The sequence below is a fragment of the Siphateles boraxobius genome, unplaced genomic scaffold (assembly GCF_051911475.1).
Source record: "Siphateles boraxobius isolate OS27281-9 unplaced genomic scaffold, OSU_SipBor_1 68, whole genome shotgun sequence".
Classification (NCBI taxonomy): domain Eukaryota; kingdom Metazoa; phylum Chordata; class Actinopteri; order Cypriniformes; family Leuciscidae; genus Siphateles; species Siphateles boraxobius.
Window position 1 is genome coordinate 13976106 of NW_027509195.1, and position 258895 is coordinate 14235000.

General features: G+C 40.3%; 1 protein-coding gene and 1 long non-coding RNA gene across 3 annotated transcripts; one reads left to right on the plus strand and one right to left on the minus strand.

Annotated features, from left to right (window-relative positions):
* Positions 1 to 69123: 69123 nt before the first annotated feature.
* Positions 69124 to 226091, plus strand: rbms3 (RNA binding motif, single stranded interacting protein). Of its 2 annotated transcripts, XM_077215006.1 has the most exons (14): positions 69124 to 70218; positions 104134 to 104291; positions 116296 to 116354; positions 120385 to 120476; positions 174472 to 174629; positions 176172 to 176251; positions 201318 to 201424; positions 202607 to 202650; positions 205358 to 205454; positions 208006 to 208056; positions 213751 to 213861; positions 220702 to 220785; positions 221078 to 221199; positions 222248 to 226091. In XM_077215006.1, exons 1-14 carry the CDS (start codon positions 70144 to 70146, stop codon positions 222249 to 222251), a joined length of 1242 nt encoding a protein of 413 aa, XP_077071121.1. In that variant the 5' UTR covers positions 69124 to 70143; the 3' UTR covers positions 222252 to 226091. The 2 variants fall into 2 exon arrangements, with proteins under 2 accessions (XP_077071121.1, XP_077071122.1); XM_077215007.1 differs by lacking the exon at positions 208006 to 208056 and having other exon boundaries at positions 69259 to 70218.
* Positions 199857 to 201973, minus strand: LOC143723036 (uncharacterized). The gene is made up of 3 exons (XR_013197022.1): positions 201722 to 201973; positions 200941 to 201334; positions 199857 to 200765 (listed from the first exon to the last, which is right to left on the minus strand). It is a non-coding gene; the product is annotated as an uncharacterized LOC143723036 (long non-coding RNA).
* Positions 226092 to 258895: the final 32804 nt, after the last annotated feature.

Here is a 258895-nt window from a genome sequence, read left to right on the forward strand (position 1 = left end):
CCACGCCCATAAATCTATGCATCCTTGCTGTGGAGACTTGTAGGAAACTTTGACAGGTCAAAGATGAATATTTGATGATAATTTTTACTTTTCACACCGTTTTAAAAATATAACAGTACAGTATACTGTACTCTTAACTTCGAATTTTATTATAATTATATTTCATATAATAATGTCATTTTTACTTGTTATATCAAAAGTGATAATTGCTATATAAACTATAGTTCATTTAAAACATCAAAATATGCTTTCCACACACCTACCCTGATTTAAATGAAATAACGATGTCATAATATTGTGAGATTTACACAATTATGGAAACAATAGAGAATGTATCAACATTCTCTGCGATCAATTCGCGCTTGGGTAGCATTTTTTTGCGAAGGCAGCACAAATCGACAGACTCTGCTATCGATTCGCGCTACGGTAGCATTTTTCGAAAAGGCAGCACAAATCGACAGAACACCGGCTCTAACTTTAACTTTTTTTTTTGGTTTATTACTTGTTTATTGTTATTTAACTGGTGTTTTCTGTGTTGCTGCAAAGATGAAGTTGACGATGCGGACTCGCCATGAACGAATACAGATATAAGGCATAAAAAGGATTAATTTCCTCCCGTTGGCGCGCCCCACCTGTCACGTCAAAATTCCCCACCAGTGGTGTGCGCCCCACACTTTGAGAAACGCTATTGTTTAACCGAAACTGCGGCGATGCCGGCGACTACCATCTGTAGTTAAGGGGCCCCCTAGTGGCGGCGGGGCCCCAAGCAGCCGCTCAGTTCGCTTATAGGGAGAGCCGGCTCTGTGAATATCCATCATGTTAATCACTTTAATCATTCCAGGCAGCTCATGTAGTTATGAATACACTAGCGTTCTGGAATGCTCAGGGAAAATTCTGTAAAATTACAACAGCCTTCTTGACTTTCTCACTCGTTTTCATCACTTTTGCTTTTATTCCTGTGCACAGACTTGTTCACTAAACTAATCAGCCAATCAAAAGGCAACCGACGGCCAACCGTCGGCTTGGTGTGTCACAGAACTTATCGATTCCTGTCAGGTTAAGACACGGTTTAACCCATACTGCAACATCGGAACATGTATAAAACTGGTTTTGTCACTGGTTTCTTTCCTGATTTAATCAGTGATTTGAATTAATCTACTGAGCGAATGATTTAATGACAGTAACTTGTTTATATTGTATTTTGCACAAATCGGTTGATTGAATGTTTTTATAAAGACAGTCACTTGTCTCCATCTACTGGTGTATCAATGTAACCTGCAGAAAAGCACTGTAAAATGTCCACTGTCTGTCAGGAACGTGCAAACACTGGAACTGTTGTAGGACCTATGATTTTGGCTATATAGGCTGTAAATCTGTAAACACATTTCTATGAAACTAGTAGTGGCCAGTGTGTGTCGTTAACTGGCACAGAAAAAGAAATCATGCATGATGTATAGGCAAGCATTGACTCTGCAACACCACACTTTAATTTGCATTCAGTGGCTGTTCTGAAATAAAACAAGCTATAGTATATGAGTGACTCTGCTGGGTTATTTATGTAATTATAGCAAAGAGAGGCTTTGCCCTGATTAGACCTCAGGCTCTCTTCCCTACTAACTCGCTGTCTATTTTTTCTCTGTTATCAATTTGTTGGAGCAGAATGGCGTTAAACATGCGCAGCTATCTGGATAATTTGATCAGATCGGTAATTTAGGAATCAATCACAAATTGAATGAAAAAGGTAAACCGTTACACATGTGATGTGTGTGCTGTTGATGTGCTGATTCAGTTACTCTCGGCTGAGTGAACAAAACATTCTTTAAACGACACAGGACTAGCTTCAAACTGTTAAAGAGAATCCAATGGGATTCTTCTGGATCTATGCACTGCATCTACACTACTAATCAAAAGTTTGGCCTCACTTGACTGAATTTATGTTTCTTATAATGTTAAAGGCAGCAAGGCTTATGCTTAAAGGCACATGCAGGAATTCTGTTTTTGTCAAACAGCGCCCCCATGAGTCGCTGTAGAGTACTTGTATTTAACGTTACTGTCGTAAAACCACTCACGCAGAGCGTTTCTGATGGCTTGTAATGTTTTTACATGATTGCAGCTAAATTACAAGTAAATAGCCTATAGCCTAGGCCTACTGTATAATTTCATTTGTGTTTTTTGAGTGTAATGTAAACATTACAAAATGCCAGATGACATCAATAAAGTTACATGTACGTGGCATTATTTCGTAACAATGTCCGTTATGATGGTGTTAGACATGATTATTTCAATTTTGAAAATCGATTTGCATAGCCTGAGGCAAGACACTTTAACCAGAAAAATAAATAAACAAACATGACTATCAGCCTGCAGACATTAGCATAGTTATCCTGAAAGATTATTTATTATAACCATCGTAAACTAGCATGTTAGTGTTTAACGTTACTAGCTACCAGGATTGATAATTCGCTACTCTACTAGCATTACTTGATTCATGAAGAACCAGATAGATTCCGAACATGGCCAGGCCATGTTATTCAGCCTTTTACATTTTGCGCGGTAGTCAGCTCCCTGACTACCTGATTTATTTATAAATTTATAAACACTTTATAGATGACTGACTGCTGCGCTTGTGACAGGGTGCATGTTACTGAAAGAATGAGGATAGAGAGAGAGAGAGAGAGAGAGAGCCGGTCGTGCGCGCCCGCGCACTCTCACCGTCTTCAAACTGTCTTGCTCTCCCTCCAATATTGATCCTCGTCCGGCCTTTTAATTTGTCACTCTCCCTTTTTCTTTTAGTCTCCTCTGACAAAACCTTTGCCTTCTTCCTTTTAGCTGTTGCTTCGGCCATGACAACAACATACAGACGGGTATCAAACGCTAGTTGGGCTCTCACGTCAGAATCTGAGGAAGTGGGGGAAGTGACCTATGCGTAAAGCAGTCAAATTTTGTAGTTCTTTTTGTGCTCGGTTTACTACCCGAAACCCGAAGTTACATACTGCCAGTAAAAGCGATACAGACACTGTCAGCTACGGCAGACGTGTCATTCAACCTATTGTAAGTCGATGTACCATCTTAAGGGTCTTGGAAATATATTATGAAGGTTGAAAAACGACATAGTGGCTTTAAGTGTTTTAAATCCATTTCATATACGAATATAAATTGTGGCTTATGTTTTTCTTTACACACATGAACTATTCAAAATAAAATGATTTGGTTTGTTTCATTATTAATAAATAATTAATGTTAATAATCAAATGTAATTTTAAAAACTTATTCAAATGAATAAAAGGAGTTAAAAACTATAAGCATATTTTTTTCTATCTGTGCTGGTTAATTTCCTGTTAAAGGGGTCAATGCCATTTTTATACAAATTAAAATGATTCTTTAGGGTCTTAATGAAAAGTTTGTAATATACTTTAAATAAAAATTCTCATTAGTATTGTAAGAAAACACTCATTTTACCTGGTCAAAAACAGCTCTGTTTTCAGCACGTTTAATTGCATGTGTCTTTAAATGATAATGAGCTTTGCTTACCCCGCCCCTCTGTTCTGTGGGGCGTTTTGACCAAGAGGGTAATCCATCAGCCGAAAACTGAAGCCTCGTGGGGGCCGCCATTGTAGCAGAACTTCACCTGCTGTTAGCATTCCATTGACTCCCATTCATTTTGGCGTCAATTTGACAGCGAATAACTTTACATCTGAGGCGTCCAAAGACTTCATTTGTACATTATTTATTTCTAAAGAAACACGACAATGTATAAAAGGCTCCATTACTTTGTATCTTAAGTTATGGCCCTGTAGAAGCCGTTTTTGTAAAAATAGGCTAACGATTGCGTCATAACAACGCGACTTTCTGTCGCACAATAGAGACATTACCGTATAGACAGGAGGAGAAGCTCGCAGACAATCTTTTACTGTCTATGAGGGAATCGGGGGGACATAGAGGCATAAAGTCAAGTGAGAAGCCCATAGATAGGGAGTCCATAAAAGCAACGGGACAAAATATGTGACCCGTCACAGAAACCAGGGACACAAGTCGGCAGCACAACTTTCGAGCAAAATGAGAAAGAAGAGTTTTTTTTCAAAATTGGTGATTTTCAATTTTTTGGAGAATCTGTTAATTGAAATCACGAAGAAGCCTCTCCATGTTTGAGATAGCAGTATTGGTATATTTAAAAGCTTACATTTTGAGGTTGAAATCGGCTTGTTTTCGGAGATTCTAGCATGCAGTAGGGGCGTGGCGTGTCATTGTCTGTGTGTATTTCCATACTGAATAACCCGGCGCTTTTGCCCCCGCCCTCCAAGTCAACCACATGGCTACTTATTATGCTGTGCTCTGGCCAGCTCTCTCTGATATCAAAATTCAATGAAGATGGATGCCGCAAAGATTGTCGCAGACGAGATGAACCGTCTGGCAGTTACACCGAAAATGTTTTCGCCGCACTTCGTGGGCTCGGGAAACTGAACCGGAGGTATGGGCGCAGCGCGCGCGCCCTCAGTGCTTCAATACGGCGGCTCGGCTCGCTGACAGCGGTGGCTGGCTGTTTCATATGTGACGGAGAATCGAAATAGAGGATGCAGTTAAGACCTTTGCTGCTGCGATGAAGGCCTGCCGTGCGTGTTTCTGAAATGTAAGTTAAGCTTCATTTGCTCTTTAGTCGTTATTTAAGATGCTGAACCTGCTGATGATATAATGTGCTTGCGGACATTTCATTTGTGTGTGTATACGCACATAAGAAAGTGGTGTAAAGAGATTTGCAACAGTAATTTGAGGAGGTGAAATGTGATTATTTGGAAAATTGCAGAAATGACTGCTTAAAGAAAAATGCCAGCAGGCATTTGCCTCCTACATAAACTTTAATATTGTTGACATTTTGGGCACACGAGCGTTGCGCACTATTTGCGCTATATGTAGGCCTATGGCTTATTGGTCTTTGTTTGTTGTTGTTGGTTTTGCGTTATATGTATATGGCATATTGGTCTTTGTGTGTTGTTGCTGGTTTTGCGTTATACTGTATGTATATGGCATATTGGCCTTTGTGTGTTGTTGCTGGTTTTGCGTTATATGCAGGCTATATGGCATATTGGTCTTTGTGTGTTGTTGCTGGTTTTGCGTTATATGTATATGGCATATTGGTCTTTATGTGTTGTTGCTGGTTTCGCGTTATATGCAGGCTATATGGCATTATTGGTCTTTGTGTGTTGTTGCTGGTACGTTGCAAATAGAGGGGCAGCACAATTGTTTTTCGCCTAGTGCGGCAGAAGTGCACTCGTTCGAAGTGTAAAAAAAGCTGTAAAGCACATGGAGGAGCTTTACAGGGGGTATGGCTTATCTAAATGAGATGTATATGAGCCCTATTGTCACCCCCAGCAGCAGAGACAGGTGAGAACTGCACAATCTTTAGAGCTCGTTTTCTCCTCTTTGAGCTTTTTTAAGTGCCTACTTTAAAATGGCCACAACTTCTCCAAATATTATCAGATTTCCACATGTTACACATCGTTGGAAAGCTTGGATATTACACTCTCAGAATCTATGAATAACTCAAAATGCCCCAGAACCGACTTGTGTCCCTAGTTTCCGTGACTGGTCACATATTTCAACAACGTTTTTGAGGAATTAGGTGATTCAGATTTGTCTTGGCACAGCTACTAGAAGATTTACAACTGTCAGACTGTCGTCACGCTCAGTTTGAGCCTGCGCAGTCGCTCAGCCATCAGACAGGAAGTGCAATAACCGGGCTTCAGACTTCTCCTTGAAATCAATGGGGTCGCTGTGTCCATTTCTTTTACTGTCTATGGTTTTGACCAACACACGTGGAGTGTTGCCTTGACAACAGTTGAGGGTATATTTTCGAGAAAGAGTGGAAGCGGGAGTCTCTGAGGACACATCTGTGCAACCATACCAATTTGAACCGGAGACGGACCCGGAACAAGATGACGCTCGACAAGTAAGGCTCGAACAGGACGTTTCTGAATGGTTGGTTAACGTATGTCACTTTGATCTATCTTTGTATGTACTGGCAAGGTAGAGTAATGAGATACGAACGCTATTTGTTTTCTGATGTATACATTAGTTCGTTGACAGATTGATGTTACAGCTAATGGTCATGTAAAACTTTTGTTCGGTAAATGTAGGCTTGTCAATGATGTGTAACGTTATCTATCCAGTGTTAGGTGCAACTGTCAGAAATGATTCCCGCAAACATGAAAGCATTGATGTTGATCGTGGGGAATATTCCCTTCGAAAACAAAACTCAGCCACTGCGTCTTCAGCGGTTCGAATTTAGGAACACCAAAATGACTGCTGTGTCCGTTATTACACCCAAGAACAGAACACCACAATCGCTTAGATGCCATTACGCTACCAGCGTATCAACAATGGTGGACTACGATGACAGCTCGCTCAGGGCGGGTCTGTGTTGAAACGCTGCTGTCAATTATCAATCGTGGGAGGGACGTCCGATCTAGTGACGTCACAAGATCTAACGGCACAATTTGAGGCAGGGGAAAACATATAAGGAGATTAAAACAAAAATCCTGGATGGATTTTTATCATGATGGTTGTGTACAGGCACTGCCAACACACATTTCAGTACAATCAACTTGTAAAAGTGCATGTACCATTATATGACCCCTTTAAAACAGGAAGTTTAAATGGGACATACTGAAGTCATTTTGGCTGCATCTGAAATCAAACACTTATATAGGTGAAAAACAATATGTGGCAAGAGTAGTATGTCCTAATTCACAAAAGAGTAAGCAAAATGTACCCGGATGACCTACTTCTTCGAGCAAGATTCCTGAAGTATGAATACCATGGACATTTCACTATCCCATGAGGCCACACAAGAGGATTTCTGAATGACAGTGAAGCAACGCAACTGATGCTGCTAGGTCACATTATAATCTCAACAGTGAACGTGATTTCACCAAGTACCACATGTTCCTGGATCAACATCTTTGTCATCAACGGGACCCGTCTTAAGAAGAACAAGGTTTACAACAGATGGTGCCGAGACCCGGATAGAATTAACTTCACCTGAATCCAGATTGGAATTCAAGCTCAAAGATCTGACTGCATTCCAGAGAGAATCTTACCTGAATCCAGAACTGAAATCTCCACTCAACAAAGACTGAGTTCCAGAACTGAAATCTCCACTCAACAAAGACTGAGTTCCAGAACTGAATCCTGAAACTTCAAAGCTCAACAAAGAACAAACTTTTTTTGACTGAGTTCCAGACGGAATCCTTTCCGTATAAACAACGATTTGGTGAGTTTCACTCTATTCAAAGAACCACTGAAGACCAGTACAAATCTCTGCGCCGTCAGAGAACAGTTATCAGACAGCTGCAGTGTCTGGCTAACAAAGTTACCCTTTAAAAGTTTATTTTAAAGATGAAAGTATAGCCTCTACGTTGCTAGAGAAGGTATCCTCTAAAGTTAGGGAAGGTTAACATTACGTTTTAATATTGGTGAACCTCTGTTCAAACAGGGATGTGTTTATCCTCTAAAAGTTAGGAAGGTGAAAGATCCTTTGCATTTCCTTTTAGAGAAGATTAGCGTAACGTGCTAATATTTTGTGTGTTACCCTTTGCTCTGGGCAAGGAAGGTTAACTGTGTTATGGAGTGTAGCCTCTTTTGATCAAAGAAAAGATTTAGTGTTTTTGTATGTTTTATCCTCTAAAAGTTAAGAAGGTGAAAGATCCTTTGCATTTTTCTTTTAGGGAAGATTAGCGTAACATGCTAATAGTTTGTGATGTGTTGGTAACAAGGAAGTTTAACAAGATTTGATCTGTGTTAACAAGTATACCCTCTGTTGATCAGAGAAGTTTATTTTTTTGATTGTGTGGTAACAAAAGAAATCCACAAAATGGTTAGAAGAAATGCTAGGCTAGTTCCATCAACTGAGAAAAATGGACTAGCTAGCCCTTTATGGACAGACAGTGAGTTCAAGTCATTGTTAGGAGAGAACATTTATTCCATAGTGACTGAGTCAGTTAGATTGGATTTGACAAAGAAATTTGGTATTGATCCAGACAAAGTTTGGTCTATTGAAGAATGCAAGAAGGTGTTAGGTGCATGTATCAGAAAGAAAAACATGAAAGGCATAATCTGTTGCCATAGAGAATATAGCTTATCCATTGCACAAGAACAAACTAGGTGTATTGATAAGTTAAATGAACAAAACAAACAATTGCAGACTCAAGTGTCCTGTTTCAAGACAAAGGTGAGCCATAATCAGGCCTCAACCAAATGTGACTCTGAAGACCAACAGTCAGATGAAACCTATCCTGATTTACAGTCTTTCTGTAGACTAGAAAACACTAGAAATTCTGGTTTGATAGATAAAGATGTAAATGCATTTGAAGTGTGTGGAGCAAGACAAAAGGCTCAGACTAAGGCAAAAGGGATTGACTCTGTTCAATCTGTAACCCCCATACTGCAGCTACAAGTAGTCAAATTATCCTAAGGTCCTAAAGAAATCGAGAGAATCGCTGAAAATTTGCCATCAGTGCAAAGAAAGTTTTCTGAGTTTAGGAGAGAATTGTCCAGAAAGATGCGGCTCTACGATATGTATCTAGCTGAAGTCACCCAGCTAATATCACAGATCTTGACTGAGTCAGAATTCAGTGATTTTGAAAATGCTGTAAACTATTTTGAGTTTCAAAATACCAGAAAAGATGACTTGAGAGAGGGAGTTATGAGAGTGTTAAAAAGCATTGTTGGACCAAAAGTGGACTGGTCAAAGATAACTAGTTGTGTACAGAAGAAGAATGAAACTGTTAGTCAGTACACAGAAAGATTTTGTCAGTCAGCTGCTGCATACAGTGGAATAGCAGACACTTCAGAGAAGGTGTTAAATGATAATGGGCCCTTAGCTCGCACATGTTGTGATGGTCTTTTGTCAGAGCATAGAAATGCATTGCATTTCTTAAATGTCACATGGGTCACTAGAACCCTGCAAAACAACTTGGACAGTTTAGTTACTTGGGAAAGAAACTCTGATGTCAAGGCAAGAGTGAAAATTGCAGCAGCATCCTATAAGGTCAACGCAGAGAAGCAACAGAAACGCAAATGTCCTAAGAGAGAGGGCAACAGTTGTTATTATTGTGGTAAACATGGAAATTGGGGAAAAGAGTGTAGAAAAAACAAAAAGAATGTTAGAGAAACTAACAATGGAACTCAGCTTCTGCTCAGCCTGCTGGCTGCTCTGAAGCAGCCCCTCCACTCGTCATTAAGCTCGTGGGGCAGCTGTTTTAGTTGTTAACCAGTTGGGCTGTGAGTGCTTAATTTCCCCACTAACTTACAACAGAGATAAAAGACTTCTGTTTTTGTTTAATAGAACAAAAGGAAAGTGACTATCTCAGTTTTTCCTTTGGGGGACACTGGTTAAAGTAGACTCACAGCCTTAAATGTTATTTTACAGGACAGGCCTTTCATCATTAATAGTGTTAGGTCAGACTGTAAACGTAAAAAAAAAGCCCTCGTGCAGTGTCCACAATAATGCCAAATATTGTCTTACAGCGTGCACCTGTCACGAATCCGACTTCTGCTGGATCCCCCATTAAGCATGCTGAATTAGTGAAAGATCTAATGTTTTCCATGAAACTTCCAAAGAAATTAGCAGTGATCAAAGTGAAAGCACATCTCACAACTAATACTACGGAAGCTAAAGGTAATGCTCTTGCTGATATGGCAGCTATACAGGCTTGCTTCTATGCAACTGTACAAGTTTGTTTAGGTAGTGCAGCACAGAAGAAAATTATGCCTCCTGAATCAATAATTGATCTGTACAAAGACGTTTCCTCCATTAGAACCAAAGTGGCATGGGCCACATCAAGTGATGTTGATTACAGCAGCTGCAGTATTGTGTCAGAGAAGGAAAACCTGGACTCATTGTACACACTGTAAGGTTGTTCCCCCACCTACAGTGATAGGTTAGGACACGGAACCAGTGAGGAGCCCCGGGAAGAACAGAACGCAACAGGCTTCGGGGTTAACCCTGGGGTGAAGACTTCCCTCATAGGCCCTATCCTAGTCCATCCTTACCTCACTGTTCCTTAGGTGTCAAAGGTTTAAGAAATAGGGAAAGAGGAAACAACAATAGCAGACTCAGAAAAGTTTACAACCCTAGTGTTTGAACAAATACTGCTCCACTGTCTAGCAGACTCAGAAAAAGTTCACAATCCTAGTGTTTGAACAAATACTGCTCTACTGTCTTTTGTCTTTTCTTTCTTACTCTCTGCAGACACCACTTAATGACTGTCCCGAGACCCATACGCATCAACCTCCTCACCTGCGTATGAAGCCACAACCTCCAGGAAACAACTAGACCCACTGCCGAACCAACTATCACGAAAGAAAAAAAAAAAAAAAAACACAACGCAGAGACTCACATACGAAACCTTCAATCATCCATCGACATGATCAAGATTGTCCTACTACTACACATCATGAAGATCGCACAAAGTCCGGACTCCAGAAACAACATATTCTTAGAGCTGATGAATATGTCACAAATGCCTTGTTTGCTGGAAAGAAAGTGTGCATGTCAGATCCGAAGATGACTGCATTCCAGGACTAACTTGTGCACAAACATGGTGGTCCAACAAGACGTTCTTGATCTTTCAGCAAAATTACACCAGATGACTGAAGATTATTACCCGTAGGGACGTCACGGACCCTAAAATTGCATGTTTGTTTCTGTGTAAGCATGTGTTACGTCCCTATTTTTGATGTCTAGGGAAATAAGGGCATAACACTTTTAAAAAAATTGTGTGTATACCTCAATGTACAGGACAGAGCAAGAAAAAGAAGCCGACCTCAGAACTCAGCTCACAAAAAGGATTTATTAATCCACAGTGCCGTGAGTGAATGAAGAAAATAATATTACAATATATACAAACAATGAATACGAACAATAACAAAATAACGACTTTAAACACAAACAAAAACGCAAGGTGGGAAGGCGAGCGCACGAGAGATGCCAAATCAAAGAAATCAATAAAACAAAACAAACTAACTAAAAGTTAATTCGACTAACCTAACTACCAAACTAAAATGTAGAAAAGAAATCTTAGGCGTCAAGACGCTCTAACTAAACTACACTAACTAAATAACAAAACTTACAAAGTGGGCACTCTCCTAAACTAGTGTGTCTAACATAATCCAAAACATTCTAAGTGCAAAGTGTATGTCGCGCGACCTACTAACCTGCTCTCTTCCCAGCTTTACACACTCTGTGTAAACTGGTCAGGCTGAACAGTATCCTCAAAACACAATGCAACAATTAAACAGAACTCGAATGTTAGACACACAGAAACATCACTGACAGCAAGTCAAACAAGCGCAACAAACAAAAAGTGAGCAAACAGCTCTTGACATGGAAGTGATCACGGGCATTTGAATGAAGTGGTGAGATGTGATTGGATGAGGTGAACCGAAACGTCATCATCCTTCATTAAGATTGACAGGTGGTAGATTGATTCAACGAAGACCTGAAACACACACACCACAACAACAACAACAACACCAAACTACACATATTTCCATATTGCAACACTTTGAATACGTACGAGTACGTAACACTTCCCCCCTAAAAGATTTCAATTAATTTTAAAGACAAGACATTGAAACGTAGACACAACCAAACAAAAAATATATATATATATACGGTATCTTAGTTACTTATTATGCTCTCGACAAGGCGTCAGCAACAACATTTTCAGAACCCTTCTTATGCTTAATGTTGAGGTTGTAATTTTGCATAAACAACGACCAACGCATGAGTCGCCGGTTATGATTATACATCTTTGACAAAAATACTAACGGGTTATGATCAGTATATACCGTAACAGGTAAAGCAGAAGAACCGACATAAACCTCAAAGAACTCCAATGCTAGAAGAAGTCCAAGGGCTTCCTTCTCTATTGTAGAGTAATTTATCTGATGCTTGTTAAATTTTCGCGAAAAATAACAAACTGGATGATCTAGACAAATGTCATCTTCTTGAAGTAGTACGGCGCCAGTACCCAACGCACTCGCATCCACTTCAAGCTTAAATGGACGTGAGAAATCCGGAGCGGCTAGGACAGGTGCACTACTTAACAGAGTCTTTACGCTATTAAAAGCATGTTGGCATGATTCTGACCATATGAAATTAGTTGCAGGACTTAATAGATTGGTAAGGGAATGCACAACAGTTGAGAAATTTCGGCAAAAATTCCTATAATACCCAGCCATGCCTAGGAAACGACGTAACTCTCGTCGTGTGTTGGGCACAGGAAAATCAACAATAGCGGAAACTTTTGCACCCACCGGCCGGACTTGACCCTGGCCGACTACCTTACCTAAGTATGTAATTGTGGCTTTCCCAAACTCACATTTTGCCAGATTTATAGTTAAGGACGCACTTGCTAAACGCTTGAATACGGTTCTCAGGAGGGACAAATGCTCATGCCAGTCGGAGGAATAAATCACCAGGTCATCAAGGTAAGCATTACAATTTGGCACTCCTGATAATACAATATTGACAAGCCGCTGAAATGTTGCCGGAGCGTTCCGCAATCCGAACGCCATTACCTTGTATTGCAGAAAATTATCAGGAGTTACGAAAGCGGATATTTCTGCAGCGCGTGGTGTAAGAGGGACTTGCCAGTAACCTTTAAGTAGATCTAATTTGGTTACGAATTTTGCGGAGCCCAAGTTGTCTATACAGTCCTCCATCCTAGGTAGAGGATAACTGTCCGGAACAGTAACAGAGTTTACCTTTCTATAGTCTGTACAGAATCGAAATGTACCATCTGGTTTTGAGACAAGAAGACACGGTGAACTCCATGGGCTGAAACTGGGTTCAGCTAGATCATTTTTTAGTAAGTACTCAACTTCTGTTTTCATCATTGATCGCTTCGTACTATTTACTCGATAAGCGTGTTGTTTGACTGGAAAATCACATGTGATCTGAATGTCATGTTGTAACACAGTCGTTTGGGATGGAACATCACCAAACAGCATAGGGAAATCACGAATTACTTTTATAACATCCTACTTCTGGGCTTTGGACAAATCAGATAGAAACGATGGTAATGACTGTAGTATTTCAGAATTAGACAGTCTGGCACACCCATGAGAATTACGAAAGGAAACGCCATCCTCAACGAACGACTCACCAGCAGATGGCGATATCACCTCGCAATCCTCGGCAGTGGGTGCTGAAACAACTGCAACAGACGTAGCAACAGAATTAATATTCAGATTATCTATTTCCTCAATTCTCTCAGATTATTTTCTAGAACGATACAACTTTAACATATTTACATGACATATCCGAAATTTCCGTTTACGATCTGGAGTATGCACAACATAATCTGTCTCACTCAACTTTTTCGATACCACGTATGGCCCAACAAATCGAGCAGACAGAGCAGAACCAGGAATTGGCAAAAGTATCAATACTTTGTCTTCAGGTTTAATCTCACGAGTAACAGACTTTATGTCGAAATGCTTTTTCATACTCCTCTGAGCTACAGCCAGATGTTCTTTTGCAAACGTACAGGCAGTATGCAAGCGCTCTCTGAATCGGCAAACATAATCCAGTATATTTTCCTTAGGTGCGGCATCCTCACCCAACATTCCCTCTTTTAAATCTTTGAGTGGACCACGCACGGTATGTCCGAACACTAGATCCGCAGGACTAAAATAAAGAGACTCTTGAACTGTTTCGCGAACACCAAATAAGACTAACGGGACTCCCTCATCCCACTCTTTACCGGAGCTTAAACAGTATTTGCGCAGCATTGATTTTAGCGTTTGGTGAAAACATTCAATTGCCCCTTGGCTTTCGGGATGGTACGGACTCGAAACTCTGTGCGATATTTCCAAGGTTTTTAACACCTGTCTAAACAGTCTGGAGAGAAAATTCGTTCCCTGGTCCGTCTGTACAATTTTTGGCAATCCAAATGTGGAAAAGTATTTAATCAGTGCCTTTACAATTGTAACAGAAGTAATTTTTCTCAGTGGAATGGCTTCTGGATATCGTGTTGCGGAGCACATAATTGTTAGTAAAAACTGATTTCCTGACTTGGTCTTTGGTAAAGGGCCGACACAATCTAAAATGACATGCTCGAAAGGATCTCCAATTACAGGGATCGGAATCAATGGAGCTGGTGGGATCTTTTGATTTGGTTTTCCCGTTACCTGACACACATGACAAGTGTTACAATACTGACAGACATCTTTCTTCAGACCAGGCCAAAAGAAATGTTTCAATGTACGATTATATGTTTTCGTAATTCCTAGATGACCTGACATCGGATGATCATGAGCCAAACTTAAGACTTGCTGTCTGTAACCAGTGGGTAACACAATTGGACAGGTAACATCCCACTCACTATCCATACCAGCGACAGGTCTCCACTTACGTAACAGTAACTCATCGTCTATCACATATTCAGCTTTTCTGTCTTTTACAGATTTTGGATGTTCAGCAGCAGAAAACAACTTAGTCAAAGAAGGATCATCTTGTTGTGATGTTACCATCCGTTCACGTTTTATTGGTACTGTCAACACTTCTAAATCAGTCACAACTTCATCAACCCTTTGATCTGGTTTCACAACCTTAGAACACTGCAATTCGGATGAAGAGTTCTCTTCAGCAAAGAGTGGCATCATGAATGAATCATTCAACGTAATGTCGTTGCCTATTCTTCGCTTTTGCGCGCGCGTCACAACATTTGCGGGAAACACATCCGGAAATGTATCAGCAATATCATTAGCGTTAACAAAGCCAGGCTTGTCAACCACTTCTACAACAGGTGTCACCTTTCCTCCAGCCAAATCATTGCCAAGAATAAACGTAACCCCTTTCACAGGAAGGGAGGAACGTACTGCAACCTTAACAAATCCTGAAATCAACTCGCACTGTAAATGAACACGATGTAGCGGAACCTTTATAATATCCATTCCAATACCCTGAATTAGTACACTTGAACCACACGATGTCTGTTCTGACAATGGAAGGACCTCGGATACAATAAATGACTGAATTGCCCCAGTGTCTCGTAAAATCTGGATCTCTTTTTGTTCCTCAGGTCTACCATTTATTGACAGTAAACCTTTCATCACAAATGGTTTAAATCTTTCATCAAACTCATTCATTTCTGACACATGATCAGAGCGCACGGGCACTGTTCTCACAAAACCAACTGGTTTTGGTGGTCCAGATTGTTTTCGTTGTAAAGTTAAACAATCGGCAATTACGTGTCCTGTTTTATGACAGTAAAAACATTCTCTTGTTTCTTTATTCTGTGATGTATTAACCTTAACACGGGGACTCACATTTTGTGGTGTAGGCAAAGACATCGATTTGTCAAATCGAGTCGAAACGAATACACTCTTGTGGGTTAAAACGAATTCATCGGCCAAAACTGCAGCCTGAGACAAATTCGTTACCTTTTGTTCGTTTACATAAGTAACCACACGTTCAGGTAAGCAATTCTTGAACTCTTCCAAAAGCATCAAATCACTTGGAGAATTAAAATCTTTCGTCTTATTCGCGGCCAACCACTTATAGAAAAGAATTCCTTTCTCATGGGCAAATTCTACGAACGTTTGTTGTGCTGTTTTCTTCTGGCTTCGAAACCGCTGTCGATAAGCTTCGGGCACAAGCTCATACGCGCGGAGAATAGTGTTCTTCACCGTCTCATAGTGCAAGCTATCCTCTACCGGCAGTGCTGAAATAACCGCCTGAGCTTTTCCGACCAACCTACATTGTAATAAAAGAGACCATACGTCTTTCGGCCATTTAAGTGCGGATGCTAGACGTTCAAACGCTGAAAAATAGGTATCCACCTCGGTTTCTCTGAAGTGAGGCACCAAAGATATGTGCTTACTAACATCAAAGACAGCTGTTGAAACATCACTTGCAACATGAGAGGTAACCACAGGATTAGACATAACCGAATCAGAGACAACTTTCCTTGACTCCAACTCAAGTTTTCTCAAATTCACCTGGGTTTCAGCCTCAATCTCTAAACTGCGTATCTTGAGACGCATCTCCATGTCGGCCTTCCGTGTCTCTGCCCGCTCCTGTGCTTCCATCTGCATTCGGCCGAGTCGGACCTTAAGTCGCACATCGCCACCGGAAAGCGGAGAAAAGGGAGAAAAGGGCGGCATGGCAGCCTTAGTCTCGGCCCCGAACTCCACCTCGGAAGCCTCGCTCAGCGCCTTCTCCAATGTACCAGGGCTTTTTGAACACGTTTCCACTGCCGACCGGCCAGTCTCCACACCATCCGGATCTGTTAACTCAAGCACATGAAGTTCAACCAGCCTTCGATGAATAGCAGCTTTAATTGTTGCCTTTAATGCTTGTCTCACCACAGAGATTCCATAGTGGTCAGCGATTTTAAACAAGTCATCCTTTCTGCACTTGTTAAATGTGTCTAATGTTGGTGTATCAATAAACGACTGTAAATCAAAATCAACTGTACTCATGATTTCAACTTTAACGTCCCTGTCACTATATCCGTTTATAATGTACACAAGCGTTTCCTTGCAAAATCCCGCATAAAGGTATACACACACTATAATTATCAATAACCGGGAAAAATCCAACTGTTTGGATCCCGGACGAGCCCCCATAAATGTTACGTCCCTATTTTTGATGTCTAGGGAAATAAGGGCATAACACTTTTTAAAAAATGGTGTGTGTACCTCAATGTACAGGACAGAGCAAGAAAAAGAAGCCGACCTCAGAACTCAGCTCACAAAAAGGATTTATTAATCCACAGTGCCGTGAGTGAATGAAGAAAATAATATTACAATATATACAAACAATGAATATGAACAATAACAAAATAACGACTTTAAACACAAACAAAAACGCAAGGTGGGAAGGCGAGCGCACGAGAGATGCCAAATCAAAGAAATCAATAAAACAAAACAAACTAACTAAAAGTTAATTCGACTAACCTAACTACCAAACTAAAATGTAGAAAAGAAATCTTAGGCGTCAAGACGCTCTAACTAAACTACACTAACTAAATAACAAAACTTACAAAGTGGACACTCTCCTAAACTAGTGTGTCTAACATAATCCAAAACATTCTAAGTGCAAAGTGTATGTCGCGCGACCTACTAACCTGCTCTCTTCCCAGCTTTACACACTCTGTGTAAACTGGTCAGGCTGAACAGTATCCTCAAAACACAATGCAACAATTAAACAGAACTCGAATGTTAGACACACAGACACATCACTGACAGCAAGTCAAACAAGCGCAACAAACAAAAAGTGAGCAAACAGCTCTTGACATGGAAGTGATCACGGGCATTTGAATGAAGTGGTGAGATGTGATTGGATGAGGTGAACCGAAACGTCATCATCCTTCATTAAGATTGACAGGTGGTAGATTGATTCAACGAAGACCTGAAACACACACACCACAACAACAACAACAACACCAAACTACACACATCTCCATATTGCAACACTTTGAAAACGTACGAGTACGTAACAGCATGCAATGGCAGAAAAGCAAACACAGAACATGCGTTATGTGCCTGTAACAATCACAAGTTACAAGAATGATCTTTTAAGTGTTTAAATTTGTCTACAATGTGAGAGTTATTTAGAACTCTCAAATGGGGAAATGTAGGATTACAAATTTTATTTAAATGTTTAATTGAGCTTCCGATACAATAGGATAGAAACTGAGAAAGTTTAGTAGATTGAATTTAGATATCAGATTATCAGCAAGAGATTCATTGTCTGTCCTGTTCTCTCTATTGTAAGTTAAATTGATCAGAGCACTGAGACTATCACATTTAGTCTTTATGCACTGCCCTGGGAAGGTATCGGTGAAGAGTCTGGCTGATTGGATTAGGATATTTACATTACACTGTTATGCTGATTGGATTAGGATTGGTAACACTCTCAGTCTAGGGCAAATTCCTAAATTTGTATGCCTCATTTACATGCTTTTGTTTCAGAGTGTCTCCACCTTTATGTAACTCCTCCCCCTGAAAGGGTATGTGACTAAAATGTATACTGCCTTAGTTAGACTTGGGTAAGATTTTGGACCAAGCAGACTACAGCAAATAAACAATCCTGCTTAAAAGATACAATCCCAACGTCTCCTGGTTTTTCGGTTCTAAGTCTCCTACACTTAAGAAGAACAAGGTTTACAACAGTTGCAACCTGCACATTTCATTACCAGAAAGTCGTGTAACAAGAGTCATCGATATTGTTGATTCTGAGTCTAATTTCTTAGAAAAGAAAGACAGTAAATTTAAAAATGTACATCTTTTAGGAACATTAGCATATAGATGGCTTCAGAGCCAATAGGCATGGACTAAAATCCACAAAACTTAAAATGCCCAGCTGTAATCTTAAAAAAAAAAAAGCTAAAATCTAAGAAAGCTGTGAATTATTTTACATTTTTGGATCATTACATACTTCCCATTCTTATATTTGTGTTATATTATCATTTCAAAATATGCAAAATAGTAAGATAAATATAGAATAAAGATTGAGTATGTGTGTCCACATATTTGACTGGTGTAAGTTCTGAAGCACCGAGGCAGTAAAATCATGCATTTTAGATTCATAATATAATCTCCCATATGCTCATATTCTGAAGTTTTGCCATGCATCTCCATCCCTCAATGCCTCATGGGATTGTCAGCCATTTGTTATCTCCTAGATTTCATACTGACTACTGGGCTTTCACAGGGAATGATCCAGCAGTGCAACAAAACACTGAAATAGTGCAGCTTGAAACGAAGCTAATTAGGCAGTATAACATTTGCTAATTTGCAGTTAATGTAAAGAAAAGGCAATGTCCTTCTTGAACTGTATATGTAAAAAATGCAGAATCTCTGCCAGGTGAATGAAGGTCACATCGTGTCCCTGCTGTTCACTAACCCACTGTGTGCGATCGCTTCTTTACCTCTGCTAAATGCTAAAAGAAAATTGTGCACTTGATTTCGGCAGGCTGTTTGATCATATGGCTGCATTCATCATGTATCAGCGCTCATTAAAAGAGCCGTCATTTGGCACCGGTGCTCGGCTGGGTGCAGATGCCCACACCTGACAACACCCCTGATTCTCTCACCTGAAATCTGCTGCATAACCAGTCTGCTGTTCAGTCACCCCGCACTGTGCCTACTGCATAACCAACCATACGGACACACACATTCACCCTGAACTGAGATCAGTAGCTTCCCTGAGTGCTCGCGTAACAGCCTAACACACATTCAGCGTGGAACTGCCAATGCAGTGAAACGTGAGATCATAATGGGGTGGTGTGATGTAATTGTCAATGATCCGAGGTGGTAACTGAAAGGTTGGAGGATCAAACCTTATAGGGTTCAATGCAGGAATGATCACCATTATGCCCTTGAGCAGGACACTTAACCACAGGTTGTTCCTATAACATTTTTACTGTACTGTAAGATTATTTAGGACAACAGTAATGCTTTCTAACTAATGCATGCATTCTGAGTCGTTGCTAGGGCATTGCTAAAGTAGTTTAGGTGATAGCTAGAGTGTTGCTCTGTGGTTAAGTATTTCAATTGTTTGTTACGTTGTAGGGCATTGCTAGGTGGTTGTTAGGTATTCTGATTGGTTGATAGGGCATTGTATGCTTAGTAGGTATTCTAGTTGGTTGCTAGGGCAGTTATATGTGGTTGTTAGGTATTTTGACTGGTTGTAAGGAAATTTCTAGGTTGTTGCTAGGTATTTGGGGTGATTGCTAAGATATTATAGGTCATATGGCATTGCTAGAGATTCTGGTCATTGCTAGGGCATTTCAAGGTTGTTTCTAGGTATTCTGGTTGGTTGCTAGGTGGTTACTAGGTATTCTGTGTGGTTGCTAAAGCTTTCTGGGTATTCTGTGTGGTTTGCTATAGGGCATTGCTAGGTGGTTGCTAGTTATTCTGTCATTGCTAGGACATTTCTAGGTGGTTGTTAGGTATTTTGATTGGTTATTAAGACATTTCTAGGTTGTTGCTAGGTATTTTGGGTGGTTTCTACAATATTCTAGGTCGTTGATAGGGATTGTGGTCAATGCTAGGGCATTTTTTAATGTTGTTTCTAGGTTTTCTGGTTGGTTGCTAGGGCATTGCTAGGTGTCTGCTAGGTGGATGTTTACTAGCCCAGGGCAATAGAGCCTAAGAACAAATGTTCCTGTCTAAAATTTTACATGGAGGATTTTCGCTCCAGTGTCTCATCAAAATGCATGGCTAACATACATTATACAGTAGGAAATAGTAAGCCATGGATTGTGATTCACTACAGACAGGGGCTTTAGGCAAGTTGCTTCTTGAAACGTATTTTACCTGATGCGGTCCCAGAGAGAGATACAACATAGAGGCCAAACCTAAAGCTAATCTCAAGAATGTAGCCTATCACATATCAGAGCTCTGCTTGTTTAGTCTCGTCCATCTCCAGCCCACACTGTTTAACTTGTGGGGTTCTCTGCATCTCACACACAGCACAAGAGCCTCAGACGGAGAGCGACTGCCAACATACGGCACGTTAAATGTCTTCAGCACCAGAGCCTTGTCCCAGATGGCTGCTGGAGTATTGTTTGATTTTCCTTGTCATCAGAATGTTAACACGCATCAGTCTCACCCGACTCTTGGCATCGAATGAAGCTTGAAAGTGGATTTTCCCTTCCATATACCAAACCATTATAACAGACTGACAGTGTGTGGTGTTTACAGTTGTACATTCTCACCTGTTCCTTGAATCTTCTGTCTTTTTTCATGTTTTTGAAATGATCTTATGCCCACTAAGCCTGCATTTGTTTGACAACAAATACAGTAAAAACAGAAAGATTGAAGAATATTATTACAATTTAAAATAAAGGTTTTCTAATTGAATACATTTTAAAATGTTATTTATTCCTGTGATGGCATCATTACTCCAATCTTCAGTGTCACATGATCCTTCAGAAATCATTCTAAAATGCTGATTTGGTGCTCAAGAAACATTTATTATCAATGTTGAAAATAATTGTGCTGCTTAATATTTTTGTGGAAACCACAATACTTTTTATTCGGGATTCTATTTTTTTTATTATTGTTAAATCATAAATAACTTACTAACCTCAAGCTTCTGAAAAGACCCCCTGACGTGGTCGTCACTGGATCAAAGAATTACCTGTCTCTATATATATTTGCTTCAAGTTCACCCAAAAATTTTAATTCTGTCATTATTTACTCACCCTCATCTCGTTCCAAACCCTTGATACATTTGTTTATCTCCAGAATACAAATGATAAACTTTTAAAATGAAATCTGAGAGGTTTCTGTCCCTCCATTGACAGCCGATACAACTACCACTCTCAAGCCCCAGAAAGGTATAAATACATTATAAAAGTAATCCATGTGACTTCAGTGGTTTAGCCTAAATTTTATGAAGTGACTGCTTTGTTTGCGCAAAAAACATAATTAACCACTTTATTTACAAAATATGAATCTCCAACACGGGTTCATGCAACAACGTTTGCTCTTGCATCAACACAACATGCACGTGTCATGGTGCTCTTGTGAATAAAGCGGTAAATTATGCTTTTTTAAGCAAACAAAACACTCGCGTCGCTTCATAACATTGAGGTTAAACCACTGGCCGTCACATGGATTACTTTTATAATGTCTTCACGACCTTTCTGGGGCTTGAAAGTGGTAGTTGCGTAGACTGTCAATGAAGCAACATATTAATTTAATTAAAAAGATCTTCATTTGTGTTCTGAAGATGAACGAAAGTCTTAGGGATTTGGAACGACATGAGGGTGAGTAATTAATGACAGAATTTTCCATTTTTGGGTGAACTAACCCTTTAACGTATATCTCTCTACCTTGTCTAGACCCTGAATGTGTGAAGACAATGCTTCATTACTCATCTTGAGTAAAGTCTCCATAGGTGAATAAGCAGTGTTCATAAAGTACTAGCACTGACACTAAAAACATGCCAAAGACTGTCACTCGTATTGTTTTGAATAGGGAACAGTGCAACACTCAATATGGCGGAATAAGTCCCACTTTCTAAATAAGAGCCAATCGCCGATTGGTAAAATCATCTCGTCACTGCAGCTCCAGTTAAAAGCTCAGATGCGTGCTTTCACTGCGCATGCTCATTAGCTCCAGCCTGAAAAATTTCGTGTTCTCTCATGGTTCGAGTGTTTAGAAACAAAATTTATGAGACAATTGTTGTCAGATGTCAATGGTGATATCAAATATGAAATTTAATCGTAAGCTTGACGAACAGTTTTGGAGAATTTGATGTTTCCCCATTTAAAGAGATATGAGTTGCACTTGCATTCCCGAGGTATTTCAAAGATGGCCGCCAATTGAAATTACTTGTCTTAAAGGGACTTTGATTATGCTAATCACAACTACAGCGAGTCGCCATAACAACAAAGTGGTGCAAAATGTAAATGTTTTGATCGAAGAGAGTCAGTTATCCCATATATATTTCCATAAATTACCAGGAAAGCATCAGCACCATTAAGTAAGTTCATTAATCAAGGACTCACTAATCATCTGTGCAAAGTAATGAGGTAAATTAAGCAAAACATGCTTTGGATTTTCTCCAAAGAAGCTAGAGAATTAGAGCTAAAACACTGAAATACTTATTATAACCATCTTCAGAATCTTTCCCATCCTGAGCCTCTTAGACTACAATGACGTGGTGTGTTATTTTACGACATGAGCTAATTGTCTCAGGGACTTGTCTTGGCAGTGACTTCAGGTTTGTGATTGAGTTGCTATTGAGGGAAACGGTAGCTGTTGTCTGCCAGGAGGAGAAGGTACTGTATATTTTGGGCTGCAGCCTGAGGCCAAGGCTGGTCTGTGTCTGCCCGTAGTGTGCTGTTTTCTGGCAGCAACCGTACAACAGAACTCCAGACATGTGTTGTTATCTGTCAAGGAGAATTATTTAATGAAGAGCTGTTCAATAATGTGTTCTGATCAAATCTCAGCTGGAGCCCATCTGAGCATTATCTAATAAGTATCTGCAGAAAATAAAAATAAGAATTGCAGGCTGTTTTTGCAAATGTAAAACCAATGCAGATCTAAAGTCAAGTAGCCTAAAGTTCATGTGCAAAGTTCATCATAAGGAGACAGACTCATGCAGGATAATATATCAACAAGAATAATAATTAATACAGAATGGATAGATATATTACACAATACAGAATATATGTAATAGAAAGAATTTAAAGACCCAGATAGAAGTTGTATAGTTGCTGTTTGGGCAGAAGGGGGAGAATTTTGTTAAAGGACAATTACGGCCAAAAATGAACCTAGGGCTAAATAAGACATGGGTACCGAGTCGACCGTTCTCTGGGATGCGTTTTCATGAAAATCGAATATTCCCAGTTTTAACGTTAGTTTTAGTTTAACCACAGATTAGCTTATAAGGCTAGTGCATGGGGCATTGAATAAGTAAAAATAAAAATCGCTAGTTAATACCACTAACAGGGCTCAAAATAGCCCCACACTAACACGGTAGCATAATCAGGGTCTCTACCTGCAAACCGAAGCATTGAGAACTTTGTAATTGTACAGACACTTTAATAAGAAGATACTTAACAAACAGGAGCCATCTTTGGAAAACAGGCATTCGTGGTTCGACTGGTCGATACTGTTTTCCAAAGATGGCTCCTGCTTGTGTACGCGAAGTTTACTGTCTTTATAAAGTATTTCCTTATTCAACTGTCTGTAAACTTACAAAGATCTCAATGCTTCGGTTTGCAGGTAGAGACCCTAATTATGCTACTGGTCAGTGTGGGGCTATTTTGAGCCTTGTTAGTGGTATTAACTAGTGATTTTTATTTTTACTTATTCGATGCCCCATACACTAGCGTTATAATCTAATCTGTTGTTAAACTAAAACTAAAGTTAAAACTGGGAACATTCGATTATCATGAAAACGCATCCCAGAGAGCGGTACCCATGAGAACCCAGAGAATAGTACCCATGTACTATTTAGCCCTAGGTTCATTTTTGGCCGGAATTGTCCTTTAATATTAATGTTACTGTATTATTCTAGAAAAAATAGTTTAAACATTTTCTCGTTAAATGAAAAAATGATAAATTTACAACAACAACTAAAAAGCTCAATTAACATTCCAATCAAGAACAGACAGAACACTTAAGTTGCCTGAAACTGCATACATGACAACCCGCTGTTACCATTACTGTGATGTTAACAATAGTTGCCTATAAATAGACATTTGGAAATGATGGGTGTCTGCTGAAGGTAATACAGATCTTTCAGTTTGTGTTTGTAACATCCACCACATCTCCTCACAAAGCTGTCATGATTTAACCCAGATGAGTGCAAATGATTGTAGAACCTGAAAGGCTTAAATTCTCAAGCACACGTTTACACACAAACACAGACCTTGACAGGTACAGAGAGGGAGCATTCTCGAAAAGTTCATTGGCATACAATATCTTTGAGAAATGAAACCCAGACAAAACTCTTTCCTTTATAATACATCACTTAATGCTGAATGACACCCCACATTCTTTTAAAATGGAACCCAAGAATGCATGGAGCAGTTTAAATGAAACCTGGCAATAACTCATCCCCTCTGAAATGCATGGCTGATTTATATCATACATTTTTAAAGGATTTTGGGCTCTTTGGGGATTTTAAAATGCTTGGAAAGTCATCGCCAAAACAATTAAGGAGCAGCCAAAAATGTACTATTTTAGAAATATATTGAATTAACGGTCTACCTTAGACCAACCGTCTAATTAACGGGGATGAGGATTATGAGGATATGTGTTAATATTCTACACACGCACATACACACACACACACACCTAAATGGGGACATTCCATAGACGTAATTATTTTGGTAACACTTTATAATACGGGTGCACTAATATGCATTAATTCATATTTAACTAATGCACAGATAATCATGAGTTAATGTATGATTTATGAAGAACTAAACCATTAATTAACTATTAATGCATCAGCAACTAATAAAGAGTCTATATGATTAATAGATTAAGTAATACATGGATTGCTATTAATTCAATGTGTCATTGTGTATTAATTCCTTAATAACATATTTTATTAACTAATAATTAATGTGTTAATTACCACAATTAGTCAAAGCTATGGACTTCAACTACCAGTTGTCTGCTTTAATTAATCATTAGCTAATGATTTGCAAAGGTATCATTATGTTATGACTTTACTTGTTGAGGCACATCATTATTAACTAGTAATTTAGTAATTGTAGTAATTTACACATGAATTTGCACTAACAATGAAGTAATTAATCATGTATTAATGTGTACCTGTATTATCTGGAAGTTGAAATACAAGGCATTCTGGTAATTAACATATTAATTAACACTATTAGTTAAAAAAATTAGTTATTAGGGAATTAATTCACAATTACATATTTAATTAATAACAATTCATGTATGAACTAATACATTAACCATACAGACTCTTAATTAGTTCCTAATGTGGTAATCATTAATGAATAGCTTAGATAATCATTAGTTACACATTAATTCAGTATTATCTAGCTAAGCATGAATTAATGCTTATTAGTGCACCCATATTGTAAAGTGTTACCATTATTTTTATACTGTACAAGCTGTATATCCTATTCCTACACTAACCCTACCCCTAAACCATACCCATTACACAAAAAAAACCTTTAATTACTTATTTTTATACCAGATTTACAAATGAGGACTTCCTTAAAGGGAGGTTTTTGGAGATTTTGTCAGGTTTTGGTCACTTCTGGGTACCAATTAGGCACACACACACACACACACACACACACACACACACACACACACACACACACACACACACACACACACACACACACACACACACACACACACACACACACACACAAACAAACTCTTCGTTTTTTGCTTGTGAGTGCTGTGGTCTGTAATTAAAACTTCAACGACAAATGTGGGCAAGACATAGACCACATGGTGGCAAATCAGACAGGAATTGTAGTGAAGCATTTTTTAGAGGGGAGTGATCCTTCAAGTGGCAGTATGATCGGAGAGAAAGTAGAGAGATAAATGGAAGGGGACTCCCAAGACCAAAGCTGTGATTGGGACAAATTAGTTTGGATTCTGAGGACCAGCTGCAGGGGTCTTTTTCACTCTCTCTCTCTCTCTCTCTCTCTCTCTCTCTCTCTCTCTCTCTCTCTCTCTCTCTCTCTCTCTCTCTCTCTCTCTCTCTCTCTCTCTCTCTCTCTCTCTCTCTCTCTCTCTCTCTCTCTCTCTCTCACACACACACACACACACATTTTTCACACACAGACACATACGGAACAAAATTGCTGAGAGCTGCTGCTGAAAAGGCAAGTGGAGTAGGAAGCCGGTCTATGAGGCGAGAGATTGTGTATTATTCAGGTTTTGATTGTGACATCTGTGGCGATGGTGACTTAATCTTTGTTGCTCTTTGCTTCAAAATCGCTGGCTGCTCAACGCCTTTTCAAAGTTCTGAAGAGAAAAATGTGGCAGCTGCTAACCCCCCCCCCCCCCTCCCCCCCCCCCCCCCCCTCTTTTCCCATGGAGAGTCTGTTGCATGATGGAGCGAAGCAGAGGTAAGAAGGAAAGATGGAGAGTCAATCTAATTAACTTACTCCTGAACGCTCATTGTGTTACACTTAGGGGAGACGCCTGCTTCACATTTGCAAAGTATGTTTTGTCTTCCACCCCCCTGCACTTTTTCATCTTCGTTACTTTTCTCGTGCTTCCCTATGGCCTGACTTTTTTTCACTATCGTGAACCTCTCTCTTTTACGCTTTTCTCCATGGCCTTGCGGTTCTTAGATGTATAAGTGTGAGAAAATGAACCTTAATGAGAATTTCATTTTGTGCTCCTTGACGATTGTGCCTTAATTACGGGGCATTTTCTGAAACATCAACGTCCACCTTTGGGAAATTCAAACTTATTCATTCAGCTGCGGCATTACTTTATTTTCTGTTCTGTGCCTCTTATGAAAAAGGATGTGCAGGGGCCAGCAAGTTTAGAGCTCCGCCATCCTCAATGAAATTAATTACTGCTGCTCATGGGCATGGAATCCAATTTACATTTTCACATAATTTATGTCATTAAGTTTTCTTCCCAGCTTGCAGTCATGTCATTGCACATATATCTATTATAAAAGAGCTGTTGTGCAAATTAATGTAGAAAAAAAGGAAACCTGGAGGACACAATGGTTCTCCCTATAGGACACTGTGTAGGAGGTGCTCAAAGTACTATTTAAATTGTATCTGTAAGAGAAAACGTAAAGGAAGATGGTCATTTTTGATAACAAATAAATAAATATGTGGACATTTAGAATAATTTATGTGGACATTTAGAATTATTTTAGAGTCTTACCTGCACTGTAAAAATTTTTTTTGATGCCTTAAATGAACATACAGTCAACTTGGATGTTTATGTAATTTCAACTTAAATTGCATTAAATTGACTTAAAAAGAGTTGAATTTTGTATGACTTATAAAAAAAGTTTCTTAACTTATTTTGATGAGTTAAAGCAATGTAAAAACATGTTATAGATTATTCGCCATATAGTGTTTCGTGTGTATATTAAACTTTCCCTAGGAAATAAAAAATATTAACCTCATATAGCAACAAGACAAACACTGAAACAATTAACAGTAATATTAATATGGAAGTCTTCAAAATGGCAGCTGTTGCGTTTGTATGTAACAAGATACTGCGAGTCTGCGATATTCTATGAACATATGACAATGGCACCAGGCTGTATTCGAAATTGCCCCTTTTGCCCACATTCACTATCCCTGTTACTCCACTTATGTAGTCCACTGAATGAGTGAGTGAAAACGAGTGAGTGAATGCGACAGACGATTTATTCTACAACACAAAATACATCTATAGCCCCTTGTGATATTTTTTAAAGCTTTGACTTGTCTTGGAAAGGTGGTTGCTAACAAGTGGCTATGGGACTACAGACATTGTAGGGGACATTAAACGTCATCACACCGAACAGGTAAATCATCCAATCACTAGTTTCACAGCCTCGTTGAGTTTATGATCACACTCTTGCAAACTATTCCAAATCAAACTTTCAGCGAAAATGTTTTTGAAATAAAGTCTTTAAGAAAGGGTTGTCGAAGCTTAATGTGGTGACGTTGAATTAATGTGACTTTGGTGTAGTTTGTTTATAGTCTATGTTTAGCTTTTTACAGCTGTTAATTGTATTTAGGCTTTAAAATTCATAAACGTTGTGTTCATTTGTGTAGATTAGTATCATGAACAAAATGTGGAAGAGTAATAAACCTTTGTTCTTTACAGAGCTTATTTTATGCAATAATCCAAAAGAAAAAAAATCCTATTTTAAGTTTACCAGGGTGAAAGTAACATCTGGGTTGGACTACAAAAATATTGTTAGTCAATACTGCAGCGCTCTATTTTCTGGCTCCTAGCCATTGAGTGCACATCGGTTTTACACTCATTATTGAGCGGCATTATGGGATTGAATGAGTGCTCTTGATAATGTCCACTACAAATGGCTGTTCCCTCAAATAGTGCAAAGTAAGGGGGCGATTTCGAACACAGCCCCAGTTTCAGTTTCCAGAGTGCAATATATACAGTGTTGCTAGGCATGTCATCAAAATTGAGGGTAATAGCCTGACTACTAAATGCCACAAGTGACCAATCAAAATTGTGTATTCCAGAGAGCTACTGTATATACAGTATATACACTCACCTAAAGGATTATTAGGAACACCATACTAATACTGTGTTTGACCCCCTTTCACTTTCAGAACTTCCTTAATTCTACACGGCATTGATTCAACAAGGTGCTAAAAGCATTCTTTAGAAATGTTGGCCCATACTGATAGGATAGCATCTTGCAGTTGATGGAGATTTGTGGGATGCACATCCAGAGTACGAAGCTCCCGTTCCAACACATCCCAAAGATGCTCTATTGGGTTGAGATCTGGTAACTGTGGGGGCCATTTTAGTACAGTGAACTCATTGTCATGTTTAAGAAACCAATTTGAAATAATTCGAGCTCTGTGACATGGTGCATGCTGGAAGTAGCCATCAGAGGATGGGTACATTGTGGCCATAAAGGGATGGACATGGTCAGAAACAATGCTCAGGTAGGCTGTGGCATTTAAACGATGCCCAATTGGCACTAAGGGGCCTAAAGTGTACCAAGAAAACATCCCCCACACCATTACACCACCACCAGCAGTCGGTAACAAGGCATGATGGATCCATGTTCTCATTCTGTTTACGCCAAATTCTGACTCTACCATCTGAATGTCTCAACAGAAATCGAGACTAATCAGACCAGGCAACATTATTCCAGTCTTCAACTTTCCAATTTTGGTGAGCTCTTGCAAATTGTAGCCTCTTTTTCCTATTTGTAGTGGAGATGAGTGGTACCCGGTGGGGTCTTCTGCTGTTGTAGCCCATCCGCCTCAAGGTTGTGCGTGTTGTGGCTTCACAAATGCTTTGCTGCATACCTCGGTTGTAACGAGTGGTTATTTCAGTCAAAGTTGCTCTTCTATCAGCTTGAATCAGTCGGCCCATTCTCCTCTGACCTCTAGCATCAACAAGGCATTTTCGCCCACAGGACTGTCGCATACTGGATGTTTTTCCCTTTTCACACCATTCTTTGTAAACCCTAGAAATGGTTTTGCGTGAAAATTCCAGTAACTGAGCAGATTGCGAAATACTCAGACTGGCCCGTCTGGCACCAACAACCATGCCACGCTCAAAATTGCTTAAATCACCTTTCTTTCCCATTCTGACATTCAGTTTGGAGTTCAGGAGATTGTCTTGGCCAGGACCACACCCCTAAATGCATTGAAGCAACTGCCATGTGATTGGTTGATTAGATAATTGCATTAATGAGAAATTGAACATGTGTTCCCAATAATCCCTTAGGTGAGTGTATATGTGTGTGTGTATGTGTGTGATGCATTCATGTTTTAAATATTTGTCAATTTCTCTAGAAATTTCAGAGAAACTCAATGGGACGTTGGTTGTTTTAAATATATAAAAACAAAAATGTCATGGCTAAGTGGTCACTTTCTTTTTTTAAAACATAATTGCGCTAGGCTAAGTTTCTGTGTACTAGTCATTTTTAAACAGTTTTAAAAGGGCAGATCTCAGGAAATCCTTGGCCACCTACTTTGATAATTGCCTGGTACACAATATATCCAATTTATTGGAAATCACTTTGGTCCAAAATTGTCAGAGCAGAGCAGAGTTTGTCTCTTTGTGAGCATTTGGAGAACCAGCAGATACTTTGCCCTTCCTCCGATAAAGGACTTTACTGTTTAAGCACTCCATCTCAAGGACTTCATGAAGAAGATTATATACTGTTGTTTGTGTTTATTGTCACTCCAAAAGTGGGCGAAAGCTCAGTTGAAAACGCCTCAGGCGTTCTTTCAAAACACGCTAAACAATAAATAAACTCTCTTTATGTCTTTGACAGTGCTATTGTGTCATATGCCAAAGCTGTGTTAAACTGAAAGATGTCAGAAGTGGAAAACAAGACAAAAAAAGGAATGAAAATGTTCCCTGTTGATTGTCAGCTCTGGTCTAGAAGAGAGAGGTGTCTTAGCCATCTAATTGAGAAAAATTGCAGAGCGGCAGCCTTTTCAAAATCACTTAGACATTGGATATAATGCTATAGTTCATTCTTTCACAAGTTTCTCCGGTTCTGCGCACATAAATACAATGGTGCGTGCCAGGCTGTACTTTGAAACCCTGATTGTAATTAATGTTGAGAAGTTGCTGGGGGAGGAGAAGAATCAAGTCCCTTTTTTATCTCCTTTTGCTAAGAGGCTGTGGGCGGGTTGATGGGGTTGCCTTAACACGTGGGATGTTTCTGAAGGGTTCTGCATTTAAGACAGCGCATAAGATTTGAAAACATGAATACAATTCCTGTGATGGAAAATCAGAATTTTCAGCAGCTGTCGGTGTCACATGATCCTTCAGAAATCATTCTAATATGCTGATTTGGTGCTCAAGAAAATTTCAATTTCGGCTGCATAATATTTTTGATTTAAAGTAAATTTGCAAAAAGCAAAAAGATGCATTACAACAATGAGGCAGACATTTTGGAAATGATAGAGTCGTTCTACTTTCTGAAGAGTATGGATGATTCACCAGCAGGGGCTTAACAAAATGGTTTTAAATATAAAAGAATAGTCCACACAACTATAATGATAACGGCACAGGGAAACGATTATCATGGGAATCACTTTCACAATGCTTATGAACGATAAAAACTTTGAGAGCCATGCAAAATACATCCTTTAAAGACTTTGAGCATTTAAAGCGGCAGATGACAAATGGTGTGAACGCTAATACAGGTATCATTATCACGTTTTTTGTGTGAACAGGACTTAACTTTCAGCATGAAATCAAAATGCTTCCTGTTTTCTTTTATAGAATGTTGCAGTGTTTTCTATAATGAATTTATCCATGCACATCATTATTTGTTTAAAATTCATGTGTAATCTTTAATCAAAAACGCTAATCTCCCCTCCCCCTTAAAACGTCTGTTCTCTTCATGACACGTGTCTCGGCGGAGGGTGGGACTCCACAACTGAATGCAAACTGGCATTCAGATCTACCTCCATTTAGTTGAACACTCTTTCTGTTGGATGCAAAAACAGACTCTTAAGGATTATAAACCTGGCTGGTAAAATTATTAGAAATAAGTAGGCCTACCTCAGTCTGACCTTTACACTGTGGCAGTAAAAAGGAAAGCCTCCGTTATGTGACAGATTCTTCCCACCCATAAAGTTAATTTCAGGTACTTGTATTTGGTAGATGAGAAAGGGCAAGTATAAGAAGACATTTATTCCAACTGCCATTAGTATTTAAAATAGTATTTTAAGATTAATTTTATAGGTTCTTATAAGAGTTGTGTTAGTAATGTAATATAAAATTTATTCTAAATTGTTGCTTGTGTTTTTTTGTATTAATTGTTGAGTCTTTGTCTAAAGACAATTTTTGTATGTGAATAGAAATCCGGTCTGGGCTTGATGTGTCAAACAATCTGGACTATTAGATGTGGATATATTTCACTCTTCTTAGAAAAATGCACCTGTGGTTTTCAGCATTTGGCAGGAGTAGAGCCAGATGCTGTGCTTGTGAATTTATGATGTAGGACGAGTCACATGGCCCACTTAGAAAAGCTCCATCTGTGTCTTTAAAAGCGTGAGAAAGCCATGCCAGTTTTGTTATTCTGTCACCGCAAAAGTTCAAGCTTTGTGTCGGACTCTGCAGTTCACAAGTTCAGTAGTTATATTTAGGGACTGATTGCGCTGCTCTATCTGCTTATGGCTCTTAAACCCAGAGCTTTGTTCCTTTTAGCATCGCCATATTTCCATGAAGAAGTTTTGATTGGTCACAGGCTTACACACATTGGCGGTAAAACAAGCTCTACACATTTCACTTGTTAATAAGTGACAGCGTATGAAGTGGAAAATGTGAACACTGTCTGACTGTGTCGTGTCCAGCCCTGACGTCTGCGCTCCGATTCTTTGGCTGTCGCACAATTTCTGCAGAGAAAATTATCTTTAATGGATTCAGAAATCAAATGTGCTGATCCCATGAAATCAAAATTGATGTTTTTTGGCTTTTAGTATGAATATGTTAGACTTACTGTTATCTATAAACTAGTGTGCTCCAAAACAATGTCAAAATTAGAAGATATAAGCATTCAAAACTTACAGTCTCTCACGTCCGCCAACATGGATCAATGATTTTGATGACATCACTCTGCATTTCAGTTTCTCATCAGATTTTCTGTCCAATCAAATGTTCTCTAGAACCGAAAGCGTCCCGTCCCCTATAATATAAATATATATTGAAGCTGCAGCTAAAATCAGTCACTTGTTCACACATTTATACTGATTTCTACATGGTGAATGGCACATAGTGTACTATATAGGGGATAGGGAACGATTCAGACAGTCTAATATATATTTTCCATTGGGGCGAATAAAGTCAGGGGCCGGTTGCATAAACCTCTAAGACTAGTCTTACAAGTTAGACATCAAATTTGTTTCTTTTAGACTGTTCATAGCTTTTTTAAAGCAGTTACATAAAAACGTAGATTGGCCTAATTTAGACTGACTGCCCCAGACTAACTGCTAGTGGGTCATACATACTAGAAGTTAAGACACTGTTTTAACGTAATGGCTATGTTTATGCAACCGGCCCCTGGTTTCACCTAATGCCGAGTTCAGACTGCACGATTTTAGCCCCGATTTTGGCTCGCCGACAGGTTTTGAGAAATCGCAGACAAATGTCCTCCTGCATAAACTGTTTATTTTTCTCATTTTCGCTGCAAATCAGCGCACAGACAATTTGGATCGCAATCTTCTTGTAGGCTATCATTTTTAATTACAAATTCAGTGTCGCGCAGGACTCCGGTCTCACGCACGCGTGATTTTCCGTTATTTCCTTATCACTTCTCGCGTTTGTTTGGTTGTGAAACGTAGTTTGCGGACCAGGTAGAAGTTGTCGGCGATTCTTTCTTTTGTAAAGTCATGCAGTGTGAAACCTCCTGTCGCCGATCCATCGTGCAGTGTGAACACACCAGCAACTGAATGTTACCCCAGATAGTCACGCAGTGTGAAAACAACAGTGACACAATTATTTTGAAAATCATGCAGTCTGAACTCGGCATTAGTGTCACACGAACTGCTGCAGTGCACACACAGTCTGATAGCACAGAATGGATCATATGTGCGACTTCTGGCACAAACCAGAAAAAGTATTGAAACAATTTGAATTCTGTACACTGTACTAATAAAACTGCCTTGTTTTTGAGCTGTGCATAGCTGTAGCTGAATAGTTAGGCCTACAGTGGTACTTATGGTGGTACTGTCACTTATCAATATGTTTGAGTTTTGTTTTGTGATCTTGGTTTCCCCTGTGTTTGTGATTTTGGTTAAGTCCTGTTAGTTTTCCCCGCTCTGTTTGATTAGTAATTCCCTTCACCTGTGTTCTGTTTATTATCATATTAGTCCCTGTTCATTTAAGCCTTGTGTTTTCCCTCAGTGTTTGTTGGTTGCCGTTGATGTATGGTTGTGTGTTTTTGAAGTCCTGGAGTTTCCTTTGTTTCTGTCTGTTCCTGTAAGTTTAGTTTGTAAATAAATCAACTATACTACAGTTCCCGTGTCCTCGTCTTCGGCATCCTGCAACAACCCTGACAGGTACTTAGAGAGACAAATATTTTCTGAGGTGGTACATGGTGTAAAAAGTTTGAGAGCCTTCTCAAACTTACAGAATGCTATATTTTAAAGCGATATAGTAGATTAGGAGATGAAACTGTTAGAGATTAGGAGGAAACTGCGACTTTAAAGAGCTCAACGACTCGGGCCGTGCTCTGATATAAACGAAAAGCTATTGGCTATTTAAAAAAGGGGAGAAGCTGTTTGATATGTCTCGCCCTAAATCAGGGTAAGACAAAAACACATTTTGGAAGATTGATTATGTATTGACTCTTTATTTAAATTTTGTTCATTTTTAACAAAAAAATTAACATAGTGTACCTTTAGTAAATTATCTGCATGAAAATGAGGCTTGGATATATTGGCTTCCTCCTCTCACATCCTTAATCAATTGTGATCCCATGCGTGTTCGTCTCTGTTACTTCTGATCCAGCTGGCTGATAGAAAGGCGCGAGTCAAACGTCTTCAGTATTCCTTTGCACTCCCATCTCTCCTCCCTCTCCTTTGGGTTCATGTCATGGTGATGGATTTAACCCAAATAAACTAATTTATCTTTCAATTAGTGCCAGGCCCATAATATGCTGTGGATTCTGAAGTAATCCAGGCACTGAGCTCTTTGAGGAGGAGTGGGGCTGCACCTATTTAAACACTGTCGTGGAAATCGCTCTCTGCCAAACACAGCCAAACACGTACGTCATCGTTGGTGCTTTCATGGACCGTTTCCTCCGGCTGATTTGAATTTTGACTATTATCATTATTCTGATTTATTTGTTTGGCTGTGGATGAGTAATGCGGTCAGGAGGTGGCAGGGTGTGCGTTTCAACTCCGAATGTAGAAGGTACATGGGCCCCTGTGCCTGGTTATCAATAGTCATCTGGGCGGAAAAAAAAAGGAGAAATATCACGTGTGTGGTCTTACAGAGCTATATTTTCTAGCTTTATAAAAGTTCAGAATAAATGTACATGTTTTCAAAACATTATTTCAAGGCACTCTACCAAAGTTTGTTTAAGTAAAGTCAGTTTCACGTAGGTCTAATATCTGGAAAGAGCTATCCATTAGCGTTTCCATTCATCTTCATGGCACTTGTTCAGCTAGTGCAGGAGCCCCTGAAAATACGTGATTAGTGTTGTATTGCTTTTATACAACAGATCAATGAAAAAGAAGTCAATATTAAGAAACTTACATTTTAAAAACAATATTGCTCAACATAGACTTGGACCGAAAAGAAAATAATGAATTAAAGAAATTGAAGATAACTGTAGTTAGAAGAGACGATACCTAAGCAGATGTATTGAATGTGAATGTGTTTTTGTGCAACCAGTTCAGTAAACGATTCAATGACTCACTCATAAAGACAGTCATTTGTTACATTCCTAAATAAATCAGTGTGTTTGACAGTTGCAAAATTGTGCTCTAAAAAAAAGAAACACAGACAGGCGGAGTGAGAAGTCCCAGTCTTAACACTCTTGAGATGTCGCTCTACCAATCAAATTCGAGTATAGTAACTAACGAACTAAAAAAAGCATAGGCTATACTCACCTTCTTTGTCATAACACCGCATGCTTGCGAATCAAAAATGGAACCACCATTTTCATAATGTAATGAAAGAAAAAACACTACTTTCATTACCTATCCTTTAACAAATGAATTACAAAATAAATACACCAATTATTAACCTAATTTGGGCTGTCACTCAAACTTAGTGTCCACAATGCTGAAGGAGCACGTGAACACCATACTTTAACAGGTGAATTCCATTCGACGCCTCGCGAAAGTCTCTAATGAATCTGAATGAGGACTCTATTTGTTTTCCATGTTTTATTTATTTTCTTGCTTTTCCCAGTAAATTAAATCGACCTCAACAATGCCTATATTAATCCTGAGTAATACATCGGCCTGCCATTCTGATTATGTTCTTGTTGCGGAGCTGTTCTTTATTGATTTCCCCCTCCCCTTTTTCCCTCTCCATCTTTTTACGTCTCCCCTCTCTCCCTTGTTTAAGACTTAAAGTAGTTCACCCAAAAATAAATTCCTTCATCATGCACTCTCCCTCATGTTCCAAACCCATATTTTTTCCCAATGACTCCAAACTCTTATGCTATATGATAGCATTGTGTGAAGAACAGAATATATTTTAAGTGAATTTCGCTCCGTTTCTTCAGCTTTAATTTGCAAGATCATGAGAGGTAGCGATATCTGATTAATTAATGAATCGTTCATTTGATGTGAATCATTTAAATAAATCATAAGCTTTCATGAATCTGACTAATTGGTTCTCTAGTACTGACTAGAGCTGTGTGCAGATTTTTACAACTATCAAATGTACATTTAAATGTCAGTATGTTCCTCAAACATACTGTTGTATGCTTTATATTGTGCATTTTTATATTAAGTTGCTTTACATTATATTTACATAATTATCTTTATGGCACTTTTGCATGCTTTTTGACTTTGGCAGTGAGAGAAGAGATTAGCAATATTCATAATTTCTCCTTGAATGTGGGTGTGGAACAACAGCGTAAATAAATTTGGATGGAAAGCGATTTCATTTTTGAGGTGAACTATCGCTTTAAGGCGTCAGTTATTTTGTGCTCTTAGCTCAAATCCTATTAGAGTCTTCTGGTGGGTGGCGCACAGGTCTTTAAGAGAGACTGACAAGAGCTGCAATACAGGGTGACTGTGACCTTTTAGACTGTGCCCTCCTCCTCTGCCGGTCGCACAGCCTCTCATTTAATAGTCTCCACTTTCCTCTGACCTGTGGCTTTACTTTGACGTTTTTCATATTGGTTCATTACACCAAGTCTGCAGAAGTGTTGTTTTCCCTTTGCCCTGCATAGCTCAAATACCTGACTCTCATCCGAGTGGGCTGGAGATCCTTGTGGCAAAGATAGCACTTGTTCAGCAGAGTGAACTCAAAATATACCAGTCTCCCTGCCATTTTTTTCTCCCTAGATAGTGAGATTACAGTATCTCTAAGACATGGCCTTTCAGCTGTGGTTAAAAAAAAAGCCTCCACCCTCTGTCAACATGATGGGAGTGAATGTGATATCTAGACAAATGCTGGCAATGCTTTTAAGTGGATCAGATTAATTTTAAAAGTCTGTGCGAAAGTCACAGCGAAGGAATTTGGAAAGAATCGACTGCAGCGCCGTTCAGATTTGCCAGATCATTTTGTTCCAGAACATTCAAGTCCTTTTTATTTTTAGTTGGATGTAAATTTATTATGTTATAGAACTTGTCCATTCCAAATAAGTGAATGGGACTTTCGGGAAAGTCTGGAATTTTCTGGGCATCTATTCTATAAAATAAAACCGTGTGTGTTGAATCACATTTGACGGAAAAAAAAGTTGCACCACTGTTGTCCTAAAGAACGCTTATGATTCACTGCTGGTGTGTTTTTGGCCGTCACTCTCACCTTGTGACTGATTTTTCCTAATATGATAAGGCAGAAAAGTATGCGAGCTAGGACAGTCTTAAAAAGGGTTTTGAAACATCTGAATTTGAATGACACAATCTAGTGCTTTTTAAGTTGAACATACAGAGAGAAGACAGAATTGTATGGGTTTACTTACTATTGTAGCAGTTTGGTCAGACCTTGAAGAGCTTGCATATAGATGGATCAAAGCAGAGAAAAAAAGACCGGAAGGACAAAAACTGTGAAGGGCAACACAATGTGAAGAGAATAAAGACTTTGCCAGTAAAATGCATCCTCAATGATGGCGTTGGTGCAGAAACCCATAGCACAGATAGATGTGCAGAGAGTCCTTCTTTGTGTTATGAAGCACATTGTTAAATATCCTGCAGATAACAAGAAATATTGAAGTTTAATAATAGTCTAGTCTCATCACTAGCATTAATACTACTAGCATCACATAACTCAGCCAATACAATTTGTGCTATGAGGATAAATTATATTTGTTCTATTACTTTCCTAAGCAATTGAACCATTTTTGCCAGTCAGACAATAACACAGATATAAAATCCTATAGTGAACCAAAACAAATACTGTTAAATGCAAAGAGCAAAATCATCTAATTTACAGTGAAAAGCCATAAACTGACATTCCCAGAATTCCCTGCGTGACTGTTACGTGTGGGTTTTGTTGTGTCTTGTATATCTTGTATATGTTCCCAGTTCCTTGTTCCGTGTCTTGTGTGCCTTATTCTGAGTTTTCCCTGGATTTCTGTTTGTTGGATTATTAAAGTGCTTGCGATTGGATTCACTCTCTGCTTCATCCTTGCTGCATCGTAACAGAACAACCGACCTTAAAATGAATCCAGCAGCACGGACCTCGTCTGATCTCTCCAGCATGAGCCGGGAATTCGCGGGTCAAGTCGCAGCCTTGGCTCTGGATAGCCCTGATTTATTTCAATTCACGTGGGGATTTATTCCTCTTGCTACTTCCTTCTCCCTCGGAGACGAGGCTATTAAATTGTGTTATCGGCTGGGGGCTAAGGAGGTCAACCCGAGGGGGCTTCCCAATATCTCTGGTCTGGACTGGAGAGAGGCACTCTCCCGATGTCTGGAGAGCTTCCTCCCATGGTACGCCAGGTTATCATCTGACCTCCACGCCCAGCTGGATTTTCACGTCCAGCCAGAGCTTCACGTCACCCACGTCCAGCCAGAGCTTCACGTCACCCACGTCCGGCCAGAGCTTCACGTCAGCCACGTCCGGCCAGAGCTTCACGTCAGCCACGTCCGGCCAGAGCTTCACGTCAGCCACGTCCGGCCAGAGCTTCACGTCAGCCACGTCCGGCCAGAGCTTCACGTCAGCCACGTCCGGCCAGAGCTTTCACCGCTGGTCCCGTCCAGCCCAGAGCCTTCACCGCTGGTCCCGTCCAGCCCAGAGCCTTCACCGCTGGTCCCGTCCAGCACAGAGCCTTCACCGCTGGTCCCGTCCAGCACAGAGCCTGGTCCCGTCCAGCACAGAGCCTTCACCGCTGGTCCCGTCCAGCACAGAGCCTTCACCGCTGGTCCCGTCCAGCACAGAGCCTTCACCGCTGGTCCCGTCCAGCACAGAGCCTTCACCGCTGGTCCCGTCCAGCACAGAGCCTTCTGGTTCTGGTGTCTGTTCCAGAACCGGAGCCAGTGTCTGTTCCCGAGCCAGTGTGTGTGTGGTCTGTTCCCGAGCCCGAGTGTGTGTTGTCTGTTCCCGAGCCAGAGCCAGTGTTTGTGTTGTTTGTTCTCGAGCCAGTGTGTGTGTTGTCTGTTCCTGAGCCCGAGCCAGTGTGTGTGTTGTCTGTTCCCGAGCCAGTGTTGTCTGTTCCCGAGCCCGAGCCAGTGTGTGTGTGGTCTGTTCCCGAGCCCGAGTGTGTGTTGTCTGTTCCCGAGCCCGTGTGTGTGTTGTCTGTTCCCGAGTCCGAGCCAGTGTGTGTGTTGTCTGTTCCCGAGCCCGAGCCAGTGTGTGTGTTGTCTGTTCCCGAGCCCGAGCCAGTGTGTGTGTTGTCTGTTCCCGAGCCAGTGTGTGTGTTGTCTGTTCCCGAGCCAGTGTGTGTGTTGTCTGTTCCCGAGCCAGTGTGTGTGTTGTCTGTTCCCGAGCCGGTGTCGTCTGTTCCTGCGCCTGAGTCTCCGCCCTGGCCGCCCGAGGGGTCGTCTCCGCCCTGGCCGCCCGAGGGGTCGTCTCCGCCCTGGCCGCCCGAGGGGTCGTCTCCGCCCTGGCCGCCCGAGGGGTCGTCACCGCCCTGGCCGTCCGAAGGGTCTTCACCGCCCTGGCCGCCCGATGAACTGTCGTCTACTTCGCCCTGGCCGCCCGATGGGTCGTCTGCTTCGCCCTGGCCGCCCGATGGGTCGTCTGCTTCGCCCTGGCCGCCCGAGGGGTCGTCTTCGCCCTGGCCGTCTGAAGGGTCGCTTCCGCCCAGGCCGCCTGAAGGGTTGTCTCCGCCGGGTCCCCTGCACGAACCTGGCCCTCCGTCCCTCCCCCAAGACCGCCTCCACTTCATCACCCTCCTGAACTTTAGTGTTTTTGTTTCAAGGGGCGTCGGGAGCCGCCCGGGGGGGGGCTATGTTACGTGTGGGTTTTGTTGTGTCTTGTATATCATGTGATTCCTTGTTTGTCATGTGACCCTGCCATGTGTCTTGTCTTTTGTTGTTGTTGCTCAGTGTCCACAGGTGTTCCTCGTCCATGTTTATTAGTCTCCCCAGGTGTTTCTAATTAACCACGCCCCCTTTGTTATCTTGTTTAGCTTGTTTGTTTGTGTATTTAAACCCCTGTGTTTCAGTTGTTGGCTGTCGGTTGTTGTTTGATGTGAGATGTTCCGTGTCTTGTGTGCCTTATTCTGAGTTTTCCCTGGATTTCTGTTTGTTGGATTATTAAAGTGCTTGCGATTGGATTCACTCTCTGCTTCATCCTTGCTGCATCGTAACAGTGACGGCTCACATTTGATGGTTTTTAATTTTATTAATTATGTTTTTTCTAAGGTGTCTGTTATCAGTTATGTCCATTAAGAATTTATGTTACATCTTCTGTTGTTAATTTTTTTATTTTAGTGTCTCGTGTGTTACCATGATTGTGTTTTGTATTTGTTTACATGACATATCAGTATTTACCTCAGCATATGGAATAGCTACTTGTGATGAACTTTGATCATGTGGTTTTATCTTTAATATGGTAGATGTCAGTATATGTTAAAATTACAAAACAGATTTAAGTAGCCACATGGTCTTGCTAATTCAGCAGAAAAGGGCTGTTGGATTTACCTTTTAATTTTTTGTATGTGTAAATTATAGTTTTAAACTGTTAAAATTTACAGGGTGTTCTGTAAATGTGTTTAAATTTTTACTGTATTTTTACAAAATTATTCTGTCAACCACATCTGCCAGTTTTTTTCTTGTAAAAATTACATATATTTTTTTAACAGTAACAGAGTAACAAAATCATTTTTATGGTTTTCATTTTAGTTCACTAATAAACCAACTCTCAAGTGCATCAAGGCGTGAGCATGTGCACAACACTTCATGGGAAATAAGCACTGGAGTTCGGTCATTTCATGCTGCATGCTCTTCAGGAAGTGAGTAAGGTATCTAACATTCATGCTTTCATGGGGAGCCAAAAAAGCCATGAGTAGCAGGAACATTTTCAGGAAGACAATACGGAGTAAAAGATGACTCACCCTGAGGAATTCAGAGTAACCACAATACTGACCAAACAGATGGAGAAAGTGAGGGAGAGAGAGAGAAACAAGTGAAGAAGATGAAAGGATAAATTAAAATTTCTCAAAACTACTATTCCGCAATTGTCATTTTAACCCATTGCAATCTCACAGATAATAGCTCTGGAGGCATTTTACTTACTCCAGTGCAGGGCAAGATTGTGACCTTTGTAACACCACAGTTCTTGGTTCACATACAGTCCTGATATCACATCCTTCATTTTTCAGCCAGCATGCCAGATCTGTAACTAACCTACTTTAGTCCCCTGTGGGTGGATGTACATGACAGCAATTTTCTCCAGTGTCAATAAATCAATATGTGCTCTATGCACGATTCATGCGACTCTTGATGCTTTTCATTGTTCAGCTCACATGTATAGGCTGTGTCTGAATTCCTACACATTCATAACATGTATTAAATTGGATAAAGAACTAACTTCTCAGCATTTGATGGATTACATTCTTTAGGTATACAGGAGAAAAAACATTCTCAGATACTGTATGCTACATCCACCCTTGACTTTCAACAGGTCAACAATCAGGTATACAAAAGGAACAGCTCTCTTGATACCTAAAAAAAGAGCTGCATAACTCAGACTACTCTTATCTTTTTTTTTAATGTCAAAACATCGATTTTATTTTTATTTTTGCAACAGTGGGTACAGTTTTTCAGTGAAAGAATGATCAATTTTTATTTTTAGCAATGTATTTTTATATTTGTTAGAAATAATATTTACACTACCGTTCAAACGTTTGGGGTCAGAATATCTTTTTTTGGCACTTCTGTTCATTAAATTGATAAAAAGTTAAACACATTTTTTCTAAATGTTACACTGTAAAAAGTGATCAGTTGACTTCACTTTAAAAAAGCAAGGAAACGCATTGCCTAAAAATTAAGTAATAATCTTCATGCTTAAAGGCAGGGTAGGTAGAAATCCCCCAAAATACTTTTTTCCAAATTTGTTTAAACTGTCTTTATATATCAATGCATAATTAAAATGTAAGTAGCCTACTCTGGAAAAGAAATTATAAAAATCGAGTGTCTGTAGTCCTCTCAGGACTGTAATAAACACAGCTCATTATTCCATTCGGGAGGAAAGAAATGATTGGCTGGGGCGACTGTCCCTCTCCCTCGCTACCATGGATACCACCTCTGCTGATACAGGAGCAGCCCAAATGCGCGCACCTGTTAGAAGAGGCACGGAAGCTAGTAATAACAATTATGGCAGAGAAAGAACAGTCAAAATTCTCAGTACCTGCATATAGAGGCAGCGAAGTCAAACAAGTTAAAAAAAGAAAGGCAGTATTTGAAAAGGCTATGAACAAAAAGTCTTTGGATAAAATAAGAAATCATAGGAGAGTCAATATCGGCGGGCTTTCCAGCGGTGGCGACAACTGGGATCTCAAGGGGCTGAAAAGTGACTCCATGATGGCTTTATTTCTGCTGGACAGGTAGTCTTGCTGTTTTCATTTTGAAAAAACTCTCAGAACAGCCAGAACGTGAAAAAACTGCCTAATCTTTGTTCATATGTTCACCGTGAACTCTACCTGCTCCGTTTTTTCACGTTTGGTTTGTTATGCACAGTGTTGTGCCTGAACGCGTTCATTGAACGATAGTTCATGAACTCGTTCATATTTTGGGCGAACGTGAACTGAACATAGACCTACTGTATTACTGCCTGATGAACGTTATTGTGAACGCGTTCATTCTGGTGTCTGTGAACGCACGCTCTCTCAGTTTAACCTCGTTCAATAGGGTGCCAGATTTCTATAGAGTCTTCCAGGCGAAAACCCGGATAAAACACACGTAAACAGGCCTTAATATGTAGTGAAAAAAACACCCAATCTGGCAACACAAGCCACCAGTGTCGCACCGCGCGGGCGCATGCGTCATCAAGACAAAAAGCAGCATGTAGTCGACAAAGCAGCGAGGAGGCCTCGTGTCGTATGATAAGTTTTAAGACAGTCGGTGAGGATGGGAAAAATCTTACATTTCTGTGCAAACTTTGCTCGCCGATAAAATAACCGCTGTCTGTGTTTTTTTAGTTTGATTCCGTTAGGAGCTAGTAAAATATTTTAAACTTTACCAGTATCGATATGCGAGCTTGATAGTGAGTACTAACAGCCATGTTAATTGTTTATATTCATACTGATAAAGTTAGTTATTTTATTACTTGTGATTCTGACATGATGTCACTACATGCACTGCGCTCCTCTCGGCTCTGCGCTTGTTAACACGTCCGACTCTTCCAGCTGAGCGAACGACTCGGTTACTAACGTAACCTCGGTTCCCTGAGAGGAGGGAACGAGTATTGCGTAATGCTTACGCTATGGGAAAACTCCTTTTCTCGAGAAATATTGAAGTCTTTATGTAAAACGCATTGCAGCTGCACAGCATACAGCAATGAGCGAGGCAGCTCGGTCATTGGCTGTGCTGCGGCAACTTGCACGAACCAATGACGGGGCGACTCTGAACCCGCTTCCAATGAGCGTGCTTCGCGTCCACGCGCGTCAGAGCCCGCCAAGATGGGCGTGGCCAAGGGCTATATATTGGGCGCCCCGTCGTCTGAGTTCTTTAGGTTCAATCGACTGAAGCAAATTGACCAAGCACAAGCACGGCAGATTACGCAATACTCGTTCCCTCCTCTCAGGGAACCGAGGTTACGTTAGTAACCGAGTCGTTCCCTTTCGAGAGGTCTCTCCTATTGCGTAATGCTTACGCTATGGGAACGCCATGTAAAACGCCGTGCGTGCTGACTTCGCTTCTATTAAGCCGGAGGCCGGTGCCTGAGTAATTAAAGTAATTATCTAATTATATACTGCGGAGAAGTTTGGCTTGAAACACCTGGAGGACAGCCATAGAGTGAAGCGCTGATGCAGCTTGGCCGGCGGCGGCGTATGCGCGACCGGCGAGAGCTGAAGTGGACCGGCAAGGCTTCGAGGGATGAGAAGCTTTAGCTTTCCATCCAGCGTTGGAGGGTGGACACAGATGATTGGCCACAGCCTCCTCGAAGGGTGGAGTCCCCTCATAGCCTCTTTCTTTCGCGCCGTCCACGGAGGAGAGCGACAAAGAAAAAGAAGGCTTCAGGCGAGCGGAGTGCGGGGCTTTCCACGACTTCGTGAGTTCGTCGTGAACTTCCGGGAAGAAGGGGGAGGGTCTTTGTCGAGGGGCCTGTCGGCGCCCCTGCAGGAACCACTCGTCTAGGCGGCTGCGGGCGGGTTCTTCCGGGGAAGACCAATCGAGCCCGAGGTCTTCCACGGCCTTGGAGAGAATGCGGACGATCTCTGAGTCCATGCTGGAGCCTGCGCTCGTGCCCGCTAATGTCGAAGGCGCGGGGTCGAAGGACGAGCCCGGCCAGTCGTCGGATGCAGCATCACATGAAAAACTGTCATCCTTATCTTCGTCATTCCCTGACGCGCCAAACGAGACGAGCCCCATCGCTCCGCTGGAGGGGTGCTGGTCCGCCTGTGTGAACTGGACTGGCGGCGGGGAGTCTTTGGGTGGCGGTGAAGCACGCGGGGATTGGCCCGGCGTGACATCACTGCAAACCGCGTGCTCCGGCAGCCTCTGTGAGCGGCGTTTTTTCTTTCGCGGCTCGACCAGAGGAGATGGCAGCACGGAAGAGGTGGGCTCTTTCGCGGTGAAAACGGCGAAGCGAGCGCGCAGCTCGGTGAGGCCCAGGGCGTCACACTCGGGACATCCGCCTCGAGTAAGGGCAGCCTCTGCGTGGTCCGGTCCCAGGCAGCGGGCGCAAATGATGTGACGATCCCCGTCTTGAAGAGGGCCTCGACACGAAGCGCAGGAAGGCATTTGACGCCTTGAAAAATTGCTCTTTTAGAAAAAGTGTCGCGGGGGCGAACACTGAAAGCTTTGAAAGGATATAGCGATGATGCGCGCCGGATGGCTTAGCAGAAGGGCGATCGAAGGCGGCTGAAGGCGCCGGCGTCCTCGAAGCAGTCCTGCTGTAGGCATGTCGACGGCGGCGGCGGCGAAAAGACTCCAACAAATCCGGAGGATCAGCGAAGAGAAGGTTCTTTGCTGAAGGAGATTAAATCTAAAGAACTCATACGACGGGGCGCCCAATATATAGCCCTTGGCCACGCCCATCTTGGCGGGCTCTGACGCGCGTGAACGCGAAGCACGCTCATTGGAAGCGGGTTCAGAGTCGCCCCGTCATTGGTTCGTGCAAGTTGCCGCAGCACAGCCAATGACCGAGCTGCCTCGCTCATTGCTGTATGCTGTGCAGCTGCAATGCGTTTTACATAAAGACTTCAATATTTCTCGAGAAAAGGAGTTTTCCCATAGCGTAAGCATTACGCAATAGGAGAGACCTCTCGAAAGGGAACAACAGGTGTTGTGCCGAATTTTGACCCCCGCCAAATTACTACCCCCCCCCTAGCATTGGTAGGTTTAGGATTAGTTGTGGGGGAGGGGTTAGGATTAGGGGTGGGGTTAGGATTAGGCAATCAGGTACTGACTTCAACGAGGGGGGTAATAATTTGGCAGGGGGTCGAAATTCGGCACAACACCGGGGATCGCGCGTTCATGTGTTTTGGGGGCGTGGCTTTGGAAGGAGCCGAGAAGGGAGGGGGTGGGAGTTAATGGAACAATGAATGAGCTGTGTTTATTGCAGTCCTGAGAGGACTACAGACACTTGATTTTTATAATTTCTTTTCCAGCGTATTCACATTTTAATTATGCAGTGATATATAAAGACAGTTTAAACAAATTTGGAAAAAAAAGTATTTTTGGGGATTTCTACCTACCCTGCCTTTAATCGAAATTGTTTTAATTAAAAATATAAAAAAATTAAATTACTTAATTTGAAGGCAATGTGTTTCTTCACTTTTTTAAGTTAATTTTATGGGTTTACATACTATTGTAGCAGTTTGGTCAGACCTTGAAGAGCTTGCATTTAGATGGATCAAAGCAGAGAAAAAAAGAGCGGAAGGACATAAACTGTGAAGGGCAACACAATTCGAAGAGAATAAAGACTTTGCCAGTTTTAAAGCTTATCTTAAAAGCTCTAAAGTTTTGAACAGTATATATAAAACATGTTTTTATACAAGACCATTCTAATTTTGACAAAACCTAATGTTAGCCAGCTAGATAACATTATCTTTCATTATCAGCAGAATTTACAACAATGTAGAATGATTTTCAGTGGCTACACAACACTAGCCTGAATTCAGTGACAATTCTGTTCTGTAAAAATGTAATGTCAACAACTGGAATATGATCAACATGAATTAGTTCAGACCTTTTTGTTCAGTCCAAGTTCATTTTGGCTCTCTATAATAATGTCTGACATTTACGACCCACTCCCAAAACATTTTGTGGAAACGTGCTGCCCTCTGAGGGGTAAAAGTGCATCTCGCTTTCCTTTACAGATAAAACTTCCTGTCTGGCACAATACCGAAGCCGCTGTGGATGGCTCTGTAAATAACTTCATCCAATGGCTTTACCGACATTTAGTAGTGAGAGAACGGTTTGAAGCTCTGCCAACATTAACAGAGAATAATCTAGGTCCAAATACAGTTACCGGAAATTGGCCAGCCCAACAGGAAGCAGGGGAAGAGGAGTTGCCTTACCCTGCGGAAGTTCTGTTGACTCTTCTGGCAACAGGACCGTGTCTACTAACAACGCTGCAGGTCATGGAAGAGCATTTCTTACTGCATGACGTTATATAGGGAGTTATTCTGAAACTGAAGCTTCCTACAAGCTACTCATAATTTACAGCAGACAGTCTACATTCCAGTCAATCAAGTGCTATACAATAAGTTACTAAAAAATTCAGCTATAACAATTTTCGGTAACACTTTATTTTGATGGTCCCTTTTGAACATTCTACTAACTATTAGTAACTTTGCAACCACATGTCAACTAACACTCATTAGAGGATTAGTAGACTGTGCTGTGATGGTCCTCCAACAAACATTCTACTGACTATAAGGCCGTGTGTCCACCAAAGCGTTTTTTCACGCAGCTGGCGTAAAATTCCAATTGTTTTCAATGGGAGCGCCGCGTTTTTTAAACGCCATGAGCGTAACGAGGCGCTGAGCGAGTATTTAACGCTCAAGCGCTGAGCCCCCGGCGTTTTTTACTGGTCGCCGAGAGTTGAAAAATTTTCAACTTTGGGTAAAACGCTGCGCTCATCACTGTCACTTTTTACACAGCCGTCCAATCACAGTGGAGGAGGGGCGGGACAAATACCACACGACCAACTGTCAGAACATTCTTTCTGTACAACGACGTCAACCAGCAGAGCTAACCGAACAAAATGGATGAAAAATAAATTTTTAGTATGAAACAAAATTATCTGCGAAATCAGTTACAAGTAAACTGTGCTGCGGATATTCTGTATCTGTCACGATACAATTTACAAAAAGTGGAGAAGAGGACTCAAGTGCAGTAAAAGGATATTTATTAATAAATGAAAACAAAAACACAAAGCAAAAACCCACAAGGGGGAAAACATAATCAATGAAACATAAAACAGAACTGAACTAGAACGACAAACACTGACCAAGAACACGAAGACCATCACAAGGAACAGGGGTAACATAAGACAAAGATCCGACCAAGACAGCAAACAAGAAGAGACTTAAATAGGGAACAAATCAAGAGGGAACAGGTGGAAGAACTCAAACACTAATCAGGTAACGAGGGGGAGGGATCAAACAATGACAAGAGCACATGGCCCAACATAACAAAGACACCCATGTGCAATACGAGACAGGACAGACACGTGACATTACCCCCTCCCTACGGAGCGGCTACCAGACGCTCCATCAGGCGGGACGGGAGGGACAGACCAGGGCGGGACGGGAGGGACAGACCAGGGCGGGACGGGAGGGACAGACCAGGGCGGGACGGGAGGGACAGACCAGGGCGGGAGGGACAGACCAGGGCGGGACGGGAAGGACAGACCAGGGCGGGACAGACCAGGGCGGGACGGGAGGGACAGACCAGGACGGGACAGACCAGGGCGGGACGGGAGGGACAGACCAGGGCGGGACAGGAGGAACAGACCGCTTACTCCTGGGAGGCCAGGGCGAAGCAGACAGTCCATCGGGCGGCCAGGGCGAAGCAGACAGTCCATCGGGCGGCCAGGGCGAAGCAGACAGTCCATCGGGCGGCCAGGGCGAAGCAGACAGTCCATCGGGCACCCAGGGCAAAGCAGACAGTCCATCGGGCGGCCAAGGCAAAGCAGACAGTCCATCGGGCGGCCAGGGCGAAGCAGACAGTCCATCGGGCGGCCAGGGCGAAGCAGAAGACCCATCGGGCGGCCAAGGCGAAGCAGACAGTCCATCGGGCACCCAGGGCGAAGCAGACAGTCCATCGGGCGGCCAAGGCGAAGCAGACAGTCCATCGGGCGACCAGGGCAAACCAGAAGACCCCTCGGGCGGCCAGGGCGGTGAAGACCCCTCGGGCGGCCAGGGCGGTGAAGACCCCTCGGGCGGCCAGGGCGGTGAAGACCCCTCGAGCGGCCAGGGCGGTGAAGACCCCTCGGGCGGCCAGGGCGGTGAAGATCTCTCGGGCGGCCAGGGCGGTGAAGATCCCTCGGGCGGCCAGGGCGGTGAAGACCCCTCGGGCGGCCAGGGCGGTGAAGACCCCTCGGGCGGCCAAGGCGGTGAAGACCCCTCGGGCGGCCAGGGCGGTGAATACCCCTCGGGCGGCCAGGGCGGTGAAGACCCCTCGGGCGGCCAGGGCGGTGAAGACCCCTCGGGCGGCCAGGGCGGTGAAGACCCCTCGGGCGGCCAGGGCGGTGAAGACCCCTCGGGCGGCCAGGGCGGTGAAGACCCCTCGGGCGGCCAGGGCGGTGAAGACCCCTCGGGCGGCCAGGGCGGAGCAGACCCCTCGGGCGGCCAGGGCGGTGAGAACCCTTCGGGCGGCCGTGGCGGTGAGAACCCTTCGGGCGGCCGTGGCGGTGAGAACCCTTCGGGCGGCCAGGGCGGTGAAGACCCCTCGGGCGGCCAGGGCGGTGAAGACCCCTCGGACGGCCAGGGCGGTGAATACCCCTCGGGCGGCCAGGGCGGTGAGAACCCTTCGGGCGGCCGTGGCGGTGAGAACCCTTCGGGCGGCCGTGGCGGTGAGAACCCTTCGGGCGGCCGTGGCGGTGAGAACCCTTCGGGCGGCCGTGGTGGTGACTCCGGCTCAGGAACCGCGGACACCGGCTCAGGAACAGCGGACACCGGCTCAGGAACAGCGGACACCGGCTCAGGAACAGCGGACACCGGCTCAGGAACAGCGGACACCGGCTCAGGAACAGCGGACACCGGCTCAGGAACAGCGGACACCGGCTCAGGAACAGCGGACACCGGCTCAGGAACAGCGGACACCGGCTCAGGAACAGCCACAAGAACTGAAACAGTTACAAGAACAGACACAAACACAGACACAAACACTGGGTCCGGAACCGACATGGGCTCCAGCTCTGAAACAGGCACTGGCTCTGCCTCCGGCTCAGGAACAGGCACTGGCTCTGCCTCCGGCTCAGGAACAGGCACTGGCTCTGCCTCCGGCTCAGGAAGAGGCACTGGCTCTGCCTCCGGCTCAGGAAGAGGCACTGGCTCTGCCTCCGGCTCAGGAAGAGGCACTGGCTCTGCCTCCGGCTCAGGAAGAGGCACTGGCTCTGCCTCTGGGACAGGCACTGGCTCTGCCTCTGGGACAGGCACTGGCTCTGCCTCTGGGACAGGCACTGGCTCTGCCTCTGGGACAGGCACTGGCTCTGCCTCTGGGACCGGAACAGCAGGGACTGGCATCTCCAAGATCCGAGCCAGACGCTCCAGATAGTCCGTCACAACCTTGGCGGCCACGCCAAAGGGGATCTCTGGCTCTGTCCCAGACTGAACAGACGGAACGTGATCAGTCTCTCGCTGGGCAGACGGGACGTGACCATTCTCTCGCTGGGCAGACGGGACGTGACCAGTCTCTCGCTGGGCAGACGGGACGTGACCAGTCTCTCGCTGGGCAGACGGGACGTGAACAGTCTCTCGCTGGGCAGACGGGACGTGAACAGTCTCTCGCTGGGCAGACGGGACGTGAACAGTCTCTCGCTGGGCAGACGGAACGTGATCAGTCTCTCGCTGGGCAGACGGAACGTGATCAGTCTCTCGCTGGGCAGACGGAACGTGATCAGTCTCTCGCTGGGCAGACGGGACGTGAACAGACTCTCGCTGGGCAGACGGGACGTGATCAGTCTCTCGCTGGGCAGACGGGACGTGAACAGCCTCTCGCTGGGCAGACGGGACGTGAACAGTCTCTCGCTGGGCAGACGGGACGTGAACAGTCTCTCGCTGGGCAGACGGGACGTGAACAGACTCTCGCTGGGCAGACGGGACGTGAACAGTCTCTCGCTGGGCAGACGGGACGTGAACAGTCTCTCGCTGGGCAGACGGGACGTGAACAGTCTCTCGCTGGGCAGATGGGACGTGAACAGTCTCTCGCTGGGCAGACGGGACGTGAACAGACTCTCGCTGGGCAGACGGGGCGTGAACAGTCTCTCGCTGGGCAGACGGGACGTGAACAGTCTTTCGCTGGGCAGAAGGGCGTTTCCTCCTTCTCCGTCCATGACGGCGAGAAGTAGGTCCTGAGCTGTCCCTACAGATGGACGAAAATTGGGTTGACCCAAATGTGGCGATGGTGTAGTCCGGGCAATCCAAGTAATCGTCGTCCATATTATTATCATCAAAATTCACCCAGTTAAACTCCTCGTCCTCCATGCTGCTGAGTCCACAAGTGGTCGGATCTTTCTGTCACGATACAATTTACAAAAAGTGGAGAAGAGGACTCAAGTGCAGTAAAAGGATATTTATTAATAAATGAAAACAAAAACACAAAGCAAAAACCCACAAGGGGGAAAACATAATCAATGAAACATAAAACAGAACTGAACTAGAACGACAAACACTGACCAAGAACACGAAGACCATCACAAGGAACAGGGGTAACATAAGACAAAGATCCGACCAAGACAGCAAACAAGAAGAGACTTAAATAGGGAACAAATCAAGAGGGAACAGGTGGAAGAACTCAAACACTAATCAGGTAACGAGGGGGAGGGATCAAACAATGACAAGAGCACATGGCCCAACATAACAAAGACACCCATGTGCAATACGAGACAGGACAGACACGTGACAGTATCATAGCAACGAATCGTCTCAACTGAAAAAACGCAGCGCTGCCAAAACGCTCTCAAGCGCCCACAGCTAGGCGTTTTCAGCAGAGAGTCCAGCGTTTTCAGCCGGCTAAAAACGCTTTGGTGGACACACGGCCTAAGTAACTTTCCTACTATATCAACTTATTCTAACCCTAACCCTAGAAGTCTAGTAATATTCTACTAACACTCTAATGAGAGTTAGTAGACATGCAGGTGCAACATTAATTATAGTAAACAGAATGTGTTAAATAGACCATCAAGATAAAGTGAAACCCAATTTTGTTAACATTTTAGCTAACTATACCGCTAATAAACTATTTACTTTTTAATAATTAAGTATGAAATTTTTCACATTTTTCATGACAGTGTTAGTTTTCAGACAAAGCAGTATTTATTATTACAAAAAACAATAAGGATCAATTGCCAACATTAGGAAGTGGCATATGCAGGGGCAATATCCCTGATTTCAATACCAATACCTCTAATAAATGGAACATTTTTTGCGATTTCTGAGAATATAGCCATTTAGTTTTTAGTATTCCGGTTTTCTTTTTTTCTGTTTTCGTACAGAACATGATCTACCATTATGCACCTGTGCTTTTGTCCAAAGTGACTTACATTGCATTTAGGTAATAAATATTATCAGTTAATATATAAACTTATATAATAAACTTATTTATGCAGTTCATAAATAAACGTATAGGCCTTACATAAGTCAAACATTATAATAAATATCACATTTTTATTCATAATTAAGTTTTCAGATGCTTACAGTTCAAAATAATATATATTAGATTATTTGACTAAATCAAAGATATTTTAAAGTAAGAATACTACTCGACACAATCTCAAAAATATCAATAGGCTATCATCTATAGACAGGATTAAACGTGAACAAATACATATGCATAACATATAACTTACACTAATCCAACTAAAACACTCTCATTTTTTCTAGTCAAGTCTAGTGATCTTAACTGAAAATTGCAATGCCAACAATAATGCCTTGCAGCGATTCACTGAATTAGTGAAGCAGTTTTTGAACAAAACGATTCAGTACAATGATCACTAAATAAAGTTGCTATTTCACTAACTCTCCAACACTGTCTATGTGTTCAAAAGGCTTCATTTAAAACCGTTGAGGACAACTCCGCAAGTTCACTGACAATGGATAGAGCATGTGGGTCTGTCCATTTGACTGCTCATACTTCAAAGTAATGATCATGTTTATGTCTCAATGTGCTCGGAGCTCGTTCCATTTATAAAGCCCAAATTAGTCCGAGAGAATGGGGAGTGGCGGGAAAGTGCTGACTAATGCGGCAGGCAGGCCGTCCAAACTCTCTGAGTGACTGAACAACCTTGTGTCGGTCAGGAAGAGACCCCTCCAGCGCACCGGCAGACAGGTGATCTGTCAGCTTGGTGCCGGTATATAGCAGAGCACGAGGAGAGACACAGCAGACACTGGAGGACACGCTCTCACATGTGTGCTCCTCGTTGCAGTTTAATCTATCACACAAGGACAGTGGTCCTCTAATTCATCATGTGTTTTATTTTGCACGGCGCTTAAATCTCTCCCGTTCGTGGCGGGAAAGAAGAGGAGAAGCCGAACTGCTTAACGAGTGAAAAATGGGCTTGATGCGCGTTCATCCTGCGGCAGGCCTCGGGTTTTAATCTGAGCGCGCTGAAAGCAGCTCAAGTTTGACTTCAGGTTGAACTTTCAGATTAATCCACAAAACCGTTTATTATTCAAATGTGTGAAAGGGATTTTAGGGGACCAAAAGTGAAACATTACTCTTAATGATGTCCCGAAATGCGGTTACATTATTTATCCCTGCAGTGGAGCTGTCGGTTCAAATTTATCCTAAAACTTCGACAAAGGCAGTGGGGGCAAATCTGCAGTCTCTTTTAGGAGCTTGATCTGTGTATTTGGAACATGGTGGACAAGAAGACACAGGATGTCTGTTACTCAGGATTGCATCAGATGCTTTGATGCTGATGTCATATGTTTTCATATTTCTATCACAATAAAAAAGAGAACATTACCTCCGTTTACAAGCATTGTTTAGATTAGGAAACTAATACGTTGCTTTCAGGTTTGCATTCACAGTGATTTGGATCATTTCCTCCATTGCCTCCAGTGAGTAGCTAAAATGCTATTGCTGTTTCTGTGGTCTCATCATTCCTGTTTTATCAGTAACTGATACCAGGGCTCCAAAATACATCTTTTACATAAAAATACACCATCCAATCTAAACTTTTACCCACAAATATGACCGCACTTATGCATGCCACTCAGAAAATGTGATGTCATTTATTTCAAGAGAAATGTGACCCTATACACCAACAATGTTATTGCCGCTTTTCAGAATAACAAAATAAAACAAAATTCTTGGATCTAAACTCAGAGGAATAGTTCATCCAAAAATGAAAATTGTGTAATCCTTTACTCGCCTTCATGACATTTGAGGATTATGTGAAAAATCGAAGAAATTTCAAAAAAGAAGACACTTTTAGGAATGTACTGTTAGTTTTATCAAGTACAATAAATGGACACTAAAGCACCATAAAAGAAACATCACACATTACCCAGCATGCTTTGCAACGGGATTTTAACATACTTAAAAATCTTTGGTTATGGCGACTGGTGTCTGATTTTTCAGTATTGGTCCACAGAAGTCTGTGCCTATAGTTTTAAGTCGTGATAAAGTTAGGTTTGTATCTAACACAAAGCTAAGTTGTGATTCACGGATCATTTTACTTCCAGTGAGCTGTTCAAGTTAGTGAGATCATTGACATTTGTGGATTAATCAAGTTTACAGATTTTGGATCAAAAGATTCATTGAAAAGGTGTGACCAAAATTCATCTATTGATTGCAAATTGTTACTTCTCTCATTACTGCATGAAGGAGAACTAGGATGGATGTCCAGAAATACATTGAATCAGGACAGTGAATATTTTTTCACATGGCCCCAGTTCTGATTTATTTTCATTGTAAATTCACATTTTGGGGGAAGCCAGACAGATATGGAACTACACGAGAGTGAATAAATTATACAGAATTAGCATTTTTTGGGTGAACTATTTCATTAATTGACTATAACAGGTCTTTGAACAAAAGTTAAAGTACTTAGGGAGTAAGGCTATGAGTCACTAACAAGTCTCTAATGCCACCATAAACAGATCCAACTGCCCAAGATCAGCATGGCTGAGGTGGCAGGTTTGGGCCATCAAATAACTTTAGGCTGAGAGGATTGCGCAGTGCCAGGATCACACATCCAACACACAGCGGGGGCTTTGAGAGGAGCCCAGCAAGATTCACGGCTTCTACGCTCGACTCTCTTGCATTCAGACTGTTCTGGGTAGTTTAATTAACACCTTCTCCAGCTAAAATGAGCCCAGGCCAAAGTGTTCCCCAACATAGGAGAGAAGGACAGGCCGGCTGAGGCCACCCTCTATGCGTTTGATGAATGAGCTTGACAGCAGGACTTTTTCGGGCCCCTCTTCAGTCTGGCTGCCAGCATCCTCCCCCAGCCCACTTCCTTTGAATTCTGATTTATACAGCTGGTCCACTTCTTCCTGTGTGAGCAACCAGACCAAAGGAACCGCAGACTTACAGTATCAGCCTCAATTGCGATGCAAAACCCAGGACCCTGCTTAACTCTGATTTTCAAGCGTCCCTCATGTAATGGATCCTGACAGGGCTCCATTCTCATGTTCATCATGGCATGATTGAATTGGCAGACCTAAACTAGCATGTAAATGGCGACTACGGTTCCTGCGCCATGATAGAGCATTTGTAGAGTGACTCTGAGGGACGGCAGAGACTCCCATGACATTCATTGTGCTTGACATTCCTGACGTGCACCTAAATCTCTCTCTACTTCCTTTTATCTCTTCATCCTTCTCCTGTCGGTACATCTTTCCATCCGTTCATCACTCTTTTCACATTTCTCAGAAACCAGCTCTTTTGCTTTTAGGATGGTTGTGAGCTAGTCGAGTTTAATAGTGCTTTTACCTAATTTTTCCCTATAGGAAATATTAAGACTTCCACACACATCTTTGTTCTTTCTGGTTTTCACATCTACCCTTTAGTCCTAAGTTTAGATGTTGAGCTTTAAAGTGTGTGTCATGGTTATTTTATAGCCTCTCTGTAAAAGTTTAAAGCCAGGAAACAGCTATTGGATGGCTCACAAAATAAGACACAATGAATCCTACCTTGGTACTGCATTGATGAGGGCTGCAAATTATAAGACTAAAGATAAACATTCAAATTATATGAGACGTACTCTGAGTCACTTCAGAAATATGCTTTGTTGACATTGTTTTTTTTTAGCAACTGGGAAGTACTGTGCGTAAAAGAGTGCCTCATTACCTACTGCATGGCAATTCTTTTGCTTTGTTCTAAAGTGAGCTGCCTACATAGGCAGCATTCTAAAGCATCAGAGGCGTGTGAAGGCTGTTGAAAATGCTGCCTTCTAAAAAAACTAGTTTTGGACAAAATCTAAAGCATCATTAGATGTCTCAATGTATCACTGAATATTACTTAATATTTCTGTGCACTTTGTACATTTGTGCTGGTTACAGTAGGCCTATATTAGCTTATCATCACACTAATGTAAAACTCTACTAAAATCAATTGCGAGATATACAAAGCTCTATTTGTATGATGTATAGAGTTGCTGCATACTGTTCTCCAACTTAGTAAGGATGCTGTATTCGAAAGGGAGCTGCCTATGAAGGCAGCAAACAGAATGGCAGCTCACTAGGTTTTGGAAAAGAGCTATTCGAGTGGTATTGCTATAAGTTTTACTTAAAATGCAGCTTAAACCAGCCTAAACTGGTTTGCTGCTCTTAGCTATAGTTCAAGTTGGTATCCCAGCCTGGCCAAGCTCATGTTTAGCTGGTTTAACTGGCCATCCACCTAGTTTCTCAGCCCAAAACCTGCCAACAGACCAGCCTGACCAGGCTGAAAAAACAACTAAGACCCTGCAAACCAGGAAAAAAACAATTTTCAGCAGGGTTCCATGAAAAAAGAGAAGAACAAAAAATATATATAATGCATATATATCTGTGCTATATATAAAATGTTTTTATTTTTTGCATTATACACACAAAGAAATTATATATATATATATATATATATATATATATATATATATATATATATATATATATATAATTTGTTTTTTATCAACAAATAAAAAAAATGTTGGGCCAACTTCAAAAGTCTGATGTTACTTATTTACTTAAAAGTACATTGTATTTATTTTTGTTATGTGACATGGGTATAGCGTTTTATATCAAAAACTGTTTTAATTAAAGTTTGACATTTTATGAGTGTATTGGTGCTGATGTAAGCCTGCTGGTACTGGCATTTACAAAGCTCACAAAAGTTACATTTTTACAAGAGCACAAAACAAGAGTTATAACATGTTAAGGCAAAATAAATTATATGACAATGGTTCACCTCAAAATTATGCCAATGTAATCAATAATTCTTTCAACATACGGTTGAATATTTTAAACAGGAGAGCTGTAGAGTTAAAAACATTTGGGGCACAAAATAGAGAAGTAAACAGATCAGTGCATATCTGCAAGAAAAAAAAAGCCATCAGCCTAACCTTCTTTACACACTTCTGCCTGCTTCTCATCACAGATCCAGAGGAAAATGAGAATCCTCGGGCTTGGAACATGAAAGACATCAGTGCTGCGTTTTCTCCCCAGAGGTTTGGTCACACCAGTGTTTTGAGATGCAAATGAGGCCGGAAGCAGCTCTGATTGTGTACTTCAATTCTGCTAGTGTCTTCATCAAAAGGAACACTGTTTAGCTAAAACAAAAATGGATAAGTTAGGAATAGTTCACCCAAAAATTAAAATTCTGGCATCATTTACTCATCCTCATTTCATTCATAACACTTCTCTGGAATACAAAAGGAGATATCATTCAGGATCTGTCAAGCACCAAAAAGGACAAAAATTAACATAAAAATAATCCATACAATGAAAGTCTGCTGACATTGGAACTTTATACAAGAAACAGACATTTAAGACACTACAGAAATCTTTCCCTTGGTCATTGGCATTTACTTTTGGTGCAGAGACACAGGAGAACATTTTAATGGAGCGAATGATGATAGAAATTATGACAAAATTTAAATTTTTGTCTAGCTAACTTTTCCGAAACAGTTTGGAAAGTTAGGATATTGGTCTAAATATAGATTGGAGAGGAACAGGAAAGAGAGAGAGAGTGTGTGGGAAGATGATGTTACATATTGTAAAGCAAAATGAAACTTGTGCTGAATAAGTACTTTCCATCCATCTCCATCTCAACCTAAAACTTTGTTCTATCACTTTTGAGAACTGGGGTTTCTCCACAAATCCAAAGAGTATTCTGTGGACTTGCACTGTCAGACAACACAGGAACTCAGCCAGTAACCGCTCACACTGAAACTCCAATTCCTCTCACTAAAACAAAACAAAAAAAACCTCAGTAATCTTTACAGAAAAAGTAAGTATGTTAACCTGTGAAAACCTGTTCAATTGTTAACTTTAAGATAGTTTACCATATATGGTCAGATGTCACATATATAACATATGATAATATATTGTACAAATTATAACAATTGATGATAATAATAATGCTCAACATCATGAAAATTATAAAAAAGTGTTTTTTTGGGGAATTTTTATTACAGCCGCCTTTTTTTAAAACAAATTTAACAGGGTTGTTTTTATAGAGTTTATAGTGTAAAACTTTACCGGCAGATTGTGACTTCAACAAAAGATAATTGCAGGTGCAGGTGAGTTTCGTTCCAAGTTCAATTTTCATCGGTGGACCGGCCCAGCCGCAATGTGCGACACATGTTTAATGAGGAAGATAAGGATTAAGACATTGATGAAATAGATACTGCCATTCTCCGCCCTGGAGTGCAAACATGAAGGGAAGTGGGTGAATTACGACACACAATGTCTGCCTGCAGTGCTTTTGTAATTACAGTGGAAGTCACCATATTTCTTACCATTAATATGGCATGAAAGTCCCTAGGGGAGCTGTCAAATTCCCAGAAAACGAAGCATCATGGGTAGGTGGCGCTGATGATAATCTTAAACCTCTCTAACTGGAAAATATATTGTGAAAGATCAAAAAAAAAAAACAACAACAAAAAAAGCAACACCGTTGTTACATCTTCCTAAAAGCAAGCTACTAACTTACAAATAAGGCGAGGGACATTGGTTATTTGAATCTATAAAATAATGTTGACGTGCCCTTTAAGGGATCAGCATATTATTTACATGTAAATTGACAATAAGATTGTTTTCAGGATGGGTGCTATTTCATACACCTCCGCAACCATGCTGAGTCAGAGAACAGAGAGTGCTTGAGCAGGAGCTGTGGATTATGTAAACCAGACAATTTAATGTTATTGCAGGACAAGGATGTTTAAGTTCATGGCATCCTTTACGGGAGCAGCTCGTTCCCTTGTTCCCTGATCTGCTGCACTCCGGAGTCTCTCCTGTCATTAAACTCGCCAAGTGGAAAAACAGAAACCATCACGGCAAAGAGCTTTTCGCAGCTGCTACCAGGGAGACAATCCTCTAAACGGCCATCTTCCTAATATAACACCTGATAGAACAACTGTGCAAAGAACACATCATTAGGAAATGCAATTGATAAAGGATTCCCAGTTACATTCTAATAATTGTATGTTTTCTAGAGCAGCCAAATTATATTAAAACATTTTTTTAAATTAAACAACATGCTAATTAACAAATTAATATAATATATGAAATTACAAAAAAGTGAACATATTGTTTAAGGCCACAACTTTTATTTGTATTGCACATTTTAATAATCAATTACATTATATTAGCACTTATTAATTGTATTTAATGTATGCAGCAAATAACTGTATAGTTAACACAATTCATCTCAAGTGATTTTTATGTGATATAACCACACACACACACACACACACACACACACACACACACACACACACACACACACAAACACACGCTAGTATGCACAATATATTTATTTTAATATATTTCAAGATTTGTTATATTTTAAGTTTCATTTAATTTTAATATTATAATATTTAAAGAAGACTATAAAATGAACCTCAGTTCCAAACAATATAAATAAATAGTTAAATAAACGGATAAAGAATCTGAATGATAAAAGCATGTGTGCACTTAATTAATTGTTAATGCGGCAAAAAAAAGGAGGGAATCCATTAGCCTTTACTCCAGCTCTCTAAGATAGACTGAACATTATATGCTTGAATGATGGCGCTAAGCCAGTGTCCCGTCAAAGGGCCATTTTCATTCCGATTATTTTTGGAAAGAAAGACATCTTTTTTTATCCTCCTTCCATAGTCTCACAATCTTTTGTTTGGTTAACGCAGATAAATAATGGGCTGGTTTAAGCTCTCAAGCTCTATATGTTCTGAATGAAGCTGCCTTTTCACAGTGGTAAGCTGTTTTACAGTATATACAGTGTTTATCTCAATTTGTCTCACTGACCAGGTCATTTCCAGTGGTGCGCAGGCCGTCTGCACTCCACTGCCCTATAATCAGCAGTGAAAACACATTTCACAGGCCTGATTACCCAGGCGTCTGCACAACTACAGAGGCAGGACCTGGAGTCTGCCTAACACACTCCTGCTTAAAACAAACTGATGTGTGAGCCCTTCATCAAAGCTCTCTCTCCAGCAGGGCTGAGAGGGCTTGGAAAAAGGCTTTGGACCTCTATGGTTCATGGTAACATGGTGGTGGTGATGGCTTTGGAAAATTCTCTCTGTGTCTCTCGCCTGCTGTTCGACAGACCCGGTGGAAGCCTTTCAAGTTAAGCTTAAGCAACCAAAAACCATATTTGTTAAAGAAATTCAATTTGGGATCCGGAAAATGGCAACGGGTCCTCGTTGGAATCTACAGTCTATCTTCTTTTCATTTCCGAGGCCTTGTGTGCCACTGTTCTCAGTATCGCAGTCTGAAAATTGCACCTCCATTTTGTAATTATTTCTGCATGGGCCTGGTGTGAGGAATTACATTAGAGGAGATGATTACGACCTAGTGGATGCGGAGCTCAGAAGAGGAAACATTAATTTCAGGGCACAAGCACACGTTTCAACACACATTCTTTGAAATTCCACACATCTTTACAAAAGTTCTTTGTGCCAAATATGACTGCTTAGACAAAACTGCTTTGGGGGGGGGGGGGGGGGGGGGGGGGGGGTTAGGGGGGGGAACAAACTAAAAGTAGCGTCACTACTAAATTAACTACATTTTTTAGTAGTGTGCCATTAGCTCAGTTTTTTCTAAACTGGTTCTCTGCTAATCTGTCATGGATCCAAACAATCCATTCTCATAGAGAGTAGGAAAAAACAGGCTAAATGCAAATAATAGAGTACACCGATATTATTTTCATGCTATGGCTAGTTAGTTAAGTCTGATATTAAAACGCTATACTATTTAATCTAAATAAAAATTTTTTAAAATCCTAAAAATCAATCATTTTAAATGCTGAATGTTAGTATCAAAACACTATAATGTGAAGAATGGATATTCCTTAATAAATCAGTGTTTTTGAAAAAGCTGGTTGATGAGACAATGATACACTGACACAATCACAATTTTTTTTTTATGCCAGAATGAATCAGTAAACACAGGTACAAAAAAAGAGCAAAAACTGTCATTATGAGAGAGTCATTGAATCATTTGTTCAAAAAGAAGGACTCGTTCATAAAGACAGCCAGTTGTTTCATGCATCAATAATTGTGTCATTGAGCGAATCGGCTGAATGAATCTTTCAGCCGAAAGTCATTCAGTGAAAGACAGTCACTTGTCACCACCTCTGGCGTAACGATGTAATTTGTAGAATTAGTCCTGGTAAAATTCCCACAAACACACATACTGACAATCTGCCAATCAGATTTAAGGGCCAAAAATGTTGTAAAATTACATAAATTGTTTCCTTAATATTCAAAAAACGATTGCCTCCTTAAATAGTTTCAATTAGCCAGTTTTTTTAGCAGCTAGTAGTGTGGCTAACCCTGTTTTCAAAAGTCTAGCTTGATTTTAAATTATGAGTAGCCTGCAGTTTGACAAGCTACAGTTTCAAAGTAGCTTCCCAATGGTGTCACCCACCAAGTAACTGGTGAAACAGAATCACAAAAACGTTGCCTCAGCCTGAAATTCAAGATATGCATTACATATGCACAGAATGATTTCTTGACTGTCCCAGAGTGCTTTGGGGGAAGTTAATCATTTATATGATATGTTTCCTGCACGTCTGTGCAATGTGCAAACATTGGAGGGTAGGGTTATGGCAGACCGGGGTTCGCATTCCACTTGTCTGCTATATAAAGTCACAAAAGAAACTCACAAATGTCATTTTCCACACACGGGTTGTACCACTGCGCGACTATCGTGGGGTAGGCAAGATTCACAGGATGATTTATAACGTTTGTGTGACAGCTCAATAGGTGGCCATATCATGAGATGAGAGCTTATTTCAAACTGCAAGTGCGAGTCTATTCACATCACATGGTCAGCAGTTTGCGCTAATTTCTCTCTCTCTTTCTCTCCCTGTCTCTGTTCCACTCGTCTCTGTCAGCTCACCTCAATGGGGTTGGTTAAATCGTCCATAACACATAAACGCTCGTTTATAAAAGCTGACAGACATGGCAGTCGTTTACAGAAATTAATTACCTTCCACTAGAGCTTCATGCGTCAGTCACGCTAGACCAGTCTCAACTACCTCCATTAGAGACACCTCCACCTGCTGAGAGACAGACAGAGAGAGGGAGACCCATAAAACACATATTTTCTTGCCAATAATTTCACTCATGATGGAATTCCAGACAGAAAGCCAAATTGTTTTGCTCTTTTTTTTGTTGTTCTTTTGGAAAAGGCAGCGACTTTCATTAATTTGTGGTTGGTTAATGGAGCCAATCTGTTGAATGTTCATACGACGCCGCCATGACTCTCTAATTACAGACACAGATCAGTTGAGCTTGGTTAGCTTTTAGCTTAATGAATGCAACATGGCAGAAAGTGGTACATCTCGGCTCTATTAACAGAATAATAATTTATCCATTGCTGCTTTTGGAGAGATTAAAATGAACTGGTATTTTTAGTGTCATTCCTCCAGCTCTACGGCAGTGAGAAGCGGTGTATTAATGTAAACTTGTCAACCATAATTTCAGCTTGGTGTGATTTTCTGAAAAAAGTTGTTTATCAGGGTATATGCCAAATGGAAAAACAGGAACTAGTTTAATATCCCCTGTTTCAACATGAAACGGCATTTGCAACCCATTTTACTTTGGCAATTTGATGTATTTCAGAGCAAAACAGGATGTTCAACAAGATAAAAATGTAGAGCGGGAAATTATGAAGACAAATAGACTATATATTTCTTTGGAATAGCATGCACAATAAGACCAAGAACGTATTTAAAAGGTATAGTTCAGCCAAAATTGAAGACATTTTGAAAAATGATTTTGTTTTTAAAATGAAAGTAATGGGTTAGTTCACCCAAAAATGAAAATTGTCATTATTTACTCACCCTGATGTCGTTCCAAACCCATAAAACTTTTAATCATCTTCGGAACACAAATTAAGATATTCGGAATAAAATCAGAGCAATTTATCTCATTGACAGTCTATGCAACTACCACTTTAATGCTTTAAAAAGATCATAAGAGATCGTAAAACTAATCCATATGATTTGAGCGGTTTAGTCCAAATATTCTGAAGAGCCTTGATCACTTTATATGATGAACAGATATAATTATGTATTTTATTCACATAAAACATTCATTAACACACATCAGTTGGTAAACAGAAGCTCAAGCATGTTCGCTTAATGTGCGAGAACCAATGAGGTTTATTCTCATGTTATGCAGCACATTTTAGCTTCTGTTTGGTTGAGCTTCTGTTTATGTTCGCTGATCAATGTTTATATGTGAATAAAAACCTAAATTTAATCTGTTTATCATATAAAGCGATCGTGTCTCTTCTGAAAATGTGTACTAAACTGCTCAATTGATATGGATTAGTTTTACGATCTCTTTATGAACTTTTTAAAGCATTAAAGTGGTAGTTGCGTAACTGTCAATGGAGGGAAAGAAAGCTCTCAGATTTCATCAAAAAGATCTTCCTTTGTGTTCCGAAGATAAACGAAAGTCTTGCGGGTTTGGAACTAAATGAGGGTGAGTAATTAATGAAATAATTAATTTTTGGTTATACTATCCATTTTCGGGAAAATCGATTGAAACATTCTTCAAAATATCATCTTTTTTGTTCAACCAAAGAAAGTCATACAGGTTTGGAACAACATGAGGATGAATAAATGAAAAGTAAACTGGGTTCATTTTGATCCTCTCCCCCGCCCAGCTCTTTTTCATCTCTCACTTACACTTACTAGTCTTCTAAAGCCTCTATACCCGAACTCATCCTCACACACTCAGAAATATTCACACACATACACAAATGCCCATTCCGCCCTCAGGCCAGCTAACTGTAGTACCGGCAGTTACTCAAATGACACACTTAAAGAAACGTAGGATGAAATCAGTCATTTGAAGAGCAGAAGATTGTGCTTCTTGCTGCGCTACATGTCTGGTGTGAATCTGAGGCCGCTCTTTGCCGGCAGAGGATCTAATAAGTGCGCCGCTGTGCTGTGGGTCGCCCTGTGTGAGATTAGAGGAACTCTATTAAACTTTATGGCTTCGAGTCGAAGCGCGGGGAACAAAGCTGTGTGAAATGAACCTAAACTACCCCGGGACTTAACAAGGCGCTCATGAGTGATAAAACACACTGGGACGTTTTCTTGGAGATGGGTGGGTTGGTTTTGAGCCCACCTACTTCACTGATATTTCAAAACATATGGTGTTCTCTCACCTGTTTGAATACTGCTTTGGGAGGAAGTTGAAATATTGCTGGTGTTATTTATCCATCGTTTCAAACATTTTTACTAAAGAGTGTCTTTTAACCCCTCTGTGCTACAACATAGATAATGTTTGGAAATAATGCATACTACTCATATTATCGCTGCAGTATACAATATGTTTCCTCTGCACTGTACCCAAATTAACTACCTAAATACCTGAATGACCTACTGCATTTGTAAAAATGAGCAGTATACAATAGTTCCTGCTGCATTGTATGTATCCCACAATGCATGTGTTCAATTTGACCTTTCATATCCAGTGTGATGGATGAACCGGAAGGTATATCAGTTGCTATTCTGAACATCTGCAGTATTCAGAATTGCATACTAGCATACTATATCTCCCATATATATATATATATATATATATATATATATATATATATATATATATATACTATATTGCAGAAATAATTAGGGCAGTATGCAATTCTGAAAATAGGAGCCCGTTCTCATCCTTTGGCGGCATATGTGACGCCATATGACAAAACGCCGAAATACTACGCACATGGCACCCTTTAGCGTGAATATAACACGCGAACCCAAGGCGTCATAAAGTTGACTGGCATCCTTTAGCGTGAATATGAGACGCAGACCCTACCCCACACCTAAACCTACCCATCACAGTGCGTGTTATATTGACGATAAAGGGTGCCATGTGCGTAGTATTTCGCCGTTTTGTCATATGGCGTCACATATGACGCCAAAGGATGAGAATGCGTTAGAAAATCGCTATCCATTTTTTATCTTATGATGTGATTGGACTGCCAAATGTTACTTTTACTAGGGCTGCTTATTATTTAATCATGCATTACACCAAATAATTCTAGTTTCTGCAGTTAATAGTGAATTACTTTACTTGCCATGTGCATTTAGTGGAGGTTAAAAATGGTAAGCAGACAGTATGCAGGTGTTCTACACAGAGCGTCCATCCAATAGGACATATGCAGCCATTCTCGACCCGGAAAAAAGCATGCTTACCAGGGCCTGGAGAAAGCATCTAGATAAGAGCATGTAGCTAGCACAAGTGGGTAAATACTATAATAGCTTTACAAAATTGACAATGGATGTCGCACTAAATGCGTTTTTTTTATGTGTGCCCATTAATCACAGAACATTAACATGTCAAAACTCCCAGCCTTTATTTTGATGTAAAACATACTCAGAATGCTAAATAACCCTTTTTCCCCCCCAAGATGATAAATGAACACTACTCACATTCTCAAAACTAGTAAGGTTGTGTAGTATTATATTACTGTTTGAAATGTTTAATAATGTAAAAAAAAAAAAAATAGTAGGCAGTAATACAGTATACAATATTTACCGCTTGTTTTCTGTTCCAAACGTAATAACAGATCTTCTGCAATCTGCCATCTTTTTAGCCTGCAATGTAAACATAAGTGTTATGAACATGGTAATGTAAAATTATTTCATTCTCACTATGCGCCTAATTTACTAAACAGGGCAGATTAGTGTTATTGTGCAAATCCAAAAATACTAAAATGGAGGTGGAAAGTTCTGTGCGTGATCTACTGACGACGTCTGTTTTTTTTGGGCGGTGAATAATGGTGCAAATACCAGTAAATTGACTAGCGCAAACCTTGCATTATTCATTTAAATACTTTCCTCCCACAAATTTTGCGTCTGAAAGGGAAACTCCTACAAATGCATAAGCAATAAGATCAGCCGCAAAAATAACTGTGCCCACACCTTTTCAGCGCTAAATTTTCACTGCATGTCTTTACTAAATCCTGTCAGTAGTTTTTTAATGCAAAAAAGGGTTTGCGCTGGCACAAGCTGTTAGTAAATCTGGCCCTATGTCTCTCACACACAATCAATCATAATCAATCAAATTGTGTTTCTTGAGATGTGTTTGCAACAGCTTGTCTGGATCTTTAAATTGTAACAGCAAAGAAGAGCTTGAAAGCCAAAGGTAGAGCTCAGGAATGCACTCCTACTATGTGCCTGGTACTGCGATCAACCCATGCACTCCATGATTAGATTGTATATGGATTCCAAACTTTAGATTGTTTCCATTCCATTGTTTGCAAACAATGAGCCATAGATAAGAAATGAATATTAACATAGCCAAAGATTGCTGTGATAAATTGTGTCGGTGAGGTGTGATCGCAAATTGATTATGCATGCATGTTCGATGTGCTCTATTTCTATCTGTTTCTTGTTTGTTTTCTCACATGCTTTGCCTCTAACACTCTTGTTCTCACTCTCCCTCCCCCTCTTCATGATTGATGGCATTGCAGCTTTTATCTCAGGTAAGCCTGTGCTGTTACTTATCTAGCCCGACTGTCACTGGACAAGAAAGGTGTTTGCTTGCACCACTCAGACAGCAGATTGGCTGGTCCAGAGCCAGTTGGGATAAACCCCCCGGTGGCGGGACAGTGGCCAATGTAGCTGTGCTGAAGTGTGGATGGTACATGCAAAACTACATTTTCACAATGTATGAAGAATATGAGTGGTGCAAAAAACATGGCACCAAAATGCTGGAGTGTTGTGGCTGGTCAACCATAATATAGTGATATTCTCCATGTCACAGTCTCTGGTGTTCATTACTGAATACTTAACCAAAACTAAACACTTTAAGCAAACAGTAGAGGCCTGTTTCTCCTTTTACACATTAAACCGCCGTTCGAATGACACTACAGCATTACATCCCTCCTTCTATCCAAGGGACACAATTATCCCATGTTTTTTCTATCGGCCCACATTTGAGAGCAGCCGACTCTTATTTTCCCAGCTGTGCAGCGGTCCAGATGAGAAAATTTTTTCTTCTTTGGCTTTTTGAGAATGGTACCCCTGAGTTGCAGGGAGCGTGTCCAGCTCCATTTGCAGAGTTCTTTGAAGACCGTAGCAAGAACAATTACAGAGTCATGGCACCAGCCTCAATCTGTGAGCGTGTACTCACGTTAACCCTGCACAATCACTCCAGAAAAGCCCCGAAACATTAGGCTAAGTAAGGAAATAAAAAGACTATTAATTTTTCTGTACTCTTCGAAAAACATCTGACTACCCTTTAGACAACGCATATAACTATGTGGTGCAATATGAAAGTAAAAATAGACCTTGCAATTTGAATTTTTGATTCTATGACACAACATTTAGGTGAAACATTGTAAATTTTGTAAAAAGCATGGTTGAAAATCATATATTTTCCACATATATAGAAAATAAACATTGTCATATTTCAAAAATGAGTGACATGTACTACATGGGCAAGAAAAGTTTCTGAACTTTCAGTCTGAGCATCACACTTCTGCATGTGAACTTGTCACAAAATGATGCAGAATTAAAAAAATGTATTATTTAGGATAGACAGTTAAAAACTATACAGGACTATATAAAACGGCATTCACAAAGATTTTTTAAAGGCAATAAAGTTCTAAGGATCAGAGACAGGGTGGAAAATGGTCATAAACAACTATGAATGTCCTGTCACAAATATATATATATATATATATATATATATATATATATATATATATATAAAAATGAAATGAATAAATTTAATAGTGTTTCCATTGTCACCTCCATTTGGATTTGCTGTTAACTGTTTTGACTTTTAGTGGCCATGCACTTGGTGTGCTGTGGAATTATTTAAACCCCTTCCACCAGCTTCTCATCCCCTTTTCTCTCTCTCTTTCTCCCTTCCTCCCTCTGTGCCTCAGCATTCCAATCATAGTGATGAGAGAGCTAGCCTCATACACCTCTCTCTCTCTCTTCCTCTCTCTCCCGCACTGCAGACTTCTATGAGAGTCTGTCCAAATGAAAACGTATTGTTGTTTTTCTCAATCGCTTTTTTGTTTATTATGTCTCACATTCCTTTCACTTTACTGCAGTCTTTGGGTCTTTGCTATAGCTCTCATAATTACTGCTGTCAGTCTGCAAACACTTAAAGCCTGCATTTTCTTTTAGCGCTAATTTGTCACGCCCTGAAACTGTCTCTTATGAACAGCCATATCTGCATGTGAACTTCTATTAAAAAAGCCCTGTGAATACTGGTAAAAAATACCACAACGTCAAAACAATGATCAAAGTGCAAACTCAAACAAAGAAAGAGGGTATAGGAATGTTTAGCCACAGATTTTTCATTTACTTTTTTTTGTTTGCAGTCCAATTTTTCTACTTCAAATAATTGGCCACTGTAACAAATATTATTGCAGAGGTTGTGGAAAAAAAGCATCTGCTAAGAAACTGCACTCTTTCCCAGCACAGCATTTCACTTCCTGGATCCAGTGCTTTAATATTATGAACGCAATTATTTCTGCACTGCACTTATTTACAAGTATTAATGTCAGTGTGTCAGTATGTCAGTGTATCAGCCAATGCAAAGCTACCAGCATGTTTCAGACAAGAGCAAAGAAACATCTTACAGTCATTTATGTCTTATTTATTGAGAAAGTGAAGTTAAAAATACACTGAGGATAAAAAGAGAAGAAAAAAAAAAGATTTGGGGGAAAGGGAGATCAGATGAGGTACAGTCTGTGGTTGACCAGAAGGGGGCCTCTGCTCCTTGCTGTGTCGTCCTCAGTCTCTTCCCACAGAGTGTGGGTGTAAGAGTAAGTCTTCCCCTTCTACACTACTGAAGCCGTGCAGTGGGCGGCAGTTCTCCCATGAGGACAGACAGAGATAGGCTGGTTAAGACACTCCCCTGGCTGGGAGTGGTTGCAGCCAGCCCTTAGCCCAACCCACCAGGCTGTGGAGGAGGAGGAACACGGCAGTGCCCGAGCTGATCCCTTCAATCTTCCCCACAGTGTGGAGCAGCCGGCAGCGCGCACACACACTCACACACTCTCACACAGCCACACACACTCACACTCACTCTCGCACACACACTCTCGCGTGCAACAAAGCAGGCAGACGAGGGAGGCGTGTAATAAAGAAAAGAACATCACAGAGGAAAAACACTGGTGCTGCACTTGGAGTTTTCGGATATCGCAGCCTGTCTGGAGTTTGTGCCGATTCCTGTGTGCCTCGTAACCTCACGGCTCACGTCTGGTCCTTTCCTGCGGAGGCTTGAGTCCCGTCAGCTGTGCGCACAGAGATCCGAATCCAACCACTGTCTACATTGCCGCTTTGTGCATCCGCCAGACGGGAACAAAGTGTGCGACTGGGATATCTGACAAGCTCCTCTGGGAACCGACGCTGCACCGACTGTCAGAGAGAAAGAGAGAGAGAGAGTGAGTGAGAAAGAAGGAGCAAGATAGATAGAAAGAGGGCAGTCAAGGCATGAGCAGGAGACTAAAAGCCGGTTTTCCAGAGAAGTGATTGCCACAGTGCCCCCTCCTCTTCCCTCACCTCCTTCCTTCCTTTCTCCTCTCTACTGTGCCGCTGCTCTCTTTCTACGCGCACACCTCCTTTGCTATCCCATCCTCGTACCTCCGCTGTCCTTCCATCACCTCCTCCTTCCCTGCTCCCGAAGACGCGTGAAGAGGAGAAGCACGGCGCACACACGCTCGCTCGTGTCTGTATCATCTCATTCTCTCTCTTCATCCTTCCTCTGACTCCGTTCCTCACACGGATCTAGCCTTTAGCTGCGGAACCACAAGTGGAGGAGTGTTGGACCCACACGCGAGTCTCTGTCTCCAGCCACAGCCAAAAGGATTCCAGCTACATGGGCAAACGTTTGGAACAGCAACCAATGTACCCCCAGTACACTTACTATTACCCTCACTACCTTCAGACTAAGGTAAGGCACCTTGGTTATCTGGTTTTGTGATGTTCTGATTTAATGCCTCACACACTTCCTTGCTTCCGCATCATTCTGACAGATTTCTGACACACAAACCACATGACCGATACTTGACATGGGCCGCTCTCTAGAGGTGCAAGAGTGCCCATTTATCTAAAATGTATGCACACACTCTTGCACACAAACTCACTATCCAGAGATTCTGTCCTCTCAGCTGCGTAGCCTGTGATGGAGGGACTTGAATAATTGCATACAGCTCTCTATGCCCCTACACCACCCGGACGCGGAGAATTGATTACCACAGGCTGATCGATAGTGCCGAGATGCTATCGGGGGGCACTGGTGATCTTGGCCTCCCCCTGTGATTCATGAATGTTTTTATGCGCCGCGCCCCATAAGAGGCTGGCACTTGCGTTACATGTTTGAGTGAATGAAATTTGAGAGAGAGCTATGATTGGATCAGAGTTTAAAAAAATGGCTGTTAGAACAAAGGGCATGAGGATGCATTTTTCTGATCAACTTGAGGTGAGTAAATTATGAAGTGCAAAAGACGAATGTGAGGGAAGAAAATTTATGGAAAGTCTTTTGGAGGAGTTGCTTGCTCAACCTTGGCCAAATATGCAAGCGTTCCCAAAAGACACATGATAAACGGCAGTGGCCAAGTTGCTCTCCGTCAGCAAGTGTTTATGACCTCTCTCTTTCCCTCCTTTTACCACTGTGTTACACTCCAAAAATGTATTGAGAGCTTGGCCAATCTCAATCATCAAAATATCATAGGAGCTTGCTGAAAACAACTTGATTGATGCCCTTCATCACTAGTCTATACATGACACTGGCAACAGGCACCGTATTACCCATCAACACACACACACACACACACACACACACACACACACACACACACACACACACACACACACACACACACACACACACACACACACACACACACACACACACACACACACACACACACACACACACACACACACACACACACACACACACACACACACACACACACTCCCCACTCCTTGTAGCTGCCTTCAAGGTCACGTCAAATTGGATCTTACCCACATCCGCTGTCTAATGAGTTTCTCAAGAGTGTCTCCAAGGGATGTGGGGGCTCGTCCAGAGCATCATGTCTTTGTCCTTCTCTCGTCGCAACCAGAAGTCCTTACTACAATAACTCACCTCGCTAAGTAGGGCCTGTCAAAGAGAATGCATGCATATTTAAAAGGTTAAGAATTGCGCAAAGTATGTTGGTGATCCTTACCAAAGTAGAGCACTATGGCAAACACTGGAGCATCATGGGTAATGGTCAAATAGGCCGGTCTGGGAATAATTATTGATCTGTAGAATATTAAAGGAGATGGAGGAGGTTTTTTGGCACTGGGAGTGAGTGTCAGATTTCAGATATTCGGTCTCGTCTGTGAAGGATGGAGACCTCATGTGAGCACGGGTCAGTGTGAGTGCGTTTGCTTGTGCATGCGTGATTGGGGATGTAAATGGCCTGTTATTAATCTTGATTCTAGCGTGCTCTCTGAGTGGAGGCATTCCTCCGGGGGAAATCAATCATGAGGGGGAAGAGGGGCAACTGACACACAATCTAACCTCGCTCTCTGTCCCTCTCCCTCTCTGCCTCTGTGCGCAATGAGAGGCAAATGTTAAGCAGGGGAAATTATGATGCTACAGTAAGCTGTTAATGTCGAGAATCAGTAATTCACTTAAATTATATAAAGACCCTGGTATCAATTGCATGTAAATTACTTACTTTCATTAAAGAAGGTTCAAAAGAAAATTAAATGTGGCTCAAAATTAACCCATTGTTTTATAATGTGGGTCATAGATATCACTGAACAAGAAATTTGGTGCAAACAAGATCACGCCTTGGGGCAAGATGTTGTTACACAAAGTAACAGGGAATCTATCTATCTGTAAGGCCTGTACACTTTTAAAAATAAATGCTGTTTAAACTTACCTCAAAGCTTTCATGCAAGGCTTTGTCAAGCTAACATTTAAAGCTTTTTTTAATATTATTATTTTATTAATCATGTGAATTTTATTAATTTTAATACTACTTCCTTAGAATATTTGAATGGAAATTATTCATCCCTCAATTCAAATTCAATAATAGCATGCAACCCAAATCAATGGATTCCCAAATCTCACAATGTAACTGTATTCCCCTAATGCGGATCTCTACAGTACCGATATCACACCACCCTTTCCCCTCTCAGGTTTTAGCAGAACAAGGGTGGGTGTATAAACGTGAGTAGTGTGTGGGCTGAGGTATCCTTGACAGAAGCCATACACCAATGGGATATAAAATAGAATTTAAGGGAGGTAATTCCCCCCTGGTATTGTGTCAACAGAGGCCAGTGGGGCTCCGTCTTCCTTTCAATCAGCAGCAAGAAGTCAGAGCTTTATGGTGTGTGTGTGTGTGTGTGTGTGTGTGTGTGTGTGTGTGTGTGTGTGTGTGTGTGTGTGTGTGTGTGTGTGTGTGTGTGTGTGTGTGTGTGTGTGTGTGTGTGTGTGTGTGTGTGTGTGTGTGTGTGTGTGTGTGTGTGTGTGTGTGCATTGATGTTTCAAAAGAAGGTTAAGAGGAAGAGAGCCAGAGCGAGCACTCAAATCCAGAGCCATGAGATTGCATATGCGAGCAAGTGTGTGTGTGTGTGTGTGTGTGTGTGTGTGCGTGTGTGTGTGTGTGTGTGTGTATGTGTGTGTGTGTGTGTGTGTGTGTGTGTGTGTGTGTGTGTGTGTGTGTGTGGTGTTCGGTTACACTCTGTGGGGTCAGCTTTATGTACAGCAGAAATAACATCCAGTCGGCCGTTTAAACCTCTCCTCTCAGTGGGAGTGCACACTAACTGCCCTGCAGTGAGGTGACATGTGGCTTGCCAGCAATGTTCCTGCTGCATTATGGGAACGATGCATATATGTGGCTCATTATATTTCTGCTGCTCTCAATGTCATTTAGGATTATTACGTTGTGATATTTACTCCGCTTGTGGATAATTACCAGGCTGATGCTTCATTTTCCTCTAGCGGCACCAATTTTTTACCACAATGGGGAAAATGCTCTCATGTCCCCTCCTCCAAACAACCTTCATCTAAATAATTAAACTCGTTAATGGACAAGCAATTTTCAGGTATCAACGACAATTTGATTTTCAGTATTCATTACCAACATTAAACAGGTGAAAGGATAGATTAAAATCCATAAGCACACTCACCCATTTAACACGCAAATGACTCACTGCAACAAATTGAGTAATTTAGACCTAAAAAATGCCTAATATTTTTGAATAATTGTCTGGTTGTTATTTGTTCCATCACATCTTGTTGGAAGACAAATCCTGACTCCTAATCACTTGCCCTGTCCTGTGTTCTCCCTCTGAGAGTACAACAATAACATTACTTGTAATAGCATTATGTGATGTCAGACTTTAATACTGGTTCTAAAAATTCTACAAAAATAAAAAATAAAAATGTAATAAAATATTTGTGTTGTTCGTGCTTTAACGTATTTTTGGGTATATGAGCTTTTCTTGTTGAAAGCGAGCTATAATGACATACACGGAAACATTATCTTACAAGAGCACAGGCTTTGTATGCGTGTGTGAATTATACATGTAAACACTTCCGTCGGGAAAGAATGTTTGCTGTAAGTGTTTGCCTGTAACCATCGAGTTGGGAATTTCAGATCTGCGAGAGTGCTAAATTATGCTTGTCCATGTGCAATATTTCTGTTAGCATCTGAATGCACGTCTAAACCACAGATAGGGCCCTATGAAATGCATTTTATTTTTCCCCAATACAGTTTTATTTCCCCCTCCAAATTCTGTTTTTATTTTTCTGTTTTAATGGTTTAATTAAATTGTCATAATCAAAAAGGATGTCTAATCATTTGAATTAACAAAACTTTAAAAATACATATATAATAATGTATTAACATTTTAACAATAGTGTCTTATTTTTTCCAGAAACTTTGAACACCAAACTTTAAATACTTGCATTCTTTTGTTTTTTACTTTTGTTATTTAATACAAATTTATTCTATAAAATCGTGGTTATCAAATTAATGCATCCAACTTTAACAATTTAATTCTATCTATCCATCCATCCATCCATCCATCCATCCAGATGATCGTGAATGTCTTTTGGAAAAAATGCATGCAACAAACGTTCATATTTTTAGTTCATCGATGTCCTTCTCGTTTCCTCCCTGTCTTTCTCTCCTCTTCCCTCCCTTTTCCTCTCTCTCCCTCTCCTACTGTGTCCTAGGCATTCTCTCCTGCCATCTGTTCAGAGAGGTGGGGTTCACTCTGAAAAGAGGAAGGAACATAGTTGGCAAACATACCCATAAAGGTGGATACAATTTTATGCCCAAGACTGTCCTCGTTTCAGGGGTGAAACGCTCTGCATTAGTCATGAACATGAAAGGAAAAGAATACAAAGCGCACAGAAGAGCTGTTTGTAGCAGTACTTCAATATTTTCTGGCCCGTTCTGAAAGTGAAATATGTTCTAGATTTTCACATCTTGCATCAGAGAGTAATAACTCTGATGTGCATCCAATCACACAAAAATAATATAAGAATGTGCAAGAAGAAAACGTTCATTGTCACTCACACTGCTGAGTTAAAGTATTAGTACAATAGCATTGATAAAACTAATAGTTCTGGCTGTAAAATCTGATCTGATGAGACATGCAAATACAAACAAAAGACCATACTTCGCTTTTATTATATTAATGCACCAAACTATTAGAAAAAAAGCTTATAGCTCAAAGGTTGCTCTTTCATAACTCTTTTAAACTTAAACTAAAAACAAATCGTACTGATGATTAAAATTCATCTTAATTCAAGCAGATCAAATTAAATTTTACTTTACTTATGTGAATTTCACCTGGGAAAAATCACTGATTTATCCAATTAATCTTAACTGCTTCAGAAAATAAAAACAATCATCACAGGGCATGTTCACATGCTAAGTATAGCTTATTTTACTAAATTTAACGCATTGGAGGAAAATAAAGTATAATAATGAGCTATTTATCATTGAGTGACAAAACAAACCACAGCCTTCACAACTTAAGCTCCACAACAGTAACCACAAAAACTCCCAACATGACAAATACTTTTATAAAATCACTTGATTTCAACATTTACTCTTCTGATCCAGTTTAATAATAAACTTTATTTTCTATAGAGCCTTTAAAAGTAGCATCTCAAAGCTCTTCAAGAATACGGTTAATGCAAAGCATGCTGGGAACTTGCAATCCACTGTCCAGTTTCAGTTAATGTCATCAGAAATTGTTTACAGTCCAACATAAATAAATTGAGAATAATGTATACATTTGACAAATTCAAGTGAATTGTAAGTAACCAAATTAAGTTTCAGCTAATTTTAATTAAAGGCATAGTTCACTCAAAAATGAAAATTTTGTCATTTACTCATCCATTATCAAAAGAAGATATTTCGAAATGGTTTCAAATGTTTTAGTCCATCCATTTAAAACCATTTAAAAAAAGGTCCAAAACAACATTGGTTCCCATTAACTTTCAAAAGATTTGTCAAGATATCTTCTTTTGGGTTCCACAAAATAAAAAAGCTAATGCAGGGTTTGAATGACAATTACCATTATTGGGTGGAGTATCAATTGAAATTTAAAAAATTAAAAAATTGAACAAGCAGCAAAATGTTTTTTTTTTTTAGTATGTGGGATAGAAATAGACTTATAAACTTACGAGGTGCAATACTTTTATATAAAAAAAGTATTTTTTCTTGTGCATCTGGTCAGTGTCACCTTTAAGCACTTCCAGGATTTATCCATGACCAGAACTCATGTGTGGTCCAGGCTGTAATGGGGCGACCTGAGCTATAGCTAGTTGGTTTCTATTGGCTTGAGAGAACCAGAGGAGAAAGGCACCGGTCCTGAGGTAATGGCCCTGCTGCATTTTTAATAGAGGACCACTTTGTAACAACCCGAGCCTGATGTATTCACCGCTTTTAAGGGCCCTGCCATTTCTTTTTTACACACAGCTTGCTTTTAGGCCACTGGCATAAGTGCTCGACAAAGCCTGTGTCCAGGGATAAATGGCAGAGGAGGAACAAGCCATAGTAGCCATAGAACAAGGCTGCAGCAACACAGGGACTCATTGACGTTTTACCGCCGGCGTCTGAACCAGTTTCTCATTGACACTGTCGCTGCTGGGCTTTGTGTCTTTGCATCTCTGAGATAAACAAGGAACAAGATTTTATTTAGAGGTTGAGTGTTAAGCTGTAACTATAGATCAGTGTGGATTTGTAAAATTATAGAGTTTTCATAGGAAGCAGGGATGTGCTTGAATTGGGATTTTGGTTAAATGGATAATGGATAGATGGATAAATCATCTAGATGTATGACAGCATCGTCAGCGGTCGCGCATGTGTGTGTGTATAAAACCGGTGGTTAATGAGCTTCAAGTTGAAATTAGCGGTCAGGAACGCTTCTTTTGCTATGAATTCACATAGATAGCAGAGAAGAACAGCATGTGCAGCTTGGCTTCAGTCAGAAACGATAGCCACTCGATTTCAAGAAACAGAGGAGGGATGTAGTGCCTTTCAACCACTCCTGTCATCCCCTCTTCCACCCCTCCCATGTGTTTTCATCTAGAGACTCATTGGAAAGCGTTTCCCCCTGAAAGCAACCAAGGACAGAGTAGGCGAAGTAAGGTGTCATAAATCCTTGAGAAGGTGCTCCTCATTCCACGGACCCCACCCCCAATCACTCATCTCCCACTCCAACCTTTTCCGTGTCATGAAAAGTACATGCAAGGACTATGCACACACCTTTTGAGTGTTAAAAGAGCCTCCTATAATAGGATTCAGCGACAGTGATTCTAATCCACCATAACTGTATCCAATTCTCCACGGTATGGCTTGAAATCAGGCCCCAAAAAGGTACATTAAAGACCGCTCTGGGAAAGGACATTTGTTTTGCCCCCGATTTCAAACCACTGAAGACCGTAAAGATGCAATCTGAAAGGACTCGTTCCTTCCTTCACTTCCCCAGTTGGATAAAGACACTTTGGGGTCTCAAAAGTGCCCAAGGATGATGATTCTATACAGATTTCCCCACGCCTGCGGAGGCTGCTCTGGGTTGGCATTGCGGCAAGCACGCTGTCTGGGATTAGCTTATGTAAACAGTGCTTTTGTTGGGTTTCGGTTGAATTAATTTGCTCGCCCCATGTGCTTTTATCAGGATAATTTAGGGGGCAGACACTCAAAGACTTGTCCAAACATATCCCTGGGCTCAAGGCTAAATACAGAGCTAGTAATGACAGTCAAACGTGTGGCGTGCTCTTTCTCCAGACTTTCCATCAAGCTAAATGTTGCCGCTGAGGTCATATGTTTTCTATTGAATGTCAAGGTGAATCACAGCTTTATGTATGCCAGGGTTGTGCAAATTTCTGAATTTAAGAATCGGTGTCCTTTAAATGATGAATCCAACTTTGAATTGAATTTGCCATAACCCACAGGAAGTAAAATTGGAATTACTGGAAGTAGAATTTACTTCTCGTTTTATTGCATTCTGGGAAATATAAATATATTAAATATAGGCTAAAGAAACACAGTATACAATGCAAAAATTCAATTTTTGTTTTAATATTATTTGACTTAAGTAAAAAAAAATCTAAAAATCTTGAAAACTGAATTAAAAAACGTGTTAAATTACATAAATTTTTGCATATTAAATGTCTAAAGGGATAGTTCACCCAAAATTGAAACCTCAAGTTGTTCCAAACTTATGTGAATTTCTTTCTTCTGCTAAGCACAAAAGAATATATTTTGAAGAATGTCTGTAACCAAACAGTTGATGGGCCACATTGACTTCCATAGTATTTTTTTCTACATACTATGGAAGTCACTGGGGCCCATCAACTGTTTGGTTACAGACATTCTTCAAAATATCTAGTAAATGAGGACAGAATTTACATTTTTGGGTGAATTATCACTTTAAATATTTAAATACTTAAAGTGCAAAACAATCCACCTATATTCAGTGAGAATTAAAAAAAATACATTATTAGAAAATTATTTTAATATCTTGGGCAGTGTTGGTCTCAAGTAAACTTATGTTGTTTCAAGGATTTTTTATTTTTATTTGTTTTTATTAGAAAAATAGTAACTTTAACAGTGTATAAAGTGCATATATATGACATTTCAAACAAATTCATTCGTCTGTTATATGCTTATAAAACCTTTAATCTTTCAGACAAAGGCTTTGTTTGAATTTCAATACAAATTTTATCCAATTCAAATCCGAACTGGATTGCCCAAGTCAATACTGAATGGTGCACAACCCTGTTAAATTAAAAAAAATTAAATGTCCACCTGAGGTGAGGTCCATTGTGAAAACGGTGATGATTACTCTATTTGTTTGTACATGACTAATATATCCTCAGCTGGTCTGTGGTGGGTTCAGTGAACAGCTGTGCTTGTTAGCCATGGTAAGCTTGAAGGCAGGAGCCTCTGCTTTTGATGGTTCAGTTCACTTGAGTGCGTGGCTGCTAGAGGTGCTAGGTGGTGAAGAAACCAAGCCTGGACTTATTAGCCGAGCTATTCGTCACACGACAGCACTCTCGATTGCAGCTTCTAACGCACCCTCAAACTGCTGTGTGAAATATAATGAGGGAAAGAAGGACAGAGAGGTCAGACCCATGGCTTAGGGGTTAGCGCACACTCTGGGCAACTGAAGTTCGAGCCTTATATTATTTCCATACCATTACAGACAAACATGTGGTAACACTCTATTTTGATGGTCCACTATAGACATTCTGTTGTGTATAAGTAACTTTGCAACCACATGTAAACTATCTCTCATTACAGTATTAGTAGACTGTCTGCTTAATATCTGCTTACACTTTATTTTGTTGTTTCCCCAACAGACATTCTACTAAGTAACTTTGCAAGTACAAATCAATTTATTTTAAACTTAATCCTAACCCTACCAGTCTACTAATGCTCTACTAACACTCTAATGAGAGTTGCAACATTACTTCTAGTCAACAGAATGTGTTAAAGGGACCATCAAAATAAAGGGAAGCCAAAAATGTTAATACTTTTCAACAGCTCTGGAAATTTAAAGTTCTCAGATATGTCATAGAAGTATAAACGTTGTCTCAGATGTTTCCCCTAAAATTCTGAGAAATAAAGATTGACACAAATTAGACAATTATCTATACACTGTACTGTTCAAAGTTTGGGGACAGTAACGCTTTTGTGGTTTTGAGAGTTGATCTTTATTTGATCAAAGCACAGAATTCTTTTTACATTTTTTACATTTTAATTTATTTGTGTAATTTATGATGGCAAAGCTGTATTTTCAGCAGCATTACTCCAGTCTTCAGTATCAAATGATCCTTGAGAAATGATCCTAATATGCTGATTTTGTGATCAAAAAAATTCTTATTATTATTAATGTTGAAAACAGCTGTGCTGCTTAATAGTTTTGTGAAACTGATTAAAAAAAATCTGGATTGTCTGATAAATAGAATGTTCAAAAAACAGCATTTATTTGAAATATAATTCTTTTGTAACATTTTATATGTCTTTATTTGTCAATTTTGATCAATGGAATGCATACTTGCTGAATAAAAGTATTAATTTCTTTCAAGGGAAAAAAAATTGCTCATTGCTAGAAAAACAATGGAGACGTTATAGAAATCTCATAGAAATCTTATTTGTGATTGCTACTTCCTGTGGCTCACTCAGTTGTCATTTCCTGTCTCCTTGCTCACAGTCCCTATTAGCCAAGTAGCAAAAAGGCAGAGAATGAACAAGACAAGTGCATAAAGAGATGCAGAAGACAGAAATGAGATGATGCAGTCGTGACAAGATCCACCCTAGAGATGTTACAAACAATGTGACCTCATCCTTTCAGCCCCAGCAATATATGCGCACACACAATAGTTATGTGTCGTTGATTCGATGTGTCTTTTCAAAAGTTTAGGCAGCACCGGAGCACTTTGCTGTTCGCCGCATTCATGTGCTGCATATTTTATTAGCCTCTTCAGTATTATGAAAGATTAAGCTCCTTTGTGTGCGCCGCTCAGCTGCAGCCAGGTCTCACCCTCAACTACAGTAGAACATGCGTGTGAACCGCTTTTTCTGCGCATGTGTATCTCTTCATAATGCTCTTTGGAAAACAATGGGCCCCTAAGGGCCTCCACTGCCCAGTGTCGCAGGGTTTTACCCTTCTCGTCCTTTTGTGCTAGCGTGCCTTTGTTTGAAATGCTGGCCCAGACTTTCCCCTCTGCACCGAGATTGTATTTCCCAATGCTGGTCGTCGGGATGAGATGCATTTAGCTGGCTAAAGTGGTGCTAGGCACACACACACAAAAAAGTCTTTTGTAGAAGCACAAGCGCTTTCATCTCGCACTGCGGTATCCAGAAAGCAGAAGGGCCTTTTGGGGGAGGATGTTAAACTTTAAAATGTCTTTTAAACTTTCCGACGCCTGCATCTATATTCCACTACAGTCTGTCTGACTTCCATTAGCTTCCTTTTCTGTCAAAAAAAATAAATAAATCTTACACTTCAAAAAATAAGGTTAGACACACACAAGTCGCAGTCTCTGATTGGGGTGTCATTATTTCTGCATGAAATGGTGGGCGGTTTGACAAATAGGTGTGAGAGGAAAGAGGACACGGGGCATGTCAGAGACGGCGAGCTAATTGCTGTGCGGACACATTCCATAAGAGGACGTGTGTATCGGTGCACCGCACGACAACTTCACACTAATCATCTCACTCACGCCTTAATGGCCAACATTTGTTTAAAGAAAACAGGGATGCCTGTACGAGCCAATTAGAGTGTATATTGACATTCATGAAGGGATGTCTTTCTCCTTTGTGTGGGTGTTTGTGTGTCTCAATGAATGACCGTGTGTTTGTGGAGTTTCGGATTGAACTTGCGGACGTCGGCAGGAAGGTCAGAATGAGAGGTCGGAGAGTCTTGGGTCACAGTCACTCTAACTGTCCGACGATAATTAGACTGCAAACGTGCACGCAAACACACACACACACACACACACACACACACACACACACACACACACACACACACACACACACACACACACACACACACACACACACACACACACACACACACGCACATGCACACGCACACACACACAAATGCAGTACATCCTAGCCTTACTAATGAGCCTATCACTGTCTAAGAGCCGCATCTCATATCACACACACTTAGAGACTAATGGGCCTGCTCACTTTTTGGGCTCTTCTCCCTGATACACAACACTCTCAAACCATCAAGCACTGAAGATGGTCTGCTAGAGGAAATCATAGAAAAATACTGACTGCAGCTCAATTTCGCCATTACACAGAATTTACAGATCTGATGGAGATTTTTTTTTGTGTGAGGAAGACAGCTTTGTGTGAAGAAGGTTAGGTTATAGGTTATTGTCAATCTTGACATCTGTCCAAGCTCTTTATTGCATAAATTACAGTAATAAAGACTGTTTTTGCAAAACGGATCAATTCAAAAGATTGCTTGAATAAATAATGACAGAATTTGAACTATTCAATTGGAAACACTGTTGTCCAGAAATACAGTAGTTTTACAAAATACGATTACAATATACATTGGTACTCGGATAATAATGGTAGATAGATAGATAGATAGATAGATAGATAGATAGATAGATAGATAGATAGATAGATAGATAGATAGATAGATAGATAGATAGATAGATAGATAGATAGATAGATAGATAGATAGATAGATAGATAGATAGATAGATAGATAGATAGATAGATAGATAGATAGAAACAGGGATATAATACAAACTCTTCTCTTTCCTAAAAGAAAGCCCACAAGCTGTCTATCTCCCACTGCCAGCCCAGTTAAACTCCTCACGCCCGAGCTGAGCTGGGTTTGCATAATTCAGCAGGGTGGGCAAATCCAGATTTAAAGATTATCATGGTTAACAGCACAAAGGCACATGAGAGCTAGAGAAGAGACGAAAAGATAAGCACACACACAGACATACAAACACACAGTATTGCCATGTCGGTATCTTCTGTATTGATTACGCCCTTTTATAGCCACCAAAAGTGCTGTTCACACACTGTGCACACAAATCACAGCAATTAGGTCTGTACTGAGCTACACTTCAGATTTCACACAGCTTTCAGTCAGTTTTCAAACTTTTCAAACCGCACCGACACATTATTTGACTTGATTCTCTGTCATAGCGACTTGATATTCTGTCATCTCGTAGCACACACTGCCAATCCTTTTTTCCGCTGCCTTATAGCTTTTCAAGCTATTCAATTTTATCCCAGCTTTGCCAAAGAATCGTTGCACAATTTTTTTTTCCCAGAGAATTTTATTAAAGGTCCTAATGGAAGATGCGGTACTGCTGTTGATTATAGAAAAGAACCTGTTACCTGAGGCATATCTAGTCTCCAGAGCAGGTTTTAGCGTAATAGGACAGAGAATCTTCAAAGCCGAGAGTTCTCACAGGCGGCAGCTCTGGTTTTTGAACAAAAGGAAAAGCTTCCTCTGGTCTCCACAGATGTTATCTGGTCAAATTGGCTCTGGACTTTGTCAAGAGTGTGTTCCTTTTTGAATATACGGTGGGTGTCTGTTATAAATGCCTCACTGTTTCCATTGTGAAACTGGTTTGTGTAGAACATTAACTTTGGAATTAATCCAATATGAGGAGAAGGTCAGATCATGGACGGCACGCTGTACAGAACAGATTTCACATTTTGTGGGACTGCAGCTTTTTGTAACAGTCAAATTTTTAATGAGAATAATTATTACATAAATGTTCCAGTCTTAAAGGGACAGATCATCTAAAAATAAAAACTCACCCACCTCACGTCGTTCAAAAATGGAGAATGTTTGAAAAATCGTCATACTGTGACTGGTCCATATAGTTAAGCCCCACAATCTCACAAAAAAGACAAAACAACAACAAAACTATAGCCCATATGGCTTGTTATCTACATTCCAAGTCTCCTGAAGTCATAGCGTTATGTGAGGAAGAAACTTAAATGTATGTCCTTATTCATTGATAATGATCTCTTCCAATGGATTGTTACCTCAAAAACATTTCACTGAAGACTTGGAATATAGACATAAGTAACTGCATTTGTTTTTCAGTAAGAATATCACTCTAAAACAATACAATCCTTATTTAACATTATAAACAATACATTTGCTTGAGAAACAAGACCGCAAAGGATAGTAAGACTTGTTTTCATAGGGCTCGAATGCTACATGTCTTACTGAATTGGCAGATTTATTTTTCCACTTGTTTTGACCTTGTTCATAAAAATCCTGCCAGTGTAGTAAGAAAAACACACTAAAGATACATTCTTCAAAGATATGTTCTTGGAAAACAAGTCTTAATATCTTATGCAGTGTTGCCTCTCAAGTATTTTAACTGGAAATACTTTCTTTTATAAAGAATAAAACCTTTTTTGCAGCGTTGTCACTATGAACAACTGTTGTAAAAATCTAATTCATACAGGTTTGGAAATACACGAGAGTGAGTAAATAATGACTGCGTTTCCATTTCCGGCTAAATTATTCGATGAATAGGTTAATAAAATTAAAAGCAGCTGCAGTGGTCATCAAAGCAAATCATGTGGGGTTGTGGCCTCTTTGGTTCAGGTACAACAGTATGAAAGCTGTCTGATATGGAAAGGTGTGTACTTTCTAGAGCTCTGGACTGAATTCCTTGAGACTGCAGACACAGCTTGAGTCGTTCCAGGTAGGTTTCAATTTCAAATGCATTCTCTCTCGCTCTCTCTCTCCCAAGTGGAGCCCTGATCCCTCACCCTCACGTTGAGTCTGCGTTACTGGAAACCAGCTGCAGAGAGACTCCCAGAGGTGTGTGTGTGCCAGGATCACCCCTAACCACCAATTAAACCGCACAGTCTTTTCAAAGAATCAATTATTAATAACAAGAGGTACTTCACAGAGTCCTGCCTCTCTCTCTTTCTCTCTCTCTCTCTCTCTCTCGTCCTTTTTGGGTCTTTTATCCCTCTTTCTTTCACTCTATCACCGTTCTGAATCGTTTATGCATCCCTCCCTCTCTCCACCCTGCCTATACTCGCCGTACGCAGGCTTTTCTCAGGTAACACTGCTGCATTCCAGAAGATGACAGTGATACGACCGCATTGTGCTAGACACGCAGAGCTGTAGGAAAATCCCCACCCTTGCTTTAATGATGTTGCAAGGGAACAGCGTGCCATATACTTCAGTAACTTGATCAGCGCAAGTATGCATGTGTGTATGTGTACTGCGAGCTGGTGCACTGGAGCAGCATACAGCTCTTATGATGCAGTGTTCGACTAAACAGCACTATCCCACTCAGCGCAACTACTAATGGGTCTAGCGGAAAGAGGCCTGGCTCAAGCGGATGTCCGCTGCCTGTACCATAATTGGCGCTTAGACAGTAAGAGAGACAGCAAAGGCTGGGTTAGTATGTGCTGGCAATCGCCCGCGAATACCGCACGATTGTTATTATGCACGAATAATTGGATTTTTCTTTTTTTGTCATTCTATTCCCTTCACCCCCACACTTTTCCATCAAATGCTTAAAGCAGAAGAGCCACACTGACATTACACCGAGACTCAACCCTGATCATTTGTATGAATGATCACATTTGTCCGAGATATCTCAAGAGATAATTACATTGAGTGGGTGGACAAACAACACAGAATTGAAAACAGAAAGAACACTGTCCGTCCCACATCAGAATGTGCTCATAGGTTGAAAAAAACACCAAAAGGAAGAGGTTACTAAAAAAAATCTGTCATTATTTACTCTCCCTCAAGTCAGGTCAAACCTGCATGACTTTCTGTCTTCTGTGGAACACAAAATAACTTTCCCGGCCAACATATTCAAAATAATTAAAGTAAACGAGGACTGGAGCCGTGAAGCTTTAAAGAAGATGCGTACATGTGAACAAATATTTTTTGTGACAGACCACAATTTAAATCATGATCTCAGTGAATATTTTCCATTAGGCTGTTGCAACCCGATTTACTGAATAAGAGATTTGAACTTGTGAACTGGATGAATCATTAAGAATGGTTCTGTGAACTGGATCAGCTGATGCATTTAAAGATTTGACTGATAATTATTCAGTCTTGAAATGTACATCCCTACTGATCACATGAACATGGCAAGAAGAGCTTGAGCAGACATTCAGAGAATAACAAATTACTTTTCAGTCTGTTCCTCACACAAAGTTATTGTAAGAATTTTGGAAAAATACAGAAGACTTGAAATATAGTGCAGAAAAAACATGGACCACTTTTATGGAGCTATTTTGCCATATGTAGAACGAAGAAAGTTTGGAATGACAATGATGGTTAATAGTGTTAAAAAATAAATGTAAATCATGACAGAATCTACATTTTTAGGTGAACTATACCTTTAAGACTCTAATCATGCATTATTTACAAAATCTTCTAGACACATAACAGGTCATGTGTGCTGCCCATAAATCAGGTTATCTTGACTGATGTTAACTAATCAGACAAGGATAGGAAGGTGGAGGTAGAGCTATAATTATTTTTATTCCACAATCTAATAACCACCACGTACATGATATCTTGTAACATGACATCTTGTTGGCTTTATATTATGCATCCTTTGTACATATGTTTAACGCATGGACTCCACATGGGCTAAGAGATCATCTTATGCCTGGACCACAGCCACGTCCTTGAGTGCACGCTCTGACACAGCAGCACCTTTGTGGATCTCCGGAAAAGCGTCCGCACACCCACGCAACACAACATGCGTCACACCACACAGCTGCAGGACATGCACGCGTCTATGAGGCTTGATTGTAATGCAGCCTTTTTTAAGATCTGAAATCATTAAATGTAATTATAAATATACAAAAATAATGACTTAAAAAAACACTGCCACTGGTCGTCCCAATGTGTGTCAGGCTGGACGGGATGCTCAAACCAATGGATCAAGGATCGGCTAGTTAGCATGGGCCTGGGACAAAAAGCATCTTTCTGCAATGACTGATATTCGAAAGTAGCCTTGTATACAAGCAACATTAAAATACAAATATGTACACACATACACATCGGCTAGTTAGCATGGGCCTGGGACAAAAAGCATCTTTCTGCAATGACTGATATTCGAAAGTAGCCTTGTATACAAGCAACATTAAAATACAAATATGTACACACATACACATAAATACACATACACATAAATTATACAATTATACAAATTATACAAAGTCCATTTGTTACAAGATAACCTGTAACAAATATGTACACACATACACATAAATTATACAAAAAACCCTCTCATTTTGTAGAATACTATAACATTCGAGAAACTGTTAGCTGAGGCATATCTAGTCTCCAGAGCAGGTTTTAGCATAATGGGACAGAGAATTTTATATAACATTTATTAAGATATTTACACTCAAATAAAAACTGAAATGATTGAATACAACTCACTTACAAATAGTTTTCATAAACACTTATATTCATAGCAAATTTATTCAGACATGTTCTCTAATGATTTTTATGAACTAATGGTGAACATTGGATAACTTTCCTAAGGTATATGTAACGTTAATTGACTTATTGTTAACAAGCTGTTTTATTGACGTCTTTCTGTGGGTGAGACACTGATTGAGCGATTACATGAGAGATTTCGGTAAGTTGTACTGTATCATTCAACATGCCTAAAAATTCATGCATTTTTTTCATGCAATAACTTGTATTAAAGTGGAAGAAAAGACTTGCTTGGACTGAGGCGCTACAGCGAGCATAATAAGAACATCATTTGTTGTTTGAATTTCGTGATAAAATGGACAGAATTTGAAAGCTGAGACTTTGTTTCTTTTCAAAGTAACAAAGCACAAAGCTTTTTGCGATTATTGGTTGGGGCGCTACAACCGTAGACCGTGCAACCCTGACTTGAACTACGCACGAGGCTCAAACATTGCCTGATTTAACGTTGCTATTTTTTTTAACTGTCAATGCGTTATTGTCGCTTTCACGAAAGACCTAATTTAACACAAGAGACATTTTGTACACACACAGTATAAGTTGCAATCTGTAAAAAAAATTCCACCCCCTATTTGATTGACAATACATAATCGGCCATGATCATTGGCCGATAATCCCTGATATCCACAGTAAATACATAAATATATATATCATTAACCATTTCATACTGCATGTTTTTGGATTGTTGGGGAAACCAGAGCACCCGGGTGAAACCCATGCAGACACTGGGAGAACATACAGACTCCACACAGAAAGCCCTCCTGGCTAAATATTAAATAATATGCATATGTATATTATGTATGTATACCTGTATATAACATGCAAAATAATAACCAATTATTATATATCATTATAATATAACCAATTATAATTTTTTTGTCTTTGCATATTAACCTGGGGTTTAAGAAACTAAGAAAAATAACACATTTTCACATGGTACACTAAGCGCATCGAATTTAAGCACAGAAATAGGTTGTATACTGTCTAGCCTACAGCATCTCTCATCCGCTTCAATAAATGAAAGAAAAAAATAGTTTTAACCTTGCATGGTAATTTGACACAGCCTTTAAATCATTCCTAGCACAGAACATGTCTTGATCATCATCTGCATGGCCAGCGACCGTTTTGTTCCCCTCTTCCTCTGTTATCGATCAAATCAGGCTCCAGCATTTAGTGAACTGATGAAGGACTAGGTATGAAAATTGATTAATGGCTGCTTCAATGTCACTCGTATTCAGTGACCATTTGAGGGAATAGAATACTCAGTCCATGGACTGGCTATCTCTCTCCATCTCAATGTCAGCATCGAGCTTAGCTGAGGTTTCTGTAACACCCAGAGAGGGTGACATTGAGACATGGATCTCTGCCTTTTTATCATTTATTTATTTATGTACGTCCGAAAGAGCATGAAAGCGCAAGGCTGTGAGAGGTCCTCAGCATATAGATCGCATTTGGAGACCACACACACACACACACACACACACACTCTCTCTCTCTCTCTCTCTTTACTAACATGATGTGACAACATTTGATGATGTGTGATTAATGGAGTGCAGAGCTGATGACTCAATGTGGAGGAAGGCACAAGGACACGCGGCATGTATGACTCTTTATCATCTGTGTGTGTGTGTGTGTGTGTGTTATGGTACAGCAGCTGTAGAGAGAGGCCAAGAACTGCAGAGCATAATTTGATTCTATATCTTTGAAATGCTATAGCTTATTATAGTATAATAAGGTATAGATACAAATTATAAATTATATTATTCTGTGCGGTCAGATAAAGGATACAAATTGCATTAATTTTATATGACCTTTATATACAGTATATGCCTTAGATTGGCATGGTGTTATTTCAGTTAGGCTAATAGCTGGTTTGATTTGCATTGAGAGATGATCTTATGGAAAGTGCCCCATGCCAATCTCTAGGTATGGTGAAGGGTATGTGATGATGTGGGTCTATTTTAATTCCAAAGGCCAAGGGAACTTTATCAAGTATCCTGCATAGTATCCTGGATCCATGAAAAAACTGGCCTTTAAAAATAAAAATATGCCTGCCTCTATGGGAATTTAACATGGGGGTGTCCTGACTTATGCAACATGTATTTTAAGGAAGAACATTTATTTATTTACGATAAATGATTCAATCATAAAGAAAATTGGTGTCCTTAAAGGTTGGATTTTTTCCTCTTTTTTTTAAATTGAGGCATTAAGATCAATTTCCAAAAGATGATTTTTTTATTCCTCTTTTTAGTCAACTTTAGCATGGGTGTGTTCACTTATGTATTTGACTAGGCACTGTTTGAATGTGTATATGTCACGGTCACCAGTGCTCTCTCTAGTCACCTGCTGCGGCTCAATTCACCTACTTATACAACGCCCTAAAAGTATGTACTCTTTTTGTGAAGAAAAAGTGCATACTTTTGAGTGTGTAGCAGAAGACTAGCTTTGGGACATACTATCAGGTCATACAATAGTGTCTTTAACAGTTGCTCTCTGTCGCTTAGTTACATCACGTCACGCGAACTGACCTGTCAGTCATCTTGTCAAAGATAAAATCCTCCACATTTCATTTCCTACTGTATCAGAGAGAAATGCAAAATCACGTTAATCTGCAGCCGCGGGTCTTTCATGCAGAGAACTCTCCTCATATTAATGCATAATGATGCATTTAAAAGTTAATGGCCAAACGGATCTTTATTAAAGTCCACATTGTTCTTACAGATGAAATATAACACGGATGACACTAAACAAATATTTTTATATCAGGTTAAACTTTGATTAGTCACTCAAAACTTCATCTAAACCTCTCACCATCGGTCGCTCATATCCACCATGTTTTGTAGTTTTTAAACACTTTTAACTCGTGTTTGTAGTTCCTCCTCCAAAGCGCAATGGGTTGTGGGCAATATTAGCCTTTAGAGTCAGCCCGGATCCACACTTCTAAAATCGATCGGAAAGAGCAGACCATCTGGGGACTTCTGGCATACTCTTTTCAACATACTATCCTTTGGGACACACTTTTATTTTAATCTCACATACTGTTAAAGGGGTCATATAATGGTACATGCACTTTTACAAGTTGATTGTACTGCAATGTGTGTTGGCAGTGCCTGTACACAACCATCATATAAGGATAAAAATCCATCCAGTGTTTTTGTTTTAATCTCCTTATACGTATTCCCCTGTCTCAAATCGAGCCGTTTCACCGTGTGACGTCACACGGCGCATGACGCCCCTCCCACGGTTGTTGATTGACAGCAGTGTTTCAATACAGCCCCGCCCTGAGGGAGCTGTCATCATAGTCTGTCATTGTTGATACACTCGAGCAGAATGGCGTCTAAGCGATTGTGTTGTTCTGTTCTTGGTTGCAATAACAAACACACAAATCATTTTGAAGTTCCTAAATTTGAACCGCTGAAAACGCAGTGGCTGAGCTTTGTTTACAATGGGAATATTCCCCATGATCAACGTAAATGCGCTCATGTTTGCGCGAATCATTTCTCACCAGACTGCTTTTTAAACGAGGGTCAGTATAAAGCTGGTTTTGCTAAGAAGCTACTCCTGAAAAAGGAATCGGTACCAACTATTCGTGTTCTTGCTGCACCTCCTGAAGAAGTGAGTATAAAGTTTTATTAACCTTTTACGATACAGATTAATCTTTGCAAATCGCTTGCACGCTTCACGATGAATGCGGCTAATGTTTACACTCAGGGTACATTACGGCATGTATTCTATGTAACGTTATGACGTTCTCAATATAATTCATAATCCCACGTTTATAATGAACAATGCGTTATGGTTATTGTGTTATTAAAAACTGTGTATGCAGGTGTTACAGTTAACGTGCTAAAACTTGTATGTTACTGATTAAGAAGTAACAGTACATACAAAAATAGATTAAAGTGACATTACGTTAACCAACCATTCATCTTGTTCTGGGTCCGACTCCGGTTCAAATTGGTATGGCAACACTACAGATGTGTCCTCAGAGACTCCCGCTGCCATTCTTTCGGCAAAATATACCATCAACTGTTGTCAAGGCAACACTCCACGTGCATTGTGTCAAAAACACCCCAAAGAACAGAGGGGCGGTGTCAGCAAGCTCATTATAATTTAAAGACATATGCACTGAAACGGCGTGCTGAAAACAGAGCTGTTTTTGAGCAGGTAAAATTAGTGTTTTCTTAAAATACTAATGACAATTTTTAATAAAAGTATATTACAAAGTTTTCATTTAGACCCTAAAGATTCATATTAACTTGTACAAAAATGGCATTATATGACCCCTTTAAGGATGGATAGTATGGACATTGAGACGCATTGAGACCGTATCTGCACAACATTGCCCATAATCCTTCCAGACACTCACCTGCACGTAATTACTAATCACACACACCTGCACTGCATCTCCCGCATCTACAGTTCTGCTACTTAAGCACACACCTCCCACCAGTTCAGGGTCCGGTCTTGTTTATAGACATTGTTTGGACTACCAACCTGACTCCTGTGATTTATCGCCAACATTATACTCCAGCGATTATTCTCCTATGTCATTCCTTTCCAAATTTCTCCAGCGTATGATCGCTTCTTGTCTCCTGGTCCTTCGTGTGAGTGTACTCGCCTACCATTCCATCCAGCGAGGTGTGTGCTTGGTCTGCATCAGCCATCCACGATCTTGTGCACCTGTAAGAGAAAGGCTTTCCATTACCATCCATCTCCAGTCAACGATAACTCTCATTGTCCAGTTCACTCACCTGTTTCCCACCATTTGCTGAATAAAGAACCTGATATTGCATTTCCCTGTTTCCGAGTCTGTTCCGTAGCTATATATACCTATACGGTTACCGTGATTTTGCCATGTAGGACACTTTCCTGGATCAACATATTTTATTGATCCTGGAATAACATTCCTGTCCCAAAATTTAGTCCTTACCCTATCCGTACCCCTAAACCTAACCCTACCCATAACTTTTCCCTAAAATCAGAGGGAAATGATAGGTGAATAACACTGATGTTGAAGCACCTCACCCTGGTTCTAAGCCTAAACTTGACATAAACTGTAAACTTGTCCCTCAAATCTGATTGGTTGATTGGAAAGTTGTTCCAGGATCAAAAAAGATATTGATCCAGGAACATGTGGTACTTGGTGAAATCACGTTCACCATATGGGTCAACATACACTGTATAAATGTTATTGAAATTTTATTGTAATCTACATGAACAATACTGAATTACTACGTATGGAACTGCCAAAAAAAATAAAAAAATCTTCTGTGTTTTTTTTATTTTTATTTATTATTAAAAACCAAATTCCCACATTTTCTATATTGGATCATTTTCAACTGATTGTAGATTTGTTTTGTTGGTTAAATTAATCATATACCAATCCAGTGGTAAAGTAGACCCTGATACTGTTTCAACATATGAGTATGTCAGTAATACCATATAATACCATAAACAAAAGCCATGGTATATTTTGTGGTAGTTTTAAAGATGTATGAGCTGTGATCTGAAAAGTTGTCAAAATATCTTTCAGTGCAGAAAATTTCACACATTTTAATTGTTGTTTTAATTTCTTGATATCTTTAATTTGTTGGATGAATCCCATCCTCTGTGAAAGTTTCAAGGAGCAGAACCTTTAGCCGGATAATTCACCATGTGTACATCACTGTCAGTGCTGAATAAAGCAAAGTTAGCTGCCATCAAATCACTGAAACATGGATGTGACCCCTAAAACCCACCCAGCATTCATGTGATGCCAATTAACAGTAGCTGATTCTCATACAGCTTATGGGAACGGAAAAAAAGAAAAGAAAAGATGTTGGAGAGAGGAATTCCCTTGATTGGGTCTAGTCCGGAGTTCTTGGAAGCCCTGACGCAAAAGCAAACCTGATGAAGGAATTTTAATGAAGGCAGAGGAAGTGAACTCTTCTCAAGCTAAATGAATTGTGTATGACTCTTGACCAGAAAAAAAAAAGTCATTGACTTCTTCTCATTTTCTTTCTCTGTATTCTCCTAAAGGAAAACTTTTTACATTTTAATTTGACTAATTTAAAAACACTGTTTTATAAACTTAAATGGAGTTTGATTATATTGGTCCAGTAATTAACATAAAGGAAATTCAGAAGATTAGTCTATAAAACCCCTGCTCACTGAGGTGACATGTTCAAAATAAAAAAATTTAAACAGCGATATGTGTCTTGCAAGGGCCCTAATGAATTTGACAAACTGTGGAGAAATCATGACCCAGTGGCTCAATGCTTCTAGTGAACAGAGACGTTTCTAATTGATTGATAAGACCTCACCATGTCCTCCACTTTGTTGCCGGGGCAACAGAGGTTGGCGGACTGCTACCGTCTGCACGGCTCTTTGAGCGGTCTGGTTCGAAGCAAACGGCACATTCGGATGTTAATTTCAGCAGGAAAATTGGGAGACGCGAAGAGAGAATGCTATCAGACTGTTTCTTGTAACAATACAAGAGGAAGTCATTCTCAGATTAAAATGGACTGCTGCGGATTTGCAGGCTTCCATCTCCCATTCATATGCAAATAAGCACACTCTGATTGTTTCCTCATATTTGAATGTGCTGTGCTTGCCCCTGAGGGGACGGGGATTTTGCGGGTCATGAAGGAAGGGGTATTTAAATAGAGACATCCGCTAATGTAGTGTACGAATTAACTCGGAATTTGGCCTAAATTCCAGATGCATTTAAATCCAGGCAAACTTTATTTGAAGTTTTCTGCCCCTTTGAAAAAAAAAGGTCACTCAGCATTCGTAGTTTCTATACATGCTAACTTAGTTAAACCTTGACCTCAGCAAGGAAAGAGGTGGGGAGCTTTCTGAATATACCTAAGATGCATTAGCATATATCTGCATGATAAGGAGGTGGTAATGATTATTCATGCATCACAAATACTCGAGAGGTCAAGCAATTGTGGTGAATAATCCTCTAGTGTCATCACAGCGGAGCCACAGATGTGAGCCAATTCTGTGTGGAATGAGGCGCGGATTGTCATATGTTGCGTAGGCGCGCGAGTTTGATTGCAAACTGAGTGTGAACCTTTGCTTGCTGTGCTGTCGTGAGAGAGGCCGGTGAGGAAGATGTTGTTAGTGCTGTCTGGGCGAATGTTTGTGTAACTCGTTCATGACATTAATGGTGCGTGGGCCTGACGTTAACAAGCTGGAGTGTGGTTGAGCGTCTGGAACAGAGTGTTTCGTCAATTAAAGCCAGCTTATTTGTCTTCACATTCCTGCTGACAGGAAGAATTATGAAAGATACAGACTGGTGCTCTGGTACCTGTTTAGTCTGCGTGTGGTCCAATTCCACTTTGTAGTTTCTCAGAGGGACAAACACATGAAACATGTAGGCAAAAAGTATCTAGGAGGCAAGTGAACATCATTCGTTTTCAGACCTCAGACAACACATCTTCAAAAATAATGAACGTTTTCAAACAGGTTTCCGGCAAACACTCTCCCTGTCTGCCATTAAACCAACAATCCTGCCGCCAAACTCAAGGTTCAGCGTGTTGATGTATTGGGTTGTTCAGACTCAGGCCTTGGGATGCTAAAACAAATAGAGCAAAGTTCTGAAAGCACGTGAGAGCCACAGTGTTTCAAATTTTCAGAGGAATCAAACAGAAATAGTAAAGTACCTTACCAATTAAAAAATGAAAAACTTCAGCTTTAATTTAACAAACTGATGGTTCGTCCGAAATTGCGTACTCAGAAGGTATTACATTTGAATTTGAACTTACTTTGCGACAGTTAAAAAATTACGTTCTATATAGTATGACTGTGTGTAGTATGAAATCTGGACACACTACATTCGCATTGTTGTCATTATAACGTGATCTACCAGCGTCAGTTGTGCCGCTTCACCTCCATTCATAAATCTTCTCCCGTGGCCTCACGGGATAGTAGTGTCCATCGAATGCACACTTCAGAATGTTGCCGAAAGCAGTGGGTCATCCTAACTTTTTTATTTTATTTTATCAATTCTGACTTTTTTGCATTTTTTGCATGCTATATAGTAAGGAAGTATTGATTCCGGACGCAGCATAAGTGATTGCTAAAACCATGTCACATATTTTTAGATCATTCTGGATGTGACCAAATATGGCTTGTCCAATATTGACCCTTCGCTATGCTCAGCTCCCCTTGGTTATTGTTACTAACTTCACAAACTTTACAGAATGTCCAAAATACACTAGAGATTTCTATAAACAAAGTGATTTTCAGTAAAATGTCCTCGTTGTATATTATACTTACATAGGCCATACTGAATTGTGAAATTGCAAAGCATTTTTATCTGCCTTTGTTCGTGACAGATTTTTTTTCAAATTATGCCGAAAAACTGCAGATAAGTAGCATTATTGTACTTGGGTGCAAATGTACTTGTTCTTACCGATGTTATACGTGTTCAATTGGGAATGAGGGCCAAATCCACAAGCTATTCTCAAGATTCATTTAAAGATTTGAAGAAGAATAAAAACACTATTTGGGTACCTTGTGGTACTATTATTAGAGCAACAATGCTTCATTTTAAATTTTGATTAAGTCCATAAAATTGTGTTATCCATTTATCCAAACCCACAGATCCTCTATAGCAATGGCAAGAGAAAATGGCCAATGGCAACCATAGTGAACGGTCAATTAGTCCTTCTTTTCCACCAGTTTGACCCATTCAAGCCAATTAGCGGAGCAGTTGCGAAGATAAAAGACAGGTATTATCCCATTCACAGCCAATCATAGTGCTAAAGAGGTACTGCATCTCGTCACATAACTTTTAGCCTGTTTTTTGCAGTTACTCCTACACATTAAGGCCATGCTTTAGGATCTTAATGAGAGTTCAATAAACGCAAGAAAGGGAAAGGAGACCAATTTTTATATAGTATAAGATCCAATATTTAGAGAATAATTAGACATTTCTCAGGCATGATTTATGGGAAAAGAAGGCCCATGTTGGCTGACACTGACATTTTTATGATTTATGACACTGATCATTGACATGCTCACTTCCTTCAAGTGTACTTTGTTTGAGTCACAAGCCAAATGACAGGCTCAATGTCATGCCTGCGAAGGAAAACGTTTCATCAGTAATGATCGCTTTCCATACCTCCAACACAAAAGAAAGCTGTAGAAGACCATCCCTTTATTTCATATGAAATTCTGTAATTCAAAGAGGCTCTAATGCAGCAAGCTATTGACTATGAGCTTTAATGGCAGAGAGCACTCAATGTCCGCTTGCACAGAGAGCTTAAAGCTCGCTTGCTTGCTCGCTCTCCCTCTCCACAAGAAATCTCCCTCCTACCTTTGCTGCAGTAACTCTAACCTATAGATCTTCTTGAGAGCCTAATGGGCTAATGCATGTGGTAATATATTTCTGGGTCAGATAGAGTCATGCATTTATGTGCGCTGGGTGTGTGTGCAAAGTGCACATTGTAATCTTTGGGGCTTCCTCGGACCTCCTCTGTCCGGATGCAGGAGATCTCAAACCCTTTCCCTAAATAGCCGGCATTCTTTCCCTCGCCCCAAGGGGCCCCGGGGGTAGAGTTGAGGAAAGGAGAGCAATGCTCTCCGTGTCCTGCTCTGGTCCCTGCGACGGCAGGGTCACGGCATGTACTATCGATCACTACCATCAGGAGCGAGGCATATGTGTGTGTGTGTGTGTGTGTGTGTGTTCTGTGAAAGCTGTCTGCAAGAGAATCTAAATTGTTATGGAAAAGCTATGAGACCTTTCTTTCACATTTGGAGGAAAAATGGTGGCAAAACTCATGGCATATGGGTCAATGACTTTACACTTCTTTCTTTATATTATTCAAAAAGACATTAAAATGCAATTACATTGCTTGAATACACCTATTCTATGATGAGCGGGTTTTAAATTTTTGTGTTAAAATTACTTTGATATTTTGAGGGGCAAAAAATCAGAAATATCAGGGTAATAAAACTGTCCTGATAAGTCATGATGAAGAAAATGTTTTATTAAAATGATTAAGTTTTTAGTAGTTTGGTAACAATATTTGAACAAAACCGCTTTACTGTTTATTAATATTTGAAAAAAGGTATAGCAAATCAAAGTCATTATTGTGTGTCAAGCTTCTTAAAGTCCCCCTGTGGTGAAAATCAAGTTTTTAATGTTGTTTATATGTCTAGTATGTAGTATTTTTAATGTGCTTAAAGACGAACCATGTGCAAATTCATAAGTCAACACCATTGTGAGTGAAAAAAAAAACACACACAGTATCAAAAACGCGGATTGAAATCGCTGGTGTTTCTGACGTCACAAACTACTACCTTGTAACCAATCACGTCAACTTGCCGGCTGGCTTTAGCATATCATTTGCAACTAAATAGCATGGGAGTCTCGAGAGATGCCAGGGTATCCCAGTATACTGATCTGATATGAAAAATCGAATAGATTTAGCAATATCGCTGGTGTATGATGTATATTATGATGTTATGATGAACTATATCATGCCTTTCTCCACTGACGTTCTGTGTTGTTCAAAGCGTTTCTGATGATTGTTAGAAGGCAGACTGAGATGGCGAACGGGAAAATAGTTTGTGTAAGATTAGCAACACATTATCAGCTGTTTGATAACATAGTCAAGCAAAAGACTAATATTAATTACCGCTATGTGTCCGATGCTGTAAAGAGCGATATCATAGTGCAGCGTTTCGTCGGTAAGTTGGCCCGAGTGAATTTGTGTGCCAGAGTGAGTGGAGGCGGGTCTAATAAGCATATTCACGGGTCCACGTATACTAAATGAAGCAGGGGTGTAGAGTTGCAGTCAAGCTATTTTAAGGCATGAAGAATATTTTTTCACGGGAACAAAATAGTATTTAAATATGTCATTTTGGTGAGCAAAGATGCATTTTAAGGGATACAATTATTGGGGGACTTTAAATTAATCAATAATTTAATATTTTATTACAAGGCAAGGCCAGTTCAGGTTGTAAACATTGTTCATGTCATGTCTCCCCGAAAATTAATAATTATTAATAATAATAAAAAAGTACTTTTTCCCTGAAATATTGACCTGAAAATATTTGTTGCTAGATATATAAAATAAAAAAAGTATTTAAAAAAGGTGAAAGGAAATTCAAATATTGTATTACATTTTACTCTGTGATAACACCACATTACATTTGAGTCATTACATTTACATTACATAAAAATAGAAGAATTTTTTGTTTTTCTGTCAAACCACATGAAACTAAGTACATGAATATGACAAGTACATTTCTAAAAACTTGAATTCAAATGCAGACTTTTTAAAAAGGTTTTTAAGAAAAGTTGTTGTTTTTTATCGTGGACTTTAAGTCATTGACTGATATTACATGCAGTGATGCATCAATGTGTGGATATACACTGAATAATTTAAATGCATGCATACGAACTGCACACACACATATACGTTTTCACAGCCTAAGCATAATCACAGTTGGCGGAGGCAGGGGTTAACTCCACATACTCAGCAGGCAGCGCAAGAAAGCTGACCTGATAGAGGTCAATCTCTCTCTGCGAAGAACAGCGGAGGAGAAATAATGAGAGGTAAAGAGAGAGAGAAAGGGAGAGTGAGAGAGAGAGAAAGGCAGGCGGACAGACAGAGGGAGGGAGAAGGGTTGGAGGAGAGGAGAAGCGGCCATTCGAAACCCATTTTCGAGGGCTCTCCAGGAAGTACTAATTGTTTGGTGACTGGAGTACTCTTTAGGGAAATGAAGGCTATCTGGGCGTGCAGCGAGGAGATAATGTGTGTGCACATCACTCACCCTTTAATAAAGAGCAGAGCCCGGCTACGCACCGGCCAACCCTGGGATACGGAGGGAAGGTGGGGAAGCAGGAGGGAGGGAGGGATTTATCCATAGTAGAGGAGTGGGGCGGGGGAGAGGAGGAGACGTTTACAGAAGCCAGGCTGCGGAAGAAGAAGAGGGGGGCTGAATGGACAGATTACTGTCATTAGAGTGGTAGAAGACAGAGACAAGAGAGAGCAAAAGACAAGGAGAAAAAAGCCAGGAATTGTTTAATTAGCAGACAATAACTGGTTTCCTCTTCTCTGGAAGGCTTTAGCCTTTTTGCCACTTTGATTAAAAGCTACAGAATAGAGATGACTAGAAATGATGTGAGTGAAATTACACAAATGACACAAGCTGAACTAAGACTCATGCAGACTGTATAAGCACCAAAGCTAAACAACATCCACCAATTATACAGTAACTACGGCTAGGAAATGTATAGCTAATTAAGGTTGTTTTTTTTGGGTGTTCTGTTTCTTAATGGCTTTGATCCAATGATCCATTTAGAAAATATTGGTTAAATGACTAGTTTGAGTCATCACTCAAAAATGTTCATCCCACATAAAATTTTACATGCTTGTATAAAAAAAAATATATATATACAATTATTAAATAGGGTCATTCCGTGTCAAGTCAACCAAATTTCTGAAACTTTCCTGGTTCATATTTCTTTCTGAAGTAAGTTATGACAATTTGGACATGGAGCAGCATTGGAATCCCCATGTATATTGGATTGAACCATATAGGGGCTCCAATAGTTACAGGCATACCAACATGAGAAAAATAAAATGTAATATGGCCCCCTGTAATATGGCTCCAAATCTTATGTGAAAAATGTCATTTTGACCCCCCCTCTACAAAATAGTGGATTAGTCAATACATATGAATTCATGGCATTTCATATTGTGGCTTTCATCACTGTATTTCTTCAGAAAAAAATAAGGATACAATTAAAAATCTGAGCCTATGACCTCTTGAGTTGACAAGGAATGACCCTATAGTCAAAAGGCTGAAAAATGTTTTTTTTTGGTTTGCAAAAAATATATAGATATAAACTGTATACATTTTTATATATATATATATAATTTATATCACTATGCCACGACAATGTATAGGCCTAGGATAGTGTACAAACACTTCTTACCAAAGCAAAACCTAAAGACAAACCATTGTTACCTGACAACCTATCACAAATGAAAACTTTCAAATGTGCTAATGCATTTCAGACAACATATGTGTAGCATAATAGCACATCTATCATCAGCCAATTTGTCTCCCAGGGTCTCCTCGGTTAAGTTAAGTGCCTCCGCTAAAGCTGCATGTACGACTGAATGGGATTTGTTAGTGTGTGTGGCTATAGAAACGCCTAGAGTATGTGTGTGATTCCTGCTGGAGTCCATTGTAGAAGCAACATCATCTCTCCCTTTCCCTCTAATCCCGGCCCGTCTGATGGCGAAGTGAACGCCTTTGACGTTTCAAAGGCTTCCCTCATCATGACTCCTGACACACTACACACCCTGACGCGCTATCGCCGTGCCCCTGACAGCTCCACAAATTGGCTGAAAGAGGTGTCTGTGGCGCGCACTTTGATCAGCCGAGCTTTTGCTCTCTTGCGCTCGGTCTGTCTCCATCCCGGCGTCGTTTGCGGAGGCCAGCCCCTGATCTGTCGAGGAGAACCGGGCCGGGAGGGTCTGATAAGCTTCCACTCACACAGGAAGCTTTTTGTGCAGTCAGATCATGCGTGTGTGTGCATGACTGCCTGAAGCCATGTCAGACACACATATGGTGTGTAAAGTTTCTGGGAATTGGGTGTATTTATTATATCCAGATTTCATGTAGGGTCTGGTACACTAAGACACAGCTTGTAAAGCAGAGTTATGTGTGCATCAGTGTTGGGGAACATTAGGTTTAAAAGTTATGCTATAAAATACTGTATATATTATAAAAAATAAATAAGTTACAGCATTATTTCTATGCAAAATAATGCTTTAAGATACTTTTGCATTTTTTATGATATGTGGTGACTATCATGACATTAATCTAATAAATCACAATTAATGTGACATCAAAATTAAGAACTAAATACAATAAACACTAGTATACAACACTTATATATGACTGAGTCGAAAAAGAAAGTAATGAGCAGCAACATGCGAATCAATGAATCATTGTTTGAATCTCTAAATTTACGATTGGCAAATGGCCCAAACAAACAGTTTATTTAGAATGAATCAAACTTACTATAACTACATACAAGAGAAAGGACTGTTCAATATGAACTGAGTCATTAGAATGAATAGAACTTTCAAACGCAAACCATAGCTGCATCCGAAATCGCATACTGTCGAGAAGCTACTTATTACTAAGTAATTACTTCACTACCGATAGTATATTCTATAGCCTGTAGTATGAATGTAATCCGGACGTTCTACGTTTGCCGTGTTGTCATTAGCATGTGACCTACTAGCCATACCTTTCAAATTGTAATATAGTTTGGGTGAGCACTTTTCCTACTACTCTTCAAAAGCAATTTTATCCTTTGTTAGGATTGCAACTCGGTCAAATCCATACTTCATTTGCTTCTTTATTTCAGAAACTTCTGGTTCTTACTATTGATATTAATATTTCTCAAATATGTGTTTTCATTTGTGATATATATTCAAGAGAAGGTAACATTCCAAAGCAATGCAAGATGTATTTTAAAGTAAATTCATAGGTTCACTGTCACTTATCTCGTCAATTTTCAGATTCCCAAATTTCTTACTTGTAGAGGTCAATCCTCGATAAGATTTAGAGTATTCAATTATGGAATGGTTTATCCCATCTAGCAAAAAAATGTAAAAATAAATAAATAAATTATATATATATATATATATATATATATATATATATATATATATATGTACTATAAAGGATAATTTAATTGCTTATTTTGTTTTCTCAAATATTTCCCCCTAGGGCTTGTTTCTGGAGTAGGCTACATAATTTGGGGTTTTTTGATGTTGTAATTAACTTGATACAGTCATATGCATTTATGTAATTGTTGTAGTAATTTGGCTTTTTCTTTATTTCATAATTCGTTTTCTTTTTCTTTGTTGTTTAGGTGGAGGCTTTAAATAAGTCCTTTTGGGTTTTCTGCATCTCCCTGCACAGTATATGGATACCTTCTTGTTTTTATTGTATATATTTCATATCCATGCAAATAAACCAAACAATAACTACCTATAAACTTGAACGACTCACGCGACTGAACATAAAGTTGAGTTAGTAGTTACAACACTGCTGGCACATATGTCATTGTTCATTCAATGCACTGACCTTCTCATATTTATTTAAAATCCCCTACTTTATATTTCCCTATATGCACATGCGCACACGCACATTATTTTTTGATGGCTTTGACGTCGGCTTCTGTTCCCTGTCTGTGTGTTGTATTCCTGAGAATTCAATGGGTTCATTCATAACTGTAGCTTGAGGCACAAGGGGGTGTGTGAACTAAATGAATGCAGAATCTATTCTAGCCGCGATAGGCATGCCTGTCTGTCTGTCTGTCTGTCTGTCTGTCTGTCTAGAGGAAATTGCAGGCTGTGGGGAAGTGCAGGTAATAGATTAATGGCAGGGGAGACTTGCCAGTGTACAGCACAACTGACAGCCAATGATTATCACAAACACAGAGAAAGCGCGGGCCAGACGCACACAGTCCATTACATAGACATCACTTGGTAAGCGCACACACACACACACACACACACACACACACACACACACACACACACACACACACACACACACACACAAATAATAGCTCTCATGACACAATCTAACTGTCACAGTGATGGTTCTATATCTGACTAAGTGTCTGTCAGAAAATATATAACGCTCGCTCGGTGTGTTCGGTGTGTGCGGTTCAAAGGCTTTAGACGTCATCACGCCATATTAAAAATGGACTCGGATTAAAACAACCTGTGAGGGATATAAGTACAATCAGTTCAGTAAGTTTTGCTCATGTGCTGTACCTTGCTTGCTGACGACCATGATTAAACTTGCATATTTCAACTGTAACGTTACATTCATTCCAGACTGGAATCGTCGAAACTGCAGGTGCAATTCTTTGGACCAATCAGCTGTGAGTGTGAGCAGAGCACGAGGTCAGACTTCGCTGCATTGCGCCATCGGACATTTACTACTAACTTCACGTACTTCAGAAGTCGAGATCACGAGCTTGTTGCATTCAAGTGCTTTATTGTTGAACAATAGCAAGATTATGCTTGCATTAATTGGGAAATCTTAAAGCCAAAATTATATTTAGCGTCACATTAATTGACAACCATATTCACTACGCTGTCTAGTCAGTTTTCTGTCTAGAATTTCGGTCAAAACTCAAATGCTATTTTCGCTGTTTAATAACTAGATACTACAATGCTTTAAATGCTTATTCACGTAAATATGAACTACTTTAGCGTCAAGGCGATAAAGCGGTTGTGGGGAAAAAAACCGAATAGGCTAATGTTAACTTACCAGTCACAACAGCAATCTTTGCACTCTCCGTGTTTAAAGTTTGTGGCCCGTGCATCTCGGGAACCTATACGGTATCAAAACCCCGGACAGTGGTAAATACGATGTGAGAGGATATTCATGTCCAATTTTCAACTAGGAAAATGTGTATTTAGAATAATTCTGATAGCACGTGAAGGCAGCATAAATCCGGGCGGATTGATATTGAAATATCTGATGCTGATGTTGCATGGATACTGTAGTTCTTACATAAAAACGTTGATCGATCGTAATGCAAATAATTGTATAATTTGCTTATTTATATATTATAAGCCTCTTAAAAATTAACTTTGTTTGCAGATAATTGATACGTACGAACTATATGTTATTTCTCCTTCCGCTTAAACGCGAAATCAAGCAGAAATAGGCTCGAACAGTCACGGATAGCAAGAGATGAGTGTTTACAAAGCGACAGGGCTATTTCACTTAACTAAATAACGACCAAAGTAAGTGTTGGTCATTTTATTCAGTGTATTGCAGGCATGCAGGCACACTTTGAACTTATAGGCCTTCAGTTGTACGCTGTCATGCCGAGTTGCTGAAATATGAAATATGTACATAATTGTAAGTTTGGGAAAATATCTATTTATTCGACAGTAAAGCTCTCAGGCATATGACACGGCAAGTGTCTCAAATTAAATGACGAATATATAAGTCCCCTTGAAATTCAAGACAAATTGGAATGTACCCTTTTATTTGCATTGTCTTGTTATTTGGCGTGAAATATACTTGGGTTGCTTAGGACAGAGCATGAAAGCTTGTGTCTTGTGTCAAATGCGTGAGAGTTAGCAACACTGTTCATAAACTTCACCGGCTTGTGTTTAAGCACACATTAGCTAGAGATGTCCATTAGAGATACATTTTCATTATCCTCTTCTTAAATCATGCAACCTTGTTGTTTAAAAGTGCATACTGGTATTACAGTAATCTCATATAAATCATTTACATTTTTTAACAACTACTGCCTTTCTCTGTCTTGCAGCAGTCATATGCCCCGCCCCCTCCTCCTATGGCTCCGCCCAGCCCCAGCACCAATAGCAGCAGCCACAGCGCGGCGGAGCAGCTCAGTAAAACCAACCTGTACATCCGGGGCCTTCCGCCTGGGACCACAGACCAGGACCTCATCAAACTCTGCCAACCGTAAGTGTCTTTTCCCAATGGTGCCTATCTGTCACTGCCTGTTAACCTCGTTCTCCTGTCTGAACAGGAATGTCGTCCTATATGAGCAGTTGCTCTATACCTATTTATAGTTGCAAAAACACAGGTGCCCACATACAAGAGCGCATGCAATCATGTAAATGCACGATCAGAAGGTCACAGGAAAAAAAAAAAAATCACTGTGCTTATTTACAGAGAAGAGTATGGCCCCATAAATGGCGATGGCAAGTCAGCATCATTAGTGTGTAGGGAGGTCATTATGAAATGCTGTACAAGAACCAGAGGGCAGCTTGCATAATCTTCTGCTCTGATGACTCATGCAGATGTAAATCCTATGTTTTACTTCGATAATTATTTCTAAATTTCCTAATTTCACCCCTGCGAAGTTGACCATGAGAATATTGATCTGGGGTCAACAGTTTCTATGCAATGTTTAGACCAAGGAATGCTTTTTTTCTGTAGAAAAAAGCTACACAGATCAGTGCAATTACTGGACTGCAGCTATAGTTCCCAGAATTCATTGTGATTAGGGGGGGGGGGGGGGGGGGGTTAGGGGGAAGAGGCAGGAAGAGAAACAATACTTTCATTTAAAAAATAAAATTAAAAAATCAAATGCATGCCCCACTTATAATGCTCCAAATGTTAACGTGTCAAAAACACAGAGGGTAGAATGATGAAACCTCTAGCCACAACAGCTCTCAATTCCTCTCAGAGTGTCGGGCTACCACGGTCCAGGTTAGCCCAAGGCCTGGAGTGGGATTGGAATCAAAAATTCATGATTATGAAAGTTTTATTAGCTGCGGCTGCTGTGCCAAATGGGCAGTAACATTTTGGAAAGGTCAAAAGGGTTCGCCTTGGGGCTCACTTCTGGAGCTCAGCAGAAAAAATGGAGTTCACAAACACTCTTTGCATTTTTCTTTTTTACATAACACCACAATGATTTAGGTGCCATTCATGCATATCTGCCACCCTAGTGTCGCGATCTAAAGCTTACAGCTGCGTTCATGCATACGCACAGATTTGCGCACATGCACACACAGTTAGTGACCCTCTTCCGTCCTCCAGTGGCTCTGCTGCAGTGGCGGGAAGGGCAGTGAAAAGTGCTTCTGTCAGGCTGACATTTCGGAGATCTTCTTGTGTGATTCCCCATGGAAGATTGGCAGAGTTTTGAGGCTGAAGGTACAATGGGGTTAGACTATAAAGGAGTAATCGTGGCCTCAGCAGAATCCCAAACCTCAGCCATGAAAACGAGTCCTTCTAGTTTTCAGCTTGCTGTGCTCACAGTTTTTTTAATTAGATTATCTGATAATTGAGGAATGGCAGGTTGTCAAGATGCAGAATGTTAGCCACATTTATAAACAAACTTCCAGATTTTAACGTCTTGATGTTGCATTCGAAGATGTGAAAAGGTCAAATTGTAGAAGTGTTACATTTACTGAGCCCCAAAAACTAAAATCTGAAAATGTACCAGGGCGTTTTCATAAAAGGCTTAAATATAAATCATGAATTATTAATGAGGGCCTTAGGTGAAAGCGTCGTCATCATGTTTATGTGCTTTCATTATGCATCTGCAATTCTGTGTGTGTTGGTAGAAACCAGAGGGCGGAGAGTCATGTCTGTGAGCCAGTTCATTACTTTTCCTTTCCATGATTCGATATCATGGAGTATTAACCCTCAGGACAAAAAAATTTACAATACCATTTAAAATAATTGCATTTCAGACCCCCCCATTATGTCTCTGATTGTAATCTAATGCTACAGAGAGAAAGTGAATACAATCCAACTCAATTCTGCTCACACTAGGAGCAAGGTTTTAAGGGATAAATTAGGAATTTCAAGTCCTGTATGATTTTGGCCAGTTTTTCTGCGCCCAGATTTAAATTTTATTGCCCATTCGCAGACCCACATGAAACCTGTGCATTGCAAAATGTTGTATATATCCCCCAGCCATTATGTTTTTTGTTTATTAATATTTTGGCTAGTTTGATTATGTTTTCATCTACGAATAATTAGTAGTACTCTACGCGTTTCGTTGTCTTACAGTATTCCACATATTTTCTCTCCAAATCAGTAGAGAAAATGCTAAAAAGTTGGAAATTTGATGTGGGTATTCTCATTGGCCTATCTTTTATAGCTCAGGAGTCCTGTAATATTTGAATGGAGTAAATTGTCTTTAGAAGAAATAAAAATACACGCAAATGATTGACAAGAGTAATCATATAGAGCTACACTACTAATCACAGCTCAAAATATCAGTTTATTTTTATTTTTAAAATCACTTTATCTGTTATTTAGTGATAAATGTTTCAGATCATATTGAACTTTAAATTTTGATTCTGAAATTTAAACCTTAAACCTTCAGGAGCAAAATATAGGGAGCAGGAGACTTCATTTGCTCTCCATTTAATCTCATTGCTGTCTAGGAGAAAAAACAGATATATAAGATTGATCTCATTTGTGTTGTTTTCCCTGTGCGTGTGAGTAAGATCAGAATGTTATTATATGACTTCCAGTAGTATCTTGACATTTTCATGGTTTTATTCTCTATTCCTTATCTATATATAATATCTTATATATTTTATATTCACTGAAAAGCATCCATGGCTTGCTGCCCAAAATGGCAGCCCCCCACACACCCCCTCCCTCGCTCTGTCTCTCAGCCTGATTGACTAACTGAGCCAGTGGAGGAATTGCCCTTGTGTACAGGCCTGCCATATCTAGGGGAGCCTCTGGGGTGGGATCTCATTTTCAGTCGGCAGAGCCCCCCCCTGGGCTCGAATAACTCAGGCATCCAGAGCATGCAAGCCATTTCTGAGCCAGTGACAAGGCTAGTAACAGGTCACGGTTTTTATTTCAAAGTGTTGCTATCTTACAATACATCTGTCGTCTTCTTTTTCATAGTTAGACTACAGTTTGATTTATGTCTCCTCCTCATCGCTGTAGAAATGTCTAATCACAGGGTGAAAAGCAGGCTAGTATTTCTAACGATTTGAAGATGGATCCATAATTCATATTTTTTAACTCCAGTTTTATTCATGCCGGTGCTGTAGTGCAAAACAGGTTATGTTTCAAAAAGCTTTTAGAGAGGGTGCCGGAATCAACTCTATATCCAGTACACTCTCATATGTAACTGTCACTTTTATCCAGTATAGTACCATCTTAAAGTGTCCCTATTATGCTATTTTAAAGTATCCTTATTTTGTTTTGCACATCTTCTACAATAGGTTTACATGCATCCAAGGTCAAAAAACAATTCATTTTTCTCAATATACATTGCAGAATCACCGCTTTTGTCACAGTGACTGAAACAGCTTGATCAATGATCTCTCTTAACCTCTCCTTTCCGAGAGCCTACTCTGCTCTGATTGGTCAGATAGCTCAGTCAAACCTGTGTTGTTTTGTAACAGGAAGTGCGACTGGAATGTCTGATGACTCGTTTCGGCTGTTCAGAATGCACTTTGATCTTTAAAACTTTGCTGACGTTTTACATTCTCAAACAGGTATATTACACACTGCATGAAAGGGAGTATTTGATAAAGTGTAATGGGGCACTTTAATTGTCTGTTTGCTCTCATATGGCTTCAAATGACTTTAGATATACAGTAGCACTCAGGGCTCCAGGCTGTAACCAATTGGTCGCATTTTGCGACCATTTTTCCTGCCGGTGCGACCAAATATTTATTTAGGTTGCACTGGCACGACCACAATGTTACCGAGCAATAAATAGAAACAAAATGAAATCGGAACGAAAATGCGCTACTCATTTGTGCTTCACGGACCGTTTATTAGTTCGGACCAATAATAGACAGCGCAGCGCCCCGAACTTGCTAGTCGATTTTAAATTTTCTGCTTGCGCTCCTAAAATCTTCAGTCAGGGGCTACAGCGCTCCTAGTAAAACAAGTTAGTCTGGAGCCCTGGCACACAAGGTTCATGGACAACAATTAGGACTCTAATTTTGTCATTTTAAATTAATAATTGTGATTTTACTCTGCCGTTTAAATGTTTGGGGGCAGCAAAATTTGTTAATGTTTTTGAAAAAAGTCACTTATACTCATACTCATACTTATGCAGTGTTTTTTTAATGCAGTGAAAATTGTAATATTATTACAAATTAAAATAACTGTTTTCAATTACAATACATTCTATCTTTCTGCATTTTTAATATTATTGCATTTAGCAGTTCATTATATTACTATTATTCATATTAATAAATTGCATGTTTAGGCCTCCTTCTGTCATTTTGTCACTTGATGTCCAATGTAAAATTTGTTTGCTGAAGATTTTTTTTTTATTGCAGCTAACTTTAATGGTTTTATGTTTTCATGGTGCAGGGTAGTGCAGGAAAGTCGCTATAGTGATGTTTCCCTTATGAGACTTCCCTGAAATATCTGTAGTTATTTCTCTCTGCTGTGTTTTTTTTTTTCCAAACCTGAAAGCAGCAACATGTCTCCAGCATACAGACCTAACCTAAGGTCAGATGAGTGTCAGACTCCTCTTGAAGCTCAACTGTTCTGGGTATGCTCAGAAGAGTGTATGAGGGCCAAAAAGCTGAGTCATCACAAGTAATCTTGAGGTCTTTGTAAACTCAATCTCTCTGTCTCGCTTTGTATCACACATCTCCTGTCAATATGTCTGAGGTGGTAAAGGAAGAGGAAGTGGGAAGCTTAGTCAAAAGGTGCCTAAACACTCGGGATAAAGTTCCTTTGGACTGGATCTGGCTCTGTTTTATTGATATCAGTTCTGTCTAGTGCCTTCTGAGAAAACCTTGTCTCATTGTTAATACGTTTGTATTAAAATCATTTACAGGTACAAATTTACATTTTTGTACGTTTGAATAAATGCTGAAACGTGCATTATGAACATATTAACAGTACTTAAACATAAACATCATTGCATATTTATAAATCATTTATATCAAAGATATTTGTATAATTGCCCTTGTACTATGCTCTAGAAACATTTTAGAAAAAGTAAAAAAAAAACATGACTACAGTATTTTAATAAAAATATAGCATTAAAAATATATATATATTGAAACGCCAATCCCACTCCTACCTTTAAACCTACCCATAACCATTTCTTTAAAAATATGTAGTGTAACAAAGAAAAACATAACAGACAAACAATTGTGATCATAATTTATTCAAAAGTAATCCAAATGACAATGTGTCGCAGTCGCAGTCCTCTCTGGCGGTATATAGTTTTGCGTGAGGTTCAGAGCAGAATTTAAGTTAATAATCCCTGAAAATCTGATCCCGATCCACTTAGTGAAAGTGCGCTTTTCAAACGCACATCACCCAAAACATGACATGTCACAATCTGTAATGAAGCAGGCGAGTCTCAATGAGTTTTTGATATCACTGCCATAAAATGTGTCCTAAAGCTTCTTGAGGCAGCAATTTTTTAACGAGTGCGGGATTTGACATTTACGGTCAATGAACGGAATGGAGATTAGATCACTGAATCAAGGCTTGAATTTCAGTTTGTTCCTTACAATTGTATGGATTCTTTTAGAATGGAATTTGGATTACAGTGCATGAATAAAATTCATTACTTTTGTGAATTTATGTAAATTTTTTGGGTGTATTTTATGGTTCTATTGTAAGTCACAGCATAGGACTATATTGCGAAAACGACTTTTGTGTCCCACGGCAAACAAAATAAATATTACATGATAAATATTGGTTAAACAATTACAGAAATGCTATTTTAAGGGTCTAAAGTGTAGTCTTGTATAACATCATGTAATCCTCTAATACAAATTTGCAGCAAAAGACACATAAAACAAAGCGAATTGTTATCATTTAATAAATGCGACTGAAAACAGTCATTGATATGACATTTGAATAGAATAGAGTCAAAATATTAATATTAATATTTATGAATAAGGATTTGTACACATGTGTACGTCTGTAATGTTTGGTGCTGTCAATAAATCAATAATGTATGTTTCAGTGTCTATGAAAACGTAAATCTACTTTTGGTAGAAACCACACTTTATGTAAAATACATAAGAATACTCATGAGATCATGTTGCACAGCAAGGAAGGTGTCAGTCATCTTTTTGAACTCTCCTCAACTGTTCAAACCACAGACACACTCGCTTGCAATTCCTGGTACCAAGAAAAAAAAGTGATGCAAGCCATGTCCTGTTAGCACGGTTCCTGTTGCGTTTTGGACACAGTCCTAGATTTACCATAAATAATAAATAAAGGGCCCTAATAATGTAAGGTACCCAAATAAAGGTTTCTAATTTGCTAGTACAATCTGCCAGATTGCATGTGTGATTTGAAGACTTATTGTAGGTGATTTAACGAAGATTAACTTTGCACAGCCACGCTTGCAAATAGGTTGCTCACACACACATTTAAAGAAGCGTTTTGCATTTGGTAACTTCACCGAATGTTAGTCACGTCGCTCGCTTTCGTCTCTGACTGAATAATAGGACACCCGTGGCAGCCTTGGCTCACTTGGTGTCCTTGGTGAGAGAAGGTCAAGAAAGATGTAATATGAGATGTGTTAGTCTAATGCTAAATTTTTAGTTTGCGGTGCAATAATATGCAAGAATATTCATATTCCGTCCTAATCTGGGTTTGAGGTGTTGACAAAAGTTTTTAGCTCAAAAGCTAATCTTAGACAATGTAGTTTTTTTTGTTTTGTTTTACGATTTCTGCCACTGCATTTTTTTACCTACCTGCTGCATTATGAACGTTATACATGTTATTTTGCATGTATATTGAGTCATGCCTCGGCTTATTTTTTATTATTGTACTTTCTAACAAGTTTGAACGAGGCTTTACACATGCAATCAATGTCTGTCACTTCAGGAAAGTGAATTCTCCTTTTGCAATGTCACAGGGCTTCTTTCTTGACTCCAACGGTGCAAGCGAGTGTACAAACAAACATCAGATGCATGTAACTTGCGCTGCTGAAGTGTCGAGCGGCGTGTCAGATGAGACAGCTGCATTGGTTGCCAATTAAGAGATCCTACACACCCACCTGGATAGAAGTTGAAAGAATGCTGGTTCACATCTCTCGGCACGAGACATCAAACAGTCCGGCATCCGTGGCTGCCGGTGCTCTGGGGAAAATAAAAACACAGATCAGAGTGTGTGACGGCCCTTTGAGAGCTGTCATTAGCACTTCACACACTGCAGCTGAAAGCTTCGTACACAAGACGTGTTGTCTTGACGGTGATCAAATCAGCTGGGATCTGCTCCCAGCTTGGGCTGTCACAGCACGTTGAGCCGTGTCGCGATCTTTCAAAAGTGCGTGTGTGGATCTAGAAATATATTCATCTTCATTGAAAGTCGTTCTAGGCGTTTTGGTTAACCTCATGGGGTGTTTACAGTTTCTTGTGTTCATGTTGATTTGATTTTGTGTGCTTGTGGGTTGACTAAAGCACTCAGAGGGTTCAGTGTGTGCTGTGTTGGAAAGGGTGGTGGCGTGTGTGTGATCCCGTGTGTGTCATTTGTGGGCCTCTCTTTTGGACCTGATCTGCTCTGGTTAATGTGGAGAGAAGGTTCCTTCGTCCAAATCACCAGAGTTAGAACATTGTGATTCCACACACTGGCTGAATTGTGGTCTTTCACTGGAGGTTTTGGTGTGTGTGGTATCAGCAGTCTAATTAAAGCTCTCTGGTAATCTGTTATTGCGTTTCTGTTAAGGGCGTTTCTTTCTTTCTTTCTTTATTTCTTTCTTTCTTTCTTTCTTTCTTTCTTTCTTTCTTTCTTTAGCCCCTTTCACACAAAGATTCAGAAAAATACACTGATAATGTGTCCCGGGATTTGTTCTGTGATTGTTTGATTTTGGTTCATTCACACTGCCAGTGATTTTCTGGAATCTGTCCTCACGTTCAAACACATCCCGTAAAGATGCCGTCAAGATGTGACGTCTAATGTCTCTGCAGCGTTTGCTTATGATCTGCAATTTCTGCAAAACCACGCTCATGCATTTTTTTTTTTCTGATTCGATCATAAATTAGCGCAACGTACCGTTTCACTTAAGCTGGCGAATGATCTCAGCTTCAGCGTCATCATTACAAACACACCCCTTACAGCATTGATTACAGCTTTTGTTCACACAGGGCGCATTCCGGGACTGATCCCGACAATGTAACTAGGTCCCCATCCCAGGATCGATGCCGGAGTCAATCCCGGAGTCAATTCCGGAACATGTTTGCGTTCATTCAGAAGGCACTCTGGCAATTTTATGGCAATTTTCCGGGATCAACGGACTGTGTGAAAGGGGCTTTTCTGACTTGACAACATTTGAGCACCATGTTGTTTATCTGCTCTCACTGAAATCAACAAAATCATATCCAACTGGTGACATCAGCAAAAAGGAACGTCGTTTTAGGGTAGCGCTATTTTTATTATGATTATGCAATATGCACTATAGGACAAGAAATGTGGTATAGAAAGTATATGGGTCATTTCTTTAATACACAACTGTTTAGAGCAGGACTTTGGACCAGTGAGATTTCATTGTGACCAGGCCAACCAATTGCAAACTGTTGAAAATAAAAAACAAATGACCGACAAAGTGCCTTGATATGCAAACTATATTGTTGTCCGTCATGGCTGATTAGAACAAAAAGTCAATAATGAGATTTATGTGATCTCAGCTCTGTTGTGTTTGGAATGGCTGGGACATGATGCAATATACTATTTTTGTCCTTGAGTTATTGAGTATAATTTTGCTTTATATAATAAAGTAGATTGTTTACGAATATTGTAACATGCGACTTCTCTCACTGTAAACCATTTAGCTCTTTGGCTTGATGCTATGTAAGGTCAAATTCTTGGCACTCCAGACATCCATGAGGGGAACTCCATGCTTGTGGTTCTGAAAGTTTTCAGCTAGTAAACACACTTGAATCTCGTTCTTCATCAAAAGTCTGCATCCATATAAAGTTTTTAAGTTGATCGGCGATAATCTTGAAATGCAACCCATTTAAAAAAAAGGTTCAGCACTTCATTAGTGTGACTGATAACACTTGAGATTTGCCAGCATGAATTTTTACATACGTATGTGCATATTGTAATGAAATGCATGCAATGCTAATTATTAAAGCTAGTGCATCTTTGGGAGCTAATGACTATAAGACCACATTAAAGGAATAGTTGCCCACCCAAAAATAATATTCTGTCATAATTTACTCCCTCTCAATTAGTTTTGAAGATTAGATTTTAAAAAAACAACAACTTTGTTTTCTATTCTACAGAAAAAACATTACATGTGCATTTGAAATAAGAATAACATGAGGGTATGTAACTGATGACAGAACTATAGAAGATTTTGGGGGTAAAAATTATTTAAAAAAAGAACCAAAAACACCCACATTTACATTATTGAGCAAGTACATGCATGTCAATTCTCCGTAATGCACTTTTAGCCTGTGTAGAGTAACGTCAAATGCCAGCTTCAATGCTCTCCGTCAATTTTAAACTACCCTGATGTTCATTGTTTAGTGTGAGAGTGATCAGGACACTTTGCCAGATGTTCTCACAGTGAGCTCCTCCACCTTTGGCTGCAATGTTAGCTGTGTCATCCTGACAAATGATCCGAAAGAACATTACGTTAACCAGAAAGTACGGCATTGGGGTCATTAAAGTTTTTGAGGTTTCAACAAAGACTTTCATTTTGTAACTTATACATCTCAACCACAGACTCCGTCTATTGAACATTAATCCCACCTCAGTAGTTCTCAATGCTTCATTTATCAGCATCTAAACAAACAAAACAAGACAGACAAATGATTAGGGGGACATTTCACTCCCTGCATCCCTTATTGGCTGTAGGAGAATGAATCTACGCCTATGTTTGTGAGGAAACCTTCCTGTTTGTGAGTTTCGTGTTAGTGAGATATCCGTGTGCATGACCGCGGCATGGCACTGGCTTGCGGAAACGTTGCCAGCTATGTTGACTACATTCCTCTCTCAGCTCCACCCCCGACCCACTCACTCATCTGAGACGCCTGTGTTTATCCAACCACTTGTTTTGCAAGATGAAATGGCAGCAAATCAAGCGTTCGAGTCAAATGGTTCTCATGTGTTTCCATCACATTGGTCTGCTACATGCTTTCTCCAGCAGAGCTCCGCATTTTCATGTCTTCCACTCTCTGTTATGTGGTTGCTCTCATCCCCCGAGTTTCAACTTTGTTTACTGACAAACCATATTGAGGAAAATAATTCAAACAAAACCAGTATTGTTTCTATAGTCTCTGCAATCCCAGAGTTGTGATTATCCGTTTTTCGCAAAAAACATCCGCCCACACATACTCGCTGTGTTATGGTGTGAATTGCAGAAGACTTTGTTGATAAATTCACACGAAACCTCGAACGACAATTGTTTTTTCTGCTATCAACCTCGTACTTCCACAGCAGCTTATTATAATTATTTGTATTTCTTCTGTAAAGCTGTGCAGTTTGTGGGCTTATAAGGGATTTGAGATGAATTAGCTGCCATTTTCCAGACATCAGTGACACAATGCCTCGATGGGACGCCGCTTCTCACGGTGACAGTAAAATTATCTTTCCCTTATTAAACGCCTCCATCCTTATAAAGGTGGGTAATATAGTCTCCCGCTTTTACCTGGAGGTGGGAGCCGCATTAAATATTAATTAAAAAAGTCACATCAGGAGCGCCACGGTTATATCAGTCTTCCCAGTCTTCAGGCGGAGACGGAAGCGATAAGTAACTTTATTACCTCCATCGTGGATGGAAGGCAGGTGGTAGGGGAGGAATAGGGGAAAAGAGGGACTGCAGAGGGGAAGGGATTCTTCTGTTGCGCAGACACTTTCGTGTTTCTGCGTCAAGATTGATTTCGCTATGTGAATAGGGGTTTTGTGGAGTAGAGAGAGAAAAAAGAGAAAGATTATTAGAAGAATACATGAGTAATCAGTGTTGTGAGCTGAGGTGAAAAAGTAAAAACGAGGGTGGGGATTTTTGTGGTGTAGATTGGTGCTCTGTGAAGCTTCCAATGTTTAATTAAATCACTGGGGTTTGAAACTCCCATCCTGCGCCCAAAATCAACCTCTCCTTGTTTACGGTGTCCTGTTAAGGAATGTATTGATGTATCGATGTAGATCCTTTCGTCAAGATTTTTAATGAAGCTAAGCTAAACCTTATTAAACATACTCTTTGAGTTAGGCTCAAACTTTTTAATTAAGTTCGGAGCAAAGATTACACTTGGGTTTTTCATCAAGTTCAGGCACTTGTATGTCCCAGTGGTTGACTTTTATTAACTAACAAATTTTAACTTTCTTTTTGTCAAATGAAGGTCACTTTAAAACTGTCCCAGACCCCGATGGAAATTCCCAAAATCGACTTAATAAATAAATGTTATTGATCTTATTGTGAAAGATTCATCCATGTATGTTTCATTTTTATTTTGATCAGACTTTCTGGTGACAAATGCTTGACTTTTTCCAATCATTTAGTCCGTTTAACATCCATTCATCCATTACACTCGGATGTGCATCACCGTATGGAAGAAATCTGTTTCATTTCGACTCTAAATTATGAAAGACCATCATATAAATATTTACATTTTTTTCAAAATAACCATATATTTATACTTATAAACAGTGTCATTGAATATTGACACTTTATAATATTCTAAAATCAGTTTTATGAATTTTTCAATGAATTCATTTATTGAGTAATTCCAATGATGCTGATGTTTTGTCAAATTATGCAAGTCTATATTGCATGCATTAAATAACTATGAAATTAAAATTGGCAAAATTATCCTATTTTATTCTAAAAAATGTAATTTCCATTATTCCCACCAGGTAATGTAATCAAATACAACACATAATTTGAGATATGGTGGAAATCAAAATGGATAAAAAGATTAGACACTGTTAGTGGACCATAAAGTCAAAAAAAAAGTTTTTCCCACGTTTCATGTGATACATTGAAATGTACTTGATGTTCTTTCATTTGAGCTGACCCTGTTGTTCTCTTTGTCCTCTGCAGGTATGGAAAAATAGTGTCAACAAAGGCAATCCTGGACAAAAACACCAACCAGTGCAAAGGTGAGTACCGCAGTCAATATCGGTTTGTATTAAAAACATGCTCACAGAGCATTCACAGTCTCACTTAAAATAATCAATAATCTCTTTTGAAAGAATCGGATTAGTCGGGAGATTGTCTGGATGATCTTTAGATGCGGAAACGTGTTTGCGTGATTGTGGGTGAAGTCTTTACAACCGGATAAGACGTTAGCGTGACTAACAGGGTTAGCCATGGCAAGGAAAAGCACAGGGTTCCTCCTGTGTTGATTTGAAAAGTCCGGGCCTATTCGTGGGTGTTTAAAAATAGCCATGGGGCGAAGGAAGCGTCCGGCTGAAATTGATGATTTAGCAGACAGCCTCTTTTCAGGAAACACTCAGCCAGTGCTGTAAATAAACAGCCTGTCTTCCTACACAATCTGCCAAACTGGCTTCTGTAGGTTTTTTTCCTGTTTTGTGTGTACGTATACGTCTCTTTGTCATGCTTTCTCTCTGAAGGCACATCTAATATGTCTGAAAATGAGTATTAATGCCCACATGGGAAGGGGAGGGAGGTGGTGTCTGGGAAGCAGAGGAAACCACTCCAGGCTTTAGAGGACTTCCACTTCCTGGAGTTAACTGCCCTCCTACTCTGCCAGGCTCCTCCACCCTGATGGGCTTCCAGCCAGGACTTATGGGAGCCAAGGATATCAGACAGGAAATGAACAAAAAGATGGATTCGCTTCATTCACGGCTTTGTTGAATCTACTTATGATTGTTCTGCTTGCTTCTACGCCGTCCTTTTTTCTTTTTCTTTCTTTTTTTGCACAGGATGTGCAGTATTCATTTCAAAGATATGTTAATTGATTGCAATTACAGGCCTATCTGCCATAGATTAATCCCATATGATGGAGTAAACCATCGAGAGTTGTTTACAATCAAGTTTGTTCGGTCTGTTTGCTTCTGGAGATCATTCGTAAGTTATCAAGCTCCGCAAGGTTTTTAATCACTCTTCTTACATGGGTTGTTGGCCGTTCGTTAAACACACGTTAAAAAGCATGTTTCTTTTTTGTGTTTTGAATTACGCCACTAGACTCGGTAATTATGAACTTGTTTGTGCAAAAAAAGACATTTTCAGTTTTAGACAGCTGTTTTTTCCCCTTATACGTAATGACAGATGGAGAGAATGACAGTGTTGGGGGTTGTGGGCAACATTGAGTAAAAGAGAAAATCAAACACACCCTCAATCACGAGCCTCTCATTAAATGGAGTGAGCGTAAATATTTGCATGTTGTACAACACACCAGGACGCAAACAAGCTCTCTCTTTCACTACCTCGCTTTCCTTTTCTAATTGGAATTATGTGCAGAGGAAGAAGATATTGTGCACAGCTTTTTTTCCCCTCACAGTCTTGATATCCAAAGGAAAAATACGGAGAGGCAAAAGAAAAGAGAGGAATGAGAATAGGGACACTCATTTGAGGCACATTTGTATTTATGGATTTAATTACGTAAAGCTTCCAAAACACTTCCAGGCAAAACCCTCATCTGCGGGATGTCTACACACAAACAGGCTCTTTTTATCTTTTTCACCTCTTTATCAAGCTCCTTTTCAGGCCTTTTCCGGTCCTGGGCGTCACATTGTTAATAGAAATTGATCCCAGCATTCTTCAACTTGAAACCTCTTTCTCAGCCCACTTCCTGATGGCTGCTGTTGAGCTCTCTTGGTCAGTGACCTCAGGAATGCTTGCAGCGATCTCTTAAACCAGAACTGTTCCTCTCTCTGGATCAAGAACAGTCTACTGGAAATCCTTTTTCACACACACGCTCTGTTTTCTTAGGCTTATGAAACATCTGCAGTCTTTGGAACATCTGGATGGCTCTGTTCTCTGCTGTAGAGATCGTTCTCCCTCTCCTTCTCACGTCCATGTTTACCGGGAGACTTCAAAGCGGATGGCGTGTTGTTCTATATGTAAGGTGTGTGTGCGTGCGTAAATGAACACATATGTCTGGCATATAGAGCTGTTGGCTTGAACCATTCCCGGGCTCTCCAAAGCTCTGTGCTCTGCCATCTGTGGTTTTGAATGTCCGTCAGGCTTTGAGAGTGTGTGTGTGTTTAGAGTTTAGAGAGGCTTATGGTGAGAATGCCTCTGCCGAATGAAGACACACTGCCTCAAATGTGCCTCAATTGTACTGAGGGTCTTTAAGAACCTCCGCCACTGCAGTTTTTAATACGATATGTCGTAAAAGAAGTCATGGATCTTCTATCTCGCTTGGTGCCTAATAAATGTTTGGTTAAAGAGCTGGGTGGCGGAATGGACCCTACTGGAAAAGTAGCTGAGTTTTAAAACTTGGTAACTGCTTTCCTGCTGGTCAAAGCTGGCTATTAGCTGGTTTGCCAGGAACCATGTGTGCATATGTATTGTGACGTATCGTATTGCACTTGAACAGTTTAATAGCACTTAAATAAATGATAGTGTGATCATGCACTGAAGCACAGCTAAAGGATGACAGAAAAAAACAGATGCTGGGTAATAGCTTTTTTTTTAATTATTGCAAAATTAACACATTACTGTTTGACAGCCCTAATACTTAATATATAAATATAACAGTGTGTTCTCAAACTTTTTCTCAAACAACCCGATTGTCTAACACAATTTTAATTTTCAATGGCTCTTCAATATAGTGTAAGACACTTCAGGTATTTCTACTGTAATTATAGCAAATAATTCAAACTTTTGTATTAACAGTAAATAGTATTTTATATTAAATTAACTAACCACAATTTATTTTTAAGAGTTCTTCAATAAAAGCAATAGCTATTGAGGGGTAAAACGGAAATAAATAACAAAACAAAAAAAATCTATTAATTTAAATAATTGGAAGTTTGCTGAGGCCCCCTAGTGGGCCCTGAACTCCTGATCAGTAACCACTTAGTGTGTGTGTGTGTGTGTGTGTGTGTGTGTGTGTGTGTGTGTGTGTGTGTGTGTGTGTGTGTGTGTGTGTGTGTGTGTGTGTGTGTGTGGGGGTGTGTGTGTGTGTGTGTGTGTGTGTGTGTGTGTGTGTGTGTGTGTGTGTGTGTGTGTGTGTGTGTGTGTGTGTGTGTGTGTGTGTGTGAGCGCGCGTGTGCGCATGCATGTGTGTAAGTCTTTAAATTGTCAAAAAACTTGTGCACTATTCTATGTCATTTTTTTAGTATAAATAGTGCGAGTAGTGTGTTCACACTGAAAATTACAATTACAAAAAGTGCACTTTGTAATGCCCGCATTATGCACTTAAACAAAAAAGCAATGTGTGGAATGTTGGACACTTCATGCGCTCAACTGTCACAGCTTTAATTACGTAACGGAGGGGGAGGGGCTATGCTTCAATGTTGAAAGACAAAATAACCTTATAAAATGTAAACACTACAAGGTGTATACACTACAGTACATAGTGCGTAGTATAGTTCGACTTTTGGGATGCAGCGATTTAGTCCAGTTTTGTTAACTGGATCAACCGAATCATTTAATCGAATTTGAAAAAAATGCTCAAGAACTCTAATAAACTTGATAAACAGACAAAGCTATCTTATGACTTGGAATATAGTGCATGAATTATACTTTTTCTCTTTTATTATATTTAAAAGAGTTGCCATTGTACAATATGTAAAAAATGCACTGTAAATGTGATTACATAATAATAGAATGTTCATTTTTGGCTGAACTCTTACTTTAAGCTGGATTTTCCAGCAGGGGTGAGGTCAGGCTGAATCCTTCTCTGTCCTGTTACTGAGGAAATAGTTGACAAGCATGAGCCTTGAACAAAATGGCCGTTTCCTGTCTCCCCAAGCACACACACAGACACAAGCGGCTGTGCTCTAACATGCAGACTCTCTTGTGTCGCCACGATCAGCATGATAAAACAAACAACAGAGCGGTCTTGCTTTGACCCATGAATCTTGAATCTGATAAATGCGTCTGATAAGGTCTGATTAATGTCTGATATAGATTTCTTCAGTTTTGGGCGAAAATATGTGTCTTGTAATGTGTATAAATATCTCTTAACTCACTCTTACTCTGTTACTGTGTGTGTAGGATATGGCTTTGTGGATTTCGACAGTCCTGCGGCGGCGCAGAAAGCTGTAGCGTCCCTAAAGGCCAGTGGCGTGCAGGCACAGATGGCAAAGGTAAGCTAGGCTTTACACCATGTCTAAACCAGGTGCACAGTGCCATCTTTCCAGCATCAAGTCTTTTTTCCCAGCAGCATGAGAAATATTGCGTGAAACGACACAATCACAGTTCCATAACTGTGATGTTTACTATAGAGTTATGTGGAGCAGATTTTGTTCCAATGAAATGTCACTGTGAGCGTGTTAGGAAATTGTGTTAGATTGAACTAGTAGTGTTAACGAGAGAAAGCTAAATGATAAAAAATAGTCTGGTTTGATGGTTTTAGAGGGATTGCCAGCTAGATTAGATAAACAACAGTTTGACAAGACTGGCAGACCAGCTAGACCAGTTTAAACCAGCTAAGATTAGTGAACCAGCTTGGGCTGGTTTCAAAAAAATCAGCAGAAAGGAATTAGGATACCATGTACTGTATGTTGCTACTATATTTCTGATTATGGTGTCACTGATGATTATAATGATTATATAGAGAAGATGATGACAGCTGTGATGGTGAATAAGTATAGGTATGATTCTCTGGAAGTGGTGGAAATGGACTCATGTAGCTTGATGTCCAGTGTGTGCATTCAGATGCACGCACAGTTGTTTAAAGCATCTGTCCTCTAATATTCATAAGCTTGCGGTCTGTCAGGCTGCAGATGGTTTGTGTATCTGTGTATCCCATTTGCATGCATGCCTGTCAGAGCTCTCTGCGACGCAGCAGGCCTCATATGAAACAGACAGGTCATCTTACAGAGAGGAGGAGAGGGAGCAGGGAGTGAAAGAGGCATGTTTACATGTTTCCTGTAGTCAGAGTAATAGAATTTACCATTTAAATTGAACTCAATCAATAGCCTTTGTTGCTTAAAATCAATTGCCACAAAAATTATTTTGACATTAAAAAAAAAGGTTGAAGTTAGTTCAACACACTTATGCTCCAAATACTTTCGATTGAGCTTAACCTTGGCCATTACTTTTTAGTGTGTTGAGCTTACAGGCTGAAACTGTTTCAGCAACAGTAAAAGGTAAAAAGGAGCAGTTAAAGGTACAGTATGTAGAATTGACAGCTAGCGATTGAAATGGGTACTGCAGTACAAATTCAAAATATTGGAGAGAGCTGTTTGCCCCAACACCTCCTCTGACTCGATGCTCACTAGGGATGTAAATCGTATTGTTCATCACGATACAATATGATATCGATTCTCTCAGCCAGCAATACAATATTTGCCGATACCTCAAAAATTTCTACGATTCTACGATTGATTTATCGATATTTAGAGATTATGTGCCAAGTATACACAACCAGTTACATTTATATTAACTCACAAATGCAACCAAAATATATAACATGAAAGTTTAATTAAACTCTTTGAAAATTGCACACCCTCACCCATTTGGGACATTTACAAGTTAATTTGCAAAAACAGATAACAAACTGCAGCTGGGTTGTTTTGATTAAGTAATAATAATAACAAACAGTAAAATACAAGTTACTTACAAAATTAAAGTTCATTCAAAGTATGTTTTTTTATATATATTAAAAGTTATTTTTTTTAGCAAAAGCAGATAACTCCAACAGTTGTTTTTTGGCAAAAGCAGATAACTCCACATTTCATGTTTCAGAGTTAAACAAAACCAAGTAATTACTATGATAATAAAACACTCGGTATGTGTGTAACGTTACAATGTTAATCTCCTCTGCTGACATAGACGCCTGACAAAATTTATTGTTGTGATTAAATGCAATACAGGGAGCTTTTCCCTAAACACTGTAATGTGCTGCTTTAGCAAGGTTCTGTGAACAAGTTTCAGCTTTTATTTTCCTTTTACGCCCCGAAGAAGATATTCGGGTTCATCAAGTTCATTGAAATGATCCATCCTCGATCACTTTTGGTCAGCTTTGACGAAACTCCTCTCAGCTAGCACGTCTTTTTGAAGTGTCACCTGACCTGAATATTGTGCGCTGATTTGCTAAAAACTGGGGAGGCATGCTGGTGCTGAGGCAGAAGTGGTGGATCGGCGACATCATGCCGGTTTCTCATGCCATTGCAAAGAACAGGAAGTGGGAGGTGTTTCAGACTGTCAATCATTTGCAAACAGTGTGAGACCCTAGGGCTAAACCAAAGGGCATTAGAAGCATACTGTCTAAAAGTGAGCATCTGCATCAGCATCTGTTACTGGGTTCAAAACTGGACTTTTCATGCTTATCTGAAACCTGGCTTAATCAAAATGCTCTGTCAGCAGCTCTGAATATCCCTGGTTATAACATCTACAGGAAAGACAGGGAGGGATTAAAAAAAGGGGAGGAGTGATGGTTTATATAAAAAGCACATTACAGTGTCACAAAATCCAGTGGTCAAATTGTAATCTATTAGAATGTTTAGGTCTCAATGTCACCCTTTCACCACAAATGTCCTTTGTCCTTGTTGTAATGTACAGGTCTCCCTCTCCCAAAACTTTGAGAAGCTGCTAAAAGGAAACAATCTTTATAAAGAAATTGTCATTATGGGGGATTTTAAAATAGACTGGGAGGACAAACTCGCTAGAAAAAAGCACATTACAAAAAGCCTAAACTAATCACAGACAAGTTTGATCTAACACAAGTTGTCCACGGGCCAACAAGAATAACGAACTCTACCAAGACACAAATCGATCTCATATTTACCAACGGACCGGAATTGTAAAATCATTTAATATGTTGACAGGTTTATCTGACCACAATCTAACTCTTGTCACTAGAAACCTTACCAAAAAGCGTTGCCATCCTTGTGTTAGGGGGGGAAAAAAAGAAACTATTACAATTCCTAAAAGTAAATATCAAAACTTTGTAGTTGCAGCTAACCAAATTCAATGGGATGACATTTTACCTTTAGTTGACTATGAAAAAGATAGCCAAATATTTCTAAAAACACTTGAGAGAACTATTAAAGTATTATTAATTCACACAAATAAATCAAGCATAAACAACACAAAAACATTGTACCTTGGATAAATTCAGACATCGTAAAAATCATGAAAGAATGAGACCAACCCTAAAACTAGCAAATAAAACTAAATCAACTCATGACAGAGGACGTTTCACCATGTTGAGAAATAAAGTTGTACGATCTTTAATAAAAGCAAAGGCAGATTTATTTTTCACTATAATTGAAAAATCAAATGGAAATGCTAAAATAATATGGAATCAGCTTAGAAAAATGACAGGTGATCGCCCCAAAGAGCAAAACACTCTAGAAATTAGAGTAAATGAACAACTGACAAACAAAATTCCGGTTGGCATTCAATCACTATTTTATTGATCCAGTGGCTAACATAGCAAGCTGTTTTACAACTGAGAACATATACACTCCGTCAATAGACACAAGTCAATCAGTTTTCAGTTTATTTAACATCACAGAATCAGAGGTATCACAGACAATTATATCACTCAGACCATCCAGATGTAAAGATATTTTTGATATGGATACGGTGAAGGGGCTAAGTACATCAGTTACACCCCCATCACCAAAATTATCAATCTGTCCATTTCGCAAAATTTTGTTCGAAAGCATGCAGAAACCAGATGTTGCTGCTCCAATTTTCAAAAGTGGAGACCCTCATTCCATGTCAAACTATATACCCATCAGTATATTGCCCACAGTGTCTAAGATTTCAGAAAGACTAATAGCAAAACAAATTATTAACCATCTAAATACCACACCCTTTGCTCTCCACCCTATGCAGTTTGGCTTTAGAGCCAATTACTCCACAGAGACTGCGACTTGCTTGTTTACTGAAAACATCAGAGCTCGGTGGAGTTTTTGGTGCTGTGTTCCTGGATCTCATGAAGGCTTTTGACACTGTTAATTATAAAATTTTACTGACAAAATTAGGCAGTTTTAATTTTTCCTCAGATGCGCTTAAATGGATTGAGTCTTACCTCACTGATCACTTCCAACATGTCAGAGTCCAGTCATTTATATCAGCGGCCCTCAGTCTGTCCACTGGTCTTCCTCAAGGATCAAATTTAGGGCCTTTGTTGCTCTCAATTTATATGAATGACCTCCCATCCTTCTGTCTTGATGTTTCTGCTGATGACACCGTAGTCTATGTTCACGGTAGAAATATCTCTCAGGTGGTTGAGAAGCTCACTTACTCCATGGATAATATTACAGCTTGGTTCAAACACTGCTGCCTGCAGCTGAATACATCAAAAGCAGTAGCAATGTTCTTTACCAAGTCCCACAAAAACTTCAGTGTTAAGCCAGATAATTTTGTTTCAGGGGAAAGGCTGCCGATCGTGTCACAACACAAATATCTTGGGGTTTTAATTGATTCAAAGTTGTCATTTACATCACATGTAAAAAGGGTCTGTAATAGAGTCAAATTTAACCTCAGCAACTTTAGACACATTCTACTTTAGACACATTCGATATAGAATATAGAATCTCGATATAGATATAGAATTTGAATGTGTCTACTTTAGACACATTCGATATATTTCGACACATTCGACACACATCTGATCTATTTCAGATGAGGAGATTAACATTACAAAGACACACCGGCAGACAGTATTGTGAGTAAACAAAAATGCGCGCTTTTGCGGAAATCCATAGACGGACGTTAGGTGAGGATGTGGAAAGTGTCAAAATAAAGGTACCTCATATCGATATTTTACGTGTGGCATCGATGCATCGTTAAGACGTTTGATCGATGCATCGATCCATATCGATTTATTGCTACACCCCAAATGCTCACGTGGGTTGCCAATTTTTGGACACGCAAAAGGAGTGAGCACAATTGACAATGGAATTGACAATTTTTCACCAACTGGCATCCCGGGGTGTTGAAATACTATTGGGTAAATTGGCAGTGGGCAGGGTCACACAGACCAAAACTAAAACAGACATTCTGTCATGGAACGCACATATCAAATTGCTATATTTGGCAGTAGCATTGTTTTTCTGAGAAACATGTGAACTTCGCATTTTTCCTAAATATCTATTATGCTTTAGTACAGTCAAAAAAATTACATGTACATGTGCAGCACCTTTAATAATGTCTGTGGCCATTCATAGGCCATTCCAAAACCTAGAGAGCTACTGCCTTCTAAGGCCCCGTTTACACTAGTGCTTGAAAACGATCCTCGTCAATATTGGCGTTTCCATTGCGTTTCAGAAACGATATCCGTCCACACTACATGACTGAAAACACATGTCACATGACCATTCAGGAACACCGGGCATTCACATAGCACAGCTGATTGGTTGTTGTTACATCAGCGGCCAATGAGCTGCGCTTCAACATTCAAATACTGCTAGTGTTGCTGTTTGCAGTCTGCTGCGCAGATCCAGAAACCCTCCACCTTCCCCAGCTCCACCTGTATAGATCTGCTACGGGGGTTAATTCATGCATGTTACATGTGCAGCTACAGCAGCATGTCTTATATGCTAACAGCAATGTCTGTGAATGAATTGGCAGTAGCAAATCTCAGTTCTTGCTCTACAGCAGCAGCAGCGTAGCAGATCTATTCCGCCAAGAACAAATACATTACCATTACCAATATCTATTACCATTACCATGCCAATCTCTCAAAGAGTTGTCATGACAGAATGCATTTATACCACTGATCTAATCTTATGTTTTATGTGAATTGTATGTGTATGGTATGTGAATTTGTATAGTGTATCTTGCTTAAAGCATGTTGATTTTTATTTTATTTTATCATTTTACTGGAGACAGCAAGGCAGCTCTCTATTTTTTTTTAGCAAGGCTGTTATTTAAGTCTCATTTTAGCTGAAAATTTGAAATTGATAAGTTTTATGAAGAAGAAGAATTTGATTAGCTAGCTAGAGTTAAATATTGATTGGTTTGTAGAATAAGCCAATCAGCAATGTCCCCACCCACCAGCACCCGTTTCATTAAAAAACAGTCAGAGCTGATAATCCATTTATTTTCTCTGTCTGAATATGAATTTCATGGAAACAGCCGTGTAATCTACACATTCAAAGTTATTTTCAAATTCAATTTTCACCGTGCTGTGCTGTTTTTAGTGAATTTCAAGAGGAACAGAAAGAACCGTACAGTCGTTCCTATGTGGAAGAAAGCGAAACTAAACTGTTATTCAGAGGAATTTACGCTGCAGAAGACGGCCACATACGTCTTTTTAACAATGAGAGAAGGGCAATTAAAATAACTAAATCGCTTGACTTAAGGCTCATTAAATTAAACAGGAATGCAATCGAAGAGTTTCCTTCTGCCCTATTAAACCTGTTTTCATTAAGAATTCTCTCACTTTAACAGTGCCTCTGAGCAACAAAACTAGCCTCTTAAACTTATTTCACCAGTGTATCAACCTTCGCCTGTGCTGGTTGCTGCCTATTGTGGAGAATGTCTACAAGGTCAAAATGTGATTCATGGGTGTTGTAGAGAGCAATAGAAGACTAGGACATATTCATTAGAATTCAAGATACGAAGATGCAAACAAACCCATCTAGTGTTAATGTTCACCTTTAGATATTCAAAGAATATTACAAATGTAATATTTCGCAATGAAATGTACCTCAGAGGATTGTAGAATACTTTTATGTTGAGATATTTATGGGACTGGAACGTGCATTAATGCCACAGAGTGATTTGAATTGAAATGGTGTATGCTAATCTAAGAAAAAATATGGCCTCTGTAAACGGACAGTATAAAAATCTGTCTCTAGAAAATGTTATTTTATAAGTCTCTGTTGATTGATTGAAGAAAAAAAGCAATATACTGGCTTGTTATAGGAAAATTGACAGGTTTACGTTAGAGGTGGTACACACATTTTTTTTTTGTAAAGCTTATTAATATGTAAAAGTTATTATTAATTATTATAGTGTGTGTGTGTGTATATATATATGTGTGTGTGTGTGTGTGTGTGTGTGTGTGTGTGTGTGTGTGTATTATCAGTTTAATGAACATTTACTATCTAATTGTTTTGGGTTTTTAAAGAAACCTTTTTTTTTCGGTTTTCATTACATCATTATGTGGATGCTATTCAAACTTCTAGTCCTTTCTGCGCTAGTTTGTTGTGCTGGTCCTGCTGTGACATTCTTATTGTGTCGGATTTTCTCTAAATTAACTAAATTAACGTCTCTTAGCACTTATAATTAAGAAAAGTAAAGACTTTTATTTCTCACGTTTAAACAAACAAAAGTAGTTTGCTTCAAGCAGGGAATTTGTTTGTCAGGAATGCGTTATAATTATGATGCCATAATGAGGTGCTAGTATGTAATGCTGTAATTGTGAGGAGATTAATTATTCATGAGGCAGTATTTATGTAAATTGTTACACATACGTTAACTGTATAACTGGTACAAGGGAGGGGCAGAGAAAGTGTGTGCGTGTGTGTGAATTGTTGGAGCTGTTGCCTGCAGACATGTCCTTCACATCTGAACATCTCCACATACACTTTGTGTTTCCACATGCCTGCTGGTAATGCATGTTTGTATGTATTTCCCAAGTGAGGTCTTTGGTTTGAGTTTCCACCCTGCGTAAAATCATTTTTGCCGGAATCTTTCTACGAATGGCGAATGGAATAGAATCATCATGTAAAATGTCAAATGTTTTCAGAGTCTCCGGTTGAGAGTTCTTTGTTTGAGTGCTATTGGTGTGTTGTATTGTTTTCTGAAATTTCTTCTTCCTGTGATGGACAAGGAACAAATGAAAGAAAGGAGAATAAAAGGATCGTAGCCTACTTTGTCATCACTGGGAAACATTCAGAGTTGCCATTTAGACAAATTGTACCTGTATTCCAGAAAGTCTGTTTTTTTTATTTATTTTTTATATGTGTATAACACAGTTTGGACGGGGTTGGTTGTCTAAATTACATTTTCATTACAAGTTTTTATTTCATGTTTGGTTTCAGGTTCTAGATGTGTGCGTCATGAAACCCATTAAAACAAGACCTTGTGTAAATATAACATTATGTATATATAATGAAGGAAAGGAAATGATTTTAAGCTTGTATACCTGTTTTGGCCATTCTGAGCAGTTTCAGTGATTGAACTGTTCTTGATTTAATTTTCTATTTTTACATAGGATGGAATGACACCAGTGTTTGAAACATCATTTTGAGTGACTGGAGGTCTAAATACATAATGAAGGTGCACTTTGTTCAACTAATGTCAAAATAATGAGGAGAATCATTGTGAAAATAATATACCATAAACACAGACATTCCTCACTGGGTAGGATTAGATTTCTCACAGGAGTTAGCCGAAAAAATGCAGTTATTTCTTTTTTTTATTATTATATATATATTTTAATATTTTGTATGAAGAAAACACAGACAGGATTAAAATCACAAAGTATATTCCAGCGGCTATCCTGAGCATCAGCTCAGAGCTTTGAATATGTAAATGCAAGTCTAGTCTTTTGGTGTTGTGTGATGAGGCTATAAAAATGTAAATTAAAATTCACTCTTGATTCGAAATCAATACTTGAAACGTTAGCATTAGCATTTTAAACTGTAATGTTAGTAATCTTTTATTGATACCACAGTCATCTTTCAGTAATTTAACAACTTTAGATGGCCAGACTGTCCTCATTAGCATTACATTTTGTAAGTGTTGGATTAAACTAGTCTGTCTGAATGTGTGTGTGAGAGTTCAGTTGGTCCTTGGCTTTGTATGAGCAGCAGCAAAGTGGTAATATTACAGGTTTTGCTGCACCTTTGGCTTCCATTATGATTTCTTTCCCCGGGCCATCTGATTAACTGTGAACGCTCAGATAATAGTGTGTGTGTGTGTGTGTGTGTGCGCGCAAGTGAAGGTCTTTTCTTTTTATGCCTGCGAAGAGATTTGCATTGTGTGCACGAGTGTGTATTTACATGTCTTTGCAAACTGTAATTGTATTACCTTCATGACTTAGTAGCATTGCTTTCTTGAAGCATATTCTCATGCTTGAAATGGTTTTGTTTTTAATATAGCCATATAGCAGGAGGCGGAAAAATTTTCCTCAGGGTATTATATGAGGGGAAGTGTGGTAAATGCTCTCATTCTTCTCCGTTCTCAATTTTGCGTGTGTCACGGCGTTCCGGTGACGCTAAATGAGGGTGAATAATTGCTCCTTGAAGGCGGCCTTTCCATCCTCACGGACACCTCGTATGAATAAACCAGTGCAACAACTTCAAATTGAAGTTAAATTGTTTCCTCTTTTCTGTCTGCTGTGAGTGGACTATTCATTTCTTCACATAACCTCAGCGGTTTCCACATTCATGTTTTCGTTCTGCCCGAAAAGTTGCAGGGAAAAGCGTTCCCTGCAGTAAAAGGTACTCGTAATAACCTAACCAAGGTCAGGTTGGTAATTAGTGTGTGTGTGTGTGTGTGTGTGTGTGTGTGTGTGTGTGTGTGTGTGTGTGTGTGTGTGTGTGTGTGTGTGTGTGTGTGTGTGTGTGTGTGTGTGTGTGTGTGTGTGTGCCAGTCCCCATCACACCTTAAGCCCAGACGCGAATTACGCTGTGGGAGTCTGAGCTGCACCTGTCGCAAAGATTCCTACTGCTGGGTGACTGGCAGGTCTTCCACACACGCACACACACACGTACACAGACAAATTTACGTCTAACCTGAGTGTTAGGGAACCTTGGAGCACACTAGTTTAGCTGAATTGCCTGAATCCAGCTTTTTCCTGCAAAGCTTTATTTTTTTCATTCAGCTACTCTATTAAAATTCGACTTTTATTCCTTTCTGTAGAAAGTGATTGGTGCTTGCCCAGGGAACAAACATTGCAATGATGCTAGGCTGGCAGCTGGGGGGTTGCAGTGAGTTTGCTAAAGCCAGGCTCTGACTACAGGAGTTTCAGGACGATTTATGACCGATTTACCCCTCCTGACATTCAGAGAAAAAAAGTCTCCAGGGCATCAGTTGGTTCCGATGTTCAGCCCAGATTATATGGTAATGTGAGGCGTTTACAGATCAAATCTTAATTTACAAGGACACGGAAGTGACCAAACTTTTGAAATGGCAGCCGCAAAACAAAAAGCAGCTGTGCGGTCCGGTGGACAACGGAGATGGAGGAACTGCTGCTCGAGATGTGGCAACAGCACAGCTGCCTTTATAATCGCTCCTCATATAATGTCTGCAGCAAGTTGCCGCGACACATTATCCATTTTGTTTACATCCTTTTTCCAATGAGATCACGTGAGGTGCTAAATCTGGCATGATAATCTTAAGAATGTCTTGTAGTGTTTGATGCACCAAGATTTTCAAATCTTGTTGTGTGTGCATGTTTGAGATTTGAAAAAAGAAGATCTGTAAAGATTCTACTTTGGTGCATAATGCAGCCAGATTTCACTACCGGTTAAGATTTAAAAACTCCTGTAGTCTTAGCCCGGTTAATAATAATTTAATAATATAATAATGTTCATGATAATATTCAATGTTATGACTGATGTGCGTGTGTGTGTGTATATATATATATACCCTCAGAATGTAATATAATGGATTATAGATATAATACAATATATTCTAATTAATAAAAAAAACTAATAATTTAATCAAATTTTCCTTTGGAATATTGCTAAAATAATTTAAAATTTTCATTTTCATTTTTTTACATTTTAATGCTTATATATTTACAGTGTATTTATATATATATATATATATATATATATATATATATAAATACACACACACACACACACTCACATACTAATATATTGTGGATAGGTTGTTTCTAGGTGATCCAAAGTTAGAGGAGCATCAAGGTCTTTTTGCCTGTTTTATCATTTGCCTGATGAAAACTTTAAGTTTGATTTCCTTGATAAGTATAGCACTCTCCTCGACAAGCTGCAAGATTTGAGTTATCATTTATGATTGTAGCACAAACGGTGCAGGCTGAAGCTTAATACTTTAAAAGGACCCGTACTCTATATTATAGTGGAAGTTCCAGTGATGCTTGCCTTTTAAAATCTTGTAGAATGTAAAATCTTTCATTTATTATTGCATTTGATGGTTCTAACATCAGAGTCATGTTTATTTAGCTTGCTATGGGAACACTTTCTTATTTATTAGTTAGATATTCTCAGGGGATATCGAATGCTAAGCCAAAGACAAAGAAGCTGTATTGAGTCTTTATACAAGCGAATTACCTTTTGTAGTTGCTTAGCAAAGCATAGCGCAGAACTTCCTAACTGTTCTCAGTACAAGTCACTCACCAGGCTAAAAATGGATGAGATGAGAAATGTAATGTTCGTCTTTTCCCTAAGTGTACATACTTTATGTATAATAAAGGCAAACCACTGAAATCCAACACCGTGTCATGTTTAAAAATCCGACAACCATCGCTTTGAGATTATTCTTCTCGTTATGGGGCCGGAAAGAGTGGGGGGGGAGAAAAAAGAAAAAAGTGATTGCTCTTTGTCTTCCACCATTGACATCAAATTCCCATTTCCTAAATGTTCTGTGAAGTGTGTTTCCCTCTCCATGGGCTCACCGTCTCTGTGTGTGTGCTGCGTTGTGTTCTTGCCGTTCGGTTTTGGTGTGGGCCCACAGTGATTGAAAACAGATGCCTTGTTTTTTTGTAGTTGTCTCGCCGGGGAAAGTAATGGACAAAGCAGAACACAGGACAGCGAAAGCATAAACGAGATCTATTGCGACACAACGAAATGGGCTCGGGAAGCAATAAGCACCAGGCACATTCCGGTTATATAAAATGGTGGCTTCTCACTCCCTTTCACTCACAGATGATTTGTACAACATAATGCGCCTTGCTCTTGCCTATGATACTGCGGTGAAAAAACAAAACAAAACAAAACAAAAAAACACAAGCACACCGGGAGAGTCCAATATGAAATTGATCCATGAAAGCCTGTTACCAATGTCTTGTTCTCAGGGTTTTGTAACTCAAAGCTTTATACGGATTCTGGGATCTGGACTATGTTTCAGAGGAACTCTCCCTGTTTGGTTTGTCTTTATTTTTAAACACATTTGTTGTTTAGTTGTTGTTGTTATGATAGGTTGATTAAACCAAAATGATCTATTCTCTGTTTCTACTTTGTTGTTCTCGATAGTGTTTTTTGTGTGCGGTTTACCTGCAGAAGACTGGAATACTGCATATTGTGTACTGCATACTGAGTAAACAGTCTACTACTTTTTGGAACTGTGAAACTGAACGTTATGTAATGATCTACCAATCTCCAATCTTCAGTGTCACAATATCCTATATAAATTATTTTAATATGCTGATTTGGTGCTCAAGAAACAAATTTGTATTATTATCAATGTTGAAAACATCAGTACTGTTAAAATTTTTTGTGAAAACCGTAATATATTTTTTCTCAGTATTCTCTTGATGAATAGAAGGTTCTAAAGAACAGTGTTTATTTGAAATTCAAATCTTTTATAACAATGTAAGAGTATGTACTGTCACTTATTATGTTTCATACATACTAGTTAAAAGGATTAATTTCTTAATAAAAAAAAAAACTTTTGAATGGTAGTGTACATTAAATACATAAAAATACAACATTGGGTAAAATAATCCATTTCTAATTAGATTGAACTACTTTTATCAATACTTTGATATTGAAGTTTAAATATATTTTTAATCAGCATTTCTTTCATTAGTATGTTTTTCCATGTTCTAACGCATTCTCGATTTGCCTCATCTGTGAGGAATATGTGTGTTAATGCTTAACTTTTGAACGGTAGAGTATAAATGGTTATTTTAGCATTTAAATATAATGTGTGTAAATTTTGTTTTAAGATCACTGTTTATATTGCTTCACAGTGTCACACTGATCATGGAAGGTGGAGTGCATTATAGAATACATTATCCCATTTAGTATGTTCTGTTTGTATACAGCATCTGAAAATGAGTATACTGTGCAGAGTCTACATCCTGCTTATTGCTAAAATAGTGTTATAATATATGAGTATATTATTTAGCCCATTTAAACAGAGGGGGTATGTGCTTTCTCAGTTTTTTAAGACAAATCAAGTATGAACAACTACTGTAAGTTCTTCAAATGTGTTTCTTTCTCACTTTGGGTGCAAATTTGGCCGGAATTGCACTGGTTCCCTTTCAAAAAATATCTGCATGACGCCCCATAGTATGCTATTCCGAACACAGCCAGAGATGAGGAGGAGGATGTGGGAGTGGTGTGGCCTTAAAACCTACAGCTCGCAAACAAAAGAAAGAAGGCCAAGCTGACCCAATTGAATTATGGGTGATGTAGTCAGAATGTTAGTATCTCTGAGCCTCTATCAGCCTCTCACCAATCTCATTATCCGTGCATTAGCATCTGTGTGAGGAAGGAAAGGGGCTTTTAGTGGGAGCACTCTGGAGCTGGAGGGCTGGGCTCCAGACAGCCAGCCAAAAAGAAAGCTGAGAGCTCAAGGAGTTGCAGTTGTTTTGTTTATAATGCTGCTAATGCGCATTTGCAAGGTGCATATGTGTTTGATCTCTATTCTCTATAGATGAGGGAACGCAAATGCCAAAGGAAAGGTGTAGTGCACGTCGTTCAAAGCTTTCGTCAAAACTCAGAGGGCTGTGCTCCATCTAGACCACTGATCAGGCAGAAAACACATCCCTCTAGCTGTTAGCACTAGAAACACCATCACAAATGTCTCATTTCACAAATGAAAGGATTTGAGAGTGAGACAGCGGAAACCACACAGACAGACACGTCCGGATGCTCCCGTGTCTCCTCCGTCCCTGTCGTACACATGTAGCCCCGTCTCACCCCTGCGCTGTTGTTATTTCTCTCTAGTGCTGTGCGTGTGTCTGCAGGACCTGAGATCTGTCCACATATCTCCGCCATCTCGGGAAGTGAGTTGTACTAACAACTGATATGGCCGCTGATGTTCTCGTCCATTACGGAGAGACGTCCTCATGAGAGCTCGAGCTGACTGTGCTTTCTACAGCGAATACATTCCTCTTATAATAACTTCATCTGCTGAATAGTTGATTCACAATTGCTGCTTGAGTTGTGAGACTTATCGTAGATTCGACCCACAGACATTTTCTTTCTATGTACAAATTCATTGCAGATTTTTTTTCGGGACTTATTCTTTTATCCTCCTTTGCAAAGAAATTGGGTTCAGAAAAATGATCTTGATTACCATGATTTTGTTATTTATTTTTTGGTGTCTTGGATTGCATTTTTTTATTGGCATAGTAATTGGCATTTACATATATTTGATTCATATATATATATATATTACACACACAGGGGGTGGACAATGAAACTGAAATCCACACAACATAATGGAAGACATATCAAAAGAGAACAAATTGTTGGTACGCGTCTTGCTGGCTCATCTGTGACATGGACAGCACATCTTTGTGGTGTATGGAGAGCTATGGTATCCAGGGTAATGTTAGCATACTACCACATAGAATGAACCACATCTAACAGGAGTAACTGTTGACTCAAGAGGAAGCTGTCTGAAAGAGATGTCCAGGTACTAACCCGGATTTTATCCAAAAAAACATAAAACCACAGCTGCCCACACTTTTAAATGTGCATCTCTGCTCCAGTTTCCACCAAAACTGTTTGCCTGGAGCTCAACAGTGTCAATATTCATGTTCGGGCTGCTAAAACCAAAACTTTGTTCACTCGTGCCAATGGTGTCAGCTGTGCAAATTTTGAGCAGTGAGCAATGTGAAACATGTATTGTTCTCTGATGATCCACCTTCACTGTCTGAGAGTTACGTTGTGGATTAGCCCCATAGAGGCTTAACACCCGGACTGTTGCGTGCCCAGAGTGAAGCACAGGGGTGGATCAGTGATGTTTTGGCTGCAATATCATGGCATTCCCTACTGTGCTTGATGGGCACGTCACTGCCAAGGACTACCAAACTATTCAGGACTGTGTGCACCTGATGGTTCAAACATTGTACCCTAAAGGAGGTGCCGTGTATCAGCATGACAATGCACCAATACACACAGCAAGACTTGTGACAGAATGGTTTGATGAACATGAAAGTGAAGTTGATCATCTCCAATGGCCTGCACAGTCACCAGATCTAAATATTTTTGAGCCACTGTTTTGGAGGAGTCAGAAAATGTTTTCCTCCACCTGCATCAAGTATTGACCTGGCCTCGGTTCTGGAAGAGGAATGGCTCAAAATCCCTCTGGCCACTGTGCAGGACTTATATATGTCATTCCAAATTATGGCTATATTGGCTGCAGAAGAAGGCCATACACCATACTAATAAATGATTGGGGTCTATAAGAAGGAGTTTCTGTTTCATTGTCCAACCCCGTGTGTGTGTGTGTGTGTGTGTGTGTGTGTGTGTGTGTGTGTGTGTGTGTGTGTGTGTGTGTGTGTGTGTGTGTGTGTGTGTGTGTGTGTGTGTGTGTGTGTGTGTGTGTGTGTGTGTGTGAGCATTTAAAAAATTTAAAATATAAAACATAAAGTGCTTCCTCTTATAAATTATATTTTGAATTTTTATATTTTGCTGTCAAAGTGCATTTGTTCAGTATGCACTTTTTTTACAAATATTTTAGATTACAATTTTATTAAAATAAAGTATTTTTATATAATATTATTTTAATTATATATTGATGCTAATTTTAATAATGTATTATTTTTAACAACACATTGTTTGGCACATGTGTAATCACATACTACATGATCCAATGTCACCATGATCTTGTGATTGGTCCACTTTTCACTCCTTTCAAATCACACCCAGAGGCATTAGGGTTGTTGTGTGGACTTTGTTTGAAGGAACTAAAGGAAGGCAAATTAGTTTCAGATGGGGGACCTTGACTGGTTATCATTCAATATGGGACTGAGTTGTGCAAACAGCTGCTACTGGCGGAACAGCATGTTCCTTGGGCTGAAAAGAGAGAGAGAGTAAGAGAGAATGCTAGAGAAGGGAGTTCCTTAGTACTCTGGAAGTTTTTACTATGTCACATAGCCAGATTGACCCTACTTCCTGTCTGTTGCACAGAAAGGCAATGAGAGCGCTGGACGACATTTCATGGAAATGTCTGCTTTGATGAGCTAACTCAGAAAGACGGTCAGCATCTGCGTGTACGTCACATGTTTACTCCAGTCTACTCCAGTGCTAGAGCAGAATCTTAGCCCAGAATCGAAATCGATTGGCTTCAAAGAGCATCTCACTCTAAACAGACAAATGAATGATCCTCACTTCCGCGCACTCCAACTCTCAAATCTCCTCCCCTGCAATACTCGCCTTTGGGATGTACAGCACAAGAGGAACTACCATTGACCTGTTCTAGAGCTGCAAAATAAAAAAAACAATAGACCAGATTTCTTGACACACAATAAATCAAAGTTATATAATTCATAAAAATCTCCCACCGGATGAGCAGGCCAGCTGCAAGAAGGCCAGCACTGAGTGATTAATGCCTCTTTTTACATTTCATCTAGCTCTTATAAACGCAAAAACTACACAAGGGTGTGAGCAGTGTTTGAACCTAAGGCGCAAATGATGCTGATCATTTTGATACGAGCGGATGATTGATGGATATTAGGAATGATGGAGTTTGAGGGGAAATGCTCCGGAAATCTCATCCGATAACATACACCGATGTGGCGCAGACACAGACATCATGGGCGTGGTATAGGCAGCTATGTCAGAACGGACTCTATACGTGCCAAAACGCAGCTGCATGGACCCAGATGTCAAGTAAAGATGACCTCATCACAGAGCTCAACACAGCTGCTGTAGTAATGTCAGGCAGATATGAGCACACTGAAGCACTCGCCAATTAACTATAGTTACGGCCTGACAAAGCGCTGGAGAACCATTTGTGATGCATCATAGTTTTTTTTTTTCCAAGTGCAATAGATCCATCCAATACCATTTGATAATATGAAAATCAATCAATCAATCTATCTATCTATCTAATCAATCAAATTTTTCCTGTCAGTTAAAAATTGCAGTTGAATATAATTGAATTTCAATTTATTTATCGGTTCTTTATTTAATCAATTTATTATTTCTGCTTCCTTACATTACATACTGTTTGCTACTTACAGTACACAAAGGCCTTGTTATACATTGGTTTCTTCACACGCCTCTCGTTATAGTCATTACCACTGGGAAAATGATGCTCTTGGCCACGGTATAGATGAGCTCACTGTTTCACGGTCTTGGCAATTCTTGAGGCATGATGGGCTGTGTTGGGAAATATTACAAGCTTTGGATCACATGAGCTCAGTGTGTGTGTGTGTGTGTGTGTGTGTGTGTGTGTGTGTGTGTGTGTGTGTGTGTGTGTGTGTGTGTGTGTGTGTGTGTGTGTGTGTGTGTGTGTGTGTGTGTGTGTGTGTGTGTGTGTGTTGAGGGCCTGTGTGTTTATGACAAAGCAAACACTAGGTCGTTTGGCCCCAAGAAGGACATTATGTCTGTATCATAATGGCCCTACTGGAGGAAGTCTCACAAATAAATGCAGCACATTAAGGCTCTTAAATACCCATGTACGTGAAAATGGGACTGTAATGTTATGGCTATCTGATTTTTTTGTTCAATTATGAGACATTATTTGTTTGTGTCTTTTATTATGACTAAATTCTCCATTAGCATCTCTTTTTTTTTTTTTTGGTTTTTAATTAAGTTTTGGCAGTGTTAAATGAGCTGTAGCAGTTAAGAGCTTTCACACGCCTTACTAGAATAAACTGTTCAGATTAAGCAAGGCACAAATATTTTTTATTGCCCGTCATCTGTTAATAATGGTCATATTGGCCTCACTACTATATTATTTTAAGTAATGTGGTAATTTGACCTGGCTTTAAAAAAAAAATGATTTTTACTTTCTTAATTAATAATATCATTTGTATTATTTTCAACAATTTAGTTATTTGAGCTAAAGATAATTCCTGTCGGCATCAACCAGTACATCATCAGTGCCATATTGTCAAACACCTGGTATCAGGTGAAGATGTAGCAGACAGCTTTTTGTTTATACTGTTTCTGGCTGGTTTTCAGCGTCAGACATTTGGAACGTATGCAGACAACAGGAAGGAGATATTTATGTTCTTCTGCTGTTCTGAGACAACAGTCTGGCAAACCGCTTGCTGAGCTCCATGTAAACAAGGAAGTTATGTCACCTGCCTTCTGGGTATCCTTGTGCAGTCATTGTCTAAAAGTTACCAGGTTTACAATCTTTACCACATTATTTGTCATGACAACAGCTTTGGATATATCTTTACACAGAAGAGGTCATTAAGTGATTCTATCACACAAGTGTTATGTAAAGGAATATTCTATATTTAATACAAGTTAAAGGAATAGTTCACCCCAAAATGAATATTTTGGTATCATTTGCTCACCCTCAAGTTGTTCCAAGTTGTGAGTTTCTGTCTTCTGTTGAACACAAAAGATATTTTGAAGAATATTGGTAATCAAACAGTTGACAGAAGCAATTAACTTCCATAGTAGGAAAAAAAAAATATGTAAGTCAATGGCTACCTGTCTGCTTAATGACATTCTTCAAAATATCTTCGTTTGTGTTCAGCAGAAGAAAGAAACTCATACAGGTTTGGAACAACATGAGGGTAAGCAAATGAACTATCCCCTTAAAGCTTGGCATAATGTTGATTACCACAAAAAAAGCAAAACTGGAGATTATGGTGAGGCTCTTACAATGGAAGTGAATGGGGATGATTTTTGGACGATTTAAAAGCATAAATGTAAAGCCTTAAATTTTATAAATGCTATAAAATTTTATACATTTTATAAATGGATATGAACTTTACACATGCCTTTGTTTTCGTTTGGTGTCTATACTTTTGAAACAGTGATTATTGTAATGTTTAATCAACATTGTAATCAACATTAATCAAATGCTGTAGATTAAGCTTAACTTGTAGTTAACTCATATTATTCCTGTTGGGAGGAACTGACAGTACGGCAGTTTCTTTTATTTTTTCCCTCTCATTTTGGCTTATTAAGACATCTGCTTTAAACATTACAATCCTCATGATAACTTTCGTTAGCTTTAAATTAAGTAAATCCACTTCAAAAGCTAATTACTCCTGGACAGCAATGCCATAGAAATATACAGAGCGACCTCAAAAACGGAAGTTCAAAGCCAATATTCTAAAGATGCCTGCGCCCTCGTTTCTCTGGCGCATAAGGTCTATAGGCAGCCTTGTTTTATTGAAAGCTCATTGTGCCAGTGGTGAAGTACCCTTTCTAGTCTTGTGGCTATAATCAGGATGTATTTTACTTCCATTGTACCTGCCTTATTGTAAACATGATTTTTTTAAAGCGTAACTTAAAATTATTTTCTTAAATTATTTTTTAAATATTTTTTCTTGTCAATTAAAGCTTAAAATCTAATGCTTGGTTTGAACCCTGAAAATTCTGGAAATGTGCTGCTTAAGACCAATGGCCTTACATTTAAGAGACTGACTGCCCCTCTCATTTCCCCCCATGTAATCTCTTCTCTCCGTGCCATTTTCACCCTCAGTCTTCACAGTAAGAGCTGTAAGTGTCAACATTTTTTAGCACTGCCTATTTGATCACTCACCGGTGTGTGTGTCGCCGCTGGTGACATGGTTCAGCGGCATCAGTGTGATCCCTCACTGCCTCTCAGAGTGCCTGTCCTATCCTTTATCATTTTCTATTGCCACTAAATCCGAGGTCATGACAGATAAGCCTCCAGGTGGCACAGTGGTACACAATGTGTGTATGTGTGTGTGTGTGTGGGGCTTATCAAAAAAAAATTCCACTATCAGTCCTACAATAATTGAGAAATATCAGAGCACTCATATCGAAATTTAGAGAAAACATCTACAGAATCGTGTGTGTGATTGTAAGTGTCTATTTGTTGTCAAGTGTGTGTGTGTTTGTGTAAGTGTGATAAAGAAAAGGAGGTTCATTTCTTTGGAGCTCAATAGTCTACCCTGTATCCCAATCAAGATGAAGAGGCCACGGTGAGTGAAGATGAAAGCAGAGACGCTTCAACACCACCGGCTCTATAATGTCTTTGGTAATAACAGGCTTTCATCAAGAGGGAAATGGCAACAAACGTCCGCTTGTGTTTAGCCATCAAACATGACGTTCCTGACTAAAAGCGGACAGATTAGCGTAACTCCACAGATCGGTCACAGGAGTGTTCTTCTCTTTCATTTGATTGGGATCATCTGTGGAGTGTTGAGGAAGAGGTGTTTTATGGAGACGTCAGGCTTGACTGTGCTGATTGGATGACTGTTGTAGGATTTACGGGAAGAAGATAGAGATGTTGGTCAAAGATTGAGGGCTGAAGTGGACAAACTACCATAGAGAGAGAGAAAGAAAAAAAAGAGATCAACATGCTCACATCAGCATGTAAGGGTGGTGTCGTCGACTGTTCTAGGATCTGGAAGTTTACTGGTTCAATCCTCGTAACGAGCAAGCCATGAGAAAGGCGCTTAAAGGAATAATTCACCAAAAAGGACATAATTTATTCACCATGGGGTTCCATTTTTTCTGGGGAAACGCCCACAAACACACATTTTTGGATGAACTATACCTTTAAGAATCGGTCTAATTCGTTAACTAATTCATTGAAGTATAGTGAAAGATTTAGAAACAGTCTTTCTTTCTATTTTGGTGACTGACAGCCTTCACTTTCATTGTATTTCCTCACTTCCATTCGATGTAAGTGAATGGTCACTTGAGACTGTCATTCTGCCACAGAAGAAAGTAAGTCATGCAGTTTTGGAACAACATGATTATAGTGAGTAAATCATTATTGAATTTTCTTTTTTTGGGTGAACCATCCCTTTAAGACAAGAGATGTTCCTCTGAGCCACATTAGCTCCTGCTTCAGCAGTTGTCCCTGTATTGTCCCTTCTGTGTCGACATTGTGGTAAAGTCTTGGTAATAAATCAGTTTTGGTCTTGTGGCGATAAATAAAGATTCGGTTCTGTTCATCTGTAATTTCTTACACCCTGAGCCTCTCTCTGTGGTAACAGGGCCGGCGTTCTCCTGAGACTCGGCAGTCGCTGTTAGGTTTTGTGCTTAGGTTTTGCTGTAACATGTTGTGGTTCACTGGTCAGTGCTGGAATAGGTGCTTTCAGACCCCTGGTGACTCTCAACACATCTTCCGCTCCCCTTTGAAGGGCTGCTTTTTGACTACTACTTTCTCAAATGATCCTGGATCCACAAAAAATGATCAGACTTGTACATTTAATTGTAACTCTAGTTATTGAAAAACATATGCTAGACAATATATTGCAGATAAAAATAAATTAAAAACAGTAATATTGTGAAATATGAACACAGACCTCCCTGGTGATTTATGTAGGAGACCACCGATGTGTTGTCTGACCGGACAAGAACATGATGACCTCTCAGGTCTGGGAGGAAGTGTTTCAGAGCCTGAAACACTGCCAACATTTCTAGACAAATTATATCTTCTTTGCCACGAGAGATGATGGTCCTGCCACAGACCCTAAGAAGGGCGACCACTCATGATCGCCCCCCAGCCCGTGAGGGAGGCATCCGTCGTTAGCGTTACGCGACGACAGGGAGATCCCAGCACGGGCCCATGGGACAGGAACCAAGGTTCTTTCCACATAGCCAGGGTGCGAAGACACCGTCGCGTGACCCTGATCATGCGGAGCGGGTTTCCCCTCGGGGAGAACCCCTTGGCCCTGAGCCATCACTGCAGTGGTCTCATGTACAGCGGGCCGCAAGGTATAACGTTGGACGCTGCTGCCATTAGACCCAGAATTCTCTGATATTCTTTTGCAGTAAGTGACTGGCCTAGCTTTGCCTGTTTTACGGCTAAGAGAATCGAAGCCAAACGAGCTGGAAACAGATGTGCCTGCATCGTCGTCGAAACCCAAACCACACCCAGAAACGTGGTCCTCTGTAATGGAGAAAGCACACTCTTCTTGGCGTTAAGCCTCAACCCCAACTTTTGATATGGGCGAACACGACATTTCGATGCCGAATCGCCTGATGCTCCGATTGAGCTAGAATCAACCAATCGTCAATATAGTTTAAAATGCGGATGCCCTTGAGTCGCAGCGGAGCCAGAGCTGCATCCATGCATTTCGTTTTTGAAAGATCGGGGAGACGGTGCTAGGCCGAACGGAAGAACCCGATAATGGCACGCTTCGCCCCCGAAAGCGAACCTCAGGAACTTCCTGTGTTGTGGAAGGATGGAAATGTGGAAGTATGCGTCCTTTAGATTTATCGTGACAAACCAGTCCTCGGACCCGATTTGTGACACGATCTGCTTGATAGTGAGCATCCTGAATTTGAGCTTCCCTACTGAGCGATTTAATGGGCGCAGATCTAAAGTTGGACGCAACCCCCCATCCTTCTTAGGAACGATGAAATATCGGCTGTAATAACCGAGCTCCAAACTGGGAGGAGGAACCCGTTCTATAGCCTCCTTTTGAAGGAGTGTTTTCACCTCTTGTTCCATTACCAGAGCCTGCTCGGGGCCCACCACTGTGGGCAGAACCCCTCTGAATTTTGGTGGAAGACACCTGAATTAGATTGTATAACCTTTTTCTACTGTCTGCAAGACCCATGAGATATTTTTGGAAGGCTTTTCCACTCTGCCAGAAATACTACTAAGGGTACCAGTCTCACGAGACTGGCCTCTGGTATAACTTGAGCAGCAAACACAGTGCCCTGTAACGGCGCACCGGTAGGGAACAACTGGTTTGACTACCCTGAGACCCTCCTCAGAGGGAGCGAGCGTCCCTCGGGAAAGCGCGCGCTGGGACAGTCTACGCCCCGGCATAGAGGTTGGCAGAACGGGCCTCTGAGGGCACCAAGGCAGAACGGGCACCATAAAAAGAGGTGAACACCTTTCTCCCTCAGTGGGGACCACCCTCAGTGTCCTAACTTTTATCCAGGACTTTTTCTTGGCCGAAGCCTTCATAGCCAATCTAACTGTCCTCAGATCAGTTCTACTGCCCGCAGGCTTTGGCTGAGGGTGCTGCGTCTGGTCCCACTGTCTAGCAGGGGAAGCGCGAGACGCGACACTCTGCTTCTGCTGCGCCCTATGCGAAGAGCTCGTAGACGGCCGGGGCTGCTCCCGCCCAGCAGCCCCGGGGACGTGAACTTTTAATGGAAGAAACTTTTTAAAAGCTGCTGCCTGTTTCTTTTCTTCCTGAAATTTATCAATGACAGAATTAACTGAGTCACCGAATAACCCCGCAGGGGAGAGAGGAGCATCTAAAAGAAAAGCTTTTTCTTTTCTCTTTCATAGACGAAAATTAAGCCATAAATGCCTCTCTGCCGCCTCTCAGAAATAAATAAGCAGCCTGACGCAGTTCTCGAACTACGTCAGAACTGACCTCCTCACTCTCGCTCACGTCCCTTAGCATAGCAGCCTGGTATGCTTGCAAAATCGACATAGTATGCAGACATGACGCAGCCTGACCTGCCGCCGAATACGCTTTACCCACCGGAAACAGCGGGACCCGAACCGCGGGGAGCGCGCACCGAACCACTCTCATAAAATATATAAAAGTTTAATTTTTATCATTACATTATGGAATAATATCAATGTAATGATAAAAATTAAACTATCATATATTTTAGATTCATTGCACACCAACTGAAATATTTCAGGTCTTTTATTGTTTTAATACTGATGATTTTGGCATACAGCTCATGAAAACCCAAAATTCCTATCTTAAAAAATTAGCATATCATGAAAAGGGTCTCTAAACGAGCTATTAACCTAATCATCTGAATCAACTAATTAACTCTAAACACCTGCAAAAGATTCCTTTGGCTTTTAAAAACTCCCAGCCTGTTTCATTACTCAAAACCGCAATCATGGGTAAGACTGCCGACCTGACTGCTGTCCAGAAGGCCATCATTGACACCCTCAAGCAAGAGGGTAAGACACAGAAAGAAATTTCTGAAGAAATAGACTGTTCCCAGAGTGCTGTATCAAGGCACCTCAGTGGGAAGTCTGTGGGAAGGAAAAAGTGTGGCAAAAAACGCTGCACAACAAGAAGAGGTGACCAGACCCTGAGGAAGATTGTGGAGAAGGACCGATTCCAGACCTTGGGGGACCTGCGGAAGCAGTGGACTGAGTCTGGCGTAGAAACATCCAGAGCCACCATGCACAGGCGTGTGCAGGAAATGGGCTACAGGTCCCGCATTCCCCAGGTCAAGACACTTTTGAACCAGAAACAGCGGCAGAAGCGCCTGACCTGGGCTACAGAGAAGCAGCACTGGACTGTTGCTCAGTTGTCCAAAGTACTTTTTTCGGATGAAAGCAAATTTTGCATGTCATTCGGAAATCAAGGTGCCAGAGTGCCAAAATGCCTGAAGTCCAGTGTCAAGTACCCACAGTCAGTGATGGTCTGGGGTGCCATGTCAGCTGCTGGTGTTGGTCCACTGTGTTTTATCAAGGGCAGGGTCAATGCAGCTAGCAGCACGACCTGGCACCTGCTCACAGTGCCAAAACCACTGGTAAATGGTTTACTGACCATGGTATTACTGTGTTCAATTGGCCTGCCAACTCTCCTGACCTGAACCCCATAGAGAATCTGTGGGATATTGTGAAGAGAAAGTTGAGAGACGCCAGACCCAACACTCTGGATGAGCTTAAGGCCGCTATCGAAGCATCCTGGGCCTCCATAACACCTCAGCAGTGCCACAGGCTGATTGCCTCCATGCCACGCCGCATTAACGCAGTCATTTCTGCAAAAGGATTCCCGACCAAGTATTGAGTGCATAACTGAACATAATTATTTGAAGGTTGACTTTTTTGTATTAAAAACACTTCTTTTATTGGTCGGATGAAATATGCTAATTTTTTGAGATAGGAATTTTGGGTTTTCATGAGCTGTATGCCAAAATCATCAGTATTAAAACAATTAAAGACCTGAAATATTTCAGTTGGTGTGCAATGAATCTAAATTATATGAAAGTTTAATTTTTATCATTACATTATGGAAAATAATGAACTTTATCACAATATGCACATTTTTTGAGAAGGACCTGTATATATGTGAAAAACTCCTGCCTAGCAATTTCTAAGGACAGACAAAAACACTTGAGACACAGACTTTTTCATACACAGAGCGCTTGCTGAAGACTCAGAAGCTGATGCACTTGTGTTTTGGGGTGCTTATATAGTTTCCTGGTCGATGACGTCACCCGCCTATGACGTTCCGTCTCGCCATTGGACTGATTTCATACGTGCTTCATGACGCACTCCGCAGGGGCGTTCCCACAGCATTTCACGCAGCTCGAGTTCCCTGAAAGGGAACTGAACTCTGTGTGAACGTAACCGTATTAACCCTTTCACACGTAAGTTTAAAATATTCTAACTGACCCCCCAGTGTGAGTTTTTCAAGGCGACCGTTATTTAGAACTTGTCACTTTAATGTTTCCATGGTGACGCGTCATTGCTTGTCACGTGACACAGCGCAACCACAACACAGCACTGAATGAATGATGATCTGCTTTTATGTATTTTTTTCCTTTTTTATTAAAAATATACACAAATATATTAGATATAGCATGAAACACTGATATTCCGATTGTCAAATATGTGCAAGTGGATGTGTTTTGTTGTTTAAACACCGTTATAACGATCGCGTTATTTGAGCTGTATGCGCAATGGGCGGCCCCATGCTAGTTTGTTTCACAGTTCAGAGAATCGGATCTGTTGGATTTACAACACGTAAATTCCTCAACTTCTCACGAAATACATGAAAGTAAGTGGCCGGTGAACTGGGAGAATAATAGGGTGAAATGTAAAGCTACTTACACAATGTGTATCTGATATGAATGAAAGTGTCGTCTTATTATAATGGAAAGGATTATTATTGCCGCTTCCATAGACATCAGTGTGTATTTTACAAACTCAAAATTATTGTTTTGCTAGTACTTATGTGTATTTAAGTGTCTGAAACCTAAAATAAACATTATGTGGTTGAAAACACTCAATAGTTGTGATATATGACAGCACTGAGTGCATCCGACTCTGGCTCAGCGCCAGTCAACGCGCGAAAGCAATCACGTGATGCACTGACCGTCCTAATCACACCGGTGTGATCGTACGTTCCAGGGACCAGCCAAGACTGATCACACCGGTGTGATCGTACGTGTGAAAGGGTTAAGGACTCAAATATAGGACTCACAACCATATTCTGATAATCCAATCCTAACCCATATTCTGCTTTGTGTGAACGTGGCCTTATGGCTCGTTTCCACTGAGCAGTACGGTACGGTACAGTACGGTTCGGGTAGGGTCAGTAAACCATGATCCAGCTAGCGTTTCCACCGCCAACAGTACCCTACTTGATAGGCGTGGTGTTTGCCGGAAAGAAGCGATCAACGTCATTTTCGCGCGAAGAAGAAAATGACAAAGTAAACACCAATGGATGGCATAGGCTACAGCAGATCTTGTCCTTGCTTCTCGGCATGTTTGTCACAAGAAGACAAGTGCCGACATTAGGCATTTCTCAATACCAAGTATGTAAAGTTCTCAGCAGAAGGACTCCCGAGGTCGCGAGTCCGGTAATTCTCCAAATGGAACAGGGCGTTCTTGAAAGCGTCGCTCTGCATGTACATTTTAGGCAACAATAAAACGAAATATGTTATAAATCACCACTCTGCCTCTTTTCGTTTTCATTTAAATAAATTTTAAACATTATAGGCACACAAATGTGGTTCAGGCAATGTATAGACCTGATTATATACATGTTTAACGTTAGCCTATTTATAACAAAACGAAATATAAAACACAACCCTGCATCTTTTCGTTTAAATTTAAAAAAATATTAAACATATTCCAGGCAATATGTGCATTTGTACAAATGTTGCAATAAACAACATTACAGTGATAATCTTGTAATAGAAAATGACAAAACTCAACCCTATCTCTTTTTGTTAAATTTCAGTTCTATCAATAATAGCCATTATAAAAGTATAAGTAAAAGGTAACGTTACAAGAAGCTATACAATAAGAAATAAAGCAAACAATTCAGTCAAATATACAAATTCAGCGCTAGTCTAACGTTAACTTTACAACGGAAAAGTTATAGCCTAAATATATGAAACTTCACTTAGCCCTCAGCCAAAACGATTGGCCAGGGAACGAATTATCGATTCACGAGACCAGAGATCACCCGTTAGATATACACAAGACAAATTACCACTCCAGAGTCAGCGGCAAACGTCAGAACGACTAGCCGAGGAAAGGCTGTTCCAGGTGGGGAACATGAGCGCCGAGCGCCCGGTGATCGCCTGGAATGGATCAAATTATCATAAATCATTATAAATAAACCGCAGATTTGAGCTTTAAACAACTACATTCTCGCCTCAAAAACTCTTAAAACTACATTTCGTGAAAGGATAACCGTAGTATTAAATTCCAACTGTATATTAAAAAATGGCGCTTCTTATGTTGCCATTCCCCTTGTAGCCTGCGCAAGTGACGATACTCTGTCAACCAATCAGCGTTCTGCAGTGAGTCTAGCTCCTCCCTTTAGTACCCAAAAAGTGGTACGGTACGGTTCGGCTTTTTGGTACCATTCACAACTTTTGACAGTGGAAACGCAAATAATTGCGTACCGTACCGAACTGTACCGTACCGTACCGCTCAGTGGAAACGAGCCATAAATCTCTTGCACCCCTATCCTATTGGTGCAAACACTGAGATGAAAGATTCCCTTTCCTAGATTTGTGAGGTCCCGTGACACCTCTGTGATGGGCTTAGAATTGTGTTGTGATATCTAGTACCTTTAACACTGCTTTGTGTTGAAAGACAGAATGCTTTTGGCAAGTTTTTGATGTCGTCTTTAAAGCAGACCTCTGTTTGTCCTTGAGCTGCGAGCAAAGTTTGAGACAGAGCGGAGCCATGCAGACATCATGTCTCTGCTAGCGCAGGTGTCTTCTGGCGTATAGCACGGTGGGTGGGAGTTGGTGGGGGTAGTTTCGGTCATAAATTTGAGATTCGTTTTACATGTTTTTCAGGACAAGCTGAGGATCATTGAATTCACACTCTCTCACAGCTTTCCTTCTCTCATCCCTCTCACCCGCAGCTGCTGAGATAAAACTAGCCTGTTAAGCTCAGATCAATGTGTGTGTGTGTGTGTGTGTGTGTGTGTGTGTGTGTGTGTGTGTGTGTGTGTGTGTGTGTGTGTGTGTGTGTGTGTGTGTGTGTGTGTGTGTGTGTGTGTGTGTGTGTGTGAGTGAGTGCACATCTGCGCCCATTTATGTCATTCTGAGGGAGAATGCATTAACATTTATAACTTGTGATGGTGGCCTTGATAGTGAGACAGAGCTGACACACACGAGTCCCCGCTGGCCTCTCGGCACACTGCGCTGTCACACACACCCCCATTAGCATGGCGGCTAACCGCTCTTCTGCATCCATTAGAATAAATGTGTGTTAATGGATGTGCTTCAACTGCCAGTGGTTGATTAGAATAAATGCGCTTCATACAAACCTGAAACAGATGAATGTTCATGCCCCAGGTTTAACCTGACACACCTGAACACAATGGATTTCTTGGACACTCAAGGGCTTATGTCTTAAATAATAAGAATAATTTAAAGTTAATGTAAAATATGTAAAAAAGAAAAAAATATACATATACTATTTTAAAATATAATTTAAAAATGTAATATATGTAATATAACTTCTTATGTTCCAGCTCATTTTATCTGGATGTTCTAAATTAATGAAACTTTAAAGAAACTCTTGCACTGAATGACGTGACGGGCAACTAGTTGACCAGTCTGGTTCGGGTCTTCCGAGAAATGTGGTTGTGAGTACTGAAAGTTTTCAGGCACAAGTTTGGTTATAGAATGCGGTTATCACTTCCACAAAGAACTGAACTCTGTGTGAACGTAACCGTATTAAGGACTCAAATATAGGACTGACAACCATATTCTGATAACCCAATTAAGCTAATTAAGCTTTTTTGAATATTACCTTTGATGCAGTGTGTAATATAGCTGTTTGTGAATGCAAAAGGTCGCAAAGTTTTAACGTTTAAAGTGCACAATAAATAGTTATTAGATTCTGAACTGCCGAAACGAGTCTTCAGCAATTCCAGTCTCACTTCCCACATACCTATGTAACAATGTAACAAATTTGCATAGTGCCAGGCTATGGCCTTCATTTGCTGCCCGTGAACAACATCTGCTTAGTCCCACCCACTGTAGTTGTAACTGAGGCCTGGAAGAGTTTGGTTCATGTTTTCGACATGTCGAAAAGATGCTGTTTTCACTAACGCTGGAATTGATAAAGAAAAGCCAACTCCATCGTTACTGTTCGTATCACTCTGCATCAAGCACGGAGTGGTGTAAGGTGATGTGCAATGCATATTATGAGAAGATTAAAGTCCTTTTTGACCTTGGATGCATGGAAACATATTCTAGGAGACCTCCAAAACAAAATTAGGGACATTTAAAATAGCATAATAGGGGCACTTTAAGGATAAAACAGCCAAATGTTAGCCAAATTTAATTTTATTTTATTTAGAGTGAAACTACAAGTTTTGTAGGATTTAGGTTCATCTTTACTAATTCACTTTATTCACTGACAGCAACACAATGAATTTCCCTAATGTTGGGGTTATGAGTGAGGCTTGTATATTGTAATATTTATCGGGAAATAATGCAGGGCGGGATGTGAAAGGCTAGGCAATGGTATTTCAGGATAATATTATTTCTTCCTGCCCACGCAGGCCTTGTTGCATCAGCAAAAAAGTTGTTTCAGAGGCAGAGAAAGCTTTTACATTTTAATGAAAGATTCTAAAACATTTTTTTTCTTCAGAATAACCTGCAGCAATGCATTATACACAATAAAAGTTTGGCTGTTTGTTAATGAAGTAAAAATGGGCTACTTTTGATTTGACATGGTATGTATTCATAGTAAAGTGTTTTTGTTTGTATATTTATGTACATACACAGTCATATTCAGGTGACATTGAAGGATGATAGGTGAGTTTATAAGTATGAATTTGTGCATTTGAGCATATCTGGTTGAGGTGTTTGTGTTCATGTATGTGCTTGCTGGGTTTGTTGGGTATTTTTATTGGACGTGTTAAGGGAGTTGTATTAGCTTGTGTTGTCCTTGGTCAGGGTGTTGAATGGGGTGTGGGGTGGATGGTAATGAGGCTGAATTCATTGGGCTCTGTTGTGATCCGATTCCATTTGGCTGCGCCGCCGTCCGCTTTTCGCTGACTCGCTCAGCCTTACCTCTCAAAAGAACTTCTAAATAACCTTGTACTGACGAACCCATACCAGCCCTGCTGAGAAACAGAGACAAGACCAAAGAGAGAGACTGCAAACACAGTCAGGGACACATTCTTTCTGTCCGCACACTTGGAAAAAACGCACATTTTTTATGTGGAAACATACAAGAAGAGACAAGTACATATGACAGTACTGTACATGCGTATGTAGCAATCTATAGCTACACATGTAGCGCTTCAATGTGGATACCATTATTGTGAGAGTAAATGTTTAATAACTACGCCTGAATACACAACAGTTCTTGTCTATCTACAGTATCCATCTATCTATCTATCTATCTATCTATCTATCTATCTATCTATCTATCTATCTATCTATCTATCTATCTATCTATCTATCTATCTATCTATCTACCTACTTATCTAACTATCTACTGTCTGTCTGTATGTGGTCTCGTTTTCTGTATGTATTCTTCTCCACATAATAATAATAATAAAAATATAAAAAAACAGTAATAATTATAATAATAATTAATATTTTAATTCAGTATTATGATTTTTTTTTTATCTAGGAGATGTTCTGGATATATCTAATATGTGACCCTGGATGACAAAGCCAGTCTTATGGGTAATTTTTTTTTAAATGTTTTTTTAAATCGAAACATTGAGAAAATTGCCTTTAAAGTTGTCCATTTATGTTCGCGATTTTGCTGCATTCACTCACAAAAATAAATGTTTTATACATTTACGGTAGGAAATTTACAAAATATCTTCATGGAACATGATCTTTACTTAATATCCTTAATACTTAATTATACTTATACTTATACTTAATATAAATGAAAAATTGATAATTTTGACCCATATGTATTGTTGGCTATTCCCACAAATACCATGCTACTGAAGACTGGTTTTGTGATCCAGGGTCACATATAGTTCTATATATCTCTTTGAAAAGAACTCCATTCTCTATTGTCAGAAATGTAGCGGTGTATGAGCATAGATCACACCGAAACATAATAAGCTGCTTTCTGTTGATTAATGCGGCAAATTTTGCATGAACAACTTTGCAGTCTACCACAGTAAAAGAGCCAGATGAAAGTTCGGTTCTTGTTTAAAATGACGCTTTGAATGTTGTTCAAATATAATTACTGAAAAATTAGTTTGGATATAAACACTGATATCTACGGAAGCTATCAAAATAGAGCAAATCACCTTTTGAGAGTAACTCGGTGCTTCAAATAACCATTGTTGAAACCGTTATGCCACTAGGTGGCAAAAAGTGACTGTTTGAAAAATAGTATTTGTCATTGAATCATTTATTCAAGAGATTTGTTCAGAAATGCTGATCCATCCAGTAAAGAAACAATTGAAGTATTCATGAGCAAGTCATTGAATCATTCATTTAAACCATTTTTTAAAAATAATTCATTCAAATTGATTAAACATTTTAAATAGACTGCAGCAATTAACATTTTGTCAGAACCTCTAGTAAGTTACATGTTATTTTGCTTAGTTGTCTGTTCAGAATTTTGATCGCTATTTAAAAAAAAAAAAAAAAAAAAAAAATGTCTCCAATTTATCCAGATTCGTGCAGCTCTACTTGGAGGGTGCATTCATTTTAAATAAGTGAACAGTCCATTGTCAATTATTGCTTATTTTTTATCACATTAAGTGTTGGCTCACCAGCTAACGATAAAATGTACAATGAATGCTCAGGAAATTAACTATGAACATCACATGCAAACAAGAGTTGAGTTTAGATGGAAGGACAGAACATTGCACTGGCCTCTCTCTCTATTTCTTTGCTGTTCCTCTCTCACGCTCTCTCTCTCCCCCTTTCCTTTGATCACCTTACCACAGAGAAAGTAAGAGCCCTTTCTCTCCGCTGAGGTTAATCCTTCCGGTTTGCACACAGAAATAACCATGGCAACAGGTTATCTTTGTGCAGAGCATCACCCAACAGATAATTGATCAGACTAGAGTGGAGGCAGGTATTCTTTTCTCCCTTAACCTCTCTGGTCATTAATGAGACACGGCACACACACACTCGCACACCCAACACCCTTGACCTTGGCATTTTAACAGGAACCCATGAAAGGTAACATGTAGTGAATACAAAGTAGATGTTGGACACCCCTGTGTTTGTGAAAAACCCTCACGTCCCACAGGACGTACTACAGAACAATGTGTCCCATGAGAAGGAACCTTCTCCCCACCCTGAATGTTAAGCTTTCAGAGTCCGGATGTGTTCTGCAGTAGCTACCGTAACCGCTCACTCAAGTGCCATAAACTTTACGAATTTACCTCTAGGCAAATGGCCGCTCTTATGTCACCAACAACAGTTGACGTTGTGTGAATGATCTTGATTGCATTATCCATATGGCCATATGAGCTTGTGGATATTGTGAGTGTTAATGAATGACACCTGTGAGACACACCGGTCTCGCATCTCTCACGGAGGAGCGGAAGCATAAAAGGAGTAGCGACGACGTTTAAGATCGAGAGAGGAACAGGCCTGATTTTATATTGTGTTTTATTTCTGTTTTGGGTAGCCAGCAGTCGTCCGCGAGGGGCTGCTGGCGGTTCCTTTTGTTTTTGTATTTGTTTTATTTTGAAAATTAAAGTCTTTAAATGTTCGCCGGTTCCCGCCTCCTCCTTCCCTGAATCATTATTACATATACATTTTAAACATGCATTCAAACACGGATATTCAAGGAAATGTTACATACAGTGTACTGAGGTTTGTGTTAGCTGTCCAATGGTCCATTGCTCTGCACACCGTCCCATAGGTGTATCTGGATTTCACCAGATTTTTTATTTCATATTTTACATGAACAGATTTTTCACTGCTCACCGTATCCAGATTGAGATATTTACATAGGTGTACCCTTCAGATATGTGAGCCACTCCTCCCAAGAGTCTGAATATGGTTTGCATTTAGAGTAACCCAAATGAAATAACCGTTATGAACTTACACTCTTGATAAATGGTTGTTCATATGTAGTGACAGTTGACATTACTTGTGCAAACTCAATAATGCCGTTATCCATATGTCCATGAGTTTACGGTTGTCATGAGCTTTGAGCTTGAGCACTTATTGTAAAAGTGAGGAATATTCCACACTTAATGAGGTAATGTATGTCACACTGGTCTCCAGATCTAGACGGCTATCCCACGGCTGTATCTTTTGAAAAGACCACCATATTCAGAGCATGATGTTTTTATATACATCCCCTACGGACTTATGGGACAGTCTGTAGCTGGATGCAAGCTCGACACCTCTCCTAAGCTTTTATTGAGTTTTTCACGGCTAACTTCAAACCCTGTAGAGATGTCAGAGCAGACTCGAGACACCATTAGCTGCAAGTACATTGACTGTGATTGTTTTTTCTCTCCAAACCACTCTGTTGCACTCTCCCTCACTCATGTCACTCCCTCACTCTTTCCTTCTCAAAAAAACTTTCATTATTAATTTTTACCCTCATATCTCAAAAAGTGCTTTTCAGTCATAATCCACCAGACTCTTTGGTTATTGCATTTATTTAATGAAAAAATCCAGGCGCCCTGGAAGACACAGAGTTACTGAGTGTGTGCTCATGTGGGTATGTGTGTGTGTTTATATAAGAGAGAGAGACAGAAAGAGACCGGAATAAGGAGGATAGTGAGTTTTTTCTCTGTCCACGGTGGAGGCCGAAGTTATTAAGTGTAGCGATGGAGTGGAACTTGAGGCTGTGTTCCTTTGGCTCTGGGCTTCTTATTAAAGCAGCAGAGATTGAGGCGATTTCACACAGATCTTTCTCTCTCTCTTTTTTTTCTCCCCCACTTTCCTCCCTTGCCAAATCCCGAATCGCAGACCAATCAGAGAACTTCGCTTCTTGCGAGTGAAAGAAAATATATCCTCTGCGCTCCGGCACAATCCAAGGGTCTTGGAGTTTGACTATAAAAATCCTTCACCTGAACTGACCTTATTGAATACTAGAACAAACAACGCAGTCAATGGCTGGCAACATTTAGTCCACTAGCGTACGCTAATGGGGTTGATTTTGGGAGCGATAGCTGAGAATCTCATTTCATCTTATTCTTGGCCTCACATCATGAGAGCATCGGCGGTCCACTGAGAACAGACATCTTCAACTCGGTCTGTATACGTGCCAGTATGTTGTATGATAGCAATCTGTCCGTGTGGAGTGAGCTCCGCTATTCTTCCTGAGTCCTTGCTCTTTCACTTGTTCACTCACACCCTCCCTCCCTCTCGGGGTACCAACCCCCCCCCCCCCCCCCCCCCCCCCCCCATCTCTCAGCTAATGAGTCCCTCTGGACAGGCATAAAAAGGCTCTCTCATCAACCATCTTGGATATGATTGAGGCTTCAAAGAGCCTCCCAAGACATTAGCATAACAAGGCTACCTGCAGATGCTGGCAGTGCCAGAGACCCAGAGATAGAGACAGCTCTCCTCTTTTACCTAGACAGCATGAATCATTTATCGTCCTGGGCCAACATAGTCTCTGCTTGTGGCCATGTGTCGTGCCCGCCACTCGAGTCGCCCTTTCTTTCTCTGAAAGCCCCTCGCTCTGTTGGCAAGTTAGCGGCTATTTACGAACTTTACCTGAGATTAAAGGAAAATAACTTTTTCTTTTTAATTAAAGAACAATAATTCCTCAACTTTACAGTGGATTTGTGTACATTTGAGCTTAGCAATGAAGAACAATAAGAAAAGTATTGATGTTTTCCCTAAAACTTTATTTTATAATAACGATTGATGTTGACGGGGCCTTGTCCTCCATCCTGATGGAATATATGGCACTTTATAAAAAAAAACAGGAACTTTTTTCTTTTTAACAAATCGTCAGTAAATGAAGGTGCTTAAACATTATAAAAAATACATAAGGAGGTCAAGATACATTTTAAATGGACTGTTTTATTTTATTTTTTTAAAGATTAAGTTAGCATAAAAATTAAAAATACTTGTATTGGAAGCTAGAAGAACTCTTATTTAGCTTTAGCACAATTGTTGCTCTTGACTTTTTCAGAGTATAAAAAAGTGTTCTTAATTCATTAATGCAAGAGTTTATGCAAAATAATTTCCCATTTATGAGAAACTTGAGGTATTTGGCAGCTAGCATAATCTTAACGTTTTTGCAGTGCTACCTTGCATAAAGTATTGTCAGTTTAAAATATGTAGAACAAAGTGATGAAACAAAGTAGAACACAGAGATGCCCCTGGGCCTGTTCTTTAGCTCATGTTGCATCCGACACTAACACATCCTCAGGTGGATGTTCTTGTTTAGCTTAGCCATGATGTGCCTTCACTCTAAGAGCCTTTGCTTCCAGACGTATTACATTTACAGATAAAATCAGCCGCTCATTTACTAAGCCTCAAAAGGTGTCCAGCTCAATGGATTTGGCGCTCTGTTACTCAGTCCATCACAGGGAAAACACTGGGAAACTGACTTTTGTAACGATTGAAGTCCTTTAAGGCTGATCTGAGATTTTGCATTTACATCATTTGCAAGCTAACATCATCAATCATATATGTTTCATTCACTGAATGCAGTTATGTAATTAATATATCGTAAAAGTACTATTGTAAAGACAAAATAACTACAGCAACTAGCAGCCAAGAATGTACTTTAATACTGTTCTTACAGTGTAGCTTTCTCTGAATGTGAAAGCTGTTCTCATAATTGCTCAGTTTCTGTTGTTTCTTTGATCTGAATAGCTCTTCAGAGGCTGCTGACCTTTCTGTGAATGTGCCAAAGGCAATTCAGTCACTGCTACGCTATCTATAACTTGAACGGAGTTCGCCAAGGTTTTACGTTATTTGTGAGGCACTCTTAGAACAGGGCGTCCAGCCAGATGCTTCTCTCATGTTGTTTCAGTCATGGAGCGGATAAGAACGGTCTGCAGAGAGCGCGGTTCCCCAGCAGACGCCCTCCTCGCCCCGGTCTGGGCCAGGCTGCCTCTACCACTACTCCCACCAGCTGATGTGGTGTGGAAAAGTCCTGTCGCCTCTCGGGCCCAGTCTGCATTCCTGCCCAATTACATCCAGCCCCAGCTGACTTCCATTAGACTTGATCACAACCCCGAGACTAGGAGGAGGGGAGTGTTTAGGAGGCTGTGAGTTGTATGTGTAGTAGAAATTGTGAGTCAGAGCAGTGGTGACAGGTTCACTAGCTGTATGATCTCAGAACAACCATAACAAAACATTTAAAGACACTGTTTTGCTTTGTGGCAGTTTTTTGGGATTCTGTGATGGGAAACAATATCGTATTGTGAGCTTGTGATGTCATGTGTAGTAACTTCATAGCCACATGAGACAGTATGAGATCAGATTGGAATCCAGCACCACATTTTGAGTGAGTGTGAATTCCTACAGAGTAGACCTTATATTGAATCATTTTATTTTAATTTTGACATCGAAACACTGCCATATAAAATAAGAAAGTGTTTTCTTTCTTAACCATTTGTTCATTTAAAACATAACTGACTGTGTTTACGTGAATACTTGCCAAGACCGGCATTTTGACATCGTTTTGTGTGTATTTGACTGTTTAAGTGCAATAAGCAGCCGAAAAGAACTCAGTTTAGTGAGAGACGGCTTTATGTGCACACACTTTGGTCGTGAGCACAAAATATGCGAGAATGAGTAAAATTACGCGCAATCCCACGGTGAAATACAAGCCCTGTAACAGCAACAATATTCATCCAGAGCAAATAAAATGAGTTAGTTTAGGGGAGGCAGGTTTATGTGTCAACTCGCTGTAGGAGAGATGAGAGGGCGAGAAAGTGCAGCTAGTAACGTGTATCTATTCTGCGGGAAATGAGTTTTGGAAGCGTTTCAAATATATCAGTATCGATATGTATTGAAAAATCTATATTTTTGACCACACTACATTTGACCATCACTACATTTTGACCACACTGCACTTAGTTTATTATTTCAGATGCCTTTGTAAAAGACTACAATTGAAAACTGTATATATTATATATAAAATTACTTGCTAGTAGGAGTGACTGCGTTGCACGCCACTGCTGAAATCCACCCTCATTTGGCGACTTGGCGGGTACTAATGTCAATTTTCCAATTGTCATTTTCTTCATTTAGTCAAGCAAATCTCAAGTCCCAAATTTGCGACTCGAGTCAGATTCGAGCCAAGTCATGTGGCTCGAGTCCCCCACCTTTGGTGTATATATATATATATATATATATGAATCCTTCTTTTGAGTTAATGAACCAGTTAATATGATTTATATGGGACAGATCTAGTTCCTGTTGGAGTGGTTAGCAAATCACTGAGAAGACAGCATATTATAAATTGAAGGCAAAGAAGTAAAGTTTGATCATTGTATCTAGTGTGTGTACTTGAGTTTGGATCTCTCTGATGAGGAAATGTTGACAATATATTTTCACTAATATTTTTAGTGAAACCCTCTGGGGTTCTTCGGACCAAATGGTCCCGAAGAATTTAAATAAAAAAATGTGTAAAATCATAGCTTCATCGGAATGGTCCGAAATTTGGTGACTTTGTTGGTACTTGGTATATGAACACCCCAAAAAATTGGGGACAGGATTTGAATAGTCTAAGTGGTTGTAAAAAAAATGGTCACACTCAGGGCCTTCGGGTCCAAATGGTCCCGCCATAGGAAATGAATTGGCAAAAATGTGACAATACAGAGTTTTTTTGTGCGTACAATCTACAAATCAGCCACGATCCAGAAAAAAAGCACACAACAGTGAAGGGGTGAATCTATAAAACATCAAGAGTGCAAAACAGACACATCCACACACACACACACACACACAAACACACTTTTATACATAAACAAACGAATAAATTCAGATTACATATGGGTTTTGCATTTTTAAAATGCTCAGTTTGTCCACCAGATGGCATCCATCTAATTTCAAAAATTGCTTTTATGAGGTCTAGGCTTGACTCTAAAATGAAATACAGCTTTAAAAAAAATAAAAAAAATATATTTTTTAATTTTTTAATTTTCTATTATATTCAATGGGGGGAAAATGGGGGGAAAATGGGTCATATTTATTGCATAAATATTAATTATAAATCTTAAATTATCTCAAAACACCAAAAAAGAAAAGAAAAAATATTATAAAAAACAAGTAAAAAAAAGAAAATATGATTTTCTTTTAATAAATATGAATCAAACCCTTCCGGACCATTTGGTCCCGAAGACCCTGCGTGTGACCCTGAAATGAAGAACCCTTAAACATGTGTTGTGATTCAGGACCTTCAGATAGTCTGTCATATTCAACAAACTGTACTTTCATTCCTCACAGCATTACTTGCATTAGTGTCAAATAAAGTAGAGCATCCTCATTTACATCAACGCCCCCTAGATGATCATCCTCAGTAACCAGAATTTTCTGTTATTGCGTTTTACATTTAATATTCATTATGTAAACATACGTCTAGTGTTCTTATACAATAATTTCCACAGTCATCAAAGACTCTTAGAACAACACACACACACACAAAGTGGGACTTTCCTCTGACTTCTGTTGTTTTAGAATGTTTTTTTTTTCTCATATAATTGTACTTTCTATATCCTATCCCTAAACCGTACTCTCATCTTTCTGCATTTTTAGATTTTCATTAAGACATTATTTAGTATGTTTATTAAGCTTCATTCCTCATGGGGACCATTGGCTACTGTAGGTGATTTCAGCTTTCACTATCCTTGTGGAGACATTTTGCTCACAAACACACACACACACACACACACACACACACACACACACACACACACACACACACACACACACACACACACACACACACACACACACACACACACACACACACACACACACACACACAATCCTGTATGGTTTAGCCATAGTGGCTCTGCACATTTTCACAGCAAGAAACTGGGAAAATAGAAAAATCTCAATAGCATAACTCCAAAAAATAATCCCTTCTGTAAGAAAAAGCTATGATTCGCTTTAGGAAATCATTTCATTTAGATCTCCCGAACAAGCTTTGCTTTTTTGCTGGTGTCCCAGTAATACATCAAATAAACGGCCTCCCAGGGTCTCGTTTTTTAAATGTTCCCACATCTGTTCTTCAAGATGCCGCCGCTAAAGCCGCTTTCTGATGCAGTCCCTCACCCAGAGCTGTCAGAATGATTTCTGCCTGTTCTTGCTCTTCCCTCTATCTGTCCTACTCTCTTTTTATATTTATCTGGTAACATTTAGGGCATATTTTTAATGCTGAGCCTTATCCATGACTGCAGTTCAGTATAGGGTCAAACATAGTCGTATACGCATTACATAGAACCATCTCTTGGTGGTAGTTCATAAAATAACCACCCGCTTTCAAATCTGTACTTTCTTATCAGGGATTTCACACTTTAGCTCTGTTCCAAAACCTACGGATCCTTCTAAAGCTGCTTCCTAACTGAAATGAAGTTTTATAACTAAAAATGTCGTCCTCATTATATAAACAGAGCATTTATTTAATTATGCTGCAAAACAGCTCGTTTGTGTCTGTACAGAATTCAGAAGGATCCCAACCTCAGGAAACAAGTGGAGGGTTCATTTTTAATGGCGTCGTAGGATCATGTTTGTTCTGAGCATTTGACTGCTGGTAGTTTTGTGAACTAGGCACATTGTAATGGAGAGTTCGCAAATAATTTCTTTTTGTAAGAGGACGCAGCCAACTGTATTAAATCTCACAGCAGCTGCGCGATGGTTTAATATAATGTGCAGTTTTTAAAAATGGTCTAATAATGGGGTTCATGGATTCTCGTCCTTGGAATGCCCCACTTCCAGTATTTTGCCGGTTAATCGTAAATTGCAATCAAGGTTTTTTTTAGGAGGAAAAAATATTGTAGAATCATGACAGCCCTATAAAGTGGCTTACTTTTTGAAACACCCTTTACGTTGATGCTGCTTAAAATGCTGCTCACAGAGGCAGCTCTCTAGTTTGAACAAAGTATTTAGCTTTGGTGTCCATTCAGACTCTAAACCTTATGGTTACAAAGTGACTAAATATCTGACGTTGTATCTTGCCGGTCTTACCGTTCTTTCTCTTTGTTTTTTTGTTGTTTTGTTTTGTTTTGTTTTGTTTTTTTCGAGATTGAGTTCTTTGAGATTGATTCAAGCTTTGCTGGCAGCCTGTGTTTGTTGCTACCCATAATTCACTGCTCTACCCCATGACATGCTGCTACAGCTCTGTGATGGATTACTCCAGACTAAATGCATCGCTAAAGACGCACACACACAGCCCTTTTGAATTGTTAACCAATTTTTGTGAAGCAGGTTAAACACACAAACATGCACTGAGCACAACACACCTAATCTTTTATAAACATTATACACCAAATTACACGCACAAATTCATCACACAAATGCAGTGAGTCACACAAACAACAAATATGGCCCCTCTGGTTGGGCCTCTTTAACAAGGTAATGCATCATAAATTAATTTGGCTCCCAGTAAACATTGTTGAAAAATGAGATTGATGGATGGATGTCATGGGGAGGAGAGCCACGAGCTTCTGAGCGCCGCAGTATGTGTATGTGCGAAAGAGAGACTGGTGCTCTGTTTCTAAACATAGGAAGTTTTTAGGGCATTGTAGGTGCGTTCTGGGTGCAAAGTCTGTCCTGATGGGTAAAAAACCTAATTATGCTGTCTTGTCTGAAATTGTGTACTGTGTACTTGCGCACCTAGTGTGTGAACAGTTATTTTTTACAACATAGATTCATTTTCTGTTTTCCAGCTGAAGGAAATAACCATTTAAATCCATTTTATGGGTTGGTACCAAGTGCTATTTTAGTATTATTTGTGTTCTATTATAGTTTGGTAACGCTTTAGATTATAGCCCACAGTCAGTTTTCATTTTAATCTGTTTAATTTTTTGTAATTTTGTTATGTGCTTTTGACATATTTTTTAAATATGACTATTTAGGTTTAATTAGATTGTTTATTGTTTTAGTTTAGTTTAAGTTTTGATTATATCTCCAGTTAGTAGTTTTAATGCTTCAACTTTTCAAGGCACAGTTTCGTTCCACCATACCCCCCCACAAAATAAATATATATTCTATTTGTTTTCAGCTGTATTTCAATTAGCAAAAGTGTTTTTAATAGTTGTAGTTTTAGTTAGTAATAATAACCATAGCAAATTTAGCTCCTGCCCTCCTGCTATGTAGAGAAAGTTGCAAACGTTAAGCACATAAAGCGTCCAACGTTTTGTTATTATGACCACAATACCCACACTGCTTATACTACAAAACAGCATTGAATAGAGAAGTGTGCGAAATGGGACATACCTTTTGTTTTCCACCATTATATGTGTGGAATTGTATTAAAAGCTTAAAAAGCAGAAAAATATTGTACATTACTGGTACATTGTTGAAACATTGTGAAACATTTATGGGTATTGCATATGCTTTATAAGTCTTGGTTGTGACAAATACATTTTAAGAGTTACCACAGTTATAGTTGACAGGATAACTTGCTGTGTTTTGTGTAAACTGAATTCTGAATGAATGTATCATTGTTTTTCGCGCTGTCATTCTTATAGGCTATTCATCGTTCATCCTTTTCGATAAAGTGAAAAACTTCCTGTCCTGTTTTAAATGAAGTGAAACATGTTGTAATGTCTTACTGATGACAAAACGAATGAAGATCTCGCTCACTGAAACTTTTATTCAGGATTACAGCAAATGGCTTAGATTAAAAAAAAAGAAGCCAATTCACTACGTGTATTCTTCCGTAACGGAAAAGCCACCGCATTAAACCCCATAAATGCCAAAGTAAAGGAAAGCAAATTTCAACTATTCACAGTTTGAATGCAGTGCTGTGCTACAGTAAAAATACTCAGTACATATCAAATGATCTGTAACAGACAAAGCAATAGTGACACATAGTAAAAAGATTGTTACTCACACTTGTGTTGTATTGCTGTCGGATCCAATGTAGTCGTCACTGCATCATCTTTTATTTTCAGTCTCCCTGATAAGCCTGCGCTGAACAGTATCTTGTTTAAAACGAATCTGCAGTAAAATGAAGTCAACAAACAAACTGTCTTACTGACACAATCTGGAACTTTATTTCAAATAAATAAAAGGCAATGTAAAGACTGTTTTTCCATGGCAATCCTCAGAGACATCACTATCATTTTGTTGCTCGAGGAATCCTGTGTTTGCGTCTTTCTTGTATTTACTACTATGTGACGTGCAAATCGGTGGGCGGGGCTAAAGAGGCAATGATGTAGAAGTAGTCATTGATCTTCTTCTGCAGAGTCCATCTTTCATCGCACTATTCGGTCATGTGACAAATTCCAAAAAAAGTCTTTTTGGCAGTTTGTTTTCAACTAACAAGGATGTTTTGAGTTCTGAAACTTACAAGCATTTTTTTTATAGTACAATGATCTCTTATATTCTAAAAGATCAAGGAAAATTGGATTTCTCAATTACCCCCTCAATTACACCTGTGCACTTATGGAGTGCTATTCTGTGGTCAACAGTTGTTGCCTATGTAGTGCTGTTCAAATCACTCACTGCATTAGGCAGCTTCCTAGGCAGTAGGCAGCGAGGGAGATGACAAGGTTTTGGAACAGAGCTTGAGTTACTATATAAATGGTTGTGGGTGATTGTACAGACATTGAGTCATACACATGTTTTTTAGGTCATGGGCTGCTAATCTTTATGGTGGTCATTTAGCTATGAAGAGACCCTTGTGAGTGAGAGAAAGAGAGAGAGAGAGAGAGAGAGAGAGAGAGAGAGAGAGAGAGAGAGAGAGTAGAAGAAAAAATCCTTATCTGAAATATAAACAACAGGAGAGAGAGAATAACCTGGCTGTAAAGTGTGATATCCCACCACAGCGACCATGCTGCTAGAGGAGACTAGCGTTTTCCATTTTGGGATTCAGCTGCGTTTGCACTGAAGACACTGACAGTCTCAGCACCTTTGCACCTTCAGGAACAATAAGATCTCACCTTGCGCACACACATACTGTACACATACACATACTTTTTTTCATCGGTATCTGTGCATGTTGAAGGATGTGAACACTTAAAATCCACTCTTATCGTTTTTTCATCATTTCCACTTGCAGTTGCAATTATCGCTGCCCATTTTTTCCCCCTCCATCCTCTTACAATGAGGAGCAGCAGCCCTGATGCTGTGATTAACTCTAAATTGCAACAGCTGTTGATGGCAACTCCAATTAAGACTGCAGGCATCAATTTAGTGGCAATCTATGGCGTTAGTGAGGTTTCATCTTTTACCAGCCCTGTTAACCACCCAATGGTGACAGAAGCCTGTCACTCAGGCCTGCAAATTACTCTGATTGTCAGAGAGAGTAGGTTGCTTTGGGGTGGCTGTCAGGTGACATAATAGCATTTTACTTCTGGCTGTGTTTAGACGTCATGTAAAGACATCATTTTCAAGAGGGAATGAGATGGAAATTTATGACCTGGCTGGTTTAATGACAAATGACTCTTTATATGGTCACACAGTGTTAATCGAAAGATGGTATTGATTTTATCATTCGTTTTTAAACAACCGTCATTGTAATGTCCTAATGGTTCCTCTAAGCCTTCTATTCTTCCTCAACCCTCCTTTTGGCCTTTACTGGCGTAGCTCCAACTAGAGCTCTCTGTCCCTACGGGCTAATCAGCTGAGCACAGGCCCGTTGGCTGGGCTGTTAGTTCTGGCTGTAATGTGTGTGAGCTTCCCAGCCCTGTTTAATCTCTCCTCTCTCTGGAATGCTGATACTCTGAAGTGCCGCTCCAGCACCGTGGTCCATTCCGAGTACTGTCCCGAAAGAAATATCGAGCTTAGACAGCACGGACAGACCTTGGACACCTGTCTTAGACCTGCAATAGCAGATCATCAGACTGCCTTATACAGTCCATGCAGATGCATTAGTTTGCAAGAAAGGTTCCGGGCTCGACTTTGCTTCTCCTGCAGATAAAGTCTGTAACGAGACTCCTGGGCTCCAAATGGTTTAGATATTATGAAATATTTATGTTACGTTCATTAAGCATTTACAAACTATTTATAGAGCCATCAGCAAGAGTGGCATGTTCCTTGATCAGTAGCTGTGAGAATGAAGCAAGTTTTTTTTTTTTTGGCTGAGCTCCTGTTAGAGAGAATTAAACAGAGCGTACTGACTGTTTCGTGACGATTAGAGCGAGACCAGAGCTGTCCGACAGGAGGCACAGAGGTCTAGGTGAGATGTGGATTGGTATGACATTCACAGATGCTTGCTGAAATCCCCATCGCTCAGTTCTGGGAAAGGCAGCAACAAGGACAGAATGAACTCTGGCTGTTTGTTGCACTGTGTTGTTCTTAGTCCCTGTAGTGACAATAAACTTTTCTTTCATTCTTTGTGTTTATTTTTTTGGACACTGCAGACCGGGAACATGCACTTTATGTAAGATCTACCTTGTTTTTTATTTTATTATTATTATTTTATTTATTTATCATAATATATATATATATATATATATATATATATATATATATATATGTGTGTGTGTGTATGTATGTATAACAAAAATTTATAATAATATAGATGTTATTCCCTTTATTTATAATCTGCTGTTTATCTGCTCATGATAAAAACAATACAGAATTTAATTTAACTTATTATATTATATTCCATACTATTAGAGTAAATGTGATTTATATACTTTTTTTTTCTATTTTTCTCTTTGACTATACTTTATTCTCTTTTGCACAATTAGAATAAGATTTTAATTTTAACTTAATTGTATTCTGTTTTAATTAGAGGAAACTTTTGTTTTATTTTGTTCTGTTCCTTTATATTCATTTCAAATGCCTCCAAATAAGGAATCTGTGCTAGGAGATGACTGTTTATTCACTGTTTAATAAAATGGTAACACTGAAAGATATTTTCCCATAATGTTTTAGCATTATGTAATTACATCAGAGAGTGCAATGGCCGTGTGTGTGTGTTTGTTTGTGTGTGTGTGTGTGTGTGTGTGTGTGTGTGTGTGTGTGTGTGTGTGTGTGTGTGTGTGTGTGTGTGTGTGTGTGTGTGTGGCCTGGTAAACCCTACATTATGGGGACAAAATGTCCCCATAAGGATGGCAATATCTGAAATCCTTGTTCGTGTGGGGACATTTTTTGAACCCCATGAGGAAAACACCGTATAAATCATACTAAGTGATGTTTTTTGAAAATGTAAAAATGCAGAATGTCTCCTGTCACGGGTAGGTTTAGGGATAGGGGCAGTGTAGGGGGATAGAATATACAGTTTGTCCGGTATAGAATCCATTATGCCTATGGAATGTCCTCACAAAACCTGTGTGTGTGTGTGTGTGTGTGTGTGTGTGTGTGTGTGTGTGTGTGTGTGTGTGTGTGTGTGTGTGTGTGTGTGTGTGTGTGTGTGTGTGTGCGTGCGTGCGTGCGTGCGTGCGTGCGTGTGTACAGGTTTGGGTATACTTGTGAGGGCCAAATGTGCTCGCTTATACAGTGAAATATTGTGTCAACCAACTAGCGAGGACATTTTTGGTCCTTGCTAGTTGAAAAGGCTTATAAATCGGCCAAAACATGTTTTTTATTTGAAGTTTATTTCTGTGAGGGTTTGGTTTGGTTTAGGCAATGGAAAATATAATTTACCTGATATAAAATCATGGAATACTGGAATCTATACCTCACTAGTCTAATATAGTGAAACAATTATGTATGTGTGTGAACAGTTGCTCACATGTTCTCAGTCCACTGATGAGTTACTTATACTGTATAAGTAACTTAAATAACTAGACACACATTATCTCTCTGTGGATTTCATTTGTTTTGCCCATCATCCATAACCATTAAACTGTCTCATTTTGGATTTCAAAGGCAACATCTAAGAAGTGTAATATGATCAGTTCAGTATCTCTGTTCAGCATGACCTAGACAAAACCACTTTTCATACTGTAAGGTGAAAAGCATTAGAGCTTACATAGAGAGAAAGAGAGCGCTGGAGACCTTGTGTCCTCAGGTTATGATGGAGACCCACATACATATGTGCATCTAACGTTTCAAAACAGAACCAGAGGAACAAAAACATGGCCTTGTCCCCATACTGAATCATTTTGGAAGCATACCGATCCTTGAAGGTATATATCTCTCACACACACACACACACACACACACACACACACACACACACACACACACACACACACACAGCTCTGTTTTCAGTTTTGTTCGGGGCCTGAAGGAAGGGCCGGTGTTTTCATTTCATATTTCATATTCATAAATCATTCATACATCTCACAACGTCCGGCCTTTAGAAAATCAGCCCCTCGTCTTTATATTGAGATTCCAAATGTATTTTCTCATCCACATCACAGACGTAATGCCCCTGCCTGTCACTCTTTCACAGCTCTCAGGTTTGACGAGAGTGACACATTTATGAGATATTTTCACTAAGCGCTTATTCTTTTGTATTTCTTAGGCTTTGGCTCTAATACAATTAAATAGATGTTTTAGCCCAATAAAGAGGGTGGAATACCCCTGCGACGTGGGTAACCCCTTTAAATTAAAGATTTTTCCAGAATAACCCTAAACCACATCTTTTGGGATTCAGTTTTAAACCTCAATTAGGCGGTACGTTTTTTACATGGATATGTTAGGTAATATCAACGTATACTGGTGCTAATCTGTGATTTTATTGCCGTCTGAATTGGAAATGTCAATATTTTTCCCATCTCTTAGGAGAAATTTATAAGCTACAATTTCTTTCCATATCCAGTCTCGCCACAACATAAGCTAATTATTATTCATGGGCATTTCACTTTTTTTTTTTAAAGAAATGAATACATTTATTCACCAAGGATGCATTCAATTGTACAAAAAACAAAAGACATTCAAGACATATAGGGCCAGATTTACTAATAGCTTGTGCCAACGCAAACCCTCTTTTGGCGTAAAAAAAAAACTACTGACAGAATTTACTAAAGACATGCAGTGAAAAATTTGCACTGAAAAGGCGTGGACACGGTTATTTTTACGGCTGACCTTATTGCATATGCATTTGTAGGAGTTTCCCTTTCAGACACAAAATTTATGGGAGGAGAGTATTTAAATGAATCATGCAAGGTGATTTACTAAAGTTTGCGCTAGTCAATTTACTGGTATTTGCATCATTATTTTATTGCTCAACAAACCATGTCTTCAACTAATTTAGTTTAAGTTAATTAAGCTAATTGGCGCTGCTCTTGGTTGATTGCGTTGGTCATTATGGAAATGATCCGGCTGCGTCTGTGTTCTTTAATTTGCGTTTTGTCAGTAAATCACGCTCTGAACTTTTTACTTCCATCTTCGCTATTTTGGAATTGCGCTCGCACACTCATTTGCCCTGTTTAGTAAATCTGGCCCATAATCTTACAAAAGATTACCATTTCAAATAAATGTTCTTTTGAAAGAAATGTGCCATGGTTTCCAAGACAAAATGTTAAGCAGCACAACTGTTTTCAACATTGATAATTATAAGAAATGGAAAATTGATAATGTGACACTGAAAACCAAAGTAATGGCTGCTGAAAATGCAGCTTTGCTTTTACTGGAATAAATTACATTTAAAAATATATTAAAATAGAAATCAGCTCTTTTAATCGCAATAATATTTCACAATATTACTGTATTTTTTTTTTTTTTTTTTTTTTTTATCAGTTCTGTGTAGTTTTAAAGTATAAATGTTTAAGAATACTCTGTCTTTCTTAAGATTCACTTCTGCAACTGTCCCCTGCATGATAATCATCCAAATGCATGAGTTTTATCACGAAGGAGCCATACGAATTGTTCTTTTATGGATGTCACCTTGAGAAACAATTGCCTTCTGAATAGGGTTTTAAATGCTGTTGTTTGCTTAAACTTTCCATGATTAAATATTTTAACTTTTTATTATTTCTTATTAACATTTTATGGTTTTATTATCTAGTTTAATAAACATAAAACAGTTTTATATATTGTACAAACCTTTTCTCGTCTATACAGTAGTGGTCATTTTGGAGCGGTTTTAAGTTTTAATAATGTCGCCGGTTGTAATGCCCTGCGTGGGGTGTTCAATAACCCGTTTGGATCTCAGCCAGGGAATGTGAGTATAGAGAACATCTGGTGTGTGAGGAGATATCATAAAGCAACTACAGTTGCTCTTTTAATCACTTTCACTTAATAAAAGAGTGATGGTCTCCTGCAGGGCTGGGCCTCACACTTCACAAATGTAATATTTGCACACACGCTCACATGTCGGATAACTCTTTAACTCACCAGCAGGTCGCCGTCATTCTTTGCTGGCCCACCAACACTTTCTGTTTTTGATTCTTTTTCTCTCACTCTGGTTCTGTTATAAATTCACAGCCCATCCCGTCTGGATGTTTTCTTTCGCAGTGGTTACTACACCTCAAGAATGAGGTGGTCTTAGAAAGTTTGCCAGTTTTTATAATAAATATTAGCTAATAATAATGCATTCTTTAAAAATTTAACTTTTTTTAATAAAAAAAGAAACATTGCAAAAATTTGTAAATTAAATGAAGTTTATTTTTTTGGATCCCCATTATCTATGCCCAAGAGCACTGCTAGTCTTCCTGGGGTCCACACAACACTTAAAAAAAAAACAAGAAAAAAAACACAAACAAAACATCAAAAAATACTCTCAATAACGAATCCAAAAACAACACACTTAGCACAGCCTATATTCAACATTACAACAATCTGTAAATGTACAAAAAGGTCTAAGCACCAGGTCTAACACTTATAATGCATCCATCCAAGTGTGTCTTTACCTGTTATTTTAATTAATGACAATGGTAGAAAATTCCATGTTTTCATTGCCCTATATACTACTGTACATTTAAGGAAATTAGTTTTTGCTCTTGGGATTGAAAATTTGCCTGTCCACTGGCATATGTATATGACTTTAAGGCCCCGTTTACACCTGGGGCCTCATTTATAAAACTGTGCGTAGAATCCTTACTAAAAGTGTACGTGCGCCCGAAAGCCAAAAATGGCATACGCAAACAAAAATTGAGACTTATAAAACCGTGCGTATGCCAGAATCTGCGCTGAATTCACTTTATAAATCCCAGTCATCGTAACATTGTGCGCACATGCGTCTCCACCCCAAAATAACCATATATGGAGCTTACAACGCCTAGTTTTACTATGCATATCCTCATCTGCATATCATTTGCATATGATTATTCATCCACGTGATAACATGTTTAAAGGTTCCAGACATTACGAAAATATGAAATACGGATGTCATTAGTAAAAATTATTTAATAGCCTATCCTTGCCTTGTTTTCAATAAATCAAATAGTGTAAAATACATTTCAGAGAAAGTTTTTCTCAATCTTTTCCACTGGCCAAATAGTACTTTTAATTGATTTATATTTTTAATGGAAAAAGATAGTTTTGTGCAAATAATGCACAACAAGGTCTATTTTCTCAGACACTCTGCTATTATCATGATAAGCAATTAATCTCTGTAGTTAAAACATTAAAACACAGCATGCCAGAGGAAAAGTGTTCAAAAGCATTTCATCCACAACAAATATTTATATTTATTGAATATAAAAATGTTGTAACTTCTCAGTAATGATTTCATGTAGCCTAGTTTAAGTGTTTAACACCATTAATGAGAATGGCATATTTAATCTAAATGTTTATATCAGAAGTAAAACATAGTTTAAATGCATTATTTTATTTATTTAAACTGTATTGTGAAAATGCACTGTATTTATGATTAGGACGTATAATGAATGTACGGTTTTAGAAAGGCTGTATCAGTTTTACTAAACGGCCCAACGCGCTCGCTGGCGAGGACATTTAAGAAGGGATGGATGTTTGCTTCATGTGATAGGCTCGGTGAGTGAAATTATGATTGTATTATCTTTCTGTATATGCATAATTTTCTTTAGATTTTCTGTCTAAAAGTGACCAAAAAGACATTTAACTCCAGCTCACCATCGGTGTCGCCAAACTGCTCCATCTCCAAAATGTTTGTACGCATGGGTCAGAGTTTGCGAGCAGGTGTGCAAAATTTCCCGTAAAGTTTGTTTTTATAAATCACAACTTATGCGTCGGAAGTAGCGTACGCCTCTTTCAGGGCCTGTTTTGTGCGTACGCAACGGTTATAAATGAGGCCCCTGGTATTTAGATGTGTTTTGGTCGATTGGATCACAAGGAGACACATACTCGTTTACACCTGGGGCCTCATTTATAAAACTGTGCGTAGGATCCTTACTAAAAGTGTACGTGCGCCAGAAAGCCAAAAATGGCATACGCAAAAAATATTCAGACTTATAAAACCGTGCGTACGCCAGAACCTCCGCAGAATTCACTTTATAAATCCCATCTAGCGGAAGATTGTGCGCACATGCGTCTCCTCCCCGAAACAACCATATATGGAGCTTACAACGGTTAGTTTTACTATGCATATCCTCATCTGCGTATCATTTGCATATGATTATTCATCCACGTGATAACATGTTTAACGGTACAAGACATTAGGAAAATATGACATATGGATTTGCTGTCACATTGGTTACATTAATAAAAATCATTTAGTAGCCTATCCTTGCCTTGTTTTTGAATAAATAAATCAAATAGTGTAAAATACATTTCAGAGAAAGTTTTTCTCAATCTTTCCTACTGGCCAACGAGTATTTTTAATTGATTTATATTTTTTAATGGAAACAGATAGACCTTGTTGTGCATTATTTGCACAAAACTATTTTCTCAGACAATCTGCTATTATCATGATAAGCAATTATCTATGTAGATAAAACATTAAAACACAGCATGCCAGAGGAAAAGTTTTCGAAAGCATTGCATCCACAACAAATATTTCTATTTATTGAAGATAAAAAATGTTGTAACTTCTCAGTAATGATTTCATGTAATTTAAGTGTTTAACTCCATTAATAAGAATGGCATATTTAATCTAAATGTTTACATCAGAAGTAAAACATAGTTTAAATCATTCTTTTATTTATTTAAACTGTTATTGTGAACATGCACTGTATTTATGATTAGGACTTATAATGAAGATACGGTTTTAGATAGGCATATATGCGTCAGCTTCACTAAACGGCCCAATGCACTCGCTGGCGCGGACATTTAAGAAGGGATGGATGTTTGCTTCATGTGATAGGCTTGGTGAGTGAAATTATATTTGTATTATATTTCTGTATATAATTTTCTTTAAAATTTCTGTCCAAAAGTGACCAAAAAGACATTAACTCCAGCTCACCATCGGTGTCGCCAAACTGCTCCATCTCCAAAATGTTCGTACGCATGGGTCAGAGTTTGCGAGCAGGTGTGCAAATTTTCCCGTCAAGTTTGTTTTTTATAAATCACAACTTGTGCGTCGGAAGTGGCTTACGCCTCTTTCAGGGCCTGTTTTGTGCGTACGCAATGGTTATAAATGAGGCCCCTGGTATTTTAATCCATCTCTTTTGTCCACTTTCAACCACTTCTGTCCTGATTAGGGGTGGGCGGATCGATCCTGAAGTATCGATACTTTCGATACTGACGTGGTATCGAAAAGGATCGATCCTCACATAAAAATATCGATCCAAATGTGTTTTTTTTACCAGTTATTTTTATTAATTTAGAACGCAATTCAGTGCATAAAAAAAGCTTCTAAGTTTAAAAATAAGCGAATGTTAGCCAATAATTGTGTAGGGTAGAACTATTTCTCCTAGTCATCTGGATACAAGACGAAACCAATCAATTACAGAGAGCGTTGATAATGGTGCTTCTGTCTCAGTGCGTTTGGGAAACGAAGCCTTGCTTAGATGACAGAGAAACAATCGGGAGTTATTTCGTAATAAACAAATTAAAAGTTTACATAACGGTTCAAAATGTTGATGTCAGTAAGATTTGTTTGATGAAATTAATATTTTTATTCAACAAAGGATCGATGCATTAAATTGATCGAAAGAGACAGTCTAGGGTTTTACAGGGTTTTTTTATTTTTAAAAAACCTATTTCATATAAATGCTGTTCTTTCAACTTTGTTCATCATGATACATTTTATGCAAAATTATAATAATAATAATAAGAAATGTTTCTTGAGCAGCAAATCAGCATATTAAAATGAATTCTCATCATGAAGGATCATGAAGACTGGAGTAATAATGCTGAAAATTCAGCTTTGATTACAGGAATAAATGACAGAATAGCCCATGTTAAATTGTAATAATATTACAGTTTTTACTGTATTTTTGATCAAATAAATGCAGAAGAGAATTAAAAATCTTACAGCCCCCGAACTTTTGAACAGTAGGCTAGTGTACAATAGTGCATAACTATAATTAGGGTAGTTTGGTAAAAGTCACTGACTAATTACAGGCGAGTTGAGAGCACAAATCACAAAATATTTAGTGTTCATGAAAACGTCTTCAGATTTAGCATATTAATGATGCATTCACCTCATAAATCATGACACACTGCTCTTGCACAGGAAAGTGCATGTAAGTTCAAGTGCATGCTTTTAAAATTAAAAAGTATTGGTATCGGTATCAATATCGGCGATACTGGCCCTGTATTTACTTGGTATCGGATCGATACCGAATTTTGCAGTATCGCCCACCCCTTGTCCTGATTTCTTTATGGGCAGTATTTCAGATCTCTCGAAATGAAACGCGACCGGAGACAATGGAAAAACATACAGAGAGCATCAGCTTTTGTTTCTGCTCTGATAGCCACAAGACCACGCTTAATGTGATGTGTCGTGTGTGCGTGCGTGTTAAAATCAGGAATGGTGAGAAAACATTGTGCTCGGTACATTTTTTGTCTTCAAACCAAACTTGGGTCTTCAGCCGACTAAGTTTAAATCCCGTCTGGCTAGCGAGCTTCACATAATGTTTACGCATTAGTAGGTGACTTTTGTCAGGTTATTGTTTTATTTCAAGCTGTAATTTTGTCAAATTATACAAAAAGCTTTACACTGTTACACACCTCGGGTCGTTAGCGACCCTATTCATTTTTCCCAAAAAAAAATGAATGGGAAAGCAGGCATTAATTTATATTTATAATGGATATTTGAATGAAGAAATGAGGAATACTAAGAAGGTTTATGTCTAACTTCATAAAATTAATGAGGAGTGTAGTGAATGACGTCCCAGGTCACTAAAGACCAGAGGTATGCATTTAAGGGTTTATGGATATACCATATCTTGGTCCAGATTTTTATTTATTTTTTATAATTTTTCCCTGCACATTTTAGCCTGGGCTTCAAAGAGACAAATGCAGTATGTTCTCTTAGTGTGCTAGTGCTTTAATGCTGCTCATTTTGGTCTTTGCACACACACACACACACACACGCCCTTCAACAACCACCATCCAGTGTCTGTATCGTGTACGCTGTCCTCTCAGACCACCATTAGCCAGCCGCACAGTGTCTCTAGAAGAGGCCATCAACACCAGTGTGTGAGTGAGAGACAGGTAGTGATGTATCCAGTTAAGGCCCTCCAGCATCTTGTGGTTTTCATTTAAACACAGCTTTCAGCTTTAACAGCTCACTCTTTCTCTTTCCTCACCATCCTGGGTTTCTCATGCCGCCCATTGCAGCATGGAAGATTAGACCAAAATACTCCTAGGATGGTTGTCATGTCAGAAAGACATTTAAAAGTTTTGTCTGAGACACTTTGTAGCAGGTAAACAAGGCATTTCCACCTGTATAGTTTGTTTCGTTGAGTCTGATTTCAGATTTTTGCACCCCAAGTCAATTGTATGTCACTCAGAAGCCCACATCCTGACTAAATGGGTTGTTTTTGTCTCGGATAAGCTGCAACTGGAGTTTATGCCTATAATTTAAAGTCTGAATATGAGTGACTACATCATGATTTCTAATGTCAGATTGTGTGTGTGTGTGTGTGTGTTTTCTCCACAGCAACAAGAGCAGGACCCCACTAACTTGTACATCTCGAACCTCCCGGTTTCAATGGATGAACAAGAGCTGGAGAACATGCTGAAGCCTTTCGGACATGTCATTTCCACACGGATACTCCGAGACGCAAACGGGGTCAGTCGAGGGGTCGGTTTCGCCAGGTAACCTTGACAACCAACCCTCTCTTTTGCTGATGCAGGACTAGACAGCGTTTGTTCAAGAGGGCACATATAAAAACATCCCTTAGTTTCTTTCTTTTCCTACACCCACCTCCCCCACCACCACCACCACCACCTCCCACCACCCCCACGTGTGGTGCGTGTGGGGTGGGTTGGCTGGTTTTCAGGGTCACTAGCTGTGTAAGAGATCCCAGCAGAGGCTGTGTGTGTATATGTGTGTGTGTGTACAATTGTGCCAGCCAGGCAATTAGCCGTTCAGCCATGATTGGGTGAGCAGAGCTGAATGGGGCCGCACAGAGGAGAGGAGCCAGTCCAGAGAGCACAGACTAAATCAAGACTCCCAGCAGCCCGAAACAAACACTATATAACACCCCTGCCGTTCTTTATTTTCCCTCTCTCACTCTTTCTATCCCTCTCCTTTCATTCTTGAAATTAACATATAATTTTTAATGTCCCTGAGGTTAATACTAATAGATTTCAACTTATATATGGATAGATAGATAGATAGATAGATAGATAGATAGATAGATAGATAGATAGATAGATAGATAGATAGATAGATAGATAGATAGATAGATAGATAGATAGATAGATAGATACATAGATAGATCACATTAAAACTTTGAACTTTTTTATCATGCCTTTATCACTTATTTTGGATTATTATATTTATCAATTTACACAATTTGTATTGGTTTACCCTTGACTTAGACACAGATCTTCAATCTTAAACAAAACAAAATTCTGTATAGAAATATTAATGATTAATGATTTAAAATAAAATCTATTTAATATTCTTTATATTTTTTAAATATGTTCTAAACATAGTGAAATAAACATGACATATTGATTGATTCATTTATTCAATCATTGATTCACTTATTGATTGATATTTCATCATGTCCAAATTAAGTTTTGTCAAAAGTTATTGTACTTGTTTATCAATGAGACAAAAATTTACATGATTTACATGAAATATGAGACATGTAGTATGTAAAGAAAACATCACAGAATATTTTCACTTTGCATCATTTCTTATCAAGCTGTAGCTATACACTTGTCAAATTATTAAAAATTATTAAAAGTGTGAAGCTATTATTAAACCGTATTTGTTATACATAAAAAGCTAGCCATGAGGTAAAGGAGTCATACACTACATAATGTTGTCTAACAAAATCAAAATACATAATTTTAAATATGGTGGAAATTACATTAGTTGATTCAGAAACATGACGTCTGATTCATAGAAAAAAAAATCCTTTGATGTATCTACTGAATGTCCACTGTTGGTCATTGTTATAGACGAATTAAACTGTTGAGAGTATGAAAAGTGTGTTTTAACAGAGAATATTCTATATGTCCACAGGGCCAAAAATGTCCATACTTAAAGAAACAGTCATAAAGCAGAGTTTTAAAAAGCTAAATCTGTTCAGTTGTCAATGTTTTCACTGCAGTCATGACCGATTACTTCAATTCTGATTGCCTCATGCTGTGTGTTTCTTTTTATTTCTCTTTCTGTCTCAGAATGGAGTCCACTGAGAAATGTGATGTGGTGATTCAACATTTCAACGGAAAGTTCCTCAAAACCCCACCAGGAGTACCAGGCAAGTGTCAACAATACAGTGTGTTCTAACAATATTGCATCCTAACCAGGTGCAAAGCGACAAAGTGACAATCATCAGGACATTTTGTTGCCCACTTGGTGTCTGTTTTCACAGCTCCATCCACAGTAAAATCTCATTGCTCTGAGTCCCCTCTCCATATAGCTGTATATTAAAGGAATAGTTCAGCCAAAAATGACAGTTCTGTCAACATCTAATTGCTCTCATGTTGTTTCAAACCCACATGTTTTTTCTGAGTAAATGACAGAAATCTGTTTTTTTATGAACTGTGCCTTTAATATTAAATAAATTCTGATTTTCTGATTTTGACAGCATAATTACACCTGTATAGCTCTCTGCCGAGCTTTATATATTAGAATACTAAACCTCAGAGTACAACGCGATCCAAACCTCGAGTGTGAGGAAGTACACGTCCCCCACTTTGAGTCGTTCTGCTCATCAGCTTCATATGACAGGATCTGATTTATAGGTTGATTAAGGTTTAATTTGAGCCTGGTGTGCCAGAAGAAAACAGTTCCCACAGGGCAGCAGAATGTGCTGCATATACTAGCGACAAACATTTATAGAGAAGATAGCCCTTAGAACACATTTAACTTACATTACTTGACGTATTTCAGAGTGATACAGAATATTAGTGAGATATGATGTAGGGCGGGACTTGATTTTATCTATCGGCATTTAATGGAATTGTGAAAATTGGGCTATGATATTACTGGTTAATTTGCAGGCTTATTCAAAAATATTTTCAACGTCCAAGAGTGTCATTAGATTTTGCAGATAGATTTTACTTTAATAGAATATTCTGGTTTCTAAACAAGTTTAATTATCAGCATTTGTGGCATAATGTTGATTACAATAAAAATTTCCACCTGTCCTTTTTATTTTAAAAAAGCTGAATTTGGTGAATGGGGAATTGGTGTAATTGGTATAGCCACAAGACGTAAATCTGTTTATATCATTTTTAAGGTAGAAAATTTGATTACTAACTAATTTATTCAAATTTCAAAACACTGTTGCATGACAACATGATAAGTCTCAAATAAGACAAATATTATCCAAAAATGGTCCCCATTCACTTTTCATAAGTCAATTTTTGCTTATTTTAAAGAAAATGAGGGGAAATAATCTATACTTTCCATGGTAATCAACATTATGCCACAAATGCTGTTGATTGAGCTTATTTTGTATTCAACTCAGTTTTTTTTTTAAGTAACACTCATCAGTAATGCACAAAACGGCCAGAGACATTTATTAAGAAAGTAAATTCTGATTTCATGTCGCCTTTGAAATCGACAAATGCTTTATATCACAGACGCCCACAAAAATAATGTGTAAACAGTGTTTTTTAATGGGGTGGTTTTGCAAAGCTCAGGGTATTTTCCTCAGTAATGTGCTTGGTGTTTGTTCCCCTGCTGTTGCGGAGCTTTCTTGTTTCCGTCAGGGGAAGGGAAAGGCGAGAGCTGGAGAGGTTAAGGTGGATGAGAGAGAGAATATGTGATTTCTGTTGGATGCAGTATGTTCGTGTGTGTGTCTGTTTTCTGTTTGGAGGTTACATAGGCAGAGGGCTTGGAGGGGGGTGTAAAAGCAACTGACAAGACAGAGAGAGAGAATAGGAAGAGAGAGATTGGAGAGGGCAGCCTGCAACTGGCAGTTGCTGTGTGATTTGTGGGGTGTAGCGTGAGGCTCGGTGTCAAACCCAAAGACAGAGGGATGATGGATGAATTCATCTATACCTCTCTCTCTCTTAAAGACTCTCTCTCTGTCTTTTCTCTGTACTACCAGACTCCTGGCCAACTCTGTCTAATCTTTACCTTTACACTGTGTCTTAACCTGGTGAACGTGATAAAGCTACAAGCGATAAAAATATCTTCCATGTAAATCTGAGTTGTTCCTTACCAGCTGCGACCGTGACAAGCAATAAGCATTTTTTTTTTCAGTCACTTGGTTTCTATTCTGCAGTGTCACATGATCCTTCGGAAATCATTCTAATATGCTGATTTGATGCTCAAGAAACATTTCTTATAATTATCAATGTTGAAAACTTTAAGACTACTGGATCATTTGACGGTGTTGAGGGTGAAGTTAATTAGATCAAACAATTCATCAAAATGATTAGACTAAAAAAAACTCATTTGCAAACCATATATCGCTACATCTCTCATGAACATGCCAAGGAGAGTGAATAATTGAATAATTTCCCAGACATTAAACAAACTTAAGGCTCCGAAGACTGCAAATATAGCGGATAAGTCATGTGGACCCTTTTTACTATACTTTTATGATGCTTTTTTTTTTTTTTTTTTTTGGTCCCTATCCACTTTCACTGTGTGAAAGAGAAAAAAAACGCATCTTCATACCTTCTCCTTTTGTGTTTCTTCGAAGAAAGAACGTCATACCGGTTTGGAACAACATGGTGATGAGTAAATGATGACAGAAATTTCATTTTAGGGTGAACTATCCCATTTTGAAAAAAAAAGAAAAAGCTTCTTTAGAGAAATAAAATAGAAATAGGTGATATTGTGCATTTTAAAGTCAGGAATATTGCTACACTCTTTGCCAGCCTTCTGATAATGCATTCAGCCTTGAAAAGGAGCCATGCATGTATTGATATCCAGGTTTAAATCTCAAAAATAGCATCTCATCGATTTTCTCTCCCTCCCATCCTTCTTTTTCCATCTTTCTATCTCTCTCTCTCTCTCTCTCTCTCTCTCTCTCTCTACTAAGTGGATCATACAAGCCTGTGGAATAACTGTGTTTTGCACAAGTGGTTCCTCTTGAATCTTGCTGTGCACTAAAGATTCTCTCAAACAGGTGCAGCATTATTAAAACATCAGACATACTGTAAGAGATCCAATCTGCTGTATGCTTTTACAGAAAAGCATTATGCACATGAATCACACCTATGCTTCTTACACAGATTGATTGTTGAAATTTTATTTGAGAGAGAAAGGAAAAGGAGCTCTTCGTCTCTTAAAGGGATAGTTCATCCTAAAATGCAAGCTCTTTCATCATTTTCCTACCCGTATGACTTTCATGAAGCACTTGCTGTCACTTGTGTAGTCGTTCTGCTCTCCTCTCTTGTCTCCATCTGCTGTAGGTGTGTGCTTTCTCGCGTGTTGTCCTGATCCAGCTTACTCAGGCTTTTCTAACAGGCCACAACGGGGCCATCAGGCCTGCATGCTCTCATAATTACACGGGCTCTTAGGCAACATGCTGATGCTGGGGTAGATAATGATGACGAGCGTGTAACGCTTTGACCCCTCCATCATGCACAAGCTCCCTGTCATGGGACGTCCAGCACTTCTTTCCGTTCTGCTGATCTTCCACTTGCCCAGCTCAAGCCTGTGGGCTTTTTCAGATCTTGGGAGTGCGTTTCAGGCGATTTGGCCGGCACCTGATCTCGACCTTAATCCCACCCCCCACCCCCCCCCTTCCTCTCCCTTCATCTCTTCATCTCTCCCTTCATCTCTTCATCTCTCCTTATTCATGAGCAGAGGGGCCTGAGGGAAGTCTTAATGGTGTGGGTATGGGAATCACACTGTGGATTTGCTGTCATAATACCACACACACGCATATGCATTAAATCTGGAACATTTTAGTTCATGGTAATTGAAGGTAAAATGAGAAAGGTTGGCAAAAATTCTCATTTACTATGACAGAAGAATAACACTAATCTACCTGAAGCTGAAAAAGAAAAAAGAAACTGAAATGGGAATGGGTATACAGTATATGTAGCAAGGGGTCAAGGTTTGGCTGGTTAGTATGGCCCTGTGAGCCCCTGCTGGTTGATGACGTAACTACACCATCTTGCAACAAAAAGCATTTTTCTACATTTTAATGGTCATTCAGAAAGTAGATGTGTATTGTGACAACATAAATATAAATATAAAAGCAACTTGTCGATAATTATAAATGTATAATATTTCAGTGCAACCCCCCCCCCCCCCTGTATGCTGCCTTTGACATCATAGTTCAGGATAGTTTCCTTCTAGTTTAGGACTTTTGTGTTTCCATACTTTTATTTTCACATATTATTCTATTTATTTACTCTTATTTATTTATTTATTTGAATAGAAATATTTTATTTAAACACATTTTATGTTCAATGATTTTTATTTTATTTGTTTTCATTTCTTCATTTAGCAGATGATTTTTACATTTTTGTTAGTTTTTTTATTATTTTATTAATAGCATTTATAATAATTTATTTGTAAATTATTTTTTATTTTGTTAGTACATAAAATAAAAAAGTACTTTGAAATTGAAAATTCTGAGATTTTTGATTTTTTTTTTTCTTGTGTATGTGTTTTCCCACAGGCTGATCAGTAAAGTGAGTTGTTAAATTGCTGTGTATGTGTGTTAGCTGTGACTGAGGGTAAATGTAGGCTTGTACTGAAGTGCTTACAAGCCCACTGACAGTAAGACCGTGAGAGAGAGAGTACTTACACCCCACTGTCTGTGCTGATGGAAGGGGAGACTAAATTATAGGTTGAGAGGCCAGGCTTGTGTGTGTGTGTGTGTGTGTGTGTGTGTGTGTGTGTGTGTGTGTGTGTGTGTGTGTGTGTGTGTGTGTGTGTGTGTGTGTGTGTGTGTGTGTGTGTGTGTGTGTGTGTGTGTGTGGCATCGGGTTGACCTATCAAATTGGGTTCCACTTGACTCACTAATGTCTGCGATACTGGGAAATCAAGCTGCCACGGAGTGATACACTCTCTGAGGAATTTGTTTGAATGGGGCAGGTGTCAGTAGTCAGGCCAGATATCATTAAGTGAAAGACCTAGTTGACAAGGGTGGAGCCTTGTTCTAAAAAATAAATAAATACAAATATTTAAAATTTGACTTATTTTAAATAAAAAATATTTAATTTTTAAATAATTGAGTTTATTTATTTATGTTAATATTTATTTTATTAATTTATTTTAATGATCGTCAAAGATGCTCTTTTGCAGCCAGATGGTGTAGTTACGACATCCACCACCAGGGGCTAACCGGACCATGTAACCTAGCCAAACCACAAGTCAACCATATTCCTTAATCTATCACAAAGCGCTCGGTCAGACGGCCTGTTTATATACCACACCATACAAAATTAAATGTAAGATATCACGCCCCCTTCAAGATAAATCTGCGATGATCTGGTGTGACATGTTATTTTTGGAATGTTCTGGGATCAGTTTTAGCAGTGTTTGTGTTCCAGTGGTGAGGTCATAATGGAGGAGTCTCAGGTAAGCGTTTGGCAGGCCGGGGGTGAGGCGTGGTGGGCTCTGGAACATTTCGATGTATTAATGAGCGCTGAGCTGGCTTCTGACTGACGTCTTCTGTTTGGATAGTTATTACATCTTATGCTTCAGACAAGGCGCTCACACGCTATGTGTGGGAGAGAGAGAAATTCTATAAAGGACGTGCTAATGAAGCTGTTTATTTTCCCAGGACTTACTGGAGAACATAATGGCCACTGGCGCATATCGTTCTCTCACATTCTGTGTACCTCTTTCTCTCTGATTTCTTCTTTCTTTCTCTCACTTTCTATATTTAGTGATGTTTGCCAAGGCAAGCATCAGTATTATTTTTGCTTGTACTTCGTATTGGATAATTCTGAAAATATGGTGACTTTCTCACAAAATGTTTGATCTTTTGAATTCAGTTGTCTTAACATTATTACTTTATTTTATTAGTTTGTATTTATTTTTTAATTAATATTAATAATCAGGAATGAAAGATGTTTAGATTCGGCTTTAGTCTTTAGAGAGAATGGCAGGTTTCTAGTGTGAAAACCCCACACTCTCGGTGGTAAGTAAGGCCTGCTCTGCTCTCAAAGATACAAACATGATGCTGGGCACCATGGACTCAGGAAATACCATGGGCCCTCATGATCCCTCCAGTGTCCCATCATGCCAGCGTGAGCATTTAAATCTTTGTCATGTTTCTGAATGAGAGAGGAGAGAACACAGGTTCGTAAATGTGAACTGACATAATAAATAATTTGTATCTCTTTGTATATATGGGCTGCACAATTATTCAAGTAAATGAATAAGGTTATGAATCATGGCTGTGAGTTTGAGCTAAACTGCAGGACTCAAACAGTCACATGAAACTGTCTAAACTTGCATTGACAGCTTTATTGATCATAGCAAGAGGGGAGCATTCTATTATTGATGCTTTGCTCGGTTTTGCTGTATAATTTATTCTAAATCTGAATAACAGCTTTTTTTATGCTGGTAAAGAGGGACCGTGTGAAGTTGACCCTTTAGGCACTGTCTTGATTTAGTGATGTATAAATCAACAAAATATTTAAGGACAAGCATGATATCTGTAATGATAACTATATTAGCGCCCACACCTGCTGCCGATAAAGTTCTGTTTATTACATACTACATACAGAATATGGCATGTTTCCCATGCAAATTAAGTTTAACGTAAACTATATTAATCAAAATTAATAAGTCATTATATTATCAAGATAAATAACAGACAACATCACTAGTGAAAATGCTTCTGTTTTATATTTTTCTGGAGTTTGTTTTCTTTTCATAAATGATATTATCAGCAAAGTTAAAATGTAAAGCAACAATCTGTACAAAATAATTCACATGATCAGTGCCACAAATTTGCTTATTTGATTAGTGACCTATAAATAGTGCATTTTACACTGTAATGTTTCTGTTTTAATTTTTTGAAAATCATAAAAGTTTAAATTATATTTTGTGGTCTTATATATTTGGACCCCACTGTACATAAAATGCCCAAAGAATAATGGTTATCTGGCTGGCATTAGATATACTGTATGTGGGAAATGATTCTTGCTTTCTTTCTCTCTCTCACACACACACACATACACATATTCACCTGGTAACCGGGTCCCTAAGCGCAGGTGTGGTAAAGGGATCAGGTGTTTTGGAAAACAGCTTGAATATGTGTTAGGGGCTGAGGTATGACAACCATATCTTCAATGTGGAGCTGCTATAAAGGTCTTGTTGAGTGAAAATTATTCATATTTCTTCAACTTACTTGAATGTGAAAAAAAGCAAATGTTTATTGACATGTATTTTCATGCATTGCATAAGAATTGCTTGAAAATCTACATACAGTACATGTGTACTCAAAAAAATTATGTTCTCAGTTAATACAAGATGCTGACTGTCTGAATAAACAATTGACTAAATGTTTAAAGGGGTCATGACATGAGAAATCAAATGTGGCTTGACATATGAAAAGTCTTTGTACTATTAATACATCCTGCAAGTTTCATAGCTTAAAACGTCCTCCTCATTATAAACATCATTAATTTAATCAAGCTCTAAAAACGGCTTATTTGGATAATGCGGGATTTGTGACATCATACGGGCTAATACATTTGCATATGACTGCCGTTAGAGCATGAATAGAGCAGAATAGTTTTACATCAACGCCCACTGGTATCAGTCGCTTAACAGCTGACATTTGCCTAAAGCATGTCAAAAGCAAATAGAACCCATTATAATCATTGACGCTGTCTACGCTGGATACAGTTTACAGATGCGCATTCAGTTTCGGTTCATTTCAGTCAGAGGGTTTGAATGAGGGTTTTTTTTTTTACATAATTAGTGAACCTCAAGGAACATATTTAAATAATAAAAAACTCCTTGTCATGACCCTTTTAATTTAATCAAATTTCAAAGTGACAGTCGAATTAGCATCAAATTACCTGCATTTGGCTTCCATATGTTAAGTCAAATTGAATGAAGCATTTGAGCATGACATCAACATGTGAACAGCTTGAAATCAGTCAAAGAGCCATGTACCAATGTGAACACCAAATCAGATACCCAGTTCTTGAAATCATTATTTTAAAATGCTGGACAATTCTGGACAGAAAAGACAATTCCCGTTTTTTTTTTTTTTCTTCTATGGAATATTGCACTATTTATTATAAATGATTTATCCATGCACATACATTTTTTTTTATTCACGTGCCCTTATAATCTTTAATTAAAATAACTCCCCCTGCCTCTTGCATTGACATCTCCTCTCTTATCGGATGACGTGTTTACTGGTGTGAGGGCGGGACAACCTGTCAATGACAAAAGATCACGGCAATAGCAAACCACAAGAATCCGATCAAATCCCAATGAAAAAATCAAGTTCAACCCTACATTTTTTTGTTCGATTAGCCGTTCACTTGTATATACGTCACAATAGAGAAAAAAGTCTGTCGTAACTTCCGTTTCATGCTGACTTTAACAAATCAATAAATCTGAAGCTAATTTCATCAGTAAAATAAGGTGACATGCCCAGCGGGTCTTCAAACTGAGGCAAGTGTGTGCAGCCTTTATCATTTGACACCAGTGCTATCTGGAGCATTCCCCAAACCAAATTTTCCAAACTGCATTATATTTTGATTTATTTGTGCTTTGTTCGTCCTCGACGGTGTCGTGATTGATTTAGCACTGTTCTGACACAAACAAAGCTGGGCCCAGATAATGGCGTTTATACAAGATAGAATTCTAATGAGGGGGAGAAATGATCTTCCAGTGAAATCTATCTGATCTGGGGCGTTCTCTAATAGCTCTGTCTGCCTCTGACCCGAGAGAGGACACTGTCAGCCCAACGGAGGGCAAGTGATTTCAGTGGAGAGCCCATTAGGAAGCAATATTGCATTTTTTTTTTCTTCCTCTTTATCAAGCGTTCATTAGGGCTGCTGGGATGAGTCATGCATATCCAAATCAGACAGATTTGATTTCTCATATGCACACACAGGCAGAAACGCAAGCAAATGCTTTTCAATTACCTGAAATGAGGGAAACATTTTCCTGCGTTTTTAGCCAACAAACACAGGGGAGTTCACTAAGAATGCACTGCGTTATTTGCATGCACTGTCTGTGTATATCATGCGATGAATTACTGCTACACAAGCATCTTTTCTAAACAAAGTTCTGTGTACCACCTGCTCTCCAAGAGTGCTAATAGTTAATTGAGGCAGGCAAATAGTGCTGACTTCTGTGAATAAATATATTACGCGCCTAATTTTACAGAGCCTCTGAAGTCTAAATAACCCTTGAGACATTTGCGAAACACTTTTACATGCGTATGAGACACTTTCACGTGAGCACGGGAAACCTAGATATAAATAAATGCAAGAAAAGGGAACATATTTGACCTGTGCTGGTCTCTCTTTTTTGGCTTCCAGTCAAATATCGTATCCAGTTTAAAGCATTATTGTTTGTTTATAAAGGCCTCAACAGTTTGGCTCCTCCATATATTTCTGATCGCCTTTCATTTCATCACACAGTACATCCAGACACCTCCGATCAACCAAAAGTTTACAGTTGATTCTTCCCAGGACAGGTCTTAAACTGAAAGGAGATCTTTGCTCCACAGCTCTGGAAAAATCTGCCACTGTACATTAAATCTGCATCAACATGATGAATTTAAATCCCTTCTTAAAACGCATCTATTTATTAATGCATACAGTCACAAGTAGGTGCAGTGCATTGTGCATTATACTTTGTGCATTGCATGTGATTATGTTTTGTGTCTATTTTTAATATTATTTGCTTAACTTTGTACAGCACTTTGGCCAAAATCTGTTGTTTTTAAATGTGCTTTATAAATACATGTGACTTGACTGACTGAGTGACATTTTTACATTTACTTTTATTCAGTAAGGATGCAAAAGTGACAGTAAAGACCTTTATAATATTAATAAAGATTTCTAGAAAACTAATTATAAATAGAAAAAGGTTATTACCTATATATGCAGACTATATATGCAGACTCCTTGGACATTGTTTGTTTTTTGGTACTGAAATATTGCACACAAAAGCGGTGCAACTGTTTAGTGAATTCGCCTCACTGTGAGACAACGTAATGCTATTTTCTGTTTTTGTGCAGCGAGTACATTCCTTCTAAATGAAACATGAACTTCAACCTTTAAACGAGCATGCGGTGAACTGGCTCCTGACCTTGCATTCTGCAATGTTTTATTAGAGCACTGAGACAATAGTCTCTCTCTCTCTCTCTCTCTCTCTCTCTCTCTCTCTCTCTCTCTCTCTCTCTCTCTCTCTCTCTCTCTCTCTCTCTCTCTCTCTCTCTCTCTCTCTCTCTCTCTCCCTCTCTCTCTCTCTCTCCCTCTCCCTCTCCCTCTCCGGTGACCTGCTCTCAGGCTGAGCTGTGCAAAGCAGCATCCACCAAACTAAAGTCAGACAAGCCCATTAAAAGGCAGGAAGTGGGGTGGCTAAGCTGATTATGCAATGTTTTTATTCTACTCAGTGTGCATATCTCTCTCTCTCTCTCTCTCTCTCTCTCTCCCTCTCTCTCTCTCTATCAGTCTTTCTGTCTCTCTCCCTGAATTGTCTCTTTTCTCCTGCTCTCTCTCCACTGAGCGATGTCAAACAGGCCAGTGATATTTACCCGCTTTAGCCCAAACAAACAAACCAGTGCTCACAGTAAACTGCTCTCCCAGCACTGATCCAAGATCAGGGCATCATATTGACATGCAGTTGTTTTACGTTTTGTTCAATTTCATTTCTGTTACATTAGCATTAGGGTTATAAAGAATGCATGCATTCTTTAACCCATTAGATGCTTAATAACTTTCAGAATTCTATTAGAAAAGTCTGCTGGTCATCAAAATTCCGCGGATGTCTGATTATATATGTTTTTGCATAATTGAACTCATGTATTAAAGACGTTTGCACTGTTACAAAATATTTCTAATTCAAATAAATGCTGTCTTTTTGAACTTTCTTTTCATCAACGAATCCTGGAAGAAAATGGACCACGGTGTCCAGAAAAATATTAAGCAGCACAGCTGTTTTCAACTGATAATATTACAAATGTTTCTTGAGCACCAAATCGACATATTAGAATGATTTCTGAAGGGGTCATGTGACACTGAAGACTGGAGTAATGATTCAAATTACATTTTAATATATAAATATTCAAAAAGAACAGTTATTTTAAATTTTAATAATATTTCACAATATTTCTGTGTTTACAGTATATTTTTCATTAAATAAATGTAGTCTTGGTGAGCAATAACAATGTTAATGAATTATAATCAATTGTAATGCATCATACTGTCACGATACAATTTACAAAAAGTCAAACACTAATCAGGTAACGAGGGGGAGGGATCAAACAATGACAAGAGCACATGGCCCAACATAACAAAGACACCCATGTGCAATACGAGACAGGACAGACACGTGACATTACCCCCTCCCTACGGAGCGGCTACCAGACGCTCCATCAGGCGGGACGGGAGGGACAGACCAGGGCGGGACGGGAGGGACAGACCAGGGCGGGACGGGATGGACAGACCAGGGCGGGACGGGAGGGACAGACCAGGGCGGGACGGGAGGGACAGACCAGGGCGGGACAGACCAGGGCGGGACGGGAGGGACAGACCAGGGCGGGACGGGAGGGACAGACCAGGGCGGGACGGGAGGGACAGACCAGGGCGGGACGGGAGGGACAGACCAGGGCGGGACGGGAGGGACAGACCAGGGCGGGACAGACCAGGGCGGGACGGGAGGGACAGACCAGGGCGGGACAGACCAGGGCGGGACGGGAGGGACAGACCAGGGCGGGACGGGAGGGACAGACCAGGGCGGGACGGGAGGAACAGACCGCTTCCTCCTGGGAGGCCAGGGCGAAGCAGACAGTCCATCGGGCGGCCAGGGCGAAGCAGACAGTCCATCGGGCGGCCAGGGCGAAGCAGACAGTCCATCGGGCGGCCAGGGCGAAGCAGACAGTCCATCGGGCGGCCAGGGCGAAGCAGACAGTCCATCGGGCGGCCAGGGCGAAGCAGACAGTCCATCGGGCGGCCAGGGCGAAGCAGAAGACCCATCGCGCGGCCAAGGCGAAGCAGACAGTCCATCGGGCACCCAGGGCGAAGCAGACAGTCCATCGGGCGGCCAAGGCGAAGCAGACAGTCCATCGGGCACCCAGGGCGAAGCAGACAGTCCATCGGGCGACCAGGGCAAACCAGAAGACCCCTCGGGCGGCCAGGGCGGTGAAGACCCCTCGGGCGGCCAGGGCGGTGAAGACCCCTCGGGCGGCCAGGGCGGTGAAGACCCCTCGGGCGGCCAGGGCGGTGAAGACCCCTCGGGCGGCCAGGGCGGTGAAGACCCCTCGGGCGGCCGGGGCGGTGAAGACCCCTCGGGCGGCCGGGGCGGTGAAGACCCCTCGGGCGGCCGGGGCGGTGAAAACCCCTCGGGCGGCCGGGGCGGTGAAGACCCCTCGGGCGGCCAGGGCGGTGAAGACCCCACGGGCGGCCAGGGCGGTGACTCCGGCTCAGGAACCGCGGACACCGGCTCAGGAACAGCGGACACCGGCTCAGGAACAGCGGACACCAGCTCAGGAACAGCGGACACCGGCTCAGGAACAGCCACAAGAACTGAAACAGTTACAAGAACAGACACAAACACAAACACTGGGTCCGGAACCAACATGGGCTCCAGCTATGAAACAGGCACTGGCTCTGCTTCCGGCTCAGGGACAGGCACTGGCTCTGCCTCCGGCTCAGGGACAGGCACTGGCTCTGCCTCCGGCTCAGGGACAGGCACTGGCTCTGCCTCCGGCTCAGGGACAGGCACTGGCTCTGCCTCCGGCTCAGGGACAGGCACTGGCTCTGCCTCCGGCTCAGGGACAGGCACTGGCTCTGCCTCCGGCTCAGGGACAGGCACTGGCTCTGCCTCCGGCTCAGGGACAGGCACTGGCTCTGCCTCCGGCTCAGGGACAGGCACTGGCTCTGCCTCCGGCTCAGGGACAGGCACTGGCTCTGCCTCTGGGACAGGCACTGGCTCTGCCTCTGGGACAGGCACTGGCTCTGCCTCTGGGACCGGAACAGCAGGGACTGGCATCTCCAAGATCCGAGCCAGACGCTCCAGATAGTCCGTCACAACCTTGGCGGCCACGCCAAAGGGGATCTCTGGCTCTGTCCCAGACTGAACAGACGGAACGTGATCAGTCTCTCGCTGGGCAGACGGGACGTGACCAGTCTCTCGCTGGGCAGACGGGACGTGAACAGTCTCTCGCTGGGCAGACGGGACGTGAACAGTCTCTCGCTGGGCAGACGGGACGTGAACAGTCTCTCGCTGGGCAGACGGGACGTGAACAGACTCTCGCTGGGCAGACGGGGCGTGAACAGTCTCTCGCTGGGCAGACGGGACGTGAACAGTCACTCGCTGGGCAGACGGGACGTGAACAGTCACTCGCTGGGCAGACGGGACGTGAACAGTCTCTCGCTGGGCAGACGGGACGTGAACAGTCTCTCGCTGGGCAGACGGGACGTGAACAGTCTCTCGCTGGACAGACGGGATGTGAACAGACTCTCGCTGGGCAGACGGGGCGTGAACAGGTGGCGATGGTGTAGTCCGGGCAATCCAAGTAATCGCCGTCCATATAATTATCATCCAAATTCACCCAGTTAAACTCCTCGTCCTCCATGCTGCTGAGTCCACAAGTGGTTGGATCTTTCTGTCACGATACAATTTACAAAAAGTGGAGAAGAGGACTCAAGTGCAGTAAAAGGATATTTATTAACAAATGAAAACAAAAACACAAAGCAAAAACCCACAAGGGGGAAAACATAATCAATGAAACATAAAACTGAACTAGAATGACAAACACTGACCAAGAACACGAAGACCATAACAAGGAACAGGGGTAACATAAGACAAAGATCCGACCAAGACAGCAAACAAGAAGAGACTTAAATAGGGAACAAATCAAGAGGGAACAGGTGGAAGAACTCAAACACTAATCAGGTAACGAGGGGGAGGGATCAAACAATGACAAGAGCACATGGCCCAACATAACAAAGACACCCATGTGCAATACGAGACAGGACAGACACGTGACACATACATAGTTTTTTTACAAAGCTTTTTTCCAAATTTTAACAATATTTTACTGTAACCATACATTTCTTGTCTTTTTGAATAAATATTTTTTTACCATAAATAATTTTAAATCCATTTGTGTTACTTCATTACATCATATTTGCAGTATTTGACAGTAAAATGACATGTACTGTATTGAATCTAATAATATATTTTTTTCTCTTACTTGTAACCAATTTACATATTTTTACTGTGGCATTTTTACATTCTTTTCTCATGATACCAAATGTTATCATGAGCATTGTAATGTTTGAAGCATAACAAATGTCAGTAGACCGGGAAGAACAAAGCGGTCCATTCTTAAATCTGTAAGATCTTACCTTCATGCGTTGAAAATACAAACCGGAAGACAGAACACAACGAGTGCGGCTCTGAAAAGGGTCGTGGCTATAAGCTTTATTAGAGTTAGCTTTGGTAGGTAAGTAATGAGGCCCCCGATTTTCATTCTGTCCCAAAAACTTCATCTATAATGAATGTGTCTCTCTGCAGCAAATGAGGTTTCTACATGGAATTGATATAATGTACTGGAAGACTTCTTAATGTTGGAGCACTGTATTGTATAATACAGATTGTCTGTGTGTAAAACTCCAGGATAAACCTCAGCGCCCGTGGCTTTCTTAGAAAGAACGGGCTTCCCATCTCGCAAATATATGGCACACGTGTGTATAAAACCATGTTCATGGGGTTGTTGCTTTCAGTGAATTCACATGTCTCACTGTGTGTGGGCTCACCTCACAGTATAGCACTCAATTGTGGGCTGTGTTTTTGTACGTTTTCTCCCTATATGTATCATACGGTGGTGACTGAATGTGGAACCAAAGCGCACCTTCGTTCCTGGACCTGAAAGCCATTGTGCCAAGCTGGCAGCATAACAGATCTGTGCGGTAGGCTGCTATTAAAGCGTGGGCGATGTGTAGACTCCAGCTTTGTCAGGGTCACACGCTCCTCCTACCCACTCAGTGCACACCGTTCCAGGGCAAACTGTTCTTTGTGTTGGTAAACACCATCTTTTATTTCCTCCCTGCATGTTATAGAACAGGGACTTCCATTTGTAGCACATTTTGTTTTCAAGGCCCTCTGCGTAAAATTAATTTTCCAGTTAAACCAACATCTTTGAGAAGGAAAACCTACTAATCCAAATGCAGTTAGTTATGGCGCATCTCTCTAAAGCTACGTTCACACCGCCAGCGACTTTGTCGCTGTATGTCGCTAGGCTCTGTACTGTGAAGTCGCTTGTGGGCATTTGTAGTGCTGTCGCTCTAATGTTATTGGTAGACTGCACGTCTGGCCATATCTATACAAAATACCATCACAAGTGATATATACAACTATACAATTTTAATTTGACTAGGAATTAGGCTCAAAAGAAACAGTATATGCTGTTGGGGGAGTGTTTTTATATTACCACAGCAGTGTTCAGTGGATTAAATAATTTACTAGATTAACGATCGATCAATCAACAAATTAAACTCACTCATACTGTCATAAATTACTAAAATGTCATTCGAATTTGACAAATAATCAATTTTCTTGTCCCTAATAGTCAACACAATGCAGGGGAAACTGTAAAATGAACTGCAGGAGTACTAAACTTGCATCATAAAATTACACCACTCGAACTATCAATGTATGAATTAAACTCACTGAGACTGTCGACAGTTTCTTTTCCATGCATCATTTTATTATATCCATATGTGGTTACAGTCAAATCATATAAAACCGTGAAATCCTCGAACTCTTCTGTCTTCCCTGCACTCGAGACGGTGACTTAAGCTCCACTGAAAAGGCTTCTTTCCTATTGGTTGTCGCTCGCGAAAATCGCTTCTCATTTGCATAAAGTTGAAATTTCTCTTTTGTTGAACTTTTGTCGCTTGTCACGCCCACATTCTGTCGCCAACGGTCGATGTCGCTCGTGTCGCCGGAAGTCGCCAGCGCTCCATTGAAATTAATGGGATCATGTCGCTTTGTCGCTGCGTGACGCGGGCGGTGTGAACGGGGCTTAAGGCTCTATGATTTCCACGTTGTGGAAAAGGCGGAAGGTATCGCCATCTCGAGGGCCATCATGGGCTGAGGGTGGGAAAGTCGGGTGTGGCTCCAGGAATGCCTGCTGCTCACAGAGAGCTGGAGGTCTGTGGGAGCCCAGCAGGAGTTGGCACACCGGGTGACGGGCCGTGGATTAGAAACACATGTCTATCTTATTGACGGACCCTCTTCCTTCGCACTCCCCCCTCGACTGAATATCTGCGGTGCTGTGACCCAAAGTTAATAAACAGCTTGAAAATACATGTGGTCAGAGCTGTCTGCTTGGGTAAATGTTATGAAACACTTACGGACACATATGCACACACAATCAAACACACTTTCAGCACAGAACAAGTTCCATTAACACATTGTGTCTCGCAAAATTGTGCTCTCATTTTTGTGTTTGTCTCTACGGGAAAAAAGGGAAGGAGATTTTTTTGGGGAAAACTCCCAAAGCAATGAAAATATTGACAATATTCCATAAATTCCCCATGAGAAACAGAGAATGTAAAAATTAGGCAATGAATTATGAATTTTCCCTGCAGTCGTTCATGTTACATTTAAAACACGTCATTATGTTGGGACACTCACTGTAATGATGCGTGAAGTTCCAAGGAGACTGAGTAAAATATTGGCAAATTGACATGCGTTCAGTGCTGCAGATGTTGGAGTAGACTATGTGTGAGTGTTTTTGGTTTGCCCTGTGGTGGTTTGAGGAACAGCGTCATGTTTTAGTTCATTAAGTGTGATAAAGTGTCAGATTGAGATACCTTAACAGCTAGTGTGTGTGTGTGTGTGTGTGTGTGTGTGCATGGACGCGGGAAGTAGGGGTGCTGCAGGTGCTGCAGCACCCCCTGTTGGCAAACTGTGATGACAATAAAATGATAGCTTATAAATATATCTTTGGTTGTTGTTTCTGTTCCACAACATTTTGTATGTCATGTTTGGGGTGTGGGATGAAGAGAGGGATATTTTTAGTAATTATTTAATTAAAAATTATTTAATTTATCTTCAGTGTGTAGTATTAGCCAATCAGGTGTCTTGACGCAAATCAGGCGATTACGATTCAGCCTACGCAGCACAAAAAAAGCAAAAATACACCTAGTCTAAAAAACTGCTAGTGATGATTAGTTAGCAATGTCTCAAAAGAGAATTTCGGATTTTTTTTCAATCCAACTCCAAAAAACCGAGGCCGAGGACTAGCGAGAAGAATTCTACAACTGACTCATCCAGAGGTAACGTAGGCTACGTTACAGCCCCTACGCCCGAGCAGGACAAGCTAGCTTCTGTCGTTCCCGGTGCTAGCCAATACGATGTTATGATCATAGACTGTAAAAGGTTATGATCAGTAGCGTACTGTGGGGTTTCAGTCAGTGCTTCAGAAGCTACTGAGCCTCTTTTCTTTCTTTATTTATTATTTAGGCCTACTTTAATGTATTTTTATTTTATTTATTTATTTTAGCCTACTTCTTTATTACATTTCTTTCTTATGCAATGATGCTTGTATTTTGTCTGATTAATACATTTCGTATTTTGTAGGGAAGGGCATTTCAAGCAAAAATAAGATTCGACGATCGCTGGGAATTTGATTATTACAGTCTATGATTATTGCTCAAAAAATTATTCAAGACACACACACACACACACACGCTCACCGGTGACACGCGTTTGCTCCGACACATTTCTCAGGCCTACGTGTTGTAGCCATTAAAGTTAAGTTAGTTTCATATTTATGTTTAAATAATAGCCTATGTTATTTTTTTCATTTCATCTATGTTGATTATATGAAAAGTGAAGAGTAGCCTAATCATAAGATGCGCAATATCGAGAGACATCATTTTGACCACTTTATTAAGTTTTGTTTTGTATAAAGCCTTTCTTTAAAGTGAATTTCGTTTTGTATAAATTGTATCTTAGTTTTAATCAATGTTTCATCAACCAATTACCTGGATTTAAATAAATAAGAAGCAAATAGGCTATAGCAGACAATATAATTAGGACATGGATGCGCCGACGCGATATAACTTGCATTGCTCGTTATTGTGCTACAATGTGAAGAAAATCCAGCAAAACGCGCCGGCGACCTCAGAGGGTTAAACGTAAATAATAACATGTATTATTATTATTATTATAGGTGCACTGAGGGGAGAAGGAGTTGTGGACACTATTTTGTTGAAAGCAAAAGCGTCTGCATCAGCTCTCACCCTGAAGTGGCCAAAAGATTCCATTTTTGTGTGTGTGTGTATTTGTTTTCTGATTTTAACTATAAAGATCGTTGCCGTGCTTGCATCACTCCCTTACTCCTCCTATAGTCCCTATGGCCACTTGTCCTGCTTGAATGCAAATGGAAAAAAAAGTTTTTGAGGGAGAGTAGTAATAATTCGTTACATTTATGTAGCGCTTTTCTAGGTAGTAATAATTAATAGATCTGTTTAGAAGTGGACTTTTCCTATAACCACGTTCCTGTAATTGCTTGGTCGGAAAAAATCCCCCCCACCCCCAGCACCCCCTGTCGAAAATGACTTCCCGCGTCTCTGTGTGTGTGTGTACGTGTAAATGTTTCTATTTGTCTTTATAGGTACTTTGAAGCTTCTAGCATGGCCTGCTGGCCTCCCTTGTCAAAATGTATCACGGTAACCATAGTTTCCACAAAAATATCACAGCTGTAGTAAAACTATGTATAATTTGACATCGATAATTTAGACATCACAGTCATCAAAAAATAAATTAAGCAAAACGTTGCCAAGGGTGCTCTGGTTGGTTGATAGCAGGGTTCCCGCGGATCCTTAAAAAGTCTTAAATTCGAGTTTTAAAATATAAGGCCATCAAAAGTCTTATTTTTACTTATGAAAGGTCTTACATTTTTGATGACACTTTGACTTTGTCACCTTAGACGTATCTAAATGCTTTCCAAATTATTCTAATTAGCGTACGTATTATTTTATCTTTGTGGATTTGCTTGTTCACGTGACAATTTGCGTTATTCGCGGCAGAATATTACGTCTGTCTCCTGCACGCGAAAGGAGGAGAGGAGAAGAAAGTTGGTAAATGTCAGTTCAATCTTTATGTGCTTAGGAATGTGCAATATGTATCGTCTATGATGATATTGTAATCATTGTTTTAACTATGTATGAAGCACTGCATGCGAGCTGACATCGCATTTGTCTCTCATGCTCGCTTTCACTGTGTGATGTGTCAGTGCAGAGTTAGGTACTGTAGGCTATGTCCCCAAATGAGTTTGTTGTCTTATATTTATATCATATTATGTTGTTATATTAGAATATCACATGAGCAAAAGTGCCGTTTTCCTGCATAATTGCAAATGTGATATTTATTTTATACAACAGTTAAATTAATAAGTCAACATTGTGAGTTACTTTTTAGACACAATATTGTCAATATTGTTTGTTTTCCCTTTATTTCGCCGATGAGAATTTACAAATGATACCGTAGCAGAGTCTCAATTCAACAGACAGCGATGATTTTTGACTAAAATCCCCGTTTTTAATGAATAATTTTAACGATTCAATGAACAATCACTTGCTTTTCCTGAATTAATCAGCCGTTTGAACAAATCGGTTGAATGAATTGCGTCCCAATTCGCCTACTTATAATACGCCCTAAAAGTATGTACTCTTTTTGTGAAGAAAAAGTACATAATTTTGAGTATGTAGCAAAAGAGTAGGCAAGCTTTGAGACATACTACTTCGTCATCTTTAACGGACAGCTCTGTCGCGTGCATCACCGTAAACTGCCCAGTCAATCATCACGTCACTGTTAAATTCCTCCATTCAATCTAATTTAATTTCTTACCGTTTCGGAGAGAAATGTAGTAGCTCGTTCATCTGCCAGTCGTGGGTCTTTCATGCGGACTCCCCTCATGTGTTTGCAATTTGAATGTAATTATGCATTTAAAATTTAATGGCTAAACGTATCTTTACAAAAGTTCACAATGCTGCTGCAGATGCAATATAACGTAGCCAACATTGAATAAATACATTTTCGTCAGCTTAGATATAATTAATCACTTAAAACCCTTTATCTAAACCTCTCTACACAACCGCCGGACTCGCGCGTCCTCCATGTCTGTAGTTTTTTAACACTTTTCACTCGTGTTTGTAGTTCTAACCGAATCCTCGTCCAACGCGCGATGGGTTGTGGGCAATATCAGCCGTTAGAGTGTGCATCGATCTGCACTTCGGATTCTGACCGGATATAGTAGACCTTTCGGGTCTCCTTGGAACTCTCATTTCAACATACTACGATTTGGGACGTACTAGTTCTATTTTTCGAATACTATTTAGGACGGATAGTATGCGAATTGGGAAGCAGCAAATTACTCCCTCAACTCATTAAGACAGTGACTTGTCGCCACCTACTGTCGGTTTTAGTTGCATATTTAAAGTAGCTACCCTTTAATTAAAACGTTAAAATTAGAAATAATTTTATATTTAAATATTGAATAAAAAACTAATATCATAGCTTTATTTATGCAATTGTAAATAGTGTAAATATATTAATGCCAGTTCTGATGCCGCTTCTGTGTCACCTCTGCACTGCAAAGATGGATTTTGATTTAATGATGTAATTTGACTGGTAACAGTGGTACTGTGTTATTATTCTTATTTATTTGGAATGTTAGAATTTGACATAAAAGGTGATGCATACCTCTAAATAAGTTTAGAAATAATGTCCATATACAGGTGAAAATGCCCCTGGAAATCATTTTAAGGTGGCAAATATTGCCACTTAATAAAAATGTTAATTTCTGTCAGTGCTGTGAACTGACCACTGCATACAATATGAAAAATATGAATATCTTCGTGAGTCTGCTATCAACAACAGGCCTAAACCAGCCATGGTACCAGTACAAAAACACAATCAGTTAAATATCATGTAATTTTTATCAACAAAACTTTGAAAATATAGAGATATATTTTTGTCAATATTGCGCACGCCTAATGTAGGGTATTCATTTTGATTTCTTCAGGTCTTAAAAAAACTTACATTTATTTGACTTTAGAAAGTGTGCAGCAACCCTGTGATAGGGTCTTGCAGGAATGTTGCAGGGTGCAGTTTCTAAGGCGTTCTGGGTGGTTGCTTGTGTGTTGCTAGGATGTTCTGGGTGGTTGCTAAAATGTTGTTAGAAGGCTGTCAAGGGTGCTCTGGGTGGTTTATAGTGCATTGACTTGCATTTGTAAGGTATGGGTGGTTGCTAAAATGTAGCAAGAAGGTTTCTGAGGTGTTAAAGGTGGTTGCTAGGGTGTTGCTAGGATGTTCTGGGTGGTTGCTAAAATTATGCTAGAAGGTTGCCAATGGTGTTCAGGGTGGTTGATAGTGGATTGCTTTGCATTTGCAAGGAATGGGTGGTTGCTTAAATGTAGCAAGAAGGCTGCTGAGGTGTTATTGGAGGTTGCTAGGATGTTCTGGGTGGTTGCTAGAATGCCGCTAGAAGGTTAGAAGGTTGATAGGATGTTGCTGGAATTTTGGGGTGCAGTTTCTAAGGCGTTCTGGGTGATTGCTAGTGTGTTGTTTTGTAGTTACTAATGTGTTCTGTGTGGTTGCTAGGGTGTTGCTATGCAGTTACTAGTGTGTTCTGGGTGGTTGCTAACTGTCTCAAGTCAAAACAGCAGTGTAAATACTTTTTTGCTGTAACTGGTGAAAATTGTAAGTGTGGCTGTTTAGAAAAAAATTATCACAATTTGATTTCAGGTATAATTTGTTCATTGGACAAATGGTATGAATTACAGATTGAAGAGGTACAATTATTTAAGCAATAGTAATAGTTAGGCCTGTCTTGATTGTAGCTGCAGACACATGAAATAGCAAGATTGTTACTCAAGATGTTTGTTTTTGTGTGCAGTGTAGTATGATTCCCCTGGATGAATTCTTGGTCCGAATCAGAAATCAGTCATTCTTAACAAAGACTCAAAACTTTCCCCGCAAGAGTGAGATTCAGCACTTTGAGTTCAGGGCAACCTGACTAGCAAAACAAACAAAGCACATGCCAAGCAGAGTCTGCTCATAAAATCAGCATGGATATTCCACCACGCTCCAAAAGCAGCACCAAAACTCCCAAGATTATTTGGCTTCCCTGTTTTATGATGGCTCTGGTTGTTATTTTAGAGTTCAACCTAAACTGTGAGGGGATTTAATACAGGGCGTTTCCCACTGTCTCAGCTGAAACACACATACATACACACACAGACTCATTGTTTTTGAGATAGGGCAGGGTGGGGGGGTGGAGCTGCTTGCTCAAACATTTCAAGCCTGCCGCAAAAGCTGTGATCTTTTCTGCTGCCTCGTTTTCTGTCTGTCCTCCACAAAGGAGTCACTTGTGTTGTGCTGCTGTTATCAGCACTGGCCAGCGTGTGCATGTGTGTATAATAGGAGGGTGAAGACAAGGCTGCAGGTGTAGACCCTGACTCCTCTGCAGGTGGAGGAGAGAGACTTTTACCCCTTCTTACTTCAGCTCAAAGCAAACTGTGATCACAGGGGCCGAAAACTCTCCTCTCTCCTCTCTTATGAATAATTTATATGGTGAGATTTATATAATTTAGAAAAAATTGGTGTTTATGAGAACAGCTTGTATTGATGAAGAACAGCATGTTTTGAATGTAAACATTTTAATTTCTGAAAAATGCATACAGTACGTAGGCTATATTATCATCTTGCCACCGGGGTCCGGAACTCTGTAAATTTTTCATATTCAAAAATAAACTTTTAAGTTCTCTGAATGACTAATTAGCCATTAAAACTCCTCCTATGAATGTATGTATGTATAATTCAGTTTAGACAGTTTGCTAGATTGTTTAGTGTCCGTGATGTGAAAATGATGGAGAGTGATTTATGTCGCTGTGTGACGGTAGCGGAGGGAACAGAGCTTGAGAGAACGTTTTGAGTGAGGGAGTGGGGGCAGTCTCCGCCATGTTGCCAGATTCAGTTATTATAAATGTCTTTAGACTTGTTTTTTTTTCCGCTTAATGTGACACTTTAGGAAGTGAGAAGTTGCATTTTATCTCTAAGATGGTATCGATGTTATCAAAAAACTGTAGCATAATAACATTAGTACACTGATCTGTAGAACAAGTAGGTTACAGAATTAAATTTATACATATGCAAACACAAGTCATGAAGAAGGCTATATCCAATTTCATTCAGTTAAATACTTAACCTTTCACAAAGTCATGCTACAATCATTTACACTGTAAGAGCACAGGTGAAGTTCTTATTACTTATCATTCATATCAATGCTTATTAATGAAAACTATTACACTTATAAGTATTGTTGCATTAATAATAAACAAATAATAACATTACCTAGTCTATAGTAAATTATTAACAAATTGTGATGCAATTAATAAGGTCTAATTTAAGAATGTCCATCCCCCCCAAAACAGACAAATAGAAAGAGTGTACGTAAAGTGTGGCAAAAAGGTTGTAAAGAAATACAATAGTGAATTTTTATGTGTTATTATAGCACAATTCTTAACACTCCAACCCAGATCTCACTAATTTCCAAACCCTTATTACGGCCATGCTTGATTTTCCTCTCGTTTTGTTTCTTCCATTCTGATCTGAATTCCTCTCATCTGTCTCATTCTTCCATTCTCTTCTCTTCTCTTCTCTTCTCTTCTCTTCTCTTCTCTTCTCTTCTCTTCTCTTGTTTCCTCTCTTATCTATTTATTTTCTAATCTCTTTCTTCCCTTCTCTTGTTTTATTGTTTCTTCTGCCCTTTTCCCTCATCTCATTCTCTCTCTGGCATCATGTCCAATTAGTGTTTTTCTCAATCACGGAATGACTATTTTATTGAGACACCTCTGTTTTGAAGACTTGATCCCTTGTTTGATGTTTCATTGTAAACAATAGACAAAAAAAGAACAAACAACACCCACTGAATATTCTATTCAGCTACAGAATACATAATGTCCTGTTGAGCCGTTTCAGCTGCTTGTTTTGTATTTGTTTATCTGGTTTTATGCAATATATGTGCTTATTTCCGCACAAAGCATCCTCTACAGTCTGTAATAAAACAGCTCTCTATTGTTCCACAGAGCTGCTGGAATATCGCAGTGCAGTTGAGAGCGTGCAAAGAGAAAGCGTTCATTTTTCTCTGCCAAACTAACATACTTTCAGAGGTGACTGTAGAGTCATATTGCCGGAGGGCAGGATTACTCAGAATAGTTGTCTGGACTCCACAAAGCAGAAACTCCTCCTCCTGCATCTATCATCACTCTCTGCCAGATTCCATCAGCCAAGAAGTTTGTGCTCACTTTAATTTAGTTTTTCTGGTTGCTTAGGAAACCAAATTAAGTTTAGCTTAGCTGTAGCGTACAGGAATTTGTTCAACTCAAGAGCGAGATTTCCTGCTCTTTAAGTGCGTTCCTAGACTTCAGAGAGGTGTTCCACACACCACAATTCATATTGCCATCATGACTGAGCGAGAACATTAAAGTGTTTCGCCTCAGCGCCTGCCATCCTGCTTTGCACTTTTGGAAGAGAACTCTTTTAAACTCTCTGCTCGCCTGTTGGATGAACCGGTCCCTCTGGGTCGTAGAGGAGCCTTCTTGCTTTCCTTTCCACTTTTTGTTCTGTGTATAAAAGAGATAATAAGCAAAATCCACACTCCAGTGAGCACCAAAAACAAACAACAATGTTTCGAAACTTTTCGGTTGGCGCAGATCATTACGACGCCATTTAAGTTATTTACTGTCTCGTTCAGGTCATTTATTATTTAGCAAATATTAAACAAAGAGCTTTGAAAACCTGCCAGGGAAGTTGTTTTGATGGTGGAGATTTGAGAGGACGTCCGTGCCAAAAGTGAGTCGATGGTCTGAGTGTCGAAGACATAATGGAGGTTGGGGTGGGCGTGCAGGAAATCGAGGGGAGATAGTCAAGGGGTGTTGAACTTCAAAAGGTCATTGGATAGTCCTCCGCTGCTCTGTGTGGGTGTGATACCTGCGGTGTAACATTTCCCTCTCTGTTCAATGCACACTCCACTTCCTTTGCCGAGGTCGTGACCTTTCCATCAATCGTACTGCGGTTGACCTATGGAGATATCCATCCACTCCTCCCTCTCACGCCTTGCTGACTGGCTGACTGATCTTTTATATTTTTCTGTGTTTGTTCCTTCTTCTCAACAGCCCCGACGGAGCCACTGCTTTGCAAGTTTGCGGACGGGGGACAGAAGAAGAGGCAGAGTCAGAGCAAGTACCCTCAAAATGGCCGACCGTGGCCCCGGGAAGGAGAGGTCAGTGCGATCTATCTATCTATCTATCTATCTACAGTATCTGTCTGTCTGTCTGTCTTGGAAACCTTTTTCAAAACTTTCAAACAAGGCTCTGTCAAGTGACCTTTCAGTTTGCCTTAACTTGTGTTTTCTAGTAAAAATTATATTGATAGTTTTATTAATTTCTTTGAATTTTAAACAATTTTATTTCTGCTTCCCAACATTTAAAATTCAAATCGCAATGCTGCATCAATTGGAATTTAAAATCATTCTCAATTCAATTCCAAATGACACACAACCCTGATCCGCTGTACTTACATATTTTCCCTACTATCCCTGCGCCTTCCCTTTCCCAGGATACCCAACCCTGAAGAGGGGTATAAGTCGGGAACAAATCCTTTGTTTCAACCACAGGCTAGAAGAAAGGAGTGAAAGAAATGGAGGCAGGAGAAAACATTTGATTGATGGAGTCATCTGGCCCTGTTTAAGTTCCCAGTCTTTCGCACAAGTCCTTTAATCTCCCCTCTCCTGTTTTTATTCCTGCAAAGCAAGTCTCGCCGTCTGGGTTGGCTGATGGGAAAATGGCGGCAGGGTGAACAACTGGCATTTTCTGGGCAGCCCCAGCTGCTGGCATGATGCGGCGGTTCAGGGAAACATGCCCAGATACCGACCAGACCATGAGCGCCCATTATGAGGAGCTGGCAGTATTTCAATATGCAACCCCCGGGGTCCACATTAACTAGATAGAGTGTCCAGTCACACATAGGTTAGGTCGATGGTTTTCCCACCAGTCTCCAGGTTTTCTCCCCCACGGAGAAAACCTGGCGCCCGACAAGTTGCAGTATATGAGTGTTGTTTATCTGCTCCAGTCCAATACAGGTCTAAGCGGCCAGCTTTCCCCCCTTATTCACTTAGCTAGCACGGCTCTGTCAACATGAGCTATGCTTTCTGCAGGCTTGTAAATACCAAATAACTTTGTGCCGTATCAAACCCGAGCCCGTCTGGTATTACAGCCCAGCGCTCTGAGGTAATAGATCCACAGCTACAAGTCTCGGCCATGTGCTTTTAAAGATATAAAGAGCACTTGGCCGGCCCCTATTAGATGACCCTGTTCTACTGCCAGCATTTCTCAATAGACTTTATAGGATACTTGCTTCACCGGAACAATCTTTCACTCTTTGTCCTGTCCGTCTTGTGTTTCAGAGTGGCATGGCGCTGACCTATGACCCCACTGCAATGCAGAACGGGTAAGAGTCATTTTTTTTTTTTTTTTTTTCACTGCTTTACAGGTTGTCCTAGGATAAAATGGTCCATCCTTACATGGTCCATTACTTAAATAAGCTTCTTGCAGTGAATCCATCCTCATACCAGTGTTTTCTTGCTGAAAAGACCAGCAGTCACCAGCATAAAGTGCATTGTTTTGTTTTATATGCTAGTAGTATGCTTGTCTGAGGTTTTCTACTCCAGTAAAGCAAGACAATTGAAATCACTTTTAGATAATCTTTAGAGATTCTTTTTAGAAAAATGTAATATTTTAAAATAAGTTTTTATGAAATGTTATTACATTTTAAAACAGATGTTTTCTATTTGAATATATATTATAAAATTAACTTATTCATGTGATGGCTAAGCTGAATTTTTAGCATCAATACTCATGTCTTCAGCGTCATATGATCCTTCAGAAATCATTCTAATATGCTGATTTGGTACTCAAGAAATATTTCTTCTTATTATTAATGTTGAAAACAGTTCTGCTAATTAATATTTTTATGTTGCAGAATTATTTGATGGGTAGAAAATTTAAAATAACAACATTTATTTAAAAAATAAATCTTTAATGACATTGTAAATGTCTTTATTCACGATTTTTGATTAATTTAATGCGTACTGCTGAATAAAAGTATTAATTTATTTTAAAAACATCTTAATGGAAACAGTAATGGCAGTGTTCTGTGTATACTGTATATGTATTTATAAGAAAAAATATAAATATAAGTTTCCACTCTTTGTAAATCTTAGTAAAATATGTTTCAATTTTAAATTCATTTAATTATTAAATGATTAAAATTATTTTCATTTTAATTTGGTGTGCATATTACATCAAGAAATGCATTGTAATGATACATTAAAATAATACATGGTAGTTGTATCATTTTCAAACCAAAATTGATATTAAAAATGTATGATATATTAAGGAAACAAGTTGCTTGTGCAAAATGCATTTTGAACTATCAAAAAATAAGTTATTATTTTTGTTCATTTATCAGCATTGGCAAACAATTCACAAAAAAGTATTCCAGCACGAAGGTGGACAGTTAAAAATCATTTATCTTCCTGAGAAACATGAAAAATTCACTAGGGGGCTGAAGATATGTGGTACATCATATATAAAAGTTCTTTCAGGAAGGTATTGATCATATTAGTGATACATATGGCTTTATAGGGTCAACTTAACCAGCAAGACTGTCTCGACTAACCAGGCAGTTCATGCAGATTAAATTTGGTCTTCTCAGCAGGGTTAACAACGTCTGAGCTAAAGTGAATAATGCCAAACTTTACAGAGTTGTCTTGTACACTAGCACACACATACATGCCATATCCAATCTGCATTTTGTACCATTGTTGCACCGAAGGGTGTAAGTGTTTCGTCAGGTGCTGGTTTCAGGGCATGGAGATGGGTGCCGGGCTTGGGTAAATAAGTCCCTTTCTGTCTGTCCGCTCCTGTGGACGGAGTGCCCAGGGCTCTGTCTCTGATCCGGCCCACTGGGGAAACAGTCATAGTCTTCCAAATGTACCTCAGCTCCTTTTGCACCTCTGACTCAGCACTTGCTGTCTGCGGTAACGGGAACGAAATAAGGAATGACAAAAATATGCAATTGGGAAAAGAAGGCAGATTCTGAATTGTAAATAATAGAGCTAGAAAGTGCAGAGGAAGAGAAATGCTTTACTTGTTTCCTTTCTCCTTTCCATCACTTCTACCACATTAGCATGTATAAGAGAGTTCATACAGTCTTCTTAATTGTTTAATAGCCCATGTCGTCTCAATGTCAACAGGCTGAAGATAATAGCTGGCATAAATAACAGCTGAGCGGTGCTAGGCTAAAAAAGGATTGCACAGTAACTGTGTAAAGCTTCACATTTGAACCTTGCTTCAAAGATTGTGTTACTTTCTTCCTGGACATGCTCTCACTCAGGTCGTCTTATATGACTGTGACATAAGGGTGCATGTGCTCTCTAGGGCAGACAGCGTTTCTCTCCCCACGCTCCATTTCTCAGCTGCCAGACAAGCCGATCAATAAAGCCTAGCAACGGAGCTTGCAGATGAAACATGTCCGCAGTAGGTACACAATGATAAATAAAGTCCTGCCTGAGAACTGTAGCTATTGGAAAATGCTGTTGCTCTGGTAACACAGAGGGCTCAACAAATTAACTGTTGTGACAAGCCTATGCATATAAACAGATATACACAGACATGATCGTTGATTAATGATAAACTTTTTTTTTTATCAGCAAGGATGCATTTATAATGTTACAAAACATTTCAATTTCAAATAAATGCAGTTCTTTTGAAATTTCTATTCATCAAAAAATCCTAAAAATAATAAGTTTTAAAACCCTTGTCTTAGGGTGTATTTACACTGGTTTGGTTTGATTAAAACAAACTCCGGTGTGATTGCTCTGTTTGTGTGGTTCATTTGAATGTGTGAACGCAGCCATCCGAACCTTGGTGCGCATCAATGTTCGTAAGTTCTGTCGCAAAATATACATCATGAAAGCTGCTTTTTTGTTATTTTGTATCTTTAGATTTGGTCTTAAAAATGACAGTGTGAACTAAGTGAAGCGAACGAAGACTAAATGTATCATTTTCTTGTTTGGTCTGGACCAAGACAACCAAACTACACACCCTTAGACAAACAGAAAAGGGTACTAATAGTGTTTTTGTGTATCTCGCAGGTTCTACTCCTCACCATACAGCATCTCCACAAACCGTATGATCGCTCAAACGTCAATCACTCCATTCATCGCAGCCTCTCCTGTCTCCACATATCAGGTAAGATCACAGCATATACGAACACTTGCTGCAGGCAAACAAACTCACACATTCCCAGACATTTATAGCGTGGACCCTAGAAACATCTGGACGCTTAAGACACGTGATGATATATGAATGTCTTATTTAAAATGTCATTTAAAATATGCTTTTGTTTTTAAAAAAGATAGTCTTTCAAGCAAAGCATTTCATAAAGTCGTTAGTTAAATTAATTTAACACTTTCTGGGAAATGGTCTAGCATAAATTACTTGTGGATGCCACATGGTTTGATATCTAATGCAATGACATTCAGGTGTTTTTAAGTGTAGCTTGCATGTCCAAAAGTTCCCAAATACTTTTAGAGGGCAACTGTATTACAAAAACAATTACATGCAAACAAACGCAGTTTCTGTCACGTACATATGAGGAGAGCGTGTTGCGGTATAGCGTGTTTTTCCATCACTCTCCGTGTTTGCTGTTTTGTTAGGAAAGCTTATTAACGCTGTTCTCCAGCCCTGCAGTCAGACGGAGTGAGCAAACAGTGACTATGAGCATCCCTAATTGATTTGGCTTAAGCTAAACTAAACAAAACATTGCTGAGCGTAGAGAATAGCTAAGCCCTTTAGATCATGTACCTCCCGTCCTCACGAGAACCTCGTCCTCGCGCAAACACGCCGACACACACATACACGAGCAGGAACGCACATACTGTATACAAACCACCCACGCTGACCCTAGTTCTAGTTTAAACTCTCGGCCGTACGTTTCTTATGATTATGATCAATTCTGCATGCTAGGAAGGTTATCTCTATCTCTAAATCAAATTGCGTGATATCATGTGCAAAAGTGCCCCGCTGGCCGGCGAATTAATTTTAAATTGCAAACTGCACTGAACCCGCCAATACGAGTTCAAAGCCAAGCTGACGGGAAATCAATGCGCGGCTACCTTTATTTTTCCCCTAGAACTTTGAGAATGGAACAAGAGACAACTGTTTCCCTCTCCAGTGAAAGGACAGAGAGGAGCAGTGAAGGAGGGAGAGCGAGAGCATGAATCTTTTAGCAGTTGGGGGGAGAGAGACAAGGTGTGTGCTTACACATCTTAGTGGACTTAGTGTGTTTAGAGAGAAAGAGAGAGAGAGAGAGAGAGAGAGAGAGAGAGAGAGAGAGAGAGAGAGAGAGAGAGAGAGAGAGAGAGAGACGCCCGAGGCAGATCACAGTGATGAACAAATCCCAAAGGCTTTTCTTCCTAGAACAACATAAAAGGACACCGCATATAAATTTAGACACCTACAACTGTTCAAACGCACTTTCACGAATCTAAATGCATACATCCATCCTCTCAGAAAGGAAGTGGACACTTATCCTCAGTCCGCTTGGTATAAAAAGCGTGGTATAAAAATAATACTCAAGCATACTGTGCCCTAAATCTGTGTTATTTTAGATAATATCATTGTGATACTATGTTTTTATTAATATTTCACATTTTTAGATTTTTCATTGAAATAGTTTGTCTAAATGTTATAGTTTGTCTATATATTTTGTCTATATCTATAGTTTTTATAAATATTTATGTAATACATTTTTATTTTTTTTAGTTTTAGTTATTTTAGTACATCAAGTTAAACTAAATGAAAATGACAAATGTCGCTATGGTAAGTACTGCAGTGGCCAAAAGTTATGTCCGGCCTAGGAACATTGACATCTTCAGCCTTTTTTTTAAATATTATTAAAGATTTGCTAAAGATGTTGTAAGCATTTTGCTTAGTTGTAGTCAGTTGTTTTATTTGTAATAACACAATGATGCATGCCAAATTGTGCTGACATAATTTTTGGCCAGTCTGTCATACAAATAAAATAATGAACACATGCAAAAACAAGAGAGAATCAACGGAATAGTAACTGGTGTTTTGTTAGCTATACTTTTTTTTACATAGTAAAATAAAACGTGTAGCTGTAGTTTGCCTTTATTTACCAAATAATTTTGTCAGACTAATAACTTCACCAAGTTTAGTGTTTTATTCTTCACTCGTATATTATCTTTTTAAATATATATAAAATATTTCCTTATATTTTTGTGGATTATTAGAACTTGTAGTGTGATTAAAATCAAATATCCCCCCTGGACATCACTTTTTGCCACTACTGTGGCTTAAATAAAAATCAAATTAATATTTTTAATATAATGTTATTTTAATTTATATTTTATTTTATTCCAGTAAAAGTTTATTTTATTTCAAGTAACGAAAATGTTTTTAATAGTTTTAGTTTTAGTTAATTATAGTAGCCCTGTCCTAAATGAAGTAATTGTTGGAATTACTATGGTGGCGAGATGAAAGGAGATATTTTTTGGGGTCCAAGTCGACCTCAGATGATGAAATTGCTGCCGCAGCGCTGTAATTAGAAGGCAATATCGCTGTGTGTAGAATTCCGATCCCTGTGTAATTATCGCACTTGTATTACTCGCTCCTGCCTCGGCTGCTCTGTGGGAATCGGGGCTTCGAGGCAGCGGGAAGAGGCGTAGGAGGGGGGGGTTGAGGAGTGAAATTAAGAAATGCTGGTTTCCGCCCACAGGTCCAGAGTACGTCGTGGATGCCTCACCAACAGTACGTTATGCAACCTACGGTAAGTGCCGCTGAGGAGGTGTTCATTTATCTTGGTGTGTGTGCGTGTGTGTTGGGGACATGAGGAAACAGACTGATAGAGAGGATTGAGGAGAGGTGAGAGTGATTCTGTTTATCTCTGTGAAAGAGTGGATGTTCTGAGTTAAAAAAAAAAAGTGGCTCTTCACCACCATCGCCCTCTTGTGGCCGAGCAAGTAAGTGCGGGAGCAGTGAATCGTAAGAGAAAGGATGTTTATATGATTGCATCCGAAAATGATAAATGCTGCCTTCGGAGGATAAATTGCAAGGTAGGAAGGCATCAAGGCAAGCCAAATTCAATGTTAGCATCACTTCCTGTCTCCTAAGATACCTTCGTCTGATCGTTTTTTGAAGACAGCATAGATGTATCATTCACTGCCTTTGATATCCCACAATCCTGTGCTTTCCATTCTGTGACAGTTGAGCTAGAAAAATAAAGATGGCATCTAAAAGTTGTGGTTGGTGATCACTGATCAGTTTGTGTGTAAATGTACGTTTTTGACCGACGTTTTACACTTTCGATGTCATTTCAAGTGAGAAATTACTATTGTAGTTATTAAATATTCACTTAGTTTTCCCCAAAGTTCTCTGTTTTGTTGTAGATCATTAAACGATCTGTCCGAAATCAGTTTTGTGAGGTACTTTCGTGCACAAACGCTGCCTGCAAAGTCATGCCTGATAGGGCAGAGAGGCAACAAGTCAGCTGCCTAAGTTTTCGGATGAAGCTTATGTGTTGAAATGGATAGTTCACCCAACAATTAAAAATGTGTGATCGTTTACTTGCCTTTTATTGGCCAGTTCTGTTCCTTCAGTCAGTCTGGATCAGATTATCAGATCTGTTGTCTGAGCTCCATCTGCACAAATTTGTCAACCTGGAGAGACTTTCTTTTCTCTTTCTCTGTCTCACTGCACAAATACACATATACAAATTACCTCTCTTCTGTTCTTTCCCTTAAGTCTTGTAGAAAAAGGCAATCCCTTGGCCGAGGTCTGTTGGTCTGCCCACCGGCTCTTTGGCTCTCACCTGATCTTGGATTTACTGTAAGCCAGGGGTCTGCATTCCACCTTGGAAATGGCCAAAGGTAGTCTGGGATCAGGGCTTTTTCATTGCCATGGCCTGAAAAAAGGCTTCAGTCAGCTGTTTCCAGATCCGCAGCAGGCAGACGCATAGTTTCATATGATCCTGAGCAACACAAGAAGTGAAACAGGGTTATAGAAAAGGAGGCAGATGTCTGACTAGATAATGATATTCCAGACTTGTTGTGAGTGTGAGTGTGCATGTGTAGTCGGATGGGAGGTTTGATGATCATGATTATGTTGTGTAAATGTGTTTGTAACCAAACCCTCATATCTAATGATCTGGCAACCCATCAAAAAAGACCTCAGCTGCCTGGGAGGGAGAGAGAGAGAGAGGCAGTGGGAGTCTGTGAGCTGGTCTCTGCCTAATTTGAAAATCCTGGAAAGAAAACAAAGGCGGAAGAAATCGTGTTTTTTTTTTTTTTGGGTCCTGCAAAGAGAGAAGGCAAGCAATTAAAAGTGGCTGAGAAAGGGAAGCATTGTTATTGGAGAACGGCGCTGCATTTGGCACCTTGTTACCGTGGAGACACGTGACCATAGCGACCGGAGCCTGCGATGAGGGTTTAAGCAAATCAGCAGACAATGGAAGCGCTCTGAGCTCCCTCTCCGCAGTGCAGTGTGTGTGTGTGTGTGTGTGTGTGTGTGTGTGTGTGTGTGTGTGTGTGTGTGTGTGTGTGTGTGTGTGTGTGTGTGTGTGTGTGTGTGTGTGTGTGTGTGTGTGTGTGTGTGTGTGTTTTAGTATACATCGGTACCTTAATAGCACCTGCTGTTGTGACCTGCTGATTATGTTGGCCATACAGCTGAGTTATGCATTACTATCCCAACCAGATGACAGGTGTGTGTGTGTGTGTGTGTGTGGGCTCACTTGTGTCCTTATCAGGGCTGAGATAAGGACATTGCACTCTGCTGCGAATGGGACTGCCACTGAAAGCACCTACATGGGCACATGAGCATCTGAACTGGACCTTGGAGCAGTGGAAAAATGTTGCCTGTTCCGATGAGTCCCGTTTTCATTTACATCACGCGGACGGTACATGTACGTGTGTACCGTTTATCTAGGGAAGTGATGGGACCAGGATGCACTGTGGGACGACGACAAGCCGGTGGAGGAAGTGTGATCCTGTGGGCAATGTTCTACTGGGAAACCCTGGGTCTGGCAATTCATGTGGATGTAAATTTGACACTTGCCACCTACATAAAGTTTGTTGCAGACCAGGTACACCACTTTGTGATAATGGCTATTGCTTGATGGTGGTGGACTCTTTCAGCAGGATAATGCTTCCTGCCACACTGCACACATTGTTCAGGAATGATTTGAGGAACATGATAAAGAGTTCAAGGTATTGCCCTGGCCTCCAAATTACGCAGATCTCAATCCAATTGAGCATCTGTGGGATGTGCTGGACCAACAAGTTAGATCCACGGTGGCTTCACCTCGCAACCTACATAACTTGAAGGAACTGCTGTTAACGTCTTGATGCCAGATACGACAGGACACCTTCAGGGGTCTTGTAGAGTCCATGCCTCAGCAGGGTGGGGGCTGTTTTAGCTGCACACAGAGGCAGGTGGTCATAATGTTTTGGATCGTCATTGTGTATATACATACCATGCTGGTTGACCAATACTAACCAGAATAAACCAGCATGAAAATCCATGCTGGTGTAAGCAATTTCAGCAGGGTAGCTGCACAGATGTTGTCAGCAGGGCACACACACACCAACCAGCAGGCACACACTTACCCACAATGCACCACCCAGAGGGCCATCACTCAACTGTACCTGTTTCTTTCCATCTTAGCGCAGAGAAGAATCCCCAGCCGCCCTAACCAAATCACATCCTGGAAATGAACATTAATGAATAAAGACCGCAGTGCATTACGGCAAAGCCGCTTAAAGTGGAACCGCCACGCAAGAGGAGAGAAAAGAAATGAAACGCCTCTCTAAGCCCCCGCTAGTCACGGCCATTTGCAGAAACAAAGAAGCCCATGTTTGAGTAAAGATTTAAGTTTATCTCAGCCCCATCACAGCCCGAGAACGCTCTGTCTGAACGGTGGGAATTGGCAGGGTGTCGTGTGTGTGTATGCGTGAGAAAGAAAAATGCACGCTATATGTTTTTCTTAAGTGTGTTTCAATAGTGGGAATCATGGTTATGCCTTGGCACATATTGTTTAAGCTTAATATTAGACATCCTCCCTGGCAGCCTGCTTTTCAAGCACCGGTACCTGAGAGAGACAAAAAGAGCCTCTTCCTTTTCCTGTCTCTATTTTAGATGTCTTGGCAAAAAAACTCTCCTTCCTGTGATGTCACAGGAGATTTCTGCTCGTCCAGTTCACATCGGAAACCTCTGGTTTTAAAGTGCAGCCACAGACATTTTTTGGCATCCAGTACTCGAAAACATCAGCTTAGATAAATGTATATTTGGTCTGAGGTTGAAAATGAGTATACAGGCTGTTGTTTGAAGAAAGAAATCTCATTGGCTGCCTCACCAGAATGTCACTCACTTTCCGAATACTCCCCCTCAGGGAAATGAATGAAAAACACACACGCATGCACACGTACGCACAAGCGCAGCTTTAATCATCTGTCTAAGTCTCACACTGATACGGCTGTAAATTAGAGTGGAGAATTATTCAGCATGGATTTCTTTTTTCTTCGCTCATTATGAAAGCTTGTCGTGGGGCGGGGGAACTGTTAGCTTGAAGCTCTCGCATCTGAAAGCTAAGACGCGGAAGTCGCTGAACGGTTTACCTCTGAAAGCTTGAATAGAGACAGAGCGCTTCTGACACCAAGTGCCGGTACAGTTTATTCTTCAAGCGCAGGCAAGCACCAGCACCACCAAGCTGTGCAAACTGAGAGACAGACTGAAGCTTGCGTGTGTGTGTGTGTGTGTGTGTGTGTGTGTGTGTGTGTGTGTGTGTGTGTGTGTGTGTGTGTGTGTGTGTGTGTGTGTGTGTGTGTGTGTGTGTGTGTGTGTGTGTGTGTGTGTGTGTGTGTGTGTGTGTGGAAAGGCTTTTTTTTTTTTAGTGTTGGCACACTCAGAGAGAATGTGTCTTCAGAAATTGGGTTAACCAGTCGTTTTGTGTTTGAAATGACAAACAATACGGAGTTCCCATATATATACTGGATCATATACCGTACATAAGAAGAAAACTGCTTATTTAATTAGATTTTGAATTGGATTTTCCCAGATTTTAAATGCCCTTAGTCACATCACAATTATGACATGCTTGAAAAGTTGATTGTTGATGCTTTTCCATGAATTATCCATTGAATATTGATTAGATGGTGAAAAGAACCAGAATGAAGCCTAACTATAACGTAGTAGATATAGTTCTAAAAATAAAATAATAGCAGAGTCCACACCACAATAGCCGCACAGAGAAACACTATCATTGGAATCACTTTCAGAACTATTGATGAACGAAAAACATTTGCAGCCAATCAGAATCCATCCTACTTTAAAGAGCTTGAGCATTTAAAATGTCAAAACTGCAGCAGGCGCTTAGAATAAACAGAATGATTTTGTGAATTGCTGTGGATGCTGATATAGTTATCGTTTTAGTTATATTTATCATTCTTGGTGTGAAACGTGCCTTTTGTTAAAATAGTACCTTACAAAACGATTTTTTTGTCTTTTAGTTAACATTATCCAACAGTCTGCTTGGCTTTTAAGGCATTTACACTATTCAAAAGTTTGGGGTCAGTAAGATTTATGTTTTAGAAAGACATGCTTACCAAGGCTGCTTTTATTTGATCAAAATTACAGTAAAAATATGTAATATTATGACAACGTAGAATAACAGGTTTCTATATTAATATATTTTAACGCTGAATTTTCTGCAGTCAGGACAGATGAATTTTCAGTGATGCATGTTGCTACATTTGGCGAGTGATTCTGTTCTGATAACAGTCTTAAACACAGCACTTCTAACAGGAAAGAGTCCCTCACATAACTGTAACCAGAGTTGTACACCGCACAATGGTTTCTCATCATCCTTTGCCGAACCATCTGAGAAGAATTTAACTTTCTGACACACTGTTTGACGGAGGGTCTCCTCGGAAAGATTAATCCTAATCAAGTTGGCGTGTGAGAATGAGCATGTGTGTACGTCTCTGGCCTAGTTCTGCTGAAGCGGCCGTGTGACGGTATCAGATGATAGCTCAGGTCGGCGGTTACAAATTGCAGCCGTTTTCTCCCTCTCTCTCTCTGTTCCTCACATGTGTTAGCACTCTCATCCCAGTGTGCCTGAAACGTAAACACACCCGCGGTGTGGAGCAGCTCTGCTGTTAAGTGAGCGATGCATCATCTCTGCAGAAGTATGCATGACTCGCATTTGGATCGCATTATTTCACTTGTTGAAGTGGAACAGCTCACGTCTGGCCCTCATATTAGGGCCCAGCTGTGGCCGTACGGTGATGAGATGAGTGAAAGGAGGAGGTTTTTTTTTTGTATTTTTTTTTTTTGAAAGCATGACTGCGTGATCAGTGACTCTAATGAAGTCGTCCAGATGTGTTGTTGAATGGTAGCTCATTTCCTCTCCCGTCCTTCACGCGCTTTGACCTGTAATAGTGTGTGTTTGTACATGTGTGTCCTTTCGTAGGGTGCTGTGATAACGCCAACCATGGACCACACCATCTCCATGCAGCCCGCTAACATGATGGCACCCCTCACCCAGCAGATGAACCACATGTCCCTGGGTACCACTGGCACCGTGAGTGTGTTCTCTATCTTAAGGCCTGTTCCCCTTCAGCTGGTCTGAATCACAGAGGAGCAGAGGAACAAAGCTAAACTCTAATTAAAAGTATGCAAACTGTTAAGAAAAAAGAACAGAGAACAACCAAGTAAAGCTCTGCCCAGGAGAGTAAAAAAGTAGCGGGAAATAATATATGGATACTGTATTAATATTGTACTCAATTAATAGGATCTAGCCAAAAATGTACCTGAGTGAAAATAAACAAGGCTTCCACATTGATTTGTACTTAAAGTGTTTCAAAGTAAAAGGCAATTAAAAAAAGATAAAACTTTGTTCTTAGCTTCTGAAATTAATCAAGAGAACTAAAGCCAATATCCTGAAACATTTTACCTGACATTGTTAAATGTTAAACACAGCCAAACCTGATTTTATAGCTGAATCAAGTTGTTTGTCACAGTGTTGTTATTGTTAACTTAAAGAAAACTATAAGTTCCCTTTCGAAGGAACTTGAACTGCGTCGGTTACGACACTAGGGGAATGCCCTTCAGCGTAGCGCGTCTGAATCCATGAATGAAATCGAATCCAATCCTATTGGCTTTGCGAGATGACGTAGCGAGTGACGGCATACACGGATGTGTACAAGAGCACACCGGCACAAGCAAGGTAAGCTTTTTGCTATTCAGCAAGCGCTCTGTGTATCTGTGAGTCTTATTTGGTGTTGTTTGTCTGCTTTGAAGCTAACAGTATGTCTGAACAATTTAAGAAGTGTGTGTTCCCATGCCCGCGTTTTCTCACGGCTGGGGACACACATGAAATGTGTGTGTCATGTTTGGGAAGGCAGCACGCTCAAGCAGCTCTCGAGGGGGCTGCTTGCGCTCATTGTGAGTCTCTTTCTGTGAGAGTGCTGCGTTCTCGACTGGCTTTATTTACTGAAGATGGCCAAATGCGTTCCCCCCGCGGTTCGGGTCCCGCATCTGCCGAGGCAATGCGGCGGCTTTCATCATGGGGATCGCAAAGAGATCTGGTTGAGGGCGAGACTGCCGAGGCATATTCTCGTTCCTCTTCTGATGAGTCCGATTCCCCCATTCCCCGTTCGGGAGCCCGCTCCGCGGCTTCTCTCGATCGGGATGACGTGCCTGTTTTACAGCTGTCTAATTCCGAGGAATTAGACGTACTGAGTATTGGGGATGAGGATCATTTTACCACACACCATCCTGTTCAGCCAGCACCCAACTATAGTGAATTAGTGGAGGTTTTGACGCGGGCTGTGGCCAAGCTTGGCCACAAGAGCGGCAGGAAGCGCGTACGGAAAGCAAACTTAATGAGCGCTTCCTGCAGCACCGCCAGCAAACTCCACGCCGGTCTCTCCCTTTCTTCCCGGATTTACACAATGAGTTGTGTAAATCCTGGAACAGGCCATTTTCATCTCGCCTGTCTAACCCCCCTATGTTGAATTACAGTGATGTAGTGGGGGTTAGAGATAAGGGATATGGGATGATGCCTTGGGTTGAGGAAGCTTTAGCCAGCTACCTTTCACCTGACCTTGCATCATCCCTGAAGTCACCAGCGTTGCCTTCCAAACCTTGCCGCACCACATCCGCTTTGGTGGGCAGGGCATATATGGCGGCGGGTCGAGCTGGTGCGAGCCTGCACACAATGGCCATCTTGCAGGCGTACCAAGCCGACCTTTTAAGAGATATAGACCAAGGCGAGGGTCCATCTCTAGACGATATCGCTGAGCTTCGCAGAGCCACAGACTTGTCGCTCCGGGTTACCAAGGAGACGGCCCGTGCCATCGGTCGCTCCATGTCAGCCCTGGTAACCATGGAGAGACATCTGTGGCTCAACCTGTCGGGCATTAAGGAGAAGGACAGGACCTTCCTTCTTGATGCACCCGTTTCAGCCTCAGGTCTATTTGGTGAGGCTGTTAATGCTGTAGTGGACAGGTTTGAGGATGCAAAAAAGCAGGGCGAAGCTTTCAAGGAGTATCTCCCTCGCCGTTCAAGGTCTAGGAGGGCGGCTGCTAGGGAACAACCACAGCAGGCCTCCTCTTCCTCCTACCGCCAGGCACAGAAGGCGAGTGTCGCTACCAGAGCTCCCCCTCATAGAGCTTGGGACTCTGGTCGACGCTCCACCCTCAGCCTCCTGAGAAGACGGATCTGAGGACCGTTATTCAGTCTAAGAAGGCTAAGGGAAAGAGGTCCTAACTTCTGTAAGGCCTCAGAGGGCCGCCCTCCCCGAGAGAGGACGACTGAGGTCCCCTCTCTCCTCGGGCCCTCAGGGAGTTGGCGTCAGTATCCCGCCGTCTTTGACGCTTCGGGACACGCTAGCTCCCAGCGAGCTCACGCTGGTCTGCCTGCCCCAAAGGCTTGCAAGCAGCCAGTGTTCGGGTTCGCACAATGTAGGACGTTGTCGGTTCTCCCCTGCCGGTCCTCCGCTTCAGGGCCCCGTCAACATCCTGCACAAAACACTGGACAATTTCCCTTGGTGAATTTCGCAGAGGCTTGGCAGAACCTCGCAAATATTTCTCCATGGGTCCTGCGTACTGTAGAAACTGGGTACAGACTGCAGTTCCGGGTCCGCCCACCAAGATTCAATGGGGTGGTCCAGACTTCAGTTCACCCAGAGCAGGGTCTGGTGTTGGAACAGGAGGTTCACTCGCTGCTGGAAAAAGGGGCCATAGAGCATGTTCCCCTACCAGTCAGGGAGTCCGGGTTCTACAGCCGGTACTTCATAGTTCCAAAGAAGGATGGGGGGTTGCGTCCCATTTTAGATCTGAGGCATCTGAACCAATCCCTGAGGAGATTCAGCTTCAAGATGCTTACTATTCCCATTATCGTAAGTCAAATCCAGTCCGAGGATTGGTTTGTCACGATAGATCTAAAAGACGCTTACTTTCACATCTCCATCCTTCCGTCTCACAGGAAGTTCCTGAGCTTCGCTTTCGGGGGCGAAGCCTACCAATATCGGGTTCTTCCGTTTGGCCTAGCTCTCTCCCCTCGCACCTTTACCAAATGTATGGATGCAGCTCTAGCACCTCTGAGGCTCGAGGGCATCAGAGTGCTCAACTATATCGACGACTGGCTGATACTGGCTCAGTCACGAGAGCTGGCGATTCGGCATCGAGATGTCGTCCTCGCCCACATCCAAAGCCTGGGGTTGAGACTCAACACAAAGAAAAGTGTGTTGGCACCAGCCCAGAGAACCTTGTTCCTGGGAGTGGTGTGGGATTCAGTCACGATGCAGGCACATTTGTCTCCTGCTCGGATCGAGTCCATCCTGACCACAGTGTCCAGGATAAAGCTAGGCCAAGCCATCACTGTCAGACACTTTCAGAGAGTGTTGGGTCTCATGGCAGCGGCGTCCAGCGTGATACCTTCTGGCCTGCTATACATGAGAGCTCTACAGTGGTGGTTAAGAGCCAAGGGGTTTTCCCAGAGGGGAAATCCATTCCGCTTGATAAGGGTTACGCGCAGATGCCTTCGTTCCCTATCAATTTGGAAGAAGCCTTGGTTCCTGTCCCAGGGTCCCAGACTGGGAGCGTCATGTCGCCGGATATCTATTTCGACAGACGCCTCCCTCACGGGCTGGGGCGCGGTCATGGACGGCCGCTTTACGAGAGGTCTCTGGCAGGACCATCATTCCTCTTGGCACATAAATTGCCTAGAAATGTTGGCGGTGTTCCGGGCTCTGAGGAGCTTTCTGCCAGACCTCCATGGTCGCCATGTCCTAGTAAGATCCGACAGCATGTCGGTGGTATCTTACCTAAACCGTCAGGGGGGTCTGAGGTCGCGCCCTCTGTGCAGACTGGCGCATCAGATACTCCTGTGGTCCCAGTGGAGACTGTCGTCTCTCAGGGCGATGTATGTCCCGGGGGACCAGAACTAGGGAGCAGACGTACTGTCGAGGCAGGGGCTGAGGCCCGGGGAATGGAGACTCCACCCCGAGGTGGTGGAGTTAATATGCGAGAGGTTTGGCCCAGTGGAAGTGGACCTATTTGCGTCTCGAGAGACGACACACTGTCCACTGTGGTTCTCCCTCACACATCCAGCCCCGCTGGGGTTGGATGCCATCATGCAGAAGTGGCCGAGGCTGCGTCTGTACGCCTTTCCCCCAATCGCTCTGCTCCCAGCAGTTCTGGAAAGGGTCCGTCGGGACGGGGTCAGCCTACTATTAGTAGCCCCGTGTTGGCCGGCCCGAGTATGGTTTTCGGACATCATCCTGCTTCTGGCAGGCCCGCCATGGCAGATCCCTCTGAGGAGGGACCTGTTGTCTCAGGCAGAGGGCTCAGTTCTCCACCCTCGGCCCGAGCTGTGGAAACTGTGGGTCTGGCCCCTGAGGGGGCACAGTTCCTAGAAGCCGGCCTGTCAGCAGAAGTGGTTGAAACTATACTCACTTCCAGAGCTCCCTCCACAAGGAAGTTATACGGCCTTAAGTGGAATGTTTTTTCCAATTGGTGCAGAGAGCGTGTTTTGGACCCAGTTCACTGCCCAGTGGCTTCAGTGCTGGAGTTTCTCCAAGACCGCTTTTCTGCCGGGCTTACCCCGTCCACACTCAAGGTTTATGTGGCTGCCATTGCGGCATTCCACGCTCCTCTCAGTGATGGTCCTCTGGAGAGGCATCACCTGGTCGTACGTTTCCTCCGTGGAGCCTGGAGGATGAGACCTGCGTCTCGCACCAGGGTTCCCTCTTGGGACCTGGCAGTGGTTCTCGAAGGGCTGGCCGAGGCCCCCTTCGAACCATTGAAGTCGGCTGAGGCCAAGAACCTTTCGTTTAAGGTGGTCTTTTTGTTGGCAATTACTTCTCTAAGGAGGGTAGGAGATCTCCAGGCGCTCTCTATTTCCTATGGGTGCTTGGAGTTTGCTCCAGGCAACATTAAGGTCATCTTGCACCCCCGGCCCGGCTATTTGCCCAAGGTGCCTTCTAATATGGCACGGCCTTTGGTTCTGCAGGCATTTCATCCTCCACCTCATGTGACGGCAGATGAGGAGAGACTTCATCTGCTATGCCCTGTCAGGGCACTGCAGTGTTATATCCAGAGGTCCTCCTCATGGCGGAAGTCGGACCAGTTGCTGGTGTGTTTCGGGTCGCCCAAGAAGGGGCTTCCCGCCTCTAAGCAGACCATCAGCAACTGGATCGTTCAGACTATTTCCCTGGCCTATCAGGTGCGCAATTTGCCTTCACCTATGGCCGTGAAGGCTCACTCCACCAGAGGCATAGCATCCTCTAGAGCCCTCCTTTCAGGGGTTTCTATCCATGACATATGTGAGGCGGCTGGCTGGGCCACTCCACACACATTCATGAGGTTTTACAGTCTGGACCTTCCCTCTACACCCGGTGCACGAGTGCTTTCGTCCTAGTTTGTGCCTGAAGACAGCTTCACACTGGGATGAGCGGGGTTCGTTGTGGTATAGTGGGTATCTCGTTCCCCTAGTGTCGTAACCGACGCAGTTCGAGTTCCCTCGAAAGGGAACGTCTCGGGTTACGTATGTAACCCTTGTTCCCTGAGAAAGGGAACGAGACACTGCGTCGGTTCGCCACACCTCACCCCGCCTGGAGCACTTGCTTCATAGCAAAGAGCTTACCTTGCTTGTGCCGGTGTGCTCTTGTACACATCCGTGTATGCCGTCACTCGCTACGTCATCTCGCAAAGCCAATAGGATTGGATTCGATTTCATTCATGGATTCAGACGCGCTACGCTGAAGGGCGTTCCCCTAGTGTCGTAACCGACGCAGTGTCTCGTTCCCTTTCTCAGGGAACAAGGGTTACATACGTAACCCGAGACGTTTTTGGTATTTGAAATAAATCTAAAAATAAATATTAAATGAAAAAATTACAAAAATTAGAAATGTTGCCTTGCAACTAACTGAAATAAGTTGAAGTACTAAAATTTCTAAAACTGAAAATATAAATATAAAAGCTAATTCAAAATATTAACTGTACTATACTAGTATACAAATAATACTTTAAAAAAATGGTTTGTAGACTGATCGCTGATTATGTGTGCGACTCAAGTTCATATACAATATTGGTTTAATTAAACATTAATTTAGGTTTAGACACTATACTGTATGCTGTGGTCATTTTTAGAAATGTACCTTCTACATTGAGATTTCACTGGTGAAGGTATAACTCAGCCATATATTTTTAATAAGAAGATAGATTTACGTCATTATGAACAGTAAAATATGTACTTTGGATCTTGAAGAGCTAAATGAAATTGTAAATCCTTAGAAATGTATTGAGTAACAGTACAATTATTCATTTTTAATAGTACTTTAGATTAAGAAAAAATAATTAAACTTATAGAAGTAGTGAAAACATGTTTGCTATCGTTCATCATCCATCTCAAAGAGATTCTTTATGGAGCCCCTGAAGAGACATGGTAATGAGAAAAAAATTTACTTCAATGTTCGCTCTAAAAAGTTTTGCATACCCCTCCTTCGCAAAAGCATTAAAATATAGTTCATATTTTTGCAACGCAAAGTTTGTCAGGGAAACACAAAACCTTTGTGAGCAAATTCATTGAAATCTTATTACCCCCTCACATCTCAGATTTTATTCCGTCACCATGTCCCCTTCGGTCTACATATTTTTGGGCCAATTAGCTTTTGATGTGTAAGTGCCACAAGTTGCACTGTAATATGCAGCAATTCCGCACATGTGATACAAAATCTTACATCTAATTGGGTGCTGAGTTTTCTCATCAGACAGATAAATAAAATCAACATGCACTTTAGAAAAAAAAACCTACAGTAGCTCTAACATTGGTAAAATGTTTGTTCATAATGTAAATAGGCCCGTAGGAATGCACTGTTTGCTGTGTGTGTGAATTGAATGTGTATGTTTTGTTGCAGTACATGACTGCTGCTGCTGCTCCTATGCAGGGGACCTACATTCCCCAGTACACTGCGGTGCCTGCCTCAGCTGTCTCAGTGGAGGTGAGTTTCTGGGTGACTGCAAATCAATTCACTGGTCCAACTGATTAGATGAGCGCTGCTAATTGAAAATGTGAGGATCGGTTGCTTCGGGCCAAAATCCACCCACACCTTCCTTAGTGCCTTTTATTCCAGCTTTACAAGGCCTGACTCCAGTCTGGAGCGCGTCTTTAAGTTTAATCCTGTCTGAGTACCAAACACAGCCCTATGGCCTTCTTTTTTCTGGAGGAGGTTAAACGGTATTTTTGTTTTTTGTGAGGGGGCATCCTGTAATTATGACATCATATCCTTCCAGGGAGTGGTGACGGAGGCTTCTCCACAGAGCGTTCCTCCCTCGTCGCAGGACGGTCAGCAACAGGCTCTGGGCGTGGACAACACCAGCGATCACGCGCCCACCTACTCTTTTCAGCCCGCCAAGTGAGTTTGAGAGACACTTCACATTGATTAGATGAATAGGAGACAAGGTATCTTGTTCCCATATGCATGATTCACCAAGCGCACAACGTTTTTACAACATTGCATTTTGGTTCCAGTTGGGGGGGAAAATGTACAACATTTTTATAAAGAAATCAAATGTGTATTATTTAAAAATATATATATCAAAACAAAACCTAAATGGCCAGAAATAACCTGCTCCAGTTTTCTGAAATAAATTAATACTTTTATTCAGCAAGGATGTATTAAATTTATGACTGAGATATTTATAATTCTATTTCTATTTAAAATAAATGCTTTTTAACTTTCTATTAATTAAAGAATCCTAAAAAAAAAAGATCAGTTTCCACAAGAAAATTAACTAGCACAACCGTTTTCAACATTGATAATAATCAGAAATGTTTCTTGAGCACTAAATCAGCATATGAGAATGATTTCCGAAGGATCATGTGACACTGAAGACTGAAGTAATGATGCTAACAAAAATTGTAAATTGTAATAATAGTTTCACAGTATTACTATTTTTATTGTATTTTGATCAAATAAATGCAGCCTAAGACTTTCTAACCCCAAACTTTTGGACAGTAGTGTATAAGAAAGGTTACATTTTGCCTCTAAATATTATAATTTTATTCAACCAAAATAAAACAGTTTGGAAACATTGTTAAAAAAAACAAAACCTTAAACAAAACTGTAACCTTTGTAGAGCATTTTATTTAGATTTGAAAATAGTCTGTGCATTTGAATTGGATGATTCCTAAAATGTTTCAATGCTATCAACTTTTCTAACATTTCTGGGGGGAAATGCATATTTTACACTACCAAATCATTGTATGAAGTATGTAGGATAAAAAACAGCAGAAAATTTTGTAAGACTTAAAAGTAAAGCTGGGCCTGGAGGTCAAAATGATTTTTTATTTAGCTCAATAAATGCTGTTGTCATTGGCCCTTCAGGACTAAGTGATGATCCATGAGTGAACCTTGAATTGACCAGTATGCTTTTCAAACTCTCGTCTTCTCATTGATTCAGATAACCAGAGGAGATGCAGGGCGTTGAGGTGACTGCGTTGCCTTGAGACTGGGGGACTGCGACGAGGGAACTTTGAAGACAAGAGCGCAAGAGATAGGAAAACCTGTTTGTGTCTACTTTTGCACAAGCATCTAAAAAAAAAACAACAACAAACAATTTATTTAACACCTGGCCCACACCGGAGGACCTTTGGAGAGCTCACAACCAGACAGGAAAAGAGAGAAATGACGTCTGGGAGATTGAGCCTACTGTTAATCGGCTACCCGAAAAAACTTTACCTTCATAAAGTGAACGAATTCAAACAAGTACAAGTTTTCCTATTCTTTTTTTGAATGTGCAGGTAGGTTTTCAGAAACAGTGGGTTTTTCTATTAGACGAGGAAGCACGTTCTTGTAAAACAATGAGAGAAGGAGCAAAAGAAGTCTTCCTCGGATTCTAAGCTACTATTACTTTTCTTTTTTTATGAGTTAGATTTTAGTTTTCTAGAGAATATTAATGTTTTTTCATCTTTGTTGCCTTAATTTCGAGAAACATCTAAGACTTTTTCCTGTTTGAACTGAACAGACTGACAAATGCAGTGAAAATGACCTGACAAGGAAAGGAAAATTACCTGTATAAAGCATAGAAAGAAGAGAGAGGTCTCCTTGAGACGTTTTAAATTATCAGTGGTGACTATGTGTTTAAAAGAGAGGACAGACAAAAAAAATATTGTGGTCATGATGATGATATTGATGATTAAACAGAGTTGCATTTTTTTAGAAACAGAGGAAAAAATGTTAATCCACTGCATCATGGGAAATGCAGTTTATTGTGTAGTGCAGATCATTTTTAATGGCATTATTGTTTTTATCTGCAATATTTTTTATGAGCTTTAAGGTGTTTTTAGCCTGCTTTGCTTGTTTCATTGCGGAAAAAAAGAAAACTAAAACAGTAAAAAAAAAAGGCAGTGCAAATCTACATAGATAAAAGCTTATGGATTAAATCGAAACGAAAAAAAAAAGCAAATGTGTGCAAAAAGCAATAGTAATAGGAAATTGTTGACAATTTCTTTAGACTTTCTTAGCTGTGGATCAAATGCAGCCCATGGATGGCATATTTTATACCAAAGATGAAGAAACCCCCCTCAAGACAGTGGAGTGGATCAATTTTTTAGTTTCTTTTTTTCTATTTGAGATGTTTTGGCATATTAATTTTGTTTCAGAAGTATCCGTTTGACCTTGACGGCCAAATTTGGTACTTTAGGGTTTAAACTTCCTTCCACTGTTGCAGAATCTATGTCAATCGTTCAGTTGAGAGGCAGAAAACCACCATCACTGATTCTCATGAGTGTGATCTCCCCACCAGAGGGCGTCAGAGAGCGGCTGAACCATCAATCACCTCGCGTCTGCCCGGCTGAATGATCTATACCTCTATCTCTGCACCTCCCAGTCGCCGACCCACGGTTGGTCACTATTAAACACGTTGCGCGTCCGTTCAGTTTGAGCTTTCTCACAAAGAAAGCCGTTTTCATCCTTTCAACTTAACAGGAAGCACTCACTAGTGTATATTTAAACTCTGTGTACAGATCACTACCTCATTGAAAGCAATTTTACCATGAGGAAACACAGGAGAATGTGTTGCGGGTCATAAAACACAATCTTTGCTTCAGGGGCACTGAGAAACATTTGCAATTAGCATGACATTGTTCTGAACACCTCCGTCCTTCTATGTAGATGTTTTTTTGCGAACGAAACGCCTCATATAATATGCAAAGTTTCTTTAATCATCCAGATGCCATAGGAAATCTCTCGTGAAAACAACAGTCTTTACTTGAAAAACGAAGGCTCTGTCCCAAAGCCCTTGCAGTTGCTTTAAAGTCCAGATTTTGGTGACATAATCCAGTTAGTAGGCTAATCCGCAAGACAGCGAATACACATCGAGTTTGTTATTTGGGACAGGGTCTAAGGTTCCCATCGTCATGGGATTCGGCGGTTGCTCTGGTGCCTTGACAGCTCGGAATTAGGGTTAGAAACATCACTTGTGACATCTCGAATTTCCATATCTGAAATCTGCTTTCATTTTATCAGGCTGACCATTCCAGAGGGGGGAAACTAGCAAACAGAGGAGTAGAAAGGGGTAACATCTCATATATTAATATATAAAACAAGGCTGCTGTCCTTTATTTACCATGAAGTAGATTTTTTGATGCAATCTGAAAGTAAAAAACTCTATAGAGCACTACAGTGATGATGACGTATTTGTGTAGGCCAACCCGGAAGTTAGCATCACCCTTGTTCACTTTTGACAAAAACTCTGTAGTATTTTTCCATTGGCTTTTAGATTATTGCAGAAAATAAGCTCTGTGAACTTTTATGAATTCTGAAGCGTGAATACAATCGCCACAAATAAAAAGCTAAACGTACTGTAGGCTATAAACAAACTACACCACTGTCATATAACTTAAACATCACCACCTTCTGACAAACATTTCAGTCTTTATTTTTAAAAAAACACAACGGGGGTATTAGTGATATATTTTAAGTAGTAGAATAAAATGTGAAAATATATTGAGCTCGACCCATTCATAAAACCCACTGACTTTTGGATGATTGAACCAGAAGTGCTAAAATAACTCGTTTCCGGGTTTTTGGCCTACAAAAATACATCATCCCTGCAGCCCTTTATTAACACATCAGCAAAGAGTTTTTAAAACGGTGATTTATGGACTGTCAGGTAAGAGTTGTCCAAGTTCTCTGGGAATAAATTCACCTGTTATTAAAGGGTCAACAAGAGACATCATGGTCATTTTAATTTTTTCATGTGTTCATTTGAACGCCATCCTGAACTCTTTGGTCTTGTTTTCCTACAATATGACCTCTATAAAAACTACATAATGATCTCAATTAGCCACTAGGGGACAGTATTATAGCAAAGTTGGTGTATGTTATCCTCTGGGATGACCGTTGCAGTGAGCTATGATGAGACAAGTTCACACTGTGGATTAAATCGATGCCAAGTTCACAAGACCAAGTCAGCACTACTTCAACAAGCTAGCTTTTCATTGTTCACCTGTTTAATTAACAAAAAAGAGAGAGAGAGAGAGAAAATAAAGTCACTGTGTTTTGTGTCTGTCATCCACTGTCTTCTTGGAGAGTTCTTTTTATCATGTGCTCGCTGCTATCAAGCATTCAGTATTTAAGGGGACAGAGAAAACTCTCTTATGACAGGTGTGTGATGTCATTGAATGCGTTATACACTCTGCCGCCTTCATGCTTTTCATTAATGAGTGAATAAATTTGTCGGTTTAAGCTGAAGGTTTTTCTGACTGTAGGGTGGAGTTCTCATCCCAACTGTAATTTAGTCAGTTAAAAACCTTCTATCCACTCTGAGGTTTTCGCTGGCTCCTATTCATTGGATGTGAGGTCCAAGCCATGCATTTTTATCTGTACATCTGATTGGCTGTCACGGTTGAGGTCATTGAATGACAAATGTTCGTTCGTTCGTTCGTTGGACTATCACGAAACAGCGTACTACATTCAACCAAATTCAAGACAAACGGCAAAACCTCAATTAGACACTAACGTACTGGCAGATGAAATAGAGAATTATTTATGGAAATGTTTTTTTGTTCTGTTTTTTGTACAGGTGTTGAAATATGAAAGAAGAACAGTTTTACGATGCTACAATGTTTTTTTTTTTTTTTTTTTTTTTTTTTTCTTCTAGTTGCTTCACTTTCTTGCCTCCCATGTGCTCGAGCTGTGATCCTGAGAGTGTCTGTAGATCCGTGGATGTTAGGTTTAAACTTCTGTTTATATTTTTTCTTTTGATGAAGCTTTCAATAAAAAAATCTACAAAATCACGCCAATTCTCGAATCTTGTTGAGCTTTTCTTTTTGTGACTTTTCATGATGTTTGTTGAAAGAGCCAATGTTAAAACCAGTGTTCCTGTACGCAACAATGAGTACAGCGTGAGCTGTGATGTCCAGTTCACAAATAAATTACTTTCTTTTAATAAGTCATTCAAAAAGATTCACAAAATAGCCTCAAACTCAACATAAAACCATAAAAATGTACGCTACTTAAAATACAATAAACATTTACTGAAATAAAACATTTAAAAAAAAACTAGTAGCAAATCCAACATTTCTCGTTTCCATTTAGTTTAACTTAATGTACTAAACTAACTCAAACAAAAACTGAAATAAAAATACATAACTATATAAACATATTTTTAAAAAACGACTAAACAAATGGCAAAAATAACACTTAATTACTAAAACCTTTTAAAAACAATTAAAACAAAAATAGAACATATAAAATAAAAAAGTAATTGAAAATATTAATTTAAAACTATAATTATTATCTCAATGATACTAAAATAACACTCCTGACTCCTTCACTGAACCGCGAGTCATTTTTCAGTTATGTCCGAATATGTTGGGTTCTAAAATTAGTATTTATTGACTGGTTCATATGCAATTAAAAGTTTTGTAGTATTTAATTAATAAAGGTAATCTAAAGAAAGAAAAAAATATATATATTATGCAAAAATATTATTGTTATTGATTAGCATATGCAATGTATTTGAATTATATCGACTTACTGTAACAAAAAATGCCTTAGTTTAAATAAATGAATGTCCTGTTAAATAAATGAGAAAATCATAATGTCTACAAGTTACAGTACAATTGACAACAGTACAACGGCCACAGAGTGACAAAAACTAAACTCTCTGCAGAGCAGTTCTAGCATGCATTGGAAAGAATGAGAGGTCAGTGAACCCTGCCCTCCTCTATAGGGCCTATAACTATTTAGGCCTGTCCTCTGCCCACTCCTTCAAGGCTGATCGATAGAGGGATTGTTCGGACACACAAGTGACTGTTTCAGTCTTGTGCTGACCTTTCAACCTGACCTCCCCCCACCCCACAACCCATCCGTCTCCTCCAGTGCATACAATACTCATTTTCATATCTGACATTTAGCTACTGTAAAAGAGGGGGACGGGGACTCTCTTTTTTTTTGATCTGGATCATTTTAGTGTCTTTTCTGACACGCTGTGTTTCTTGTTTAGTTTTCTGTAGATGCATTACGCTGTTTGAGACATATTTGTGTTTCTTGCATGTAATGGTCACTGCTACTTCCTGTAATTTTGCCATTTGCAGACAATGTGAATTTTATTTCAGATTTATTTTTTATATATTTATTATAATATAACAATATTATTCTATTCTTTTTTATTTCACCTAAAATAGCTAATTATATAATAGCATATTAGTCAAATTTGACTGTTTTTCATTTTAAATACTAAAGATTATTTAAAGATTATTTTTCTGATATGCTAAAGATTATTTTTGTTAATCCTTAAGTGCCCAATAACTGATTTTAAACTGTTTTTATTTTATTTAATAATGATTAATATAGTTATTTTAATTATATATGAAACTTATTATTATGATTCTCAAGTTAAAGTGAGATTTATTGTCATTCTGCTATATGTGGAGACATTGAAAGGAACACTGTAAAAAAATTTTTTTGGTAAGGTAAATACTACTTTAAAAAAATCAATGTAATTTACAAGAAAAAGTTAGTTCAGGCAAGAATAAAAAAAAAAAAGTAAATTCCATATCAGTACTTAAGTCAAGCGAGTAGAAATGAAAGCGTAAATATCAACTCAATAAAATTAAGTAAAAATTACTCAACTTTTCTGACACTGGGGTTCCCATCATGCACTGGACCTTGAATAATTAATGAGGTTCATTTTTCACTGGTTTCCAGCAGTATTTACACTGTTTTATCATTGCTTTTGTTGTCAGGATTTAGTAACTTGCTATTTTGTTACATTTCGAGTAAATTTTCTACTCAAAATGACACATTCAAACACAAAAACGATCCATCAAATGTTACCGTCATTGTGTATTGTCTACCAAGTATTGAGGTCTTTGCATTTTCATATCATGCTTAACATCTGACATGATGAAGTATAAATTGCTTAAATACTCTAAGTAAAACACATACTATAAATGACTGGTATAATTCAATAAAATTCTTTGAGTGAAATGTAATGCAAAGACAAAGGAAATTTCAACTAAATTGATATTAATCAACCTTTTACTAGCCAAGTTAAAATTACTTATTTTCTTTGATACGTTCAATTAACTAGGTTAAGTAAAGTTTACTTAATTCCATATTCCAAGTAAAATTTAACTTCTAATTTCTAATTAAAGAAATTAAATTCTAATTAAAGCTACTGATAAATATGTTTAGGTTTTTACTTGGCAAATCTTTGTAAATTTACTAGCATTTTCTGAGTGGAAAAAGTTGCCTAGCTTTTTTCAAGTAAATCCTACTCCAATTTTTTTTCATTGAATGAAATGCCGTGCCTCACAGGACCACGGTGCTACATAAACATACAAACACATAAAACAAGAAAACATATAGCTAACCCATATAAATGTACATATAACTATGAAATATAGCTTATAAAACATATATCCTGCTTTATAAAATTACATATTATTATATAACCTCTATAAACCATACACCATACGCAAAATCGGTGCAAACAGGGATAGTGCAAGATAAAAGAAAAATCAAGTGTCCAGTGCACATATAGGGAGAAATGAGAGTATAACCGAATATGGACTCATTCACCTATGCATAGCCTAGTCTCGCTCATATAGTATTGCACATAAGAATAATAAAGACATTTTGAAGTGAACAGTTATTGGAGAACAGTCGCAGCAAGAGGTTACAGTAAGTGTGTGGGATAGGGTGGGAGTGGGAGGGAGGTGTTGACATGTTTCTGGTTCAGGATGTAAAGGGGTGATTGGGCTCTCACAGCCTGGCAGAGGTTTCACAGCCTGAAACCGTCTTCATGATGGGTGGGGTCTTTCACAATAGTGCTGGCTTTGCTGGAGCATCATGCATGGAGCATCTCCAGGGTAAAGTGAAAAGGGATACCGATGATCTTTGCAGCTGTGTTCACTATCCGCTGTAGGGTCTTGCAGTCTACAACGCTGCAGTTCTCTCAGCTGGTCAGCACATTCTGAATGGTGTCCCTGTAGAATGCGGTGAGGATGGGTGAGGGAGACGTGCTCTTTTCAGCCGGTGCAGGAGTGGAGGCGCTGCTGGGTTTCTAGGAGAGGGATGTAATGTTGGTGGTCCAGGTGAGATCTGTGATGTGCTCCCACAGGAATTCAGTGCTGCAGATTCTCTCCACTACGGTGGTCGAGAGAGTTCAATGCGCTGCGACTGAAGAAAACACGTGCAAATAGAAAAAGCACGAGCCAATTAAGAAAACATATTCATCAGTTTGACAACACGTGTGCTGCAAATATTCACAACGCAACCAAATACAGAAACACGCATCAAATAGCACAAAGCTCAATGCGCTGCAATGCAAGAAAACGCATGCAAATAGAAAAAACACCAGCAAACTAAGGAAACATCTTCATCAATTTGACAAAACATGTGCTGCAAATAATCACAACGTAAACAAATACATTAACACACTGCAAATACTCACAACAATTGATGAATCTGGCTGGGACACGCTTATTGTTCGATGAGTACTCGTCAGTGTTGTTGATGACCTGAAAGGGGAGTATTTTGTTTATTTTCACTTCCTGATCATGTGGGTTGTGAATATTTTCAGCGTGTTTCTGTATTTGGTTGCGTTGTGAGAATTAGCAGCGTGTTTCTGTATTTGGTTCCATTGTGAATATTTGCAGCGTGTTTCTGTATTTGGTTGCATTGTGAATATTTGCAGCGTGTTTCTGAATTTGGTTGTGTTGTGAATATTTGCAGCGTGTTTCTGTATTTGGTTGCATTGTGAATATTTGCAGCGTGTTTCTCTATTTGGTTGCATTGTGAGTATTTGCAGCGTGTTTCTCTATTTGGTTGCATTGTGAGTATTTGCAGCGTGTTTCTGAATTTGGTTGCATTGTGAGTATTTGCAGCGTGTTTCTGTATTTGGTTGCATTGTGAGTATTTGCAGCGTGTTTCTGTATTTGGTTGCGTTGTGAATATTTGCAGCACATGTGTTGTCAACATGCTATTTGCATGCGTTTTCTTCAGTTGCAGCGCGTTGAGTTCTCTCGGCCACCACAGTACTCCACAGTTGAGCTTTCAATTGTCAGTGGCAGAAGGTCAATAGAGTTTCTCCTTTCGTTCATCACAACCTCCTTTGTCTTCTCCATACTGAGGGGGACAAGTTGTTTGCACCACACTACTCAACCAGTTGTGTCACTTCCTCTCTGTAGAGTGTTTCATTGGTGTTGTTGCTGATGAGGTCTACCACAGTTGTGGCATCTGCAAACTTGATGTGGTTGGAGCTGAAGTTGGCAGTGCAGTTGTGAGTGTGAAGAGCAGTGGACTGAGCACACGACCTTGTGGGGCACCTGTTCCAAAGACTTTAGATATACAAAGACTGTGCGCTAGCCTGGCAAGCCAGACCTATGAAGATGTTAGGTTTGCGAACTCAAAATTGGCATACCTCAATCCGAGGGGCGGGATAAACAGTTGTCTTTCAAATTCCCTCTGCACGCAATAGGACTGCGCTTCAACCAGCCAGAGCAACGGACGGCTGTGGCTGAGTGAGTCCCATGCATTTTCCCACCAGCGGAGCTAACTTTAGTTGATAGGCCTATTATAACTTTTGCCGTATCCGGTCGTCAAAACTCTGAACACATCTTCATTTTTTTAAGAATGACTTAAGTGACGTTCTCTTAACTACAAGTCATCCAGAGTCACGGCAAAAGCCGTTTCGAAAGACCGCTGTTCGCCAGCAGCATCTTCTTTGTTTTCAAGTAGCAGGTCACCTATGGAAATCACGCAGAACCGTCACAACTCTGCCGTCATTATGTTAAGCCCGCCCACCAACTCTATACACAATGTGATTGGCCTGACCAGAGTTTGGTTTTTCCAGCTGGAATGCCAACGGAGAGTTGCTAGACCACACATTGCTGTAAAATATTTTTTGCTGCCGCTAGGGTGCGTCTAGATTTCTAGGCTAACTGTGCGCGCATATTACTTATGAATGGATGAAAGTGCAATGCACAATATGGCGGAATATGTCCCACCTGCTAAATTCACAAGATCAGGCTTACAAATAATTGGACAGAGTAAAAACTTTATGCGTATTTGGCGTGCTGTCCGAGGGGAGGGCAACGAACCGGGGTAAGTCTGCTGTGTGTATACCTCTTATACCTCTTATCGTTAAATGAGTTGATTAACTGAATGCACTCCACTCGTGTCAATTGGCTTTATGCACAGCTTCACTACTTCCTGAACTTCAGCCAGCCCTTTGTTTCCTGTCTGTCATTATTGGACAAACTGATTAATTCAGGTGTGCCTGGCCTCATTAACAATAATCAGGCACACCTGGACTAATCAGTTTGTCCAATAATGACAGACAGGAAACAAAGGACTGGCTGAAGTTCAGGAAGTAGTGAAGCTGTGCATAAAGCCTATTAGGTTAATTATCTGAACATGCTCCTCCCGAACCGCATATGCTCATTGGCTGATCTAGCCTGAAGAATATGCTTTTTTTTATGCTATTTCAGCTTAAGAAATACAATTTATGGGACAGTTCGTGTCAGATTTTGTTGCTGATTTGAAATGTTATTTAATTGTAAGTTCTGCAAGCAGATTTTGTCAGATTTCTGGATTCCCCCATTCAATATAGGACTTGGTCTTGGAAACCAGGAAGAGCTGTCCGGGGGCGTTGCAAATATGGCTGACGAGTGAACAGACTTTCTTTGAAAGGCTCTTCGCCTGTGCTCAGCGTGGTAGTGCTAGAGATGTTGCAGTCAATAATAATACCAATAGTAATAGTAATACCAATAATTATTATTAATCATGAAAAATTGCCAATGCATATTATGTATTTTTATAAAAAATATATATTATTAGTATTACTATTGTTATTTATACAAAGTTTTGTGATATAAATGGTCACAAATGTATTTCTATCTCATTTATTTCTAAATTGTACACTTTATTACCTTTAACTGTCACTGTCCCGCTAGCGGGACAAATAACTTTCATTACAGGATTACAGGAGTTTCTGACCTTTGTCACCAAAAGTCGACGCACACACTTTTAATAATTGAAACTTTGGTTTTTAATGCTAAAAGTTCATAATAAAAAATAATGTAGTATTTGTCAATAAAAAATGATAAAATAATATTTTAAAAAGTAAAAAAGTCCTCTAAAAAGTATAATATATATATATATATATATATATATATATATATATATATATATATATATATATATATACAGTATATATATATATTTTTTTTATTATTATTATTATTGAATCACATCTTTTAGTAGTTATCATAAATTAGGTATCATTTGAAAGCTTACGATCTCAGAATTCATCCTGTGAAAACCGCTTTGAAATTGGACGTTGCGTTACCATAGAAACGGTACTCTTTGATTAGGCTCCTCCCCTTTTGGGCATCATCTTTCATAATTTATTATCAAAACCTTTTCTAATCTTGACAAAACATATATTGTCAGAAAGGTCTGAGTCTCAAGGTTCCATATTTAGTGACAGAAGTGATATTTGGATAGAAATTTATTAATTTTTTAAAGCAGAATGCATACAATAAAGTCAAGTTACATTTAAATACCATTATTGACTGCTTTAGAGTTACAATTTATTTTTTTATCAATAAAATTAAAAAATTAAATCTCGCAATCAGGCCCTCTCTACATGTAAATTTGGCAAACTATTTGGATTTTTGTTTGTCTTGTTCTGTCAGATTGGAGCTGTACTTCTTGAAAACATCTGGCCGGCTGTATTACATGTACAGGTTTTGCTTAAACAGCATTTTTAACTCAGTGACCAACCTAGTTTCCCATTTCCCATGGAATGACTGCTCATGATTTGTGCCATTAACACACTTTCCATTGTCTCATCTTTCTTTTCATCCCATCCTTCCCTGTTTCACATGCCTCACCCGTTCCTTCCTCACTGCCACTGCATCTTTTTCCCCTCTTTTGTCTTGTTCTCTATGTTAATGTTTCATAAGGTTGTATCATGCTGTGCTGGCACTGCCTTGAAAGACTCTGAGCTTGCATAATGTGAAGCTGGAACAGCTGCCAAAAAGTGTTTAGTCTGTTTCCCTCTCTCTTTCTATGTCACTCTCCCCCACCTCAAGATGTAATGGGGGAAATGTTTCAAAAATTAGCCGCTCCAGGGTCAAAGGACACATTAACTCAACCAGTTGGAGGGATTTACCATTTACACCTTCAAATATCAAAACACAGTCACTGGCTTTTTTTATCTAAATAATCAAGTGAAACTGTTTTTTGCTTCCAGTCAAACATAATTTCTTTTAAATCAGAACAGAATTTCAAAATCTCTGGGATGTGGCGCAATCCTGCATTTCCTCTGGAATTGAGTTACTGTGTCTTGTACCAGCTGGGTATTGATGTATCATTTCTTGTAACATCTTTTGTCTCTGACAGAAGTGAGTTATGTCATGGCAATCGGTTTTGTTTCTGTGGCTGCATATAATCTTCTAAAGCAACATCATTCACAGATTTCTACAAATCCCGCTTGCCTTATGTTTGTTTATTAAATATTTTGGCTAGCTAAAATGTGCTTGCTAGGGCTCATATATTTATATACAAACATTTCACTATTTTGAGAGCATATAGGGAGATCGACTCGATTACGTCATTTGCAGTGCTTCGTGGGAGTGGGCGGAGCTAAAGAGACTGAATGCTTTTTTAACTTGGAATTCTACTTTTAAAATCAATTTTTAAAAAACATAAGCTTAAATAATGCGGACTGATGGCTTCAACAAGAGAAGCAAGTACCATGGATTAACAACCTCATAGCTCACAGTATGCCTGTCTTTAAAAGTTATCTTTCAAAATCAATTTCACAATGTACAAAATTAATTTTTTACCAAGTTTTTACTTCCAGACGATAACGGTTTTGTACTGGCCACCACCACCCCATTTTCTTAAATAAATCTATATTTTGCCTTCAGCTACCAATAAAAGCGGAGCCGTCTCAGTTTAAATTGATCATTGCTCAACACATTTCACTATATTTGAGTCTTTTGCAGATTATCCCACACAATCAGAGCAGAAAATGTGAAAAGGCTGCAGACTTCATTCCAGTGAGGGCACACATTATTCTGCTTCATATTCATTGGCACTTTGCACCTGCAGATTAGTCTAAAGTCTATTTATGGTTGCACTTTTGGATTTTTCTTCATACTAAATGTGTAGCTGCCTCAGATGATCTGTCAGCGGAAGCATTTTAGGCTCAACGGAGATGCTTCTGGAAGTCTCGGAAGGTCTGTGATGTCCCTGATTGGTCAAGCACCACGTCTGGAGATATATATATATATATACACACACACATATCCTAAAACTCTCCAGATGTGGTGCTTGACCGCTGCTCATATGAGGTAGCTACGCAGATATGAAGTAAAATCAAAGTACAACCATAAATAAAACAGTATTTTGCACATCATCACAGTACAAAAACTGATGATGCTGAAAGTGATTGGTTCTTTTTACTAAAGGGCGGGGCTTACATTTAGCGAGCTTTCATTTCTCCCATTTATTTGTCTCTAAAGAGTTTTGTTTCCTCCCCTTTATACTGCCAATACATTTGTTACAGTATTGGTTTTATGTATTGCATAACAGTACATGAAAAGTACATTGTTTTTGTATAACTTTATTTTGAAAGTGTTTTTCCAATGCCTTGTGTTTTTGCTAGTTCTGTTCCATCTCTCTTAAAAAGAGCTATGCTGTTTTGAGCTGTGAAACGATATTCAAGGGTCTCTGTGTTTTTGTTAGTAACAGAGACAGATGGGATGGTGTCAAGTTTCATTGTATTATAACACTCTGTGCCATTCTCCCTTTAATGCAAACTGACAAGCACATACCTCTCAAAGACAACGGATGACACAACAGGCTCTCAGCCTTTGCAGTAAAAGCCAAGTCTCCATCTCAATTCCTAAGCGCCAGATCGATTACCTCAGCGCTATGGAAACCGTTACGAAGGATCTCATCCCTCATTACAAAGCACAGACCTGAGAGTCAAGCCTCTCAAGAGGCCAGGGGAGTAACGACCTTCATAAAGGAGAGAAACCAAAAGCTGAGTGATTGACCAGGCCCTGGAAGGCTGAAGCATTCATCAAGATGACAGCCGCTAGGTGTCTGGCTGAACGGAGAACAGGACATCATTGAACGAACGTTTTCTTACCTTAATACAAGAGATAGTTTACCCAAAAATGAAAATTCTTCATTTACTCACCCTCAAGTTGTTCCAAACCTGTATGAATTTCTTTCTTCTGCTAAACACAAAAGAAGATATTTTGCAGAATGTCTGTAACCAAACAGTTGATGGGCCCTATTGACTTCCGTTGTATTTTTTCCAACTACGGAAGTCAATGGGGTCCATCAACTATTTGATTACCGACATTCTTCTAAATATTTTCTTTTGTGTTCAGCAGAAGAAAGAAATTCATACAGGTTTGGAACAACTTGAGGGTGAGTAAATGATGACATATTTTTTGGGTGAACTATAATAATAATAATAATAATACATTTATTTTGTATAGCGCCTTTAAAATTTGCTTTCTCAAAGCGCTTTACAGACAAACATAACAACAGAAAAGAAAAGCAACACACTTTAAACACAAAAATAAGCAGGTAAAATAAATAAGCAGGTAAAATAAGTAATCAGATAAAAGCAATCCTAAAATAAAATGTTTTAAGAAGAGATTTAAAAGTCACTAATGTATTTGCTTCCATAAAGTCAGCCAGGAGAGAATTCCAGAGCTTGGGAGCAGCGAAGGAAAATGCTCTATCACCCCTAGAACGAAGCCGCGTCTTGGGAACAACCAACAGACCACTCTGAGAGGAACGCAGATTACGACATGGTGTATAAGGCAATAAAAGATCAGTCAAGTATTGAGGAGCCAGATTATGCAAAGCCTTATATGCCAGCATAAGGATTTTAAAATCAATACGGTACCTGACAGGGAGCCAGTGCAAAGACTCCAAGACAGGGGTAATATGATCCCTAGCCCTGACCCCAGTCAATACTCTGGCAGCCGAATTTTGCAGATATTGCAGTTTGTCGATTGATGATTTAGATACACCAGCTAGGAGACCATTACAATAGTCAACACGTGAAAAGATAAAAGAGTTTATCAACCTCTCAGCAACTGTAAAGGACAGCATAGGACGTAAACGTGCTATATTTCTGAGGTGATAAAAGGATGTCCTAACCGTATTCTGCACAAAAGGCTCAAAAGACAGTGTGGCATCAAATATGACACCAAGATTTTTTAGTTTGCTTTGAAACTCCAGGGCAACACCATCAACTGACAGAGTGAGAGACCCAGCCTTTCGCAGTTGATGAGGAGAGCCAAGGAGCATAATTTCGGTTTTAGAGCCATTTTTCTATTTTCACTATCACTTTAAAGTGGAGAAAGATTTTAGTTCACACAAAAATAAAAATCTGTCCTTCAGTCACCCTGTATCAATTCAAGAATAGGCTATATAATATAAATATATTGAAAGTGATTTTTAAAAAGTGATTACCAAAAGGACCATGAAAAGTAACACTCATATAACTACTGCTGAGGAATATTATTGAACTTTGAGTTTGAAAAAAAAAAATAGAAAGGACATCAGAAAGGACACATTATTACTTTTATTACTGTTGTTGTTGTTATATATATATATATATATATAATTTTATAATTATAAATATTTTATACACAATAACAATACATAATTAAATATAATTATTATTTGATGATTTATTTATTTAACATTTGATTGATTAATTAACCCAGAAGAAAATAGTGTTGCTCAAGTGTATAGGTGGCTTAAAGTTAATATAATTGCATTAATTTTATATAAAGGCATTTATGATCCAAGTTGATATCCTCTTCTCTCCTCTTTCTGTCTTTTTCCACCAACATTTTCCAGGAGCTTTAGTGGGAATATCACACAGACAGTTTTTTTCTCTTTTTTCCATTACCCCTTTCAAGATATGACGAACTCCGCAGCAGAGAGGTTGCCATGGCGTCCTCCGTCAACAGGCACAAACAGTGGCAGCAGCATGTAGTGTGTGAAGATCCAACACAACAGTGGCAGCAGCATGTAGTGTGTGAAGATCCAACACAACAGTGGCAGCAGCATGTAGTGTGTGAAGATCCAACACAACAGTGGCAGCAGCATGTAGTGTGTGAAGATCCAACACAACAGTGGCAGCAGCATGTAGTGTGTGAAGATCCAACACAACAGTGGCAGCAGCATGTAGTGTGTGAAGATCCAACACAACAGTGGCAGCAGCATGTAGTGTGTGAAGATCCAGGGCAATACAGCCGGGCACTCCACAGACTGCTAGTGTCAATCCAGGTGTAGACTCTACCTTAAGTTGTTTTGCCCTTCGCAGTTGTTGAACGATGTGTTCCCATTGAGATCTTGGGTAAAAACTTGGATACTAATCAATCCAAGACTGCCCGGTTTTGCCCTATGACAACAACAACAACAAAAACTTTTAAATCACATAAAATGGTGGCAAAGATTGCACTGTGTGTATCTTTAGACTAATTTATTTTTTTGCGGATCAGAGATCAGTAATGATAGTTACCTCTGAGATCCAGGCCCTCCTGAGAGAGGAATGTGTATTTTCCAGGCAGGTTAGGCCTGCGGTGGTTGTATAGTGAATCAGAGACATATGGGTGGCGGTAGAGAATGGGTGAATTATAGCTTTTTTCAAAGCCCTGTTTGTTTTCCTATAGAGCAGGATGGGGCATTACCTCATCCTAGTGTTTTAACTGCACACGGGTCACTGCCGCTGTGTGTGTGTATGTGTGTGTGTGTGTGTGTCTGTGTCTGTGTCTGTGTGTGTGTGTGTGTGTGTGTGTGTGTGTGTGTGTGTGTGTGTGTGTGTGTGTGTGTGTGTGTGTGTGTGTGTGTGTGTGTACACATGTGTGCTGTTAGGGCATTCCAACGGCTTTCAGCATATTACAGATTATCTCTACAAAGATGCAATGGCCAAATGGGAATGGGTTTTGGGAAGCTTGCTAATAAGCTAACTGATGAATGGAATGCTAAATTGAGTCCACTGACATGTTGAATATTGGCTAAAGCCTGCTGACTGCTTCCATCTTCTGTGGTATGTAATATCCCAGACTCAGCATGGACGCTGGGCTGTTAGAACAGGGCCTCGTGTATCACATACATGATAGAAGAGTATTTCTACAGTTCAGTGAAGTTTATCAGTTTGACATTTTTTAATAAATGCAGTTTTAAGTCCACGTTTTGACATATTTCCTTCAGAAACAGGAAGATGGGGTAAGAAATATAGAAAGACTTGTCATTTTAAGAAAAGAAAAAAACAGCCAATAGTGTTTAGTTTATATCACAGACAAGTGCTGTGGCAATTTCTACCAAACTCTGATTCTGATCAAAAAGTCTGTTGTGTTATATTTTGTTCTAGGTATTCAAATTGATTTTCTTGTTAGTCTTTTGTAGCAATATTAGTCTGCTGTAATATCTTATGCTGGGTAAGAATATTCGGCAGGCTATATGGGTTAACCATAGCCTGGCAAGCCAGACCTATCAAGATGTTAGGTCTGGGAACTCACAATTGGCCTACCTCAATCCGATGGGCAGGATATACAGTTGGCCTTTCAAATTCCCTCTGCACGCTATAAGACAGCGCTACAACCAACCAGAGCAACGGACGGCTGTGGCTGAGTGAGTCCCAAGCGTTCTCCCACCAGCGGATTGTCGATAGGCCTATATTAAACTTTTGCCGTATCCGGTCGTCAAAACTCTGAACACATCTTCCTTTTTTTAAGAATGACTAAAGGCGGACATAGACTGTGTGATGTCTGTGCGATTTCAGCAAGGTACCTACTCACACTGAACGAGTAAATCGCATTCGATGTAAAGCCAAAGCTCGGGATTCATGTGCTCACACTATACAGTCCGAACGTCGAGCTGCGACTTGACTGCTCACACTACACGTGAAATATGTGCCATAAACCCCCGTGCTGGGTTGCGCCTAGACGATAACATGTATCCAGAGATATTGTCAAAACAAGCATCAGCTATCAATATCAAGATGATTAGCACTTCCAATGTATGTATTAAATTATTATTAGTATTATTGTATTAGGGAAGGCTAATTTTATTATTAAATTGATCTGCTATTGTAATTAATTTGCTACGCAATAATTTCACAGCACAGAATGCGCTGTGAGGATAATAAAATATTACATAGGAAGCTTACTCCTCGAGGAATAATAAAATAATAATAATATAATTATATGCGTATAATTCATTGTAATCGACCTAAATGTTTTAGACAATTTTAAATGAGGATCCTCATTAAAAATTGTCTAAAACATTTTGGTCGATTACAAAGAATTATAGGCATATAATTATATAAACAGTCTATAATATGTCTGTATAATATATAACACTGCAATAATTTGTCATCAACGAAAATTAAAAACAGGTTTATATTTCAAAAACATTGTTTTACAAATTAATAAAAGAAGCACGGCGTTACATCGCAGCTTGGATGGGTAATAGCTGGACAAACTGCAGGTAAGCAACAGTAATTTGTATCTAGTTTGAACTACAGAACTTAAAGAGTTCCCTCTTTTCGTTTTTTTTTTTCTGCAGATTGAAATGGTTAAAATCTGTTTTCGCGCAGGCGCAGTGAGGGAAAAAACACTGAGTTTAGGGCAGTCGGTTCGTAGCTCTGCTTCAATTGTGCGATATAGTCACGAGGAGTGACCAAAATTTCTGACATGCCAGAAATTCATCCGACCATCCGATTGCCGATTGGGAGAGGTTAATCGCCTCTCGTTTCCCCTTGTATACTGCATGAACACTGCACCACAAACGACGCACGACAAAGCTGAAAATCGGCCCGACCCGAAAAAGAGTCGCACGAGTCAGAATTCGGTTCAAAATCGGACGAAATTAACATAGTGTATGCCCGCCTTTAAGTGACGTTCTCTTAACTCCCAAGTCATCCAGTCACGGCCAAAGCCGATTCGAAAGACCGCTGTTCGCCAGCAGCATCTTCTTTGTTTTCAAGTAGCAGGTCACCTATGGAAATCACGCGGAACCATCACAACTCTGTCGTCATTATGTTAAGCCCGCCCACCAACTCTATACACGATGTGATTGGCCTGACCAGAGTTTGGTTTTTCCAGCTCGAATGCCAACGGAGAGTTGCTAGACCACACTTTGCTGCAAAATATTTGTTGCTGCCGCTAGGGTGCGTCTAGATTTCTAGGCTAGGTTAACCATAGATATAAATACATAGATACCACATTCGGCCACTCACACATCAGCACGTATCATACCTGTCACGGAACACACACTGGAGGCAGAAAATCCAAAAGCAGTAGTTTAATATAAAAGGGCAATCCAAACTCTTAGTCATCCAGGCAGGGGTCAAAAGTCCAATAAGGCAATCCAAAACATAAAATACAAACGAGAACCAGAATGATACAAATAACGGAAGTGTGGGGACATAATACAAGGACTCCGTGACACATACTGAAACAGACAGGGTTATATACACAGGGAATCGACAATGATAATGGGGAATTGGCTGAGTGCAATGATCAGTGATAAGAAACAGCTGAGTGCAATGATGAGACAAAGGATCGTGGGAAATGTAGTTCATAAGTGAAGGACACCGTGGGAAAGGAGGACATCTAGTGGACATCAGGGGAACACAAACCCAACACTGTGACATAACCCCCCCTCTACGGAGCGGCTACCAGACGCTCCATGACAACAACAAGAAACACAGAAAACACAACACAATATAATACAAGAGGTTCAGGAGGGAGGTGGAACGGTGGAGGATCAGGGGGAGGGAAGGTGGGCCAGGTCCATGAAGGGAGACAGGAACAAGGAGTGAGGGTTTAACCGGGGACCGGGGCAAAACAAAAAATCTATCGGGCATCCAGGGGTAAACACAAAGTCTATCGGGATGCCAGGGCGAAACGCACAGTTCATCGGGATGCCAGGGCGAAACGCACAGTTCATCGGGAGGCCAGGGCGAGACGCAAAGTCCATCGGGCGGCCAGGGCGAGACGCAAAGTCCATCGGGCGGCCAGGGCGGCGAAGACCCCTCGGGCGGCCAGGGCGGCGAAGACCCCTCGGGCGGCCAGGGCGGCGAAGACCCCTCGGGCGGCCAGGGCGGCGAAGACCCCTCGGGCGGCCAGGGCGGCGAAGACCCCTCGGGCGGCCAGGGCGGCGAAGACCCCTCGGGCGGCCAGGGCGGCGAAGACCCCTCGGGCGGCCAGGGCGGCGAAGACCCCTCGGGCGGCCAGGGCGGCGAAGACCCCTCGGGCGGCCAGGGCGGCGAAGACCCCTCGGGCGGCCAGGGCGGCGAAGACCCCTCGGGCGGCCAGGGCGGCGAAGACCCCTCGGGCGGCCAGGGCGGCGAAGACCCCTCGGGCGGCCAGGGCGGCGAAGACCCCTCGGGCGGCCAGGGCGGCGAAGACCCCTCGGGCGGCCAGGGCGGCGAAGACCCCTCGGGCGGCCAGGGCGGCGAAGACCCCTCGGGCGGCCAGGGCGGCGAAGACCCCTCGGGCGGCCAGGGCGGCGAAGACCCCTCGGGCGGCCAGGGCGGCGAAGACCCCTCGGGCGGCCAGGGCGGCGAAGACCCCTCGGGCGGCCAGGGCGGCGAAGACCCCTCGGGCGGCCAGGGCGGCGAAGACCCCTCGGGCGGCCAGGGCGGCGAAGACCCCTCGGGCGGCCAGGGCGGCGAAGACCCCTCGGGCGGCCAGGGCGGCGAAGACCCCTCGGGCGGCCAGGGCGGCGAAGACCCCTCGGGCGGCCAGGGCGGCGAAGACCCCTCGGGCGGCCAGGGCGGCGAAGACCCCTCGGGCGGCCAGGGCGGCGAAGACCCCTCGGGCGGCCAGGGCGGCGAAGACCCCTCGGGCGGCCAGGGCGGCGAAGACCCCTCGGGCGGCCAGGGCGGAGCAGACACCGGCTCAGGAACAGCAGACACCGGCTCAGGAACAGCAGACACCGGCTCAGGAACAGCAGACACCGGCTCAGGAACAGCAGACACCGGCTCAGGAACAGCAGACACCGGCTCAGGAACAGCAGACACCGGCTCAGGAACAGCAGACACCGGCTCAGGAACAGCAGACACCGGCTCAGGAACAGCAGACACCGGCTCAGGAACAGCAGACACCGGCTCAGGAACAGCAGACACCGGCTCAGGAACAGCAGACACCGGCTCAGGAACAGCAGACACCGGCTCAGGAACAGCAGACACCGGCTCAGGAACAGCAGACACCGGCTCAGGAACAGCAGACACCGGCTCAGGAACAGCAGACACCGGCTCAGGAACAGCAGACACCGGCTCAGGAACAGCAGACACCGGCTCAGGAACAGCAGACACCGGCTCAGGAACAGCAGACACCGGCTCAGGAACAGCAGACACCGGCTCAGGAACAGCAGACACCGGCTCAGGAACAGCAGACACCGGCTCAGGAACAGCAGACACCGGCTCAGGAACAGCAGACACCGGCTCAGGAACAGCAGACACCGGCTCAGGAACAGCAGACACCGGCTCAGGAACAGCAGACACCGGCTCAGGAACAGCAGACACCGGCTCAGGAACAGCAGACACCGGCTCAGGAACAGCAGACACCGGCTCAGGAACAGCAGACACCGGCTCAGGAACAGCAGACACCGGCTCAGGAACAGCAGACACCGGCTCAGGAACAGCAGACACCGGCTCAGGAACAGCAGACACCGGCTCAGGAACAGCAGACACCGGCTCAGGAACAGCCACAAGAACTGTAATAGTCACAAAAACAGACACAAACACTGGAACAGACACTGGCTCTGGAACAGACACTGGCTCTGGAACAGACACTGGCTCTGGAACAGACACTGGCTCTGGAACAGACACTGGCTCTGGAACAGACACTGGCTCTGGAACAGACACTGGCTCTGGAACAGACACTGGCTCTGGAACAGACACTGGCTCTGGAACAGACACTGGCTCTGGAACAGACACTGGCTCTGGAACAGACACTGGCTCTGGAACAGACACTGGCTCTGGAACAGACACTGGCTCTGGAACAGACACTGGCTCTGGAACAGACACTGGCTCAGCCTCCGGCTCTGGAACAGGCATTGGCTCAGCCTCCGGCTCTGGAACAGGCATTGGCTCAGCCTCCGGCTCTGGAACAGGCATTGGCTCAGCCTCCGGCTCTGGAACAGGCATTGGCTCAGCCTCCGGCTCTGGAACAGGCATTGGCTCAGCCTCCGGCTCTGGAACAGGCATTGGCTCAGCCTCCGGCTCTGGAACAGGCATAGGCTCTGGAACAGGCATTGGCTCTGCCTCCGGCTCTGGAACAGGCATAGGCTCTGGAACAAGCATTGGCTCTGCCTCCGGATCTGGAACGGGCAATGGCTCTGCCTCCAGCTCTGGAACAGCAGACACTAGCTCCGGCTCTGGAACAGCAGACATGGGCATGTCCAGGATCCGAACCAGACGCTCCAGATAGTCCAGATCCAAGAAGGCAGACGGCACTGGCTCTGCCTCCGGCTCTGGAACGGATACTGGCTCTGCCTCCGGCTCTGGAACAGGCATTGGCTCTGCCTCCGGCTCTGGAACCGGCAATGGCTCTGCCTCCGGCTCTGGAACCGGCAATGGCTCTGCCTCCGGCTCTGGAATGGGCACTGGCTCTGCCTCCGGCTCTGGAACGGCCATTGGCTCTGCCTCCGGCTCCGGCTCTGGAACAGCAGACACTGGTTCCGGCTCTGGAACAGCAGACACGGGCATGTCCAGGATCCGAGCCAGACGCTCCAGATAGTCCCGGCCCAGGAAGGCGGACGGAACGTGAACAGTCTCTCGCTGGGCAGACGTGACGTGAACAGTCTCTCGCTGGGCAGACGTGACGTGAACAGTCTCTCGCTGGGCAGACGTGACGTGAACAGTCTCTCGCTGGGCAGACGTGACGTGAACAGTCTCTCGCTGGGCAGACGTGACGTGAACAGTCTCTCGCTGGGCAGACGTGACGTGAACAGTCTCTCGCTGGGCAGACGTGACGTGAACAGTCTCTCGCTGGGCAGACGTGACGTGAACAGTCTCTCGCTGGGCAGACGGAACGTGAACAGTCTCTCGCTGGGCAGACGGAACGTGAAGATTCTCTGACTGGGCAGACGGGACGTGAACAGTCTCTGACTGGGTAGACGGGACGTGAACAGTCTCTGACTGGGCAGACGGGACGTGAACAGGCTCTCGACCACCTCCTCCACTGCGACCTCCACGGGTTCCACGAAACTTAACTAATCGGGTCCCCTTAAAAAACTCCCTTCTCTCCCGCTCGGTGGCTGGGGAAGAGATATTGAGAAACATACCGCTGGATCTTGTGTGACGGAGTCCTTCTGTCACGGAACACACACTGGAGGCAGAAAATCCAAAAGCAGTAGTTTAATATAAAAGGGCAATCCAAACTCTTAGTCATCCAGGCAGGGGTCAAAAGTCCAATAAGGCAATCCAAAACATAAAATACAAACGAGAACCAGAATGATACAAATAACGGAAGTGTGGGGACATAATACAAGGACTCCGTGACACATACTGAAACAGACAGGGTTATATACACAGGGAATCGACAATGATAATGGGGAATTGGCTGAGTGCAATGATCAGTGATAAGAAACAGCTGAGTGCAATGATGAGACAAAGGATCGTGGGAAATGTAGTTCATAAGTGAAGGACACCGTGGGAAAGGAGGACATCTAGTGGACATCAGGGGAACACAAACCCAACACTGTGACAATACCATCTTAGAACGGTCAACGTTTTTACAACAATGTAAAAACCACCAAGATTTAAATTCCCCAAGAAATTGGATAACCATTCACAGGTGAGAATTTGTTAGTTTGTGTTTTTAAATGTATTAACTCAATATAATGGTTTTAAACTGTGGTAACATTTTAGTGTTGTGTTAGCTGACATCTTCTTGTTGTATTGTGTTATCATCTGCTAATGTCTATTGCAGGTATAGATATCATACATGCGTACAACTACGGTTGCACATGCACAGTTGACTTGTTCTCCAATGTTCACGGAAGAGAAATGGTTATATTCACCAGTCAGGCACAAAATATCCTAAATAAGTGTGAGAGTGTACATTTTAAATGTTTTAAAAAGTTTTATTTGTGAGTTTATTTAGGAGTACACATGCATATAGATGTTAATGTAGTCCATCAAAACATATATTTAGATATTGAATATTGTATTTACAGATTACAAAATAATGTTATTATCCTGTATATCTGTTAAAAGTTTTTTATGATTATTTTATTTGTGATTGTGATATTTTGTGATTTTTTTTAGGAGTAGAGTTACATGTAGAATCTAAAATAATCCATAGCTAAAAGTTTGAAAAGTTTAAAAAAGTTTATTTGCATATTAAATATTATATAAGAATATTCTAATCTTGAAACATTTACTCAATGTATGTCTTGACCCTGGGTTACAGACGTTAGATTATCACTGCTGTTGCTGTCCTTTAGGATTGCCTTGTCCTGGGACATCAGAGGTAGCCTGGTCCCACCAGACTCTCGTACATTTCATTTGTACATAGAGTCCGGCACCGCTCCATTGACAAGCGTTAACTTCCTTGTAGGCAGGTACTCTATTGAAGTCTAAAACTATTGGATCTGTCCAGAGTCACTTTGCATCTGCCATAACCAATCGCTAACGTCTGGTCGTGACGTATGCCTAGCGTTCGCATTAGCCAACTCATTCACCACTAACGGACGAGCTGGAAAATCAAACTTTTCCCGAATTCCGTGGGGAGGAGGGCCACAACATCATGGCCACCAACAAAACTAGGCAAAGATTGTTCTTGCTCCGTCTTTAACTTCTTGATATTCGGGAACGTTGCCACAACGGACCGAATGGCTTCGCTCGTATCTTTCTCCACTGCCATTACTGAACTACAACTCAAAATAAAGCACGACATCAACGTCATCGTTCTCAGCCACTCCCTCTGTTCGCTGATTGGCCCGGTAAAAAATTGATCGGAGAAAACCAAAGACTACAGCCAGTGGCGGTCTTATGCATGCGGCCCTACTCATATAAAACATATACATAATAGAGCAGAAAAAGCAAGGATTCCTGTTGGTTTGCAACAATGGTATATTATTTTATTACGTGCACTTTCAGCTTCAAGAACAGGCAGCTCAACATAGAAGTTATCCAATCTTATTTGATTAAAACTATTTACAATTATACAGCGTTTTACGTTGGAATAAGCCTCGCCCTTTCACGGACAACTAATTTGATTAGCGCAGTATATTTTCAGCTGTCTGGGCTGACATAAAATAAACAGCTCAAACATCCCCTCAACTTAAATTATTAACAAAAGCAAAGAAGAAAACGTGTCTGACTGACACTGAACCGAACATAAATACAATGATGGGCTCCGCGTCCGTGGACAGCTGAGCTCACCGGGCGGCGGGCGTAGATTTCACCTGAGCCCTTTTTAGAAATCCACCCTAATGTGTTTGAGTGCTGAGAATGCCCTGATAAGTTCCTCTTTGTCCAGCGATTTTGTCATCTCGCCTGGACCAAAGAAGGAGGTCACTTTTGGTAGACAAAATAAAGCGTTTCTTTTGTTGTCCAATATCTTTTTCGTTTTTCAGCACCACTGGCATATGTAGGCTACGTTTCATTTTCCTCTTAAAATTCTTTTCCTGCTCAAAATAACATTGTAACTTAACGGCAAGAAAGGCGAGGTAAACTTCGCCATGGTAACCGTGAGGTCAACCAGTCAGAGACCTCAGTGTTATGCTTAGGATTGTGGGTAGTGTAGTATTTCCATAGACAGTAAAAGAGTATTTCTCCAGAAGATCGCAAATAAAACACATTTTTCTTAAAACAATGTTGATTTCATACTGACTTGTGGTTTTTATAGGAGCAGAAACTTCCGTTTCACAACCTCGTAGCTTGTGGTCAGTCTACCTCGGATGGTTTAGACATTATGGCTGAAAATCAATATCCTATGGAGAAAAATGAATGGGATTTTTGCCGGTGCTTTGGGGGCCCCCTTGGAGGGCGGGGCCCGTTTCAATTGAAACGGGTGAAACATAGGTAAGGCCGCCTATGACTACAGCACAATCCCAGACCTAGTACTGATGAAAATGAAAATTGAGCGGAAGTACGTAGGAGGGCGGAGCCAGGCTACGTCAGAGGGGCCCCTCTCTCTGGCTGTGTTTTAGTTGTATCCGAAGCCAGGCACATCTGGACCCGATTAGGCCTGTAATGTCACATGGACCATCAGATCATTGTCTCTACCTCATTCGGTTCACAACATCCCCACCTCCAACATTTAAACAGTTATTAGAGTTAATCACACGTAATCACAGACATGTTTTACTCTATGCCTTCGGTTGAGTCTTCAAAATGTTTTGGCTTGAGAAAAACAGAACATGAAAAAGTCAGTGTGACTCCTTCTAGCTTCTGTTACACAAGCTAAATGCACTGTTTATGTAAGCAATGAAAAAAAAATTCATAGCCTGTCGTTACAATATGATTTTTTTTCTTCATACACCATGTATATAAATGAACGTGGTTAGTAGGCAGTTAGCAGACATTTTTATAAAAAAATTTTTTTGATTGGACGAAATACCTCACCAAATCACATTTTCACTTGCTCTTTTTGCTTTCACGCACATTTTGTTCATAAAGGAATTATTACATACATATACATAAATACATTACATACATTTTAGGATCAGGTGCACTTGTATTAAGTTCCGCATATAATCTTGCTAGGCTATAATCTATCAACTGTGCTGGAGGAGGTTGTTTCAGGCCTCAGGGTCTCTCCAGCATGTATTGACGTAGCTGTGTACACATTACACTCTCAATGGTCCTGGCCTGCCAAACCTCATTTTGTCACTATCTCTCTGCCCCCGCTGGGAGTGATGTTGTCCAACAGGAAAAAAAACTCAATTAGCAGGGTGAGTCTCCCAGACAACCACAGGAATCACCTGATCATTAAGAACTGACACTAACTAAAGCAGATTTGTCTTTCTAAATTAAGCTGGAGATTTGGTCTCACCTCAGCTTTGTGAGTTGAAATTTAAAGGTCAGAGGTCGGAAAAAGGATTTCAGACATCCAGCTTCTTGTCTCTCTTTCTCGCTCTCTCTCTCTCTCTCTCTCTCTCTCTCTCTCTCTCTCTCTCTCTCTCTCTCTCTCTCTCTCTCTCTCTCTTCTCTCTTTCTCTCATTTTCTTCCTCTTTTTACTACCTTTTCGGTGCAAAAGGAATTCACATCTGCCCATGTAGCTGTTATGTTACGGTCTAAACATGCATACAGTCTAGACTGCGGTGGTTGTTCCTGTTCAAGAAAGACTCATAAAAACAGATTTGGAGAGCTCTTGCTAATATTTTAGTCAATTCCCTATGTGCTGGCCTCGAAAGTTCATTACAATCATATTTTTTTCTGTCTGTGCTACTTAGAGGATGCTTAGGTAGCTCATAGACTTTGAGTGGTTGCCAGAGTGTTTCTATGGAGTGCTGGGAATTTTCATTGTTTATTTCACTTTTGTCTTTGTTTCCCTGTTCCTGTTGGCAGTTTATGCATTAGTGGTGGGGGCTTTTCAGGATTAACTCTTTCTGCTAGTTACAAATATACAGCAGTAGGTGGCTACAAGTAACTGTCTTTATGAGTGAGTCATTAAATCGAGTTGTTCAAAAACAAGTGACTGCTGTTATGAGGAGTCATTGAATAATTTACTCAGGCTGTGTTTTAATCCACTTTTTTATGCCCTTCCCTTGCTAACTTCCCTCCTTCTTCTTCACGAGTGCCCACTAATGATGGAACCCTTGCACTGGGTTTAAATGGAACCATGTTGCATTGTGGTCTATGTGTCTGCCTGAAGTGTACATACGAGAAGACTCGCTCCCTCGGTCAAAATTGAGGGGTCGAGGGTCTGTCCAAATAAACTTCCCTCGTCCACTTGACGAAGTTGAATGCACTTCAAAATGGCGGCAGGAATTCCCCCGAGGGGAAGTACTAAGAGAATTTCAGAGTGTGGTCTTAAATTTAAATGTAGCCTCAGAAAAATTGTTCAAAAATACTGATTAATTTACAAACAACAATTGAAGGGCGAATCTTTCGTTAAACCGATTTGTTCAGAACACTGATTCATTCAAGTATGTGTGAATCAATTAATTATTCACTCGCAATTCCTTCAAAAACTAGAAGGCGCACAACTGCGGTGACGGAGAAAAAATAGACAAAGTAACTAGTGATATGTGTCTGACTGAAATGTACGTTTCTCAATGTTAACTTGTTTTTTGAACTCGCCGTTGTAATCGTGCTGCTGGTCTGAATATTCCTACATTCTGAACAACAACACTCTTGCTTGTGTGGATGGATGGCATTTCTCAGATATATAGATCTTGGATGATTTCAATGACAAACGTCTTATGAGATAAATCTTGAGAAATAAAACACATTTTCCTTCTGTCCAACCAATTCCAGAAAAACTGAGACTTTAAATAGACCCTTTTCCTTCCTACAGGGTCACCTGTACATTCTCAAACAGACAGACAACACCACTGAGAATTCGCCATGCATGACTAATGCATTAAAACACTCAAGTGCATGTCACCTTCTGCCACTTCCGTCAGCATAACCGCAATCACTCTCTACAGGGCAATAAAAACACAAGTGGAATAAGCTGATTTTAAAAGGGCAGTTGTCTGGTGAACGTGTGGAGTGAAGGAAGGAGAAGGGAGGGAAGGAGGGAGGGGAAGAGTAGGCTGTGTGTGTTACATACCAGAGTGGTGAGATCGAGCATGTAGAGAGGACAAGGATAATTTAGAAACACATACCACTCTGCTCAGCAAACACACGCAATGCACTCGCTCCTGCATTGTAGAGCATTACAATGTTTGAGCTGTTGAGTCGCTGTGTGGGGTTTTGAGGCTGAGTGTGTGCATTTCTGTGTGAAGACAAATATATATCCTGCTGAAAAAGCCATCTTAAGCTGTTGTCTGTGTTTTGGAAAATGGTAGTTGGTTTATAGCTAGTCTGGACGATTACACGACAACGATATACTAAAAACAGAAACGTTTTTCCTTTGCGTTTTTCGCGCACAGACTACAACATTGTTAAAACTATCCCCATTCACATGATCCGCGAAAACGACTAAAAATGCTGTATTTTGCATGTCATGCAAGTAGTTGGCGATGTCACTTTGAGAAGAAACATGTGCATGATGTCACTGGTTTTACAAATTCATGTTTTTGTAATTTACACGGAGACAATAATTGAATTATGAATAATTGATTTATGATCATTTGATTCACGGTTAATGGGCTACAACAAATTGTGATACATTTTTACTTTTATTTAATTATTTAATAATAAATAATCACACTAAATTAACATGTTAACATTCACAATTTAAAGTTAAGATGGAAAGTACTATGACAGGAAATAATGGGATGAATGAGTTTAGAAAAATTGTGAGTTGTTTTCAAACTCAACTATCATAGTTAAACTAGGCTAGTGCATTTAGTGTACGTTTACACGACGACAACGATTTTTCATTTGCATTTTTTGTGTACAGACAACAACGTTGTCCAAACAATATCCTCTCACACAGATCAGCAAAAATGACTATAAAAACGGTATTATGCATGCCAGTCCAGTAGTTGGCAGTGTCACTTTGTAAGGCAACTCTACGCGCCTATAGACTGAACAAGTAATACTCGTGCGAATGACGTCACCGTTTTCACAAATTCACGTTTTTGTAGTTTACATGAAGACAATGACGGCATAATTTTCAAAAACACTGAATGAACGGCCAAAATGCATAAAAAGTTTTCTGCTTTTAGTTGAAAATGGTGTCGTGTAAACGGCTGTTCAAATGTGACTTACTAGTTTAAATGCATAAAATAAAGACATGGCTTTTTCTTTTTAGGATAGAATACAATCAAAAGTTTGTGTCGATTCGTATACCCAAATTACTGTTGCTTTCCCATGGTTTAAGCCTTTATGCAGTTTATCATTGGCTCCAAAATACGAGAATGTATCAACAGAGCAATTACAGGTGAAACCAAGTATGTATTGTTGACAGACATAGGCCTACAGTACTTTCTCTCTTTTCCTCTCTCTTTTCATTTGTTTTCACATTCATAGTTTGCAATTCTTTGCCTGAAGATGAAAATCTAAAATTTAACAAAGAACAACAAAGAAAGTTGGGCTCTTTTGAATGAAATCAAACATCCAGTCTAATGTTTCTTTGCAGTGGCTCTTTCAGGAACAATCTATTTCACTCATACAAATGGTGATTTACACCTCTTAATTTTGTTGGTGTTACTGCAGCTGAAAAGAAGCTTTGGACCGCTCAGATTTCAAGATTGTTTAATCTTTTAAGCAAGGCTTTGTTGAGTCAACATAAATTCTGTAGTCGAAGCTTTTCTCGGTATCCCTTCATTCACAATCCTGTGCTGAGCAGTGAAGCAGATGGCATTTTATGCTCTTTATTTTTCTCCTGATTGTTTCAACAGCTGAACTTGGAGCCCCTCGTGTTACCGGTGGCTGAGAGGAAAGGTAGAGTTACACTGCAGTCTGTGAGGTTTCTCTCACCCGACCCAGAAACATATATGTACTGATAAATGAACATTGAAAATTCATTCTAGAATCTCGAAAGTTTCTGATTTATACTGGGGAATCTAAAATTGATGCCTCTTCTTTGTACTTTACTCATTTAATTTTATGTTCATTATAAAAATTAAGAATAACACTGAGTGAAAAGTGAATTCAACAATTAACATGAAATTTCAAAGTTCAAGAAACAAGAAAATATAACCTCTTTACAGTTTACATCATTGTCACAAATACTTATTTGAATAGAGAAAAATAGTGCAGCATCTTAAATATTTATTTGATATTTATTCTTGAATATTTCTTTCTTTCTTTCAATAAATAAATTCATAGATTTATACCTTTTCAGTTTAAGTCAAGATTTCTTTTTTTTCTTTAATTCCTATTCACTGTGATTTGTTGTGGCAACCAGTTTTCAAACAGAGATGTTTTATGAATGTGTGTATGTTTCCTTTAACTTTATTTTCCTTTGCATTGCAACACTTTTTATAATAATTTGATATAATTCATACAGGCATGATTTTACTGATCTCAAAACAGGTTGTTTAGGTTCTTTTGAAAGGTTGTTATTTTGATAAAGTTTTGGTGTATAAGCCAGACATCTGTGTTCTTTTATTTGTTCTGCCGAGGTATTTTCCCATCAGTGTCTCTCTCTTTTTTAAAATCTCAGTAAATCTCTGCAAATAACAAGCACATAATCAGTAAAATCCCTTGATGGGGCTCCAAAGAGCTGAACAGGCATGTGTTCAACTATTTCACTGCATCATCGAGGTGATGACGCCCTATTTCATAGAAGAAGTCACCTAATTCATTCTGACATAACTTGTGTTTTTAAGGTCTCTTTTTCGTAGCTATGGTGTCTGGGATTTGTTTGGATCCATGCAATTCGATACAGTGATTCAATCACAAAATTTGTTTGGTTTGACATGCCCAAATGGTGTGTTTTTGAACAAATTTAAAGTCATTGTTCAGCTATTCCATATCACTCTAGTGTGAAGTGTACAGCTGTACATGTTCAATAGCTAAATGAAATGTGTCTTTGGATTAGGGAGTGGTTGAATATGTGTTATGTTCTACTTGGTTCAATTCAAGGGTCTGAGGATGAATCACACAAAACTTTTGGCTTATGTGAATGATGTAAACACACTCTAACCCCCTTTTAAGTGGACCAGACCTTTGGACATTTATAATTCCAAAATTTGTATCCATATAAAGGCAAATATACAGTTTCAACACAAAGCTAATTAGGCCTACACAGAGGCTGCTTTTACAGTGACTCCTTCTGCCGGTTGCATAAAGCTTTGCCACTAGGTGGCGGTAAGTGACTCTCTTTATGAGTGAATCATTTAACCATTCATTTATTCAACCGATTGATTCATTCAGGAACAGGGGCGGATCTACGGGGTGGCAAAGGGTGGCAGCTGCCACCCCTGGGATACAGTCTTGCCACCCCTGTTGCCACCCCATTTATAAATCAGATAATATTTTTTTAAGTATATGTTCATAGCCTACACGTTGAAGGCCCGAACCAAACTCCTCTCAAACAGAAATCGCCGATTTAGAATCCCCTCCCCCTCACAATGGTTTCACCCATCACCAGCAAGGGAGCGACCCCCACGAAATTTCACAAGTCTCGCCAGCAGGGCAGCCTGGACAGTACCTCGGAGAAGAGAGGCTGATAAGCAGTGAGTTTTGCGGTAAATTTGACAGACACCAAGTCGAAAAAGTCCATCAGACAGTTAACCCTGCAACGACCACATTGTTACGTTATTTACATCCGCAATACTTTGTTGTCTCATCGAATTTTTCTATGATTGTCAGGTCAGATAAGGGTCTAACGTTAGTCTAGCTCTTTGTGTGTGTTTAAACTACTGCTGTCACAAAATTGGCATGCATCCACTTTCCCAGCATCTATAAATATCCAATTTTGAAAAATGGTCGACATGCCAAATTAAACTGAGATATAAGCGTTGTCATAAGCTGGTGATGCACAAGCACTGCACGTTTGACTCACATGGACACCTGTTATCAACAACGTGACCGTTTTCTCTCTGGTTGACCGCGCATTTTGCAGTTAAGTTAGCCCAACATGACTGAAATTCTACTCAATCAGAACAAGTAAAAGTAGCCCACTACTTTCAAATAGGGGAACGGTACATGTTCGTATTGAACCGAAACGGTACGGGCGTCACAGTTCGTAGTGTGTGTGTGCGCGCGAGAGAGAGGCGCGGGCGCGATCGAACTGTGTGTGTGTGTGTGTGAGAGAGAGAGAGAGAAAGAGAGGCGTGGGCAGAGGTGGACTGGCCATCGGGCATACCGGGCAAATGCCCGGTGGGCCGACGTGCTTTTTGGGCCGATACAGATCATTCTTTAAAAATATACAGATCCTTCTCAAAAAATTAGCATATTGTGATAAAGTTCATTATTTTCCATAATGTAATGATAAAAATTAAACTTTCATATATTTTAGATTCATTGCACACCAACTGAAATATTTCAGGTCTTTTATTGTTTTAATACTGATGATTTTGGCATACAGCTCATGAAAACCCAAAATTCCTGTCTCAAAAAATTAGCATATCATGAAAAGGGTCTCTAAACGAACTATTAACCTAATCATCTGAATCAACTAATTAACTCTAAACACCTGCAAAAGATTCCTGAGGCTTTCAAAAACTCCCAGCCTGTTTCATTACTCAAAACCGCAATCATGGGTAAGACTGCCGACCTGACTGCTGTCCAGAAGGCCATCATTGACACCCTCAAGCAAGAGGGTAAGACACAGAAAGAAATTTCTGAACAAATAGGCTGTTCCCAGAGTGCTGTATCAAGCCACCTCAGTGGGTAGTCTGTGGGAAGAAAAAAGTGTGACAAAAAACGCTTCACAACGAGAAGAGGTGACCGGACCCTGAGGAAGATTGTGGAGAAGGACCGATTCCAGACCTTGGGGGACCTACGGAAGCAGTGGACTGAGTCTGGAGTAGAAACATCCAGAGCCACCGTGCACAGGCGTGTGCAGGAAATGGGCTACAGGTGCCGCATTCCCCAGGTCAAGACACTTTTGAACCAGAAACAGCGGCAGAAGCGCCTGACCTGGGCTACAGAGAAGCAGCACTGGACTGTTGCTCAGTTTTGCATGTCATTCGGAAATCAAGGTGCCAGAGTCTGGAGGAAGACTGGGGAGAAGGAAATGCCAAAATGCCTGAAGGCCAGTGTCAAGTACCCACAGTCAGTGATGGTCTGGGGTGCCATGTCAGCTGCTGGTGTTGATCCACTGTGTTTTATCAAGGGCAGGGTCAATGCAGCTAGCTATCAGGAGATTTTGGAGCACTTCATGCTTCCATCTGCTGAAAAGCTTTATGGAGATGAAGATTTCATTTTTCAGCACGACCTGGCACCTGCTCACAGTGCCAAAACCACTGGTAAATGGTTTACTGACCATGGTATTACTGTGCTCAATTGGCCTGCTAACTCTCCTGACCTGAACTCCATAGAGAATCTGTGGGATATTGTGAAGAGAAAGTTGAGAAACGCAAGACCCAACACTCTGGATGAGCTTAAGGCCGCTATCGAAGCATCCTGGGCCTCCATAACACCTCAGCAGTGCCACAGGCTGATTGCCTCCATGCCACGCCGCATTGAAGCGGTCATTTCTGCAAAAGGATTCCCGACCAAGTATTGACTATTGTGTGCATAACTGAACATAATTATTTGAAGGTTGACTTTTTTTTTTGTATTAAAAACACTTCTTTTATTGGTCGGATGAAATATGCTAATTTTTTGAGACAGGAATTTGGGGTTTTCATGAGCTGTATGCCAAAATCATCAGTATTAAAACAATAAAAGACATGAAATATTTCAGTTGGTGTGCAATGAATCTAAAATATATGAAAGTTTAATTTTTATCATTACATTATGGAAAATAATTAACTTTATCACAATATGCTAATTTTTTGAGAAGGACCTGTATATTATTTATTTATTTATTTTGTCAAAAAAGCCCATAATACTCTTACATCGGCGGCCCATTCGTTTAGTTTTGCTTAATTGGCGGCGCTGGGATCTTTGTGACGGTGTAATGCATTGGACAAAAAAAGTCAGCGTAGTTTCTTTTGTTTTTTTAACAGACCGGCCCATGAAACACGTAGATCATTTGTTCTTTTTTTTTTCATTTGATAATTTGCCCATTGGTTCTTTTTTTGATTGGCACTCGGCTGGTCCAATCACATCTTTAAACTCCTCCCCCTTTGGGCTCTGAGCGCGTGCAGTGTCCGTGTGTATCTGTCAAAATAGTCAGAGATGGAGAAGAAACGCAAGGAATGTGCAGAGAAATAGCGTGAAAAAAGAAACGGGCCCTTCAAGTGTCTGATGATGATATTGAGGAGGATCAGGAGAGAATGAGTGAGTGTAGAGAACTGTGGTAAGCAGAACTAGGCTACTTTCAGAACACTGAGGCGATGAGTGTAGAAACCCATTACCCAGCTACGCATTATTTACACATCTGCATAGTTGACGATTACGCATTTTACTAGAATTGTAATGAGACGCGTTTTCCGCCAAAATAAAAGATCATGTGTTTTTCTCTTTCAAGCATAGAAATTAGTAGGCTACAAAACTATTTTTCAGTGCATTTGTTTTACAATATATGTCTATTACTGTCATGGAATTAATATTATAACTATTATTATAATGTAGTATGTGTAATGCAGACAGACAGTATATCACAGCTAAAAGAGTTTTGAGTTTTTCTTTGTTCAATTTGCACACTGATTATGGGTTGGAGCTCTTAATTTTTAACTCTCAAAGTGCACCAGATTGATGAATTTAACATTAAAAAGCACAACTGTTTCTTACAGGGAAGCATACCCTCGAACCTTAAAAGGATAGAGGTCCACCCACCACAGATTTACCAAAAATCCTGTGTCAAACACTGGTATTGCTATGCCAATGCAGCTTATAGCTTGTTTTAGGATTCATCATTGTGGAGTAGTTCGATTGTATTTTACAATTAGTAGTTACTTCATCTATTAACTCTTACTCATTCCTACTCACTCATTACATGGCATTAGTGGTTTTAATAGAAGTTAGTATACATATTCAGAGGCGTGAAAAGATCGGTTGTGTTAATGATTAATGTGGGCCAGTCTGGGCCAAAATGCCGGGGCCGATTTTTAGTCCCAGTCCAGCCCTGGGCGTGGGCGCGATCGAACTGTGTGTGTGTGTGTGTGTGTGTGTGTGTGTGTTGTATGACTAAATCTGTACATATTTCCTCAAAACTCACTAGAAGACATTTGAGGGGTCTTTTTTTTATCTCCTGGGGAGCATACCCCCAAATCCCCCAAGAATTGCTTTTTCACAAAGTACAATTTAAGTATAGACTACACAGACTGTTGATAGTGATTACACAGAGAAAGGGTCCACAATTCACAAATTAAGACCCACACCATCCAAAAACTCAGCTACATCTCTGATTTGACTCCAACTCCGTGTAATGTAGCGTAGAGAACAAAACACATTCAATGAAAACCGTAGCATTTAATTTATGAATAATGTCCATGGCCCCCCTCCTGAAACCTCATGCCACCCCAGTAAAAAATCTCTAGATCCGCCACTGTTCAGGAACCAATGTTGCGTGCCTACTTATAACATGCCCTGAAAGTATACTGGTTTTGTAAAGAAAAAGTACATACTTTTGAGTGTGTAACAAAATAGCAAGCTTTTGGACATACTACTTCGTCATAATTAATTTAACTGACAGCTCTGTTGCTTAGTTACGTGTATCCTGTCACTGCTTAAAATGCCTTGTCAGTCATCTTGTCACAGTTGAAATCCTCCACATTCAGTTAGAGAATTATATATGGCACCAGCTAGTGGTCTAACCCTAACACTACCCCAGACCTAAACCTACCCATAACCGAAGCGTGTTATATTGATGCTAAAGGGTGCCATGTGCGTCGGATGTAGACGCTTTGGCAAAAGTGTCAGTATATGACGCCGTGCGATGAGAATGCGTTTCATGTGAAGACTCTCCTCATGTGCTTGTATAATGAAGCATTTAAAAGTGAATGTCAGGCATTGGACTCGCACATTCGCCATGTTTATAGTTTTTAACTCGTTTTATTCGTGTTTGTAGTTCTAATTGAATGCTTGTCCAAAGCACAATGGGTTGTGGGCAATATTAGCCGTTAGAGTGTGCATGGACAAATGCTATAGATATAGAAAGATGGTTCACTCCTATTACTTATGTACGGGAGAAACTTGGCTGGTCTAGCCTGAAAATAAACCTTTTTAACGTTATTTGAGCATAGGAAACCAAATTTATGGGACAGATTTTGGTGCTGATTTAAAATATGTTATTTAATTGTGAGTTCGGCAAGCAGTTTTTGAGATTTCAGGATTCCCCCATTGAAATAAATATGACTTGATTTGGGATTTTTGAAATAGGTGGTGTTGCAAATATGGCTGCCAATTGAACAGACTTTCCTTGAAAGGGACTTTGGGTCAGATCTGCACTTCAGATTTTAACCGGAAAACAGTAGACGATCCGGGTATCTTTGGAATACTCATTTCAACATACTATGATTTGGGACACACTAATTCTAATTTCGAAAACTATTTAGAACTGAGAGTGTGTTAATTGGAATGTAGCACAACTGAATCTTTGAATCATTTACTAAACCGATTTGTTCAATAACGCTGAATCATTCGTAAACGCAACATTATTGTGTTTTGCTTGAATTCCCTCAACGGTTTATTCTGCTGTCGTCTCTCTTCTGCTGAGATATTTTTCATTGGCAGAGCAAAACAGACTGGAAAGTAACTGGATAAGTCGTGTCTTAAGTTACTGTATTAACTTTTTGTGGAATTAATTGCTGTATTGTTGTATAAAAGCTTGTGTACCGTATATACCACTTTCAAGGCCAATGTTCAAGAAGATACTTTACATGGTCTTTGTATTATTTGCTAAA

Excerpts from the sequence above, each read along its gene's own strand:
- rbms3 (XM_077215006.1), top strand. The coding sequence starts at position 70,144 with ATGGGCAAACGTTTGGAACAGCAACCAATGTACCCCCAGTACACTTAC. Across the intron at positions 104,292-116,295 it reads CTCATCAAACTCTGCCAACC|GTATGGAAAAATAGTGTCAA; the intron begins GTAAGTGTCTTT and ends TGTCCTCTGCAG. Across the intron at positions 205,455-208,005 it reads CTCCTGTCTCCACATATCAG|GTCCAGAGTACGTCGTGGAT; the intron begins GTAAGATCACAG and ends TTCCGCCCACAG.